The sequence below is a fragment of the Bos indicus x Bos taurus genome, chromosome 13, assembly GCF_003369695.1.
Source record: "Bos indicus x Bos taurus breed Angus x Brahman F1 hybrid chromosome 13, Bos_hybrid_MaternalHap_v2.0, whole genome shotgun sequence".
Lineage (NCBI taxonomy): Eukaryota > Metazoa > Chordata > Mammalia > Artiodactyla > Bovidae > Bos > Bos indicus x Bos taurus.
Window position 1 is genome coordinate 1342384 of NC_040088.1, and position 288358 is coordinate 1630741.

Below are 288358 nucleotides of genomic sequence, written 5' to 3' on the forward strand. Positions count from 1 at the left end.
GGCCAGATATGGCTAAAAGCACATCTTTATGAGAAGATGAAAGTACATCAGAACACGAATGTAGTGTCAGAAACATAAGAAAAACAAAAAAATGACCTTGGTTAATGCTAAAGGAAAACAAAATGTCAACTGAATTCCAGTCTTAAAAAGATTGAAAATTAAGTGCTAAGCAATAGGCATGGCTCTCTCTCTCTATGTATATGCTGTATACACACATATAAGCATGCATGGCACATCATAAATACTCGGACAATAATCAACAAATGAAAGTTGCTAAAATGCATGCATTGCTTCAGTTGTGTCCGATTCTGTGCAACCCCATAGACTGTAGCCCACCAGGCTCCTCTGTCCATGGGGATTCTCCAGGAGAGAATACTGGAGTGGGCTGCCATGCCCTCCTCCAGGGCATCTTCCCAACCCAGGGATCAAAGTTGTGGGTCTTATATCTCCTGCATTGGCAGGTGGGTTCCTTACCACTAGGACCACCTGAGAAGCCAATATATATAAACTGTATGACCTATTTCAAAATCTTCATAGGTCATAAAATTTTTATCAAAAATCTGAAGCAATGTCCCATGATTTTTCAGGTGAAAAGAGAACAGTCCAAATAGCCAGCTGCCACCTAGACACCTCATCAAGCAGTAAGTTGGTCCTTGGGTGTTCCCCAAGATATTTCACTGATTTCTTTTTTTGTTTGTTTGGTAAAAGGGTTCCAGCAAGAGAGCATAAATGTCTGCTGCTTACAGTCAAGACTCAATTATCCATATGCAAATAATTTTTGCTGTGTTTGTTATCCCAGTCTGCCATTATCCTTCTGCCAAGCAGAGTTTTCTAGGCCAATTTCCCCCACTGCTGATTGGGATATACTTAGGAAATTCACAGTTGTTTCAGCATGAGCCTCAACAAACCATAATTAGGTGAGTTTGCTGAAACAAAACACAGTCAAACTGAATAATGCATTCCAAGACCAAATATCAATTAGAGTAGATGACATAAGCCTCTGGGCTGCTGGCCATTGGCATGGGTAGATGAAAACCGCATTTTATCTTCATTTTATACTCAAGTCTGCATGAAAATAGATGACTAAAGCACTTGATTCTCACATCAACCCTTCCCACCCTAAGTACTCATGTAGAAAAGATAGTTAAGACAGCATTTGTACATCCAGAGGGAAGTGTCTCTGTCTGTGATGTTAATAAACCTGATTTGCCATTCTTATCTTTCCTTGTCATCTAATTAAGGAAATCATACCATTCTTGACTTCTGTTCTCCATCACCTCTTTCCCAGTGGAAATAAAAGCAAGAGAGGATGCCTCCTACTGTTGTAACAAGTTAATCAGTAATTGGCTTGTCCATCTCATGATTCTAATTGAAGACAAGTTGATGATACTCTTAATTAGAAGAGTGCATAGTACTTTAATTTCAGCTACTTTCCATTTGTTGATTATTGTCTGAATATGTACCATGTGCCAGTCACTTGCTAAGTATTGGTAAAATGAACTGTTACATAATACTTAAAACAACACGGTAGGGGAGGAACTGTAGATATTGTCACTTTACAAATGAGGAAACAGACTTGAAAATGTTGTCTTTTGCCCAGACATACTGCTAAGTGTCAGCAGCATGGCTTGATCTCTAGAATGCCTGATTCTAACATGCAGGTGATGTCTTAGTTACAAGTCAGAAGCATTCACTAAGCTCAGCAACAGTTAAACTGGAAGCTCTCATCCTCAAATGTGATCAAAGGCTTGGAGTCTTCACAAAGCGGAGGAACAGAAGCTGGAAATCATCCGCTGGCTGGAGGACAATGAGGTAAAGGCCAGGAGGCTAAAGGTCGCATACGCCTCCGTGCAGCTTTCTGTGGTCACTGTGTCAAGGATGCTGCTGAATTTTGTTGTCTTTTCTAATTTATTTAGTCCAAAAAGGTCATTTCAACCTCAATGTCTTCTTGACGGTGACAAACTGATTTTTATCAGAATTTCCAACTGGGTTGACTGACAGAAGCCTGAGAAGGTCAATGGCAATGAGTCAAAGGCTCTGACCAGACTGGAACTGAGATTGCATTCGGCTCACTGCTCTTTGCTCTTTCACTAATAACTGTGGTTTGTTTAATACTGCAGTTCATTAGACAAAATTCCTTAAGCTAGACTGAAAAATAAAACACTCCACAACACTCAACACCACCTCCCATCCACTGTCTGCTCTAATCAAGTTTCAATGAAATAAAATGCACTGGGAAAGCAGGAAAGTGTATTTATGTAAAAAAGAATCTCACGTGTTAAATTCCTTTTAAAAGGGTGCTAACATACGTGCCAGGTGCTGCATAACAATGAGCCAGAGAGAGTTTCTGCTCACATGACGATCACATTCCGAAGAGCGTCCCTTGCTGTGCGTGCTCAGTCTTCTTTGCTCCTTCTGGTTACTGAAGACTCACTACCCTTAGAGGAGACACTGCTCTGCCTCTCTGAGTCCTCGTGGTTTGGGTAGATCTCTTCCAACCAGAGCTGCCAAGGAGATAATGAAGGATAAAGAACATGACCCAGCCTGGCCAATCAGTATCGTCCATTCCGCCAGTCATACTAACGGGTTCTGAGACATTTGACTCAAGTGAGGCAAATGAAGGCCTGGTTTTTAGGACTGTTCATGGAATTAAAACTCAGCATTAAAAAAATTATGATCATGGCATCCGGTCCCATCACTTCATGGCAAATAAAATGGGAAAATAGTGGAAGCGGTGTCAGATTTTATTTTCTTGGGCTCCAAAATCACTGCAAACAATGACTGCAGCCATAAAATTTAAAGACCCTTGCTCTCTGAAAGGAAAGCTATGACAAACCTAAACAGCATATTGAAAAGCAGAGACATCACTTTGTCGACAAAGGTCTTTATAGTCAAAGATCTGGTTTTTCCAGTAGTCATATATGGATGTGAGAGCTGGACCACAAAGAAGGCTGAGCTCAAAGGAACTGACGCTTTTGAACTCTGGTGCTGCAGGAGACTCTTGAGAGTCTCTTGGATCACAAGGAGATCAAACCAGTAAATCCTAAAGGAAATCAACCCTGTATATTCATTGAAAGACCAATGCTGTGGTTGCAATACTTTGGCCACCTGACACGAAGAGCCGACTCATTGGAGTAGAGCCGACTCATTGGAGTAGACCCGACTCATTGGAGTAGACCCTGATGCTGGGAAAGACTGAGGGCAAAAGGAGAAGGGGGTGGCAGGGGATGAGATGCTTGGATGGCATCACCAACTCAGTGGACATGACTTTGATGAAACGCCAAGAAATAGCAAAAGACAGAAAAGCCTGGAGTGCTGCAGTCCCTGGGTCACAAAGAGTCAGACATGACTTAATTACTGAACAACCACAGCAATGGGATTTTGGAAGAGTAGCTGCTTGACAGGATGGTAGGAAGTATTTCTGGAGCAACTGGTAGCCATCTTGCCCCTGTGTGGAAAAAGACTCCCGGAAGAAGAAAGAAGAGGCCAACCCACACACACACACAGTAAAGCAGGAAGATTTCTGTGATGTTATTCGAGTCCACAGAGTCAGCTGAAGGTCTGTCTACCCCTAGGTCTTTTACATTATAAGAGATAATGAATTTTCCTTTTGTTTTTCTTTTCTTCTTCTTGGTCTGGGTTAAGGAAGGATCTGGTTCAGTTGCAAGCAGGAGTTCTGAATAATCCTTCCCCAAGAATAATTTTACCTCTTTCTCTTTAAAAAATATTTCTAAAATGAAGAGTTTTACTTTCCTGCCTTAATAAATACAGGCATCATAAGCTTTCCTTGCCATGTTGAAATCTTATGCAAATTATCAATTCTTAGTATTATAGATGGAGGAGGAGATTGACTAATTATTTTTGGCTCTGAAGCTATCCTGAAAGTAATGGATTTTGAACCAAATAGCTGGCATCCATTTATTTCTAGTCTAAAGAGTTGACTCATTAGAAAAGACCATGATGCTGGGAAAGATTGAAGGCAAGAGGAGAACGGGACGACAGAGCACAAGCCGGTTGGATGCCATCACCGACTCAATGAGCACAAGTTTGAGCAAGCCCCAGGAGACAGTGAAGGACAGGGAAGCCTGCATGCTTCGGTCCACGGGGCTGCAAAGAGCTGGACATGACTAAGCGACTGAAGAACAACCACAGATACTAGAAGGCAATTTTAGATGTTTCCATATTCTTGACCCATAGATTCCAATAACTCATTAGCATTAGTTTTTAATGGTAATGAGATATTGGTATATATGGATAAACCATGAATATTTATGTACACTGTAATTTCTTTTCAACTTTCTGCTAACTTGTTAATGTTCCATTGTAAGATAAGATATAACAGTACCATTTTGTGAAATAAAATGTAAGCAAAATATAAGTGAAGGTATCAGAATGCATCTGAAAGTATATCTGAAAGTATCAGAATGTACTCTATATAGTATGGTGAATGTTATTTCTTGTACTAGTGTTTTATATAAAGACATATACATACACACATGTATAAATATATATGCATGTGTATATAATCCCTCATTAGAAACTCATTAGTTTCTAATTCTGCATTACTAACTTCTTCCCTGCTGCTGCTGCTCCTTAATCACTTCAGTCATGTCTGACTCTTTGTGACCCAGTGGACTGTAGCCCACCAGGCTCCTCTTTCCATGGGATTCTCCAGGCAAGAGTACTGGAGTGGGTTGCCATGCCGTCCTCCAGGGTATTTTCCCAGCCCACGGATGAAACCCAGGTCTCCCGCACTGCAGGCAGATTCTTTACCACCGAGACACCAGGGAGGCCCACCAACTTCCCCCAGCTCACCGCAATACTTAAAAAAGCATTGTTGGTATTTTATTTTGTATTTTTTGTCCCTTGTTACCTAAATGGTAGAATGAATTTGGGATTCACAGCTCATCAAATTCCCTGAAGAAAACACACGGATCTTAACTGTCTGAAGGTACATTGCAATATCAAAGCAAGATCAATAATTCAAAGCCCACATTCCCAAATCCATCCCAAGGCATATGTACACACATATCTCCTATGCATCCATTCCCCAATCCACCACCAAATATATCTTTTCCCCCAAGCCCTCAGGGAAAGGCTGCCAATAGAGAAACTAGTTCATAGCTTAACCAAAACTCATGAACATGTAGGTCAGGAAACAAGTACTTCGTTAGTGAGGTTTGGGGAGACCAAAAAGGAATTATAAATGAAAGAAGAACAAAACCGTGTGCTTGAAAATCCACCTGAAATCCGGTTCCTGTCTCCAACTAGTCACGTTTCTGTGGTCTCCAAAAGCCAGATTCTCCTCTAGAATCTGTCAGATCTTAGTTAATAAATTTTAACTGGACTCTTGTTTGTTGTTAAATCATGTCTGACTCTTTGCGGCCTCATGGGCTGTAGCCCCACAGGCTCCTGTGTGCATGGGATTTCCCGGGCAAGAACACTGGAGTGAGTTGCCATTTCCTTCTTCAGGGGATCTCCCAACCCAGGGATCAAACACACATGTCCTGCATGGGCGAGCAGAGGCTTTAGGCCTGAGCCACCAGGGAAGCCCAACTGGGCCTTTAGTAGAGACCAATATATGATGGAAATAGAAAAAAAAAGTATAAGTAAAGAAGGCTTTTTCTAAGACCAAACTATCTGAATTTAAATTCTAATCTGACACTCACCCCAAGTGAGATCTTAGGCAAAGTACTTAAGCTCAGGCGGTCTCAGAGGTCTCTTCTGTAAAGGGGCACTAGCAGTGCCTTGTAATAAGGACAAAATGAGGGGCTCCAGATGAAGTGTGTAAGCTTAGCAGCTGCTATATAGAAAGAGTCAATGTGTACTTGCTACTGTTCTTTTTACCATAATATTTGCTATTATCATTATTAACCTTTTCCTTCAATTCTGACTAATGTGAAGTATTACATCATCAACTGAGTATCATCTAATGATATCACAAAATGTTAGCTTCATTAAAATAGCCAAAGGAAGAATGCCTGGTCAGATTTCTGGACCCTTTAAACGTGGCTAGCATCATTTCCACATGTGCAGAGCAGGATCATTCTCTCTTGGAAATCACACTTAGTGAAAACAGTAAGAAAGTGATCTAGGGGCTTCCCTGGTCCAGGGTAAAGACTCTGCCTGCCAGTGCACGAAACACGGGTTCAGTCCCGGGTCCAAGGAGACCCCAAGGAGCAACCAAGCGCGCGCGCCACACCGGCTGAGCCTGCGCTCCGGAGCCCGGGAGCTGAAACCGCCGGAGGCAGCGCCCTGGAGCCGGTGCTCCGCACCAGGGGGCGCCGCCGAAACGCGAAGCCTGCGCGCCGAGCTAGAGGACCCCAGCGCGCCCGGCTGCAGAAGAGCCCGCGCAGCGGCCAGGACCGAGCATGGCCAATAAATAGATAAACACAGTTATTTTTTAAAAAGGGTTCTAAACTCTTCATCAATAACCTGCAGAATAGGTCTCAAAATCTATAACGAAACATTTAGAATAGTACAGCCTTTCCCGATTAAAACATAGATCTCGTAATTTGTCATTGTAATTTGTCTTAAAATTTGAACGTCTAATGTTTCACTTTCAGAGGACTGGAAGATTTAAGCTCCAGTTCTGTTCAGTTCTACATCATACATATTTTGAGCATTTACTATGTGTGAGGCAATATGGTATTAGGGATACAAACCGGAGAAGGCAATGGCACCCACTCCAGTACTCTTGCCTGGAGAATCCCATGGACGGGGGAGCCTGGTGGGCTGCAGTCCACGGGGTCGCACAGAGTCAGACACGACTGAGCGACTTCACTTTCACTTTTCACTTTCCTGCATTGGAGAAGGAAATGGCACCCCACTCCAGTGTTCTTGCCTGGAGAATCCCAGGGATGGGGGAGCCTGGTGGGCTGCCGTCTCTGGGGTCGCACAGAGTCAGACACGACTGAAGCGACTTAGCAGCTGCAGCAGCAGCAGCAGGGATACAAACAGGAAGAAGACACAGTGCCTATTTTCTTAAAGATTATCCTTAATGCTGTATTCTCTGCTAACTTCTGATACGATGTCTGATGGCATAGGCTCTGTCTACAGTTTCCTGTCTTTCAGAAAGTGTGACTTTAAGTAAACAGTAAACTTTAAGTAAACAGTGTGACTTTGAGTAAAATTAAGTATAATTTCAGCCATATAATAACAGTATGATAACATTGATTAATTCAAAAAGTGAACAGTTGCTTAGCTATATTTTCAGCAAAGCTTTAACAAGCACAAAACTAAACATGTTCTGTTATCAAAGCTTATCTTCTCAAAATCACTAAACCCAGATGAACAAAAACATTTTTAAAGTGTTCATTTGTTCTTATTAGACTCAAAGAAAAATAAAATGACATTTGAATTAAATTCTACTAAAAAGGGGGACATCTGTAGGTAATTTTGCCCATTATTTGATTTCACAGAAATAATGCAAATAATACAAGTTTAAGTACTTATTTAAAAGCAAAACCTACATAATTATTTTTCAGTGAGTCATTTGAACTGACTGAGGGTTTCACTATCATGGGGCCAACCCACAATGTTATAGGAATAAAAATAACCGATGGCAAAATGCATATGATTAAATGCGTTACTTGATTCTAGCAAGGATCAGAAATCAGTTCTGCTTCAGTAATTCTCTTAGCAAATTGGAGAAGTTGAAATAGGGAGAAGTGTGGTACGGTCTGCTTAGATTCAGACCACAGATCCTCGTATTTCAGACACTTCACTTTGCTCCCAAGACTTTGCCCTGAACCCAGGCTGAGTGTCCCTGAGAGGAGGGATGTCTGTCCTGTGCAGATTCGACAGGGGTCATCTCCCCTTGTCAAGGACCCTGCTCGACAGATCAGAATGGTGGCCACCTCTTTAGATGTTAATATGCCCAACAAATTTAGCCTTCATTTTTATTTAAAACAATCCATTGTTTTTGCTGTTACTGTAGTTGGATCTTCTATACTCCTTAGCAAGGTTTGACCTTCCTTAGGTGCAGCCAGGAGCAATGAGGAGAATTAAGGTAGAAGTGGCCACGGTGCCAGGGACTCAAACCAGCTTAAAAAGCCACTGAGACACAGACAGGCACATGGCGCTCCAGGGTTTACCCAGCAGCTGCAACAGAGGAGGCGACACCTTCGGACAAGCCCTTGTATTTACAGTCTTCCCTTCTGAGCTCTCCACCCAAGCTCCGTTTGAACTTCTCCCAGCCCTCTTCCAAAGCAGAGTCAGCCAGAATATCCACTGCTCTGTCGCTGTTTAGCCGCTCAGTCGTGTCCGACTCTTTGTGACCCCGTGGACTGTACTCCGCTGGGCTCCTCTGTCCATGGAATTTCCCAGGCAATGCTGCAGTGGGTCGTCATTGCCTCCTCCAGGGGATCTTCCACACACAGCGACTGAACCCGCATCTCTTACACCTCCTGTATTGGCAGGCGGGTTCTTTACCACTGAGCCACCAGTCAAGCCACCATCGCTCCACCTAACCACAGTTCACTCAACTCGCACATGACTGTTCTCGCCAGGGGAAAGCAGAGACGAGCCTGTAACCGAGGCCAGTCTGGAACAAGCTGCACAGTCTGAGCTCGACTGGACCTTTTGTTCCACTTGCTTGAGCCTCTCTCCTGTCATCACAAGACTGCAGTTACCCTGCAGCCTCCTCTTCCTCATCTTTCTAGCTCCTCTCTTAGTGGTTCTCACACATCTTCTCCCCTAATGCCCTGACTTTTAATTCAATCAATTAATACACAAAAATCCCTTAAGTATATTTAATCTCATAATTACAAAAATCTCTTGGCAGATAACTCAGTTGAGAACCGCACAGGACGTGAACTGTCTTAAGAGCACTCTGTATTCCAACAATGACTTCTCGCAGAACCCCCACGGGCAGTTAGTAATATTGCTCTTGTTTCCGGAACAGGAAAGACAGGTCAAGGTCTCAGAGCTAGGAAGCTTTGGTGTTGAGATGTAAACACAAACCTTTTCATGCAAAATCCACACCTTTAATTATCGTACTTACATTCCATGTGTTAAATTCCCCAATTCTCATTCAAAGGAAAATTATAAACAGCATTATTCATCAAACAAGAGGGAGTCGTGCAAAGGTGAACTCTGGTAGTGTGTTACTGTTGTTCAGCTGCTCAGTCACATCTGACTCTTTGCAGCCCCATGGACTGCAGCACGCCAGGCTTCCCTGTCCATCACCAGCTCCTGGAGTTTGCTCAGATTCATGTCCATTGAGTTGGTGATGCCATCCAAGCATCTCATCGTCTGCTGTCCCCTTCCCCTTTTGCCTTCAATTTTTTTTTGTGAAAAAGTAAAAGCTACTCAGTCATGTCCAACTCTTTGTGACCGCATGGACTGTATTCCAGCAGTCTCCTCTGTCTATGGGATTCTCCAGGCAAGAATTCTGGAGTGGGTTGCCATTCCCTTCTCCAGGGATCTTCCCAACTCAGGGATCGAACCTGGGTCTCCTGCACTGCAGGCAGATTCTTTGCTGTCTGAGCCGGGATGCCCACAGGACTTCCCGGCTGGTCCCGGGGCTAAGACCCCATGCTCCCAATGCAGGAGGCACCGGTTCGATCCCTGATCAGGGAACTAGAGCCCCTGCTGCACTAAAGCTTCCACATCACGTGCCACAACAAAGACCAAGCATGACCAAATAAAAGCAGAAACTGAAAAATAAGTTCAGGCAAGACAATGCCTAGGCAGGTGGACTGGAGGCTGCCAGGGTCTCCTGCTCTGGCCACAGCCCCTGTTCCTGCTTCCTCTACGTGGAGGCTCTTTCCCACCTTCTCACAGGATCGTTTCCAACAGGACCCGCTGAGTGGGCAGAAGTCCATCTAGTCTCACTGCCCCGGGATCACCCAGGATCTCAGCCCATCAGAGCCCCTACCCTAGAGATTTTGCAGTTGGGTTTGAGACACCCCTGGGCTCTGAATTTGAAAAGGGATATACTGTTGCAGAAACCAGTACTCAAGAAACCCAGCAGCGCCCTTGGAGGGCTGGAGGACTCAGGGTTATTACGCCGGCGGGCCTGGAGGAGTTGGCACTCCAAGCTCTGAGCCCTGAAAAAAGGGATTACAGAGTTTTTATAGACAGACTATACTGGGCAACACTAGCTGTTAATCAGTTGGTTTAAACTAAGGGGTTTCATGCATGGGAACAGTGGTCAAGATGGGGCGGGGGATGTCTGACCTGGACAGGCATGATGAGGCAGGTTTGCAGGGGCTGCTGCTGCTGCTAAGTCGCTTCAGTTGTGTCCAACTCTGTGCGACCCCATAGACTGCAGCCCACCAGGCTCCCCCGTCCCTGGGATTCTCCAGGCAAGAACACTGGGGTGGGTTGCCATTTCCTTCTCCAATGCATGAAAGCGAAAAGGGAAAGTGAAGTTGCTCAGTCGTGTCCGACTCCCAGCGACCCCATGGACTGCAGCCTACCAGGCTCCTCCATCCATGGGATTTTCCAGGCAGGAGTACTGGAGTGGATTGCCATTGCCTTCTCCTGGGTGACTGCAAAGAGCAGGACAAGGATGAATGAGATAAACTCCAGTTCCTAGTGTCGTAAGGCCCCACTTTCTGGGACTACATGTCCTACATGATCCAGACTTTGCAAGGAGCAAGCTGAGTTACAGAGGCAGAAGGAGAAGAAGGTTAGGTAAAATGTTAACTTTTCCTGTTCAATACTGGTAGGGTGGGGGGCCTAGCTACAGAGACAGAAGAAAACAATTACATCTAAAGAGACTGGCAGAAATGAAATCCCACTTGACCCTTAAGAGAGAAGAAGAACTTCAGTTCTGTATACCTTCAGAGTTCCCAGCCCCTCAAACCTGCGTCTCCTCCCTGTCCCTGAGTTCTTAATGCACCCTGAGCTTCCCAGGACAGTTCCACACACTGTACTGAATTTAATCAAGTTGCACTAAGTTTCTGTCACTTAGAACCTAAAATTACTGAAAACAAGAATCAAAATTATTATTACAAATATATCAACAAAGCTAGGCTTCCCAGGTGGCTCTGTGGTAAAGAATCCACCTGCCAATGCAAGAGACACGGGTTTGATCCCTGGGTTGGGAAGATCCCCTGGACTAGACAGTGGCAACACACTCCAGTATTCTTGCCTAGAAAATCCCATGGACAGAGGAGCCTGTGGGCTGCAGTTCACGGGATCGCAAAGAGTCAGACACGACTGAGTACACACACATCAAAACAACTAGTACCTCAGTTGAGTCCACACATCACACATAAAATGCTAACATTCCCGTACTGCCAATTCAGTCAGAAATAACACATAAAAAACCAGATACCTTGTTATTTACTTTGGTACCTAAAGTGTCACACACTCTAGTGATTCCTCTTTTATAAAATAGACAAAAACATTATATGAGATTAAAAATGAGTGACGGAGCTCTAACAGTCTTTCTCTTCTTTCTTTATACACTTTTCAAATATAACCATGTGTTATCAAAATACAAATCTAATATAGACACACTTAAAGTAAAAAGGTTAAGTATTTTATGCACAATGCAATTTTTGAAAAGCACACCGTATTCACGCTGATGATTAGAAATGGCAGCTTAGTCTCCTGTGATCCTCGTCATTCCATTTATTTCTGCTTTTTCCTTTGTGTGCTATAGAGTATCAGGTAAATCCCTGGTGGTACACATAAGCAGATCCAAAGGCTAAGTGGTTTTCAGCTTTCCCTGCAAACACTAGTTCTTAGTCAGCTCGTTCAAAACGCTCCAATACGTTGGCCACCTAATGTGAAGAGCTGACTCACTAGAAAAGACCCTGAGGCTGGGAAAGATTGAAGCCAAGAGGAGAAGGGAGCGGCAGAGGATGAGAGGGTTACATACAACCACCAACCCAGTGGACACCAACGTGAGCAAACTCCGGGAGCGTGCTTTGAATGCTACAGTCCATGGGCCGCAGAGCTGGACACGACTTAGCGACTAACCAACAGCAACATCCAAAAAGTGAGAGGGAGGTAGTAGTTACAACCGACCTTTGGACAACAGGGTGTGAAGGGAGCTGACCTCCCCGCACAGCCAAAAGTCAGCACGTGACTCCAAAGCCAGCCCTCCTTCTCCGGGGTTCATGTCTGAGGATTCAGCTGGCCCCAGACCAGTGCGGCGCTGCTGTGGCGCTGCATGTAGCGCTGCATGAAGCACCGTTGCATGCACTTAATGGAAAAACCCGCCTCTAAATGCACTGGTGCACTTCCAACACTGCTGCTCAAAGGTCAATTGGATATTTGTTTCAAAGTTGAAAATTAAGATTATCTAAAGAATTCTTTATATTCTCACCCTGCTTATTTAACTTATATACAGAGTACATCATGCAAAATGCCAGCCTGGATGAAGCACAAGCTGAAATCAGGATTTCTGGGAGAAATACCAATAACCTCAGATATGCTGATGATACCACCCTTATGGCAGAAAGTTAAGAAGAACTAAAGAGCCTCTTGATGAAAGTGAAAGAGGAGAGTGAAAAAGTTGCCTTAAAACTCAACATTCAAAAAGCTAAGATCATGGAATCTAGTCCCATCACTTCATGGCAAATAGATGGGGAAACAATAGAAACAGTGACAGACTCTACTTTTTGGGCTCCAAAATCACCACAGATGATGACTGCAGCCATGAAATTAAAAGATGCTTGCTCCTTGGAGGAAAAAATATGATCAATTTAGACAGCATATTAAAAAGCAGAGACATTACTTTGTTGACAAAGGTCCATCTAGTCAAAGCTATGGTTTTTCCAGTAGTCATGTATGGATGTGAGAGTTGGGCCATAAAGAAAGCTGAGCACCAAAGAACTGATGCTTTCAAACAGTGGTGCTGGAGGAGACTCTTGAGAGTCCCTTGGACTCCAAGGAGATCAAACCAGTCAATCTTAAAGGAAATCAACCCTGAATATTCATTGGAAGGACTGAGGCTGAAGCTGAAGCTTCAGTACTTTAGCTACCTGATGCAAAGGGCTGATTCACTGGAAAAGACCCTGATGCTGGGAAAGAGTGAAGGCGGGAGGAGAAGGGGGTGACACAGGATGAGATGGTTGAATGGCATCACCAACTCACTGGGCGTGAGTCTGAGCAAACCCTGGGAGATGGTGAAGGACAGGGGAGCCTGCCATGCTGCGGCCCATGGGGTTGCAGAGTCAGACAAGACTAAGTGATTGAACAACTCTGGCTGCCAAGTCTGTGTTCTGAACTAAAATGTTAATTTGGCAGTAGAAGCTGCTCTCCGATGGGGACAATTTTGTCTAAAACACACTAGAGTATATGCTTGCTTTCATCGGTGTTTTCACACTATTATATCTTATATAAGTTTTAAAAATGAAATATAGCAAGTTTTCACAGTGCTCTTTAAGCAACTCCAAAGGACTCCAGGGGGCCCCAGAAAAATACCACCACTCACAGCAGGAATCCATGATATCTGGGAAGTGTAAATTCAGAGACCCTCATGAATTCCGTTTTCAAGAATAACAACATACAATAATCCCCCATGTGACTGAGCCCTTTAAGGGCTCTCAATAAACATTCAAGTTTCTTTTGGTGGGTGCGGAGAACGACTCTTCTTGCAGAGCCCAAGACAAGCGTCATAAGTCTGCCCCTTGCTTGTTAGAACTGCCCCCACACCGCCTGGGGTGACTGCCTCTTTCTCGGTCTCTCCTCGCCCTCCATGCAAAAAGCCCAGCTTCACATTTCACCCGGGATATTCCTGAGCTTGCACACCCGGAGGAGATGCGCTGGGGAGGGAAGGAAGGAGCCACTCTCTTGGCAGGGATGCAGAGTTCAGGAACTGGGCCTCCCAGGCGGCTCAGTGGTGAAGAACCCGCCTGCCAATGCAAGAGGCCCAGGCTCGATCCCCGGGTCGGCAAGATCCCCAGGAGGGGGAAATGGCACCCACTGCAGTATCCTCGCCTGGAGGATCCCATGGGCAGAGGAGCCTGGCGGGCTCCAGTCTGTGGGGTCGCAGAACTGGAGATGACTGAGCGCAGAGTTCGTGAGCACCAGGGTGGTTGTCCCACAGGGTCCCTAGATGCTCAGGCAGCCACAGAACTCTCTCTCGTCTTCCTCAGCCTCCCTGGGGAACCAGGTCATCTTCTGACACAATCAACTGCCCACATTCTCTACTCTCCTCCAAGCTCATTTCCTGTGCCTTCTTGCCACGGGCCACAACTTTTACTCTACTATAATTTATTCTATGTCCCTGCCATGCCAAACCTTTTGAGAGAAAGAATCTTGGTCATCAACTCCCTAACACACAGTGAGGAGCCTTGTCGTGCAGAGGTCTGGACCCAGGCCCTCCCTAAGGTGACTGGCCTCTCCCCAGACTTGACCATCTCCAGATTTATGTGAATTTAGGAAGTTAATTATCTTCTGAGTGCCCTGGTTTCCCGATATGCAAAAGAAGGGTAATGAGAGCAAGTTTTATTAATGGAATGATACGTGGGGAGGTGTTTAGAAGACTGACCACGTGGTGGACCTTGCTATTCTATGCCTGGGCCCACGATGCCCAAGCTCATCTCAGTTCATTCTGTTGCCCCAGCTGAGTATTCATACAGCCCTTTTGCTCTTTTACTGCCTGAGTTTTTAAAAAAATATTTAATTTATTTATTTTGCTGCACTGAGTCTTAGCTGTGGCATTCAGGATCAAACCTGGATCCCCTGCATTGGGGGCATGGAGTCTCAGCCACTAGACCACCAAGGAAGTCCCCTATGCTACCCGAGTTTTGACCATAAATTATTGGGCTGCCTACCTATGCCTACCTCATAGCTGTTCACTTCTGGATCAGGTAACAACCTCTAATCCCAATTGCGATGGCTCATGGCCCGGAGTCTGGCTGACTGTGACCAGGAACTTTGTCAGCTATTTGTAGATAAGGACCACAAGGGTGAGACCGACCCTTCACACATCACGGGCTCCTCTCTGAGACACCTGTGAGCAGTACAGACCGCTAATACCAATCCTTAAAGAGTGAGCATTTTCCAGAGAATGGAAACAAAACTGCGTTTATCCCATAGGACACACAATTTAGGACCTTAACTTTTATTTTTTAATATCTTAAATTCTTTTGTCAACACCACTGTTGGTTGCCTTGGTTTCTCTTGACCGAGCTGGGAAACTCTAAGTTCCAGCTGGATTCTCCTGTCTTCCTAGTAGATGGGCTCCGGCTCTTCCTGAGGCAGAGCTGATGCCCCGATGACCTTTCTCCCAGCCCTGGGCTTCCTTAGGCAGAGCGTAGAAACATTCAAAAGCAGAGGAGAAAATGTAATTCGACAGTTTCTCCATGCAGAATGCTAAGAGAGACTTCAAGATGCTTTTTAACTGTTAAGGGACCCAGGATTCCAAATGGCCAGATACGTGCAAGGCAGTCTCCATTGACACTTAGCTTGCCATGGACCTATGGGTCAAAGGAAGGTTCCAGAGAAAGATCACCAGAGTCAGCATCTTCATACCAAGATTCAAGACACCAGGGCAAAGCAAACCATCTGGACCTCTTATTGAACTGGGAAAGTGGCAGAAGGTGGAACCTGCGGCTACATCTGTTGTCTAAAATTTATTGAGCTAGTGTACACACATACAGAGCCTCGGAGTTGGGTTTTTTCTGATGACTGACACGTGCTGTAATGATATCCCACATTTAATAGAACACAATAGCAGTGTGAACATGGACCAGGAAAGAATTTCATGAACCAGACAAATTTCTGGGAGGAGGGAGAAGAGACAAGTTGGAGAAGCAAGCATTCAGCAGTTAGAAGAGCTGCTGAAATAACTGAAACAGGATGTTTTTATTTTTCTTGAAAGAAGGATTCAAATACTATGCATTATTTATTTTTTAATGGCATTTTTTTTATTGTGTCAGCTAAAAACATTTTCTTCATACTGCTGATAAAACAACAAGCACCCCAACTGAAGTGATCTTTCATTGAATCAAAGATCTCAGGCGCAGAGAATTTTTATTATACTGTCGAGCTTTTAAATTCTCTCCCAAAGATTACATTTTGTGCAATATTTGCATGATCTAAGTTCAAATGAACAAAAACCAAATAGAAAGTGGGAAAAACTGACTTTCAATCGTTTGCTTTCATGACTGTGAGATTCAGCTCTTTTCTGTATTAATTGTACAAGCTCTGAAGAATTCAAGCTGCTATTGTCTTTGAGGGGGGATTAAAAAGAATGACAAAAATCTTAATATAAAAGGCAAGATGCTTAGAAAGGAGATGATGTCTGCACTGTCTGGGATACTTATTTAAGTTCCTGGGAAATAGTAGTGTCTTAAATACTTGGCTATTTTTTTCTCTCTTTGTCTAAACTTCCTCTTCTTGTAAGGACACCAGGTACATTGGGTTAGGGTTTACTCTAATAACTTTATTTTAACTTAATCCCTATCTCAAATACAGTCCTATTTTGAGGCTACTGAGGGTAGGGTTTCAGCATATGAATTTTGGAATTCAGCCCATATCTGAGAGTTTCAATATGAGCACTACCGAGGTATTGCTGACCTTTTTGGTTCTTCAATAAAAGAACTGATTTTTGTTTGAAGCCACTTTCTCCCACTCTGGGTCTACCTGGATTGAGGAGAGCTCCAGTACTGGGTTCAGCAAGCCACATTCTCCAGGCCTGGTCGGGGGTTCAGAAACGAAGGCAATCAGAATGGGTCTCGGGAATTCTGCAGCAGCAGGGAGAATGGAGCTTCCCGTTTCTGAATGGACTTTAATCCAAGAGCTTGTGCTGCAGCCAGTGTACCGTCATGGGCAGAGACCTGGAGTGGAGCCGTGGGAGGCGCGGTACGCCACACGGGCCCTAACGTGGCATCAGTCCCACTGAAGGAAGCAACAGGAGTGGGACTGACATGGAAACCTCAAATCTAGCTGCAAGCCGGAAAGCAGCACCACACTCAGGCTCGTCAGCTATGATCTTCTGAAGTAAGTTTGGGTTGGTTTCTTTCTCTTGAAGTTGACAATGCCCTAATCAATCTAAGAGGTGCCCTACGTCATGGAGATGTTGAGACTTCCTCAGCTGTTGCTGGACATATACGGTCTTAGAAACGAGGCGGGGAAATGGATAATATGTCACAAAACAAGCTGAGGCATTAAAAGTGCCATTAAAAGCTCATTGTTAAAGTCCTCTTGACTTCTCTGAGGCCATGTGAAACTTAACAAGGAAAAACAATGAAAATTAACAAGGAAACACAAACTTCAAATGATACAATAGACCAGTTAGACCTAATTGATATCTATAGGACATTTCACCCTAAAGCAATGAATTTCACTTTTTTCTCAAGTGCTCAAGTGCACACAGAACCTTCTCCAGGATAGATCACATCCTGGGCCATAAATCTAGCCTTGGTAAATTCAAAAAAATTGAAATCATTCCACTCATCTTTTCTGACCACAATGCAGTAAGATTAGATCTCAATTACAGGAGAGAAACTATTAAAAATTCCAACATATGGAGGCTGAACAACACGCTGCTGAATAACCAACAAATCACAGAAGAAATCAAAAAAGAAATCAAAATAATCATAGAAATGAATGAAAATGAAAACACAACAACCCAAAACCTGTGGGACACTGTAAAAGCAGTGCTAAGGGGACGGTTCATAGCAATACAGGCATACCTCAAGAAACAATAAAAAAGTCAAATAAATAACCTAACTCTACACCTAAAGCAACTAGAAAAGGAAAAAATGAAGAACTCCAGGGTTAGCAGAAGGAAAGAAATCTTAAAAATTAGGGCAGAAATAAATGCAAAAGAAACAAAAGAGACCATAGCAAAAATCAACAAAGCCAAAAGCTGGTTCTTTGAAAGGATAAATAAAATTGATAAACCATTAGCCAGACTCATCAAGAAACAAAGGGAGAAAAATCAAATCAATAAAATTAGAAATGAAAATGGAGAGATCACAACAGACAACACAGAAATACAAAGGATCATAAGAGACTACTATCAACAATTATATGCCAATAAAATGGACAACTTGGAAGAAATGGACAAATTCTTAGAAAAGTACAACTTTACAAAACTGAACCAGGAAGAAATAGAAATCTTAACAGACCCATCCCAAGCAAGGAAATTGAAACAGTAATCAGAAATCTTCCAGCAAACAAAAGCCCAGGTCCAGACGGCTTCACAGCTGAATTCTACCAAAAATTTAGAGAAGAGCTAACACCTATCCTACTCAAACTCTTCAGAAAATTGCAGAGGGAGGTAAACTTCCAAACTCTTTCTATAAGGCCACCATCACCCTAATACCAAAACCTGACAAAGATGCCACAAAAAAAGAACACTACAGGCCAATATCACTGATGAACATAGATGCAAAAATCCTTAACAAAATTCTAGCAATCAGAATCCAACAACACATTAAAATGATCATACATCATGACCAAGTGGGCTTTATCCCAGGGATGCAAGGATTCTTCAATATCTGCAAATCAATCAATGTAATACACCACAGTAACAAATTGAAAAATAAAAGCTATATGATTATCTCAATAGATGCAGAGAAAGCCTTTGACAAAATTCAACATTCATTTATGATAAAAACTCTCCAGAAAGCAGGAATAGAAGGAAAATACCTCAACATAATAAAAGCTATATATGACAAACCCACAGCAAACATTATCCTCAATGCTGAAAAATTGAAAGCATTTCCCCTAAAGTCAGGAACAAGACAAGGGCGCCCACTTTCACCATTACTATTCAACATAGTTTTGGAAGTTTTGGCCACAGCAATCAAAGCAGAAAAAGAAATAAAAGGAATCCAAATTGGAAAATAAGAAGTAAAACTCTGTTTGCAGATGACATGATCCTCTACATAGAAAACCCTAAAGACTTCACCAGAAAATTACTAGAGCTAATCAATGAATATAGTAAAGTTGCAGGATATAAAATCAACACACAGAAATCCCTTGCATTCCTATACACTAATAATGAGAAAATAGAAAGAGAAATTAAGGAAACAATTCCATTCACCATTGCAACAAAAAGAATAAAATACTTAGGAATATATCTACCTAAAGAAACTAAAGACCTATATATAGAAAACTATAAAACACTGGTGAAAGAAATCAAAGAGGACACTAATAGATGGAGAAATATACCGTGTTCATGAATCAGAAGAATCAATATAGTGAAAATGAGTATGCTACCCAAAGCAATCTATAGATTCAATGCAATCCCTATCAAGCTACCAACGGTATTTTTCACAGAGCTAGAACAAATAATTTCACAATTTGTATGTAAATACAAAAAACCTCAAATAGCCAAAGCAATCTTGAGAAAGAAGAATGGAGCTGGAGGACTCAACATGCCTGACTTCAAGCTCTACTACAAAGCCACAGTCATCAAGACAATATGGTACTGGCACAAAGACAGAAATATAGATCAATGGAACAAAATAGAAAGCCCAGAGATAAATCCACGCACCTATGGACACCTTATCTTTGACAAAGGAGGCAAGAATATACAATGGAGAAAAGACAATCTCTTTAACAAGTGGTGCTGGGAAAACTGGTCAACCACTTGTAAAAGAATGAAACTAGAACACTTTCTAACACCATACACAAAAATAAACTCAAAATGGATTAAAGATCTAAACATAAGACCAGAAACTATAAAACTCCTAGAGGAGAACATAGGCAAAACACTCTCTGACATAAATCATAGCAGGATCCTCTATGACCCACCTCCCAGAATATTGGAAATAAAAGCAAAAATAAACAAATGGGACCTAATTAAACTTAAAAGCTTCTGCACAACAAAGGAAACTATAAGCAAGGTGAAAAGAGAGCCTTCAGAATGGGAGAAAATAATAACAAATTAAGCAACTGACAAAGAATTAATCTCAAAAATATACAAGCAACTCCTACAGCTCAATTCCAGAAAAATAAATGACCCAATCAAAAAATGGGCCAAAGAACTAAACAGACATTTCTCCAAAGACATACAGATGGCTAACAAACACATGAAAAGATGCTCAACATCACTCATTATCAGAGAAATGCAAATCAAAACCACAATGAGGTACCATTTCACACCAGTCAGAATGGCTGATATCCAAAAGTCTACAAGCAATAAATGCTGGAGAGGGTGTAGGAAAAAAGGAACCCTCTTACACTGTTGGTGGGAATGCAAACTAGTACAGCCACTATGGAGAACAGGGTGGAGATTCCTTTAAAAACTGGAAATAGAACTGCCATACGACCCAGCAATCCCACTGCTGGGCATACACACTGAGGAAACCAGAATTGAGACACGTGTACCCCAGTGTTCATCGCAGCACTCTTTATAATAGCCAGGACATGGAAGCAACCTAGATGTCTATCAGCAGACAAATGCATAAGAAAGCTGTGGTACATATACACAATGGAGTATTACTCAGCCATTGAAAAGAATACATTTGAATCAATTCTAATGAGGTGGATGAAACTGGAGCTTATTATACACAGTGAAGCCAGAAAGAAAAACACCAATACAGTATACTAATGCATATATATGGAATTTAGATATATGGTAACGACAACCCTATGTGCGAGACAGAAAAAGAGACACAGATGTATAGAACAGTCTTTTGGACTCTGGGAGAGGGCGAGGGTGGGATGATTTGGGAGAATGGCATTGAAACATGTATAATATCATATGTGAAACGAATCGCCAGTCCAGGTTCTATGCAGGATACAGGATGCTTGGGGCTGGTGCACTGGGACGACCCAGAGGGATGGTATGGGGAGGGAGGTGGGAGAGGGGTTCAGGATGGAGAGCACATGTACACCTGTGGCGGATACACGTTGATGTATGGCAAAACCAATACAATCTTGAAAAGTAATTAGCCTCCAATTAAAATAAATAAATTTATATTAAAAAAAAAAGTCCTCTTGACTTCTCTGAGGCCATGTGAGACCAAAACCCCCATCTTCCTAGTAGCAGCAAGCATCCCACTCACCCTATATTAAGAAAGCCATGCTTCATGATATTAAGACATGCTGAGAATCATCTTGATCCCCCAGCAAACGGTCAGTGTTTCTTCATTTTCCTTGAAGAGTTCTACAGCTTGTCATGTCATTCTCTCATCCAAGATAACATTCTGAGCAAGGGGCTTCAACTGATGCCACCATTCCAGAAACCTGAGAATCCCTTAAAAATGAATGAGCAGTGTTGTGCACACATTTCTATCCTGCTGCTTTGGAAAATCAGTGGAGATAAATGTCACTGGCTTCTCAGTGTTGCACTCATCCGGTGGAACAAGCCACTCCTGCACAAGCTAAGCCCTAAGTATCCATTATGAGATGATATTTATTTATGATGCACTTCAGTGCAGTCAGAAAGCTACCCTGGCAATGCTAGAGTCTGTAGGAGGAGACCCCCAGAGTAGTTGGCGTCTACAGACTTAAAAAATGAAATGAAAATGAAACCCTAGGGTCTCTGCATAATGTGTGTGTGGTAGAGAGAAAAACACGCTGGTTACACTGCAGACTTCCAGAGCATGATGTCATAAGTCAGATCCTATAACAGGAGGCAGAAGATGAACGTTTGCTCCCGACAGCTGGAAGGAATCAAAAAGGAAACACACTGTAAATCTTTCCACCACTCGCCTAAATTGTAAAGGATGACTTCTGGCATCAAGCAGACTTCTCCCAGCAAATAACTGCTTCCTAAGGAAGGAATCCTAAAGACTCAGTAAATATAATATATGGGAAGTCTGATTAGCAGAAGAAGCTTTGTGTGTGGTACAATTTATTCCCCCAAATTAAAACCTAACCAGGTTTTAGGGGAGTGTCCAGGGAGGTGTTGGGATCACCACCAGGCAAAGTGGATGGGTAGATAATTTAGCAAAACAACCTGCTTCCCTGGGCCTCCTAATTGAACACTCCCTCCCCTTAAGGTACGGGTATGCACCTCCTTGGACCTACAGCATTGGTCCCATTGTCTGTAAATGATATTAATGACATTTTATCTGGCAAAGCCTTAAACAGATCAGCATCACAAATGGGGAGAGGCCTGCCCTCCACCCTGTTTCACAGCACACGCCCTGCACCACAGCACTGCAAGGGGAGAGGAGGCTGGGGAGGAGAGGAGGGCCTCTCAGAGCCTGACACGTGGAAGGGGGTAGCCCTCTTTGAAACAAGGCCAAGAACTAAAAACCAACGCTACTACATGATTTCTAACTATTGCTAACTATCCCTTGTGTATTTTATGCAGAGATCTGCATACAGCTGGGCAGACAGGCACAGACGTGTCTGCTTCCGTGAGCACACCACAGCGATGCACACCTCACAGCAGCTTAGGTGGATGCAAGCAAATGGAAGCCCAAAGCCTGGGGGAGGGAGAAGGGAACATAAAGGAGCGAGGTGGAAAGGAAGCACATGGAGAGTGGAAGCTCGGGGGAGAGGACACGGATGGAAAACCGCAAGGCTCTCAGGAAGCTTATCAAGCCTTGTTCACGTCTCCAAATTAGAAACCCACATCTATGAGCTGAAATCAGAGTGGCCACCACAGTGAATTGCAGAGAGATCGACTACTGGACAGAGGGTAGCTTGAATTCAGAGTGGAAAATTAACGTTCCAATTTATCATCCTAAAATAAGAGAATTAGCCTCATCCCTTAGCTATATTGATTGACCTTCACGTCTTTTGGGAGGAGGAATTCTGCAATTCAGGTTTTCATAAAACATCGATTACAACTTTCTAGTTAATAGCCTTCAGATTTTAGAATGGCTGTTTCAAAAGGAGACTCAGACGGATGAATTTTTGCAAAAATCCCAAACTTTATCCTATCAATTTCAGAAGTATTTTTTAAAAATAATAATAATAAAATTCAAATATTGATATACCATAAGGATTTACAATATATTTGATTTTTTAAAGTGTGAAATGCGAGCAGATGTTGAAAAACAAAGAACCATGATAATATATTCAGAGCCCAAAATGTAGAGATCATTCACACACCCAGGTGGGGAGGAACTCTGAAAACTATCTTATCCGGGCATGACAAATGCTTTTCACATTCCATATCAGATCCGTGTGATTCCAGGTTGTTATCTGTGTTACAGAACTTCTGAGGCTAAAAGGAAATGTAGTTGTTTTCTATCCACATTGCTTCTGCTCTTCCCCACGTTGGCCAGTTCTTCAACACCAGCTGGGTATCCTACAGTTCAATTAAATTCTGACATTATCTACCTGGAGTTAGCCTCAGGCCTCACAATTTGAGGGTTAACCCCAAAATACTGCCCCCACTAAAGATGTTAACTGCATTCTATAGACTACCTGATGTGAAGAACTGACTCATTGGAAAAGACCCTGATGCTGGGAAAGATTGAAGCAGGAGGAGAAGGGGACGACAGAGGATGAGATGGCTGGATGGCATCACCGACTCGATGGACGTGAGTTTGAGCGAGCTCCGGGAGTGGTGATGGGCAGGGAGGCCTGGCGGGCTGCAGTCCACAGGGTCGCAAGAGTCAGACATGATTGAACTGCTGAACAGCAACAGACCAGCTGTCGGTGAGGAGTTCCCACAACCCCTCCTCTGGTTCCATGATCTGCTATAACAGCTTACAACACTTATGGAAACCCTTAGTTACGTTTACCAGTTTAGTATCAAAGAAGATTTATAAAGGATACAGAGGAATAGTCACAAGAGGAGGTATGAGGGGCCAGGCCCAGAGAGGTCCCGAGCATAGGGATTTCTCCCCTTGGGGAGCTGGCCTGAGCCACCCTCCTGGCGTGTAGGTGTGTTCACTGACCTGGAAGCCCTGTATATCCTGCATTTTAGGAATTTTTACGGGGGCTTCATCCCCCCACCCAGAGGATAGCAGTGGGGCTGAAAGTCCCAAACTTCTAATCATATTCTGTCTTTCTGTGAACAGCATCCTCCTAAGACTATCCAGGAGTCACCTCATTAATACAAAGGATGCTCCTGTCACCCAGAAAATTCCATGAGTTTTAGCTTTGCGTAAGACCCTCCTATCATCCCCCATCAATCAGGAAATTACAAGGAGGTTTAGGAGTCCAGTGCCAGGAGCTGGGGGCACAGAGGCTTAGGAGGAAAGAATATGGGGAAGGTGACACCTCCCTCTTATTTCTGATTAAACATGTGTTTCTGTTAAACAGAAGCCCTTATCTTCAGAGAGGTCAAATAAGTTGCATGATGCTACGAAATGAGTTACAGATTCTAAGTTTCTTGATATTCTTACAAGCATCTGCACATCATTTGTTGCCAAGTCATGTTGCCTCCTGCACTGATGGTCTGGTACATTTAATATACAGTTGGATTGAAAGTGAAATTAGCAAACACTTAAGAAAGCAGATGGCTGTTATGGGCAACCAGTAAGTTATAAAAGCCTGACCCAACCAAACTGTCAAAACTACCATCTCACTGGACAGAATAGTTCCCAAGAATGTTTCCAAGTTATCATCTTGGTGAGAAAAATTCCCAAACCACAGTAAACCCACTGCTGCTTCCATTTTGTGTTTTCCTAAGTTGCAGCCCAAGGCACTGGGAAGAAACAAGAGGCACACTACACACCTTCTGCAGAAATGGTGAACCGCTGGCTAACTGTGAGTTGTGATTAACCGAAGCCTCGTCTTTTTCTTTAATAAAGCACATGGGCACACATACACATTGCAAAAAGGGAACAAAAACAGTCACGCCGCGCACTCTGCCAGTGACACCTGTTCATGAGAGGTGTGTGTGTGTGTGTGTGTGTGACTAAGTTGTGTCTGATGCTTTGCGACTCCATGTACTGTAGCCCCCAGGCTCCTCTGTCCATGGGATTTCCCAGGTAAGAACACTGGAGGGGGTTGACATTCCCTTCTCCAGACAGTCTTCCAGGCCTAGGGATCGAACCCGCGTCTCCTGCGTTGGCAGGCAGACTGCTTGCCAGGGAAGCCCCGTAAGGGGTTTATTTCAGCCTAATTGACATTTTACTTTTATGCCTGTCCCATGCTGATGTTTCTTTGGCTTGAATCAGTCATTTCAGGAACTGAGGTCGTTTTCAGTGTGACCTCACTGGAAGATTTCGCTCACTTCGGGTCATTTGAAATCTGAGCAGCATGGCTTTAGTAATCAAATTGACACTCGGGCGAAAGGCAATCCGGAAGGCTGAGCTGGTGTTTAGCTGTTTAACCTTTAGGAGTAGAAGACCGTAGTGCCCATCTTACAGACCCAACTCTGTGAGGACTGCTCGACTGAAGCGCACGGACCCCGGGAGATAATCCCGCCCTTCTCGCTGTTCTGTCACTTCGCCCGTCTCCTCCTCCCCAGGCGTGCGTGTCAAGTGTTGGCAGATACTCCCCTGCACGCCAAATCCATTCTCTGTCCTGGCCATTCACCTATTTTAATAATTTGATCCGCCAATTTAAGCTTGGTATTTGTTTTGTTAGCTCACACTAGGGAGTAATCACCTCTCAGCCTGCTGCTTGTTTAATAACGTGTTCCAATAATGCCAGTGATTGAGGGCAAGCCTTCTGCTGTGTGCTTCCCAGAAGGGACAACTCACCACCTTCCAGAAAACTGGGACCTGTGCCTGCCTCCAAGTTTGATCTTTCCCTCAGCCAGTACCATCTGTGTGGATGGATAACTGGCTCCTCGTCACCTCTCCAAGTTGGTCAGGACGCTAGCGTTCTTTCTTCAATAGCAGAGAAACAGTTCACTTTTAAAGTGACTAAGGGAGCTTTCCAGGCCTCCCTGGTGGTCTGTGGTTAGGAATCCACCTTCCGGGGCAGGAAGGCAGGTTGGATCCCTGGTCGGAGAACTAAGATCCCATGTGCTGCGGGGCACTCGAGACCACCAGCCACAGCGAAAGATCCCACATGCTGCAACCAAGACCCTACGCAGCCAAAAATAAACAAATAAATATTTTCAAAAAAAATAAAGTGCCTGAGTTCTTATTTCAGGGTCACCAAATATGGCCCAGAGGCCAACTGTGGCTGGGGAAATATTTTCATAAGACTCAAAACCCAATCTTTAAAAAAATATTTATAAATGATTTTTAAAAACCAAAGGTAAAATAGTGTTACATGACAACGTGAGAATTACATGAAATTCAAATTTCCAGTGTCCGCAGATTAAGCTCTGCTGGAGCAGAGCTACGCGGGTGCGTCTGCATTTCCGCGCGGCGGCTTCGGGGCTGCAGCGGCAGTGCTGAGGAGGCCTGCCGCAGAGACGGAGGCTGCCAAGGCCAGGCGTCTGTTTATTTCTAGGCCGTTACAGCAAAGTCGGTAACACTAGACCTGTTTTAATATTGTAGTCTGTCTGTAATTCCTCCCTTAAGGATACTTGCTTGACACGTTTGGATTGAAGGTCAGATTTCTTGATCTGAAAATTGAGAGGAAATGGGGATTGAATGGCTGTGCCATCATTTAGCTGCTTACCATGCCCCAAGCAGAAGTGCAGTTCCTTTCCGGTTTATCTTCATATCTGACACATCACTATAAAGCAGTTTTCCCTTTAGCTAATGTTTCCCCAGGCTTTAACGCATCATGACCCTTGGCCTTCCTAAACATACGTCGACGGATCTGTAACAGTTTTTCCTTGTGTTTGGCCTGGTTCTCCTCTCCTACTTCCATTCCCCGCTCACATGCATGAACGTATCAGAAATCTACCTCCCCAGACACACTGGCTTCTGCAGATGTTTCCCCCACATGAGCAGATAATCATATATTATTATGCTTAAAGAAATGATCAGCTTCTTTTAGTGCCAAAATGTTTTAGAATCTCTCCAAGTGATTTTACTATTTGTACTCATTTTAAATCTGATTTTGTAAAGGCAGGTGTGGAAACTGAACTTAGATAACACCAGTCCTGCACTCTGTAATTTGTCACCTATCACAGACATTGCTAGAAGATGACTGTGCTATTCACCCCGCCCTCAGCCCCACGGTGATCTCAGATCGCTGAGGAATCGGAGACTGAGAGACCATCAGAGTCTGAAGCCACTCCTGGGTTGCAGCCGTAGTCTGCGAAGCAGAAATCCCTCATTCAAAACTGAAATCCAAAACTGGAACTAAATCCTTTCCTTCTATGATGGGACTGATATTATTTACTGAAAGTTGCAAAGTTTCTGAATCACACATCTGGTTCCCTAAAGTTCTATATCCTCAAGAGGTAAAAAGAGAAAATGCCTCCTCGGGATTTGCTGTGTCATCAGCGGAAACTTTAAAAACAAAAATGTAATTGGTTAGAATTTTAACCTTTATCTTTTAGTGTAAGAACAAGAGAAAATGCATTCTGATAAGAGACTTCTTCCAGATTGCATACATACTTTCTAGAGAAGAAGGAAGAAGACATTATGGGAGAAATTAATCCAGATTCTCAAGTCCTTCCTGAGAAAAGGAGCCATCTAGCTCCATCTAGCTCCAGGTGTGCAACACCTGGAAACATTGAATGATAAAGCTTCCTTTTTCAGTTCATAAAATGGATGGAATTCCAGTTGAGCTATTTCAAACCCTAAAAATGATGCTGTGAAAGTGCTTCACTCAATATGCCAGCAAATTTGGAAAACTCAGCACTGAAAGGTCTGGAACTGGAAAAGGTCAGTTTTCATTCCAGTCCCAAAGAAAGGCAATGCCAAAGAATGCTCAAACTACCGCACAATTGCACTCATCTCACATGTTAGCAAAGTGATGCTAAAAATTCTCCAAGCCAGGCTTCAACAGTACATGAACTGTGAACTTCCAGATGTTCAGTCTGGATTTAGGAAAGATAGAGGAACCAGAGATCAAATTGCCAACATCCGTTGGATCTTCAAAAAAGCAAGAGAGTTCCAGAAAAACATCTACTTCTGCTTTATTGACTATGCCTAAGCCTTTGACTGTGTGGATCACAATAAACTGTGGAAAATTCTGAAAGAGATGGGAATACCAGACCACCTGACCTGCCTCTTGAGAAACCTGTATGCAGGTCAGGAAGCAACAGTTAGAACTGGACATGGAACAACAGACTGGTTCCAAATAGGAAAAGGAGTACGTCAAGGCTGTATATTGTCACCCTGCTTATTTAACTTCTATGCAGAGTACATCATGAGAAACACTGGGCTGGAGGAAGCATAAGCTGGAATCAAGATTGCCGGGAGAAATATCAATAACCTCAGATATGCAGATGACACCACCCTTATGGCAGAAAGCAAAGAAGAGCTTAGAGCCTCTTGATGAAAGTGAAAGAGGAGAGTGAAAAGTTGGCTTAAAGCTCAACATTCAGAAAACTAAGATCATGGCATCCGGTCCCACCACTTCATGGCAAATAGATGGGGAAACAGTGGAAACAGTGGCTGACTTTATTTTGGGGAGCTCCAAAATCACTGCAGATGGTGATTGCACCCATGAAATTAAAAGACACTTGCTCCGTGGAAGAAAAATTATGACCCACCTAGACAGCATATTAAAAAGCAGAGACATTACTTTGCCAACAAAGGCTGTCTAGTCAAAGCTATGGTTTTTCCAGGAGTCATGTACAGATGTGAGAGTTGGACTATAAAGAAAGCTGAGCACCGAAGAATTGATGCTTTTGAACTGTGGTGTTGGAGAAGACTCTTGAGAGTCCCTTGGACTGCAAGGAGATCCAACCAGTCCATCCTAAAGGAAATCAGTCTTAAATATTCGTTGGAAGGACTGGTGTTGAAGCTGAAAAACTCCAATACTTCGACCACCTGATGTGAAGAGCCGACTCATTAGAAAAGACCCTGATGCTGGGAAAGATTGAGGGCAGGAGGATAAGGGGACAACAGAGATGAGATGGTTGGATGGCATCAGCAACTCAATGGACATGAGTCTGAGTAAACTCTGGGAGTTGGTGTGACAGGGAGGCCTGGCGTGCTGCAGTCAATGGGGTCACAAAGAGTCGGACACAAGTGAGCGACTGAACTGAACTGACTGAAATGTCTGTACAAGTGGAAACGTAACGCAGTCACTGAAATGTACATATAGCGAAACGTTCTCTGTTAGGTGAACGTACAAATCTGCCAACACTTGACAACCCGTGACGGCCACAAACTGTAACTTCATATGCTTAAGCCTAACATTTAGAGTGACTCAAGTTTAGAACAAAATCAAGCCCCAAATCTTATGAATGGAGCTCAGGTTGAGAAATACTTATGACAGCAATAATGAATAGATTTTTTAACCAAAGAATAATTTAGAAGCCCTGCTTGCTGCCAAGGTTTTTTCAACAATCTCATCTTCATTCATTAGTATTAAGCAGACCTCTTGACGGGCTTCTTGGGTGTCCCTAGTGGTAAAGAAACCTCCTGCCAATGCAGGAGACGCAGGAGATGCAGGTTTGATCCCTGAGTCAGAAAGATCCCCTGGAGGAGGAAATAGTGACCCACTCCAGTATTCTTGGCTGGGAAATACCCCGGACAGAGGAACCTGGTGAACTACAGCCCACAGGGTCACAGAGCGTCGGACACGACTAAGCAACTTAACACGCGTGCACAGACCTCTTGACTGCCATTTCAATGCCGTTTTTCTTTTATATTCATTTTTGCATGCGTTGGGTCTTAGCTGCGGCACATGTGCAGGGATCATTGCCGTGGCAGCAAGCTGCTCTCTGGTTGAGGCACCTGGGCTCAGTAGTCCTGGCATGTGGGCTTCATTGCCCCTCAGCAGGCAGGACCTTCGTTCTCAGCCCAAGGATTGAACCCCACAACCCTGGCACTGCAAGGCAGGTTCTTAACCACAGGACCACCAGGGAAGTCCTATAACAGTTTTTAAAATTGACAAAGACACAAATTTATCTGGGGGCCTGTTTGGATTCCTGGACACCCTGCATGCTGAACTTCTCAACTTAAATATATTTGCTGGATGGAAGATGGAGAGAAAGAGTGAGGTGTGTGCGGAGGAGGAAGGGTCTTGCCAGGTGATTCACTGGTGAAGAATCCACCTGTCAATGCAGGAAATGTGGGCTTGATCCCTGGGTCGGGAAATCCCCTGGAGAAGGGAATGGCTACCCACTGCAGTGTTCTTACCTGGGAAATCCCACTGACAGAGGAGGCTGGCGGGCTACAGTCCGTGGGGTTGCTAAAGTCGGACACGACCCAGTGACTGAGCATGCGTGCACACACACATGGGCAGAAAGAAAGAAAAGGAGAGAAGGGTTAAGTGAATCACGACATCAAAAGGAGTTGAAGTGAAAGAGGCGGGGTAACATAACGTAAGGCGTCTCCGTTAAAAGCTGCAGAAGATTTCTGAGAGAAATCAAAGACCTGAATGAGTAGATACACTACGACCAGGGGTTGAATAACGTAACATGTTCCAACATCAAAGTCCCATTAAGTGTGTGTGTGTGTGTGTGTGTGGAACTTGAGAAGCTGCTCCTACCACTTACGTGGAAATTCAAAAACCTTAGACTATCCAAAGAAATCTTGAAAAAATCTTAGACTGTCCAAAAAAATTAAAGGAACTTCGATTACCTGACTTCAAGGCTTACCATAGAGCTGGAGTATTCAAGACAGTGCCATCTCGGGAAAAGGACAGACAATGAATCAGTTGGTCAAAGTGTCAGCTACTGGTGCATCGGCTACCCGGCCATTTACCCGGCCATCTACCCATCCATCTATCTGTCCATCTACCCGTCCATCTATCCGTCCATCTATCCATCCATCTACCCGTCACAGGATTTATGCACTTAGTGGAGTATTGGACATACAAAGAGGAAACAGACGTGATCTAATTGTCAAAGAGTTCCGGTACCTTCAACATGAGCAGTATTAAACTATGTCTAAGAAACCAAACAGCTGTATAGGCCGGGAATGAGGAAGGTATGTCTGGAAGAGTTTGCACAGGCAAGGTGGCAGACCATTGAGATGGCCCGTGCTCGCGGAGCAGTGAGGAGTGTGAACGACCATAAAAGGAGACAAGGTTAGTAAGTCGGGTCCAGTTCAGACACAAAAGGTTGCACAGATTCTCAAAGAAGCTTTATGTGACAGAGAACCCGTGTTTTGTTTAGGTTTGCTTGTTTGGGGTTTGTAAGCCAGGTGATATAATAGTTATTTTCGTACAAAGATAACTTGGTTTGGAATGGGGATGTAAGTAAGTAAGTAAGTGTTAGTCGCCTAGTCGTGCCTGACTCTTTGCGACCCCATGGACTGCAGCCCACCAGGCTCCTCTGTCCATGAGATTCTCCAGGCAAGGATACTGGAGTGGGTTGCCATTTCCTTCTCCAGGGGATCTTCCCAACCCAGGGATCAAACCCAGGTCTCCTGCATTGGCAGGCGGATTCTTTACCAACTGAGCTACAAGGGAAGCCAGAATGGGGATGACACACCAGCTTTGGAATGGTTCCAAGCAAGAGACCAATTATTGTATTTAATGTGTAAAAGTATTCCCCAGATACCTGATAACCACTTAGAACTCGGGAAGAATTTTGATTTCCTTAAAATGTGTTAATGCACCTTGCCATAAGCAAATGGAGTATTGAATGCTTGGTTGTATTTTAAATTATTCTGCCATTGTGCAGCCATCAGAAGGCATTTCTTTTTTTTTTTTTTTTTAAACTTTACATAATTGTATTAGTTTTGCTAAATATCAAAATGAATCCGCCACAGGTATACATGTGTTCCCCATCCTGAACCCTCCTCCCACCTCCCTCCCCATACCATCCCTCTGGGTCATCCCAGTGCACTAGCCCCAAGCATCCAGTATTGTGCATCGAACCTGGACTGGCGTCTCGTTTCATACATGATATTTTACATGTTTCAATGCCATTCTCCCAAATCTTCCCACCCTCTCCCTCTCCCATAGAGTCCATAAGCCTGTTCTATATATCAGTGTCTCTTTTGCTGTCTCGTACACAGGGTTATTGTTACCATCTTTCTAAATTCCATATATATGCGTTATTATACTGTATTGGTGTTTTTCCTTCTGGCTTACTTCACTCTGTGTAATAGGCTCCAGTTTCATCCACCTCATTAGAACTGATTCAAATGTTTTCTTTTTAATGGCTGAGTAATACTCCATTGTGTATATGTACCACTGCTTTCTTATCCATTCATCTGAAGCCTATTCCCATTTGGGGGCTCATAACAAATCATTAATGTGTCAGCATGCAGTGGTAGCCACTCCTTCCCCAAGCTCCAGGAAAAGTCATGCGAACGTCATGTGCTTTCTCTACTTTTGATGGTTAGAGACCAACCCCAGGGGGCTGAGATACAACACGAAGGCCGTAGAAACTAAGCTCAAAGCAATGCCATTGACATTTCTGAGGACCTTCGGCACCCAGGTCACTTTGTTGGTACGGAAGCTCACCTGAGTAAGGAGTGGAAGTGTAAAACGTGGCTTGGCTCTGTGAGGCCTCATATAGACACCAGGACATGGAGTCATAACCCAAGGACCGCCCCAGTCCTGCTGGGCTCCACCATCCCGGGCTGCGATGCGGAAAACAGAACACGCGCTATCCAGCGCAGCCCTCTTCAATCCCCTCAGTTACCTGCGCTCGTGGAAAGGAGAGTCACCTTCCACATTATATTGCAATTTGTACCTATGTTCTATCCCAGCTAGACTGTGGGCAGCCCACAGTAAGAAGAGAAGATCCTCCTGATAAAAAGAGCGTGGATGTTGAGGACAGTTTAAGCCCGCCTTTACCCCTGTGCAGGGCATCTGACGTGTCGGCTAGTGCCGTCACCCTTCTGCCGGCTACATCATCCCAGTTTTCATGTTACCGACCTCCTCTTTACTACCTGCCCCTATGGAAGCGTCAGGTTCATTCTTCCCTGCAGTTTCCCAACTCCAGTCCCACGAATGGTCATGCAACTCAGATATGATCAATATTTCTGTTACTATGGTTTGGTTACACAACAAATTCCCCCAAAGTTTAGTGACTTAAGAAGACAGCAGCATTCCTGTTTGTCTACAAAGATGCAGTGTGGGGAGAGCTCAACACGGACAGGTCTTCTCTGACCCACTCAGTATCAGCGGAGGCAGCTTAGGAGGGGCCGGGATCATCGGAAGCCTTACTCATACGTCCGGGAGTTGATGCCTGCTGTCAGTTGAGATCTTAACTTTGTTGCCCACAATACCTACATGGGAGAGGCCCACGTAGCCTCCCCACGTGGCCTGGGCTTCCTAGCAGTACAGTGGGGGGTTTCAAAGGTGGGCACCCTCAGACAGAGACCCAGGCAAAAACACTCTCACTCTTTGTGACTTAGCCTCAGAAGTCCTGGAGCATCCCTTCCATGACATTTTCTTCATTAAGGCAGCCACCAAAACCCGCCTGATTTCTGGGAGAAGAGGAATAAACTCGACCTTTCAACTGAGAGTGGCAAGGTTTTCAAAGAACACAGTGAGTGAGTGAAGTTGCTCAGTCGTGTCTGACTCTTTGCAATCCCTTGGACTGTAGCCTATCAGGCTCTTCCGTCCATGGGATTTTCCAGGCAAGAGTGCTGGAGTGGATTGCCATTTCCTTCCCCAGGGGATCTTCCCAACCCAGGAATCGAACCCGGGTCTCCCGCATTGCAGGCAGACACTTTACCGTCTGAGCCACCAAAGAATGGAGCAGATGGTTATTCTTGGAAAATCCTGTCTTCCACATCAGCATATTGCATCTCTCTGAAGTTGGTTCAGGCACTGGAATTGCAGTCCAACTAGACAGAATCCTAAGACTTTTCACGGGACCATTGTAATAAAGTAGTGTTTATTCTAGACATGAAGAGAGATTGGAAAGATATTGGAACTTCTGGTAAAATATGTGTGCCGAATCAAGCTAATCCAGAAGACCTAGGAAATATAGATATACAGTATACATATATGGTCTCTGCATCTATTTCTGAGTTTTTCAGTTTCACAAACAAATTCCTTTTATTGTCTCAATACAGATTGAAGATATATCTCTCCCATTTGCTTCTAAAGCTTCTTGATTAATAAAACCGTTTACCAGGTGAGGGACTTCAAATGAGACATTTGCGTTTTTACTACTTTCCGGCAAATGGGGTGTGCAAGTCTATACCACACAGAGTTCTTTTGATGATATGAGGGGGAAACAAACATCACTTGTGTGAATTAGTCACAGACAACGACCCTCACTTGCAGATGCATCTACAAGAACCATTTTACTTCTGCTCAATTCAAGGAGCCTGGTCTGAAATATACATGAATCCTAAATACATTGTGTTTAAGATGGGAGCCCTTCCAGCCAACCATAAACCTCAATTAACCCAGGTATTACAAAAGGGAGCCTTGATGGAAGGTGCACTGTGTTTGGGAAACTCGGCATGTGTCCTCCACTGCTGGGCCATCAACTCCACGAGGACCTCACACCCGCCCTGTCCATCCCCACACCTGACGCGGTGGCTGCACTGCAGACTCTCCCACATCAGTAGAAAGGGCTAGTGATGGCTAAACTCCCAGTGAACTCCTCTCTAAAAAATTTATCTTGGGAATAAAATACTAACAAGAATCAAGTGGAGCTGGTTATGGACTGAGCAGTAAACTTCCAATGGCCTTGGAACTCTGCGTGTGTCCATCACTGTGCCAGCTGTCTTGTTTATCTATGGTCCTGTTAGAATTTCTATCGCTCACTAATTGAATACTTATTGAATATCTGTCGTGAGCCAGGCTCTGAAAAGGGCTCTGCCAGGGTAATCTCTTAAAATTAACCAGGTTTACTGAAGTTTCACAAACTCGTGTTCCTGCTGAGTGCACCAAACCCACTATCTGGGTGTGTTATGACCTCACCTGCAATCCAGGTCATCCACTGGAGCTTGGAGCAAGCACAAAAGTGTTCCAGAGGTCACAGTCACACCCTGGCCTCCTGGGGGCCGTTTCCATCTCAGAAGCATGTCTGTTTTCTCTGTCTATTTTTACAAGAATCTGAACAAACTTGATTATGGCTCCTATTTGGAAATAGTGTTTTTTTAAAAGTCCCCTTTAAAAGACAAAAAGAAAGAAAAAAAAAATGTGCGGCTCTGGTTAATCGAGACAGCTCCTGGCGCTGGCACTTCTACACCATGCTTCTTCGACACCTCTGGCTTCCTTAAAGAGGCAAGTGACCAAAAACTTGAGTGAAACATCCAACTGGAAAGACATAAATCAGAGGCTATTACAGCCACTCAGGAGCCCTGAGTGAAGTCTGGGGCCTCACCAGTGGTGTACCCGTGCTAATCCTCACTTTCTATGTCCACTCTCAGGAATCCCCTGCACCACTTCTGCATCACTGCTGTGACAGATGACCCCAGACTTAAAAACGCATGTCATCCCGCAGTTTTGTAGGTCAGAAGTCTCAGCAGCTTCATCTAGGCTCTCTGTTCAGGGTCTCGCCAGGTTGAAGAGAAGGTTCCATCATCTGGGATCCCATACGGAGGCTCTGGGGGAGAACCCACCTCCAGACTCATTCTGATTGCCAGCAAAACTTGGTTCCATGTGGCTGCATAACTGAGGTCCCCACTTCCTTGCTGGCATTTGAGCAGGACTCATTCTCAGCTTCTATAGGATTCCACATTCTTAGGCTCGCAGCTCCTCCGTCTCCAAGATCAGAAGGAGCACATCCAGTCTTTCTCTGACTTCAACCCCTCTGAATTCACCTTCTGCCCACAGGCAGGAGAAAACTGCTGTAGACTCGGGTGATTACATCAGGATAATCCAAGATGAGACGCCTACTTTAAGTTCACTTGATTAGCAACGTTAATTACATCCACGGAGTTCCTTTAATCATGTAACGAAACGCATTCACAGTGACACCAGGGGCTGGATCACAGGGACCAAAATTCTGCTCATCACGCACTTGAAACAGACATGAGTGCAGGTCTTCGTGAGTCCTGCTCGTTCCCAGCTCAGGAGTTGACAATAAACTTCGAAAGGTACATAAAACTGGAGGGAAATGTATCACTTCTGCTTCCCCTTTAGAATGATTATTTTCCACACATAAGGGATCTGATTCCTGGTAAGAAGGAAACACAGGAAGATTGATCTAGGGTGAGAAAGCCTAAAGGGACGTGTGAGCAGTAATCCTCACTCTATGAGCAAGGCAGGTGGGGCTGCAGAGACTGAAATCATGTACCTGAACCAAGGGAAAAGGTTACTGCTGCTGCTAAGTCGCTTCAGTTGTGTCCGACTCTGTGCGACCCCATAGACGGCAGCCCACCAGGCTACCTCGTCCCTGGGATTCTCCAGGCAAGAACACTGGAGTGGGCTGCCATTTCCCTCTCCAATGCATGAAAGTGAGAAGTGAAAGTGAAGTCGCTCAGTCGTGTCCGACTCGTAGTGACCCCATGGACTGCAGCCTACCAGGCTCCTCCGTCCATGGGATTTTCCAGGCAAGAGTACTGGAGTGGGGTGCCATTGCCTTTTCTGAAGGGAAAAGGTTAAGAGAACACAAATAATGAGGTAAAACGGATTTTATGTAAGCTAACGACCATAACAGGTCACTTTAAAGAAACGAGAAAAAGGATACAGATGTACAGACACATATAGACACGCATATATTAAACACTATATATTTTACATTTTTTTTAATTAATATTCTATTTTGGGTACCATGCAGCTTACAGGATCTTCGTTCCTCAACCAGGGATTGAACTCAGCCCTCGGTAGTTAAAAGTGCTAAGTCCTAACCACTGGACCACCGGGGAGCTTGCTACATCTTACATTAAACTGGATTTGAAAAGAAACGGAGAAAGAAGTGTTCACTGCGAACTGATTTCTGTCCCATGTGGAGTCTCTGCTAAAGGGGGCCTTGCTCTGTCAATGACGCTGGTAAGAGCCAACATTTTCCGAGAGTCCTGGGCACGGCAGAAGCGCCTCGTTCAGTCTGCCAACCTCACAGCATGAGCGCTGTGCGGTCGTCACGATCAGCGTTCTTCAAGGTAAGAAAATGAAGCGCAGGCGCAGTTAGGATATTTGCCCAGAGTCACACGGCCAATAAAGCGTGAAGCCGGGTGGAGGTCCCGGCGGCCTCCTCCAGGGCTCAGGCTCTCCGTGTCTCCAGGTTCAGCATCAGGCATCCGGAAGACGTAAACGCGGTAGTAACAACAGGCTGCAGAAATAATGAGGTCCGTCAGGGCCTCTTGAGCCTGAAACAGCAGAAAATGGGAGCAAAGATCTCACAAAAGGCCGTGGAGGCGCTTCTGCATTTTAAGACGTGCGAGAAGCGGGCCAGTGACAGCGCCTCAAGCAAAGTCTGCATCTGCCCAAACCGGAAGTTCCCATGATCCCAGGCAGCTGCAGCTAGTGTCCTCAGATACACGACTGATTTAAACCAACTCTTAAAAAGTAAGTTTAGGGGCTTCCCGGGCGGCTCACTGGTGAAGAATCTGCCTGCTGATGCAGGAGATGCAGGTCCAATCCCTGGTTAGGAAGATTCCCTGGAGGAGGAAATGGCAACCCACTCCAGTAATCTTGCTGGGAGAATCCCATGGACAGAGGGGCCTGGTGGGCTACAGCCCATGGGGTGCAAAACAGTTGGACACAGCTGAGCGGCTGGCATGCGCTGCCAGGCATCCCACTGCAGGGGCACAGGCTCTACCCCTGGTCTGGAAAATTTTGCATGCCACGAGGTGCGGCCAGAAAATAAATGAAGCTTTTTCTTTTTTTAAATAAAAAAGTAAGTTTAGTTGAAAAGTTTCGAAACTGGAAACCGAAATTTGCCAGATAGGCAATATGACTGAGACCGATTCATTTTGGAATCATCCTGCACAAGTCCTAGAAATTTTCACAAAATTTTGGACCACAGACTCTTATGTCCAGAGATTTCCAGAGATATGCACAGATAGGGTTGTTCCTTTCTCCTGATTCTAATTGCTGTAGCCCTGGTGTGACAGGCTGAATTATGACCCCTAAGTGTTCACACCCCAATTCCCAGAACCTACGAATCTGTTAACTTGTGTGGCAAAAGCAACTCCCAGTGGCTGAGAATCCTTCTGAGACGGAATGATCCTAAGACACTGGATCATCCAGGTAGGTCCAACAGAGACTCAGAGACAGATGTGCTGCAGAGCCCAGGTTAGAGATAGAAAGCTTTGAAGACCATGGCTGCTGGCCTTACTTCCTGACCTAGGGGGTAAACCCAGGTCTCCTGCATAGCAGCAGATTCTTTGCCATCGGAGCCCCAGAGACGCCCTTAAAGGTGGAAGAAGGGGATTCATATGAGGCAAGGAGGGCCAGTGGGCTCTGCACTCCAGAAAAGGCAACCACCAATTCTCCAGAGCCTCCAGAAAGCATGGTCCTGCTCATACATTGGTTTTAGGACATCTCATTTCCAAAACTGAAGGTGATAAATCTGCTGTGTTTTAAATCACTAAATTTGTGGGGGTCTGTTTTCACAGCTACAGGAAACGAATATATCTGGTCATACGGTTTAGCTGTGCTGAGCCTCTCCAATCCTCAATCTTTTTCTTCCCTCTGTTAACATGAGGGAGTCATTCTTCTCGCACAGGAAATCATGAAGATGAAATATTACAAGGTAGGCATGAGACAAAAGTTAACTCCCTTACCTGACTGGCATAGTCAGCACTCAGTTAGAAAAAAAAAGACTCCTACCTCTCTAGGCAACATTTCTTTCTTCTCTATAACTGGGTTTTCTAACGCAAGCCCAAGGGATGAGAGGGGAGAGAAGAGAGACTCCTGAATTTTGTCTTATGTACTGGAGTTTCTTTGATAAATTCCTTGCTGTTGCTCAGTCACTTCATGTCCCACTCTCTACAACTCCATGGACTGCAGCACCCCAGGCTTCCCTGTCCTTCACTGTCTCCTGGAGTTAGCTCGAATTCATGTCCACTGAGTCGGTGATGCCATCCAACCATCTCATCCTCTGCTGCCCTCTTCTCCTTTTGCCTTCAATCTTTCCCAGGGGTGTCACTGTGAATCAGTTGGAGACAGCTTGTTGCGAATGTTATTACACAGAAAGGCAACCTAGCTGCACGTGAAGACTGCCAACTGAGAATTAACTTTCTGGGCAAATCACACCACGTAACTTAGCAGATGGCTACCAGGGAAGCTTCCTTGGAAACACAACTGCCAAGTTCAGAAGCTGAAGCTGGAAAAAGAAACCACTTTGCCAGCAGTTCTCCCGTTGTAGCTGGCTGAAACATCTCCCCAGACCCTCTAGTCCAAAAAAGTCTGTCCTGAATCTTGAGGATTCGTTTAGATTTCATCGATTTTTGCCCCTGCCTTCAATAATGATCCCCTCATAGCTGAAGTTTAAGTGACAAGCTCAGCTTTAGTTCCTGCACTTTGCCATCAGGTGACAGCTGACAAACGCCAGCCAAAGCTTTCTTACCACAAATTGTATTCTCTCCTGATGGCTCAGTTGTGTCTTAATGCACACCAGGCTGAAATTACAAATAGAAATGTAGCCCAGGTTCTGCAAAATGACATTGTATTATTTGGCTCTTCTCTCTGATAACTGTTTTTGTTATCCTATTAGCCAGATGCAAACAGATTCTGAAGTCATCTACACAACACTTATAGTCTTGCCTCTTCTTTTATGAAAATAGTCTTTACTTTCTTTCTTTGTGTGAGGAAGAAGATACTTATGAATGATTTCAGACCCCTCAGCAACACAAATGCAGAAGAAGCCACATTTAAACTTTAATCAAGGATGGTTACCTGAAAGTTGTAAATAAAAGTGAACATATGACATCATAAATAAAGAACTGAGGTTGCAAATAATCTTCAGCAAGTTGCATTCTCTGTAACTTGGGCCAGACCAAAGTTACGGCTCGGTCCTCCTCCTCTGCTGGTATTTCTGAATTCCGCTTTGGTTTTGGCTGTCTGGTTCATAGTTGTAGTGATCACAAAAGCCTTGCAATTTAAAAGCAATGAAACTCTCAGTTGATAGGGCTTGGAAAGCTGTAACCGGCAAAGCTGATTGTGTTACAGAGAAGTTTGCTCTCAAAAAAAAGGCAGCAGGAAACCCAGATGCTGCAGCTGCCCACTGACCAACCGAATCCCCACCAAACACCACATCTGCAAAGATAATTAAAGTGTAATTAAATGCTCCGTCCCACTTCAAGCAATGGATCACACAGCTTAAGCACTTTTCCACTGGGATTGGACAGTCACGTGTCCTGGGGAGAAAACAACTTCAGATTGATTTTGCTTCACTGTGTAAACAAGTAAATGAAATAATCCATTTTCGAAGCAAATGGCAGGAGTTATAGGCTTGCTCCGCCCCGAACCTGGTCTAAATGAAATTTGCATTGCATATGGCTGTGCAAGAAGGCAATGGCACCCCACTCCAGTACTCTTGCCTGGAAAATCCCATGGATAGAGGAGCCTGGCAGGCTAGTCCATGCGGTCACTAAGAGTCGGACATGACTGAGCGACTGATTTGATCTGATCTGATCTGAAGAGTGCTGTAACAATACTCAGTGTTGTTATTGTTAAGACTATTATTTAATACTAATTTACATAACCACCACATGGGGTTAGTGTGACGATCAAACGGCTAATGTATGTAAAATTTATGTAAAAACATCTAGAAACCATTCAGTGCGTTTCTTGTATTGCAATGATCGCTAGGTTAAGTGGTTTTGCCAGAGGCACAGAGTAAGTTACGGACAGAGCTGAGCTGAGAATTTCCGCAACACGCCTAAGCCATTGTGCACACCCACCAGGCTGTAATAGAATTAGATGATTTCGTGTCTGTCTCCCCAGTTCAGCCTTGAACTGTCCATTCTTCTGACTCAGATCTTTCCTGCTGGGCCCCACGTGGGATCACTCATCAGAACCTCAGCATCATGAGGTTAGGCATTCCGTATCTGTAGGACCTTATATCATTATTCATTTATCCAACATCGGGTTCATCCAAAGAATATTTGGCCGGGCCCTCGCAGGCACATCCCCCCCGGAGGCCTCTCCCCAGAGCGCAGCCTGCAGCAGGCGTCCTGCACTAGAAACGTTTATGAACTGGACACAGATCAGGTTCCAGTCCCCCGTGAGACCAGATTCTGGCGGAGGGCAAGCTGCTAACACAGATCGCAATACAGAAGCGGCTCCAAAGCAGCCTGTCCGGCCAAGGACCAGGCGCAACTGCGCATGCGTGCTCCGTCGCTCAGCCGCGCCTGACTCTTGCCACCGCCAGGCTCCTCTGTCCATGGGATTTCCCAGGCAAGAATACTGCAATGGGTTGCCATTTCCTCTGCCAGGGGACCTTCCTGACGCGGGACTGAACCCACATCTCTGCACTCGAAGGTGGGTTTTCACACCAGCTCCCCTGAGAGGCCTGTTGCACGGTCCTGAACTGTACTGCATTGCACCTTATTGCTCAGCTCAGCTCAGCCGCTCAGTTGTGCCCACTCTTCGTGAGCCCCATGTCCCGCGACCCTGTGGACCTCAGTGCCTCATTGTGCTGGGCTGTAATATAATAGTCTCTGCTTAGTGCCCAGAGGCAGTGGCACCCCACTCCAGTACTCTTGCCTGGAAAATCCCATGGATGGAGGAGCCTGGTAGGCTGCAGTCCATGGGGTCGCTGGGAGTCGGACACGACTGAGCAACTTCACTTTCCCTTTTCACTTCCATGCATTGGAGAAGGAAATGGCAACCCACTCCAGTGTTCTTGCCTGGAGAATCCCAGGGACGGGGGAGCCTGGTGGGCTGCAGTCTATGGGGTCACACAGAGTCGGACACAACTGAAGCGACTTAGCAGCAGCAGCAGCAGTGACCAGAACGGGCAAATCCAGAGACAGAAACTGCATCAGCGGCTCCTTGGGGGTTTCTGGGCTTGGAGGGGGAAATGAATGAGGTTGAACTGAAAATGGCACAGGGGATTTTTGAGGGGATGAAAGAAATTTAGAGTGATAGCTGCACAATTCTAAAAATGTACTAAAATGAGTGGATTTATAATATGAAAACTGTACCTCCACAAAGCTATTCTAAAGCAAATATTCCAGCGCAGGCACAGACCTTCCACAGCTGATTCCTCGGTTAGTTATTTGGGTCTGGCTCTGATCAGTTCTAATGAGGGAAATGCAAGGTTCCTGATTCCCGACCCCACCTTGCAATCTGGGTGGTGGGGTCTCCCAGAGAGATCTTTGAGGAAAGGTCCCGATGGGGTGGGGTCTGGGGGCTATGCAACGTAGAATTCAGCCTGTGAGGGGCTCAGGGCTGAGCAAGATGGTAACCGTGTGGAGACTTGGAGGATGTGAGACAGGTGGCGTCTGTGTGGCTGGAACCCCGGCTCTGCAGAGCAGAGGAGCTCACGGGGAGGGCGAGCACACGGGGAGGGCGAGCACACGGGGCCTGTTCAGCTCTCAGTCCTGAGCACCAAGGACTGCATCGGGGGCAACGGCACTGGGGCCGCAGCGGGACGAGAGTCGCCTAAAACTAACAAAGGAGCTGTCCGAAAAGCCAGCCTCTAGATGGCCTTGAGCTCGTCCCCTAGTGAGCCACAGAGACGGCTTTATGTGCGGGGCCTCCACAGAGCCTTTACGCAACCCGTGTCCTGTACAGGCTTGGCTCAGATTGCACCAGGGAGAAACTGGACAGCAAACTGTCCCGTGGTGCAAGTCCGGTTTATAAAACACCTGAATTGAGGTGAGGGTGATCGGAGAACCCTTGGGTTCATCCCCTAAGAGATTTCAAAGAATGGTTCCTAAAAATCTTCCCACACACACACCTGAAAAAGCTCTCAGATGAATCCAGCTTCACCAGGAACACATGGTCCATTCTTAGTAAATGTCCATTAAGAGGCTAATGTTGGGCGCACAGCTAGGTTTGCAGCCAAGCCTTAGAACTTGAGCCAGAGAGGCCCAAGCAGACTCCTGGTTTAGACAAAACATGCGCCATGGACTCTCACCCAGAGCCAGAGCCAGATCACCTTAGTGTGGGGGAGAAGCTGAGCATCTGTTTTCAAGAAGAGCTATTTTTTAAGAAATCTCCATTTTAAAAACATTACATACCCACGAACACACACCTTCTATCTGAAACAGCCTGCGTTCTCATTGCAAATTGCTTCTTTTATTCCCCTGCATTCTTCTAAAAATGCACGCAGGACTTCACTATCAGCAGAGGGTCCTCTCGAGTCAGGCCGCGTCCGTGGGGAGCCGGTGCCCGTGCGACGATGACGCCCTGCTGTGTCAGCGCTTCTCTCCAGCCGAGCCGTGGATCAAGGGCGTCTCATGGGCCAGGCCCCTTGTGGCGCTCTCTGTTCGCCACCCTCTGCCCACCACCTCAGACACCCCGGCTTCTAGCTGCTGCTTGAGAAAGGGGAGGGCTCGGGTCTCCACGCATGGCTGAGACGTCCCAGCGGGCAGAGACTGTGTTGCAGCCCCAGAGGGGCTTCCGGCTCCCCTCCCACAGTGAGCGCCCTGCTCTTAGTGATAAAGTGAGTCGAGGAACAGGGACCTGTGTGCAGCAGAGGTTAGTGGAAAGGGGTTCACAGACACGGACTCTAACACTTTCAAACTGTATGCATAATGCACGCCTCTGACTTTGTGCATGCATAAGTGCATACACATGTGACCGCACTCAGCCACATATTTACACACACGCACATGCACACCAGGCTTCCCTTTAGAAAAATGAACCAGCCTTTTAAAACAGGGAAGCCACAATATTGGATTGGCCAAAAAGTCTGTTCGGTTTTAAGTAAAAATAAAAGACCTGTTTTTCATATTCAGCAAGAACTATGTTGAACAATGTAGTCACTAACCAAATGAACTTTTTGGCCAACCCAATAGATAATGCCTCTGCTCAAAACCCTCTGAAATCTCACATTTCACCCAAGATGAAGTTCAAAAGCTAGGACCTGCAAAGCTCCATATAATCTGTATGATTTCAGCCCCAGCCCCCAAATCTCACCAGCCTTCTTGTCTCTCATTTTCTTTTCACGTCATCAGAGCCACTCTGGATTCTGGATTCAACACCTCCCTCCCGCCCCCACCTCAGGGCCTTTGCATGGGCCGTTCCCTCTGCCTGGCGGCAGGTTCTTCCCCGATCACTCACTGCATGACTCAGTTCCTCAGCCCTCCGCCCACATCATCTCCAACACTGAGGTTTCCCCGACTACCTCCCCCACTCCTCTGGTTTCCCTTCCAGCGGCTTTGTCACCTAACACACCGTTTACATAGCACTTACTGACCAAACCCACCCCATCTCATGAATCCTCTGTGACCGGGGACCTCGCCGTATTCATCTCAGAGCCTCCGAGCCCAGAACAGCCCACCCCATCTCATGAATCCTCTGTGACCGGGGACCTCGCCGTATTCATCTCAGAGCCTCTGGGCCCAGAACAGCATCAGGAGGCTCTTGAGTGTTTGTTACCCGAAGGAGGTTGCTCTGATCCCACTGGACCCAACGGCTGGCAGTCACAGGCTCTGAGCTGGAAGAGACAGGTAGGTGGCAACTCACCCAGCTTCCCTGCACACACAACTCACCCAGCACACCGCATCCAGGCAAACTCCTGCCTGAGAAATGCCATGGTCGGGAGCGGGTGGCTCAGAAGAGAGCCAGCCACTGGCAGAGGCCCTCTCAGCCCACGGGGGAGGTTCTAGGTGCCAGGCCCTTGGCAGGCGGGGCCGGGCGGTCCTCAGAGCGACAGCGCAGGCATCAGGCCCGTGAGGAGAAGCACGGGGCCTGGGTGGCCGCACGCTCTTCGTCGTGGGGGACTCGCCCCTGGTTTTGCATCTGGGGTCTCTGTGGGCACACTGGCTGGAACTTCAGAAGCTAGTGGCGTGGTGGTAACTCCCCTCAGTCATGTCTGAATATTTGTGACCCCATGCACTGAAGCCTACCCGGCTCCTGTGTCCATGGGATTCTCCAGGAAGAACACTGGAGTGGGTTGCCAAGCCCTCCTCCAGGGGGTCTTCCTGACCCAGGGGCTGAACCCATGTCTCCTGCCTCTCCGGCACTGGCGGGCAGGTTCTTTACCACCAGTGCCACCGGGAAGCTAGATCCCCTGGTAAAAACCCGCCTGCAGACCAGATGAGGCCTTCCAGACCAAGTGCATTGCAAAGGGACACAGCCCAGTGGGCACAGCTGACGCTCCCGGGGCAGAACGTGGCCAAGAGGGGGACGTCTCGGCCCCTGGGGCCCCGACGGAACCGCCCCTCCCTCCCGCCCATCTCAGAAAGAGCAGCAGGCCACAGGGCTGCTTTAGCTGGGCCTGAGGCTAGGAGCAGGTCTCCTGGTCTGATCTCTTGCTCTTTGCCCACTTTTCTACCCTACCCCACCTGAGCCAGAGTCTAGTTCACCTCAAAGAGGTGATTTCATGCAGCAAAAGAGCGGGCTCTACCCCACTTTTCATGGGGGGAGATCCAGCAGTTTTGCGGACAACAGGTGCCCAGCATCACCTCTTCACAAACTTGAGAAGAGGAGACGGAGGCCAGGAGGGGCAAAGAGACCAGCAGTGCCAAGGAGGGTTAGTTCCCTCAGAGGAGCAGAGTGGTTTCTGAACACACCAGTTGGGGAGGAGGGTTGGGAAAGGAGGCGGAAAGGGAACTGGGGGAGGTGGAAATCTCAGGAACCCCAGGGCCTGGCACAGAAGAGGGACCACGTGAGCCCGAGGAGCATGAATAGACGGATCTTATTCACACGCCGCCTGACTGCCAGGGAAAAATGATGACACTTGCCCACCACCTCGGGGGTTCTGGCCCCGGACAAGCACTTCCAGGCACTTCCTGCTTCACCGGGTGGGAATGGGCTCCTGTGAGTCCAACTCCCCTCCTGCAGGGAAGGCGGGGCGTGCATTCCTCCCAGAGAGTTGTTCTGATTCAACACCATCATGGGAGGCGGGGAAGGGCAGAGGAAATCCACATGGGGCACCACCCACAGGTCAAAGAGAGACAGGAATAAACACCACCCGGCCAGGGTTCCCCTCCACTCCCAGCTCCTCCGTTCCGTCCTTCACAGCCCTGGCCCTCCACCCCTGGCTGACCAGAAGCGGCCCTTCACCTCGGCGGGTTGCTCTGGCCTGAGCTTCTCCAGAGAGACGGGCTGAAAAAAGACCATTAGGTGTTGCATATTCTGTTTCTTAAAACAAGCCTTTGAGCAGCAGATCTTCTGTCTAAACCTGCACCCTTGGAGAGCAGGGGTGGGAGACGCGCCTCACTGCTTTCTCACCTCGCCCTCCAGGAAGTCTCCGGGCCTCTACATGCAGGTTTCTGCTCTCTGCTCTCTCTCTTGTGGCTGCGCTTGCTGAGAAGATGCTGGGAATCAATCAGACATTTCCCCTGCATACAGTCTGCATAGCAATCGCTGCAGAAATAAATATGATGGGCTTGACGTGGTGGGATCTATGCAGAGTGCCATAAGATAAATAAAACAGGAAAACTGTGTGAGCTGTTTCTACTTGATTAGCTATAAACCCGGGCTCAGGCAGTGATCAGAGAACCCGGTGGACATCATTCAACAGAAAGTGGCTCCTTCCTTGGCTGGACTTTGCTTTTTTTTTTTCCAAATGAGAATGTCACCACCTGGTGGCAGATCTCCAAGTCACCACCGGCAATTTTCAACCCAACTCGGAGATACAATTAAACTCAAGCCAGAGCGCAGAGGTCAGCGGATGGCAGAGAGGAGGAGCTGTGGATAATAGAAGGAGCACAGATTTTAAATTACTTGCTGGCCTTGTAGAGTCCCGCGTATACAGTTTGTTCCCAGGAGATCAAATCTCTTACAAATTCTTCTCTGTTCTGCAGCTCTCATCTTCCCGGAATGTGGTTTTCCAGGTCTTCCGTCTCCTCTTGCTACTAGATACTCTGATCGTATCCTTTATTTAGTGCCTAATATGCTACTCCCTGGAGGAGGGCATGGCCACCCACTCCAGTACTGTTGCCTGGAGAATCTCCATGGACAGAGGAGCCTGGTGGGCTGCAGTCCATGGGGTCACAAAGAGCCAGAGATGACTGAGTGACCAACTGCCCAGCACAGAACGTTACCCATCTTCTCCAAGGGTCCACAGAGACTTCTCCAACCACCTTGAATTTCCCCCTCCTCCTCCAGCCTCCCGACGCATACATCTTTGTGCCACAAAATATGCAACCTGATACAAATAATATGCTCAGTGTTCCTAGGCTGTTAGAACCTTCTCTTCCTCTGAGGTCTGCACCTCTGAACCTCCTAAATATCTATGCCACGGTCTCCACCTGGAAGTCACAGGGACAACCCAGCCTGGAGATAGGCTGAGTTTTAACATTCACACAGTAAAAACAAAACAAAAGCCATTGTTTCAATATCGGGAGATTCCACATAAAAAATTGAATTTCTAGAATTTCTTTAAAAAAAAAAAAATATCTGCCAGGCACTATAAGCATGAAATAGGCATGTTTCTGTTTTTCCCTCAGTCCCCACCACACTTTGTCATACCATTAATATCAGGTCTGAATTTCAGTTGCCATTTATCTTTACGCTTGCTGTGAGCTTTTCTTATAGTTGAGAAATATTTTTATGTCCATGTCTCTATTAAAAGTAGCCCAATATACAAAACACAAAGGCAGAAAACATATTTCTCTGGGATCTTGTCCATGTAATGCACATACGATCCACTTTATTGCTGTTATTTGTCTGACCGTTTATGAGATTCAGATTTGTTAATCCTTGGTTTGCCATAAGAAGCCCTGGTCCTCACTCCAAAAGGTTCTCCCTGCCCAGCCCTGCCCACGCTCTCTCTCCCACTGCCTGTAGATCAGAGACGGGTAAATCCTTTTCTCTAAAGGGTGTGAAAACAAGATGCCGCTCTGTGAGCCATACGGTCTCTGTCACAACCGCTCAACTCTGCTGTTACAGCACAAGAGCATCCACAGATAATATGGAAACAAATATGCATAGTGGTGTGCCAATAAAACTTTATTTATGCAAGGAGACAGCAGGCTACCGATCCCCGCAATGGGACATCTGTCCATCGTTCCATCCTCCTCTCGACATCACTTCCTCCATCCTTGGTCAGGCTCACCTGTGATACATTCTCAGTGAAATAACTCTGTTTCGAATCTTTCCTTCCCCACTAGGCTGAAAGCTCCAAACTCAAAGAGCAGGGACTTGTGCAGCTACAAAGATGGAGCTAAAGGAGGGGCCATGAAGGACCTCAGGCGAGCGTCAGACGAAGAGCAGAGAGACGGAGCCTGACCGCTTCTCTCTGGGGACAGGTCTGCGTGGGAGCGCCTCACGGCTGACACAGGAACCCACTGAGGACCCAGGCGCCTTCTAGCTTATCCCCTCCCTTAAGAAGCTTGCAAGCCCAGGGTCCAGGTGGCACGCCAACCCCCACCACTGTGTGTGCACGAAGGAGCTTAAATTCTAGAGCATGTTTCTCAGTGTAGGTGAAGATCAATGAAAGTAACTAGAAGAAGTCATGGGAGACTCTGCTGCTTTTGTTTTATTCACTCATTTGTATATTAAGTAAATTGGTTCTCCATAAGGATTAGTAATTGTCAAAACTCCAAGCCCGCTGCTGCTCCAGGCTCCTGCCTGGAATATTCAAGATTCCGCACAACACACAAGCAAAACACCTCATATTTATTTATCTGCTGTCTTTCCAAATACTAGTGGAGTGTTGACTTAATTAAAATGAACAAAATCCCACAGTTAGAAATTAATTCCTTTAACTTGAACTATGCCCCTTATTTGACGAGTACCGCGTCCTCGTGATCTGTCTCACGCCGGGACTTCCAGCCAAACATTCACCTCCCCTCAGTGCCGCACGGAGTCAGTAGGGCTGCTGGACCTCAGAGGACAACGCTGGGTGAAACGGGGGTATTTCAGAGGTGACCAGCCAGCACTTCTTAGTACTTCAGCAGAAGAACCCAGGGACTTTGTACAGCCTAGGTGAAGAAGGAACCCAGAGAGTACAGATTTGCCAATCAGCCCACCAGGGCACGGGCCAAAGAGGAACTTAATTTAATTGAAAAGAAATTTAGAGATGTAACACGTAGCCTTCTCGACTTACGAACAGAGATTCATGTATGATAAATAGTCTGGCCAGGGAAGGAGGTACATGGAAATGCCCTGTGCACCAGACTCAGCACCAGACTCATCCTGAGTCATAGCCCAGACCAGGGACGCTCACCTGTCCCTTGGGGAAGCGCACCTTCCACCTGAGAGCAGCAGGGGTGATGACGCTGGCCTGATCGGAAGCCAAGCGCGTCCGAGCAGCCGTCACCTGGGAGACCAGAGTTCCCTCCTCAGACCCCACATAACTTTCCTTCTTCCTAAGAGCTCCTCGTCACCAAACAGGGACCCTTTGAAAACAGGGCCGTTTCACTCCCCTCCTTAAGCCCTCCGCTGGCTCCCATCAAACCTGAGGGAAAGTCACACTCTTACGGGGACCTTCAAGGCCTGTGGCCCTGACTCCCGGCCACCTCCCACCAACAGCCACCTGGTCCTCCTGTCTCAGAACTTTGCTCTTCCTTCTGCCTGGAAACCTTGTCCCCTCAAAACTGCTCATGGCTCCTTCCCTTTATTCGGGTCTCAGAAGGTCTTTCTTGCCCAGTCTGTTTAGAACAGCCTTTGCTCCCCGTCCCTGCCACCTTCTGTCCACCTGCTGTACCTCTTCATAGCAGTAATCACACCAGACTTGCTGATCGTTATTTGATCAACAAATAACGATCTTTCTCGGTTAGCCTTCTCGGTTAGAACTCAGCTTTAGAGAACAGGGGCTTGATTTTGTCTGCCCTTGTTTCCCAAGAAAATGGCCTGACACAGTGGCCCCAATAAAAGCTAATCAATGAAGGGACCTCCCTGGCGGTCCAAGGGTTAAGAATCTGCTTCCAAGGCAGGAGACGTGGGTTCAGTCCCCGGGCGGGGAACTAAGATCCCACAGGCCTCGGGACAACTAAGCCTGCACGCCGCAGCTACTGAGCCCGAGCGGCAAAGACACAGCGTAGCCAAGTGCAAAAGCAAAACACACACAACGAAACAAAAAGTATTCAGAGTGAAGTCGCCCCCGTCCAGCCGCCCTCCAGTGCTTTACGCTCCCTCAGTGAGACATTCGAGTAGGTCGTGAGTTTACCGTCAACAGAGACATCCGAGTGGTGCCTGAGCTGCCCTTGCAGAGCTGTGCTGGAGACCCCGTTACGAGGCATGAGAGCGCCGAGAGGAAGCTGACGTCCTGAGGTCCGCGCACACCTGCCTGAGCAACCTCGGGGGCCCGAGAGCGGCCGGTGACCTGAGACTTGGCGTGTGCACGGCGGGGTTGTTCCCAGGAGACGGTGCCAGCGGCGTTTGCCGACTGCTCCTCAGATGTTGCTGGAAACGCAAAGGACTCGAGTCCCTGCCCTTAGGAAGGTTCAATTCTAATACAAACAAGAGGTAGCAGAGAGTCCAAGAAGGTGACGGAGGCCCCTGAGGACCCTCACGGGGCCGGGCAAGGGTCCGGGACCGGTGGCCGAGGCCCCTAAGGACCCTCACGGGGCCCGGCAAGGGTCCGGGAATGGTGGGCGGGGTCAAGGACGTGACTGGTGCCTTGAATCAAGGAAGAAACAAAGAAGGATTTAGACTAGGTCTAGTGAAGTTGGATGTAAAGGGTTAAGGACCAGTGTTCTAGAAGATTCCTTCCAAGAAGGGAAGAAGAGCATGCTAGGCGTAGGGAATGCCCAGAACTGCCCAGTTCAGCAGCTGACACCCAAACTCTTCCGAGCAGCCTTTCCTCACTCTGAGAGTGAGCAATGATTCCCCAGGAAGCCAGAGCCTGACAAGGGTCATGACGCCAGATAGGGCTTCAAGGCGGCGGTGCCCGCAGAAACGCATCACTGGTGCTCGGCACACGGAAGATCAGTGTGTCCTGTGGAAGTTAACAAGGACACGAAAAAAATAAATAAATAAATAAACAAGGACACGGAATACCACAGGCAGACCTGAGCGCTGAGCGCCGGAGCAGTCGTGAAACTGCGCAGTATTCAGAGCCTCCCAGAAACAAAGCTGAGACCGTTCTTCGCTGGTCCATGGGCGTGCAGGGTGTATTCGTATGGTGTCTCCAGAGCCCCAGTCTTGGGGAGCTTATCATTTGCTTAGTGAACTCCCCCACCCACAGGAAAGGCTCTGCACAAGAGGATCCCCCCTTCCACCAGCTACAAGCGGAGAGGACCCTGTTGAGAAGAGCAGCTGCATGTGGACCCTCAAGAGCCCGGGACACTCATCGTCTTCTGTGGAGTGTCCTGTCTGCAGAGCCGGCTGAGATAGTGCCTGCAGCCTGGCGAGTGTGTGCTTAGTCGCTCAGTCGTGTCTGACGCTTTGTGACCGCATGGACTGTAGCCCACCAGGCTCCTCTGTCCATGGGATTCTCCAGGCAAGAAGACTGGAGTGGGTTGCCATGCCTCCTCCAGGGGATCTTCCCGACCCAGGGATCGAACTCAGGTCTCCCGAATTGCAGTGGATTCTTTACAACTGAGCCACCTGGGAAGCCCCATGTTTAACATTATCAGGCTCATCTTATCCTGTAATCAGAACCAACTACATAATTGGTGGTGTCGGTGAGAAGCCAAGTTGTGGGTCTCGTTCAAGAATTACTAAGAGCTTCATAGTGGCCACAGCAAGGCATTCAACAAAGCAGAGTCCTTCTGAGTGTGGCCCCGAGTGACTGCACGGGGCCCACGTCCACAGAGCCAGCCTTGACCGAAACAGTGGGTGAGTCGCATTAAAGTTCATTTTTATTAAATGACCACAGTTCCCACTACTACTGTTTATAAGCATCTCGACTTGGGGCCAGACTTGAGGGGATGTCTGCCTCCCTGTTTTACAAATAAGGAAACCAGGTTTCAAGGGATTAAGAGCAGCTGAGCGAGTTGATGGAGGGAACGTAGATGTGGGATCTGGGTCTTTATGACTCTGAGGCTGTAACTAGCAGGGGTCATCAGTCTTGAATTTTCAAACAGTTAGATGCGTAAGATTCCCACTGACCACACTGACAAAAGCCAGCAGAGAGGGCAAGCCAAGAGGGCAGCATTAGGCGTTCCTCTTCAGGTGGGGTAGAGGCTCTACGCCCGTGCCCGTGACAAGAGCCTTCCTCACTCACCGGGGAGCCCAAGGCACAGCTTCTCATCGTGCGCGTTCACCCGGGGCTTCTCCCAGGCCCAGCAGTATTCTGCTAGTGCTCACGTCTGCCCTGACCAGTGCGTCCGGCTAACATAGCTGGTGGGCCATGCTTATCCGCTTTCCAGGGGAACTGAGGGAGGTGTTAGCCCAAGGCTAAAAGTGTCCCTTTCAGAAGACGGAAGGGTTTGGGGGCCTCTTGCCCACAAATCCACAGAGGATGAGATGGTTGGATGGCATCACCGACTCGATGGATGTGAGTTTGAGTAAACTCCGGGAGTTGGTGATGGACAGGGAGGCCTGGCATGCTGCAGTCCATGGGGTCTCAAAGAGTCAGACACGACTGAGCGACTGAACTGAACTGCCCACAAATGCTCTATACCTGGACAGAGGAAGTCCTTCACAGACACAGGACTCTCCAGGTCAGCAGGAGAGCATGGCCTGTGAGAGACCTCGCAGGCGTCTTCAGCTCCACTCTAGCACCTCCAAGCCGGGGTGCCACGACCAATCTCTTTAGTCAAAAAGGATTGTCTTATTTTGCTTGATGGTAATATTTATTCTCAGCAAGGAGATGGTCAGATGGGCAAGAGCAATTAGTGTAGTGTGCTCAACCACTGAGTGGCGGACAGACACCCTTGACTCATGGGAGGTGTCCCACTTCCGGGACTCACGCCTGAAGGTGAATATTCATGAATGCTCATCACGACCTCATTAACAATAAGCTTTCTGAGAGAGTAGCATTGAAACATATACCCTCCCATGTGTAGAAGAGACAGCTAGTGGGAAGCTGCTGTCTGGCTCAGGGAGCTCGGCCCGGGGCTCTGTGACAGCCCGGGGGGAGGGGGGTGGGAGGCTCAGGCGGGGGTATATGTCTACTTAGAGCTGAGTCACACTGTTGTAACCATCACAACACCGCAAAGTAATTGTCCTCCAACTAAAAATAAAATAAAATTTAAAAAACTGTCTAGAAACAACTTAAATGCTCGAGTGAAGAGCAGGAATTGATTCATGGGAAATTAATATATCAGAATACAATGGAACCAGCAAAAACCATGTTTCAAGTTTCTGTCATGATCCAGAAATTCTTAGATTATCATTTTGAGTGAAAAAATTAACTGTTCAAGGTATAGCTGTGATTTTTGAAACAAACATCGATTCTACAGCTAGGCACGGAACACACCAAGTGTAAACTGGTCATCCGCGAGAGGCAAGACTGGAACACACCAAGTGTAAACTGGCCATCCGCGAGAGGCTAGACTGGAACACACCAGTGTAAACCGGTCATCCGCGAGAGGCAAGACTGGAACACACCAGTGTAAACTGGCCATCCGCGAGAGGCAGGACTGCCGCTGATTGTACCGACAGTTCCTGTTTCACTCTTATACAATTTCCATATTTTCAATAATGCACTCGTCTGGCTCGTTAGATCAGAAAACAAAGAAGAACAAAACAAAGCTAGAGTGTATAATTCCAGGAAGCTGAGCTGTGGGATCTTCAGCTGAAAGGGAGTTAAGAGCAAACTAATAATGATCTGGGCCGGTGTTCACAGGGGTGTTCATTTCGGAAGAGGCTGCTGAATTCAGTAATGTTGCTGCCTAAGTGAGCAGCTGCGTCCTCATGGGCTGGGAGTTCCCTGAACCCGGGGGTCTGCTTAGCCTGCAGACCCAGCCCATCAGACTCCGAGGTGGACGAATGAAGCCAAACTCAACTGCCTCACAGAAGCCGCCCGCACTGGAAGTTTCAAGCAGGCATCCTGCTTGGTAAAAATCAAAGTCAGAGGAAACACCCCAGAAAAAACAAAGAACCTGTGTTTTATCGACGTTATGGATTTTTTCCGGATTTTGAAAGTGTTTCTTTATTCACTGTATAAATCAGACGATATAAAATGACATTCACCAAAAATACATTTAAATTTACTCCACATCCCTCAACCCAGATGTTAATACTCAATATTTAGGCTGTCGATACACTTCCACTCTCTGTGGGTTGGGTGTGTGTCCATATATACTCATGCCACACACATGCATGCCTTCGCTGTTCACACATGTTTATCTATGTAAACATCCGCATGCACATAGATCACAGTTTCTCCTCCCCGTGTTGTCTGTGTGCATGGCTCTTTGTCTTTCCCACTCAGGGACGCATCCTTCATGTAACGCGTATTCGCTCAGCACCCTCCATGCATCAAATCTCTCCTGGGTATTTGATGGGTATGGGATAGAGCAGGGGCACAGTGAGCAAAGAGGAGGAAGGCAGTAAATGAAACTACGAGGAAGGAATTAATTTTTATGATGTTTTGTTTTTTTTTTAAAAAGCTAGGTACCATAGGGGGAACATCAGCATAGAGTGCTGGGGGTCAGAGGACTGACCAGGGAATGGGCGGTAGTCATTTTTAATTAGAGTGCTCAGGTTAAGACACTGAGAAGGATTCTTTTGAACAAAGACCTTGCCCAAAGTCAGGAAAATCAAGCATGGCAGCTGATTGTGGAAGAGCAGTGAATGGGGCCCCATGCAGAGGCCCTCCAGAGCGTGGGGAGGGGCTCAGGAGAGACAGACGCCCGAGAGCAAAGAGAGGGTGAGGAAGGGCAGCTGGGGGTCGGGGGTGCTGCCCTCCTCACCCAGTGGTTGAGAGTCTGTCGTCCAATGCAGGGCCGCTGGTTCCATCCCTGGTTGGGGGCTGAGAGCCCACTTGCTCAGGAGCATCTACGCCCACAACTAGGGCCACAGACAGAGATCTACATGACGCAGTGAGGACCCTGGTACCACAGCTAAGACCATGCAGCCAAGTGAGAAAATACAGATGCTTAAAACACTAAAAGTCAGCATAGGAAAAGCAGAGACATGAGTTTGCCAATAAAGGTCCATCTAGTCAAGGCTATGGTTTTTCCAGTGGTCATGTATGGATGTGAGAGTTGGACTATAAAGAAGGCTGAGCACCGAAGAATTGATGTTTTTAAACTGTGGTGTTGGAGAAGACTCTTTAGAGAGCCTTGGACTGCAAGGAGATCCAACCAGTCAATCCTAAAAGAGATCAGTCCTGAATATTCATCGGAAGAGCTGATGCAGAAGCTGAAGCTCTGATACTTTGGCCACTTGATGTAAAGAACTCACTCATTGGAAAAGACTGTAATGCTGAGAAATATTGGGGGCAAGAGGAGAAGGGGACGGCAGAGGATGAGACGGTTGGATGGCATCACCGGCTCAATGGACATGAGTTTGAGCAAACTCTGGGAGATGGTGAAGGACAGGGAGGCCTGCATGCTGCAGTCCATGAGATCTCAAAGAGTAGGACACGACTGAGCGACTGAACAACAATTAAAAAAAATAATTCAGGGCAGGGCATGTCAGTGTGGCAGACCATGCAGGACTCTTTGAAGGCATCCTGAGGACTTAGGCCTTTCCTCCAAGCTTGGCAGGAAAGACCACATGAGTGGTGGTCACAGGTGCCGTGGACAGAGACGTGAAGACAGCCTGTGCCCCGAGGCGACGCCTGTGCATCCTTGGGGGCAGCGTCAGACGGCCCCTGTCAGCCTGCCGGGTAACGGACGTGGGTGACCTCAAGCTGCCCGTTGGGTCTCAGGTCTGTGCTGGGAACAGCGGGTTTTCCCACACCCGATTCAAACAAAGCAGTAAAACTCGACTGAGCTGTTCACATGCCGTGACAGAAGAGGTGCACGCCTGCCCACCCGCCCGCCCGAGACGAGGGCCAGAAGGCTCCTCTGGCTCCAGGACAAGTGCTGGAGGTGAGCCGATTGGCACAAAGGTTTTTACTGTCCTCTCGCCTAGAAAATCCCAGGGACGGGGGAGCCTGGTGGGCTGCAGTCCATGGGGTCGCTACGAGTCGGACACGACTGAGTGACTTCACTTTCACTTTTCACTTTCATGCATTGGAGACGGAAATGGCAACCCACTCCAGTGTTCTTACCTGGAGAATCCCAGGGACGGGGGAGCCTGGTGGGCTGCTGTCTATGGGGTTGCACAGAGTCGGACACGACTGAAGCGACTTAGCAGCAGCAGCAGCAACACACCCTTCAGCTTTCAGAGGCTGGAAATAGACATCTTCCACCAAAAATTACCACCTGCTCTGCGATTCTGGACAAAAGAGACGCCGTCTGGACTGCCCCCCTAAGTCTTTTCCACGTTGTTCCTCATCCGGGTGGTCCTTGGCACCCTGACCCCCCGCCCCCTCCCCTGCCCAGCAAACTCTCCTGCCTCCAATGAGACGGCGCCCCCCACTTCCGGTCCTTGGACAGCCCTGCTCCAAAGCCTTCCCCCACTCCTGCGCTTCTTTGCATGCTCCCTGATGCTCCACAGCTGGCCCCTCAGTTCCGCTCAAAATCACCTCCTCTGTGACCTCCTTGACCGCTCTGCTTACAATCAAAACACCCACCCAGAGCCCCTCACTCCCCTCCCACTTCGATTTCTCAGCAGCAACCTCGAGCTGGCATGCACACAAACATCCCCTCCTCTCTACACCTCCCAGCTAGACTGTGAGCCCTGTGAGGGCAGGGAATCGTGTCTGTTTTATTCATCACCAGGTCCAGTTTCCCCAGCATGTATAACACTTGTCATTATTAACCCATGTTGACGGCTGAGTGAGCCCATGAGGGGCTGTGAGGAACCCTCATCAGAGCGTCCTCTCTGGCAGGAGTCAGAGGAGAGGCCTTTCCCCAGCTCCTTGCGATGAGGGCGGCAGGGCTTCTAGGCGAGGAGAGGAGACAGGCCAGCTCCCCGCGTGCCGCGCCCGGAGGGGACCGCCAGGAGCACTGACCGTGCCTCTCCATCCTCACGGGCCTCCCACACGGGCTTAAGCTGCTGAGGAAAATCACTTCCGTGCATTATTGGTTCAGCACAGTTCTTGGCATCTAATATAATGCTGGACATGCACTGAGGTTGTTAGTGGCAGTTGAGAAATGAATAAATACATGCATGAGTGTGCGTATGTGTGTTACTCTGGGCTTTTTTGACTCAGAGAATAGGATCACTAGAATTATCATTCCCTGCTCCCCTGGAGAAGTTCAGCTTTGAGCAAAAACACATTGAGAAGAGAGAAAGTGGAAGACCAACTGGGAGCCTATGTGGGGGATTCAGGCGTTCTTGGCATCCCTGGGTTATTTGTAAACATAGTTTAATAACGAGCTGGGTGTGTTTGAAGCTTCCACTACCATCTCTCTTAAAGCGAATGCCCTGTGCACTGCTGGACACATTTCAGGCCCAGGTCGTCTGATCACAGCCCAAATAAGAAAAGGAATGTGCCGTCGCCAGGACGGTCCCGTGAGGGTGCATCCCAGGCCGCCGCCCCTCCACACGGCAGGAGAGCGGAGACCTGGCCATGATGGAGTTAACCTGCTCCACACCAACAAGGCTTCAGCGCGGCTGTTCCTGCCCAGGGCGGGCACACTGGCATGTAGGGTCTCTCCGGTGGCTCTTTGGGATTCCTCAGCCAGGCAGGGAGCAAACAGTTGGAGCATGGGCACAAAAGGGAGTGCCATCTTGAGGCTCTGTCTCCGAGAGAAAAGGAGCTCTGCTGTTTCTTATTCGGAATCTGAATAAGTTCCTCCTCTTCTCTCTAGGCAGCTTTGCATTAAGATGTTTTCTTATCTCAGCAGGATCTAGCCTGTGTTTGTCAAAAATTCACTCGGTGTGTTTTCCTGCGTGCAATCAAAAAAAAAAAGTCCTCCTTTGCATCAGATATTTGCATACAAATTATATCTGGCACTTTTATAACAGACTATAGAGCCTTTAGTGTGTGGCACGGTATATTATAATGGGGAAATACACATTTTTCTAATAACACATTGCTTTTTTTCACAGATGGATCTGTAAGAGAGTTATAAGAAGGCAAAAAAAAAAAAAAAAAAAAAGATTTCTACAACAACAACAAAAACTAAGCCAGGTCTGAAATTCTGACAGCGTCTTCCAATGGAAGATGGCTCAGTGGGTCTTTGAATTATCCTACCCGGCAGCGTCTTCCAATGGAAGATGGCTCAGTGGGTCTTTGAATTATCCTACCCGGCAGCGTCTTCCAATGGAAGATGGCTCAGTGGGTCTTTGAATTATCCTACCCGGCAGCGTCTTCCAATGGAAGATGGCTCAGTGGGTCTTTGAATTATCCTACCCGGCAGCGTCTTCCAATGGAAGATGGCTCAGTGGGTCTTTGAATTATCCTACCCGGCAGCGTCTTCCAATGGAAGATGGCTCAGTGGGTCTTTGAATTATCCTACCCGGCAGCGTCTTCCAATGGAAGATGGCTCAGTGGGTCTTTGAATTATCCTACCCGGCAGCGTCTTCCAATGGAAGATGGCTCAGTGGGTCTTTGAATTATCCTACCCGGCAGCGTCTTCCAATGGAAGATGGCTCAGTGGGTCTTTGAATTATCCTACCCGGCAGCGTCTTCCAATGGAAGATGGCTCAGTGGGTCTTTGAATTATCCTACCCGGCAGCGTCTTCCAATGGAAGATGGCTCAGTGGGTCTTTGAATTATCCTACCCGGCAGCGTCTTCCAATGGAAGATGGCTCAGTGGGTCTTTGAATTATCCTACCCGGCAGCGTCTTCCAATGGAAGATGGCTCAGTGGGTCTTTGAATTATCCTACCCGGCAGCGTCTTCCAATGGAAGATGGCTCAGTGGGTCTTTGAATTATCCTACCCGGCAGCGTCTTCCAATGGAAGATGGCTCAGTGGGTCTTTGAATTATCCTACCCGGCACACTCGCTGATGGTTGTGCTTAGAGAATGTGTCGTAGAGATACTCACACGGAACAAAATCATTAGCAAAGAGACGCTGGGACATCGCAGTGATGGTTGTGGAAAGGAGCCCTGGGCCTTAATCAGATTCCAATAAAAGAACTGCTCTTTTGCAAAAGGTAGATGGGTCAGGCTTCCCTGGTAGTCCAGGGGTGAAGAGCTCGCCTGCCAATGCAGGAGACACAGATCCAAGCCCTGGTCCAGGAGGATCCCACATGCCACGGGGCAACGGAGCCCGTGGGGCACAGCTCCTGCAGCCCGCCCTCCCGAGAGCTGGCGCTGTAAGGAGAGAAGCTACCCCATGAGACGCCCGTGTACCCCAACCGGAGAGCAGCCTCCATCTGCCGCAACCAGAGAAAGCTGTGCCCAGCGGTGAAGACCCAGCACAGCCAAAAATAAATGAATTTATCTTAAAAAGGTAGGAGGACCCCACCTTGAGAAGAATCCCAAGTTTAACACAGCAAGAGAGACGGTAACAGTGGGCCGCGCCGAGGCTTGGAGCTCACGGCCAAGGGCGAGGAACTTAAAACCCAAACTGAGTGCCAGACACGGGGCTTCCTGTGCGTTAATGCCTCTAATTCCCAAAAGATAATTGCCATACAGACTGCCTGCTACACTGCGAGCCTTCAAATCACTGTTGAATAAATACATGGATCCGTCATTTTTATAAAATGGACGCCAGGAGAAATTTTAACATTTGCCTAAAGCGCTCACCCACTCGATGGACGTGAGTCTGAGTGAACTCCGGGAGTTGGTGTTGGACAGGGAGGCCTGGCGTGCTGCGATTCATGGGGTCACAAAGAGTCAGATACGACTGAGCGACTGAACTGAACTGAAAGCGCTCTAGGGGTCACACCCAGTTCTGCTGGACCCAGAAGCCATCCTTTGCTTTGTCTGTTGAATGGGGGCATGTTCCTGTGTCCACAGAGGGAAGATCTGGGAACAGAAAATGAGTGGGAAGCAATGAGACCATTCCTCCTCAAATTAAGGGGGTATTCCAGACAACACGATGACTTTCATGGGCCAATAAACACTTTTGCCTTCATGGACTTCTTCCTTCATAAAATGCTACTGAAAACTGTATTACATGACTGGGTTTGTATAAACCCATATAATCCAGGTTGGATTTTTCTCCTGGTTTTATAAGAAAGTAAAAGATTTTTATGGGCCTCTGAAAGAATCATGGAGCCCAGGCACCATACCTCCTGGGTCTAGTGGAGGCCACGGCCCTGACAGTCTCAGGTGAAAACTCCAGCAACTAGAAACATTGTGTCCACAGAAATTTCACAGTGACTCTACATCCCTGCAAGGTTCTGATGCTGATAGCATTTGCCAAACACCACTGAAATGAATGCCTAACAGCTCAGTTAGGATCCTCTTTGCCTGCACATGCTAGAGATCTGTCCACAGTGGCTTCCCTCCAGTAGGAAGTTTCATACGAAGTAAGACAAGGGCAGTCCTCATACAAGGGCTGGTCCAGCTACTCATGCAGGGTCCTTTATGACCCTGCTTCCTTCTGCGAAGGACCATGCTCCTTTGCAGCATGCCAGGTCTCTGACATTCTTATCTTTGTTCCTCATGGAAGCAATATGGCTTCTCCAGCTCCAGCCATCCCATCCACATTCCAGGCAGGATGGAGAGGCATGCGCCAAGGATGAGGGATAAAAGGCTTCACCTTAGAAACTTTGTTTTATGGGGAAAGAAAGCCCTCTTCAGACTGGAACTGGGTCTCGTGACATTCCAGAGAATCTAGAAAAGTGTTTTCAAGCAGAATCACTGCTTTCCCCAAAGAAAATCAGAGTTGTTAGTTAAGAAAAAAGGGTTAGTGGGGGGCGGGGAGGGGGGAAATGGAATTGAATAAGCAATCTGCAGCATCTGCTTCAACAGCCATAATTCCTTTAAAACTAAATGGCCAAACCTTTGAAAACAGTACCCAGTTCAGGAGAGTTTCGGCTCAACAGAAAACTGGGCGAGTTCTTTGGTTTTCACTAGAATATGATAATCCAGGCCGCTCTGCCCTGTTAGCAAAACAGACATAATATCACACTGCCAATTAGCTAACATGTCTGCAGTAACCACCTCCCCGCGCTGTATTTATTTTTTAAATCCCTTATTTCCTTGTACAAGACACTGGAGTCATCTTTCGAGGCCAAAAAAATAGGCGTGTCATTGGCATCTACTTCTACCTGGCCAAATATTATCTGCTTGAGTATTTTTAGCTCAAGGGCCATCCTCTCAGCAAAAAACACTGCTGTTTGCACCAGAGGAGGCTGAAAACGCCCTACGGTCGGTGCTCTCCCGGCCCAGGGAGCCAAGACACAGCTTACTGCTGCTTCTTGCACTGGGCAGTGAGGTGACTGGGACCTCTGCACTGAGCACAAACCTCGGTCATTAATGCATATGGTCAGCATCTGTCAGCACAGAGTCAGAACCAAGCTGTGAACGTGACCTAACAAAATACTCAGCTGTCCTCCTGGGGCAGGATCAGGGTGGCCAACTGCCCAGGTTGGCTGGACTCTGGGCTTCCCTGGACGCTGGGCCCCGTGGTCACACTAGGAGAGTCGGGCCAGCCGGGGGGAGCTGGCCGTGGTCAGTACAACGCCCATGCAGCCGTGGCTTAGAATCAATGGAAAGCGTATCATTAACAAAAACTAAGTTTTGAGTGACAATTCTGTCCCAGCCTCCTCTTAACAGTTTACACATAAGATTTTGTCTTCTCAAGAACTCTAAGAGGAAGGGACTATTGTTATTCCCATTTTACAGGGGGGAAAACAGAGGTGCAAACTTTTCAAATCACTAAGTGAAGCCAGTGGTAAAGAACCCGCCTGCCAATGCAGGAGACATAAGAGATGTGCGCCTCACAGAGGAATCATTTTTACAATTTTGAAAGTTTTCATAGCTATGACTTACACTCGGTCTTAACCAAATGGATAAGCCCTGGGTCGGGAAGGTCCCCTGGAGAAGGAAATGGCAACACACTCCAGTATTTTTGCCTGGAAAATCCCATGGACAGAGGAGCCTGGCGGGCTACAGTCTATAGCGTCACAAAGAGTCAGGACACGACTGTGCGTGCGCACACGAACACAGGCCAACAAATGCACCGTTGTATATTATATACGTATATTGTATATGTAAGATGTGCAGTAAGGAGCAGCAGAGCCGAGGACGTCCTTGGTGATCCAGTGGCGAAGACCCTGGGCTCCCAGTGCAGGGCGCTCCGGGTTGATCTCTGGTCAGGAAACCAGACCCACTGCTGCAACTGAACTGAGAGGCCTGCTTGCCGCAACAGAGACTGAAGATCCCACTGCTGCAACTGAGACCCGGTGCGGCCAAATAAACACATATTTTGAAAGAGAAGAAGCGGCGGAGGTGGGCTCAGACCCGGGCAGCCTGACTCTAAAACCCGAGCCCCCGCCTCACGTGAGCCCCTCAGGAGAGGCGGGCCCCGTGAGCGGAGGCCCGTCGCTCGCATCCCTGCTGGGCGCGAACACTTGCATCCTGCAGCTGCGGGAGAGGAGGTCGGCGGGCAGAGGCGTTTCACCCTGCTTTCCGCTGCTGGTTTCACCTGCAGGCACTTTTGCCCCCACGGGACACTTGGCAGTGACTCTGAAAGCGCCTCACAGATGAATCACGTTTACAGTTCTCAAAGTTTTCATAGCTGTGACTTACACTTGGTCTTAACCAAATGGAGAGAAGAGTTGTCGCTGCATTTTTGTAGAAGAGGATGTGGAGTCAACTCTGCCTTCCAGCTGTTTGGAAACTAGTCATGCGGAAACAGCAACAGGCAGCCAAGCTGGTTCAGACACGTTGCAGTAAAAACAAAAACGTGCGTCTCGTGTTAGGAAGATAAGCACACACACAGGAACGAAAACACCACCACCACAAAGGCCCTGCTCCTACCAGCCCAGCCGGCTGCTACGCATGCTGAATGGAGGGTCCACGATGTCCGCAGAGGAAAGAAACTGCTTCGATATCTGTTGCTGTTCGGTCACTAAGTCATGTCTGACTGCAGCCCCACGGACTACCGTGCACCAGCCTACTCTGAACTCCACTCTCTCCTGGAGTTTGCCCAAGTTCATGTCCATTGAGTTGGTGATGCCATCCAACCATCTCATCCTCTGTCATCCCCTTCTCCTCCTGCCTTCAGTCTTTCCCAGCATCAGAGTCTTTTCCAGTGAGTCAGCTCTTCACATCAGATGGCCAAAGTATTGCGATTTCAACATCAGTTCTTCCGGTGAATATTCAGGGTTGATTTCCCTTAGGATTGATGTAATATTTACCAGAGCTTCGCTTATGGATAAAACTTTCTTTCCACCCTCAAGAACTTGCCATCACAAAGACGGCGGCACTCAGGAGATCCTGGTCTGGTCCTGTCTGACCCCTTCCTGTTAACTGACATTTCTCCCAGGTGGCGAGAGGACCAGAATTGGACACTGGGCTTTTGTGCCTTCAGAGCCATCTTCCTGCCTCCAGAGTTCTTCCTAGTGTTCTCCGCTCTTTTCTTCCCCAAGTAAATTGCAGGATCATCAGAAACCCCATTGAAGCCTCTCTGGGACACCACTATGATCTTTATCTTCAAAGACAACCAGCCAGACCTCTGGCTTGAAATCTGCATGACAGCTGAAGGAGAGTAAATCTGGGGGCTGGCTTCCTTTGATTACCAAATGTTTCTCTTTGTTCTGAAGGTACAACCTTAAAAGAAATTCAGTGATGAGGAAAATAATTCTACAGCATCTAGCTGTGTGCAGCCACCGTGACTGGCTCGGGGCATTTGCTTAAAATAGGAGCTGCGGGGCTTGTCTGCAACGGAGGCCGATTGTTAAATGACTGGACTGGAAGGTTTAAGAGGCGAGCAGTGGTCCTGGGTGGAAGCCACAAGTGGAAGCAGGAAAGAGGCAGGAAGAGTCACCGGGAACCCCACGTGCCGTCCCGCTCAGCTTGCCTTCCCTTACGCGGCAACTCGGGCACAGGACCGGCGCAGACCCGGGAGACCCAGTGCGGTTAGAACGGGGCCTCGGCGCTCTGAGGAGGGGGTCTTCCTGCCGTAGCAGCAAAAGAGGCCACAGTCAGCAGCGCTGCCGTCACTGCGGCCGGTGACCGCTGAGCCCTGAGGGTGTGGACACCCAGGACTCCGGGCGCTGAGGTGCGCACTGATCGGCTGACTTCAGCGAGGCCAGGCTCTCGCATCTCCCGCACACTGCTGTTGTTTCTAGTTGCTAAGTTGTGAATGACTCTTTAGGGACCCCAAGGACTGTAGCCCGCCAGGCTCCTCTGTCCATGGGACTCCGTCAAGAACACTGGAGTGGGTGGCCATTTCCTTCTCCGGGAGCTTCATGACCCAGGGGTTGAATCTGTGTCTCCTGCGTTGGCAGGCAGATTCTTTACCACTGAGCCACCGGGGAAGCCCTTTCTGTACCTGGAAAAGCCCTAAATTCCTTGAAGTATTTGGTTTTCTGGAATTAACAACAATCTTTTGACATTTGGACAAGCTGCCCTTTGTTGCAAAACTTCCGTGTAACCCGGCTCCCGCCACGCCTCCTCGGAGCAGTGCTCTCAGGGTTACTTGAGATGTTGCCTACCCAGCTTCAGTTCAGTCCAGACGCTCAGTCATGTCCTCTCTGCGATCCCGTGGACTGCAGCACGCCAGGCCTCCCTGTCCATCACCAACTCCCGGAGCTTACTCAGATTCATGTCCATCGAGTTAGTGATGCCATCCAACCATCTCATTCTCTGTTGTCCCCTTCTCCTCCTGCCCTCAATCTTTCCCAGCATCAGGGTCTTTTCAAATGACTCAGCTCTTCGCATCAGGTGCCCAAAGTAGTGGAGTTTCAGCTTCAACATCAGTCCTTTCAATGAATATTCAGGAAGCCTACCCAGCTTAAAGTCCTAAAAATCCCTGTTATGTTTTAACATAACTCTCAAAGTTGACAGTTCAAAAAGCAAGAAAGAAGTGCCATTCAAGGAACTAAAATGTGCAGTGTTTCCTTTCTGCTTTATTCTCTCTCCTTTGTCACTGTGTCCCTTATCTGCTGTGATTGTCTTCAGAAAAATTAAGATTTTAAAATAGCACCAATTCAGGGGGTCATCTTCGGATGGTGCCGTGTCTGTCCTAAATGTTAATATCAGAACATTTAATTCCCGTGCTGAATCCCCAAAATTATACATCTTGTATTCTACACCTCACATGCACTTTTTGTTCTTGTCAGAACAGGAAAAGAGTTGCACGAAGCTAACACACTTGCTTTTCTTTCACCTCCTGACACACGGACATTCTGCAGCACAGTCCAGCTTGGCCTCCTGCTGAGTGAGGAGAGACTGAAAGAACCACGGGTTGCCCTCGTTTCCTTCCCTTCTCTGTCACACAGGAAGGACCGTGTGTGAGAAAGACCTGATGGGCCCCTCGGCTGGCCGTGTTTCCTGGACCTCCGCTGCCTGACTTCTGCAGGGGAAGCAAGTTCTGGGGCAGAGGGCAAGCCTCCCGGGCGGCCAAGGGCCCTGCTCACCCTGCGGTGGGTGTGCCACCCTTGTGCTTTACCTGCTTTAGGGATCCCAGAACCCCCATGCACCCTGGGGCCTCGGGAGCTGTGTTCACGGGGCACGACGGTTAATGCCAGTTCTGTGCCTGATGCACAGTGAGGCCAGACAAATGGAGTTTGGAGCAGAGAAAGGCCGAGTGCAGGGCAACGGGTGGCTTGTGCCCTGCTCGGGAGGGTGCGGGTCGGGGGGCACAGGACCTGTGATCAGCTTGTGTGCAGTTCTCTGACTGGCTGCTGGGAGGGAGCAGGCGCTGTCAAAGGCTCACATTCCATCCTTTGACTCCAGGAGGCCTGGGGCTGTGCACTCATGCTCATCAAGTAGTCAAGATCTTCCTTTTTGCAGTTTCTACATTTGCAAAACATCTCAGGAGACTTGCATCAAATACTGTTATCTAGATCACTCAGCATCACCTTTCAGGGTTTGAAATAGCTCAGCTGGAATTCCATCACCTCCACTGGCTTTGTTTGTAGTGATGCTTCCTAAGGCCCACTGGACTTCACATTCCAGGATGTCCGGCTCTGGTTGAGTGATCACACCATCGTGGTTATCGGGGTCGTGAAGATCTCTTTTGTGTAGTTTTCTGTGTATTCTTGCCACCTCTTCTTAATATCTTCTGCTTCTCTACAGTAAGATCATGGCATCTGGTCCTATCACTTCATAGCGAATAGATGGGGAAACAATGGAAACAGTGACAGACTTTATTTTCTTGGGCTCCAAAATCACTGCAGATGGTGACTGCAGCCATGAAATTAAAAGACGCTTGCTCCTTGGAAGAGAAGCTGACAAACCTAGAGAGCATATTAAAAAGCAGAGACATCACTTTTGCCAACAAAGGTCCATCTAGTCAAAGCCATGGTTTTTCCAGTGGTCATGTATGGATGTGAGAGTCCCTTGGACTGCAAGGAGATCAGTCAGTCCTAAAGGAAATCAACCCTGAATATTCACTGAAGGACTGATGCTGAAGCCGAAGCTCCAATACTTTGGCCACCTGATGTGAAGAGCTGACTCATTGGAAAAGACCCTGATGCTGGGCAAGATTGAGGGCAGGAGGAGAAGGGGACAACAGAGGATGAGATGGTTGAATGGCATCACCAACTCGATGGACATGAGTTTGAGCAAGTTCCAGGAGCTGGTGATGGACAGAGAAGCCTGGCGTGCTGCAGTCCATGGGGTCACAAAGAGCTGGACACGACTGAGTGACTGGACAACAGCAGCAAGAACAACAAGGTCCATCAGAGGAGCTGGAGCACAGGATACGGGGAAGGCCTGTTCCGGAAAGGCCCCCTCGGGTCCTGCTCGATTATGAATACCACATGCAAACCCCGACTGGAGGAACAGCCCGCGAACACACTGCAGGCGCCTCTTCCACTCACACGTGCTCCACTGTCCCACCGGACTTCACTTACAAGCACAAGTCCAAAGATAAACGTGTGAAGGATTTCACTGGACCAAACCAAGGCACCATCAAACCGTGCACCAGCAGAGCATTAAGCTAAACAGGTCCTCAAATCTGGGAATGTGACAGGACACCTAGTCACCCTCCTCTCCTGGTTCACACTCATTATTCACATAGTACATGCGTGCTAAGTCATATGGGTCGTGTCCAACTCTTTGCGACCCTGTGGACCACAGCCCACCAGGCTCCTCTGTCCAGGGATTCCCAGGCAAGAACACCAGTGTAGATTGCTGTGCCCCGTCTAGGGGAGCTTCCTGACCCAGGGATCAACCCATCTCTTACATCTCCCATTGGCAGGTGCGTTCTTCACCCCAGCTCCGCCCAGAAAGCCATTCACACAGTACTTAAAAAAAAAAAAATATCACATAGTAATTTTGCTTTTTATTGCCAAAAACCCAGTTTCACAATCATGACGTCACGGAAATGAACTTAATGTGATCGAATGTGGAAGCTGAACAGCTTCCGGCCAGTAGCTCTCAAGGGTCCGATAGACGGTCAGTGTCACTGCTTCCTGCAGAAACTGAACATGTTCCACAGCACTGCTGTGACTTCCCTGGGGCACCCAGGCACACAGTTTGGGAACCAGAAGTGTAGCGGTAAAGCATGTGACTCGAGTCATCACCCACACAGAGACGACGTAAGGGTTGCACTTGCCACACACGGGGGTCCCAGAAAGTCGGGGCTCCCTGGCGCTCTCTGTACTGCTCGTCCAAGGGAGAACCTGTGCTGCCCGATACTGCGATTTAATGATGTATTTGTTGCCATCTCACTTTCCATTTCTTTATGAACATTTATTGAGCACCCGCTAAGCTGGATATTTTATGTTGTGTTGGGGGGGGCAAAGCTTAGCCAATTAAATACAGTTCCTGCCCTCAGGGAGCTTGAGAAGCACAGAGAAGGCAGACAATCCAGTCAGCACACGATACTGCCATTATACACAGTAATTAGGGCTGTGCAGGGACCCTTCGGAGTACTTTAAAAGCTTATAACTGGCGGCTTCGTCTGGTCTGGGGGTCTCGGGAAGGAACTCAGAGCCTGGTGTTTTAATTAACGTCTGCAGGAAGCGTTGGTTTTTCAAGAGTGGAGGAAGATAAGATTTTCCGAGGCCAAAGGAATGACAGAAACAATGCCCCCTGCAGTGAGAGGGCGCAGGCCCGGCTCAGGGGCGGGCTCCGCGTTCCTTCCACAGAGAACGCTGGCTTCACAGGGGATGCCAGGGGCGAGAGAGGCCTGCAGGAGCAGGGGCAGCTGGTTCCTGAAGGCAGGGCTCGTATGGGGCAGGACTCTGCAAACCTTCCCTGGGGAGGGCTCAGGCCCCTCACACCACCCCTCAACTCCACGGGTGTTGCACTAAAGCAGCGACAGGTACCAAACGGGCACGGCGGTGTGCCAGGTAAACTTCACTGACGCTTTGGCCAGAGTTTAAGACCCTTGCTACACAAGCCTTCCATGTGGGCCTCATTCGGTGGGTCAAGGGAGGGTGGCTACCTACTGAAAAACAAGCTACTCCTTGGTCTCCTAGGGTTTTGAAAGGTTGTTGTTGAATCACACGAATACACCAGGATTCTTGGCCCCCGGAGGTGAAGAATTCAATCCGGGGCCAGAAACGAGGCTTGATCGCTCAGAGCTTTTGTATAATAACGTTTTATTAAAGTATAAAGGAGATAGAGAAAGCTTCTGACATAGGCATCAGAAGGGGGCAGAAAGAGTACCCCCCTGCTAGTCTTCAGCTGGATGTTATATAGTCACTAGCAGTCTGTTAATGAAAGAAAGGAATGTCTTAAAATTCAGAATGGCACCAGGCCCCTCACCCATAAGATGCATTTTGGGATAATCTTGGCACCAAATGGTTTATCCTGGGCCATAAAACGATTAACTTGAATCTTGAAGAAGGGCAGACCACCATACAAATAGTTTCATTTACATAGATTAGGGGAACAATATCCATACTGGTTTGTCAAGTAGGTTCAGGGCCAAGAGGCTAACCGACTTGGAGACAGAGTTTGGGGTAAAGGCGTAGTACATTAGCGTAGCTTAAGACAAACATTTCCATAAGAAAAAGGCATTGGTTATCTCTAGGCTCGAGAATAGCTAACTTCAGGTGAAACCAGGTGTCATTATGGCAACACAGTATTTTAAGAGAAACCTCCCTTTAAATTTGTATAGGGAAGGAAAAAAATATTGCTAGTTTGTTTCCTCCTGCAGCTTAAGAGAGATAAAAATGTCTGACACTTGCAGGCTATTTCCTCCCTTTGGAGAACCCTGGCCTTCCTGCCTGTTACCCTCTCAGTTTCCAATGTAAAGAAAGGAAATAAACACAGCTTGTCAACACAACAGAGACACCACGAAGGGGGCAGTCACTGTCCAGGTCAGAACTCAGAGCAAAAACAGCAATTCTTACCCACCTCTGACATCTTTAAACCCACCCCAGCAACCTCTGCTTCTCAGCAGAGGAGGGGAACTCATTACCAAAGGCCAAAGATAATAACATAGCACAACTACTATAATCAGAGGAAAGAACTCGGGGCAGGGAGTCGGCGGCGGCCCGCCCGGCGGCTCAGCGCTGGGTCCTTAACAACCTACAGGCTCGGCCTCCTCCTCCAGCCGCGCTTCGCAGCCTGTCTCTTTCCGGCAGCTCCCAGCTGGCTTTTTCCTATTAAACAACAGTGTGAGCAGTCCATGCCCTTCAGGCCTCTCCCAGAGACAAAGAAGGTCAAACTGAGGCGCCTCCCTAGTTGCTATGGCAACAAAGAAAGTATACCAGAAACCCTGGAAGTGCCACCCAGGACCGCCCCGCCCGAGCTTCAGTCTCGGCACAGCTCAGGCCTGCGCATAACCTGCACCGGGAATCGCCACGGTCCCTGCGGCCGGCCCCCAGCTCCTCCTGCCGACTCCCCTGCAGCCCCCAGCTCCCCCTGCCGACTCCCCTGCGGCCCCCAGCTCCCCCTGCCCACTCCCCTGCGGCCCCCAGCTCCCCCTGCCCACTCCCCTGCGGCCCCCAGCTCCCCCTGCCCACTCCCCTGCGGCCAGCCCCCAGCTCCTCCTACCGACTCCCAGTGGTATCTTGTGTAAGCACGCTTGCTGACAACTCCAGGTGCCAAGTCTCCCCTGATGGGAACTCTCCCCACGTCTGTCTCCTTAAGGTTTCTTAAAGTGGGATGTGTGTCTCCCGCACTGGAATTTCCCAGAGATTCCACTCCCAGAGATTCATCGGCTCCACTTCAGACCGACAAAACCAGCGTCTTTTGCCAACAGCTGGTAACTACAAGCTCAGAGAGTAGAACGTGGGTGGAGCCATCTTCAGCACAAGTGTAGGCAAATGACCATCACCTGGTCTTGCCTTAAGTAAGTGAAGTGAAGTGAAGTCGCTCAGTCGTGTCCGACTCTTTGCGACCCCATGGACTGTAGCCCACCAGGCTCCTCCATCCGTGGGATTCTCCAGGCAAGAGCACTGGAGTGGGTTGCCATTTCCTTCTCCAGGGGATCTTCCCGACCCAGGGATGGAACCCAGGTCTCCTGCATTCCAGGCAAACACTTTAACCTCTGAGACACCAGGGAAGCCTGGTCTTGCCTTGGCTGATTCAAATCCCCATGGTTGAGCCAAAACCTCGCTTTGAAGTCAGCCAGTATTGACTTTCATCAGAAGATGGGCAGCCTTGCCTCCAACATTTAACCAAAAGAACTTAAAATGTCAATAGGAATGAAAAGTACTGCGTTCGTGTGGAAATTGCAAAATGATTTCCTTTGTTCGGGACTAAAAGGAAAAGTTTGTGTTAAAAGTTGGCACGGTATCCTCCTCTGAAAGGGCAAGATTGTCCATCCTCTCCCCTAAAAACCATACAATGCCCCCTCATATGAACGGATGTTCTACTTAGTTTTTCTGTTTCCTGAGCAATTGGCTTAAATAATTTGGCTTCCGGGTCAGGCACTGTGAAGGCAGGTACACTGCTTGTTTTATTCACACCGTATTTTCAGCAACTCCCACTCAGCCTGGGATATCCAGAGATGAGACAGAATAAACACTTGGTAAATGAATAAATGAAGCACAGAAACCAAAGCTGTCTTGCTGGAAAGCATTTTAGTAACTACTGCCTTTTAATCATTCTGCCTTTTAAGTTAGGTAAAAGGTCTTTCTGTGCGTGCTGCGTGCTTAGTCCAACTCTTTGCGACCCCATGAACTGTAACCTATCAGGCTCCTCTGTCCATGGAATTCTTCAGGCAAGACTACTAGAGTGGGAAACCCTTTCCTCCTCCAGGGAATCTTTCTGACCCAAAGATAGAAGAATCTCCTGCATTGCAGGTAGATTCTTTACCATCGGAGCCACCAGGGAAGCCCCAAAGGTCTTTTTTTAGCCCTGGATAAAATAAGCATGCAAAAGGGAAGACAAAATTTACCTCCACCCCCATCATACGTCTGCCAAAAAAAAGAAAAGTCACTTTTTTCATCATACAATTAAAACAGAAACAACTCTAAGTAAAACTATGCAGTTTAATCTTTAGATTTCAGTTGATTTGCAACGTTGGTGGAAGCACTTAAGAATTCAGTTTGGATTACGTACAAATCCAGCACAGCTCTGAAATGTTACCCCTTCTCACACTCGGGTGTTCACCAAGCAGGTTAAGGATTAGAAAAAGAAATTTCAAAATAACTTCGAATCACTATTTCTCTTATTTAAGGTCAGAGATTAATGTGTTTAAATCTCTCATGTTGTCTACCAAAAACCCTGAAACTGATAAAAGACAGTACTGGGGGTTCTTACAGTGGGGTGACTCCAGCCAGTCACTTGTTTGTGTAAACAGTTTTATTGGCACATGGCCATGCCTCTCCATTGAGGATCACGGTCTGTGGCTTTTTCTGCAATACAGTAGGAACAGAGACACCATATGACCCAGAAAGCCTAGAATATCTATATTCCGGCCCTTTAAAGAAAATATTTGCTGCCCTCCAAAGCAGCATGGGTAAGGGATACACAATTTACAGTCTCGTGAATCAGACTGCCCGGGTTCAAATGTGTCTGTCATTTAGTAGCTGTTGACATAATCAAACAGGAAGGCCGTTAGACTGGGGTGGTCCCGGGTGGCCTACTGGAGCAAAGCAAAAACCTAAGCCAGAGTCAATGCGCTAGAATTCAAGAAAATGAAACTTAGGAACAAGCCATCACAAACAGCCAACTAGTCTTTCCCAGATAAGGCAACCGCTTCAGCCACAGGCAGTCAAGTGCTTCCTTGCTTTGCCTCCAAGTATTCTCTGTGAAAACTGCACCCCCACCCCACCCACCAGCTTGTCTGTGCAGCTCTTCTAACCATCTTTGGTTTGATGTTGCCCAATCCCAAGAGATGGATACTCAAATAAACTTTTTTTTTTTAAGCCATGCCATGGGCATGTGGATCTTAGTTCCCTGATGAGGGTTGGAACCTACACCCCATGCAGTGGGAGCCAGGAGTCTTAACTATTGGATCACCGGCTAAGTCCCTCAAATAAACTCTTTTAATCTGCCTCGGTTTATCTTTTAACAGAGCTAAGAGATCTTAGGCATATTTTTAGATTATTTAAACTCCTTAGGATCAGTTTCTCATCTGTTAAACAGGAACAATAATTATACTTACCTCATGGAGCTGTTGAGGATTGAATTAAGTAAGATAACACAAGTAAAGGTCTAAGAATAGCAGAGACAATAAGTAGAAGCTGTTAGGAGACTCTAATAGAACTCTAACTCCTTTTTGTCAATATGTTTCTTTTTTGAAAAGTCCTGAAAGAGTCTCTGGCTTATAGTTAACTACATTCAGCAACATTTCTTCACACACTCATTAGCTGTAGACTTGCTTCAGCAATCCTGACTTCATTAAAATTATAATTATTTCCTTAATTCCATTTCCTTTATCTACTTCTTTAACTTAATCCCCCATGCTGGCTGCCAAGGCCCTGGGAATCAGGGAGAACCTCTTATGAGATAGTTTTCAACAAGGAAAAAAAAAATACATAAGAGCCAGATAGAGTCAGGAAAAATGAACAGTGAGTGAACTATCAAACGTGTGTGGCAAACCAAATTTTTAAAAGATGAACAGAAATACGCCTGGGAGAACAGGATGAACCAGAAGGATGGGAAGAGGACACGAAACACAAGTGTGTCCCAGCAAAGCCATCAGCGCGAAATCACTTCTGTGTCCCTAAGCCACTAATTCATTCTCAGCTGAGCTTAACCCCCTCCTCCAGGTTTCTCCACCCCTGAGAAAAACACATCCCAACCAGCAGCATCCTTGGAAACCCCAACCACCTCAGATCAAGGCGGGATTTCAGCAAGACCTTTGGGGTTTCATTGGTCAATCTCCATTTTAGGAAATTATGCACTTTTTGGAAGGAGCATTCTTGGGACTTAGCAAAAACACTTTTTTTTCTCCTTAGTGAAAATAATCATTTTGGAAGGATCGAGCCCCGTGCCTGGCACTGAGAACATATGCAAATCAATGTTAATTTGCTTCCCGTTGCAGAAAGAATTCCATCCCAAGGATCAGGGTTTATTCCTCTATCCATAGGTTCAACGTATATTTCTCAAGCATGAGCTATGTTCTAGGGTCTGGGAAATAAGATTGCCAAATTTAGTAAGGAAAAATAGAGACCACCCAGTCAAGTTTTAATCTAAGACAGACAACGGGCATTTTTAAGTATAGTCACATCCCATGCAATACACGTATGCTAAAAAATTATTCACTGTGTATCTGAAATTCAAATTTAACTAGATCCCATATTTTACCTGGCAACGCTACTGAGAATCGAGTTGAGACCAAGACAGACCCCATCCCTTATACAGCTTTATAGCAATTGTAACCTCAGAAGCTCACAAGACTCAATTCCCATCTGGCATTTTCCCAGTGGGAAAGCCTAGGGAACAGACTGACCGTCTCTTTAGAGGCCATCACTTCTGAGGCCCATTTAGCAGATGCCACGCTGTATTAGAGTTATGCCCTTATTTCCTTGTCATGCCCCTCTGCATCACAAGGTCCTGGGAAGAGCAGATGCTCAGCACAGGCAGCTGAATGAAGGAGTGAAGAAACACACACATGGTTGGATACTATCAAATGCAATGCTCAGGGTTCACACTGAAGATATTCACACACCTTCAGAAACACTGGAGACACAGAGAAACCCATGTAGCCAGAAACCCAAGACCATATGGGTGAAGAATGATCTTTTATTTTAAAACGTTTTTGGAAGGTACATGGAAGAAAATAAAAGCTTTCTTAAAAGGGAGGGAGAGGGGAGATGGTGTAAGAAATTGTGACCCTGGTAAATAATATAAAGGGTGCTGGGAAAGGTGACTTCTTAATGTAACAGGTCACACTGAGTCCAAGCACTGATTTAACCAAGTGGGGATATAATAAAATACGATGGCCCATAGTTAAGCAGAACCATAATATTAATAACTGAGGAATATGGTATAAACAAATAACAAATAATTAAGAGCCGTTTTATTGTCAGTACTGTCAAACAATTGAAACACTCAGAAGGAAAATAAATCACAAGAATCCGCAAAAGGGTAAATTCAGGGAGGTGCAGGGCACACGGTATCTACAATAGAAAACCACAGCCATCAAAGGGGGAACACAAAGTCGATACCTATAGAGCAGGTTTCAAGTATGCTAATTTTTTTTTTTTAAAGAAAGAAAAGGGGAAAAAAGAAAAAGAGTATTGCAGAGTGTCCCAGGGACCACACAGGTAGGCAGGACGCGGAGCTGCTTGCCGGCACGGCTCCCCGGGCGCCCTCTGCCCGTCCGGGTGGGTCTGCGGCTGACACGGCTCACGCCAGGCCCGTCAGTGCTCAGATGGGTAGGTGGGAAAAGTCTCTGTTCGATGAAGCTTCAGAGGGCTGGTGACACCTTTTCCAAAAGAGATTTTAAAATCAGCAGTTGCAACCACAACCAGGTTAGCTCATCGCAAGTTTCTGTATAACAGACATAAATAACGTAGGATACAGAAGGCTTTTCCCCCAGAGGCTACTCCCAAGGATACGCAAAGGAGAGTGAAACCACACTGAAAGACGGGGTGCTTAACACATCACTTGCGTGTGGCCTTTGCACTGCTGCTGCCGCTGCTGAGTCACTTCAGTCGTGTCCGACTCTCTGCGACCCCAGAGACGGCAGCCCACCAGGCTCCCCCGTCCCTGGGATTCTCCAGGCGAGAACACTGGAGTGGGTTGCCATTTCCTTCTCCAATGCATGGAAGTGAAAAGGCAAAGTGAAGTCGCTTAGTCGTGTCCGACTCTTTACGTCCCCATGGACTGCAGCCTACCAGGCTCCTCCGTCCATGGGGTTTTCCAGGCGAGAGTACTGGAGTGGGCGCCATCGCCTTCTCCGGGCCTTTGCACTGGCTATGTGCGAACCAGGCTCCCCAGGTGGCTCGGTGGTAAAGAGCCCTCCTGCCAATGCCGGGGACACGGGTCCCACGCCTGGGTCGGGAAGATCCCCTGGAGAAGGAAATGGTAGCCCTGTCCAGGAATCTTGCCTGGGAAATCCCAGGGACAGAGGAGCCTGGCCAGTTACGTTCTAAGGGGTTGCAAAGAGGTGGTGACAACCTAGCGACCAAACAACAGCAATGGGATCAAACCAGGAGCAACGAGGGGCAACCGCCTCCTCGATATTTCATCAACCAACTCCTACACCCAACAGATTTAGGGAAAACGAGATACAATCAAAAGACTGGGGAATCTTTTGGTTGGCGAGAACACCGTTTGGAAACCAGGTCAGAAGTAAGACAATATTGTATTTATTCCTAGGCAATCCTGCGGTAAAGGAGGACCTCTTAAAAGCCACACAGCCTTTATTATTTCAGGTTTAAGTTCCAAACCAAGGACAATGAAGGTGTCAGGAAGGCCAGGTCAGGAAGAAGTCACACGAGGCCACTGCGAGTCTCCTTTGTGACACCGGATGGGGCTGGCGAACTTTATAAAAGGGCAGATGTGAAGTACTTTAGGTTCTGCAGAGTGTATGGTCTCGTAGCAACTACTTAACTCCACTGCCTGCAGCTCAATAGCAACCAGTTAATCTGTAAGGAATGGGCGTGAATGTTCCCATGAAAGCTTGTGAACAAAAACAGACAGCAGCTGGATTGCCCAGGAGGCCAGCTGGCCGTTTCCTGCGGCCGGAGCGCGTGGTTTGATAAACACAAGAGGTGCTCTACTGCCATCTGCTGGCTAAGGGCTGTTGCGGTCCAGTCGCTAAGGCTGACTCCAGGACTCCGTGAACTGTGCCTGCCAGGCTCCGCGGTCCTTCACTATCTTGCGGAATTCACTCACATTCAAGTCCATTGCATCAGTGATGCCATCCAACCACCTCATCCCCTGTCGCCCCTTCTCCTCCTGCCAGTCTTTCCCAGCATCAGGGTCTTTTCCGGTCAGTGGGCTCGTTGCATTAAGCGACTAAGGGTTACCACACGCAAAGGAATTTACAATGCAGATCAGGTGAAGAGCCCTCAGAAGTGAAAAAAGTAACATCTACAATACAGTTCAGACTTCCTGGAGCCAAACATGTAGATCAAGCCAGTCTAACCGGCTAAGCAGAGCATGCCCGCCCCACCAACTCGCACTCAGAACGCTGGACGGAGCAGGAAGGCTCATGGTGGCGCTGGCCCTACGCCCTAAGCGCATCTCCTTATCCCAACAGCCCTTGGCTCCATCACGGCCCAGTCTAGTCCCTTTCTGACATAAGAAATCGTGGATTCAGATATTTACAAGCCTCAAATCTGAACCATAAGAAAACTATATATGTATCATACAGTCACTGGTACATATAGCAGTGACTATTATTAGAGAAGTTAGAATAGTAAAATATCCCAATCACTAGAGATCATTCCTTCCAGCTTCCCAGTCATTTTACACATGAATTCAATTCTCCTTCCAACGCACACAAACGCGTGCAAAGGTCACACACAGAGGTCACAAGCTGGCGCTGGCCTGTGCCCTCTCTGTGCCCAGCCCTGTTCTCTGGCCTGCACGGGGCACAGAGCACGGGGCATTCCTTGTCGACATTGGGTAACTGCACACTGGGGAAGGCCGGGCCCGTGGCCTGCGCTCTCCCCGCCACGTTCACCAGGGAGCCCACCGCGCCACACTGGCTGGTCCTCGTGGCCCCTACAGACATGCGAGTGTGAGACCCGGGTTTATCTGTCATCATTCTATTCTAATTTGCTCAGACCTTAATCTACTTCTCTCTTACTAGATGCACACACAATGTACGTAGCTGTATTAGAATTAATACTGAAAAACCAACATTATAGAGAACAGATGGTGGTTGTCAAGGGGTAGGGGCTGGGGGACAGATGGATGGGAGTTCGGGACGAGCAGAGGCAACTGTTCTATCCAGGAGGGACAGACAAGGCCCTGCTTACAGCACAGGGGGCTACAGTCGATGCCCTGTGATAGATAATGGAAAAGAGTATAAAACGCAGGCACAGGCGCCAGGGGTAAAGGAACCTGCCTGCAAATGCAGGAGACAGAGACCTGGGCTCGATCCCTGGGTCGGGACGATCCCCTGGAGGAGGGCATGGCGACCCACTCCAGTACTCTTGCCTAGAGAATCCCACGGACAGAGGAGCCTGGTGAGCTGCAGTCCATGGGGCTGCAAAGAGTCGGAGACGACTGAAGTGACTTAGCACACACATATATGTGTGTGTGTGTGTGTGTGTGTGTGTATAACTGAATGTATACATATATGTGTATAACTGAATGTATACATATATATGCATAACTGGATCACTTTGCTGTACAGCAGAAATTAAAACAGCATTGTAAACCAACTATACTTCAATAAAAGATAAATATTTAAAAAGAAAGAAAACCCAAGGTTAAGCCCTCCAAAGTAACCACTTGCTCAAAAAATCTATCCTCCTTAGGATAAAAATGTAAATTGCACGACCTGGAACCAACCCTCTGGAGGAGTTATTTCCATCACATGGTATTCACTTTGGAAACACCCGCGGTGGCAGAATTTCCACCCAAAGGCAAGCATATACAATGAAAGAAAGACCCTAAACCAGGAGTCAGAACCCTGGAGTTCTAGTGTCAGTCCGTCCACCCGCTGTCCATGTGATCTCAGTGACTACTGACCTCCAAGGGTCTCAGTTCTGCCTTCATTGAAATGGAGTCTCTGGCCAACTCCACCTGCTGCCAGGTGAGCCAGGAAAGGCGAGAAGGGAGACGCCCGTAGAGTGGCACAGACATCTGATGCGGCTCCTTGATTTCCCACGAATATCCAAAATCACATCACGCTGGATCAATGATATAAGTGCCTATGTTTTTCTCATTTTTGCTTTGAAACAAGGGACGCTCTCTTCAGAGGCAATTTCTACAGAAGGGTTCTAAGCATATTGAGAAATGGAGCGCCTTAGGATTAAGGGCAAAATTCCTAACATGTTAACTTAAGGAGATGAGGGAGTTTAAGAAGAACATTGCCAAGAAGCTGGACACACCCGGCTCTCTCCTAAAAGCCTTTATGCACCAGTCACACCGCTTCCTTTCTGTTCTTTGAAAATCTGAGCTCCTTCTGCACCAGGGCCTTTGCATATGTTGATTTCTCTGTGGATAATGCTCAATAGGACTCCTCTTTTCAGATTCCAGGTCTTGGGGTAAATGGTGCAGCCCCTCTAAAGAAGTCTCTTTGTGACCCTCCTCCCCAAACTGGCTACAACTCTGCTTTACCATTCTCTACTACAAACATTTTCTTTTCAATATGACACGGACCAAATTTGAAATTAAATATGCATGTGTAATTGTTGGCTGTGGCTCTCCTTCCGACTATAACCTGTAGGAGGCAGAAACAAGCCTGTGTAGTAGCCCCACTGTGGCTCCATCACCTAGCATAATGCTCAGCATAAAACAGATGCTCAACTAACATTTATCAAACAATGAATGAATGGAGACGAAAGCCTCAGCTCCACGGCACAGGTGATCCTGGACACATTACTAACTTCAATTCTGTGTCTTAGCCGCTCAGGGGAATAAAATACTCCCAGGCGGCCGCTTTGCAGTCTATGAGATCACGTATATTACATTCTGGCTTTCCTAGTGGCTCAGTCGGTAACGAGTCTGCCTGCAATGCAGGAGACCCCCTGCAGTACAAACACTGCTGTCGCACAGGGGACCCAGGTTCAGTCCCTGGTCAGGAAGGTCCCCTGGAGAAGGGAACACAACCCACTCCAGTGTTCTTGCCTGGGAAACCCCAGGGACAGAGGAGCCTGGCGGACTATAGTTCCTGTGGTCGAAGAAGAATCAGACACGACTAAACCACCACCACGACGTTAGGTTCCTAGTGTAGACAGGAACACAGTGGGTCCTCAAGAAACAGTAGCTTTTATAAAGATATGCAGTGAGTATGTCCTATCTCCCTTTAAAGGAACAAATCTGGCACTTTACTAGTTGTATATTAATGTCAGTTTATATAAAAAAAAAAATGAGAGAGAAGACTGCATGTTCACCTTTACAGAGCCCTGGCTTAACCAAGATTAAACAGATTTATTTTTTACTGCAGGACATCTCAGAGTCTTGAAAATATTGATTTGCTCTCTGAATTTCCTAAAGAATTTAACATGTAGCACAAACCAGTCCATCCTAAAGGAAATCAATCCTGAGTATTCATTGGAAAGACTGATGCTGAAGCTGAAGCTCCAATACTTTGGCCACCTGATGGGAAGAACTGACTCACTGGAAAAGACCCTGATGCTGGGAAAGATGGATGATGGGAGGAGAAGGGGACGACAGAGGATGAGATGGTTGGATGGCATCACTGACTCAATAGACATGAGTTTGAGCAAACTCCGGGAGTTTGGTGATGGACAGAGAGGCCTGGCGTGCTGCAGTCCGTGGGGTCACAAAGAGCTGGACACGACTGAGCGACTAAAAGACTGATTTTGCCCCCAATTATTGGACTCTAGACTGAGTGACTTAACTTTCACTTTTCACTTTCATGCACTGGAGAAGGAAATGGCAACCCACTCCAGTGTTCTTGCCTAGAGAATCCACAGAGTCGGACACTGAAGTGACTTAGCAGCAGCAGCAGCAGTACTTTTTTGGAGGAGGGTGGCATCAACCAGGGTCAGGAAAATATAGAAGACAACTGGGAAATGGCAACTCATTTTATACAATGAATTCTTAGAAGAAGCCTGTGAACACGGGGCTCAACATATGGCTGAGTGCTTCTATTTCATGTATTTTTTCCCAATTCTCAAGATGAAGCTCACATGTTAATTCTGTAAATGCCTAAGCAGAGAAGAGAATTTAGTTTTGAAACTGTAAAATGGGGTGGAGGAAGCAGCGAAGATGGATGAACACATCTTAGGGTACGCGGGCGTGTCAGACCCCGCACGCTCCTCTCCTCACCGACAGAATAATAAAGCGGTAAATCCAAGCGTCAACCAGTAGGGGGCGATCTAGCACCAAATTTGGAGAGGAAACATTTCTCAAACCTCTTGGATAAATTCCCTCATAAAGTTCTGCATGATTTCCAAGGTTAGCCACTGGATCCGTCAGACAAAAATCAATCTGAAATACATTAGGGGAGGTGAGTTGGCCAGAGGAATTACAACTCACGGATACCAGCAAAACAAGATACGAGGCGCTGTGTAAGCTCATCGTGGGACACACACAGGGCCACGATGTTACTCATTTTCTCAATTTCCTTTTTTTCTGGGGGTGGGAAGAAGGGAGGAATAAAGGCAGGTGGGACAGGTGGAATGCGTGTGAGCCTGCTCAGCTGCTCAGTCCTGTCTGTCTCTTTAAAACCGCAAGGACTATAGCCCGCCAGGCTCCTCTGTCCACGGACTTCTCAACAAGAACGCTCGAGTGGGTCGCCATTTCCTCCTCCAGGGATCCTCCCAACCCGGGGTGGAACCCGTGTCTCCTGCGTTGCAGGCGGCCTCTACCGCTGAGCCACCGGAAGCCTCATAGGCGGGACAGATGAACATTTTCCATTTATTCGTCGTGTGAATGGCCACCCCTGAGACGTGAGATAATTTTATGTAGTCTGAACATTTTTTAAAAATCTATCAAATTTAGTGGTAAATTGAGTTTCCAAGCTATTCAATACATACACAGCACATATTAGCACTGTATCTCAATGAATACTGGTGACTAAGAAGCAATCCCAAGATAAGACAAATATAGACAAATCTACATAGAAGTTGCTGATGAGGTACTATCTCGGAAACATTGGTTACAAACTGAGTATCAAAATAAAACACATTTACATTAATTCCTACACAGGTAACAAAAGTATGTGAAAACAAACAATTTGATGAAATAATTGATACAAAACATAGAAAAAAAATCACTGAAGCAATTATAATGCCATTCTCGTGCACAGAAATATACTAAGATAATAGGATATTTCATTGAGTATTAGCATGCAGTCAAAACAGGAAAAATGTAAGAATTCTATTGGGAGCTTAGGTTCAATGAAGGTTATACTATGTAACAAACAATCATAGTTTTAATTATCATCTTCAATCCTAGAACACAATCACCTTCAAAACCCTATACAATTACCAGTCACAAAGCTTGATAACCCATCATCTCTGCAGGGATTCCATGGCTTTTTTTTTTTCTTATTATCACTGGAATTTATTTCATCAGAAACTAAGCAATCGCTATCTTTAAATTACTGTCCTGCAAGCACTACTACTGTGCTCATTTGTAAAATCTGTACCAATAAACTTGGACTTACTTCTACAGCGATGCACACAGACCTCATTTTCTGCTTCACTGCATTATGCTTACAGATTTGCACTTTTGTTAACTTTTTAAAATTTCTTTTTGATTGAGTATTTTAGGGCCTCATCATGCAGCATTCGGGATCCCAGTTCCCCAACCAGGGATCGAACCCACGCCCCCTACCGTGGAGGCAGTGCAGGTTCCTAACCACTGGATGGCCAGGGAAGTCCCTATGTATTTTTTAAACGGCAGATCTGCGGCGATCCTATGCTGAGTGAACCTGTTGGTACCGTTTCTCCAACAGCACCTGCTTACTTCGCATCTTTGTGTCACATTTGAGTAATTCTTGAAATATCTCCAGCTTGTTCATTATTATTATACTTGCTTTGATGACCTGTGATTGGTGATGTTTGATGTTACTACTACGACCCACCGAAGGCTTACATGATCATTAGCATTTTTTAGCAACAAAGTGTTTTTGAATTAAAGTATGTATATCTTTTTAGACATAAAACCTGTTGCACACTTAATAGACCATAGGCTAGTGTAAACATAACTTTAATATGCACTGGGAAGCCAAAAAAAATTGTGTGACTCGCTTTATCACAATATTCTCTTTATTGGGATGGTCTGGAACCAAAAGGGAAAGTGAAGTCGCTCAGTTTGCTACCCGTGGACTGTAGCCCACCAGGCTGCTCCATCCGTGGGATCCTCCAGGTAAGAAAACTGGAGGGGTTGCCATTTCCTTCTCCAGGGGATTTTCCTGACCCAGGGATCGAACCCGGGTCTCCTGCATTGCAGGCAGATGCTTTACCCTCTGAGCCACCAGGGAAGCTAATATATATCCAAAATCTGCCTGAATCTCATTACTGTTGAGTGTTGGGTTATAAAAATAATAAATAACAAACTTAAATATAAACTGAACTGAAATATAAAGGCTTATCAAATAACCCCAAGTCCGATTCTGATGAGCCGTTTGGTTTGTGGCTTGCTATATTTGATAAAAACAACGCAAACTTCTCTAAGGTGATTTTCCTCCTTCATGGTGATGTTTTGTGTTGTTCTGCTCCGTGTCTAGAGGTAACATTATCACCACTGTTTTTCTGGAATTAGTCGGTCAGTAGTCCTTGGTGATGTAGTCCCTAGAAATTGGTGTAGTCCCTAGAAATTTTATGGAATGGTGAACTTGAACTAAGCCATAAAGAATACTGAGAGAAATTCTCAGTGGGGGAAATAAGTCTGTACCAGTGGTGAGAACCATTTCTGTGACAGTAAGGGAACTGGGAGAAGGCCTTGTCAAAAGTGATGGGGATGTTTATTTAGGTCTGTAAGGCCTGATAGAGCACGGTGTAACTTGTGAATCTTATTTTCAGTAATTGGAGAAATGTGAAAAAGCAAAGAAGATAGTCTGAAAACATGGGCAAAAACAATTTGGGGAAGCAGAAGTCTGCTATAATTCAGATGCTGTCCAGGTCAGTGTAGCAGTTAGCTTCTAAGAGAGTTCTGCACCAGTGTGGCAACACATGGAGACCAGGAAATTGACTGATTTCTGTGCTTCCTAAGTCAACTAAGGCCTGTGTTGGCAGAGAATTGTTGGGTTCTAGGCCAGTTATATTCAATAAGGGCCTCTAGTAATTATAAGTTCCTATAGTTAATTCCTGGAGAAGGAAATGGCAACCCACTCCAGTGTTCTTGCCTGGAGAATCCCGGGGACGGAGGAGCCTGGTGGGCTGCCGTCTATGGGGTCGCACAGAGTCAGACACTGAAGCAACTTAGCAGCAGCAGCAGTCCTTGGTGATGATACCAGACTCTTTCAGCTATGTACTGTTTTTCAACCGTAATACGGGCTTTTTGCATGCAGGTAAATTTGCATTTTTTTGTTGTTATGGTTGAAGAAGTTGTGTATGTATGCTAGGAAACAGAGTTGTTTTCTTTGTTGTAAACAGATGCAGACATTGTCAGAGGTAGCTATATAACCCAAGGAGCACACAAACCATATGTCAACAGCATCTAACACATCTGCTCTAAACTTAAGATTTTAAAAAATATGACTACCCCGTCAGGGCCCTGGTAAGACCTTTAGTCTTCGGGCATTTCTGATGAGCGCCTACTTGTTTTGAAAGGGAGTTAGGTTAGTTAAAATAATTGTAAAATGAGGGTCTCCTTCATGTGACATTTCCTCTGTCCAGATTGCCCTGAGGATGTTTCGTTTTTGTCCTCCCCACAAGACAGGCGGGGTCTCAGGGCCCTGACTTGGAATGGAGCCCGAGGCCCCTGCCTCAGAAACACTGGGCTCTGGGGGAAAGGGGACTAACCTGCGGGGAAGGACGCAGCATCCGGGAGGACTCTGGCCTCCGTTGCGCCCCGCCCCGGAGCCCCCCGCCCCGGAGCCCCCCCGCCCCGGAGCCACGCCCCGGAGCCACGCCCCCCGCCCCTCCCCCGCTGCGCCCCGCCCCAGAGCCCCGCGGAGCCACGCCCTCCGCTCCAGCACCCTGCCCTCCGCCCCGCCCCGCTCACCTTGCAGGCGGTACAGCTGCCCCGTGCTGTGCTGCCGGGTAATGTGCTGCCAGTAGGCGCTGCGAGGCAGAGGCACCATGGTGCTCAGCGAGGCGGCCCGCTCGCTCATCTTCACCTGGAGCTGCGACAGAGGAACAGAGCACAAGTCAGCAACCCAGGGCTGCGAGGGCTGACCCGGGGAGCCCCCGCCGAGGAGATCCACCAGGGGAGATCCACCCGGGGGAGCCCCACCCGCGGAGCCCCACCCAGGGAGATGCACTCGGAGAGATCCACCTGGGAAGCCCCGCCCAGGGAGATCCGCCCGGGGAGATCCACCCAGGGAGATCCACTCAGGGAGATCCACCCGGGGGGACCCCACCTGGGAGATCCACCCAGGGAGATCCACCCGGGGAGATCGAGGGCCGCGGAGTCGGCCATCCAGAGCCAGTGGGCTGGCCCGTGGGGGAGCACGTCTGTCTTTGCTGACTTGGCAGCGCCCGTTCTTCACACGTTGGCAACAGGGTATCATTTTCCGGGCCGGAACTTCCAGCGACTCAGCTCAACCCACCTATCACGGTGGGTGGACCCCACTACGGATTCAGGGGTGGCCCAGGGACCTGAGTCAGGCCAGTAAGACACAATCCCTGGGGACATTCATTAGAACTTTTGTGGAAGAATCAGGAGAGGTAAGTTAAGGGTGTTTTGCCTGCTTCGGTCATTGCTGAACCCCAGGGTCCAGATCATGTCCTGAGGTGGTAAGTACGCAGGACGTACTTCTGGAGTTGAATGTGGGAGCTTTCTCATCAATGTAGGGAGCTGATGGGGGGACAGGAGATGGGCCTGGGGTCTATCCTGGCACAGTAAGAAAGAACAAGGCAGTCAGTGGACACTACTCTGAGGAAGAAAGCCAGGGAGAGTCCTGACAAGCTCCACTGAGGCCTTGGTTCCTACCTGAACCCAGAGGCTAGGCCGAGAGCTCTCACTTACACCAGCCCATTTCGTCTTAGTCTAAGCTGATATGAGCTGGGTTTTAGCACTAGCATGGGCCTTCCCAGGTGGCGCTAATGGTCAAGAATCCAGCCAATCCCGGAGATGCAGGAGACCCGGGTTCCATCTCTGGGTCAGGAAGACCCCTGGAGAAGGAAATGGCAACCTGTTCCAGCATCCTTGCCTGAAGAATCCCACTGACAGAGGAGCCCAGAGGGCCACAGTCCATGGGGCGGCAGAGTCGGACACAGCTGAGCACTCACACCATACCAGCAGAAGAAAACCTCTGTCTGCTCCCACAAGTGCCTGATCCCCTTCCAGATACTGAGGGGAAGAGGAAGCTGTGGCTTTTGGCTCCAAGTATCTAAGAGGACCCATCCTAAAAGATACAGTGTGAGGCTCCACGTCCTCGGGGAGGAGTAGGTCGTCTGTCCAACCACACTGGGGGACGATTCCGAGAGAAGACAGCTTAGCAGGACGAGCAGGAAGGGACTAGAGGCACACAGGGACGACGCAGGAGGAAGAGAGGGTGGGGTGTGATCTGAGGCAGCTGCCCAGTGCCCCCGGCCCGAGCCCTGATCTGGCACAAACATGACATGCTTTTACTGTGTCGTACCACAGAGGTGACTCTGATGTCCCAGAGCGGCTTGCATATCAAATGACCCACCCCAGTCTGATAAAAACGTGTCCAGAAATGGGTTTAGACAAGGATGGGCGTTAGGAGACAGTCTGCACTCAGGAAAACTAGGGGCAACGTAAGCCCCCAAGTCTCAGGGCCTGGCTAACTGCGGACACGCTGGAGTGCTTGGCAACCGCAAATCAGAGGACGGCAGATTTACGTCAACTGAGAAGGAAACACTGCCATACTGTGCCATTACGGAAGAGCGAATCGCAGACCATTCTGTCTAGTGGGATGCCACCTTAATTGCTCATCTGAGAAAAGCTGGTATTAAATTTATCCACTTGGATTCAGTGAGATGATGCCTGCTTAGCACTTGCCTAACAAACCAGGCACAGCGAAAAGGAAGGACGTTGTGATGATGAGTATAAACTGCAGTGCCCTCCAAAAGGTTCCTTTTAAACTCCCCACTCTATACATCTCATTAACATAGTAGTCTCAGGCATAATATCTGTACGTTCCCTCAATAAAGCCAAATAATACGAGACTTCACACCCTGGAATCCAAAACTCGTTGGAGTTGATATGGTGGTTTAGTCGCTAAGTCGTGTCCGGCTCTTGTGACCCCATGGACAGTAGCCTGCCAGGCTCTTCTGTCCATGGGATTCTCTAGGCAGGAATACTGGAGTGGGTTGCCATTTCCTTCTCCAGGGGGTCTTCCCAACCCAGGAATCAAACCCAGGTCTCCTGCATTGCAGGCAGATTCTTTACCAAAGGGAAGCCCAATGAGACTGACTCTAAAAGAAGATTATAACCATCTTTCCAAAGACTATTTTAATTTACATATCCTCTATTTTACACGTGATGGATTGAATTCTCTCTTTACCATAGTAGCACAATTACTTAAATGTGTCCAAGTAATTACACAGCACTAGATTTTGTGGGGAAATATTTTCCCTAAACATGTCCAATTAAATCAAAAGGGTTAAAAAGTTGAAAACAAAGGCTAGTAGAAAAGTTCTGGGGCTGTTTTCCTGCTTCTGCAGAAATGAAAGTCTCAAAGTTTAGCAGCAAAAACAAAAACCAACCAAAAAAAAAAAAACCTATTTAGCAGCGACATGCGGTGACGTTCAACCTCATGAACATGGAGTACAAGAAAATAAAGAGAGGAAAAGAACTGAATATTCAGGCACCGATTATTTGCTTTTCTTAATAGAAAGGGATTATAGTTAAGATAGTAATATTTTTAATACAAAGAAAATATTTGGGAAGCAGCCATCACTTCAAATTACTCGCTACTTCACTGTGAACATACTTCTGCAGCCCAGCATGGTCTGATTGTATTTTTAGAACGCTTACTTAGGAACAAAAATAAAATGGCACCAATGCCGTGTGTCAAGAGAATATCAACCAAGCCTGGTCTCTTCCTTCCTCAAACCTTTGAAAGAACATCTAATTTTATCAAAGGGGCATTTTAATTGTCTTTGGAGAAAAGTGCTAAGAAAAGCCTTCTTAGTTAACACTGCAAAAATGTCTGAATTCTCGAAGCGTGAGAAGACTTGGGAAGTCAGCGATGATGCCCCAGTCAGAAGGTGCCCCCTCACCCCGCCTCACTGCCACAGGGAGCCCCACCCTCTGACTTCAGCTCAGCACCCCTCCGTCACCCCTCTGCACAATGGCTGGGCCCAAGCCACTTGCTGAGTCCTGCCATTTCCACCCACCCAGGTGCCCACACCCCACTCCCCACTATAGCAAATGCTGACTCCTAGGCCTGAGGACACCCGACTCCTCACCTGGCTAACAGCTGTCTGCCCTTCAGAAGGCGGCCCAGGAACCACCGCCTGACCACTCTTCCTCCACAAATGACACCAGGCACTCTTACCAGACGGTGGCTCAACTGGTAAAGAATCTGCCTGCCAACTCAGGACACACACGAGACGCAAGAGTCGCAGGTTCGATCCCTGGGTGAGGAAGATCCCCTGGAGAAGAAAATGGCAGCCCCCTCCGTATTCTTGCCTGAGAAATCCCTGAACAGAGGAGGCTGGCGGGCTACAGTCCACAGAATCGCAGAGTCAGACCCACCTGAGCATGCACAGCCCTGCTCTCACCGTGGTCATCTCGCTCTTCTGTGATGGCAGCCCGCCTCCTCTTGCAGCCCATGCACTCCGAGAACACGAGATTGTATCTTTCATCTCTGTATCCCCAACACCTGACTGGGACCCCCAAAGACTGAACAAATACAGGATGGAGGAATCAATGAGCCAGAGAACCCAGCCCTGCCCAGGGAGCAGGGAATAAATCTTAAATCAACCCAGCAAAGCAGCCTGGAGCTGAATTCCTACTGAAGCTCTAGGTCCAGGTTATGTTACCGTGGTTCTCGGGGCTGTGGAGAGCGTGGTGACAAGACTGAGTCACTCTGTACTTTGCCGCTCATGTGACGAGCAGAAGCAGGGTGTCCAGCTCGTCATGTTTATCCGTCCTACTAGTGTCGGCTCACGATCCCGCCAGGGGAGAAGGACAAGGCTTCGTGAGTGACAGACACACACCTTCCTGGACTTCACCCCCCAGACTTGCCCCTAGACGGCAGGATACGTGGAGGCCTCTCCCCGCCCAGCCCGAGTGAGTTCTGATGCTGCTCGGTGGCCTGAGATAATCAATCAACGGATGGAGCTGGTGCGGTTTCAAGGACACACGTGGCTCTGTGCCGCTGGGGGTGGCCGGGGGGGATTATGGGGTAGGAGACCTGGGTTCCCATCCCAGCCGTGCTCCAGGTAAGACACGGGACACGTCCCCACTTGTGTCTAAACCTCCCAGTCTCCTTTCCCATGGAACATCCCTTCCTAAAGAGACAACAATAAATCTAAGCAAACAAAAGAGAAAGAGATGACTGCCATAAAAAGGAATGAAGTCAGGGACCACCCTGGTCCAGTGGCTAAGACTCCGAGCTCCCAGTGCATGGAGCCAGGTTAGATCCTTGGTCGGGCAACTAGATCCCACATGCCATAACTGAAGACCCTGCATGCTGCTATCATGACCTGCTAAATAAAGTGATGAAGTCCTGAAACATGCCACAACATGCACATATGCTCAGTCGCGTTCAGTCGTGTCCGACTCCTTTCGACCCCATGGACTGTAGCCTTCCAGGCTCCCCTGTCCACAGGATTCTCCAGGCAAGAACACTGGAGTGGGTTGCCATTTCCTCCTCCAGGGGATCTTCCCAACCCAGGGATCGAACCTGTGTTTCCCGCACTCCTGCATCAGAAGGTAGCTTCTTTACCACTGAGCCACCGGGGCCCCCTCCACAACGTGGAGAAGCTGAAAACATGATGCTCAGTGACAGAAGTCACTTGGGAAAGACCACATTGCACACGATCCTATTTATACGCAACATCCAGGGCAGGCGAATGCAGAGAAAGCGTGCCGGTGGCCGCCCGAGGCTGGGTGGGCGGGCTTCTCCCTGGGGTGAGGAAAGTGTTCAGGAGCTGACTGTTGATGGTTTCACAACCCCATGACTATGTTAGCGCCACTGGATTGCATGATTTAAATGGGTGTATCGTATGGTATGTGAACTATGCCTCAATATAGCTGTGCTCAAAAAAATAAAATCAGACTATTTCTTTTTTATAAAGCATGATGTAATGAGGTAGGTGGTGGCTACTTCTGGTCAAAGCCTTCCCAGGTGGTTCAGTGATAAAGAATCCACCTGCCAATACAGGAGTCGGGGGTTGGATCTCTGGGCCAGGAGAAGGAAATGGCAACTCACTCCAATATTCTTACATGGAAATGCCATAGACAGAGGAGTCTGGTGGGCTACAGTCCATGAGGTTACAAAGAGCCAGGTGTGATTTAGAGGCTAAACAACCACCACCAGCACCACCAGCCAAACAGTCGCGGCGGAAGTAACGTTTAAATTTGAGTAACAAGTGGCCAAACCACGGCCCCCACTGCTGTCACAGTCAGCAGCAGACAGACTCTAAAAAACCTCCCAAAACTCACTGAGGAAAGTGCTCATTGTCAAGGCCCCTTTTCTCCTGCTGCTGCTGCTGCTGAGTCGCTTGAGTTGTGTCCGACTCTGTGCAACCCCATAGACGGCAGCCCACCAGGCTTCCCCGTCCCTGGGATTCTCCAGGCAAGAACACTGGAGTGGGTTGCCATTTCCTTCTCCAATGCATCAAAGTGAAAAGTGAAAGTGAAGTCGCTTAGTCGTGTCCGGCTCTTAGTGACCCCATGGACTGCAGCCAACCAGGCTCCTCCATCCATGGGATTTTCCAGGCAAGAGTACTGGAGTGGGTGCCATTGCCTTCTCCCTTTTTCTCCTAATAATAGGCAAATCATAGCCACCCTCTTGGGAGAGAAAGCCCTCTAAGAACCACTGTGTGCCAGCCGCCCTTTGGTTCCCGCCCCATCCCTTGGCCTGGCTCACACTTCCCTGTTGCCCGAGGGCCCCTTTTATGAGTCTGAGACCAGGTGCACAGAGCCGTGGCTAAGACTTAGCAACAGCACGACACACATCAATCACCAGGTCGTCCTTCCCTGGACTCCATCTGTTTTTACAACAAAGCACTGGGTTCTGCAGAACTGAACAGTACGACAGGAGCTAACTGCTGCCATGAGCCATCACAAGGATGCTCATATGCTGCGTTTGTGGCATCGTCCTGGAGCCGTTCAGAAGCCAGCACAAGTCATCGCAGAACAGACAACGACTTCAAGACCCAACCCCCTCCTCATAAGCCTCTTAAAGTCCCGTCGGGCTGCGCCTTCCAGCTAACTCCCCTGGGGCCTCTGCCAGTGGCCACCCTTCGTACGCAAACCACCCGTGATTTCCACTCTCTCAACCGAGCCTTGAAGTCGCCGCCCAGGGACACGATGTTGATGACAAGGCTGTGCTGTGAGTCACAGCTACATCGACGCCGAGTGTCTGCTCGGCTTGAGAGGCTTCCAAAGCTCCCCTGATTCTGGTAGTAGCCTCAGTTTAGGGATGTATATATAAAGAACTTACTTTCTCCGGGTATTTTAAGCACAACATGTGGGCAAAGCCGAATCAGAAGGAACGACTCAGTTCAAGAGAGGACGAGTAAGATGAGGTTCTAAAGAAACCCGCATTTCGCTGTCTGTCTCTCATCCCCCCAAGCCCAGCGCACGAGTGGCACCGCCCCTCGGCTCACCGTCAGCCTCCACCGAGCCCCCTCAACGGTGCCTTCGCCTCCTGCCTACTTGCTCTCCTTCGGAATCACATTTGGGAATAGACTCTACCTACGCTTTCTGGTCCCTGGGTCAGCCAACCTCTGAGCTCTCCAACTTTAACAAGAATCAGCTGGAGGGATCATTAGAATGCACATTCCCGGCCCCCAACCTCACTGTGAATGGGGGATTTGCATTTTTCCCGTTTCCAGATAATTCCGTTCGTCCTGGTCCAGGGACCACACTTTGAGAACCAGTGTCCCATGCTAGGGCCTCCCTGGCCACTCGTGATAAAGCATCTGACTGCAACGCAGGAGATGCCGAAGATTCGGGCTGGATCCCTGGGTCAGGAAGATCCCCTGGAGGGGGAAATGACAACTGACTCCAGTATTCTTGCCAGGAAAACCCCAAGGACGGAAGAGCATGGTGGGCTTCAGTCCATGGGGTCTTATTAAGAGCTGGACAGGATTGAGTATGCATGCACGCAGGTCCTATGTTATTCATACACTTTGGATCAATCAAGCTGGGGGAAAAGTTCTCCACTGTGTCAAGAGCCCAACTCCAGACTCAGGAAACTGGGGTTGCAGTCTGGATCTGCCACTAATAAAGGTTCCAGGCTGGTTATTTAACCTCCTTTAGTCATTAATGGGGCTTCCCTGGTGGCTCATGCCTGCAATGCATGAAACCTGGATTTGATCTCTGGGGTCGGGAAGATCCCCTGGAGAAGGGAATGGCAACCCACTCCAGTGTTCCTGCCTGGGAAATCTCATGGACAGAGGACCCTGGCGGGCCACAGTCCGTGGGGTCGAAGAGTCGGACACGAATGAAAGACTGAGCATGAGATAGTGTATGCAGCACTACACTGTCCTCTTTTTTCTATTTCGTATCTTGTAAATGTATCCCAACGTTCCCCAACACTGCCGTCCCCTCTGCTGTCATTTTAACGTCCGCATCACAGCCCGTACTTTGGTTGCACTATACTTTACTTGTTCATTTTCCTAACCATTTTTAATTTACCAGGTAAGATGGAGGAACTAAATTGTGACCAAATCTCCTTTTATAACATTTTTCCCCTGCTAACTATAATTTTTATCTTAAGACACTTCACTACAATTATTCCAATGACCAGTATTTTTAATGTTTAAAAATTTTAATTTACATGTGAAATTGAATTTTAGACTGACTCAAAAATTACTTTAAAATGTGACTGTAGATGGGTTGGTAATTTTGCTTTTGTTTTTAAACAAAGCAGTCTTATCTTCATATACCGTATACCAATGCAATAGACTAACAGGTTAGCCATTAAAAAGCAAAAGGTAGATCTTTTCTGAAGTGATGTGAAACGATTCTAAACTCAAAGGGCTGCTATTACTTATGTATGCGTGTTCATGGAGAGAACTCATCACTGGGGCAGGTTTAAATTCCATGGATCCACTCTGATGATTCTCAAACGTGTGTCTGTAACTCCCATCTCTCCCTGAAACCTCAGAGTCCTGTATTTCACAGCCCGCTCCCCACCTCCACCAGATGTCCAGCAGGCTCTGACCCAGGGATGGAACCTAGGTCTCCTGCATGGCAGGTAGATGCTTTACCATCTGAGCCACCAGGGACCCAGGAGAGCTAGTCTCTCATTGAACACACACAAACCCAAAGCATCGTTTCCCAGGCTCCACTCTCTGCAGCTCTTCCCCTTCAGGGTAAATGCTTCTTCCACTTGCCCCACTGCTCTGTTTAAAGAAGAGAAACCCTTGGGAGTACCTTGTTCACGCCCTATCCTACTCAAGAGTCCAGCCATCAGCAAACCCTGTTCTTCATAATGTACCAGAGTCCACGTTCCACCTGCTCCCCACCCCGCCACCATCCGATCCACATCCTTAGAGCTCTCCTGGATGCCTCGATGATGGAAACAGTCCATAGCTTGGCTTCTTCCTTGTACTCTGGCCTTACTCATCCCCAGTCTTTCCCAAACAGCTGCCAGAGTGCCCCCTTTAATAGTAAAGACAGCTTGCTGCTGCTACTGCTGTTAAGTCGCTTCTGTCCGACTCTGTGCAACCCCATAGACTGCAGCCCACCAGGCTCCACCATCCCTGGGATTCTCCAGGCAAGAACACTGGAGTGGGTAAAGACAGCTTACTGGACCATTACTCAGAACCCTCCGGTGATTTCCCAACTGACCCCAAGCAAAATTCGAAGTCTGGGCCACGACTGCAAGGTCCTTTAGGACTTGGCACCTACTTATTTCTGGACAACACCTCGTAGCCCTCTTCCCATTCATGTTTCAAAGTCATGGCTTTGGACTTGACCAAGCAAAGAACAGAGCTGTCTCAGAGCCTCTGCAAGTATGGTCCCCTCTGCCTAGAACAACTGGCCCTTGGAAATTTCCACTTCTCTTTCCCTCCTCTCTCTGCTAGAGTCTTGTTTCATCAGAGCAACAAATCCCCCTTCTTCTCTCCCCCTTTACACTGTCTCTCCAGAGCATTCACCAACTCTTGATACAGTTTTGTTTATTATCTGTTGATGATCATCTCATCATCCCATGCTGCTGCTGCTGCTAAGTCACTTCAGTTGTGTCCGACTCTGTGTGACCCCATAGACGGCAGCCCACCAGGCTCCCCCGTCCCTGGGATTCTCCAGGCAAGAACACTGGAGTGGGTTGCCATTGCCTTCTCCAATACATGAAAGTGAAAAGTGAAAGCGAAGTGGCTCAGTCCTGTCCAACTCTTAGCGACCCCATGGAGTGCAGCCCACCAGGCTCCTCCGTCTATGGGATTTTCCAGGCAAGAGTACCAGAGTCGGGTGCCATTGTCTTCTCCACATCAGCCCATAACAAGGAGCAAACTCTTTGAAGACAAGGACTCTTTCCTGTTCTCTGCCGTACTCCTGCATCCTAGGAGGGTGTTCAGTTCAGTTCAGTTGCTCAGTCGTGTCAGACTCTTTGCGACCCCATGAATCGCAGCATGCCAGGCCTCCCTGTCCATCACCATCTCCCCAAGTTCACTCAAACTCATGTCCATCGAGTCGGTGATGCCATCCAGCCATCTCATCCTCTATCGTCCCCTTCTCCTCCTGCCCCCAATCCCTCCCAGCATCAGTCTTTTCCAATGAGTCAACTCTTCACATGAGGTGGCCAAAGTACTGGAGTTTCAGCTTTAGCATCATTCCTTCCAAAGAACACCCAGGGCTGATCTCCTTTAGAATGGACTGGTTGGATCTCCTTGCAGTCCAAGGGACTCTCAAGAGTCTTCTCCAACACCACAGTTCAAAAGCCATCTCCTTGCAGTCCAAGGGACTCTCAAGAGTCTTCTCCAACACCACAGTTCAAAAGCATCAATTCTTCGGCACTCAGCTTTCTTCATGATCCAACTCTCACATCCATACATGACCACTGGAAAAACCATAGCCTTGACTAGATGGACCTTTGTTGCAAAGTAATGTCTCTGCTTTTGAATATGCTATCTAAGTTGGTCATAACTTTCCTTCCAAGGAGTAAGTGTCTTTTAATTTCATGGCTGCAGTCACCATCTGCAGTGATTTTGGAGCCCCCCAAAATAAAGTCTGACACTGTTTCCACTGTTTCCCCATCTAATTCCGATGAAGTGATGGGACCAGATGCCGTGATCTTAGTTTTCTGAATGTTGAGCTTTAAGCCAACTTTTTCACTCTCCTCTTTCACTTTCATCAAGAGGCTTTTTATTTCCTCTTCACTTTCTGCCACACTCATAAAATGAGTGAACTTATTAATAAATAGACACATCTGTATCTATTAAGTGATACAATGTTCTGGAAGGATGCAAATGAAGCTGGTAAGTGTTCACTTCCAAGAAAGTAAATTGGGGACCTAAGAGGCATGAAGCGTGGGAAAGAGGTTGGCTGCACACGGTGCCTCCTTTTGTACCGTTTGCATTTTCTATCACGTAGGAATCAAATCTTTTAAGCCTGCTTTTGAAGTCTCAAGAGAAATCACAGCTCCCACCCTCCACTGCATACCATTCCACGTGTTAGTTTAAAGAATGTTGAAACTATGAATAAAGCACTGAGTGATGTTTAAGTGCCCCCACTCCTGTAAGAACAAGCTTATAGGGAAGAAATCTCTTCCCACTTCACACACTGTCATTTTATAGGTCCTTTCCTCCCCAACCCTAACCCCCTTGATCCTCTCCAGATGACACTAGAAATTGAAACCAAGGAGAAACTGAAAGGAGACTAGAAAAGAGCTCCCAACAAAGCTTAAACATAATTTAAAATCTCTAACCAGAGAGAAGTACTCCAAATACCTCATGAACAGTAAACATGTTTTGAACAAAATCTTTAAATTGTTGTTTATTCCTACAAAATCCAGATCAAATGTCCCTTTTACAAGAGAACAACAGTCTTAGACAATATTTTTAAGACATAAAAATCAAGCGTGTATTTGCGTAGCATGCGCTCTATTTACCCAGCTTGATACATCTATATTTCTCAGGTACATCAAACACCCTTATAAAGTGCTAGCAAATAACTCTTGTATGGCTCCTCCGTGCTGGGAGTAATTCATTGAGATAAATACATTTGTTGCATTCTTTGGGATTCTCTGTGCTTGATAAAGCACGTTCATTTAATCAATACAAGCTGCTTAAAATGCTAATTGCTATGCTAAGTGCTGGTAACCAAACCCTCTGGAACGGAGGTGCAGATGCTGCTGAACAAGTTTTGTACTCATTGTGGGGCAAGTCCTGTAATCACTGCAGGTTGATGAGAAGGGGTAAATCGTCCTCAAGGTGTACACAGGTCTGCAGAGAAGTTCTCACACCCATCTTTCCTCCACCTGTTGAACAGGTGCACTCCCCTGCTAGCAGAGGAATGAGGTCTTAAAAGGAGGCAGCTTTCTCCAGCAAGAGCGTAACCACATGTTCTTGCTTTCGGAAACAATGAAACCCCATGAACACATCCTGCTGAGATGCATGTGAAGACTGGTAGGCAATTATGCCTGTACTGACCCCTGTGTTCTCAGCCCCATGTTCACTGAATGATCACTGATGTAATCTGCCTGCGGGTTTTTGTGGGTATAAAGGATATCAAAGCTCGCGGTCACACACTGTGCACTCTCTAGCTCCCCTGTCATTTCTTCCAGGGACCAAGGAGCCAAATTCTCACTTTAGAGTCATTGTTCTCGAAGTGTGGTCCCTGGGCCAGCGTCAGCATCACTTGAGAACTTGTTAGACACTCAGATCCCAGCGCATCACCCAGACCTTCAGGAACCCGCAGGCGGAGCCCACCCTCCCGGGGCTTGGTGAGCCTTCTCAGTGACTCTGCTTCCCACAGAAGGTGGGAACCACTACCCCAGGGGCCCCCTCTCCTGCTCCCTCACCTCTCACCTCCACCCAGACCACAACCACACTCACACTTGGGCCTAGACACCCTCTCTCTCCTACGGGAGCCTCCAAACATCCTTCTGCCCTTCATTTCCGGTGACACACATCCTGGGCTTCCTGGTCCCGTCCTGGCTCCTCACGTGCTGACTGTGAGCCATGGAGCCTCTGTTTCCCTCTGTGAAATGGACCTGATCATATTGCCAATAAAATGCATTCCATTAAAAAGAATGAAAGAAACCAAAGCTGACCAACTTTTCTGTCAAAGCCAGATATTAACGGCCTCTGGCTCTGCAGGTTATCCAGTCTCTGTGGTGGCTAAGAAGCCCCTCCTTCGTTTCCATGCAAAAGCAGCCGTGACAATATAAAAATGGAGGGGGGTGGCCGTGTTCTAATAAAACCGTATTCATGAAAACAGGCACAGACCAGATTGTGCTCATCAGCCATGGTTTGCCAACCCAAGTCAGACCTATGCTACATGACTTTGAACTATTCCCATGAAGTATTTATTGCTGAGTAAGAAAACCAGCGTGCAGTTTTTTAAATGTGTAAAATGACTGTGATTCTATACAACCAACAAGGATCCCCAGAGACTCCCATCTTGGGTAGGTATCTAAGTGTGTATGTAATCTTCTGGGTGTCTGTACAGATTTCTACGTAGCATGACGTGAGTACAGCGGAAAGCAGGGAAAAGTTAGGACACGCCTTTACGGTCCAGGAGTTGCTGAAGAGGGGAGCGGGGCGTGCTAACCAATAATAAAAAGGAAAGTCCGAAACAGCACACAGCGTCTATGTGGTCATATTTTTGCAGTTACTTAAAGTTTCCATACATGTACTTATGTAAAGATAAATAGGATTCAAAAACCAACCCCCATCTCCAAGGACAGTTGTGAAAATTAGAACAAAATAAAGCAGCACCACAGATGGAGCTGCTCATTCCAACTTTAACTGTCCCTCCATGAGTTGAAACCTCCGAATGCGGTTTTCCACAAATGGGCCCCTGCCTGCACCCTGCCTCCCCTTACCGCTTTCAGCGAATTCTGCCCTCGGCGCTTTGATTCATGCACTCCCTCACGGCATGCATTTCTATACCCTGGGTATCATTTATAGCCATTCACTCTGCTGGGGGCTGGAAATTAAAAATACATAAGACACAGACCTTTTGTTCCCCAGGTGTGTGTGCACATGCTTACTCGCTGAGTCGTATCCGACTCTCTGAGCCCAGGGACTGCAAACTGCCAGGCTCCTCTGCCCATGGACCTTTCCAGGCAAGAATGCCGCAGTGGGCTGCCTTTTCTGCCTTGTATAGTAAATGGCCAGGGAGCTAGTTCAAAGCCCAGCTAGGATCCCATCACTGTCTGCTCACACAATGGCGCCGCTTTCTCAACAGAGGAGGGCAGCTGCTGCTGCTGCTAAGTCACTTCAGTCGTGTTCAACTCTGTGCGACCCCATAGATGGCAGCCCACCAGGCTCCACCGTCCCTGAGATTCTCCAGGCAAGAACACTGGAGTGGGTTGCCGTTTCCTTCTCCAATGCATGAAAGTGAAAAGTGAAAGTGAAGTCACTCAGTCGTGCCCGACTCTTAGCGACCCCATGGACTGCAGCCCACCAGGCTCCTCCATCCATGGGATTTTCCAGGCAGGAGTACTGGAGAGGGGTGCCATTGCCTTCTCCAAGAAGAAAGCAGGCCCACGTGCAATCAGAGCTCTCCTTCCCTGGAGGAGAAGCCTCCTCCTGGGCGCTCACACACAGTGCACAGGGCGTGATCTGTACGACAGCATGCAGCAGGCACTTGGTAAAAGCTGCTGAATGACTGGGTCGCCAATGGACACGCTGGCTGGCTTGGCTGAATGTGTGGCCCAGGCAGCAGATGAGGAACCGCTCCCGCCGCCCCTCAGTCACAGCCTCAGCCTCTCTGGCTCAGTCAGGGTCATGCTGTGTTTTGCTTTTCCACCTGTTGAACAGCGTTCGGTTCTCTGGCTCATGGTTCCCACGAAAACGATGTGTCCAGAGAGGACGGCTCTCCAGGAGGAGCCCAGCCCCACCTCCACCCCAGCAGGCTGCTAAGACGTTCTGCTTTATCCCAAGAGGCTCTTTTTAAAAAATTTTAGATGGGATGAAATGGGAGAGTAGAACCGACATATAAACACTCCCAGGTGTAAAACAGGCAGCTAGCGCGACACCGCTGCCCAGCACGCGGAGCTCAGCCTGGGCTCTGTGACGACCCGGGGGGTGGGGAGGACATGAGACCTGGCCTTCTCCTCCAGAGCCGAGGTCCACAGCGGAATCCTGTGCATTTCCTGAGAAAGCACTGAGGATGTCATGGAGACCTTAAGGGATGGGCTCATATCCCGTTCACTGAAGTTTGGAAACACATTTTACTATGGAAATGAAAGCTCCAGAGCTCAGAGAGATGACAGCTGTCCGGAGGAGGCGCAGGGCGCTGGGAAGGCCCCCGGGGGCTTGAGGGACAGAAGCTCGCAGGGGCTCTGCCGGCCCCTGGAGCCCCGCTCTCCCAGGGCGCTTCTCTCAGGTCCAAGTCGACTGTCTACACGACAGGTGGTCATCCCGGGCTTTCTGATGAAACCTGCTCCTCGGGACCGCCAAGCCCTGACCAGCTCTGCTGGGTGTTTGGCAGGAACCACTCAAAGAGCTGTCTTCACTTTCTCCAGCTCTTTCCCTTGTTCTAATTCTTGGAGCAAAATCGAGGATATTCCCACCATCGAAATGCTACTGAGACATCACAGAATATGACTAACTGTGAAGAAAAGAGCGTGGACAGAGGCTTACTCCTCGAACGTTAGAGAAGAGAGGGAGACAGAAGAAAAGTGAGCAAGAGAAGAACATTGAGGAGGGAAAATGCAGCCGTGACGCCACTTGGTGAGCAGAGCTCCAGCTGAGAACGCCCGCACAGTCGCCTGCGGCTTTGATAAAGAGACCATTAGTAGGATCCAGCGTTTGGGGCCAAGTTTCCAAATCCAGCATTTCGGTGAGCTCCAGATGCGCTCTAACGGTTATTTTCACGGAAAGAAAGTGATTTGCCTCCGTTTTCTCAGAGCCGTCTGAATTCTTGGCCGTGCGCATAAAATAGAGTAACGTTTTATGCCTCCTTGCTGAGGAAACTCTCTCCCCACCTGTGCAGGGAAACTGATAACCTCTGGGACTGTTTCCAGCAGCCTCTCAGAGCAGACTCACTTGGAGCCTGGCCATGTTTTGGCGTTGGAGGGGAGACGGGATTTGGGATTCTGGCTTCGATTTTTTTCTCTGTGCTCATAAAATCGTCTATTTGACACTCTTTTGTTCATTCAGCAAAACTTCAGTGAACCCTGTGCCAAGCCCCAGGATGATGGCGACACAGAGGGCCTTGTCCCCTCCCCTCCAGAGGCCCAGAGCCTGGTTATTGAGACCAGAAAAGACAGGACTACAAAAAACCAAAGTGTGAAGAATCTGCCTGCCAATCAAGGAGACACAGGTTCAATCCCTGGTCCAAGAAGATCCTGCGTGCTGTGACCACCAAGCCCGTGTGCCACAGGCTCTAGCCTGGGCTCTGGAGCTCACATGCCTTGACCACGGAGCCCGTGTGCCGCAATTACTGAAGCCCACACGCCTAGAGCCTGTGCTCTGCAGCAAGAGAAGCCAACACAGTGAGAAACCCAAGCATGCAAAGGACAGCCCCCACTTGCCACAGCAAGAGAAAAGCCCACGCAGCAATGAAGACCCAGCACAGCCAGAAATAAAATAAATTAATAAAATTTAAAAAAAAGAAAACGGAAGAGCAGTCAGCATCTGAAAATGAGAGCTGCTATGCAACTTTGACTCCGGCAGGCACAGCGATGCCAGACAGTCTCATTTTCTCGAAAGACAGACTGTGTGTTTTATGTGAAATCTTCCACTTTAAACACAGGGAACTAAGTCAGTCTTTTAAAAATGCCGTCTGTGCCGATACCTTACATACTGCTGTTGTCTAGTCACTAAACCGTGTCTGACTCTTTGTGACCCCATGGACTGCAGCCCACCAAGCTCCTCTGTCCACAGGATTTCCCAGACAAGAGCACTGGAGTGTGTGGCCATTTCCTTCTCCAGGGGCTCTTCCTGACCCAAGGATCGAACATGCATCTCCTACGTGGGCAGGCAGATCCTTTCCCACTCAGCCGCCAGTGCCTGGCACCTTACATACACTGCTGCTAAGTCACTTCAGTCGTGTCCGACTCTGTGCAACCCCATAGACGGCAGCCCACCAGGGCTCCCCCGTCCCTGGGATTCTCCAGGCAAGAACACTGGAGTGGGTTGCCATTGCCTTCTCCAATGTATGAAAGTGAAAAGTGAAAGTGAAGTCACTCAGTCATGTCCGACCCTCAGCGACCCCATGGACTGCAGCCCACCAGGCTCCCCCATCCCTGGGATTCTCCAGGCAGGAGCACTGGAGTGGGTGCCATCACCTTCTCTGTTACATACACTATACAGCTCAAAACACACTTCTGCATTTGCCACCATAGAGTTGAAATATTATCATCTTTCAACTTGAAAATCAAGAATATCACTCTTAACTTAGAAACTCTTAGTTACTTGTGCTATTAGTAACTTAATAAATCTTAAAAGCTACATTTGCTCCTTTGATATATTTATTAATATAAATGAAATATAACAATTCAATTCCAGAACTTTATTCTCGGTTGATACTGTGTTCCATGATTTCAAATAGCTGCATTCTATGGGGTCGCAAAGAGTCGGACACGACTGAGTGACTGATCTGATCTGATCTTTAAATAAATGAATTCAGAGGAAAAAAAAATTTAATTTTCGCTAAGAGCCCAGTAGCTAACCTGCAGATACTGGAGCTAGCAACTCCTGGGTTTAAATCTTGGCACCATCATTTCAATCTGCGTGTCCAGGCTTCAGACTCCTTACCTATAGAAATGGGATGACAGTACCCACCATCAGTGGAGCCAAGCTAAAGAGTCAAGATAAGATGTTAATACATGTCTAGTGCTCGGCAGAGTTCCTGGCACAAAGTAACTTCTCAGTGAATGTCGGAGTCACCACCACCAGCAGTGGTAGCTCATAGCTACCTCTGGTTCATCTGAAAACTCAGCTCAGGCACAAACTTCTCCACAAAGATCATCTTATCCCTTGATGGAGACCACATTTCTAGCACCTGAAAACGTCCCTGCCAAGCTTTCAAAACCCGTTCTTTCTTACCATGCTCTGCTACACATTTACGCGGGAAAGCTCTTTCTCTTTCTCACTGGTGTATCAGCTCAGTCTGCCCAGGCCAAAAGTTCAGCTACTGTTTCTATAAAATAATTGTGGGTGCTACCTTGGTGGCTCAGTGATAAAGCCCCCTCCTGCCAATGCAGGAGACATGGGTTCGATCCCTGATCCAGGAAGATCCCCCGAGCCGAGGAGCAACTAAGCCCGGCTGTCACAGCTGCTGAGCTTGTGCCTAGAACCTGGGAGTTGCAACTACTGGAGCCCACGTGTCCTAGAGACTGCGCTCTGCAAAGAAGCCCCCACACCACACGCAGAGCCGCCCCCATTCGCCGCAAGTAGAGACAAAGCCCGCGTGGCAACAGAGCCAGCAGAGCCGGAAGTGAATAAACTTCTAAAAATTATGTAGCTAGTTAAGAAAAATTAATGTCAGAGAAAAACATACAGTGAAATACTGATATTAAAGCCCCCTCCCAGACCCTCGAGTCACAGTCCCGCTCGCCAAAGGTAACCAACACAGCCCGGATGTTAGTCTCCCACCACAAGCTCACTCCCAGGGCTCACAAAGCACGTGTGAGGGTGAGGGTGAGAACGAGTGTGTCCACTCTGCCGCTGCCCTGCCTTGCTCATCCGTGTGCTTCACACGCACAGGGTCACCACCCGTGACTGCTCAGCGGCCTCACTGAGCTCCTGTTGACACCACGCCCCACAGCGTGCCCAGGCTCCCGCTGGGGTGACGCTTCTGTTACTCACACACCAGGTCCCAAGAGTGGGAGCCCCATCTTCTCTGATCACGTCCCCAGCACCTCGTGGACAGCAGGGCTCAGCGAACGTGGTCAACAGAGGGAAGTCAGGAAACAGGTGTGACTCCCTCCAGCTGTGCCACGTCATCTGTGCTTCTGCTGGTGCAGTTTCAGAGCAAAGTCCTGGAAGTACTGCTGCTGACTAAAGAGACAGGTACCTGAAGTTCTCATGGTCTTGGCTGCACCTCATGGCGTGTGGAATGTCCAGGACCGGTGACTGACCCTGTGACCCCTCCAGTGGACGCATGGAGTCTTAACCACTGGGCCACCGGGGAGTCCCTGAATCAAATTCTGGTCAGTTTAATCCTGATCAGAGGGACAAACTGCCCTCTGAAGGGACTAGAGCAAATTGAATCACAGGATTATACTGTTGCATGTTTTCAAGGGTTTAAATTCATAACTAATCTAAATCCAAGCTTCTTTAAAGATGCAAAAGATTTTTTCACTATTTATGTCCTCTATAAGATCTACTTTGCAAGCAGTAGATTGGTGTTTGATAAAATATTTTTGAGCTATAATTAATATTAACAGGATATAAAAAGGACTTATTTTAGGAATGGAAAAAATTGATAACCACTTTAAGTAGTATGCTAAAATAAATTAAAAAAAAAAAAAAGAATCTGTAAGTTAACCCAATTAACCAGAGTCTATAAACACAAAAAGAGGCAAAAACTAATTTTTTTTGTGGCTAGAAGGATGGGGACAAAGTTGTGAAAAGGGTGTTCATACACATAAAAATCCCAGCAGGTAAGGGTCTTTTAGTCTGAGAAGCAGTGAAGTTGATTCTATGCTTTCTTTGATGTCTTCTGTTATTTTTTTTTAAATGTGCGGACTATAATTTTTTAAATGAGGCTGAATATAAGTTACTTTGGTTTGCAGAACTGTAACACAGTTCCACTTGAATTCTACAAATTCATTATCAAATTTTATTTGCAAACCCAAAGGTGGAAATAAATCTATCAGTTAAACAAGCAAATGAAAAAAGAGGGAACACAGAAACAGCTGGGATTAAACTCGGAAGCCTGGGGGCACAGTCAGGGCTGCAGAGGAAGGGGGAGACGGGGCCTCAAAGTCACGCCCAGGGGAGGCCAAACCTACAGCTGCACAGGGAGCCGCCAGATCGCCACCGCACTCCACCCTGTCCCTCTTGCCTAGAAGGAAATTCTAAAGATGACAGGCCGGGTCGAGGAATGAGGGACCTCCCACACACTGCCACTCCTTGCTCCAAAATTAGACTCTCACAGCACTGATCTCCAAGGTGGCAAAAATAGCCGGCTGTTCAGGGAAGTCCCGAAGTGTCCCCACGGAGTCTTCCTGTCGCCGCTCCAGCGAGACAGCTGCCGGCTCTCGAGCAAACAGCTCCAGCCGCCCCATCTCATCACCGGTCAGTCCTCCCCGAACCACCCACCCTCCTCCGCGCCATCCTTAGAGTGAATCAGAGCACGCTGGATTCACAAGCAGAGCGGGGAGAGTCATGAGAAACACGATGGCTCTCTGGTGCTGGAAATAGCAAAAGAAACCGGGTTTGCTGTAACAGTGATTTTTTTAAGATGTACTCTAAGTTGATACGCATTTCTGAAAGGCACTCTGACATTCAGGGTAGTCTGAAAATGCTAAGACGGCGTGGATATAAGAGAAACAGAAGGGCTTTAAAACCCTCTGGAGAGTAAGGCATTGTGGCTGCAGGCAGAGGTTTAAGAACCACACAAACTCCCCTCTCACCTGGTCTGGGAGAATGGATGCGTGTGTGTGTGGCTGAGTCACTCTGCTGCCCACCTGAGAGTATCACGACATTGCTAATCAGCTAGACTCCAATATCAAACAAGAAATTTAAAAAGGAACCACATAGAAGATCCTGCATTCCTGGCTCCAGCAGCAGTGAGCTCCACAGCTGCAGGCAAGTGACCTCACCACTGCGAGCATCTGTTTTCTCATCTATGGCATCTGGACAGATTCCTTCCGGGTCAAGGGTCATGAATAATCCTCCCTTGAATAATAAGACCCGTGGGATCACGGGCTTTACCTGTCGATTACCACTATATCCTATCGCACATAACAGCAGACTGTTGTTGCTGTAGTTGCTAAGTCGTGTCTGGCTCTTTATCGATCCCAAGGACTGTGGACCACTAGGCTCCTCTGTCCATGGGATTTTCCAGGCAATAATACCAGACTGGGTGGCCATTTCCTTGTCCAGGGAACTTCCCGACCCAGGGATCAAACCTATGTCGCCTACATTGGCAGGCTGATTCTTTACCACAGAGCCACCGGGGAAGCCCCAAAGCAGATAACCCCCTCAGTAAACATCGTGAATGAACAAATGAATGAGAATGAATGACTGAATCTACCTCACCGAGACTCTATCCTGATTACAGAGAAAAGGTCAGTAAAGTGTCCAGCTTGACAAGTGGTACAGCTGCTGTTACTAAAGAGCCTGGCATTTAGCAGATGCTTCATAAATGGTGGTTCAGAGGTTAAAGCGTCTGCCTGCAATGTGGGAGACCTGGGTTCGATCCCTGGGTCCGGAAGATCCCCTGGAGAAGGAAATGGCAACCCACTCCAGTATTCTGGCCTGGAGAACCCCATGGACGGAGGAGTCTGGTAGACTGCAGTCCATGGGGTCACAAAAAGTCGGACTCGACTGAGCGACTTCACTTTCTTTCTTTCTTTCATAAATAAATAGTATTAGCAAAACACGATAAATCAGGGAACACTAAATAGATGTTATTCCAGAAGTCTGCATGCTGTGGACACAGACAGTAAATTCAGTTCAGTTCAGTCACTCAGTCGTGTCCAACTCTTTGCAACCCCATGAATTACAGCACGCCAGGCCTTCCTGTCCATCACCAACTCCCAGAGTCCACCCAAACCCAAGTCCATTGAATCGGTGATGGCATTCAACCATCTCATCCTCTGTCGTCCCCTTCTCCTCCTGCCCCCAATCCCTCCCAGCATCAGGGTCTTTTCCAATGAGTTAGCTCTTCTCATCAAGTGGCCAAAGTACTGGAGTTGCAGCTTCAACATCAGTCCTTCCAATGAACACCCAGGACTGATCTCCTTTAGGATGGACTGGTTGGATCTCCTTGCAGTCCAAGGGACTCTCAAGACTCCTCTCCAACATCACAGTTCAAAAGCATCAATTCTTCGGCACTCAGCTTTCTTCACAGTCCAACTCTCACATCCATACATGACCACAGGAAAAACCATAGCCTTGATTAGATGGACCTTTGTTGGCAAAGTAATGTCTCTGCTTTTTAATATGCTGTCTAGGTTGGTCATAACTTTCCTTCCAAGGAGTAAGCGCCTTTTAATTTCATGGCTGCAGTCACCATCTGCAGTGATTTTGGAGCCCAAAAAAATAAAGTCTGACACTGTTTCCACTGTTTCCCCATCTATTTCCCATGAAGTGATGGGACCAGATGCCATGATCTTCGTTTTCTGAATGTTGAGCTTTAAGCCAACTTTTTCACTCCCCTCTTTCACTTTCATCATCTTTAGTTCCTCTTCACTTTCTGCCATCAGGGTGGTGTCATCTCCATATCTGAGGTTACTGACATTTCTCCCAGCAATCTTGATTCTAACTTGTGCTTCATCCAGGCTGGCATTTCACATGATGTACTCTGCATTTAAGTTAAATAAGCAGGGTGACAATATACAGCCTTGACGTACTCCTTTTCCTATTTGGAACCAGTCTGTTGTTCCATGTCCAGTTCTAACTGTTGCTTCCTGACCTGCATACAGATTTCTCAAGAGGCAGGTCAGGTGGTCTGGTATTCCTATCTCTTTCAGAATTTTCCAGTTTATTGTGATCCACACAGTCAAAAGCTTTCGCATAGTCAATAAAGCAGAAGTAAATATTTTTCTGGAACTCTCTTGCTTTTTCAATGATACAGTGGATGTTCACGATTTGATCTCCGGTTCCTCTGCCTTTTCTAAAACCAGCTTGGACATCTGGAAGTCCATGGTTCACGTATTGCTGAAGCCTGGCTTGGAGAATTTTGAGCATTACTTTACTAGCGTGTAAGATGAGTACAATTATGTGGTAGTTTGAGCATTCTTTGGCATTGCCTTTCTTTGGGATTGGAATGAAAACTGATCTTTTCCAGTCTTGTGACCACTGCTGAGTTCTCCATATTTGCTGGCATGTTGAGTGCAGCACTTTCACAGCATCATCTTTTAGGATTTGAAATAGCTCAACTGGAATTCCATCACCTCCACTAGCTTTGTTCATAGTGATGCTTTCTAAGGCCCACTTGACTTCACATTCCAGGATGTCTGGCTCTAGGTGAGTGATCACACCATCATGATTATCTGGGTTGTGAAGATCGTTTTTGTACAGTTCTTCTGTGTATTCTTGCCACCTCTTCTTAATATTGTCTGCTTCTGTTAAGTCCCTACCATTTCTGTCCTTTATTGAGCTCATCTTTGCATGAAATGTTCCCTTGGTATCTCTAATTTTCTTGATGAGATCTCTAGTCTTTCCCATTCTATTGTTTTCCTCTATTTCTTTGCACTGATTGCTGAGGAAGGCTTTCTTATCTCTCCTTACTATTCTTTGGAACTCTTCATTCAAATGGGTATATCTTTCCTTTGCTCCTTTGCTTTTCGCTTCCCGTCTTTTCACAGCTACTTGTAAGGCCTCCTCAGACAGTCATTTCGCTTTCTTGCATTTCTTTTTCTTGGGGATGGTCTTAATCCCTGTCTCCTGTACAATGTCACAAACCTCCGTCCATAGTTCACCAGGCACTCTGTCTATCAGATCTAGTCCCTTAAATCTATTTCTCACTTCTACTGTATAATCATAAGGGATTTGATTTAGGTCATACTTGAATAGTCTAGTGGTTTTCCCTACTTTCTTCAATTTAAGTCTGAATTTGGCAATAAGGAGTTCATGATCTGAGCCGCAGTCAGCTCCCAGTCTTGTTTTTGCTGACTGTGTAGAGCTTCTCCATCTTTGGCTGCAAAGAACATCATTAGTCTGGTTTTGGTGTCGACCCTCTGGTGACGTCCGTGTGGAGTCAGTAAGGGGCCCCCAGTCTCCCCTCCACGTGTGCACACTCTTGTGGGGTCCCCTCCCTCGACCTTTGGAAGCTCTTGTGACTCACTTCCAACCAACAGCCTATGATGGGGTGATGGATGTCACGACCACGACAGGGACGCAGAGGATCGTGGCCCTCGTTGTGAAGGAAAGTCTTTTTTGCTGGCTTTGATGAAACAAGTGGGAAGATGGCAAGAAACAGAGGGCAGCCTTTGGGAGCTAGGGTGGCCATCATCCACCAGCTAGCAGGAAACCAGGGCTCTTAAATCCTCAGCCCCAAGGAATTAACTTGCACCAATAACCACCGTGAGCTTGTGAGTGGGTCCCGCCCCCATCTAAGCTTCTGTGGCCCCCACCTTGTGGCACCAGGCCGGGTTTCGTGGAGGACACTCTCTCCGTGGACGGGGAGCGTGATCGAGGTGCACCACATGTACTGCGCACGCTGTTGCTGTTATCATTGCATCCGTTCCACTGCAGACCAGCCGGCATGAGATCCCGCAGGCTGGGGACCCCTGGCCTGGTGCAGCACAGCCTTGTGAGAATCTGAAGCTGAGGCCCACCTGAGCCATGTCAACACGCCCGACTCACGGTGACCATGACGTCATAAATGTGTGCTGTTTTGGGGTGCAGAGTTCGTGGCTTTGTCACCCAGCAGCAGAAAGTGGACACATGTAGTGATTCAGGGAGGACTTCAACTGGTCACAGTGCTGGGAGCAAACGCACAGAGAGGGGCCGCCTGCCAGGGCACCAGGGGGAGGGCGGGGACCTCAGAGAACTGAAAACCCCCTGCCACCCAAAAGCTGCATGACCTGATGATACATACATCTGAGTTTTATGTGAAACATCTTAACTTTTAAGTGTCAGCCATTAATTTGGAATTTTTTGAATGGCTGTGAGCAGATCTCATGAAGGGCAAAGAAAACGTGCCTGATTTTGAGAAAAAGCGTGAAGCGGGGGTTGTCCCAGCACACCCGCTCCAAATCTGAGCCCTGCTACTTCCAAGCTGGGGCACTGGGCCTCCGATCCAAGGGTCATTGTGATGGTCAGAAAGTGCGCACAAAGCCCACACACTACTGTCTGTTACAGAGCAGAGACACAGCACGTTTTCATCATTATAACGTTATAATGGTAATTATTCCAATTGTAATTCTTGGGCTCCAAAACCACTGCAGACAGTGAACGCAGCCATGAAAGTAAAAGACACTTACTCTTGAAAGTAAAGCTATGACAAACCTAGACAGCGTATTAAAAAGCAGAGACATCATTTTGCCAACAAAGGTCCATATAGTCGAAACTATGGTTTTTCCAGTAGTCTTGTATGGGATGTGAGAGTTGGACTATAAAGAAAGCTGAGCACCAAAGACTTGATGCTTTTCAACTGTGGTTTTGGAGAAGACTCTTGAGAGTCCCTCGGACAGCAAGGAGAATCAACCAATCAATCCTAAAGGAAATCAACCCTGGATTGAATATTCATTGGAAGGACTAACGCTGAAGCTGAAGCTCCAACACATTGGCCACCTGATGTGGAGAACTGACTCTCTGGAAAAGACCCTGATGCTGGGAAAGATGGAGGGCAAGAGGAGAAAGGAGCAAAAGAGGATGAGATGGTTGGATGGCATCACTGACTCAATGGACATGAGTTTGAGCAAACTCCAGGAGATGGGGAAGGACAGGGAAGCCTGGCCTGCTGCAGTCATGGGCTGCAAAGAGCTGGACACACTAAACATCAGTGACTATAACTGTAACTAATAAAATTGTAATTGTATAAAATTGCATACATTATTATAATTTTAATAATTGCGTTACAATTGTAACTAATACAATTGTAATTGTATTGGCTACCTCTGGCTATTGTAACAACTTGGGATTAAAGTAACACAGACATATCCCTATATGGATCTAGAGGCTGGAAGTCCGAAACAAGACTCACTGGGGTAAACTCGCGGTGTCTGCTGTCCTGGTCACTTTGGAGGTTCCAGAGGAGTGTCCATTGCCTTCCTTATCTAATTTCTAGAGGTCACGACAACCTTTGGGTCCCAGCTCCTCTGTCTCCATAACCATCAGGGCAGACTCTTCAAACATCTCTCTGTGCCTCGGCTTTCACAGCCACGTCATTTTGGTCCGACTCCGACTCCTCTTGTTTCCTTCTTATGGGGACCTTGTGATGACACCAGGCCCACTGGAATAATCCTGCACAATCTCTCCATCTCAGGAGCTTTAACTGCATCACAACTGCAAAGTCCCTTTTGCCATAGAAGATAATGCTCAAAGGCTCTAGGAATTAAGATGTGGAAGATCCTCAGGGAGTCATCATTCAGACTATCACAGTAATAAGTAATGATAATAAAATAAAAATAATCATTATTATCTGACTTACATGTCTCTTCTTTATGACTTCTGGGATTTAGGGTCATAAGTCTGATTCAAACCATTCACACAAGGCTGCAATTTCAAACTGTCATGGGCAAAGCATTCTGTCTTGGGAGTTTTACCACAGCAGCAGCAAACTGTCGTTTAGATTTAGGGTTAGGGCCGCCTGATGAGATTAGCTTCGCCGTCTTTCTCCATTTGTGACCTTGACTATCTCAGAGATGCCAGCCAGTAGTGGCATAATGGCAATTCCTAGTCAAAATAAACCCAATCTGCGGCCCCTCTCCCAGTGACCAGAAAATGCAAGACTAACTGAAGTGTTACCGTATCATCTCGTTTCATTTTAGCATAGTATCTCTTTTCTCCCCTAATCAGAGATCGATTCAAGGATGTTGATTTTTAAGCATTCTGCAATCCCCAGTTTTAACTCCCTTGAGATTCAGATCCCATTTTGAAGTTTACTCACTTCCATTTAAAAACAGGATGTTTTTACTTTTAAAATCACATTCATTTCATAGAGCTTGTTAAGCATACAGCAAATTAAGAGCAAACAACATTATATTACAGTTAAATTTGCAAAGGGATGATCTGAACGAATTACTCATATTCCTGATTAATTTTTAGTGCAAGTAATGAGGCAGTTATAAATGGAAACACATGTGAGTGCAGAACTTCCCTTTCAAGTACAGACAGATTTATGCTAATTGATGGCTTTACAAAAAGGTAATCTTAAAAAAAAACCTTCTTCAGACATTTAAAGGCATCTCGAGTAGCTCACAGTTCTACTGCAGTGACACATTGCCCTGTAAGTTCAAAATGACTTGAATTCTTCCTTCTTTTCTTTCTTTTCTTCCTTCTTCCTTTTTCTTTCTATCCATCCACCCATCCATTTATCCACCTCTACTGCAATATCCAAAATTGGGAAGAATATGGAAAATGGATGCCAAGACTCTGTTAGTTCAGAAGGAACATTTCTACATAGTTGAGGGGGAAATCAGAAGAATATTTCATGATATGTGAAAATCAAGTGAAATTTGAATTTCATTGTCCGTTAATATAAGTTTCCCTCGGAACACAGCCATGTCCATTTGAATCCACATGACCTATGCTTGCAGTTGCTCTCCCATGGCAGAGCTAAAGAGCTGCAGCAGGGACCATCTTCATCCAGAAAGCCTGAAATATTACTGTCTCAGCCTGTATTAAAGATTTGCTGATCCTAGCTCTAAAATCCCACAACACGGCACGCATAAGTCATTTGGGAATAATCCCTGGCTGCTTTGGGACAGATCGTATTACTGGCATGCTTTTCCCCTCTTTAAATCCAACCACCCACACGGTTAAATCACAGACTTTTCAAATTGCCCTGACCTTCCTATGCCAACCTAGTTCCTTTTGGTTCTGCAGATTTCTTTCCCAGATGTGACTCTCTATTCTTGTGTTTGCAGTCACAATTCATGAGTTGCATTATTTAACTGCTGCACATTCATTTCAGATTTTGTAAATTTACTGTTCCTAAAGAAGAAACTCATGACTCACAATTCCCCATACGAGGCACAGTCCCTGCTGTCTCTGCACACTGATGACTATGAAGGTTTACCCCCTAGAGACAGCAAACACACACTGTGGGCAGAATGAAATCTTACAAATAGGTTTCCTTTGTCCTACAAAGTATTACTGATTTTTGTTGTTGGTTTTAGCTGAAATTAACTTCCAACACTTATAAACTGGAAGATACTATACAGACTCAAAGTCTTGATTTACCTGGAAAAAAAAAATCAAGAACTCTCCTACACAGAAACCATGATCTCACGTCAACAGCTGTCTGGTCGTGAGTTTTTGGTATTTGACCCGTTTCCTCTCAGCTCTCTTCTCTCACTTACATTTTTTCTCTGACCACTGCTGACCTTTGAAATGACAACTTCTGTTACACTTGTAAGTATATATGGGCTTCCCTGATAGCTCAGTTGGTAAAGAATCTACCTGCAACGCAGGAGACCTGGGTTTCATCCCTGGGTTGGGAAGATCCCCTGGAGAAGGGAACGGTTACCCACGCCAGTGTTCTGGCCTAGAGAATTCCACAGACTGTATAGACCATGGGGTCGCAAAGAGTCGGACACAACTGATCGACTTTCACTTTCAGAGGTAGATAACCCATGGAGTTGTGTCTATAGATGTCCATACATACGCGAAATGGATTTTTATAGAGAGAGAGAGACTGCAATGGACTGAATATTGTGTCCCCAACCCCAAACTGTTATGTTCAAACCTTAGCCCCCAAGTGATGTTATCAGACAGTCAGGCATATGGCAGGGGCCAGGTCATGAGGGCAGAGCCCCCATGAACGGTATTAGCGTTCTTACAAGAGAGAACCCAGAGATCCCTCACCCCTTCTGCCATTTGCGACACAGTAAAAAGACAGCCAGTTACAAACCAGGAAGTGTCCCCAGAGAATCCGCCAGCACCCTGATCTCAGACTTCTCAGTCTCCCAGTGAGAACAAAATATACTTGCTTTTTATAATTCCCTCAGTGGACAGCATTCTGCTGCAGGAAGGCACTGATTAAGCACGCATTACAAGGGAGGCAAGCAGTGTGCAGGCAGATGACAAGTGGGCTGATGCTTCTTCTGCTCCCAAGTGACTTTCTGGAGCTTTCCAAGGATGCGTGTCATCTGAGTAACACACTGCTGAGTATAGGAGGAAAGCATCTGCCCCCCAAAACACTGACCATATTTTCAGCACAGAGACTGCAAGAGCATTCTGCCACGGTGTGCACAGTGCTTGTAAGAAAGGGCCCCCAGACGTACCATGGAGCTCTTCACGCTCTGCAGCAGGCGCTCGTGCTGCTCCGCTATGGCCAGGGCAGCCGAGTGGACCTTCTGGTAGATGGCCTCCCCATCTCGCGTTTGAAAGACAAACAGCCCTTCACCAGTCTCACACATCCTGTGAAAACAAAGACAGAGGGCTTCTGAAAGCCAGCTTCTCCAAGCTCAATGCACCCAGAGCCCGGAACAACCCAAGATCAGCTTCATTTTTTTGTATGAGATCAGGATTCCTGTTCACATGTGTTGAACAGAGTTAACTGGAATCACAGTGTTTGACAAATTGTCATTAATACAGAAAAGCGGGCAGAGAACCAGTCACTTCGAGCCAACGGGGCGGTGCCCCGTGTTTTTTGTCCTGAAGGTTTTGTTGGAGGTTAATGAACAAATGGTTTCTGGGCTTTCAGTACAATTCCTCTACTTCCCAAAACTGTCAAAGAGGACACCAGGGCGAGGCCTTCCCAGCACAGCTCACAGCTCAGAGACTCACCAGAAACGGGGCCTTTCAGCTCAGAGGTGAGAACGGGTTCTATGGCTCTCAGACTCTGACCTGATCCTCCTTACAGACAATGGCTTGAAGAATGATTTTATTTCTGAAATCAGCTCTGCTTTCCAAAATCATCGATCCAATTTTACTCCAGATTTTCACTCCATGTGATAAATCAAACGTAGCCAAGAGTATTTTAAACAGACATAACTTGAACCAATGTGTGGAATGGAAGAGAAACAGGGAACTCAAGGAAAGACATGTGGGTTTCATCATTAATGTCAGGAATTAAGAGGGGAACCATCTCTACCTCAGGCTGTTAAAAAACAGAAATGAATTGCATTGGTAAGGGAGACTGGTACATACAATTAGACCAGAAACCAGTGTGTTTTAACCACTAATGCGTGTGTGTCTGTGTTTTCTAAGTATGCTTAGTGCTCAGTCGTGTCCGACTCTTTGCAACCCTGTGGACTATAGCCCGCCAGGCTCCTCTGTCCCTGGGATTTCCCAGGCAAGAACACTGGGATGGGCTGCCATCTTCCTTTGTCAGGGGATCTTCCCGACCCAGGGATGGAGCCCATGTCTCCTGTGTCTCCTGCATTGCAAGAGCACATATATACATATATATATATTTGTATACACACACACACAAAATACATATATATACAGTGATATGGGCATACATAATGAATGAATGTATTCAATTATTCTAAATATTTTTGAAGACTTGGATAATTTTCAAAAGAATTTTTTTTTACAGTACAGTTCTGATTTTAATTACATATATCAACAGTTAACCAAGAAGTTGTTTTTGTTTTAAAGAACACTATTCAATTATTACATTGTTTACAATTATTAATAATTTGTTATTCTAAGACACAATCCCTCTCCTTCCACCTCTGAAACTCTTACTGCAAACTGAATATTGGCCTGACTGCCTGAGTTTTGCTTACATCTAGAGATTCACATCAAAAGAACTTTTTAATACAGCATGGGAACCAAACCAATTTTCACCCCAAACTACTGTTAATGATTTTATCTAGTCCAGTCTATGCAATTAGTGCAGTAAAAAAGGAAGATTTATCCTTATCTAATTATCTAAGGTTGGCTCAATATCCCGGCCATATGGCAGTCTTCAGCACGTATAGCATAGAGTATGTTAATTGGCTTGAATTTCACTAGTATGGACCATGTAAGAAGAAAGAGAAAAATTAGAAGGCTCTTTCAACAAACTAACATAAAAACTAGCTTATGAGGTTGACTGTGTGATTTTAATTGTCATTTTAATTCAAAGAATTAAAATTCAAAGCATTTTTACTCAAGTCCTGTTTTGTTCCTGAAGACTTCTTAAAATACTCCCCTCCTCAGCTATCTACTCTCTACTTGCCCCACCACAGAAACGGGACTCTGTCACTTGGCACTCAGTTCTGCAAGGTTTTCACTTTTTTTCACACTTCTTTTTTTCCACCAAATACGGAAATATAACTTGTTAGGAGGAGGGTGACCTCAATCGATTATTTAAGAGAAACAAGTGGCCTTCTGTTTCTTTTAGAGCAGAGGTCATCATTTATTTACTTACTTAGATGTCAACCTTGATTTCAGAAAGTATGAAGGTTCCTGTTAACTGGGACATACTTACAGGATGACTGATCCATATAACAGCAAACCCGCAACTGTGTTTCTAAAGCTTGATGACCCAGGGACTGTAAGGCTTTTGTAACCGCAGCCCACAGTAACGGAGTTTAGAGTGTGACCAAATACTCCGCTGATCTATTTAGTCTATTATCTAGGTGCCATCTAGCTATCTGTTCATCTATCAACTTATAAAATGCTGATGTTTTCTCTTCTGCTTTTAATACTAGTGGTGAAGTGCTTAATTTATATAATGACTCACTAATTGGCGAGAACTCTGAAAAAAATCACTCTTTCACCCACTGTCTGCTTTTGGTTAACATCATGAATCCACCACAACCATCCTTTGGTGACATTTGATTCAGTGATTACTGTGATCAGAAATGAAGGAAATCCAGAGAGCATCAAGTATTCCTGAAAGTCACGGGCTTTCCCTGGCTTCACCTGAGGATCTGAAAGACACACACACTCACACACACAAAAACCCTTACACACACACACACACATATACACACTCACACACAAACCCTTACACACACACACACACATATGCATATATATACACACTTATACACACACACTGACCACTTACAGAAAGTAACAGGAGTTACAACCTCAAATTCCATCAGGGTTTAGACAAAGAACGTGAATGAATGGAGGCAGAGACCTCCCACAACATAGAGCTTCACAGACGATCAGGCATTTACACGCGGAAATGGTGAGCCCCAGTGCAGCCACACTTCTGATCATTTAAGAGAAACCAGAAATCTTGAATTTTTATAGGAAATAATCTGAATTTTTAATGTTGCTACTTTTTCCATTTTCTTTAAGCTGTGGAGGTCAAAATGCCATTTAAGGACCATATCTGGCTGGGAGGCCACCAGTTTGCATTAGGGGACAAAAATGCACTAAAGATCTCTAAATAGATCAGAAATTAGGCCTCTGGTTTGCATTGCATTCATCCGTACATTCAAAGGCATATGCCCTTCAGTGGGAAAGTGTGGCCCAGAAAGTGTGGATAATGAACAAAAATTGACCTCAGAGGCTCTTCCATAGGTCTCTGCGAACCTCCATCCACGAGCTCTTTTATTTCATTCACACACTGCCCCCAACCCAACAGATTTGTTTGGTGCTGTTTCATAAGCAGCTTTACGACGCATTAAAAATGTTGCTGGGGGCCTTCAGTAAAATAATGGGCCAACTCCCCAAGGCAAGTCAGAAGAAAAGGGGAGGGGGGGAGGAAAGGAAAGGAAGTCAAAAGAAAAGCACATGAAAGGAGTGATGGTCTTACATAACCTCGTACGGCAGCGTCTGCCTCACACAAGACGGGGCAAAGATGTTCTGGTTCACCGGCCGCAGACCTGCAAATGCCCACGTGTGAACCGACTCCTTTCTCTCTCTACCCTCTGACTGTGACCGCGGGCACTTTATCTAATGTCCCAGAGGCCCCAGCACTCTTTCCTGATAGACATACACTAACAGAAACCAGCTGACAGACACCCAGAGAAAGAAAAATAAGGAGTTTAAACCGGACCTCCTTCTGTCCTTCGAGAGGATAAGGATTTGGATACAAGAACGCCATGTCCACACAGATGCACTTAGAGCGCTGACGTCCTCAGTAACTGCTTTGCCTAAAAGCCACGCATGCCACTCCAAACCATGAACTATGCACCTGGCTAAGAACCCATCGAAAAACCAAGAGCTCGGAAAGCACTGGGAAATTCAGTCCTTCATACACACGATAAGTGCGTATCGAGGCTGTGGGAAGAAGAAGCGTAGCAGAGGTAATGACCTGGGCTCCAGACTACCCGGCTGGCTTGCCCCGTGCCTGCTTTGAGGCCCGGGACGTGTCCGTAAACCTCCCGAAGCCTGCACTGCCCATCTGAAAAGTGAATATAATGATGGCAACCGTCACCTAAATTGCATTACAAGTATTAGATGTGATACACAGAACGCACACAGCATGTCTTCAAATCACGTGGATGGGAGCCCCACGTGGGCAGACTGTTTTCTGACTTACTCACCGCTTTTCCAGGACCCAGCACGGGCCTCGGCCTTTATCTGGTGCCCAATAAATGACTGTAGGGGCCTCCCTGGCAGCTCAGCGGTAAAGGATCCGCCTGCCAAGCGGGAGACTCAGGTTCGATCCCTGGGTCGGGAAGATCTCCTGGAGAAGCGAATGGCAACCCACTCCAGTCTTCTTGCCTGGGAAATCCCGCAGACAGTGGAGCCTGGTGGGTACAGTCCATGGGGTCGCAAAATAATCAGACACGACTTAGCGACTGAGCACAAGAACAAAGTCACTGTAGAAGAGATGAGGAGACAGCAGGCGGGACTGGGAAAGGAGTTGCTGGGAACGTGACCCAGGCTTCCTCGCCACATGGAATCAACGTGCGAGACACTCAGGCTTCTGAGCAGGGACAGCTCTGTGAACGTCAATACACAACTTTCATTTGCTGGTCAGACCTCTGTATCTCCTACTGAATATTTTAAATCAACTCATTTTTTTTCTCTTAAACAAATATGTTGTAAATGGGATGATCAAATCCATATCATGAACCAGGAGGCTCTGCCATAAATTGGAAGTAGACATGAACAGAAATGCGACGAAACGCTCCGTTTCGGGCCTCTGTCCAAGATTCAAGCTGAGCGCTCGCTCACTTTTCAGTCACGGCCAGCCGCGTCTCAGTCTCTGCGAGCCCATGGGCTGCAGCACGCCAGGCCTCCCTGTCTGCCTCTATCTCCGGGAGTTTGCTCAAACCCACGTCCATCAAGTTGGAGACGCTCTCTAACGATCTCATCCTCTGCCACCCCGTTGTCCTTTTGCCTTCAGTCTTTCCCAGCGTCAGTGCCTTGTCCAATGAGTTGGCTTTTCCCATCAGGTGGCCAAAGTAGTGGAGCTTCAGCTTCAGCATCAGTCCTTCCAATGAATAGTCAGGGTTGATTTCCTTTAGGATGGACTGGTTCGTATTCCCTCTCAGTAACACACAGGTAAATTAGAAACTGTTAGAGGATGCACTGTTTTAAGACATGTGGCATGAACTGTGTTACTTCTCCCTTTACTAATAAAGGGAAGAGTTTAGGTGTTTGTTATTAAGGAAAAAAAAAAAAGACAGCAGGCAACCCACTGAAATGGTTCTCTATAATTTAGTCAAAAAGGTAACTGAAGAGAAAATGACTTCATCCCTGGAAGAGTCACATTCAGTTAACACGATGTCTCTACCACCTAAAGTCACCTCCCACTGCGGGGAGATACACATGCAGTTTGCAGAGCCCTGCTCTGGGGGCGCAGGAGACAGGACCTCCCCGTCCCAGCTCCCTCGCATGCTGTGACCTTGGGCAAGTCTCTGGCCTCTTGAAGCCAGCCTCATGTTTCTAATATGAGTAATAAACTCACCCAAACTTCAGAGGGCAGTGGGAAATCTTGTTTTATATTTAGCAAAGGACCTGACATCAAGTAAACATTTAATTAGGACTGGGTGTTGTTACTTGAGCTCTTTAAAACGTCAAAGCCAACGAGGACGATGTCCTCGGGGAAAACGTCACGAGACAGACACAACCACAGCCTAGAGGGAAACGTGGGTGACCGCAGCCCGGGACGCAGGTGCCCGTGGGTGACCGCAGCCCGGGACGCAGGTGCCCGTGGGTGACCGCAGCCCAGGACGCAGGTGCCCGTGGGTGACCACAGCCCGGGACGCAGGTGCCCAGGAAAGCAGGCGTGCAGCAGGGCAGGCACGCCCGGGGCCGCCTGACAGCACAGCAGTGGAAACCCCTTCTTTGGGAGCAGAGTCATGAACTCAGACAGATGAAGTTTCCCTTTAAGGAGAGAATCCGAGAGTCCACTGTTACTGAGTAAAAACTATTATGATGAGGGGTTTTCCCTGGTGGCTCAGTGGTAAATAATCTGCCTGCCAAGGCAAGACATGTGGGATCAAAAGTCTGATCCCTGATCCAACAAGATGCCACACCCCTCAGAGCAAACAGGCCCACGCGCCACAACCACGGAGCCTGTGCTCCAGAGCCCGGGAGTCACAGCCGCTAAACCCTCATGTTGCTGAAGCCCCTGTGCTCCAGGGCCCGTGCTCCACAGCAAGAGGAGCCACCACGAGGAGCAGCCTGGCCACCACAACTAGAGAGGAGCCCCTGCTCGCCCAGCTAGAGGAAGTCCGAGCAGCAGGGAAGACCCAGCACGGCCAAAAATAAATCAATTAATTAAAAAAAAAGATGATCCTTAAAAGAAACCCCAAAAACGATGACGGGAAATATCGTGTGTTTTGTTTCTCCAGCTCCAGGAAGCTCCAGGTGTCCGTCCTGAAGTGTCAGCCACACCTTAACAACGGAGCGATCAGGATGAAGACAAAGGCCCCGATCCCAGCGCGCGCTGCTATATGCTGTCCTCTCTCCCGGGGGTTTGTCTTCAGTGTCGCCAGGGCTCCTGTGACCAGACCCCTCACACACACACACAAACGTCAGGATCGCTTTTCAGATACACGTCCTAACCCTCCTGTGTGTGGGCTTGAAGGTTTGCGGGGGAGAAAATGAACTATCCGAAGCCATGCAACCGGCTAGAATAAGAGAGGGTGGCAGTTTATTACTCGCATCTGTTCCCAAAGATTTAACATGTAAACACAGTCAAAGAGGGATGATGACTTTTATCTTCCTTTTTTGCTTTTTTAAGCCAAGACCTCGATCTAAGTCTTTCTGTCAAGGATGCATTTTTCCTCATCCTTCCAAATATAGCAGTTTATAAGGAGCTGGTTGGAAATGAAATGCTAGTCTCAGTTTTTAAACTCAAAGATCATGTTCAGTTGCTCAGTCATGTTCGACTCTTTGTGACCCCATGGACTGCAGCACACGAGGCTTCCCCGTCCTTCAATATCTCCCAGAGGTTGCTCAAACTCATGTCCATTGAGTTGGTGATGCCATCCAGCCATCTCATCCTCTGTCATCCCCTTCTCCTCCTGCCTTCAATCTTTCCCAGCATCAGGGTCTTTTCCAATGAGCCGGCTCTTCGAATCAGGTGACCAAAGTATTGGAGCCTCAGCCTCAGCATCAGTCCTTCTGATGAATATTCAGCATTGATTTCTTTAGGATGGACTGGTCTGATCTTGCAGTCCAAGGGACTCTCAAGCACTCTCAAGAGTCTTCTCCAGCACCACTAATTAGCTTCACCTGATGAGATGAAAAGTGTGTACAGGGAAACTGCTGAACACGGCTTGATGATAACGTGTCCAAAACGGATGCGTTGTCAGCCTACCCCACAGACCCCCACTTTGGCAAGCTCTGCAGTTTTAGCTGCTTCTGGGGAGTCATGAACTCCTCTATTTTTCTCCTAACCCACATCCAACCAGTGAGTAAGTTTCTTGGGCTTTAGCTTCAAAACGCTTAAGCCCACTTTCACTCACTGCTACCAGAGTCGTCACAGCCACACTGCCCCTTCCCCTGAGCATCGCCGTGACGCTCCTCTAACTGGTTTTAGTCAGACAGAGTCTAATTTAAAAAAAACGAAACCAGACCATGTCACCTCGTTGCTTAACACTCCCTGTGTAGCCGAGAACTTATCATTGCTTAGTCACTAAGTCAGGTCTGACTCCTTGGGACCCCATGGGCGGCAGCATGCCAGTCCTCCCTGTCCTTCACTATCTCCTGGAGTTTGCTCAAACTCATGTCCATTGGTCCATTGAGTTGGTGATGCCATCCATCCGTCTCATCCTCTGTCGCCCCCTTCTCCTCCTGCCCTGCTTTCCCAAGTCAAGAATTTCACCTTGTCCAACAAGGGTTCTGATCTTTCCCATGGGCTCCTGGGAGGTCAGGGGTTTTGCTTGCCTGGGGTTCCTGACCAGGCAAAGAGTAACAATACGGTTCAGGATGAGCTTTGGGTCACGTGGCATCTGTGCGCCTGGAGCTGGAGATCTTCACCTGTGCAGTTGATGACTAACCCACCGTGCGGGCGATGCAGGCTCAACACTCGGACGCTGCAGGTCAGGGAGTGCCCCGGATGGCAGCGCTCCGTGTGAACGGCACACACCGAGACCAGGAAACATCACCCGCTTGCTCTGCTCCCCATCGCCTGCCCGTCCTCTCCTGGCTGACGTTAGTCTGTGTCGTCTCTGTAATGAGCTATGAGTTTCACAGCTTTCAGTGAATTCTGAGTCATCCCAGCAAATGATTCCACCTTTGTGGTATGGGAACCCCTGAACTTGAAATCGGTGTCGGAAGAGAGACAGGTCTTGGGGACCATTTCTTCAGACTGTGCAGCTCCCAGTGGCTCCCACGTGATTAGGACCAAAGGCCAGACTCTTGTCCGTGGCCCCCGAGCCCCACACGGCCTGGGCCTGCCACGCCTCCGCCTCCGTCACGCGGCGCTTCCCTTCCACCTGTTCCGCTCCAGCCCTGCCGGCCGCCTGGCTCTGCTCTACACACTCCCCCTCCGCACCCCTCCTTGTGCCGGAATCCTCTCCCGTAAGATCCCACGTGGCTCGCTCCCTCACCCCTTTCAGGCCTCCAACTCATACGTCACTGACCGAGCAAAACCAGTCCTCTATCCCTTTTTAAACCTGGGCCCCCCTCTGGCACTTTCCATCACCTTATTTTCCATATGGGACTCACATGTCCCAACATCTATTTTACTTTTTCTTAATGTTTGCTATTGCCTGCATCTCCTCTCCTCTGGAGAGTACATTTCAAAACTGAACATCAGTTTTATTTATTGCTACATCCACGCTGTTTGGAACCACACTAGCTCTTAGGGTGCACTCAGGGAATGTGTGATGAAAGACGGTTCATTTTCACTAGCCCTTAACTAGAATTCTGAGGCCGTGTCACACATAGAGTGCTCACATCCACTAGAGGGCATCACCTACGAGAAAATGGTCTCACCACACCAATGGCCAACGGGTGAAAAATGCCTGTAAAAAGTGCCCAGCATCACTAACCACCAGGGAAATGAAGCCCACAATGAAGTACAATCTCATACCTGTGAGAATGGCTACTGTGAAAAGGGCAAGAGATGACAAGTGGTGATAAGGACGCAGAGAAAAGGAAATCCGTGTGCCCTGCCGGTGGGGATTTAAATTGGGGCAGCCACTGTGAAACACGGTATGGTGCTTCTTCAAAAGAACAGAGTTGCCAAAAGATCCAGCAATTCCACTTCTGGCATATTTCCAGAGGACATGAAGTCATCATCTCAAAGAAATGTCAGCACACCTGTGTTCACTGCAGCATTGTTTACCACGGCTGAGACGCGGGAACCACCAGAGAGTCCACTGACGCGTGAGTGGATAAGAAGCAACACACGGGAATATCACTGAGTTGCAGAAAAGAGAAGAAACTCCTGCCAGTCTTGACAATGCAGATGGACCCTGGGGGCATTATGCTAGGTGAAGCAGGTCAGAGCAAGAGAGACAAATACTGTGTGATCTCACTGACTTGTGGAATCTTAAAAAAAGCCAAACTCACAGACACCACGAATAGAAAGGTGGTTACCAGGGGTTGGGGCGGAGGAAAACAGGAGATGTTGGTCTAAGGGTATAGACTTCCAGCTGGAAGGTAAATTCTGGAGATCTAATGTACAGCGTGGGGCCCATCATTGGAAATACTGTATTGTATACCTGGAAGACAGCAGATCTTAAGTGTTCTCACCACAAAAAGGGGTAATTATGTGAGGCTGAAATGGAGCAGGACCGCATGGTCCCTGCCCCCCAACCTCCAGCCATGCCCTCTGCCTGCCTTCTGTCTGTGGGAAACCTTAGTCAAAGAATACCTTTAATCAGAAAAGTGAGAAATGCTGAAACAAAGGAAAACAGTCAAAGGAGACTAACCGGTAATAATGCAGTCATTAAGCATCGTCAAGGACCTTTAGTTCTTCCTCGAGGGCTGTAGATGACATTCTGTGCCACGTCCTGTGAGCTGTCTTACAGATTCCAAAACCCGAGGTGGAGGAGTTAACTATGTGATGACCAGACTGTTCCCAGGACATGAGGGACCACAGCAGAGAACTGGCCACAAATAAACGGGGACAAACAGACCCTGGGACTGAAGACAAGCTGTGAAACAGTCAAGATGCTGCGGTCAGACCACCGATGACCGACGAGAAGGTGACCATGCTGCTCGGCATGCCCCGCCCCCCAGCTGTGTCTGTCAAAGCTCTCACCCCTGCTTGTCAGCAGGGGCTGGACAGACATCCACCACCCTCACCGGCCCCCACAGCTGCCGGCATCTGAAATGCAGCAGACTTTCCTTTCCAGCAGCCTGGCCTGTTTGTTGACAGCCGGACCCCGAGTGCATACTCTTTCAGTAGGTAGGTGACGACGGTGTTAACGAACCTTATCACGGTGATCCTTCCGCAATACATACATGTATCAAATCATCACCTTGTACATCTTAGACTTAAATGATGTTCTATGTCATTGGTGCCTGAATAAAGCTAGACAAATAAATAAATTAAATACAAATACACCTTACATTTTTTTAAAGATGGCCACAAGACAGGAGGCATTGATGAGTGTCTAATTTCTTTTTCCAAAGATCATAAGAAAGTCATCCTTTCCTTTAGGGATTTCATATGCTAAGACCATAGACGTTCAGAGGCAAAGGGGACTTGGTTAAGCGTCTTACGATGGCCCTGACTGTGTTCACACCTGAACACCTAGCACAGCGCCTGGCAGAGAACAGACGTGCAATCGTGAACGATCTACTAAAGATGAGGATTGAAGAGGTCACTTCCTGGAGTACAAAGGGGACTCTCCCTTCTGGTTTCACACATGCCTCCACGCAAGGAATGCTTATAATGCTTGTCACTTTTATAATTACAGTTACTTTTTAGATCAATGCTAATGAAGAATGAACAGCCATATAAGTACAACTGTAGCTTCTGTTTGCTTTCAAAAGAAGAATTTCGCTTCTTCTGAGCAAGACCGTGTGGGATCAAGCATATTTATATACTTTGCAATGGCCTATGTGGCTCCCCGATGGCTCAGTGGTGAAGAATCCACCTGCCAATGCACGAGAGGCGGGTCTGATCCCTGGATCAGGAAGATCCCCTGGGGAAGAAAAGGGCAACACTCCAGTATTCTTGCCCGGGAAATCCCACTCCAGTACTCTCGCCTGGGAAATCCCACTCCAGTACTCTCACCTGGGAAATCCCACTCCAGTATTCTTGCCTGGGAAATCCCACTCCAGTATTCTTGCCTGGGAAATCCCACTCCAGTACTCTTGCCTGGGAAATCCCACTCCAGTACTCTTGCCCGGGAAATCCCACTCCAGTATTCTTGCCTGGGAAATCCCACTCCAGTATTCTTGCCCGGGAAATCCCATGGACAGAGGATCCTGGAGGGCTACAGTCCACGAGGTCACGAAGAGCTGGACATGACTTAGCAACTAAACAACAACCATGACCTATGTGGGAAAAGAATAAACAGGTGGATATATGCGGATATATGCGGATATATAAAGGTTCCCTTTGTGTAACCTGAAACTAACATAACATTGTAAATCAACCATACTCCAAAAAAAAAAAAAAATTAAGTTCTCTAATCAACATAGTAGGAAACACGGAATACATTTGCTCATTTGCTTTCAATCCTTTAGTAAGAATGAATATACGCTCTATAAAATACTTAGAAGTAAGAGATTACTAAGTAGCTTGTAATCAAGAAGACAAATAGAGAATACCCAAAGATTTATATTAGAATAATGGTCCTTTTTTACCTTAAACTCATCAATTAGAGGAAGATAAAATTTTCTTCTTCAATGAAATGTTAAACAGTCTCTTAAAACAGACTGTTTTACCAATTAGTATTGTTTGTAAAGTGATATACAGAAGACACAGATGACTTCTTTTCCAAGACTGTTCAGATGCCTTTACATCCAAAAAAGTCTTTTTCACCAATTTCTGCACTCCATTTAAGAAAAAGGATGGGTCTATGCAATGTCAGTTTTAACATGTTCTTGGCATACTTCAAAGTTTCTCTTAAAACGATGTCAAAAGCACAAGAGAGACATTCCTCGGCTGGTAGAGAGAGGCGCCCAGGGGTGGTACTCATCCCCGGTGTCCCGCCACACGTCACCTGATCCCCTCCCATCCTTGCAGGCGCTGAACCCAGGGCGTCCATTTAAATCAGTCAGGAGGTGGGGCGGGGCCTGGCGCTGACGGTGGGACCTGGGCAGCCAGCTGTGAAATTCACAGGGCAACTGACTGGGTACCTGGCACCATGCTTCAGAAAGTAACGTTTACAGAACAGTTCTGCGGGGACGCTGCAGTTACAACTCCATGTCAACTGGATCTTCCCGTAAAAAATCAGAGACCCTGCCAGTCTGATCTGCTTCACTGTTTCAGGGCTTCCAAGTGGAAAGAAACAAATAGAAGACTAGAAAATACTCAAAAATAAAATAAGCAACGTGTCCCTTCCCCTGCCTCCCACCCTCCCCATAAGCTAACTGTTCTTTATCTCTGGGGGTAATGAGTAGCAATTAATTGTGCAATTGCACTTTATTATAGACTACAGATTATTTATCAACTCCGGATTTCTTAAAAAAAAACAGAAACCCACAGAGGAATGGTTAGATTTGCCTACACTGGGAAAGAGAGGGATAAACACAATCTAGAAGACTCTTAACAACCTTTGGTCATGATACTGCAGCACAGGAGAGATGAATGATCCTGACTGTAAGTGCTGTACTCAGAACCAAAAGGACAAACAGGAGGTTTCGGAGTTAAACTAAGATAATTATGCACGAGTGCTGGTTGTGTAGTATGCCTTCTCTTCCTTCGCTCTGTAGAGGTCATTAAGAACTAGGCTGTGAAAGTGTTAGTCACTCAGTCACGTCTGATTCTTCGCAACCCCATAGACTGCAGCCCGCCAGGCTCCCCGTCCATGGGATTTTCCAGGCAAGAACACTGTCGTACCCATTCCCTTCTCCAGGAGATCTTCCCAACCCACAGATTGAACCCAGGCCTTCTGCACTGCAGGCAGATTCTCTGCTGTCTGAGCCACGGGGGAAGTCCAAGAACCAGGCTAGAGGGCACATACGTAACTCATGACTGATTCATGTTGTTATAGCAGAAACCAACTCAACATCGTAAAGCGATTATCCTCTGATTACAAATGAATTTTACATAATTATTTAAGAGAAAGAACTAGGCTAACCTAGTAGAGCTGTCACACTTAGCCTTCTTAGGAATCTTAGGGCTGGGGAGTAAGAAGACCTGCGTGTATTTCTGAATCCACCTTTCACTCACTGCTCTGGTGTGCCTTTGGATCAGTTGCACCGATGCCCAAGCTTCCTCTTAGGATGCGAATAATAATATCCCCTGGTTTATATGACCAGCAAATGACTTAAATGAGATAGTGCGTATAAAATGTTTCATATAACAACTTTCTTACAGCAGTTAAGTGAAAGTGTTGGTGGCTCAGTTGTGTCCGACTCTGTGACCCCATGGACTGTAGCCTGCCAGGCTCCTCTGTCTATGGAAATCTCCAGGCAATACTGGAGTGGGTTGCCATGCCCTTCTCCAGGGGATCTTCCCAAGCCAGGGACAGAACCCAGGTATCCTGCACTGCAGGCAGACTGTTTACCATCTGAGCCACAGGGAAGCCCCTTCCTTACAGTACGGGCTCAGTAAATATCACTAGTCGTTCAATGGCTGACATGCCTGCTACAGTATGGACCTGACAATTCTTTGTTGCTGGGGTTGTTCTCTACAGGTTACGCTGTGACAACTAAAAATGCCTCCAGACACCGCCAAGTGTCCTTTGGGGGCAAAATCACCCCCTGGTTGAGAACCACTGTTCTGTATCTCAGCACCGTGATGAGTGATATTGCTAATTATAGTCAAATAGCTGCCTTTCGTTAATTGCTTTGAGCAGTAATTAAATACTCTGTTGGACACACTTTGTTAAGATTTTTTTTTAAACTTCACAGGTCTTCCGAAAGCGTCAGTACCTCCTTCCGGCTTTGCGAGAACCGCACCATTCCACAAAGTCCTCAAAGCAGCTCCTGACACGGAGTCAACACCTGTAAGAATCTACTTCGCTTCTTTTCAGTGACGGTGTGAGATCTCAAGGCTCCTGGAGGACCCACGTGGAGTCAGGGTGACGCCATCTAGAAGGAGCAGGACTGTGAGATACAACCCAGGATCCTCATCTGGCCTCTGAGTCAGCCCAAGCCTGAAGCCAGCCGTGCCACCTGCACTGGCTCTGAGGGTCCGTGGATCTCTCTGCTCTTTGCATCCCTTTGGGTTGACACAATTGCCTAGTACCTGCCAGGTGTTAACGTGGGTGTTTGTCTATGCACCTTTGTTAATCTGCACAGCCATCTTGTGGGAGACAGAATATTACACTCATTTCACAGGTGGCTGATGGAAGCGCAGAGAGTTAACTCATTCACTCAAGGTCCCACAACCAGTATGAGACTAACTCTAATTTCATTTCCTCCGACTCCCAGCCTAGCTTATTACACACACCCCATTGTCAATCTTGGTGCCTCAAAATGGGCCATTCAACAGGAATAACACTTAGTTTCAGCTCAAACACAGGTTCTGTCCAGACGGAGCAGAATTCTCCCTGAGGTCTTTGGGAAGACTGCCTGTGTCCTAGAGGGGAATGCTGTGATGCCTTTGCAGACGCATGCTGGATATGTGAAAACCACCTGCCCGGAGAGACTTAACTCCTGTTCACCTATCAATGTAAGACAAGGAGGAAATTATCTTGTTTTGAACACATCCAAAAATAGCCAAGGGAAAAAATTATCTTCACTAATAAAGCAAGGCAGATATGAAATCTTCACACTTGGGGGAACATGAACGATCTTATTATCCTGAGCATCTTGATGGTAACTATAAAAATCCATCTAATTTGAGGTTCAGGCAAAATATAAAATGGTAATATCACCTTGCATTTAATACTGTCTGGATCCTGCAAACCCAGTCCTGCTCCAAAAGTTCCTATAACAAAATCTCAAAGACACTATGTAATAGAAGCCCAGCACCTTCTGGGTCATCTATATCCATCACTGCTTTTACCTACAACCACCCCAAAAGGAAGTTAATTACTTAGATAAACATAAAAGGGAAGTTAAACACTTCATCCACAGTCAACAGCTAATAAAAAACAGAGATCAGACTCCACTGCTGGCTTTCAAGACAGAGGAAGGGGACTATGTACCAAAGAGTGTGGGTAGCCTCTAGAAGGTGCAGACGGCTGGCAAGAAAACAGGAAACTCAGTCCTACAACATGGAGCTGAACTCAGCCCACAGCCCAAATGAGGCTCAAAGCAGGTTTATCCCCAGAACCTTGAGAAAAATCTTGCTTTTGTGAATCGTAGAGCAAAGAGCCAGCTGAGCCAGGCTGTGTCTCGACTTCTGACCTGATAAACGGCTGTGACTTTTAAGTAAAAAAATACATATAAATAAATCAATTGCTCCCACTCAGTGTTTAAAGAAAAAGAATAGAGATCAGACCTTAGGGTTTCTCTGACTCCCAAACCAGGGCCCCTTATGCACACAGCACGCTGTCTGAGAAAGGAGTCAGGTCCTGAGAGCACAGCCCAGCACTTGGCCTTCTGACCGTTCATTCGGTCTCCAGTTTGCACAGCCCCACAAAGCACGACCACTGAACAAGGATGCTGTTCAAAATCCACACATATCCCAGGTCCCTACAACATCTGAGGCACAACGCTGTGGGGATGAGCTGTAGGTGTTAACAGTATCTAACCACTGGAGTGCTTGCACGAAATACCCCAAAGGACAGAACACAGAGCGGAAAGTCATGAACTAAAAAGCGCTTTCATTTTCCAAGTCAATGTTCATGCTGTGGTCAAAGACAATCGGAATAGTTTGGAAACTCACGTCTTCAGCGTACCTTCTTTTCCTCCACCACTTCTTGCACTCGAGCTCCGTATACTCTTCCCACATCCACATCGGCCACCTCTGTCCTCTTACTTACAAAATGTGAACACACTTACACAACAACACACACACAATCACACACAATAACACAATAACATGAACAATAACTAACACAAAATAACATATATACACAATAACAACACATGCACAATAACACGCACAATAACACACACACACAATAACACAATAACACAGATTAACACAATAACATACACAATAACTAACATACACAATAACATGCAAGAAAAATGGAAAAATATGAATTTTGGAATAAATGTTGCCCAACTGGAGAAGGGAATGGCAAACCACTTCAGTATTCTTGCCTTGAGAACCCCATGAACAGTATGAAAAGGCAAAATGATAGGACACTGAAAGACGAACTCCCTGGGTCAGTAGGTGCCCAATATGCTCTGAAGCTGAAACTCCAGTACTTTGGCCACCTCATGCAAAGAGTTGACACATTGGAAAAGACTCTGATGCTGGGAGGGATTGGGGGCAGGAGGAGAAAGAGGATGAGATGGCTGGATGGCGTCACTGACTCGATGGACGTGAGTTTGAGTGAACTCTGGGAGTTGGTGATGGACAGGGAGGCCTGGCGTGCTGCGATTCATGGGGTCCCAAAGAGTCGGACACGACTGAGAAACTGAACTGAGGACTGAAAATGGGCCCTTAACATGTTGATCAATGCAGAACTCTCCTGCAAGTCAACATGAAATATGCGTGGGGAATGATGTGAGGTGTACAGCCAACAGATAAGTCTACTTTCAATGACAAAACACCTTTCATACCCATCGTCACTGGTTACAGTTTATACATGAATGATTTTGGAGGGAATCCTGATGGTCCAGCAGTTAGATCCTTCACTTCAACTGCAGGGGGCAGGGTTCAATCCCTGGTTGGGGAACTAAGATCCCATAAGTCACGAGGCATGGCCAGAAATATTAAAAATGATAATAAATGATTTCTGACACCGAAACAGGGAGAAATACCCACCTTCCCAAACAAATTCTTAATTTCTATCAAGATTTCCCCATAAGGGTAATAAACAAGTATTTCTGACTTAAGGACACTGCTCTAAAGATTAAAGTTTTACTTGCTAATGCAAGAAACTTTGTGTCTCTGAAAGACTCACTAATGTGTTTATACCATTTCCATTTCCAGGTTCTTAAAATGTAAACAGACCAGAGAAGAGCTGCATGGGTGAGAAGGCTTTAAACACTTTCTAGAATAATTGTAAGAGCACTGACTCGATCATCTATCTGAAAAGGGAATTTTAAATAATTGGGCAATGCTTATACTGAGGTGAGCAGATTAGTGTGAGTGGAGCATTACTATGGCATATTCACATGGAGCAGAGTTTTAGGTGTTTAGAAGTCATGTCATTATTCTTATTATGTCAAGTACCCTACTCCTGTGAGGGGAGAACTGTCTACTTTATAAACCAAAAACAAAAACCTTTTAAAGTCACAAGTTGATTTTTTTCAACTTTAAAATCAGGCCATATACAGAAGAACTTGGATTTCTTAAAATTTAGAAAGAAAGATTGAGAGCAGGAGGAGAAGGGGACGACAGAGGATGAGATGGTTGGATGGCATCATCAACTCAATGGACATGGGTTTGGGTGGACTCCAGGAGTTGGTGATGGACAGGGAGACCTGGCGTGCTGCGGTTCATGGGGTCGCAAAGAGTCAGACACGACTGAGCGACTGAGATGAACTGAGTCATTTGAAATTCTAAAATATAAAATTGGATCTGCAGTGTTTCCGAAAAAAGAGCATACATTCTGAGGAAAGAGGGTGACAATAAGATGCTGATTAGACTAATATTTTGTAGCTAATGATCAACCCCATATTACTGCACCCCCTTCTCTCTCCAAAATTAACTTTGAAAAGGAAACAGGAAAAGCCTCGAAAGTGCTTATTAGGTATTGCAGTAACCAAGTTATGAAATCAATCTCTTCTTAATATTAGTGTCATTCATTACTGTGTGAGAAAAATAGATTAAACTTAATAAACTGTAACTTGAAAAATATCAACAGCCCCTGATGTTGATAATCTACCACAGTTAGTTCAGTGAGGAAACATAGATATCAAAATAGGAGTTTTCCAAAAACGAGGAAGTTGGCCTCTGTTCAGCATGACCTGGCAAGAGTACAATCTTAGCACTGGTACCTACTTCAACGTCAGGTTGTGGTATGGGCTCAAACCGTGTAATGAAAATTTCACATCACATTCATGAAACATCAGCCCCATCCCTGGAAAACAAAGCCATGCTGAATATGCGAACAGTGGTTTAGTTGGTAAAGAATCTGCCTGCAATGCAGAAGACACGAGTTCAATCCCTGGGTCCAGAAGATCCCCTGGAGGAGGAAAAGGCAACCCACTCCAGTGTTCTTGCCTGGAGAGTCCCACGGACAGAGGAGCCTGGTGGGCTACAGTCCTTGGGGTCACAGAGTCAGACACGACTGAGCGACTAACCCACCACACCATTCACAGCATCACAGTCACAGGTCCAGGCGTCTTCCCAGTGTGCTTCACGCTGGATCTCACAGGAAAACCCAGGCCTCACATGACGTGAACTTCGGGAAAAAGTGCAGACAGACAGTCATGGAACTCACCTCCCTGCCTCAAAAGTGAACCAGGCAGCATCTCGCCCATACCGCCGCAGCGCGCTTAGCGGCCAAGAGATGAGTTTGACTCTGGGATTCTGGACGTCCCAAAGACAGATGTGCTCACATGTGATCTGCAAGGCACATTCGCCATGTACATCTAAGTTAGGAGATGGCAGCAAATACACATTGAATCTCTCTGGGAGAAAAACAAAAGGTTAGTCTAAAATCCCCAGGAATAAAACATCACAGACACAGCAGGAACAAAGAGGCATTTCAAACAATTCAAGCTCGTATTCTAGGTTTTGGTTGAATGTTCAGGAAGACAAACCTTTCTCACAAATCAACACTTCCAGAAAATGCTTTTTTAAATGAAGACTACATTAAATAACACAGGAAAGGTACAGTCTGGTGGTCAATGTACATGCCAAAGTATTTACAGGAGCAAAGATCATTTTTACAATATTTTAGCTTGCATAATAAAAATTGTGCATGCCAGGAAGAGACTCTAACAATGAAACCATTAAAAACAACTTTTTTTCCTGCCAAGTACTTGTTAATTACACCCACACTTTTGTGTTCACAAAAAATGCAGGTGCAAAATCATTGTTGCATGGTTTATTGATATTAAAGTTATATTAATCAATTTATAATTTTCATAACACTATTCTACCTCAAATTATTTAAATAAAACTAATAGTATGCACTTAACTGACCAACAGTTTGGAAAAATTCCAATGAATTTGGACTCATTTTAACAAAGAGCTCTCGTTAGCCAAATACTGGAAAGAAATATTCATTTGCTTATTTGTGTGACTTAAAATTTCACCACGATTACTCTGAATAAACTACTTGGCTTTTTACTGCAACTGAATTTTCATCCCCACAGATACAGTCATGGTATTTCTGTTACATTTCTACAAAATTCATTAATTCAGGAAGTTACAGAGTCTAAATTTTGAATGAAATATGAATAAAAATATTATTACTATAGCAAACGCTTTTTTATCTATTTGTCATTACAGCAGACTGCATCCGAGAAGATAGTAGACACTAACAATATCACTGGGATTCTAAATTAATACAAAGTCAACAGAATTTTCATAAACTTTAGTTAAGTTTAAGAAACAGGAGTGCCAAGATTATGTTTACAAATGTATTCAAGCATCTATTCTGCAAATTTTCTAAGTGATTTCAAACTCCCAATAAGCAAGCGTTTGCTGCTTTCTAGTAACTATTATTTTAAAAGTAAACTCTGATGGAGTAAATTTCTACCTGGAGAGTTCTGAAATAAGAAAGACTGCCATCAATAAGCAAAAAATAAGAGAGTCCATGGGATCGCAGAGTCGGACACGACTTAGCAACTGAACAACAACGATAACAGAGATCCTTCCCAAGTCACTGGCTTGGAAGTTCTGTAATCACCTTGTCCAGGAATAACAGTAACATTGGTAAGAGTGACCACTTTAATTACCGTAACTTTAAGTCATAGTTAATCTTGCAAAGTACCTCAGAAGACAGAGCTGAGTTTTGTTATAAACCCCCGTAGTTACATACCAGAGGTATTCTTATTCCTCTTTGACAGAACAGGAAACTGAGGCTCAGAAAATTGGTACCAAAGGGCAATTCCTGACATGCTTAGTCGCTCAGACATGTCTGACTCTGTGACCCCATGGACTGTGGCCCGCCAGGCTCCCCTGTCCTTGGGATTTTCCAGGCAAGAACACTGGAGGGGGTTTCCATTCCCTTCTCCAGAGGATCTTCCTGATCCAGGGATCAAACACAGGTCTCCTGAACTGCAGATGGATTCTCTACCATCTGAGTCACCAGGGAAGCCCGACCCCTAGGAACAGGCAATTTGTGAATTCAGTTTGGGGCACTCTCTGAATATAGCTTTGCAAATATAAAACGTGCAAGGCAAGTGCTGATCTGGGCTCTCCAAAAAAATAATCAGCGCCTGCCACGTTTTCTCTGTATGTCGGTTACAAGAGCATTCAGAGTTAGTGGACTTCGGAGGGAGAAGCCTGGGGCGTGTCTGTGTGACCTTGGTTAATGACTTCACCTCTTTGCAGCTCAATTTCCCAGTCTGCAAAGAGGCTCCTCTGAATCAGCCAGCACGTCTCAGACTTTATCAATAACACTTCCCTGGAGATGGATTATGGCGGACACGGAGCATCTAAAGGAGCCGCCGACTGTAAATGTGTCATGAAGACACAGTTCCGGCTGCGACGGAGGGCATTTTTCTCACTAACAATTGACTGTGGATCCATAGAAGGGGTCAGCACAATCCCACCTCTTCGGTGTTCATAATCAGGCCAGGTGACCCCCAGCCTCTTTGGCTGTGATATATCCTCACAGATCAAGTCAACAGGCTGGTGCGGAACTCTAGGAGTCAATCTATCCTGTTACAAGGCATTTGGGAACAAAGAAATGATTCCTCGCCTCCAAACTCATACTGCAAATCAATAGTGAGTTTCGTTGAAGTGTTTGTGAACATTTTGGTCATTATTATTTATCATGATATATTCCCAGGTTGAGTGTTGAGCTCAAAGAGTTGGCTCAAGTGTTTTAGTTAAAAAAAAAAAAAAATTACAAATTTTAGGTAGGTTTACTCTTGATGAAAAATTCAGGAAGTCTGGATTCTATTAAAAACACTGGAAAGCATTCAATAAAAATTTAAAGTGGAAGAAAAGGAAGACAAAAACCCACTGCACGCGTACACCATAAATACAAGCCCAGGAGTACGCGTCTAGAATCAAGCCCTAGCTATTGGACGTGACGCCAGATCTTTAGCTCTTTTAAGCTTCATTTTCCCATCTGCAAATGGGAGGTGATAGTACTTATATCACAGTGTGCTGGGAAAATTAAATGATCTGACGCATCGTCCAGAGAAAAGTAACACAGAAACACAGCGGGTTTCTCAGAGCTTCCAGCTGATATGATTCATGTCGATCCAGTCCTGTTAGTCACCGAAACATCTTGAGAAACACACAGAAATGCTAACCGAGGTTTAGGTGAAATAAAAGGTTATTTTTACTTCTTCCTTTATACACTTTTCTAACTTCAAAAGTTTTACATCAAGATGTCTTATGTTTCATTATATGGGGGAAAAAAACAGTTTAAGAAAAGAGAGGAGAGGACTTTCTTTACATACCACTCTGCTCTCTCTCAACTCCGGTGGCCAGTAAGTCAGGCTCTCCGAGGCTGATGTCATTGACCCGCGTCCCCACACACTCCATCTGGAGGACTTTGCACCACTCGTCAGCCTCAAGATCTGCGGAGACGCCAGAGATGAGCGTGGCTGCCCGGCGCCTGCCGGGGAGCACAGAGCCGCGGCCCCCGCCCCGCCAACACACCTGACTCGCAAGCGAAGGTCTTGGAGGTGTCATCACGGAAGTAAATCCCGATGGCGTGCTTCTTGGTGCTTTTTGGCAGCCGAGCTACGCTCTTCACGTTGTTGAGTTCTGTAACCTGAAAAATGAACCACAGTGAGCTAGAGCACAGAAAGAAAGCTCCCACTGACACCGAGCAGAAGGGAGCAGGCCCATCCCAGGGGAACACAAAGCGGGCCTGCCAGAAGAAGAGCGTGTCCGGCGATTATTTCAGTGTTGCCCTCAGAGCCCTAGCAAGGAGGTTAACACATTGCCTCCCCTTGTCAGATTTCTCTGAAGCTAACAGGCGCCACAGCCTCAGAGCTTCACAGACGTAGCGCTTGCTTCATACATATACCTTTTTGATAGGAGTGTGACTGTTTCACAGAGTGAATAAATTGTGTGTATACATTTAACCCCTCCCTCAGGAGTCTCCCCCCACCCCTGACTGCACCTCCCAGGCCACCCAGGGCGCCCACCTGGGCTCCCGGTGCTACCCAGCAGGTGCCCACTAGCGCGCTGGATGAAGCACAAGCTGGAATCAAGATTGCCGGGAGAAATATCAATAACCTCAGATATGCAGATGACACCACTCTTAGGCAGAAAGTGAAGAACTAAAGAGCCTCTTAATGAAAGTGAAAAGAGGAGAGGGAAAAAGTTGGCTTAAAACTCAACATTCAAACAACTAAGATCATGGCATCTGGTCCCATCATTTCATGGCAAATAGGTGGGGAAACAGTGGAAACAGTGAGAGACTTTATTTTGGGGGGCTCCAAAATCACTACAGATTGTGACTGCAGCCATGAAATTAAAAGACACTTGCTCCTTAGGAGAAAAGTTACGACCAACCTAGAAAGCATATTAAAAAGCAGAGATATTCCTTTGCCAACAAAGGTCCATCTAGTCAAAGCTATGGTTTATCCAGCAGTCATGTATGGATGTGAGAATTGAACCATAAATAAGGCTGAGTGCCGAAGAATTGATGCTTCTGAACTGTGGTGTTGGAGAAGACTCTTGAGAGTCCCTTGGACTGAAAGGAGATCCAACCAGTCCATCCTAAAGGAAATCAGTCCTGAATATTCACTGGAAGGACTAAAGCTGAAGCTGAAGCTCTAATACTTTGGCCACCTGATGCAAAGAACTGACTCATTTGAAAAGACCCTGATGCTGGGAAAGATCCTCCTGAAGGCAGGAGAAGGGGACGACAGAGGATGAGATGGTTGGGTGGCAACACCGACTTGATGGACATGAGTTTGAGCAAGCTCCGGGAGTTGGAGGTGGACAGGGAGGCCTGGCGTGCTGCAGTCCATGGGGTTGCAAAGAGTCGGACACGACTGAGCGACTGAACTGAACTGAAACTTCACAATGCTGTCTTTGTGTAGAGATTCACAAATAAAATGTAAAAAGTTCTTCAAAGTGTAACAACATCGAGAAGTGTATGCTCAGTCATGTCTGACTCTTTGCAATCCCATAGACTGTAGCCCACCAGGCTCCTCTGTCCATGGGATTCTTCTGGCACGAATACTGGAGTGCGTTGCAATTTTCTCCTCCAGGAGGTCTTCCTAATCCAGGTATCAAACCAGCATCTCCTGCATTGGTGGGCAGATTCTTTACCACTGAACCACCTGAGAAGACCTAACACCAAGGAGAACCACTTACACACAATTGCAGGAGAATCACATTCCTTCTCAAGAATCTTCCTTGCATCCCTTCATCCACCAAAATATGTCTGTTTACTCTTCACTTACTCATTCATTCATTCATTCATTTATTTTTAAAATTTACTTGGTATCAAGTACTGTTCTATTAACTAGGGATAAGATATGGAAACTCTGTGCATTGTTAGTGAGAATGAAAAATGATGCAGCTGCTATAAAAATAAATATGAAGGTTCTTCAAAAAATTAAAACAGAAGTACCATGTGGTCCAACAGTCCCACCTTGGGGACGTACATTCAAGGAGATGAAAACAGTGCCCTGAGGTGGGCATTTACACTCCTGTTTTTACTGCAGTTTTATTTACAACAGTTGAGATACAGAAACAACCTGTCCACTGGTGGACGAATAAAGAAACCGCGGTACACGCCTACAGTGGGGTATTATTCAGCCTTAAAAATATTACTTTCTTCCCCTTGTACTTCTTCTTAAATGCTATCTGCTGTTCATGGCAAGCAATACTAGTTTCTATTGATGGTAGTAAGAAAACGTTCTGTTACAGTGAATTTATTTAAACAAAGAAGTGATCTGATTTCAAGCAAAATATTAAGTAAAAGGGAGTAAAGCTGATACTATTACCAAGTTCAAGCTCGCGCTTCTAGTCTCGTGACAGGCCAGCGACTTGGAGACAGGTGTTGAGGCAAGGAGAGAGCTGGCTGACCGAGAAGCTGGCAGACTAACGTCTCAAGACAGCCATCTTATCGGGGTCTGGATGCCAGGCTCTTTTGTAGCTCTGAGGTGGGAGAGGTAGGGAGCAGAGTTAAAAGGCCATTCATCTTGCAAACACCTCCTAGAACGGCAAGCCTCAGGCAGAGGATGTGCTAATTTCTTTCTTCCTGCCATCCACAAGTGGACAGCGTTCTGAACAAAGGCATTTGAGTTTGATGGTCAGACAGAGGCGCAGAATTCTGTGAGACAGGCCATTATGTACGATTTTAATAACAAAAGCAACGAAAAGCAAGTCAAAGTCCAACATGGACTCAGAAGCGGCTTGTCCCTGCAACAATACTACGACAGTTCAGTCGCTCAGTCGAATCCGACTCTTTTCGACCCTACAGACTGCAGCACACCAGGCCTCCCTGTCCATCACCAGCTCCTGGAGTTTACTCAAACTCATGTCCATTGAGTCGGTGCTGCCATCCAACATCACAACAAACAGTTATGAATAAATGAAAAAGGACTAAAAATTAGGAAAAACACCATTAATCTATGACTCCTAACCTAACACCACTGTTATGAACTGACTTGCATTTAATTTTTCACGAATTTGAGAGTCCAGGTGATAACCAAGCGTCCTAAAGGTCGACAGTCAGCCGGAAGAACTCTCGTTTGCTTGGCAGGAGCATGACAATGGATGTCAACAGAACCTTGGCAAAGATCTGGTGCCCGCTTCCCATCCCAAAGGTCATGCACCTGAGCAGGACCATTTGTTTCCTTTTCTCCTGTTTTGTCCATTTCACAACCGCACATCCTAAGTGAAGAAGACAACAAAACATTTCAAACGCCATGACCAGATCTGAAATACAAGTGAGAATTATGACTTAAAAGGCAAAAGAACAGTTTCCAAGAGACAGTCAATATGAGACCCAGTTACAAATGTCCATTACTAACAGAGGGTCTTGGTACTGAGCAGGACAGTAACAGAAGTCACATTTTGTGACTAAAACGGCACATAGAGTCTAAATCTTTTACCTACCCTGTAACAGAATCTTCATGCTAAGGCAACAGTGACCAAGGTAGACAATGGAATTACTTCTGTTTATTTCTGGACTGCCACCTGTCTGATGACTCTTTCCAGTTAATCTGTGACCTCTCAATCTCTAAACTTCCTTTTCCTTTTCTGGGTGTATTTACGCTTTCTGACTCCAGAGATTTCTCTCTCGAAATGGAGCTAAAATCTAATCCATTTTGGCCAAAATGGAGCCAAAGAAGACCAGAAACATGTGTACAGCTTACTGAAAATGTCAATATGAAGACCTTTTAAATGCTTGATTTTCTTTAGAAATTGGCTGTTTACTTTCAAAGCTCAGGTTAGCTTCAGGCTTAATTTGATAGTCAATCCTTGGACTCATTCAGAACTCATGGAAGATCATGGTTCCTTGAAAATTCCTCTGGTAAGAGAAATGAACCCTGAATCGGAGCTTTCCTGACACATAAAGTACGTTCACGAACACAGAGGATGGGAAGGTTGAGTGCGGGTAAGACTTGGCAAAAATGATTCTCTTTAGAATCTGGAGGGATTTAAAATCAGACCAAAGGCAAACGCTGTACCTCACGGCAACTTTCATTTTCTTCTTTTATTTATCTTTATTTCCGGCTGCTCTAGGTCCCTGCTGCTGCTCGAGGGCGCTCAGTTGCAGAGCGCTGGCATCTCGTTGCCGGGCACGGTCTCGAGGGCTCGTGGGCTCAGGAGTTGAGGTGCAGGGGCTTAGCTGCCCTGCAGCAGGTGTCATCTTCCCGGACCAGGGATGGAACCCGTGTCCCCTGCATTGGCAGGTGGACTCCTTACCACTGGACCACCTGGGGAATTCCTAACCTTCATACAGATTGACTTACTTGCTCAAAATTCATCCACCCACTCTTTGCCCCCACGACTTCTTCCTGAATGGTTTGGATTTGGTCATGCAACTTGCTTTAGCTCATAGAATGTGAGCTGATATGTGCAAGTAAACACTTTAAAAGTATGCGTAAGTCATTTCTTCTCTCCTTGAGTTCATTTCCCTCCTTACTCCTGGATGTACAGACAGATGGACTGCAACTGAATCAAATTAATCCAGCTATGCTCAACACACCCACAGACCCACCACACAACCCAGACCCCTCAAACAATAAGGGCAGAAGACAAGGATGAATTGCTATAAGCTGCTAAGATTTTGGAATTGTTGCCAAAGCAAAAGTTGGCTAATATGCTCTCTGTTTGATTTCCTTCTGGCCAAGAATTCTCATAGAGTTTTTCTCTCAAACCCCACTGTATTCCTATATTACTTCTAGCACAAAAGGGACGAGATTTCCTAGTCAAATACATACTAAGCCACTAGAACACTGGTTAGCAATTTTAATTTAGTGGTTGAATCACTTGGTTTTTAAAATTTTTTTTCAAAGGAAATCTTACAGTGTCACCATCATATAAAAGTAGAACTAGTCTAATTAAATGAGGAAATGAATCTCACCCTACTCACCAGTTATAAATCCACTTCTCAAGGAGGTCCGCTTACTTCAATCAACTGCAGAACGCTGAATGGCTACAGCGTAATACTGAATTCTCACAATGGTATAACACCCTTGGTATTGTCATTAAACTCATTATATGAGGATGAGTAGTGAGAGAGAGAGAGCGGTAACTTAATGATGATTTCTCAGGCAGATGGAAGGATAGAGCAACATTCAAATCTAGACCTTCTGGCTTCTACAAATGTATGCTTTTTTCTAGCAGTACACTCCACCATGTGTGTTCCTTAAAACACATTAAAAGTAAATGAATAAATAAGTTACTGGCTGGATAAATGAGCAAATGAGTAAAACTATAGATGCAAACAGTTCTGGAAACATTTAAAGATATTTCTGCAAGTTATAAACCATATCTTGAAAGAAAGAAAAAAAAAGAAATGTAAATCTTAATTCCTATGTAAAAATAAAGTACTTGTCAACTCAAAAGAAGACAGTCTGAGCTAAACTCATCTTTCGTATTCAGACTTTAAAATGCTGAAGAAAACTCGGCTTTTCAAAAACCACTGGCTTTTACGTGTGTACATGTGGCACCACGGTCTGTATTCCAAACTACAGCTCTAGTGAAAGCCGGCTTGGAACAAGCACAGGAACCTAAATATGAGGCCCCACGGATCCAGCACAAACAGTAAAAGACAGAAATCTCGAGACCACAGTCCAGTGAACCTCGACACGTGTACACAGCTGGGGGACGCCACTCAGACTGACACACACAGCTCTCAGTTAACACCGTCGCTTCCCGGATCAGTGCCGACCCCGGATAAAACCACCACTCTCACCTCCATCACCACTGGGTGGTTCTTCCTTCTAGAAAACTTATTAACATGTAAACCGAACTACATCACACGTGTTTTTCTATGTTTGGATTCTTACATCTGGTGTCACGTCTACGAGATGCATCCACGCTGGGCAATACTTTGGCATTATGTGAACACCTGTTTCCCAATTACCTTTGAGAGACTTGTCTTAGCACCCACTGAAGACTCTCATCTGCATCAAAATGCTGTTCTTTTTAGGCCAACTGGTTTGTCAACCTAAACCCATATATTTGTGATTGTCAGAGTCAAGATAAATATTGACACAGGATGCCTGAACTGTTCCCACAAGGAAAGCCAGGTCAACAGTATTACTAGAAGCACTGATTATTTTTTTATTTTAAAAACGTGGACTATGGCATTTAATAAGGGGAGCGTGTTCAACTCTCGAGAACTTGCTGCATGTGTAGTTGACAGAAGCACCCACCATACACCCTTTGAACATCTGGACATCCTCCTCCTCCATCTCTGGCTTCCCAAGTGGCGCGGGTGGTGAAGAGCCCGCTTGCCAATGCAGGAGATGCAAGAGACTTGGGTTCGATCCCGGGGTTGGGAAGATTCCCTGGAGGAGGACATGGCAACATGCTCCGGTATTCTTGCCTGAGAAACCCCACAGACAGCGGAGCCTGGTGGGCTACAGTCCTGGGCCACACAGAGCAGGACATGACTGACAGGTACACGTCCTTGGTGTTTGGTTTGGATCCGTCAGCACGTGAGCTGGTGTGCACGCCTGGGGCGCTTACTCAAGAAGGGAACCAAGCCATTTGGGCTTGAAGCCACCCTCCGTCTCTTTGCAGGCATTGCCGCACGACAGTCAGCTGGCTGTTATCACAGAAGCAGGTTCTACCTGTAGTCGCTGAGGATCTGAAGAAAACCACTCGCAGGTGAATACGGTGGCCTGTTTAGGTGACACTTCCAGAGCCTGTTGAGAAGGGATCCTTTGAGTCTTAGCCTTTCGGGGGCACATGCAGACCATCTGAGGAGGGTCCTTCAATCCCCCATGCCCCGCAGTGAAGCGTCCTTCCTTCAGCAGACTCCAGGCAGATGCTGAAGGCAGCCCAGCCTGCCTTTCCTGCACCAACGCAGAAAATGACAGAAGGCTACCTTGGTGGTGTGCTTTCTGGCTCTAGCGTGTGATTCCTTTGGACGGCGCTACCTGAAAATCAGTCTGAACCAACTTTGATTCCCTTTCCTCAAGATACAGTCCAACCACGTGTACTCCTCCCACATACTCTGTGCTGCTCTAAGAGAAATGGATTTCTTCCCAGTAGCTGGAAGAAATGAAAAGCTGCACACTGAAGTCTCCACCCAGCTTCTGCTTATCTGGTGGACAGTTCTTTGGAACATTCAGAATATTCCTCCAAATATTGCCCTGAAGACACCGCCTGCTGTGATGCTTGCTGCGTGCGTGCATGCTAAGTCACTTGAGTCGTCTCCAACTCTTTGTGACCCCACAGACCCACCAGGCTCCTCTGTCCATGGGATTCTCCAGGCAAGAATACTGGAGTGAATTGCCATGCCTTCCTTCAGGGGATCTTCCCGACCCAGGGATCGAACCCGCGTCTTTCACGTTTCCTGCACCAGCAGGCGGGTCTTCACCACTAGCACCTGGGAAGCCCAGTGTGGTGCTGGAGGGCCTTATGTGAAGAGACGCCACTCTGCTGAAACACAGGCAGTCACACTTTACTCTCCCTTTTCCGGGAAGTCCAACTGAACTCCCTCTCGCTTCTGTGGTCTTTTCAGCCCCACCAAACAAGAGCACCTGGGTTTATTCTTCCTTTGCTTGGAAACACTCTTCCTCTGAAGGAGGAAGTCTCAATCTGCCCCATCATCAGTGACTCAAACATCGTCTCATCCAGGCGACGCTGTTTAGAACTGCAACAGGGGGACTTCCTGGCGGTCCGGTGGTGAAGACTGCGTGCCTCCAATGCAGGGGGCGCAGCCTGGATCTCCGGTCAGGAAACTAAGATCCCACACACTGACAGGCCAGTAAAATAGAGTAAAATAAAAACAAAACTGCGACACCCTCAGTCCACATGCCTATCTCTTTGCCTGGCGTGCATTCTTGCTTAGCGCTGATCAGTCACGCCAACACCCTACATACCTTACTTACACATTTTCTTTATGTTACGTAGAAGCAGAAGCAGGGTGTCGCCTGCTCTGTTCTCTGCTCTCTCCAGCACCAAGCTCAGTGCCTCACACGTGTAAGCCCTCAACAAGAGCATGGTAAATGAAAGCCCCCTCCCCACCCATCTTCATCATAAAGGAAAGGAGACTGTGAATTTGAGCAAACTCCAGGAGACAGCGGAGGACAGAGGAGCCTGGCGTCCATGGGGTGGCAAACAGTCACACACAACTTAGTGGCTGAACAAGAACAAAATTCACTTACTCGGCTGCACCAGGTCTTTAGCTGGGGCATGTGGGACCTCGTCCCCCGACCGGGGACCAAAGCCGGACGCCCTGCGTTGGGAGCGCAGTCTCAGCCGCTGGGCCACCGGGGAAGGGAAGGGAAGGCCCCCACGCAGGCAGACCTTTAATTATATGCCAGATTTGGGGTTCTAAGCACTTCATATCGATTATGTTATTTACTTTTTCACATTTCTGACTGTGAAATTCCTGTTTACACAGAACAGGACTATCAGAGGTGAATTTGTTCACTCAGCTTGCAAACAGCAGAGCTGGGATTCAACCATGGATAATCTGGCATGACACTTCAGTAAACCACCAAATGCCACCAAATGACTCTCCAGAAAGGAATCAGCGAGGCCATCGTTCCTGAGGGAGGCACTGTCATCCTAAAGTGGGTTGACAAGGGTGAGCGAGGGTTTATGAGGCAAAGAAAGGAGAGAGGGATTTCCAGACCAAAGCTTCCCCACACAATCTCAAAACTGCAGTTTGGCAGGATAGGAGTACGGGGAAAAGTGGTGGTGAGGAGTGAGGCAGTGACAGGAAGACAAAGCGCGAAGCGAGAGCAGCTGGGCTGGGGCTAAAAGGCTAGAAGTGAGCAGCTGGCAGGAGTCACTGGGCCTCGTGAAGTCGCAGAGTGCAGACGAGGAGGTTTTACGCAGGTAACTGGGGGGTCGCATCTGCAGGCTGCAGGCAGTGGTTCTCCGTCCAGGGGAGAGCTGAAGATCTTGCACTCGCCTCATCCTTCCCAGGGAAAAGATTTCACAAAGTCCGGGGCTATTTTTGGTTGCCAAAACTGGGGGGTGCTCCTGGCATCTAGGGGGTAGAAGTCAGGAGACGCTGCTAAACATCATGCCAAGAACAGGCCGGCTCCACACCAAAAATGTTAACAGCGCAGAGGGTGGAAAAACCGCGTTAGAGGAAAAGTGGAGAATGGACACGGCTGATGCATCACGCAGCCTGAGTGTGCTGTTCACACAGGACTAATGAGGATGGCGTCTTCTGGGGCTGAGCATTGCGCCGCTGGCTGGGCCACACGTGGCCTCAACCGTGGGGAACGGTGGGAACACGACCGGGGGTGGAAACAAGGCCCAGAGAGGTCAGCAGACAGCCAGGCAGTGAGCAGATAGGACTTAGCTCAGCTTAGGGTGGGGCGGGGGATGGAAAATAGGGGGCGCTGAAGAGCTGCTTAATTCCTCCGAAGTTCTCCTTTGCTAACTCTCTGAGCATCAAAACCCAGCACTGTGACTCCCTCAAAGCAAAGAGCGATATTCAGCACACTCCTAAATCTCTGATAAATCTTTAAGTATGCCATCCAGTTAGGAAAGAACTGGCAAATTAATTTGGCTGTTTAAAGCCATATTCCAGATGTCTTATTCGTCATAAATGATAGTATTCATTGAAATAAATGTTTAACAGCCAGCAATTAACAAAGTGGCCATACTTTAAAAGTTTAACTTGCTGCTGATATAGGTTTGCATTAACAACTTGGAAAACAATTACAAATTACACAATTCAATTTTCCAAATGGGTTATTTTGTAACTAGACAGAGAAACTGCTGAAATTTCTTCTGGTGCTTCAAGGGAAGATTAATACAATCGGATTTTTTAAAAGTACACTCCCTTGAGGAGCTGGTATATTCCTGTCAGAATTATGCAATTAGTCAACGTTGTGTGGGAATATTAAATACGTTGCTGGTATGCTGCAAAGTCAAGAGCCATTTAGGAAAACAAGGATTTGATTTCCAATTTTTCCCCTTCTTTTGCTGATGGTAATTTACAGATGATGATTTATTTATGTTTACAGAGTGAAATGGAGACCGCTACCTAAAAGGCAATTTTTCTGCCTTGCTTTTGTAAGCTGTATCCTAATTATTTTTCCCCTTGTGGCACTGAATGAATTCAGTGAGCAATTCACTTTGTATATGCAAATTGCAAAGCTCTGCAGAAGCTTCAAATTATTTCACTCTAAAAAAATAAATAAAGCCATTATCCTACGGAAAATGAACAGGCATAAATCCCTTTAACTTCTGTAGGTTGCCTTTGAAATTAAGTCATGTAAAAGCAATACATTTCTGGATCTATAATGTCTTCTCAAGTACAGGATTAATAAAACAATCCATTACATGATTATTATTGTTATTACATTATTATCAGTTGAACTTTTCAGAGCACTCTAAAAAGCTCTAATAAATATTCCCATTAAAATTTTCCTAAGGACTTCTTATAATGTGTTTCAAACATTTTAAGTGTTTCGTATTCTTTCCTAAAAAAAAAAAAAAAGTACCAATGGTTTTAAAGCAGTGCCAGTATGCAAGGACAGATAAAGAAGGAGACACATTCCCAGTTCTAATCAAAAGTTGTCAGCATAAAACATTTCTATCCACTAATCTCCCCTCAGGACCTGGAACACAGCAGTTTAAGCAAACATTTTACAAAAGATTCCTTAAGAAAGAACCATCCTAGACAGTTAAATCCCAGCCCCAAGAGATGGTTTTATTCTTTCCAAATATATACACATGCCCTTGGTCACTTAAAATAAATTGGACTAGAGCCTGTCTGAGGTATAAATTTGGACTGTCTGCCCTGAAGAGTGGAGCTTTATTTGTACATGTGAAATAACTGAAATAATCTGTCCACATCATCTTTCTTAAAAATAAAAAGCCACACACACACCAAAGAGTACTTACACTGAAAAGTCTGCATCTGAAATTTACAGACAGAATGGAGTCTGGGGTGAAGGACACTTTCCTAAACTGGTCGTGGGTGTGGGATTTTGGATAATCTATCTGGAGGCAATTTGGCAGTAGTTACAAAAATGTTAACAGCACAGGATATCTATCAGCTGACCATCCCGCGTCTAAGAGATTTCCTCTCAAGAAGATTTGCATGAGCATACAAAGATACATGCACAAGTTTTTCACCATAGTAGAATTTAAATTTATAAAATATTAGAAATTTTTTTGCCCATCAATTTGGGTATTTTTCAACAGGTTGTGGTGTATCAATATTAAAGAGTACTCTGGTTCTGTTAAATTAATGAGGTGTAGCCACTAATTATGGACTTGGAGTGGTAGTCAAAGCATGAGAGAAAGGGCATAACTAACGTGGCCATGTGTAGTGTCTCATAAATACAAATACTCTGAATGTGAAACAAGTCACTACTAAAAGTTATGTAAGGACTGACTACAGGCTCATCAAAATGTCCTGGAGAAATCTGTAACTATGGTCTCCTTAAACACAATATGCATAATATGCAATGAATTACTGAATTTTTGCGTTAAAAATGTGATCTATATATGTGTGAGAATTTGTTTCTATTTGTATACAGAGAAAAAAAGAGTCTGAAAAGTACACATGAATCCATTAGTATTTTTTCCGAAGAAGAAGGCAATGGCGCCCCACTCCAGTGTTCTTGCCTGGAGAATCCCAGGGACGGGGGAGCCTGGTGGGCTGCCGCCTCTGGGGTCCCACAGAGTCGGACACGACTGAAGCGACTTAGCAGCAGCAGCAGCAGCATTTTTTCTGAAGGACAGGGACTAGGGTCCACAATAGTATTTTTTTGTTTTTCATTTTACTCCATGCATTTCAGAACTGTTTACATTTGGTGCAACAAACATGTACGATATTTACAATTTTAAAAAATAATGTGATAAGAAAAAGAAAAAAGAAATCTGAAAAAAGTTGTAAAATGAGGTAGATGGAGCATCACCCCTTTGGTCAACAATATCCTGTACTTTCTCCCACACCCAAAAACCATTTGACTCATTTTTTACCGAGTAAACAAAATCCATCATTCTCTGACATCACCGACAGAGAGCTTCTGTGTGTACCTGGATTATAGTCAAGCGTTTCCACATAAACACAAATGCAAAATCATATAGACAAGTCCTCAGAATTCAAGTTTTTAAGAAATTCAAGTAAGAAATACATATGAATGGGGGGAGCAAAGGCATTTACATTCAGTGGACTTTGTCCCTGCTTGTTTCTGTCTTGTTCCTTTTCCTTGTGTGCATATGCACATTTCTTAAGGACAAGACTAAGTCAAGCAAACTAACGGATCAGTGCCAGACTACACAGATGACACTCTGATAAGCCCTCAAAACTTGAGGCTTTTTCCCAAAATGCAAGGACCACTAATCAATTCAAATGATTACTCAAATAATTGTGGGACAGGAAAAAAAAAATTAAACCAGATGACCGTTTTACTGATTACAGGCCAGAGAGGGCAAGTCTACACAGGATTTAATGCAGAAGGGCTTGAATTTAATCCAGATTAAGTGGAATAATCACATATGAACCTAAGTAGACACGTACAGGACACAGAGGCTGAATACTACCAAATGACGATGAAAGAAGGTTTTAAAATTCAAATAAATGGAATGACCATGTTCATGAATGCAAAGATCTGATACAGAAAAGATGTCAAGTTCTCCCACAATTTGATTTATAGGCTTAATGTAATTATTCAGAATTCTAACATGGGTTTTCCATAAGCACAAATTTAAAATTTTATGGAGAAGCACTAACATGAGTAAAACGACCTTTAAAAACAGAGTAACTGCAAGCATTCATTTCTACCCAATATTATTGGTATATATTTACAGTAATCAAAGAACGTGATACCGAGCTCAATGAAAAAGAACAGAAAACCCAGAAATAGACCTGTGCTAATACTCAAAACGGTTCTTGGTTAAATGTGCAAAAGCAGTTCGGTGGGAAAAGAACAGGTTGTTGTTTTTTTTTTTTACAACAAAGGGTATTGGAATAATTGGACAACCATAGGTAAAAAGGAAAGAAACTCAAGCTACGTCTCACATCTCATACAAAAATTAAACTCAAGATGAACCATGAACTTAAATTTATAACTTAAATTATATACTATAAATTATAAATAATTTATACTATATTATATAGTATAATTATATAGTATAATATACTATATTATATATTCCAAATAATATATACTATTATAAGTAATTTATACTATAAATTATATTTTAGTATATAAATTATACTAAATATATACTAATTATAACTTAAAATTATAAAATTTTAGAAAAAGAAAATGTTCAGGATCCAAGGCTGGGCAAACAATTCTTAGACTTGACACAAAAAGCATAATTCATATAAGTAAAAATTCAAACAGTGGACCACATGAGATTTAAAACCTTTGGTCTGCAAAAGATCCTGTTAAGAGGATGAAAAGATAAGCTATGGAAAGGGAGAAAATATTTGCAACCACATATCTGACAAAGGACTGCAATCTATACTATATTAAAAAATACTCAAAACTCACTCGTAAAAAAGGTTACTAAAAATTGGTAAAAATACATAAAGAGATATTCATAGAAAAAGATACACAGCAATTAAAGTGCAGGAAAATACATTCGATATCATTAGACATGAGGGAATGCAAATTAAAACTGCATGAGATGTGACTATCGAATGACTAAATTCAGTGACACCACCAAAGGCTGATGAAGATGCAGGAACACGGGGCCGGCCGCTCTCTGCTGGTGGGAATGTGAAATCCACAGCTGCTCTGTAAGGAGGTGCGCAATGTCTTGTAGAAGTAAACGCACAGCCACCATATCCATAATAATAACAAACTAGAAACAACCAAGATGCTGTTCAGTGGGGAAAGTAATCACCTGTAGTAATGCATACTGTGGAACACTGGTTAGGGACAGACAGGAGGGGACTATTAGGACACATACCACGGCAACCTGGAGAATCTCACGGGGATTACACTGTTCCCAGGAGCACTATTTACAACGGCCGAGACATGGAGCCACCCAAGCACCCTTCTTAACTGGATGAGAGGATGTGGTTTACACACAGTGGAGTGTTACTCAGCCATGAGAAAGAGTGAAAGATTGTCATTTGCAGCAATGTGGATGAACCCCTGAGAGCTCAGCTGGTAAAGAATCCACCTGCAAGGTGGGAGACCTAGGTTTGATCCCTGGGATGGGAAGATTCCCTGGAGAAGAGAAAGGCTACCCACTCCAGTATTCTGGCCTAGAGAATTTCATGGACTGTATAGTCCATGGGGTTGCAAAGAGTCGGACACGACCGAGTGACTTTCACTCACTAGAGAATATCACGCTTAATGAATTGTCAGAGAAAGACAAATACTGTATGATATCACTTATATGTGGAATCTAAGAAATAATACAAATGAATGTTTATGCAAAATAGGAACAGACTCACAGATATAGAAAACAAATTTGTGGTTACCGAAGGGGAGAAGCCAGCAGGGAGGGGCAGGTCAGGGGTCTTCGATTAACAGGTACAAACTATCGACACCACATATGAAATAGATGAGCAAGAAGAGCACAGCAGTGACCTATGATAGAGGAGAACCTGCAAAAACGCTGAATCGCTTTTTGGATTCCACCTATAGGTAATATCATCTGGTATCTGTCTGCCTCTGTCTGTCTGACTTCACGCAGTAGGACAATCTCTAGGTCCATCCAGGTCACTGCAAGAGCGTCATTTCGTTCTCTTTTACGGCTGAGTGATATTTCATTGAGTATCTACACCGCATCTTCATTATCCATGCACCTGTCAGTGGACATCTGGGTTGCCTCCATGTCCTGGCTCTTGCATTAATGAACAGTGCTGCCATGAGCACTGGGGTGCATGTGTCCTTTCAAAGTACAGTTTTCTCTGCATATAAGCCCAGGAGGGAGACTGCTGGACCAAATGGGCCCTCTCCTTTTAGTTTTTAACAAGCAGCCATACGGTTCCCCACAGTGGCTGTGCCAGTTTACATTCCCACCAACCATGCAAGAAGGTTCCCTCCTCTCCATACCCCTCCAGCATCTACTGTTTCTAGATCTTTTGATGATGGCCATTCTAGACTTGTGTGAGGTGCTAACTCATTGTTGATTTTTGATGATGGCCACTCTGACTTGTGTGAGGTGCTAACTCATTGCTGATTTTATTTGCATTTCTCTGATAATTAGCGACGTTGATCATCTTTTCATACACTTATCGGCCCTCTGTATGTCTTCTTTGGAGAAATGTCTATCTAGATCTTCTGCCCATTTTTTGATGGGGTTGTCTATATTTTTTGATAGTGAGCTGCATGAGCTGCTTGTGTATTTAAAAATTGGAGCTTAATCTCCCGTCGAGCACTTTGTTTACAAATATTTTTTCCCATTCTGTGGGCTGTCTTTTCATTTTGTTTATGGTTGTCTTTGCTGTGCAAAAGCTTTTATGTTTAATTAGGTCCCATTTGTTGACTTTTCTTTTTATTTTCATTATTCTAGGAGGTGGATCAAAAAAGATCTTGCTGGGATTTATGTCAGAGAGTGTTCTGCCTTTGTTTTCCTCTAAGAGTTTTATTAAAAACAGAAGCAGAGTGACAGATGTAGAAATAGATATAGTTACCAAGGGGGAGAAGAGGGTATAAGCTGAGAGACCAGAACTGACATACATGCCACTACATTTACATATAAGCAGATGACCAGCGAGAACCTGCTGCACAGCACGCGGAGCTCCACTCAATACTCTGTAATGGTCTATATGGGAACACAATCTGAAAAAGAGTGGATGTATGCACACGCATAAGTGATCCACTTTGCTGGTAGACAGAGAGCCTGGCAGGCTATAGAGTCCATGGGGTCACAAGAGCTGGACATGACTTAGTGACTAACCATGACCATCACATCTGAAACCAGCACAACACTCTAAATTGATACACTCCAATAACAACTGCTGCTGTTCACTCGCTAGGGGGTGTCCCACTCTCTGTGACCCCCATGCTGCAGCTGTCTGGGGAGGCCTTACAAATAGCTGTGAAAAGAAGAGAAGCGAAAAGCAAAGGAGAAAAGGAAAGATACAAGCATCTGAATGCAGAGTTCCAAAGAATAGCAAGGAGAGGTAAGAAAGTCTTCTTCAGCGATCAATGCAAAGAAATAGAGGAAAACAACAGAATGGGAAAGACAAGGCACCTCTTCAAGAAAATTAGAGATACCAAAGGAACATTTCATGCAAAGATGGGCTGGATAAAGGACAGAAATGGTATGGACCTAACAGAAGCAGAAGATATTAAGAAGAGATGGCAAGAATACACAGAAGAACTGAACAAAAAAGATCTTCATGACCCAGATAATCACAGTGGTGTGATCACTCACCTAGAGCCAGACATCCTGGAATGTGAAGTCAAGTGGGCCTTAGAAAGCATCACTACGAACAAAGCTAGTGGGGGTGATGGAATTTCAGTTGAGCTATTTCTAATCCTGAAAGATGATGCCATGAAAGTGCTGCACTCAATATGCCCACAAATTTGGAAAACTCAGCAGTGGCCACAGGACTGGAAAAGGTCAGTTTTCATTCCAATCCCAAAGAAAGGCAACACCAAAGAATGCTCAAACTACTGCACAATTGCACTCATCTCACATGCTAGTAAAGTAATGCTCAAAATTCTCCAAGCCAGGCTTCAGCAATACATGAACCGTGAACTTCCAGATGTTCAAGCTCGTTTTAGAAAAGGCAGAGGAACCAGAGATCAAATTGCCAAAATCTGCTGGATCATCGAAAAAGCAAGAGAGTTCCAGAAAAATATCTATTTCTGCTTTCTTAACTATGCCAAAGCCTTTGACTGTGTGGATCACAATAAACTGTGGAAAATTCTGAAAGAGATGGGAATACCAGAGCACCTGACCTGCCTCTTGAGAAACCTATATGCAGGTCAAGAAGCAACAGTTAGAACTGGACATGGAACAACAGACTGGTTCCAAATAGGAAAAGGAGTACATCAAGGCTGTATATTGTCACCCTGCTTATTTAACTTATATACAGAGTACATCATGAGAAATGCTGGGCTGGAAGAAGCACAAGCTGGAATCAAGATTGCTGGGAGAAATATCAATAACCTCAGATATGCAGATGACACCACCCTTATGGCAGAAAGTGAAGAGGAACTAAAAAGCCTCTTGATGAAAGTGAAAGTGGAGAGTGAAAAAGTTGGCTTACAGCTCAACATTCAGAAAACGAAGATCATGGCATCTGGTCCCATCACTTCATGGGAAATAGATGGGGAAACAGTGGAAACAGTGTCAGACTTTATTTTGGGGGGCTCCAAAATCACTGCAGATGGTGACTGCAGCCATGAAATTAAAAGATGCTTACTCCTTGGAAGGAAAGTTATGACCAACCTAGATGGCATATTCAAAAGCAGAGACATTACTTTGCCAACTAAGGTCCGTCTAGTCAAGGCTCTGGTTTTTCCAGTGGTCATGTATGGATGTGAGAGTTGGACTGTGAAGACAGCTGAGGGCCGAAGAATTGATGCTTTCGAACTGTGGTGTTGGAGAAGACTCTTGAGAGTCCCTTGGCTGTAAGGAGATCCAACCAGTCCATTCTGAAGGAGATCAGCCCTGGGATTTCTTTGGAAGGAATGATGCTAAAGCTGAAACTCCAGTACTTTGGCCACCTCATGTGAAGAGTTGAATCACTGGAAAAGACTCTGATGCTGGGAGGGATTGGGGGCAGGAGGAGAAGGGGACGACAGAGTATGAGATGGCTGGATGGCATCACTGACTCGATGGATGTGAGTCTGAGTGAACCCCGGGAGTTGGTGATGGACAGGGAGGCCTGGCGTGCTGCGATTCATGGGGTTGCAAAGAGCTGGACACGACTGAGTGACTGAATGAACTGAACTGAGCCTGTAATTAATTAATAAAAATAATTGAAAAAATACTGAATCAATATGCAATAAGTATTGCATATTCCCTACACTTCAATAAATAAATAAAGTGAGGTTAATTAACAAAAGAGAAAAGAGAAAGCAAGCTTCCCAAACCCAGGGCCAGCATACTTCCCACCATGCGATTTGCCTTGGTCTCGAAAATAACAGTTGACCATCATTCTACTTAGATTTCCTCCCAATTGTTATGCACACCAAACAAGTAAAAGTATGCACAGAAACTCTCACCCCTTCTGCTCCGTGTGGGCTGTTTGCATTTGCTGAGTGAGAACAATAAACCAGTATTTAACGGGAAGGTCAGGAACTAAATGTAAAGTCACTGGAGCCCCACATTTAAACTTATTGATGCATGTCAATTATTTCTCATTAAAACTGGAAAGAAAGAAAAAATAAAGTCACTGGAGTCTTAATATTGCTACAATTACAGTTAATCAAGTTCACAGCCATTTCTGACAGCTCTGGGCTTGAGGGGCACTTCACGAAAGAGGTAAAGACATGAACAGAACGCCTCTGTCTGGGCATCAGTCACGTATTTATTTCCCAGTTTTTGTATGAGAGCACCTGTAGTCACCTTGCCAGTGAGCAAAGCGCCAAATTTTAAAATTGTACGGTCAATTTCCTTTTTAAAAACTGTAAAGAATCACATGTGTAAAACTGGTGTGGTCTTCTGCCCCCGTAATACTGTCTTTAAACGTGAAAGTAAAGCGGCACTTCGCTCCACACATGCCCAGGTCTCCTGCAGGAGAGAGGGGTGTCTGCGCCGCGCCGTCCCTGCGCCGAGCACACAGCCTCATGTACAGTGCTTCATGTCTTGTGGAAGCTGCTTTTTATTTGTATTCAAACAAACTCTGAAATCCGGTCATGGTGAGCTACTTATCGCCCTAGTACTTTTATTATCAAGATTCATAAATTACACAGCATTTAGATAAAAAATGCACATCTCAGAGTTACTCCAGCTTTTTATATGCCCCAGAGAGATTAATATTAAATGTATCAGATCTGAAAGAGTGAGGAGGGTGAATCGGCTACAGGAACTCATCAAGGGCTTGGAGGCTTAATGGAGATAATTCTTCCGTTTCAATGCTTTGAACTTTGGTTAATGATTATTATAGATGAAAGGGACTGGCTTACCACGTTCCCCAAAGATACACACATTAAATTCCACAGCCAGCAGGTAGGGGTCTGGGAGACAGGGCGAGCTTGTCCTCAAACGCCCCTGGCTTGTTCCGCACGCAAGGGGAATGTTCCCAGGGCACTCTGGTTCTGCAGGTGGGTCTGCTCTCAAAAGCCTTCCCAGTCCTGGCTTCCTCTGCCCCAGCACCACGCACTGCATTTCCTCCAATCAGAACTCTTCCTCCCAGTTCAGACGCCTCAAGCCTCCCTGATGAGCTAAATGAAAGTGATGCCTGGACATCCACATCTATTCCCCGTCCTCTGTCGGTAACACCCGAATCTCTTCAATCAAGAGTTTCAAGAGCAGCTTCCCCGGTGGCCAGGTGGCTAAGACTCTGCACTCCCAATGCAGGGGCCGGATTCACCCCCTGCTCAGGACTAGAGCCCACACACCACACCTAAAGACCCCGCGTGCTACAACCAAGGCATGACAAAACAGAAACAAAACAAATAAAGATCTTTGATATTTTTTTTAAAAAAAGTTTAAGAAGTGTCTGCTACGTTAGGCCCTGGTAAGGAGTAGAAGCAGATGTACCCCTGACTCCAAAATCTCTGCCCTTGGGAACCTTGTTTTTTGGTGGTATTGTAGTGAAGACAATAAGAAATAACTGAGCAATATGTATGCAGTATGATAAGAGCTAAAAACAAAGGGAGAGGGAGCGGGAGGGTGTCCAAGGACTTCATTTTAAATAACGAGGGCAGGTAAGGGGCTCGCTTAGCGGAGGAACTTGAAGGGTGACATGAACAAAGGAAGGATATGATTATGTGGATATTTGCAAGGAGAGCCTTCCAAGCAGAGGGAAGGGGAATTCAAAACAGGCGATGTGCTTGGCTGTCTTACGGAGAGTTCAGAGCCCAGGGTATCTGTCGCAGGGCCAAGCGGGGCTGGGGAAACTGCACACGTGAAGTTAAACAGGCGGCAGGAAGTCACACGTGTGACGGGTGGACCGTTATACCAACCTGACTGAGGGTTCTGCACCAGAGAATCATGATGCAATATGAGCATCTCAAATAGACTCCAGAGGGCTGGGAGTTAGGTAGCGTGGACCTAGGTAGAGTTAGTTAGGCCTGGACCACAGGGGTCTGTTGTTTATCACTCAGTCCTGTCTGACTCCTCGTGACCCCATGGACTGTAGCCCGCCAGGCTCCTCTGTCCATGCAGATTTCCAGGCAAGAGCACTGGAACCACTTGCCATTTCCTCCTCCAGGGGATCTTCTCAACCCAGGGATTGAACCGGGGTCTCCCGCATTGTAAGCAGAAGCTTTACCCTCTGAGCCACCAGGGAAGATTCGATACTCCAAGAAAAATTTTTAAAAAACTGGAGTCATAATAGGTGAAAACTGGAAAAAACCTAAGTATCTATCAACAATAAAATGGGCGGCCTCCCTGGTGGTCCAGTGGTTAAGAATCCACCTTGCAACGCAAGGGACACTGGTTTGATCCCTGGTGGCTCCCACGTGGACGGAGCAACTAAGCCGGTAGCCCACAACGGCCTGAGACACCGCTCCTGAGCCTGCAAGCCGCAACTCCCGAGCCCAAGGGCCGCAACTCCTGAAACCCAGAGCCCACGCTCCACAAGAAGAGGAGCCACAGCAACGACAAGCTCACGCACGGCAACAAGAGGAGCCCCGCCCAGGACCAGAGACAGCCTGCGTGCAGCAGCAGAGACGCAACGAGAGGAGCCCCGCTCAGGACCAGAGACAGCCTGCATGCAGCAGCAGAGACCCACCGCAGCCAAAACACATCATAAATAAACAAATTAAAAAAACAAAACAATAAAATGAATAAGCTACAAAAGAAACAAATAACAACAACCAAAAAAGAAAACAATGAGCAAGCAGTTACCACTTTAGAGATGTTACATTCTTGGGAAAAGTAACTTTTGTAACGTGGTTAAAAAAGCAAGACAAGTTTTCAGACTCAAAGAACATGAGTTCCCTAGTTACGAACAGACTCCTGGAAAGCTACAATAATCGAGTCTTACCTTATGATAACACCTAAAATAGGCGGCACGTTCATCAGAAAATTTCTCCAGTCTCTTTGGACCTTTGCTGGACGCTTTCTTGAATACTAACCAACATCGTTGATAAATCTGGAAGTGAATACAAAGACAGCACTCAGCATCACAGCCGACTCAGATATTACTGGCATTTGCATTTAAATGTTTTCTTTTTGATGTTTTCGCCTGTAAAATATTCATAAACCGTAAATGTGATGTTGCTTTGGGAAAACAAAATTTTAAAACCCCAAACTGTTTCCACAATGGGTGTATTATGCTGTTCAGAAAAATCACTGGAATCAAAAGAAAATAAGTATTTAGAGGCACATATCTTCATTCTTTGACAACATTTCAGAAGAAGTCCCAGAGATAAAAACCCCAAATCAGCACAAACAAGACAAGCTTTCACGGCACGTGCCCTAATTCCAAACGCCATTACTTATGGAGATCACAGCCTGAGACACGCCAAAGGCGAGAAGACCTAGGAAGGGACAGCCCCTGCGTGTCATGGGACGTTCCTCATACCCGATGGTCAGGAGCTGGGCCAGACAGCAGACTAGCTAATAAATGCAGATGAACACCAACCACATTCTCCTTCAGAAAATTCAACCCAGAGACTGAAAGATTATTGCCAGGCTGGGGTGCAATCCGAGTTAATACTGCAACATATTAAGGGTCATAAAAACATGGAGACAAAAGTGGAAAAGTAATTCAGTGGACAGAGGGTGGCCTTTTAAACAAATGGTGCTCAAAACACTGAATGCCTGTGCTTAGTCACTCAGTCGTGTCCGACTCTTTGCAAACCCAAGAACTGCAGTCAGCCAGGCTCCTCTATCCACCGAATTTTCCAGGCAAGAATACTGGAGTGGGTTGCCATGCCCTCCTCCAGGGGATCTTCCCAACCCAGGGATTGAACCTAGGTCTCCTGCATTGCAGGCGGATTCTTCACCATCTGAGCCACCAGGGAAGCCCAAAAAACTGAATATCCATAGGGAATTAAAAAAAAAAACCTTGACCCAAAAGACTCATACAAAATTAACTCAAAATGGACTCAAATATTTAAAAAAGTATGTACATATATATATATATCACATATATATATATATGCTTAGGGAGGAAAAAGGAAATGTTTGGGAACACGGTCTGAGTGAAGAGTTCTTAGACCTCAGGTTGCTATTGTTTACTCCCTAAGTTGCATCTGACTCTCTGTGACCCCATGGAGCCCGCCAGGCTCCTCTATCCATGGGATTTTCCAGGCAAGAATACTGGAGTGGATTGCCACTTCCTCCTCTAAAGAATCTTCCTGACCCAGGAATGGAACCCAGGTCTCCTGCATTGCAAGTGGGTTCTTTACCACTGAGCCACCAGGGAAGCCCTAGCTCAGTTCAGTTCAGTTCAGTCGCTCAGTCGTGTCCGACTCTTTGCGACCCCATGAATCGCAGCACGCCAGGCCTCCCTGTCCATCACCAACTCCCGGAGTTCACTCAGACTCATGGCCATCGAGTCGGTGATGCCATCCAGCCATCTCATACTCTGTCATCCCCTTCTCCTCCTGCCCCCAATCCCTCTCAGCATCAGAGTCTTTTCCAAGGAGTCAACTCTTCGCATGAGGTGGCCAAAGTACTGGAGTTTCAGCTTTAGCATCATTCCTTCCAAAGAACACCCAGGACTGACCTCATGTCAAAATCTTAATCCATAAGAAAATGTTGCCACATGTAACTCACCAAAATTTAAAACTTTGGCTAGGTGAAAAATTCTGCTGATAGAATGAAAAGACAAGCTGGGGGGAAAAAATGTGCAAACCATATATCTGACATAGGCTCAGTATCTGGAATACACAGAGTCCTCCGATTTCAACATTAAAAAAGCACACCATCCATTTATAAAGTGGACCACAGACATTTCACCAAAGACAGCACACAGGTGATCGAGAGGCACATGAGGAAGAGCTCGCCGTCATTAAGCCTTCAGGGAAATGCAAATTAAAACCACAGCGAAACACTGCGAACCAATGAAATGTGTGAATCACGACCACAAACATTAAGACCACGATGAAGCACATGCCTACCAGGCTGGCTCAAATAACAGTAATACCACCAAACGCTGGCAAGGATGCCAATCAACTGGATCGCTTTCGCACTGCTGCCGGGAATATAAAATGTCCAACTCTGAAACACAGGTTGGCAATTCCTTAAAGAACTAAGCAAGCAGCACAGGACTTAGAACTGTAGTCTTAGGAATCCAGGCCGGAGAAACGCAAACTCCCCGCACACAAAACACATGAACATGAATGCTCACAGCAGCTGCATTTGTGCCAGGGCCAACTGCACACAACCCATCTATTCTCCACCGGGGAAACAGCTAGACGACTCGGGGAACAGTCCCATCATGGAACACCACTCAGCTACAAAACAACTTGAACGCGTCTTCAGAGAATAATGCTGCCTGAGGCGGGGCGGGGGGGGGGGCACGGAGCCAGACCCAAAGGCCACGTACTGTATGGCCGCATTAAGGGCAAGTATAGCAATGGAAATCAGATGAGTGGTTATCAGGGGTGAGGGCTGTGTGAAGAGGGAGCAGAAGGGAGGAGGGGTGCCTATAGGTGACAGGTGGGTCCCGGCAGCGATGAAACTGCCCTGTATCCTGACTACGAATACTATCGTCTTGAGTACAGTGCATTGCTGGGGACCTCCCTGAGGGTCCAGTGGTTAAGAATCCGCCTTGAAATGCAGGGGACGCGGACTCGATCCGTGGTCGGGGAGCTAAGATCACACAGGTCTAGGGTCGAGTACACGCCCATGCACCGCATCTACTGAGCCCAAGCACCAAACCAGAGAGTCCATTTACCTGCTGCAACTAAGACTCGGCCAAATAAAAATTAAGTACATGAATCTAAAAAATACTGTGTTGTTTCAAAGATATTACCACCAGGGAAACTGGTTAAAGAACACAGGATCTTTGTGTAATATTTCTTACAACCAAAAGTGAATCTACAATTATCTTAAAACAAAACACTTATAAATTTTTAACAGAAAAGTGCAGAGATATGTAACCAAGATCTCAAAAATTACAGCCTAATCTAAAAACAGTTACCTGCTTCTTTTGCTATCAAACTGAAGTCTAATTAACCACTAGACTAAGTAACTTTAGAAAACTAAATGGCAAGAGTCATCGGTAAGAGTTCAAACACCAAATCCTTTTCAGGATGGAGAATCAGCCATGGAGATTAACACGTGGAGGGCTGTGGCTGGCAAATAGAAAACTTACCAATATCTCATTGGTGTCTGAATAACAGATGAGATCACTGGCTTCCTTAAAACCTAACCACCAGAAAGAGGACGATAATTACAGCGGCAATGACTGTCACTATGATTGTTCAAATAACAGACGTGGAAAACAGGTTTCTCGACGTCATTCTATCACTGGCAGCTCCTTTTTTCTGGACACAGCCATGAAAATGTGTTAGAGACAGCATGCTAAGGTATGCAAGAAACATGCATACTATGGGAAAAAATATTTTCATCAAAGAGGACATTTTATATTTCCAAATTATGCAGTAACTTTTAGGCCCAGTCTTGAATGACAGCATTTCTACTTTAAAACAAAGTTATTCATTTTCTTCAGGATCAAACCACATTTGTCTGGCTTCTGTCTGAAGTCTGTCACACGCAAGCTAAAGATTCCTCAATTTAAGCAGGCCTGATGACTTCCATCTTCGATTCATCCACATTACTCTTGGAGGATTTTTGTTTTTCTTTTGTTTTATTAAGTAGTAAGAGCAACAGTGAAGGGTTATAATCAAATAACCGCCAAAGCACTATTGTATAGATTCACATTTACACAACATAAATAAACTTGTAAAATGGATACACATTCTGTATTGTTCGCTGCTGCTGCTGTGCTGGGCTCAGTCTCGTCCGACTCTCTGTGACCCCGTGGACCGTAGCCCACCAGGCTCCTCTGTCCATGGGGTTCTCCAGGCAAGAATACTGGAGTGGGTTGCCATGCCCTCCTCCAGGGATCTTCCTGACCCAGGCATGGAACCCAAGTTTCCTGCATTGCAGGCAGATTCTTTACCACTAAGTCACCTGGGTATCCAGGCTATATTGTATAAATATTGTTTATAACGACTGGCTGGAAAGTCACCCTGGAACAGATTAAAACATGCTGGCTCATCAGGAGATAAGGAAAATTCCAACACTAGGTTTATGAAAAGAGGGACTTGAGTGATTCTCAAGCAGTGGTCCAGCCTCACTCAAGATAATTGTTAATTATGCAGATTCCTAGAGATTAGCCAAGGTCAACTGCATCAGAATGGGGCCAGACAAATTGGCTGTTTACCACATTCCCCAGGAATTTTGCTTGCTAATTTGCAAACCAATGCATGAATATTCATAAAGACTTGCAGACAACCCAGTGCTCCCCGGAGGGATGGCCAACAAAGACTCCTCCGGCAACTGCTCCGCCCACAGTGAGGGCCTCTGAGGGTGTGATGTCCGGTGAGGACCGTGACCTGGGGCATGGAGGGGCGGGAGATGCTGTCCTGAGACTCAGTGCCGGTGACAGTGAAGTCGGCTGAACCACAGCAAACCCGTTTCACCTGCCCTACACTCTTAGTCTCAAGAACAGAACAGCCACCAAGTACCAGAGAATTACAGACTTTTGCTCCATGTCTCAGAATCGGTGTGAGGGGACAAGGCAGGAGGACTCACTGAGGACGGGGATGCGTGGGGACGAGCTGGGGTGACTGGCGCGCGTCAAAGGGCGACAGCTTGAGAATCATCTCACTTGCTTACTGGCAGAGGGCAGCGTTTCCTTCGTCGATTAATTCTTCCAATGATCTCCTTCATAGCACATCTATGGCCCATCTATAGTCGTTTTTAGTTAACATTTTTCTTTCAACTGATTTTTTTAACTGAAGCTTTTTTATCCCAACTGTGACAGCAAAGTGTAGTTTCATGGGACAAGAAGCGTAGGTAATCCTAATGATTAGCCTGCATGCTAAGTCACATCCACTGGGTCCCTATGGACCCCGTGGACTGTGGCCCAACAGGCTCCCTTGTCCGCAGATTCTCCAGGCAAGAACACTGGGCGGGTTGCCACGCCCTCCTCCAGGGATCTTCCCAACCAGGGGATCAAACCCGAGTCTCTCACGTCTCCTACGCTGGCAAGCGGGTTCTTTACCGCTAGCACCACTCTTAAGATAATTTGACGACAGAATAACTTTATGTTAAATATCTCACCTGCTATACATTAGGGTTCTGCGTTCTCAGCACAGCTGGCATTTAAGACAGTTATGTTTTTAGTCAGGGCAGGGGCGCTGTGCATCGTGGGATGTTTCAGAGCCTCTTTGGGCTTCATCAACTGAATGCAGGAAGCACGCTTCTCCTACTCCGTTGACCCTGCTGAGTGTCCCCTGGTTGGGGGGAGGGGTGTAAAGTCAGAAGCACTATTCTAGATGAATTCACACTGATCTGAGATTGCAGAGTTGAAGAATATCCTCCAAGTCCTGGACTCGGACAAGCCGATCCACACAAGCCACTGTCGAAGCGACAACAGACACTGCGTCACAGGTTCTGACCACCCACCGAGGGATGGCCACCCACCCCAGCATTCTTGCCGGGGAAAAGTTCCCGTGGACAGAGGAGCCTGGCGGTCCATGTGGGCGCACAGAGTCGGACACGACTTAGTGACTCAACAACAACAATTCTACAGCAGGAAGGTGTGTTTGGGGGGTGGGGCGGGGGAGTGAAGGTAAGTTAGGACTGTTTTCTGTTCTGCCAGAATCTAATTTCTATAATCGCATCAATTTTCCCTCTTCTCCAGGCAACTCCAGAAGTTGGTGATGGACAGGGAGGCCTGGTGTGCTGTAGTCCATGGGGTCGCAAACTGAACTGAGCGACTGAACTGAACTGAACTGAACCAGGCATCTCTCCACCCCAGCCATATCATGTATCCTCATCATATATAAGCCTCATTTCTCACATTCTAGTCCTATTTTTATTTATTCTCTAAAACAAGTCAAATATTCTCTTTGTCTGGGGAGTTAATATCAATACCAAGCATTAGCCGAAAACTTTCTGCATGCAGAATGCTAATTCCTTTTTGTGCATTATCTCAACTAACCTACCCACAGCCCCATAAAACAGAGGCTATCATTCTTCCCATTTCACAACGAGGAAATAGACCTTAGTGAGGTTCCTCACTGGGTGTTAGTTACTCAAGAGCATGAAACTAGAGAGACAAGCCAGTATTCCAACCTTGGTTTGCCTGATTCTGGAGAAAAAGCTCTTAACCATTCCTCCAGGATTTTCCCAGAAAAGCTGGTCTCCTAGAGACATTCAAACTTCTGCTGAGGGTCGAGCCGTCTGTTAGAAGTTGATTTTCATGCTTATCATAATCTATAAAGAGACATTTAGTTGTAACCATATGCTCTTTCATCTGGACAACGACTTTACCGTCTAGCTATTTCAGTGTGACATTTGCATTTGTGATTTTAAGTTCCCTGGCACCAAGCATTGGCCAAGAGTGAAAATTTTAATGGAGTATCTCTGCAATTGGGGTCTGAAGACCCTATTCCGGGACTGCAAGCCCAGCAGTTTGTAAGATGTGTTTTCTTTTAAAAGAACTCCACCCTCTCCTTAAGTGACAAAGTATTCAGGATCCCTGACCGCAGCTCAGAAACTCAACTGTGCCAAATATTTCTGATTATATGGTAAGTGTCTCACGCAAGCTCTGGGTTTTCCATAGCCTTCCTTCCCTGTCTAACCTGTGGTTGCTCGCTCTAACCGAGCAACTGTAACCGGTTACAGCTGCAGAAAACCAGCGTCCTGGCTCCCGGCTGCCTGGATTCGAGCAGTCAGCACCCAGCCCCCCACTGTGGCCCTGGTGCCCGGCCACAGTGACCCACGGCCCACCCAGTCCTGAGCCTGCGATGGACGAGCACCAGTCCAAGGGCAAGCTGATAGCCACAGGCACAGCACTGGGTGATGCAGCCTGTCTGTCTGCCACGGTCTCCAAATAATCCTTCCATAAAATGAGAATTCTGACCGAGAAGACGTCTGAGACCGAGGCAGTTATAACATTCTGGCCTAACGAAGGACTCTGTCGTTATGGGATTTCAGAAGGTGATAGAAAGTGAAAGTGAAAAGTGTCAGCCATTCAGTTGTGTCCTGCTCTTCGCGACCCCATAGGCTGCAGCCCGCTAGGCTTCTCTGCCCATGGAATGCTCCAGGGCATCTTCCCAACCCAGGGACTGAGCCCAGGTCTCCTGCATTGCAGGCGGATTCCTACCGTCTGAGCCACAAGGCGACGGAAGAAGAATAGGATTCTGTGATTTCACTGAATTGTAACCGGTAGGTGCTACCAACTCCACTCACCAAAATAATGAGCTGGTTCAGAATTACATATTTTATGAGGAGAAAAAGTCACTTTAATGAGTAAACAGCATGACTCTGTGCCTGTCATTTATATGCACTTTCCATTTGTCAGGAAAGAATGTTAATTTGGAGAAGCTGCACAGTGGGTACTGAGGTACATATTAAAATTCACTACAAAGAAAAATCCCAGCAAAAATGAGATAATTAATCATAAAATAAAATTTGTATAAAGAGGATTAAAAGTATTTCAAAAGCATCCACAGGCAATAAATTAGCTGTGCAAACCCTCTGTTGATGTCAAAGTAAATTAACACAACCTTTCCAGGGGAGAAATTATGCCTACCCTTTGACCTGAAAATACTATTTCTAGGAACTTTCCCCCTAAGGAAATAATTAAGGAAATATGCAAGCATATGGGAATAGGGCTCTTTGGCACAAAACTGAGAGTGCTCTAAATGTTCCAGGGACTGGCTTCATTAATTATGGCATATCTGTAAACTGGAAATTGCCATCATTAAAAACGATGCTGTAAGATAATAGTCATACCACAGGATGTGCTACTAAGTAAGTTATTAAGTAAGAAAAGTAGGTTGTCCCTGCTTTTTAATCTGTTTCTACTGTAATGTATACATTCAGTACCCCCCCCACCACACACACACCAGGGGGGAATGTATCCGTTTCCATGGAAAACTATGCATTCTCTAGGACACACACATCCAGTATCACCTGCTTCTGATTCTGAGGGAAACAGTCTACAACTCTAGACTGTAGATCACTGATAAAAATGTAAAATAACCATAAAGATGCAAATTCTATCCCCTTCAGTAGAGGCCTCACTGATTTCCCCGCCCCCATCTTGGAGCCCGCTCAGCCTCCTCTGGGCACACATTTCACTATGTTGCTTATATAAATGTGTGAGCTCGCTGGCTTCCCCTTAGAACTAGCTACAATATCCTGTGCTGCTCTCTCACTTAATGAGCTAATTAGAATCTTCAGCACGTGCTCTTTCTACATCTGTACGAAAGTCATGGTATGAACAGTTAACTGTTTTGAAAACTAGTTTTAACACAATCCATCAGTCGATGAGTCCCGTGTATTTCACCTTCTGGCTGAACCTGGCGTGTCTTCCCCCGCCTCCCCCCGCAGGGACCACCACCCTAATCTGAGCACCACCTCCTGAGCTCCAGAGTTCCCTGCTTTCACTCTTGCCGCGTTTCAGTTCATTTCCCGCAGTACCTCTGGAGTGATCCTTAAAACCCTGATGTGACCACATCAACCCACTGCTGAACACATTTCTGAGGCTGCCTGTTGCCTTTGGGGTACAAACCCAAGTCTTAACGAGAGATTGTAGAACCTGCAAAAGCTGGCCCCACCCTACCTGTTTTGCCTTATTTTGTTGATTTCTTCATTTATATAGTCTGTACTTAGAACCATACACATACATTTTTAGTGGCGATCAAATAAGCAATACGAGGTTACTTGGAAAAATTCTCACGGAATCAGTATTCTGGTCATACATGAGGACCCTTCCCTTGTCAGACAAAACTGACCAATGCAGAGTGGACGGCCAAAGGGAAAAGTGGTGGCTCCTCCTCTCCCCAGTGCTTTCTGTCCCCGGGCAGATCCACAAAGCAGGAGGAAGAGAAGTGAGAACAGGAGCCTGAAGAAGCCACACGCAGCTGCATGTCCTCATTCAACTTCTATTTTTAAGCAGCCTTGAAGAAAAAAGCCAAACAACGCTAAAGAAATGCTAGAGGATCTTGACTACTGGGTGGACATTCTATTCAAACAAAAAATTGGGGAGCTGATGTCACTCATGAATTCAGCAGCCCCCAACCTTTTTTGGCACCAGGAACCCATTTCGTGGAAAAGAATTTTTCCGCGGGCCACGGTGGAGGGGGGTGGTTTGGGATGATTCAAGAACACTACGTTTATTGGGCACTTTATTTCTAATCTAATGCTACGACTGATCTGAAGATACTGGTCCGCAGCGGGGAGGTTGGGGAACTCCTGCATGAATTCATCAACAAACACTTACTGAGTGCCTACCATGTGCCAGACACTGTTCAGGTACTAAGGACGGGGCTGCAAACAGAGTGGAGGAACCTGCTGCCTTCACTGGGCTTCCGGACGCGATATGATGACAAGAGACGTACGGGTACATCTGTGAGCGTATGTCTGGTAGTACACAGGCAATAACGGGTTATGTGGGCTTCCCTGGTGGCTCAGTGGGAAAGGATCTGCTTGCCAATGCAGGAGACGCACGTTCAGACAGAAACATGCCCTGGCATGAGGAGCCATCGGAATTCCAGAGAAGCCAGAGCTGGTGGAGGCGGGGAGGCTGTATGGGTCTAACTGCAAAGACTCTGACTTGTTCTCTGCATGCAATGGGAAGTGAGATGAAGGCTTCTGAATGAAAGTCGTATAATCCAATTTATGTTTAGTACGCGGCAGGGACTTGAAGGCAGAATTGAGGAATGTAGCTAGGAGGTTGCTGCTGCAATAAATCTCATGGTGCCCTGAGCCGGGATGGACGTGAGGAAGCAGAGGAGAAGGGGTCCAAGTCAGGATACATTCCGAGAGCAGAACCAACGAGACTCACTGATGAGGCTGGAGGTAAGGATGCAAGTAAGGACAGCCAGGGATGATTTCAAGATTTTTAGCTCAAGCAAGTAGAAGAATGGAGTTTATGTTAGTGAAGCAAGCAAGCCTGGGAGGGAACCAGAATCTGCAGCGAGAATGCAGAATCTGATGGTGGATATAAGGAGTCTGTTATGCCTGTTAAACACCTAAGTTTTATATATAAACATTCTATTATTAAACATGAGGACTAGTCAGCTATGTATATATTATACACATAAGCCTAAGATACAAGATTTTATTGTACTTTTTAAATAAACTGACAGCACCATCTTCCCTACAGGCTTATTGGCAGAATGGAATGAGTTAGTGCATTTAAAGGGCTTCTCCTGCCTGGGGGACCCTTTATAGAGGTCAGCAGCTCACACCATCCAGCCAGGAGGTGATCTGCCTGCAAACAAGGACAACACACACTCTAGCTCCTTCATTTACTCACTGTGAAGCCTGTGAAAGTCACTCAATCGTGTCCGACTGTTTGCAACCCCACGGACTCTAGCCCACCAGGCTCCTCCGTCCATGGGATTCTCCAGGCAAGAACACTGGAGTGGGTAGCCACTCCTTTCTCCGGGGGATCTTCCAAAACCAGGGACGGAACCTGGGTCTCCTGCACTACAGGCAGATTCTTTACTGTCTGAGCCGCCAGGGAAGACCATTTATTCATTAACTTCACAAATATTTCCTGAGCATCTACTATGCTCCAGGCCCTGTTCCAAGGACTGAAGAAATGACAGTCACTTTCTCTTGCGTGGAGTGAGGATAAATAGCAATAATAATACCAAGCACATATAATTAACATGAGGATTGAACCGGTTGACATTTATACACATCTCTGTGAACATCATGCAAGTTCTGGTTTTCGCTTCCTCATGTGTAGAGACAGACAACTCGGTCTCCCCGCCCCGAGCACGAGGCCCAGCACGTGGTCATTACAACCACGGACTGCATCTGTGGGACACCGTGGTTTGGTAGGATGTTCCCAACAAGTATTTGTTGAAGTTAAAAAAAGAAATGATGTCGTCGTGGCTTCCAAAAGTCTGTGAGTGGGCACCACACCAAAATCCCCGACACTGAGTTCCCATTTCTCAGCTTGGCTCTCCGCAGGCTGCCCGCTGCCCGCTGGCCAGACCTCCCCACCCACCACTGGAGCCCCAGCCTCCAAGTTCCGAGCTTCTCTAATGAGGGAGGAGAGAACATGCTGGAAGGCTCTTCCCCTTGCTGCTCAGGGGCTGCCTCCCCTCGTCCTCCAGGTCGCACGTGAAATTCCTCTGTCACTTCGCGACTGTTGTATAACCAGTCACCCTGGAGCTGAGAAGCTCAAGACAACAAGCCCGTTTCACCCCTGGTGAGCCTGACGGTGGATGGGGCTGCTCTGCTGGTCTCCCCTGGCTCCTTTAAGCAGGGCTCCTGCACAGGTGAGCGGTCAAGGCAGGGCGGTCTGGAGCTCGCCTGGGGTGACTGAGCTCTGCAACTGCGTGGCCTCAGATTCCCCGGGTTAGCTGGGGCGTGTTTCCACGGAGCGAGCAGGAGAATGGCTGGCACCGAGGGGCCTTCATGACCGAGGGACGGGGCGGGGAGCTCTGTCCCCAGTGATCCCGAGGGTGCAGCAGTGGGGTGGTCTCACTGCCACTGACCATCGGTGAAGATCCTGACCCCTGACACCACCCCCGTGGGGAAAGGGGTGAAGACCTCGTGACTGCGGGGCAGGGTGTAGGGACGCGGCCTCAGTCTCCATGACACCGCAGTGGGCGTGGCTAAGGACTGGCTGAGGGGAGAGGCTGGGCTCCCTGCCTGGCCTTCCAGGACACCCACCTGGGGACAGAGGACCCTGTTACAGTAAACATTCTTCTCTGACGGGATCATGTTGAGCCAAAGGTAACCGAGAAACGGCAGACACAGGACGAATCTCTCTGCCTTCCTCCTTTCTGCCTAAAAGTAAGGAATACATTTCTTTTTAACTGACATGCATTTACACGTGTATGGAGAAGGCAATGGCACCCCACTCCAGTCCTCTTGCCTGGAAAATCCCATGGATGGAGGAGCCTGGAAGGCTGCAGTCCTTGGGGTCTCGGAGAGTCGGACATGACTGAGCGACTTCACTTTCACTTTTCACTTTGATGCATTGGAGAAGGCAATGGCACCCCACTCCAGTACTCTTGCCTGGAAAATCCCATGGATGGAGGAGCCTGGAAGGCTGCAGTCCATGGGGTCACGGAGAGTCGGACACGACTGAGCGACTTCACTTTCACTTTTCACTTTGATGCACTGGAGAAGGAAATGGCAACCCACTCCAGTGTTCTTGCCTGGAGAATCCCAGGGATGGGGGAGCCTGTTGGGCTGCCATCTATGGGGTCACACAGAGTCAGACATGACTGAAGTGACTTCACTTATTTACACGTGTAAAGGGGCTTCACTCTCTTAAACCAGGAAGACAAGAGATGGCACCAAGATGAATCTATTTAACCAACCATACTGAACACCCTCTTCTACAGTAAAAATGTTGTAGTCATCTTCACGCAATTTACCACCCCGAGCTGCTCAAATTCCCTTTCCTTGTCTCGTCACTTCTCCATAACTCATAGCTCGCTGGTAAAACGGTGTATAAGATTCCAAACCTAAACTCAATATAGAGGGAATGCTCTAAACAGCTTTGCTCAAAGGTGAGACCACACAGGTATTATCAAGAGTCAAGGCGACGTAAGAAGTGGCCAGGAGCTTTCCTGGGGTTCAGTGGTTGAGAATCCTCCTTGCAAGGCGGGGAACACGGGTTCAATCTCTGGTCAGGGAACTAAGATCCCACCTGCCGCAGAGCAACTAAGCCAGTGCACAGCAGCTACGGAGCCTTCCTGCTGCAGCTAGAGGGTCCGAGTGCCTCAGGAAGGATCCTGCAGGACGCCATGAAGATCCAGCGCACCACAACTCAGACCCAGTGCAGTCAAATAGCAAAAAAATAAGTATTTTTTTAAAAGAAATGGCCAAAGTCTTTTGTAACAGAGTATTTGGGTTTCTTTCTAGCGTCTTTCTTTCTTTCTTTGATACTTTGAGAGAGGGAGACATGAAAAATAAAAAGGACAGAAAGGAGAGAAAGAAGTTATGAATCTGGGCACTGCCTGGAAAATAACAGGCAGAACACAAATCTGAGTTGGGACAAATAAAGGACTTTTAGGAAGTGAAGTAACTAAAATAAAATCCCAAGCCTGCTTCTTTGGATTTTCACTTCTTTCTCTGTTTAGTCCCCAGAGATAAGAAGATATAAATAAAACTTGTACGCTTTGCGTCAGTTTAATTCACCATGCCCAGGTGCTTCACCTAAGAAGGTAGAGGGAAATGTTTTACTCACAGAAGCTCATAAGGATGGAAGTCTAGACTCCTTACTCAGCCTTTGCTGGCATGGAGGTGTGTGTGTGGCGGGGGGGGGGCCCGGTCTATTCTGTGATTCTTGGCTGATATCAGAAGAGGTATTTTCTAAAAGTTTTCTGTGTTGCTCAGCCGAGCCTTTTCCAGGTCATCCTTGGATCAGAAAATTGGCGGGGGTGTGCGGGAAGAGGAGGTTCTCCCTGTGCCCACTGGCATTTCTCCCTGTGCCCACTGGCATTTCTCCCTGTACCCACTGGCATTTCTCCCTGTGCCCACTGGCATTTCTGATGTGCTGGCTTCTCCAGCATCACCTTTCAAATACATGAGACAAAACAAAAACCTACGGAGATGACCACTAAGTCGGTCCTCGAAAGCCAAGACCCGTGGGGATTTCCCTGCTGGTCCAGTGGTTAAGATTCTGTGCTTCCACTGCTGGGGGCGTGGGTCAGTCCCTGGCTGGGCTACTAAGATCCCACATGCCCTGGACACAGCCAAAAGGTTTTTAAAAAGCTGAGGTCTCTGGCCAGTCTGCCCTCTCTTCACCTTTCAGAGTCTTGTTAGTTTGATTTATATATAAAGTCCAGAGTTTATAGTTGTACTTAGCAAAGGAAATAGGGGAAAGTGTGTCTATTCACTTATCCCAGAAGGAGCAAGTAAATATTTGTATAGCCTCCACGTAAAACGCTTTTACAAGCCTCTGCTTGTGGCAAGTTTGCTGATAGTTCATCTCACAAGCTCAGAGTCAGGGCAGATGGAGACAGTCAGATTTCAAGGTAAAGGTCCTGGAAGTAACAGAGGCCGAGCATATACTCACGATCCATCATGATGTCACCTCCTCAGAAACACGTCCCGCCTACGAAATCTAACGCACTCTCCTCCCCCTCCTTGCAACTTCAGCGTCTGAAATCATCTTGCTCACTGATTTGTCTGCATATTTATGTTTTACCTTCCTCCCTAAAAAGCAAAAAAACCCATATTTTGTCTTACTTTGAATTCTCAGGACCTAAGAGAGTATAGGCTCTCATTCTTTTTAAATAATTGAGTGCATAAATGAATGAGCAAATTAAAAACATAGGAAAATCCATACTCAGCACTCATGAGCCTTCCACAATTTCATAAATGATGCCCTTAGACATCAAAGTACCTCAGAATGGACCTGACATTTCCAAAAAGCCTTAACATCTTTATACAAGACAGTATTAAAAAAAAATAAAACCTCAAAATATGTAGAGCACACATTCAAATTATACTGACAGACATGCTTTGAAAAGAAACAATTATAAAACCACATTTGTCCTTAAAAAGTGCATCCTGCAAAATGCCATTATCTATACCATGCAGAAAGGTTCTGGGGACCATTCGGCACATCTTTGTTTTTAAACATCAATGGGTTTTTGTTCTAAAACCACAGACCCTCAAGATGACTAAAATTCCCTAGAGACTAAAGCAAATATTTTCCTATTTTTAGAAACAGGCTCTAACCAAGCTGGAGAGACATTTGCCATGACAAAAAAAAAAATTTTTTTTAATTCCCAATTAGAGAGTTTTCATTAGAAATGCTACTTCTGAAGCTGAGCTACTGTCATGATTTCAGAAGGAAACATTTCAGCATGGCTGGCTCTCCAAACTTCCCCAAGACGGGGACACAGCACTGAGGAAAAGCCATTCCAGGAGAGGGCTCAGTACAGCACGTTAGAATGTCACTCTCTAAGAAAGGAAGAGAAACGAATCCCATGGTTGAGAAAGCACTCTTGAAACCCACACACCTGGAACAGATGTTGCCAGAAAGGGGCAGAAGGATGAAGAATAAGGGTCACGTAAAAACGTCTCAGCCAGGAATCCAAGGGGGGGAAACCGGGGTGGCCACAGAGGAAACCGTTTCAGCTCATCAGGGCTAATTTACAGCAAAGAGGCAAATTTTCAGAAATGATTCTTGTTGTGAAGAGACGTGATATTGACCGCACCAGAAAGATGGGTTGTTTGGTTGTTTGCTTTGAGAGTTTTTTTTTTTTAATTAGTTAATTGATTTACTTCTGGCTGTGCTGGGTCTTCAGCACTGCTTGGGTTTCTCTCCAGCTGCGTGAGCGAGGGCTGCTCTCTAGGACGTGCAGGCTTCTCTAGCTGTGGCTCCCGGGCTCCAGAGCACAGGCTCAGTAGTTGTGGCGCAAGAGCTTACTTGCTTCAAGGCATGAAGCAGATCCGGGTCTGAACCCAGGTCTCCTACACTGGCAGGCGGATTCTTTACCACTGAGCCATCAAGGGAGCCCTGTTTGTATTGATTTAATTACAGACTGTTAGGGAAAAGTGTCTAAATATCATTATTAAAATGTCATGAAATGGCCTTTTGCTCTGTGCCATCCAGGTTAAAAAGCCAACCTACGTCTGAACGACAGAGGCCTGTAGGTGACGATTAGATCGGTGTGATTAGATCAGTGGTGCTCAACTCCAGCAAGTGCATCCCCAGGGGACATGTGACGGCATCTGGAAGCAAATCTACTTGGCACAGCTGGGAAGATGCTGAGCAGTGCCTGGGGGTGGAGGCCAGAGATGTTGAATCTTACAGTGCCAGGGCCAGCCCCCACTGAAAGGAGCTGCTGCTAAGTCACTTCAGTCGTGTCCGACTCTGTGCGACCCCATAGACGGCAGCCCACCAGGCTCCCTCGTTCCTGGGATTCTCCAGGCAAGAACACTGGAGTGGGTTGCCATTTCCTTCTCCAATGCATGAAAGTGAAAAGTAAAAATGAAGTTGCTCAGTCATGTCCGACCCTCAGCGACCCCATGGACTGCAGCCTTCCAGGCTCCTCCGTCCATGGGATTTTCCAGGCAAGAGTACTGGAGTGGGGTGCCATTGCCTTCTCCGCTGAAAGGAGTTATCTGGCCCTAAAATGTCTATAGTGTTGAAGGTGAGAAAAAGAAGACATCAGGTAAACAGCCTTCTCAAAATTAAAGCCTTTATCCCAGATCTAGAAGGACTCATTGACCAAAGTTAAGTCTGCCTGATGAATTATAAAGTGCTCTGAAAGCAAGTGTTGTCACGTTGAAAACCAAACGTCAAGATGCCCAAACATTTCTGTTAAAGTGATAGGATGTGTTAGGGTCAGGTAGACACAGATCCTGACAAGCTGAGACATGCCCGCAGTCCCAGGACGACGTGTTTCAGACTTCAAAGGATTTCTGAAGTCAGGTGGCAGTAATTAGTGCTGGGCCAGGAGGGCTGGATAGAGGCAGAGGAGCTGCCACTCAGACTGCAGGGCTCCGAGCCTCCTGGCACCCTGCTCAGACGTGAGCCCTGCTAGAAAAGTCACTGCCGACCAAGGTAGAGAAAACATGCGAAAAAGTGGCACGGTGAAGATCAATCAGGAGGAAAAGAAACACGCAAAGGCTGTGAACAGTGGCAGTCCCTGAACGTGAAGCCTCAAGTCAACTCGTAAGTTGGCACCCAGGCTGGACACGTACCCTACAGGCCTCTGCACTACTGGGCTCCTTCCTTTGCCAGGACCATCCCCACCTTCTTTCCGGCACCTCAGGGGAGCGCCTCTGTGTGTGTCAACCCTCCCATTTCACGCCCTCCAACATCCGTCCTTAGCTTCCACGTGTCACGTTAATTCCTCCAGAAAATCGTCACTTCCCGTCATCCCCAGCATCAAACCAATATACATACAGACCATGCAAAGAAGCCGCAGAAGTCGGGAGCACAGCCTCAAGAGGCCTCCCTGGCGGTACAGTGGTTACAAATCTGCCTTGCAATGCCAGGGACGTGGGTTCGATTCCTGGTCTGGGAACTAGGATCCTACATGCTGTGGGGCGACTAAGCCTGCGCACTGCGGCCACTGAGCCCACGCTCCCGAGCCCACGCACCACGGGGAAGACAGACGACCCATGAGCACCCCCGCACCCCACCTGAGACGATGCAGCCAAGTCACAGCAAAGCACAAGAAGATGAAAGCCAGCCTACCTAGGCTCAAGGGTGATCGCAAAATGCACATGTTGTGTGACTTTGGGCAAGCTGTTAAACCCTCTGTGTCTTCATGGGACAACTAATTGTCACAGGACTCATCCCAGAGGATCCTGAGTTCCTGCATTGAAAGCACCTTGGAACAATGGCTGGCACATAATAAACCTTTAATCAACGACAGACACTCTGAGTAGAGACTTTGTCTATATTCTTCCTTGCTTTATTTTCAGCTCTAGCACAGTGCTGGCCGTATTGTAGGAACTCAGTAAACAATTGCCAGATAAATGAATTGCCAGAGGACCTTCCACCATTATAAACAAACTATACTTCATGGTAATTATTTAACTGCCTCTTTTTTTCTAGACTGTAAGTCCTGAGAGGGGCAGTGCTTGCTTTATGCACTGCTCTAGTTATTGGATCGTGGTGAACACACATCAAAATAGTTCCTAAATGAAACAAAGAAATGAATCTATGTCTAACTTCAAGAATAAATACAATCCAATTATCCCCATTATCTTATAATAACCTATAATGGAATATAGGCCTTCCCAAACCCGCCTGCCAATGCAGGAGACTTAAGAGATGCGGGTTCGACTCCTGGGTGGGGAAGATCCCCTGGAGGAGGGCACGGTAACCCACTCCAGTATTGCCCAGAGAATCCCATGGACACAGGAGCCTGGGGACTATGGTCCATAGGGTCAGAAAGAGTCCCACAGGACTGAAGTCGGACACGACTCAGCAGCAGCATAATGGAATATAATCTGTCAAAAACTCAAACTGCTAAACTGAACATCTGAAACTAGCACAATATTATAAATCGATTATACTTCAATAAAGTAAAATAAAGAATAAGTAAGACAGTAGAGTCAACAGCATTCATATTTTCCTTTCCTATAAACTTGTCTCTTCTAAGTCTTACTGGAAATGCTTTTGCTTTTACAAAGGATATGAAGAAAGGGGAGCTTTTCCACTAGAAATTAACTGGAAACCAGCTCCCCCAAGACTTCATCTCCAATAGTAACATGTAGCAGCAAGAGGTTCAGCTTTCATCCCACTTGTACCCGAGGCCAACAGAAAGCTGCATAGAAAGCTGCTGAACATTACAAGAGCCTGGAACAGCATTCTCACTCCAATTAGTTACGAAATGAGGCAAAGCTGGTGACGTCTCTACAATATCAACTACAATAATATCAACTTTTCCTTAGGTGTCCTAACTATAATAGATTCCACTCAGACTCATCCAAAATCTAACAGCTTCCCTGCCTTATAAGCCAGGTTCTATTACAGTTTCAGTCTTCTGGAGCTCTGAGATCCTACAATTAGAATCAACACTGGTTCAAGACTCATCCGAATAAGAATTTTAAGATTCAGTGTAATGCTTTTCCAATCCTACAAGATGAGCAAAAATAAAGACACTAACATAAAAACCCATAATACAATTTCACAGACTGATAATGCTGGACCACAAAGTTGGCTCTAAACAAGTAATAAATTAGACACCTGATGAATTATGAGTCACGTTCTCTGTAAGACGAAAACAAAACAACTGCTGAGTAAAGTCAGAACAATTCTTTACACTCGGTCCAGAGATAAATGTTTCCCCAGGGTCTTTATAACAGATGGAGTACAATTTGGACACTCTCCACGGAGGGCAATTTCACAAGATCTTTCCCCAAACTGGACACATCCTTTGACTCAGCAATTCCACTTGCAAAGATTTGCTTTACCCTCATACACTTGCACGTGTGAAATAACGGCTGTGTAAGAGTACTCACTGTGGCACTATTTGTAAAAGCAAGCCAAAGATTTGAAACACCAGAACACCATGAGGGAGCTGGTAGAGTAAAGGAGAATCCCAGGGACGGGGGAGCCTGGTGGCTGCCGTCTATGGGGTCGCACAGAGTTGGACACGACTGAGCGACTTCACTTTCCCTTTTCACTTTCATGCATTGGAGAAGGAAATGGCAACCCACTCCAGTGTTCTTGCCTGGAGAATCCCAGGGACGGCGGAGCCTGGTGGGCTGCCGTCTGTGGGGTCACACAGAGTCCGACACAACTGAAGCAACTTCACTTTCCCTTTTCACTTTCATGCACTGGAGAAGGAAATGGCAACCCACTCCAGTGTTCTTGCCTGGAGAATCCCAGGGACGGGGGAGCCTGGTGGCTGCCGTCTATGGGGTCGCACAGAGTTGGACACGACTGAAGAGACTTCACTTTCACTTTTCACTTTCATGCATTGGAGAAGCAAATGGCAGCCCACTCCAGTGTTCTTGCCTGGAGAATCCCAGGGACGGCGGAGCCTGGTGGCTGCCGTCTACGGGTCACACAGAGTCGGACACGACTGAAGCGACTTAGCAGCAGCAGCAGGGTAAAAACAAATGCCAGCTGTTAATAAGACGGAGACAACCGGACGCCCGCTGAAATGACTGTCTGCTCCAAAAGTGACTGCTGAGCGAAAAAGCCGAGTGCGTACCTAGAAGAAATGAACACGTGTCCACACAGACACTTGCACGTGAATGTTCCCAGCAACATTATTCACAACAGTCACAAGGCAGAAACCATCAAATGCCCATCAACTGAAGAGAAAAAAATGTGGTGTATCTATACAGCAGAATATTATTCAACCGAGAAAGAAGTTCTGATATCTGTCACAACATGGATGAAGCTTGAAAACATTTTACTAAGTGAAAGAAGCCAGACACAGAAGATCACATATTGCATTAATTTCGTTTGCATGAAATGTCCAAGAGGCAAACCCATAGAAACAGAAAGTAGATTACTGGTTTCCAGGGACTGAGTGGAAGGGCCACCTGGGAGTGACTGCCAATGGACAGGAGATTTATTTATGGAGTGATGAAAATGTTCTAAACTTGGACTGTGGTGATGATCATACAGCCGTGTGCATGTGCCAAAAGTCACAGAACTGGACACTTTCACAAGCTTGAATTTTATGGTAGGTGAACTCTATCTCCATAAAGTTGTTATTTTAAAAACTAAGTACACCTTTATAGACTTGTGGGACTTGGGGGTAAAATTCAAAATAACTATAGTCCGCCTGACACAGTGGGCCAGCCACAAAAATGTCATCACTTTGACCTTGAGCATTTACTAATGGCCAGTCACCTGATCGGGCTTGTCTTCTTCAATTCTTATGACTGTCCCATGATATAAAGAGAAACTCTTATGATTACCAGTTTAGAGGTGGGAAATAGAGGTTTAAGATATTTGAAGGAGAAGTAAAGAGCAATTCTGATTCAAGAACCCACACTCTTGTCCATTAGACGATCTTCCCTCTCTGAAGCATTTAATCTCTGTTAGTGTTTTTATTACAGTTGAACCTTGAACAACTCTGGGGTTAGAGGCATCAACCCTCCTGCCAGTCAAAAACCTGAGTGTAATTCCACAACCAGCCCTACACACCTGGGTTCTGCATCCATGGATCCAAGCAGCTGTGGCTCGTGTGGTACGACAGTGTGTATTTACTGCAAAAAGCGTCTGCATGTAAGTGGACCTGCACGGTTCAAACCTGCGTTGTCCAAAGGTCAACTGTGTCACTATGGTTCCAGCCTTGAACATCCAAATGCTGGAGTAGTTTTTAGGAAGCTGAGTGGCAGCTATGAATCAGTACTTTTCATTAGAATTTTACCTTTGCAAATGGCTTGGTACAGATAAAAAAAAATGACGGGATCTAAACTGAGTTGAAATCTAAACATGTTTTCATCTGACACTGTTCGGAGTCCAGCACTGGGTCATGATGAGACGATCTGTTCAACATGCCAAGATGCTCTGACGCTGAAAGACGGGTCCCACAGGCCAGAGAACTGTCGTTTCTCTCACGCTGCTGACCGTGGACTCCCGGGTCACCATGCGTTTCCTTACATTTTTATCGCCCTCTGTTTACAATATTTGTTGTTGCTGTTTACTTGCTAAGTCAGGTCTAACTCTTTGCAACCTCGTGGACTGTAGCCTTCCAGGCTCTTCTGTCCACGGGATTTCCCAGGCAAGAATACTAGAGTGGGTTGCCGTTTCCTTCTCCAGGGGATCTTCCCGATCCAGGGATTTAACCGGCATCTCTTGCATTGCAGGCAGAATCTTTACACTGAGCCACTGGGAGAGCCCACTTAAAAATATGCATTCCTTCATTTTTTTTACTGTTTAAATTAAAATGTGCATTTAAGGCAATCGATGATGGAAGCGCAGGAGGCTGCCATTTGGCCATTCCAGCAAGTGACCACCCAACTACCACTCTCTTCTTATTAAACAGCAACAAAATCCCAGGCAATGTTCCACCTGAGGGACTATATTTTTAGGCTTGTAAGTAAAGCCAGGCGGCTAAATACTGACCAAGGATGTAGAAGAAGTTGTGTGTTCTGTCAGAATTCTTTTGCATTTCTGGCCTTTCCTACTTCTGTGTACGAGGTATGATGCATGGAGCTCCAGCAGCCAGTTTGGGCCATGAGGTAACCTTCTGGTTGGAAGCCCCCAGTAGGATGGCAGAGCAGACACAGATGAAACCTGCTTTCCTGATGACCTTGGAACTGTGATACGAACTTTGAATTATTTTCTATGGAAGAAAACTAAATTTCTACTTAGTAAGTTACTATGAGTTTTCAGGTACAGGCAGACAAACCTAATTCAAAAAGTAGCATCAGCCTACCCTCCTATTTATATATGTATATGTTTTAATAAGGGGCTTCCCCAACAGCTCAGTGGTAAAGAATCCGCCTGCAAGGCAGAAGACACAGGAGACGTGGGTTCGATCCCTGGATCAGGAAGATCCCCTGGAGGAGGGCATGGCAACCCACTCAGTATTCTTGCCTGGAGAATCCCATGGATGGAGGAGCCTGGCGGGCTACAGTCCATGGCTGCAAAGAGCTGGACATGACTGAAGCTACTGAGCATGCACACTTTAACAAAGAGGATCGTACCAAGTATTATACTCCAGAACTTACTCCTTTAGTTTCCACTCCAAAACAAATCAAAGGATCCTTCCACTTCAATATGCACAACCCTAACTTTCTTTTGAATGAATGTGTAGCTTTCCATTGTTAAGGTTTCAAGTTGTTCCTCTACATCCGTTAACCACTTTGTTAAATTCTTTTTTTCAAATGCTGTTTCTGAAAAGAAAAAAATCTATTTCTACTCAGCGCTGCCTTCCCAAGGCATTCAGTTTTATTTTGCTCTTAGACAAGCAACTCTGCTTCCCAGCTTAGATTCTGGGAAACTAACAAAAGGCCTTTGGGGGTTAGCATCCCTCACAGCGAGCACTGGAGCGCATACCACCTAATAACAGCAACGTGAGAGGCCTGCCCTCAGATCTGACATCTGACCGTCGATGTCATGACAACACACAGCCCTATAAGTGGACGGGGGCTCAGGGTGTTCTTCTCGGGAGCAACCAGGGGACTGCAAGTTTAAAAAAGCTTCATAAAATCCTGAGCATAGGAATACACAATTACAATGGATCTTCATTACTCAGACCCCAAAATAGCCATTAATTGTCGGAAAATGTGTTAGTCATAAGTCATATCTGATTCTTTGTGACCCCATGGACTGTAGCCTGCCTGTCTCCTCTGTCCATCAGATTTCCCAGGCAAGAATACTGGAGTGGGTTGCCATTTCCATCTGCAGGGGGGATCGTCCCAACCCAAGGATCGAATTCACGTCTCCTATATTACTGGTAGATCAACAAAATAAAATAAAACACTTTTAAAGCCGGTTCTCAAAGAGAAGGCAGATTCTGAACCACAGAGCCCAAATTCTCCCATTGGACTTAGAGTTGCAATTGTTTAGGTAAAACACATCTCAGGTATCATTCAGAGACCAAATCCATGTTCAGGCAAGTTTCTCAAGCTTTCCATTTTTGAGAGAGAAATTAACCAGGAAAATTTTCAAGATTGCTCTTTCTGCTGAAAGTGCAATTATTTCAGCGTCCTTATCAGAAGTACACAGAGACCACAACCATGCTGAACCACTTCTCCGCAAGAGACAAGACCAGGCGAAATGCACCTTAATAGCCACTGTCTCTGATGAACAAAATCTCATCATTTCAGAGACAGTACCTGTTTGCGGTTAAGTAACTGATTTTTAAAACATTTCCACCTCTGAGTAAGAAATTGCACTCACCTTTCACACTGGTGTTCTGAAAGCAAGAGGGGAAAAAGGCTGCTTTCTGATAACAGGCAGCCCCACAGTTTTCTCTGGGCGTGCAGACACAGCCGTGTGCTGGAAAAGATTCTATTGTTGGAAGATGGACTTGCTCCAGGTATTTCTGAAAAGCACGGTTGTGATTTAATTGCGTGGCTCGGGAAGCATCCAGCAACTGGACATCTTTTTTTTGTGCTTCCAGTTGTGAGTGTGTGTGTTTAACCAAGTGTGCTTGGTGCCAGATTCTCACTTGATTTATAATCAGACCACAAGTTCGCAGCAAGAAAGTTCCAATCGTCAAGAGAAAACCATTATTTCTAACATTCCTAATACCCGAGTAGTCGGTCTCTGCGTTTTCTTTCCCTTTCCAGCCTTCCCCCCCTGGCAACCAGCTCTGGATCAAAGGGAACAAATTCATCTCTTTCCTGAATATTCACCACTCAGAACTCCAGGAACCCTGGCGCCAGACAGCCGGTGTCCCAGCTTCGAGCCTCACCCTTCACAGGGCACAGAAAGGACACCGCTCAGACAAGAAGTGTTCTTTACACAGTCTGTCTTTATCCGAATGAATCAATGGGAGAAGGAGAAAGCTGTCAGGTTAGCGATTCTGAAATCTGACCTCATCAAAGCTAAAAAGAGAGGAATGTGGGAAACGGTTAAAAAAAAAGAATCTGGGGTTTGTTTTGACACCGGCTCCTCAGCCAGAGATCAGAGAAGTGCGAGCCTGGACTGGGAGAAGCAGCCAAATTTAAAAAGCAGAACTTAGGGAGGGAGAGTGGTCACAGCCGAAAGGACACCATGCTGCCGGTCGCTGGCAGGGAGAAAAGTCGCACACTTAAGTGCGCGCACTGAAAACTAAGAAGCTGTTTGGTTCTTAGTATTTGGCCAGTATCTGCAGCCAAATCTTCAAAAACAGATCGAATCACCAAACGGGAAGCGTCAGAAGACTGGAGTACAACTCCTACCACACCCCTCTATAATTCCAGTAAAGACGAAAGGCCTGCCTAAATTATCATCTCTCTGAGTCGTGTCTGACTCTCTGTGACCTTATGGACTGTAGCCCACCCGGCTCCTCTGTCCATGGAATTTTCCAGGCAGGAACATCGGAGTGGGCTGCCATGTCCTTCTCCAGGGGATCTTCCTGACCCGGGGGTGGAAACCACGTCTCTTGAGTCTCCTGCACTGGCAGGCAGATCCTTTACCACCATGCCCCCTGAGAAGCCCCCAGTCCCACTGGTCCCTGTACCACAGTGAACAGAATGACTAACAGAAAGGCTTCTGGCCAACCAGGAGAGCAGGAGTCCACCTTCTGCTGAGCCCAGGCGACGTTAGCCAGCCTCCCACCCTCGGGGAAATGCTTCCTTTCAGGGCAGGGACAGTCACCATCGGACCGGCTGTGAATAACCTGGGTGTTCAGACCAACGCCAACTGCAGTACTGAACACGCGAGCTGAGCAAGAACTTTGCTCTTCCCCCAGACAGGGGCCATCGCCCACCAAGGACCACCCTCCATTCACGTTCTTCTCCAGAGGGCTGTCCTCTGGCAAAGGAAGCAGTCACACCCAGCCCTCACCTCTGGGGAGGGGCACAGGGCTGGAGACAGAAACACCCATGGCCAATGAATTGGTCCATCACGCCTACATAATGAATCCTCCATAGAAGCTCCCAAAGGGCAGGGTTCAAGGACTGAAGGACCGAGAGATCATCAAGGTGCTGGCAGGGTGGCAGGTCTAGAGAGGGGACAGAAGTCCCACACAGTCCCCTCCCATACCCTGCCCCAGGCATCTCTTCCATCGGGCTGTTCTGGAGCTGAATCCTTTATAGTCATCAGGGAAACGCAAGTGAAGTGTTTTCCTGAGTTCTGTGAGTTGTTCAGGCAAATTTCTGAACCTGAAAAGAAAGCTGGGAGAACAGCACAGTTATGGTCGGCCCGCAGAAGGGTGGGAAGCCTGGGCACCCCTGCTGTGGTTGGCAGCTCCAGCAGGGACGTCTCCTGGGAGCAAGGTTTTTACCTCTGGAGTCTGTGCTAACTCCAGGAGGCAGTGGCAGAACTGACCCGAGTTTCTGGACACACTTGGTGTCAGAGGCTGCATCATAAAAATGAGCACCACCACCGCTCACAAGCGACGTGAGGCCAGAAAGTGAAGAACTGGGTCAACGGGAGAAGACATGGGGTCCGTCAGAGGCTGCTCATAGAAGGTCCAACCAAAGGAAGGGCCAGGAGATGCGAGGGGGCACGGTGGCATCCCAAGGAAACACCCCACGTAGATGGTGAGCGCAAACGCCCTACGCCAGTGTTCTCGTCCCGTCACTCAGTCATGTTTGACTCTTTGCAACTGACCCCATGGACTGCAGCACACCAGGCTTCCGTGTCCTTCACCATCTCCCAGAGTTTGCTCAAGCTCAGGTTCATTGGGTCAGTGATGTCATCCATCTCATCCTCTATCACCCCCTTCTCCTCCTGACCTCAGGGTCTTTTCCAATGAGTCAGTTCTTCACATCAGGTGGCCAAAGTACTGGAGCTTCAGCTTCAGCATTAGTACTTCCAATGAATATTCAGGATTGATTTCCTTTAGGATTGAAGGGACTCTAAGAGTCTTCTCTAGCACCACAGCTCGAAAGCATCAATTCTTCAGCTCTCAGGCTTCTCTATGTTCCAACTCTCCCATCTGTACATGACTACTGGAAAAACCAAAGCTTTAACTCTATGAACCTTTGTCAGCAAAGTAATGTCTCTGCTTTTGAATATGCTGTCTAGGGTGGTCACAGCTTTCCTTCCAAGGAGCAAGTGTCTGTTAATTTCATGGCTGCAGTCACCATCCACAGTGATTCCAGAGCCCAAGAATATAAAATCTGTCACTGTTTCCACTTTTTCCCCATCTATTTTCCCCTAAGCGATGCGACAGGATGCCACAATTGAAGTTTTCTGAACATTGAGTTTTACTAAGAACGAAATCCTAGATGTATTTTGAACCTAGAGGCAACAGAATTTGCTAAGGGACTGCCAAACAAAATGGGAGAGGAAGAGAAGAGTCAAGGACAACCAAAGGGTGATCCATCGCATAAGCAACTGGGAGGATGGGGTTGAACTAGGAGCTCCACTGAGATGCCTTTGGTCCCATCAACTGGAGGAGGAGGACCCCAAAACACGAGCAACAGGAGTCTGAGAGCTGACGAGGCTGCAGGTCAAAGAGCTTCCATAGGCACTTACCTGCTCTACAGAATGGAGAACACACTTGATTTTCAAAAACCAAAATGCTAAGATGACAGGATTCTCTTCTGAGAGTTTGAAACAGAGTGTTACTAAAAGCCTACAAGGAAGATGTGCCACAGAAAATCTTCAGTGTCTAATGCACCACATTTCCTTGAAGCCAAAACAACTATTAATTCAAAGATAAAAGTCAGACAAATTGGTTATCTCACAGTATAGAGACAGATTCACAAATACCGTTCCTGGTGCATCATTCACTTTGAAATGAAGGAGCAAAGCATCATGTTTAAGCAACCCATTTCTCCTTACTAAATCACAAGAGGATGGTGTTACAGATCTCATGGTATTTGCTTAAAACATAAGCTAGTTATTTGAAAAAATGAGTACATCATATTCAAACTTGAAACTCTGACCTAAATCAAGACTTTCTGACTTTCTGTGGACACTACAGAGGTCTTGTCATTCTCTCATCTTCAATTATATAGGCACTCATAACTTCTGTATCTCTATAGAGATAGAGAATAAATAATTTAATCATTTCAGGATGGTATGAAATGTTAAAGGCAATAATAGAAATGGAAGGAATAAAGATTATATTAAATAGTTTATAAGTAAAAGAAATAGATCTAATATTATAAAATGCCTAATATTTATGTAGCATTTTATATGGGATGGATGCCAAACATTAAACATATATTATGTCTCTTTTAATCTTCATAACACTGACCTCCTGATACAAAAAAAAAAAGAAAATGCAGTTCAATCCAACCACTACAGCACAGTGAAAACATTAAATGAGACGCAGCACACGTTGAAAGTCAGGGACAGCTACACTGGAGCCCTAGATGAGCCAATTTCTTCCTAGACGTCCCTGGACACGTTCATTAACTCCATTAAACTTTAACCTTCTCACTTCTCTGGTGGTCCAGTGGCTAAGACTCCTGCTCTAAATGCAGGGAGCCCAGGTTCGATCCCTGGTCAGGGAACGAGATCCCACGTGCTGCCACCAAAGGTCCGGCACACCACAAGTAAGACCTGGCACCGCCAAGGAAATAAACAGACGCCAACGTAAAATGGAAGAGCGGAGCCACAGGAGCACCTGCCACAGAGGGCCGGTAAGAGCACTACCAGCTGATGTGTGTGCAAATGTAAAATGGAAAGGCGGAGCCACAGGAGCACCTGCCACAGAGGGCCGGTAAGAGCACTACCAGCTGATGTGTGTGCAAATGTAAAATGAAAAGGCGGAGCCACAGGAGCACCTGCCACAGAGGGCCGGTAAGAGCACTACCAGCTGATGTGTGTGCAAATGTAAAATGAAAAGGCGGAGCCACAGGAGCACCTGCCACAGAGGGCCGGTAAGAGCACTACCAGCTGATGTGTGTGCAGTATTCATCATGGCACTGGGCAAAAAGTAAGGGCTTACTAACTGTGAGGCATTTTCATCAATATCACCAACATCATCACCATCAGCACATAAAGTAAGAGAGGCAGGTTCGATCCCTGGGTCTGCATAAATCCCTGGAGGAGGGCAGGCAACCCACTCCAGTATTCTTGCCTGGAGAATCCCATGGACAGAGGAGCCTGGCAGGCTACAGTCCATGGGGTCACAAAGAGTCGGACACAACTGAGCAACTCAGCACTCACACAAAGTGTCAGAATTAAACTGAATCATACAACACTGAGCTGGTGTCCACAGAGCTGGAAATTGGTTGATGTTGGAAAGCCTCATGAATATTTGGTGTCAGTAGGGTTCTATCTGTAGAAAATGATCAGAGTTAATAGTACCTGAAGCTCCAATACTTTGGCCACTTGACGCGAAGAGCTGACTCATTGGAAAGATTCTGATGATGGGAAAGACTGAGGGCAGGAGGAGAAGGGGACAACAGAGGACGAGATGGCTAGATGGCATCACTGACTCGATGGACATGGGCTTGAGCAAGCTCTGGGAGTTGGGACAACAGAGGATGAGATGGCTAGATGGCATCACCGACTCGATGGACATGGGCTTGAGCAAGCTCTGGGAGTTGGGACAACAGAGGACGAGATGGCTGGATGGCATCACCAACTCGATGGACATGGGCTTGAGCAAGCTCTGGGAGTAGGTGAAGGATAGGGAAGCCTGGTGTGCTACAGTCCATGGGGTCAGTTGCAAAGAGTCAGACACGACTGAGCGACTGAACAACAGCAACGACCTAATTAGGAACTGAATGAATGAATGAATATCTGTGTTAATTTTTTCATTGTTTATTGCGAACCTAGACCCTGGGTGAGTATAGAACACACATGTGGAGCCAAACCATCTGAGCTGGAGGCCCTTCTCTGTCACTGGGAGGGATCTGAGCCTTTGCAACAGTAAAGCTTTTAGCCCAGGATGTTAGAAGGGGGAGACACAGCTCAGACAAAAGCATACTCTACCACACCCAAAGAAAACAATAGAAGGTTCCCAAGCTAGAGTATTTCCAAAGGGTGAAATTTAAATGATTTTCTCTTCTCATTTGTCTTTCCATCTACTGCAAAAAGGCCTCTTTATTTAAACAAAGCAGGGCTATAGATGCATATACACATTCTGTCTCCTAAGAGACAACCATTTAAACAACACTGCTCAGTTCTCTTTAGGCTGAATTATTTGAATAAAATCAACCCCCACATCATATTTGAATTTCTGGGTTTTTTCTCCCTTACAGTAATTAAATATGTATCTGTAGCTGACAATGGATTCTCCACACACATATTTAAATATACCTTCTCTTCCCACTATAACAGGGTTATATAATGAGACACACTTCTGCCCACTTAAGGAATCACAGAGGGGAAATGAGAATATGGGAGCTGGACTCTGAGATGCTATTTTTAGCCTAAGGGTGCAGGACACACTGCAAGTGAACATTTTACTATTATTCACACCTTTCCTTTTGGCTTCCACTGTCTACTTTAAGAGTCAGAAATAACTCGAGCTAGAAAGAGGTGGATTGTGTCAGGGATCATCCTCTGTCAGCTAACACATTACCCGATCACCGCAACACCACAGAGTGCACAGAAGCATGCTCTGCATTACCCAATTACACACCACCATGGATTGCACTGGAGAAACAAATGGCAACCCACCCCAGTATTCTTGCCTGGAGAATCCCATGGACAGAGGAGCCTGGCGGGCCACAGTCCACGGGATCGCAGGAGTCGGACACGACTTAGCGACTAAACCACCACCACCACCTTGGACTGCACAGAAGCGTACTCTGCATTACCTGATCACCGCAACACCACAGAGCGCATAGACGCATGCCCTGCATTACCCGATCACCGCAACACCACAGGGCTGCATAGACGCGCTTCAGACACTTGCGCCGTCGCCCGACAAAGCTGGCTGACTGCCAGCGCTCTGCCGTCCTGGATGAGCAGCACACGTTTCTGGGACCAGCGTCTCCACAGGAGGGACTGAGTCCATCTTGGCATGCTTTCCTTGGTTGAGCCATGCCGCTTTTTATGGGCAACATGAAGAAATGATTTGTCTTCTTGGGAAACGAATTTGCTTTCTGAAATGGAACAAGCAAAAGAGAACACAAGCTCAAAACTCCCTAAATCTGCATTTGAAGTGACAGTCAGTGGTAGGATGCCTGCCATTACAAAATCTCAAAACGAGAACAGTCAATAGCAACAGGATATACTACGAAAGACCAAAAAAATGGCCCCCTAAAGATGTGCACTGCGTAATGCCCAGGACCTGCGCAGATACTATCTTAACACTTTCCAGAATTGATTACGCTAAGAATTTTGATATCTGAAAATCACCCTGGAGTATCCAGGTGGGCACAGTGTAATCAAGTGCATCCTTATAAGAGAAAAGCAAGAGACGAAGTTAGAAAAAGCAGATGTGACAACAGAAACAGGCTGGACTGAAGGGCTTTGAGGATGAAGGAAGGAGCCATGAGTTAAGAAGTATGAGCGAAGCTAGAAAAGGCAAGGAGACCATTTTCCTAAGGCCTCCAGAGGAGACTCGGCTGACACCTTGATTTTGGACCCTTAAGGCTCAATTTAGACTTCTGACCTCCAGAATTGTAAGAAAATAAATTTCCGTTCTTTTAAACCACTAAGTTGTGATCATTTGTTACAATAGGAATAGGAAAGTAATGTTATATATCATTAAAGCATTTTAAATGTACGATTTTCGACAAATGTTTTTCGAATTAATTTCTGCTTCTGAACGTTGACTCTATATATAACTCACTATATATAAGAGTTGCAGTAGAGCATAGGAACCTGGAATGTCAGGTCCATGAATCAAGGCAAATTGGAAGTGGTCAAACAAGAGATGGCAAGAGTCAACATTCTAGGAATCAGCGAACTGAAATGGACTGGAATGGGTGAATTTAACTCAGATGACCATTATATCTACTACTGTGGGCAAAAATCCCTCAGAAGAAATGGGAGTAGCCATCATGGTCAACAAAAGAGTCCAAAATGCAGTACTTAGATGCAATCTCAAAAACGACAGAATGTTCTCTGTTCGTTTCCAAGGCAAACCATTCAATATCACAGTAATCCAAGTCTATGCCCCAACCAGTAGCGCTGAAGAAGTTGAAGTTGAACGGTTCTATGAAGACCTACAAGACCTTTTAGAACTAACACCCAAAAAAGATGTCCTTTTCATTACAGGGGACTGGAATGCAAAAATAGGAAGTCAAGAAACACCTGGAGTAACAGGCAAATTTGGCCTTAGAATACGGAATGAAGCAGGGCAAAGTTTTGCCAAAAAAATGCACTGGTCATGACAAACACCCCCTTTCAACAACACAAGAGAAGACTCTATACATGGACATCATCAGATGTTCAACACCGAAATCAGATTGATTATATTCTGTGCAGCCAAAGATGGAGAAGCTCTATATAGTCAGCAAAAACAAGACCAGGAGCTGACTGTGGCTCAGATCATGAACTCCTTATTGCCAAATTCAGACTTAAATTGAAGAAAGGAGGGAAAACCACTAGACCATTCAGGTATGACCTAAATCAAATCCCTTATGATTATACAGTGGAAGTGAGAAATAGATTTAAGGGCCTAGATCTGATAGACAGAGTGTCTGATGAACTATGGAATGACATTCATGACATTGTACAGGAGACAGGGATCAAGACCATCCCCATGGAAAAGAAATGCAAAAAAGCAAAATGGCTGTCTGGGGAGGCCTTACAAATAGCTATGAAAAGAAGAGAAGCGAAAAGCAAAGGAGAAAAGGAAAGATATAAACACCTGAATGCAGAGTTCCAAAGAATAGCAAGAAGGGATAAGAAAGCCTTCTTCAGCGATCAATGCAAAGAAATAGAGGAAAACAACAGAATGGGAAAGACTAGAGATCTCTTCAAGAAAATTAGAGATACCAAAGGAACATTTCATGCAAAGATGGGCTTGATAAAGGACAGAAATGGTATGGACCTAACAGAAGGAGATATTAAGAAGAGATGGCAAGAATACACAGAAGAACTGTACAAAAAAGATCTTCACGACCCAGATTATCACGATGGTGTGATCATTGACCTAGAGCCAGACATCCTGGAATGTGAAGTCAAGTGGGCCTTAGAAAGCATCACTACGAACAAAGCTAGTGGAGGTGATGGAATTTCAGTTGAGTTCTTTCAAATCCTGAAAGATGATGCTGTGAAAGTGCTGCACTCAATATGCCAACAAATTTGGAAAACTCAGCAGTGGCCACAGGACTGGAAAAGGTCAGTTTTCATTCCAATCCCAAAGAAAGGCAACACCAAAGAATGCTCAAACTACCACACAATTGCACTCATCTCACACGCTAGTAAAGTAATGCTCAAAATTCTCCAAGCCAGGCTTCAGCAATACGTGAACCGTGAACTTCCAGATGTGCAGCTGGTTTTAGAAAAGGCAGAGGAACCAGATATCAAATTGCCAACATCTGCTGGATCATCGAGAAAGCAAGAGAGTTCCAGAAAAACATGCATTTCCGCTTTATTGACTATGCCAAAGCCTTTGACTGTGTGGATCACAACAAACTGTGGAGAATTCTGAAAGAGATGGGAATACCAGACCACCTTATGTGCCTCTTGAGAAATTTGTATGCAGGTCAGGAAGCAACAGTTAGAACTGGACATGGAACAACAGACTGGTTCCAAATAGGAAAAGGAGTACGTCAAGGCTGTATATTGTCACCCTCTGTATTTAACTTCTATGCAGAGTACATCATGAGAAATGCTGGACTAGAAGAAGCACAAGATGGAATCAAGATTGCCGGGAGAAATATCAATAACCTCAGATTATGCAGATGACACCACCCTTATGGCAGAAAGTGAAGAGGAACTAAAAAGCCTCTTGGTGAAAGTGAAAGTGGAGAGTGAAAAAGTCGGCTTAAAGCTCAACATTCAGAAAACGAAGATCATGGCATCTGGTCCCATCACTTCATGGGAAATAGATGGGGAAACAATGGAAACAGTGTCAGACTTTATTTTTCTGGGCTCCAAAATCACTGCAGATGGTGACTGCAGCCATGAAATTAAAAGACGCTTACTCCTTGGAAGGAGAGTTATGACCAACCTAGATAGCATATTGAAAAGCAGAGACATTACTTTGCCAACAATGGTTCATCTCGTCAAGGCTATGGTTTTTCCTGTGGTCATGTATGGATGTGAGAGTTGGACTGTGAAGAAAGCTGAGGGCTGAAGAATTGAAGCTTTTGAACTGTGGTGTTGGAGAAGACTCTTGCGAGTCCCTTGGACTGCAAGGAGATCCAACCTGTGCATTCTAAAGGAGATCAGCCCTGGGATCTCTTTGGAAGGAATGATGCTAAAGCTGAAACTCCAGTACTTTGGCCACCTCATGCGAAGAGTTGACTCATTGGATAAGACTCATGCTGGGAGGCATTGGGGGCAGGAGGAGAAGGGGACGACAGAGGACAAGATGGCTGGATGGCATCACTGACTCGATGGACTTGAGTCTGGGTGAACTCCGGGAGTTGGTGATGGACAGGGAGGCCTGGCGTGCTGGGACTCATGCGGTCGCAAAGAGTGGGACATGACTGAGCGACTGAACGGAACTGAACTGAATTCTTTTCATATCTTCAAAACGTATTTATGCATTAGTTCCTTTTATTTGTTCAGAATCACACATTTCACTCAGTCATTCATTTACTATCTTTTTCACTTGTTCAAAACCCTTTATTGAAAGCCCACTCGGAGCCAAGGTAGCTTCAGTCGCTCAGTCATGTCCGACTCTTTGCAGCCCCATGAATCGCAGCACGCCAGGCCTCCCTGTCCATCACCAACTCCCAGAGTTCACTCAGACTCACGTCCACTGAGTCGGTGATGCCATCCAGCCATCTCATCCTCCGTCGTCCCCTTTTCCTCTTGCCCCCAATCCCTCGCAGCATCAGAGTCTTTTCCAATGAGTCAATTCTTCGCATGAGGTGGCCAAAGTATTGGAGTTTCAGCTTTAGCATCATTCCTTCCGAAGAAATCCCAGGGCTGATCTCCTTTAGAATGGACTGGTTGGGTCTCCTTGCAGTCCAAGGGACTCGCAAGAGTCTTCTCCAACACCACAGTTCAAAAGCATCAATTCTTTGGCCCTCAGCTTTCTTCACAGTCCAACTCTCACATCCATACATGACCACAGGAAAAACCATAGCCTTCACTAGACAGACCTTTGTTGGCAAAGTAATGTCTCTGCTTTTCAATATGCTATCTAGGTTGGTCATAAGTTTCCTTCCAAGGAGTAAGCGTCTTTTAATTTCATGGCTGCAGTCATCATCTGCAGTGATTTTGGAGCCCCCAAATATAAAGTCTGACACTGTTTCCACTGTTTCCCCATCTATTTCCCATGAAGTGATGGGACCAGATGCCATGATCTTCGTTTTCTGAATGTTGAGCTTTAAGCCAACGTTTTTACTCTCCTTTTTCACTTTCATCAATAGGCTTTTTAGTTCCTCTTCACTTTCTGCCAAAAGGGTGGTGTCATCTGCAAGGTAGCTTAGGAAGACAAAAATGAACATTTCAAGTCCTATCCTCCAGATGTTCCCAGTCTAAGACAGGAGGGACTCAACAATCTTAGTCAGTTCCATTCAGTGGCTCAGTCATGTCAACTCTTTGCAACCCTATAAACCGCAGCACACTGAGCTTCTGGATCCAAGACCAGCTCCCGAAGTTTACTCAAACTCATGTCCACTGAGGCAGTGATGCCATCCAACAATCTCATCCTCCATCGTCCCCTTCTTCTCCCACCTTAAATCTTTCTCAGCATCAGGGTCTTTTCAAATGAGTCAGTTCTTCACAACAGATGGCCAAAGTACTGGAGTTTCAGCTTCAACATCAGTCCTTCCAATGAACACCCAGGACTGACCTCCTTTAGGATGGACTGGTTGGATCTCCTTGCAGTCAAAGGGACCCTCAAGAGTCTTCTCCAACACCACAGTTCAAAACCATCAAATCTTCAGTGCTGAGCCTTCTTTATAGTCCAACTCTCACTCCCATACATGACCACAGGAAAAACCATAGCCTTGACTAGATGGACCTTTGTTGGCAAAGTAATGTCTCTGCTTTTTAATATGCTGTCTAGGTTGGTCATAGCTTTTCTTCCAAGGGGTAAGCATCTTTCAATTTCATGGCTGCAATCACCAGCTGAAGTGATTTTGGAGCCCACAAAAATAAAGTCAGCCACTGTTTCCACTGTTTCTCTGTCTACTTTCCACGAAGTGATGGGACCAGATGCCATGATCTTGGTTTTCTGAATGTTGAGCTTTAAGCCAAATTTTTCATTCTCTTCTTTCACTTTCATCAAGAGGCTTTTTAGTTCCTCTTCACTTGCTGCCATAAGGATGGTGTCATCTGCATAATCTGAGGTTATTGGTATTTGTGCTGGTAATCTTGATTCCAGCTTGTGCTTCATCCAGTCCAGCATTTCTCATGATGTACGCTGCATAGAAGTTAAATACAGAGGGTGACAATATACAGCCTTGACATACTCCTTTTCCAGTTTGGAGCCAGTCTGTTGTTCCATGTCCAGTTCTAACTGTTGCGTCCTGACCTGCATATAGGTTTCTCAAGAGGCAGGTCAGGTGGTCTGGTATTCCCATCTCTTTCAGAATTTTCCAGAGTTTCTTGTGATCCACACAGTCAAAGGCTTTGGCATAGTCAAGAAAGCACAAATAGATGTTTTTCTGGAACTCTCTTGCTTTCTCGATGATCCAGCAGATGTTGGCAATTTGATCTCTGGCTCCTCTGCCTTTACTAAAACCAGCTTGAACATCTGGAAGTTCACGGTTCACGTATTGCTGAAGCCTGGCTTGGAGAATTTTGAGCATTACTTTACTAGCATGTGAGATGAGTGCAATTGTGCATTAGTTTGACCATTTTTTGGCATTGCCTTTCTTTGGGACTGGAATGAAAACTGACCCTTTCCAGTCCTGTGGCCACTGCTGAGTTTTCCAAATTTGCTGACATACTGAGTGCAGCACGTTCACAGCATCATCTTTCAGGATTTGAAATAGCTCAACTGGAATTCCATCAACTCCACCAGCTTTGTTCACAGCGATGCTTCCTAAGACCCACCTGACTTCACATTCCAGGATGTCTGGTTCCAGGTGAGTGATCACACCATCATGATTATCTGGGTCGTGAAGATCTTTTTTGTACAGTTCCTCTGTATATTCTTGCCACCTCTTCTTAATATCATCTGCTTCTATTAGGTCCATACCATTTCTGTCCTTTATTGAGCCCATCTTTGCATGAAATGTTCCCTTGGTATCTCTAATTTTCTTTAAGAGATCTCTAGTCTTTCCCATTCTATTGTTTTCCTCTATTTCTTTGCACTGACCACTGAAGAAGGCTTTCTTATCTCTCCTGACTATTCTTTGGAACTCTGCATTCAGATGCTTATGTCTTTCCTTTTCTCCTTTGCCTTTTTGCTTCTCTTCTTTTCTCAGTTATTTGTCAGGCCTCCTCAGACAACCAATTTTCCTTTTTGCATTTCTTTTTCTTGGGGATGGTCTTATCCCTGCCTCTGTACAATGTCACAAACCGCTGTCCACAGTTCTTCAGCCACTCTATCAGATCTAGTCCCTTAAGTCTCTTGTCACTTTCACTGTATAATCGTAAGGGATTTGATTTAGGTCATACCTGAATGGTCTAGTGGTTTTCCCCACTTTCTTCAATTTAAGTTTGAATTTGGCAATAAGGAGTCCATGATCTGAGCCACAGTCAGCTCCCAGTCTTGTGTCCTAAACAGATGGAAATGTGGACATGAGGCAGAGAGTGCGAGAAGCCCTTCCCAGGTCAGTGTGTGTGTGTTTCATGCCGCGTGTCCTCCACTCCTTCAGCAGCTGCACAGAATCCCACAGTGAGCATAATTCATAGCTCTTTGGCCTCTATTAATGGGCTTCTCCGCTATTTCTTGTTTAAATCTTCTGGCCGCACTGCACAGCTTGCAGGATCTTAATTCCCCAAGCAGGGATCGAACCTACATCCCCTATATCAGCTTCTCGAAGTCTCAACCACAGGACCACGAGGAAAGTCCCAACTTACATGCTGCTTTTAATTTACACCAATATAAGCTGTAATGCAATGATCGTCGCTCTACACCTCTGCTTATGCACATGTGTTTCTATGGGTACGTAAGTAAAATATCTTGCAGTGCAGTCCATCAGTTCAGTTCAGTTCAGCCGCTCAGTCGTGTCCGACTCTCTGTGACCCCATGAATTGCAGCACGCCAGGCCTCCCTGTCCATCACCAACTCCCGGAGTTCACTCAAACTCACGCCCACTGAGTTGGTGATGCCATCCAGCCATCTCATCCTCTGTCATCCCCTTCTCCTCCTGCCCCCAATCCCTCCCAGCATCAGAGTCTTTTCCAATGAGTCAACTCTTCGCATGAGGTGGCCAAAGTACTGGAGTTTCAGCTTTAGCATCATTCCTTCCAAAGAACACCCAGGGCTGATCTCCTTTAGAATGGACTGGTTGGATCTCCTTGCAGTCCAAGGGACTCTCAAGAGTCTTCTCCACCACCACAGTTCAAAAGCTTCAATTCTTCGGCCCTCAGCTTTCTTCACAGTCCAACTCTCACATCCATACATGATCACTGGAAAAACCATAGCCTTCACTAGACAGATCTTTGTTGGCAAAGTAATGTCTCTGCTTTTCAATATGCTATCTTGGTTGGTCATAACTTTTCTTCCAAGGAGTAAGCGTCTTAATTTCATGGCTGCAATCACCATCTGTAGTGATTTTGGAGCCCAAAAGAATAAAGTCTGACACTGTTTCCCCATCTATTTCCCATGAAGTGATGGGACCAGATGCCATGATCCAGGTTTTCTGAATGTTGAGCTTTAAGCCAACTTTTTTACTCTCCACTTTCACTTTCATCAAGAGGCTTTTGAGTTCCTCTTCACTTTCTGCCATAAGGGTGGTGTCATCTGCATATCTGAGGTTAGTGATATTTCTCCCAGCAATCTTGATTCCAGCTTGTGCTTCTTCCAGCCCAGTGCTTCTCATGATATAGTCTGCATATAAGTTAAATAAGCAGAGTGACAATATACAGCCTTGATGTACTTCTTTTCCAGTTTGGAATCAGTCTGTTGTTCCATGTCCAGTTCTAACTGTTGCGTCCTGACCTGCATATAGGTTTCTCAAGAGGCAGGTCAGGTGGTCTGGTATTCCCATCTCTTTCAGAATTTTCCACAGTTTGTTGTGATCCACACAGTCAAAGGCTTTGGCATAGTCAATAAAGCACAAATAGATGTTTTTCTGGAACTCTCTTGCTTTCTCGATGATCCAGTGGATGTTGGCAATTTGATCTCTGGTTCCTCTGGCTTTTCTAAAACCAGCTTGAACATCTCAAAGTTGACGGTTGACATACTGCTGAAGCCTGGCTTGGAGAATTTTGAGCATTACTTTACTAGCATGTGAGATGAGTGCAGTTGTGCGGTAGTTTGAGCATTCTTTGGCACTGCCTTTCTTTGGGACTGGTGCAGTCCATACAGGATATCATTTAAATAAAAGAACTCACATGCCAAAGAACTAATATTTCTATGGATGTACATATTTATGCAAATGCCTAGAAACCATATGTGGTAATTGATAACAACAGTTGCCCATGCTAAAGAGTTAAAGGCAGGATGACATTGCCAAGGGACACTTGTTTATAACACTTTCACTTCCTACAATGAGAATGTCCTACGTGTTATTCACATAATTAAAGTTAATAATAAAACAGGACAGTAGTGTATGTCCCCAAATCAGAATGAGGAGCCAACAGGTGGACAGAAAACGAGGAACTGAGTCAGACACAGAAACGAGAAGGAAGGGTGATCCCAGGACAGGGCTTCAAAGGAACACAGAAAACCTGCGCATCCCTTCCAAGGCTGGGTTCCTAGTAAGAACGCAGAAGAATGTTTAACAGAAAGGAACAGAAAGAAGGTCATCATGGTCCCTCTGCAAGGTTAGACGGCAACTGGCTGTCCCTAACCCATCCTGCACCTACCGCATACCTAAAACCATCGTGAACCAGACTGGCCCTCTGTTAAACTATGAACGCATTTTACCTTCCCTGAAAAACATTTGTTTCAAAGTCTAACACCCTTATGCTTTTAGAAGACTGAAGCTTAATACACTGCGGAGGAACGTTCTCCGGGCAGGGACCTTGCTGTCTCGTTCATCCTAACATACTGAGCACACGTGCCTTGCTCTGAGGTGGTAACTAATAAATCCTTGTTAAATGAATTGACTCTAGGTTTCATGTATCACAGTACTAATCTATTTCCCGTATCGTCGTACTAATCCAAGCAGCACTTACGGTTCTATTAACTTAAACTGCATTTTCCCTCCGTTTTCTTCTTTCCTTGTCAAACAGCTGTTAAAAAAAAAAAGAAGAAGAAGAAGAAGGAAAGAAAGAAAAAGACAAACAATCTTTGGGTCTCAAACTATGCACCAAGTACTACTGTAAGTTCACAGAGTTCCCAGTACCCCCACAGAACTCTGCGAAGTCCAACACTGAGCTCTTCAGTAAGTCAGTTCCAAGCCTGGACTGACTCAGCAAAAACAGCTTGATCATCTTGATTGGCGGTTGTTTCCCACTAGGCTAAAAGAAGCAAAATTCAAACGAGAAATAAAGTCAGTTATGAAGTCAATTGAAACCTGGTGGCTCAGATGCTAAAGAATCTGCCTGCAATTCAGGAGAGCTGGGTTCGATCCCTGGGTTGGGAAGATCCCCTAGAGAAGGGAATGGCAACCCACTCCAGTATTCTTGTCTGGAGAATTGCATGGACAGAGGAGCCTGGTGGGCTACAGTCCATGGGGTCATAAAGAGTCAGACATGACTGAGCAACTTTTACTTCACTTCAGGTGGTCAATTATAATTAACTCTTCCTATCTCAAAGCCTAAAGTTGAGTCCACAGAACACTAAGATTACCCACACTACTTTCTATGGACTGAACTGTGTCTTCCCCAAACTCCTATGTTTAAGACCCAACCCTCAATGTGACTGTATTTGTAGACTGAGTCTTTAAGGAGGCGATTACAGTTAAATGGGTGGGGCCCTGATCCAACTGGATTGGTGTCTTTATAAGAGGAAGAAACATCAAAGATCCCTCTCTCCCTACCAACACAGAAGAAAGGCCATGTCAGGACACAGCAGGAGGCAACCATCTACCAGCAAGAAGGAAAGTCCTCGATGCCAGACAGGGACCTTGCTGGCACCTTGAACTGAGCCTCCAAAACCATGAGAAAACTAATTTCCATGGTTTAAGCAGCCCAGTCTGCAGCACTCTTCACGGCAGCCTAAGCAGACTAATTCATTTAAGAGGAGAAGGAGAAGGAGAGAGAAGAGACGGGAGAGACAGAGAGAAAGGTGAAATACAGTATTTTCATAATTCAACTATAACACACATTACTGAAATTATTCAGCATATGCAAAGATAAATGAGATGATTTTCTTGAACTTATTTATTGCCTCAAACACAAACTTAATTTTCATGTTCCTGCTAATGTCAGTTTTATGTGAGCCCAAACTCCCAAAAGATGTCTTATTTTTCATTCATTTCTCGATGAACCTCATTTTCCAAGACTCTTCCCTGACAGCTCTTCTGTAGCAAAAAGAGAGAGAGAGAAAGAGAGGAAAAAAAAACCTCTCTTTCACAGCTAGTGAAGCTATAGTTACTAGGCAACCTTCCATATATTTTAAAATAACTTGCAGCTTTCCAGCAAAAGGAAAGAGAATATTTAAGACTGTTAAGCTTCGAATTTTTAAAGCACACCTGAAGCAAAGTTAGTTAGAGCAGAGATTTATTGCCATTTCTGGGACCCTTGGAATTCCTCTTCTACCTGAAAACTGAAGTATGACCGCGGACTCCGAGAAACTCTTGACATCTTCTGACAAGTGGAAAAGGCAAATTCTCATGCCCAGTGCAGTACTGAAATGAGGAGGGCTTTGCAGAATTATTCAGAATAATGAAAGAGGAGGAAGGTGTCAACTTGGCATCCATCAAGCTGGAAGATATGACTTCCCCAGGGGAGACTTCGTGTCTGTATCTCTGAAAGGAGCCCTCTATTCAATGCACGTGTCCAGTAACAAGAGCAGTTACAGCACAGGAGAGGCAGAAGACTCTCAAGTAATCAGAATCCAAAATCCTTAGGGATTTGTCTTGAATTGTACCTTGCAGTGAACTGAGTGCCAAAGGTTGGGTGTCGGTAATTAAATCCCTTTAGAATAAGTAACTGCGGTCTCAGCATTCCAGATGTTGGGGTCATTCCAACATCATTCAAATTATACACATATATCCCCCCAATAACATTTCCTATTTTTTTAAGTCTTCACAAAATAAGGGTCCACAGCCTGTTCCCCTGTTCTGTTGAAAACTTAATCAGTCCCAGTAGCTGAATTTTTTCATATTTATTTCATCATAGTAATTCTCCTTAAAATGAATCACTGTCTTTTTGTTCTACTCTCTGCAAGACAGAGGATAATTAGCCAACATCGACTGCTTAAAATCCTTCATGTATTTGAAAACTATTAATTAGTCAACCCACAGCCCACTTTTCTCCAACATTAATAATCTCAGTGTCTTTTATCTTCTTTGAAAGTCTTATTCTGCAGTCATTTTTGTGACTCACTTCTGAATTAAGTTAACCTCTCCAAAGCTTGTTGAATGAACCAGTGAAATGAATGAATGATCCGTGATGGCAGGATGGCAGCCTGCAAGGGAATATGGAGATTTTTATTTTTTTGCTCACAGAGCATTTAAAAATATATAAATGAACTAATATTTGAAAATCAAGTTTCACATAGACTTGGACTTCTGATTTTGCTTTAAAAGTTGCAATAATTGAGAGAGTAAGATTGATGCATATACACTGCGTGTGTGCCAAGTCTCTTCAGTTCAGTTCAGTTCAGTCACTCAGTCGTGTCTGACTCTTTGCGACCCCATGGACCACAGCATGCCAGGACTCCCTGTCCATCACCAACTCCTGGAGCTTGCTCCAACTCATGTCCATCATGTCCAACTCTTTACAACCCCCTGGGCTGTAGCCCACCAGGCTCCTCTGTCCATGGGATCTCCAGGCAAGAATACTGGAATGGGTTGCCATTTCCTCTTCCAGGGGACCTTCCTGACCCAGGGACTGAACTCTCATCTCTTAAGTCTCCTGCACTGCCAGGCTGGTACTTTACCACTAGCACCGCCTGGGAAGCCTATATATACGTTATCATGTGTAAAATAGACAGCTAGTGGAGAGACGCTATCTAACAAAGAGAGCTTAACCTGGTGCTCCATGACAACCTAGAGCGGTGAGAAAGGGGAGAAGGTGGGAAGGAGCGGACTTATGTATACTTACAGTTGATCACACTGTTGTCGAGCAGAAATCAACACAACATTGTAAAGCAATTATCCTCCAATTAAAAGTACACTTAAAAAAAGAAAAGAAAAATTGCAAGAATTGACAAAGTTGGATCCCTGGGCTGGATGTGAGAAGTGACTGCTTCCTTGAAGCAGGGCAGGTGTTATTTTCCCAGAATCCCTACCCAGCCCTCTTTACTTATTCATGGTACAAGCTGCTTCAAGGGCTTCTGAGTTTTTGACTTTTTGAAACAATATCTTCAACAATCTCCAAAAGAACTGCTCACTTTTGAGTAGTTACTAGGTGTCAGTAATCTAGAATTAATATTCACTGATCATCTACTATCTGACAATTACTCATTAATTCTCATAATTCTCACAACAGCTCTGTTGCCTAGGTCTCATGATTATTTTCGCTTTATAGAACTGAGGTTCAGACGTTGGGTAACTCAATAACAAACTGAAATGGCAGACGTGGAATTTCAACATAGCTTTCTGAAACCAAAGCCTGTATTTCCTCTACGCTGAGCCATCGCTCTCACCAGGAAAAAGTCCTTGTTGCTGATACAGAGGCAAAATGGATAGACAAGGTCATCAGTGGTAGAAAGTCATGAAGAACAACGCAGAGGAGCAGTTAATTCCACTGCTAGTGTATCAGCCGACAACTGGTTAAGTAGTAGTAAGAACTGGGATTAGATTTCCCAAGTGTAGAGGCCTTTCTTGACTTCAGGCAGATTCTGACCAGTGTTAAGATTTGGAACAGACCAGTGTTCACACGTAACCACTCAAGGACAAGTTACCTGTAATCTCTAGGCTTCGATTTCCTCACTCGTAAAACAGGGAGATCACTGTAACCATCATTAACTCCATGGTTGCAGTAAGGATCAGAAGGCAAGGTAAATGAAATCATAAAGAGAAACCATTTGGCACTCTGCCTGACAGACCATATACACTCAGCTAAAGCTCAATAAACTCCTATTACTATTATTCTTGGGCTTCCTAGGTGGCTCAGTGGTAAAGGATCCACCTGTCAATGCAGGAGACACAAGAGACATGAGTTTGTTCCCTGGGTCATGAAGATCCCCTGGAGAAGGAAATGGCAACCCACCCCAATATTCTTGCCTGGGAAATCCCATGGAGTTCCCAGGGCTACAGTCCATGGGGTCACAAAGAGTCAGACATGACTGAGCATGAACGCACTATTATCTACTTATTGGGAATTGTATTCCAGCTGAATATAACAGGAAACCAAATTCTGTGGCTTGTCCACTTACAGTCCTGAAGTGGCTGCTCAACCTCCTGTTACAACCCCATGTTACACTCTGAGAAAAGGGTAAGAGACAAGTTACCAGTTGATTTTGCCCCCTTTTAAAGGGCTTTACCATTAACTCCATCTGGCTCCGAAGCCCCAGCCAAGAAGCTGAGAAACGTGGTTAGTTTAGCTGGGTATATCATGACCCCAAACAACCTGGGATCTGCTGGTGAGTAAGAGGGAGGAGACAGTGTCAATCTGGTGTCCTGTAGAGTCCAGGAAGCAAACCTGTGTCACAGGCTGGTTAAGAGGAACAAAAAATTGATGCAAAATTTCTGAAACGTGGTCAGCACCACACAGAAGCTCACTTTCGTTCCTCTCTCCTTCCTTAACTACTTTACATCCTGTTCTTCCACTTCCAGCTGCAGAACCTCTTATGATCGCCTTCCCCAGAACCATGGTACAATAATTGCACAAAGACTAGGGCCAAAATCAAGTCAGTATCACTGAAACTGAGTCTACCCTTCATAGCATATTTCTTTTTTTTAAAGTGTGCATTTTTTGAAATAGTAAATCAAAGTGCAGATTTCAATATGAAAGAATGCTATTCACGGGGAAAGGAAGGGGGGAGGAATAAATTAGGATTATGGGTCTAACAAATATAAACTACTATACATAAAACAGATCAGCAGTAAAGATCTACTGTATAGCACAGGGAACTATATTCAATATCTGGTAATGACTTATCATGGAAAAGAATCTGAAAATATATATGTATATACCTGAATCACTTTCCCATATACCCAAAACTAATACTGTAAATCAACGATACTTCAATTTTAAAGGAAAGAAAATGCCCACCAAATGGGAGCGGTTGCTGCTGCTGTGGCTTCTGCAGTCGCGGCTCTGACCATCCTCGGACGCGAACGCCGTTACTCTGCGCTGTTGCGTGAACACCACGGTCAGACAGTGTCTCTAGCTGGTCGTGCTGAGCCCTCTGACGTACGCCCATTGCCAAGGCTGCGCTTTCAACTCCAAAAGCACAGAGGTGAAATCAAGTGGATGCATCTGCTGACAGGGCTGTGCTCCCAATGGCCGAGCAGGAAGAGTAATTCTGGTCCAGGGGCTGCACAAGCCAGGCAACCTTTCAATCCAGCAAAGCCAGGGTGACGTAAGGGAACTAAAGTAAAGCAAAGCGGGATTCCTGCAAACCAGGAAGGAGAAGTGTCCTCTCTTATATCTTATACCAGGCCGTGGGATCCTATACAGAATCCACTTTGAAAGCCCAAATGCTATTTCTCTCCATGTTCTAATAGTATTGTCTGTTTTTCCAAATAGCCATTAATATAAAGTGATTTTCTGAGTATATATCTCTGGTTGTGGTTTAAAGAGATGAGCATTAAAACACGTTTCTTCACCATGGCCAGAAAATTTATCATGAAAGGGCTTTATTCTCTTTAATTCTAATCAGAAGGTAAAAAAATTGTACAAGTATGAAGTTTAAAATAGGCTTTTAAAAAATGCTATTTCACTTACGCATATTTTAGGATTAGGCATAAAGTGTGACTGTTAATTACTGAGCATTTACAGACTGAGAAACAGCCCTTGCACACCAGCCTCATCAAGGAAGTCAGAAAAGAGAATCTTCCAGTAAAGAAAAAGGAATAATTCTGCTTCTTGGAGTAAAAGCACTTCCAGGAAATTCTGTGTGAGCAAAGAAAGTAAATAAAAGAAATGTAAATCAGTACTAAAAAAAGAAACAAAAACTGTCCATACTCCTGTCTGAAAGCCTCTGGTGGACATTTTTACATCTTGGTGTAACTGGGCAGTTTTCACTGGCTTGGACCCCAGGCAGTGTTGGGTGCTTCTTCTGGAGCCGTGGCGGTAGGGATCCAGTACCGTCTGTCCTGGAATGAAATTCCTCTCTGTGATCAAAGCTCTGGTCTTCACCAGCATGAGTTCAACTTACAGAATTTAATTAGAGAAAGTGGACAGGAGAGAAAGGAGACTATTCCAATCAATAATCAATGTCCTCGTCACCACCTCGCACTGCACAGTAAAGACGAATGAATGTAAAGTGCTTACCAAGATGCTGGACGCCGCTCTCTGGAGCCTAAAACCCACAACCAACCTCCCATCGTACAAAATGCTGGACGCCCACCCCCTCGAGCCTGAAACCCACAACCAACCTCCCATCGTACAAAATGCTGGACGCCCACCCCCTCGAGCCTGAAACCCACAACCAACCTCCCATCGTACGGGTGTTTAGGCATCTAACAAAAGCGTCCCCACAGCCTGTCCCTCTCCCTGAGCACCTTGCGCAGCTCTCCAGAAACGATCCTGCCTGCTTCCTCACCATCATCGCCCCCAGCTCCCCACCCACAGGCTTCCCTCCAGGTACGGTGAGCTGCTGCTGTTCTCCACGTGGGTCATGCTTTATTCTACCTTCAGGCCTCTGCCTGTGCAATTCCCTTTGCCTGGAAGAGTCAGTAGGGCTCAGTGAAGTGAAGGAAAACATTCTAAAACTTGTGTTTACTTGTGTGTATCTTGAATAAATAAGAAACATTTTCTAAAATATAATACTGCTGTATATGAACTGATACTAGAGCGTGTATATAAAGAATAAGCATTAAATACTGAGTCACTTTTTATCTGGCCACACCACGCAGCATGTGGGATCTGAGTTCCCCGACCAGGGACTGAACGCACATCCCCTGCAGTGGAAGCTCAGAGTCACAACCACTGGACCGACAAGGAAATCCCAGGAGTGGCTCTTTTAATTGAATGAATTATGTAATCAAAAAAATTTGAAGACTATGGGTCTAAAACACCCTGTGTCTCACAATCCCATTTCAACCCAACTCCACCTGAAGCAGGAAGTAACAGATTATTGTAAATCAACCATATTCTAACGCAATTTTTTAAAAAAAGAGCTAGCGATAAAAGCAGCAAACCTATGAATTAGATCCTCCCAATGAACAAACTGCATGACCGCGTGTACTTTGTGACATTTTCACTCGCTGGCACCAGCATCCTAAAAAGAAAGCCGTTCGTATGCGTAGGTTGAAAGCGGAAGTGTAACAGAGAACGACGCTCCGTTTTTTAACTTTACAGTTAAAATTGAAATTCTATGATTTTTAAAAGCGATATGTTCATATGGTTCAAATTTCCCAATGATTTCAATAGTATTTATTGATGTATTTACTATGGATTTATTCAGTTGTATTTTACTGGTTGATTGACTGTATTTATTGATTAGCTCCTTCCTCTGAGTTTTATATCTCCAAAACTAGTCACCTATTTGCAAGGACAGTCAGCTTCTTACGCAAATGCTAGGATGTGCATACAAAGGCAAATACACAGCCTCATTCCCCTCCCTTCCTACACAAATACAGCATTCTACACACTGGGGATCAGTACAGGCTATGATTTGAAAAATATTTTTCAATAGCCAGAAAAAAAATCACCTGGCATTAAAGGCACAGTTTCACTTACTACGGAAAAACACCTAGGGCCTCCTTGGTGGCCAGTGGCTAAGGCTCTGTGCTTCCAGCGCAGTGGGTGTCAGTTCAACCCCTGGTCCAGAAGCGAAAATCCCATATGCTGCCTGACATGGCCAGAAAGAAAAAAGACCTCCAGGAATAAAACCTATGTACAAAGATGCTCTTTGCAAACTATTTATAATAATCGTAATAAAGGAGATAATAAATTTAAGAATTCCAAATTAACAAAATATTTAACACAGTGGGAAACCATGAAGCCAGAAAAAGAAAGAAATGAAATTGATCTTTAAGTAATGATGAGGAGAGATTTCCAAATTTATTAAGTAATACAAGGTAAGTGCAGAATAAAGTATATAGTAGATACACCAAATACATGGGGGAAAGGAGTGCAAAAAATAACATATATATATGTTTATCTATATATGTATATGTTGATATATGCCTGACATACAGCTGAAAAAAAAAAAGCCATAAGAAGCTATACCACTGATGGCCTATTTGGATAATACTGGGGAACAGGATGAAAGAATTTTTGCTGTGTACTATTTTTTAATTTTTAATGCTGGAATTTTATGCCATGTGAATACCTATAAAAATTTTCATTTAAATAGCATGAAATCATTATAATAATATTAAAACCACAGGTTAAATGAGCACATTTATCGTTAATACATTTTCTTTCGACTCACCGTTTATCTGTTAGTACCCAGAACTAACCCTTGCGCATAGTAGGCACTCAGTAAAAAGGTATTAAATAAATGAATGAATGGACCTCCAAATGAATGTACAGTCATTAAATATTTTAAACTAGAGGAATAATTAGGTCACTGGTGCGTGTGTGTGTTCATCACTCAGTCGTGTCCGACTCTTTGCGACCTCATGGACCTTAGACCTCCAGGCTCCCGCTGTCCATGGAATTTTACAGGCAAGAATACTGGCGTGGGTAGCCATTCCCTTCTCCAGGGCATCTTCTCGATCCAGGAATCCAACCCAGGTGCCCTGCATTGCAGGCAGATTCTTTACCGTCTGAGCCACTAGGAAGGCCCGGGTCACTGGTGTAACAGGCCTCAGTCACTGATGTGGTTTCTGAAAGAGCCACACACACACTACAAATAGCCACGCACGAGGACAGAACTCACCAGAAAGAACACACTCTTCCTTGATTAGCTTCTCCAGCTTCACAGATGTAAACTGCTTTATCGATGGAATATAATTAATAAACAGCATAAGCCACAAAAACAAATCCAATGCTCTCTGCTGTCAGCAAGTATAACAAGCAAATCACATTTCAGAGTATTAGCTGAGGAACTAAAATTTGCTCAAAATTCAGAAACAGATCCTCTTTCCAGTTTTGGAACAAATGAAATCAACATGGTCATTGAGCTCATTTGGCAGTAGTTCTCTATCGGCTGGAGACAGCATGGCTCACCACCGCAAGTCCAGTCGCTCAGTCGCGTCCGACTCTGTGCGACCCCATGGACTGCAGACGCCAGGCCTCCCTGTCCATCACCAACTCCTGGCGCTTACTCAAACTCATGTGCATCGCAAAGAGCATATCTAATTTTTCTCTAATTATAATGAAATTCCTAACTGAGCTAAAGAATCTTCAGAGTGTCTGAACGAAGGAAATCAAAAAGCACTACATATATCTTCATGCTAAGGGCAGAAATTTACATGGAGGACTGTGGTTATGACTTTATTACTGAGTTCAGGATTCAGAGCCACGTTCTATAATCAGTGAGTGGAAGACATTGAAACAAATAGAATGTCAGCTTCATCTATGGCAGGCTGCTAGATTTCCCGTCTTAAAAATTGGCCTTTATCACTTCACACATTGCTGATAGCAGGATAAACTGCTAAGGATCTTAGGCAAGTTAATTCATAATGTATATCAATGGTCATAAAAACATTTAAATGCTGTAGCCTCATAATCACATTGATTATTAAGGTATAATCTAAAACATGGTCAAAAATGTAAGCCTGAGCATTATTTGAATTAGAAACAGTTTAACTGTTTTTAACTATCAAGTAGATTATGTACTTACTCAACAGAGTACTATAGATGTTAAAATTATAGTTTGAAAGATTATGTAACCATTTGAGAAAATGTATATAACATATTTTAAAACGTACATAGGATATGACACAATAAATGTATAATAGCTATAACCATGAAAAATTTTAGAAGCATGGGGGAAATGGAAAGAGATATACTAAAATAGCACCCTTGTTTTGGGGTACTGCTGCTGCTGCTGCTAAGTCGCTCAGTCGTGTCCGACTCTGTGCGACCCCACAGACGGCAGCCCACCAGGCTCCCCCGTCCCTGGGATTCTCCAGGCAAGAACACTGGAGTGGGTTGCCATTTCCTTCTCCAGTGCATGAAAGTGAAAAGTGAAAGTGAAGTCGCTCAGTCGTGTCCGACTCCTAGCGACCCCGTGGACTGCAGCCCACCAGGCTCCCCCGTCCCTGGGACTCTCCAGGCAAGAGCGCTGGAGCGGGCGCCACTGGGGTACTAGGTTTTTGTAATTTCATTACAGGGAAAACTAAGGGAAAACCCAGCAAAACTGTAACAGTACAAAGAGAAAAGATTTACTGCCGTCAATGTGCTCTCTCCTGTCCCTTTTGTGTCCCGTGTTCAAATTTATATTGACTGAGACGATCTTGGTTATTAACATTCTTCTGAAGAGCCTGTATATGGAGCCCAGCTTTAGACTATTAGTCTATTTTTCTATTTTCTATTTTTTAAAGGCAGTCACAAAGACCACCCAGACACCCAGCTGCCCTCTCCTGTCACTGGTTTTCAAGTCAATTAAGTGTATGACATTCACTTTGATTTCATTGAATTCCGTTTCTTACTCTTTTCCTCATTAGCAACTTCAACATTTCTTACTTTCAGAGCATCAGGTAAAAAGTAGTGCAAGAAAAGTATCCAAAAGAGGCAGTTTTACAGGAGTAACTCAAAATGTTTAGTTAGTCCTGTTACTAATATAAAAATGTTAAAGACTGGGTGGACCTGCGTTGCAAAGGTTAAGCAGAGAAAGGCATGGTCTGAACTTCCTGCATCTCCTGTTACTAGCAGGGCAGTCTTGACTGGATTATGTACTCTCTATAAGCCTAAATCACCTGTAAAAGGAGGACAAAGATAGTATATCAAAAAGGTTTGAGAATGAATTCCAACCCAGATTTAACCATGTGCTGCACACTCAGTCAAACAGTGTGACGAGCCATGGATAGGAACGGAGGTGGGGTCTTGTCTGTGTGGCCCTGGTGAATTACTTCAGCTCTCCGTGCCTTGATCTCAGCAACAATAACGGCCCTTTTAAGTTGGCCAGATACGATGGAAGTGGTGACTCTTCCCACTTAGCATTCATTCCACTAAAACCGGCTCAACAGCAGTAAAGTAGCTGCAGCATAAGCAGAACACCCTTCTGGGTCTCCGGGAGTGATGTGCGATTCAACACTTCCTGATGCGTACACCACGCGGATGAAACTTCTGGGTGCACCTGCCTCCGTGTTGGTGTAAATAACAGAACTAGATGGACGGTGGGACCCCAGACAGAGAAGCTCGAAACTGCTCAGTCGTGGGCCATTCCTGTCGTTCTCGACAACGTCTAGCTTTTTTGACCCTGACTTCCCTGAAACTTTAAACGAAGCTAATAGAATGTGACTTACAGTGTTAGATTCAAAAAGATGATGAACACAGAAAATCCAACATGGCATTGAGGAATCTTCACTCCCCTTCCAAAGGGAGTAACTCCAACATGTTCAGCTGCTCAGTCATGTAAATGCTGTTCCAAGAGGCCATGAAATGTGCCCAAGCTCAATCCCAAGTTCATCCTGCTTTCTCACTTGGCCACGTGACTTAGAACGTGCTATGTCACTGCTCTGACCTTTACTTTGTTCATTTATAAAATGTGGTCATGAGTCGCAACTTACTCCCCTGTACGTGCACACAAAGCCTTGCCTAATGCCCCCAACTATTATTAAGTGCCCTACGAGAGGAGCTACCCTGCGTCTGAGGCCAGGGGCGGTGGCCGGGAGGAGCAAGCCCATGCCCGAGGCCAGGAGCGGCGGCCGGGAGGTCCAACTCCATGTCCGAGGAGCTGTGGCTGCGCGGGCGAAGGAGGGCCTAGAGGAGCTATCCCACGTTGAAGGTCAGGAAGGGCGGCAGTGAGGAGATACACCCATCCAAGGTAAGGAGCAGTGGCTGCGCTTTGCTGGAGCAGCCGTGAAGAGATACCCCACGCCCAAGGTAAGAGAAACCCAAGTAAGAGGGTAGGTGTTGCAAGAGGGCATCAGAGGGCAGACACACTGAAACCATACTCACAGAAAACTAGTCAATCTAATCACACTAGGACCACAGCCTTGTCTAACTCAAAGAAACTAAGCCAGGCCCATGGGGCAACCCAAGACAGACGGGTCATGGTGGAGAGATCTGACAGAATGTGGTCCACTGGAGAAGGGAATGGCAAACCACTTCAGTATTCTTGCCTTGAGAGCCCCATGAACAGTATGAAAAGGCAAAATGATAGGATACTGAAAGAGGAACTCCCAACTCTGGGAGTTGGTGATGGACAGGGAGGCCTGGCGTGCTGCAATTCACGGGGTCGCAAAGAGTCGGACACGACTGAGTGACTGAACTGAACTAAACTGAACTGTTATCAAATCATACTGGAACCACCAGCTATCATTGTTAGGTCAAAATTCACTATATATTGATTCATAGAGTTCCTAGTCATTTCTATCAATATTTCTACATTTCTACAAATTATAACCAACCACACTGACATGGCAATTGGCTGGCTTTATTCTTCCACAGAAAAATCTTTATTTGGCTGGAGGGTCAATACCTACAAAAATACTATTCAATAGCTTTTGGAAACAAATCTTTACAAAACTAGCTTGAAGGGACATGATTTTTCCTTGTGTTCTATTATTATCCTAAACAAAGGATTTGGGCTCCACAATTTATACCGTTCACCAAGAACAGGGCTCTGAAATACTGGATGTAATTTTGCTACCTAAGAGCAAACATCAACACTTGCAAAATGATACAGAACATCGGAAGTGAACATATTATCGAAATACACTGAAATTCCAAATCAGCTTGATTTGTTCTGAAAATCTGGCCCAACTTCCTTCTCACCTTTCTCCAAAGGGACCACAGTCTCTCACTGCTGAAGCTGCCTGCCAAGCTTAAATATTTGAATATAGAATTCAAATCCCATCTTTCTCTCTTGACAAACTAGAGTTGCTGCTCTTCCCTTGATAAACTTAATAAGATATGTAAAAAGACCATGTAATCTGCCAATTTCTGATCGTGAGATGTTGCTGAAACCCTGAGCTCTCAACAGTCTTAATTAAAACATGAATAGTGATCGCTAAAGGAAAATACATTTCATTCAAACTGTGAGGATGTCTTACAATGTTTTTGGCAAAGCCATAATGATTATGCTAGGGTGCAGAAAGTCACATGGCCGAGCTTCCTCTCCTGCAAAAGAAAATACTCAGTGGAGGTCCCATGTGATGACTTCACGCAGGAATGAACAGGATCTGTGATTCTCCCGTGTTCCAAAGAGATGCATGAGAGGAAAAGTCAGTGATGTTACTGGATGTTGCCTTTCAGGATAAGACAATAGATGAGGATATGCCCTTGCCACGTAGAGAATGAATTCTTAATTTAGAAGTAAAATATGTTCACTAAAAATAAAAGTCATCTTCCAACCACTGTCCTCCACGTCTGGCCACTTAGGGTCATGATACTGTCCTTTTACTGTATTACAGGAGGTACAAATGTGCATCACTAAAAATAAACAAATGGATAAATAAACTTAAAAGCATAAAATTTAAAAAGCAAATGACCACCCATCCTACTTTACCCGCAGCGCCCTACTTCTTAGCGGAAAGCACAGCTGTTATACAAGACGTGTGACCAGGAGCCATCCCCTCTGGTTTCGAAGCCTGAACTGATATGTTCCTTAAATTTAACATAATCTTCCCTCGCCTGCTTCTCGTTCAGAGAATAGTAAGATGCATTCTTCTAATGACACTGACAGTCTTATTAGTCATCTCCTCAACTAATACGCCAGTGACTTTCTCCATTTGAACCTTTACAAGACAAAATGAAAATCTGCTAATTTCTAACTCCATATGCCCAGTGCCCAACTAAAGTCATGATTACAAATTCTCCAGAATGCATGACCTTAACCGGCAGAGAGTTGACCCATTCTTTGAGTTAATATTAGAGAAATTAGTCTAATAAAAGGATCTTTTTCATCTTTGAAAGACCCAGCTTCATCTATCTCTGAAAAAGAAACTTCAAAGTTAAACGCCAGTAAAATGTCGAAACTGCTTCACACACTTTATCTTGTATCCATCTCTCTCAAATGGATTTCACTTCAGAAATTTATTTCTGTGTGATAAAGAAGTTTCTCCGTCCCATGTGTAAAACTGTCAATCTCATTAAAAGGTAGTCCAGTAGCCTGGGGAAACGTACTTCTTTCTAAATCTTTAATCGATCTCGAAACATCTGCCAGTCAGCATATCTCCCGGAACTCCATTTATGCTATAAATGTTCTCCGGAAATTCACAGTTGCCCAGGGAAGGTGACAGTTTTGAAGAAAAATCACATTTTCTTCTCTCCTTGCGTGGGCTACCTGATGGCCAGGTGCCCCGTCCAGGATTAAAATGGAATCAAATCCACAGACAAAAGCATCTTCCTTCCCTCTGGCTACAAGTTACAATCAGAATTCTCCTCTTATAATGGTGTAAACAGGTGGAAATGGCAACCCGCCCCATTATTCTTGCCTAGAAAATCCTATGGACAGAGGAGCCTGGCAGGCTACAGTCCATGGGGTCGCAAGAGTCCAACATGACTTAGCGACTAAACCACCACCAAACAGGTACTCAGGAAAAAGAACTGTAATCAGGCCTTTCCGGCAGTAAAAGATAAAGCAATATGCATACAATTCTTGCCTACTGTTTATTTGGAGCTTCTTCCTTTCTGAGAAAACCATGGTTGGTATCAACAGTGCACAGAGTCCAAATGCAGGGTGACAAGCCAGTGGCAGCATCCTCCTAATTCATTCATTAGATGAGTCTGCTGAAGAGACTGGCATTTTAACAACATAAGAAATGAAACAAGCCACCAAACTTCCACTTTATGAAAAGTGAACTGAAGAACCGTTTTGGTGTTGAGAACACTCGGTGAGACACAGGCAGAAACGATGGGCCAGCAAGTCAAGCCACACACACCCTTGCCAAGGTCTCGGCTCCCTCTTTGGAAGACGGGGCTGCAGGTTTGCGATTGCAAATCGAGTTTCCTAGCAGGAAGCAGGCTCTAAGGAGACGTGCATCCAGAAATCTCCCGGGAGGGCTCTGGAAGCCACATCAGGTGTGGGCCAGCTGTGACGTTCTGTGCACTGTGCCCCATGGAGACCCCACCCCGGGAGCTGGCTGCCTGCACAGCTGTCCCAAGCGGGGGCACCCACTGGGGCCAGGACACGCCCGGGAAAGGGGCCTGGCGTCGGGCATGCAGCTTTTCGGCATCAGGACAGGGCTGGGCCGAGAGCTGTCGACAGCACTCTCAGCACTTCCAGAGGGCTCGAGAGGCTCCATCCTGAAGAGACGGTGGAGATCGGGAAGGCGCAATGCAGTGCCAACACGATGGTCCACCCAACCCAAGGCAGCCTTCCCACGGTTGGCCACTGGATGCTGAAATGTCAAGCCCAGTGAGGAAAAATAACCCCAGACAATGGTGGAGAAAGAATTAGGGCCCTGCGCAGGTATCTCACTGGAATGTTGAAGGAGACGTGGATAAGATCATGAAGTGTCTGGCCCCTTCCCAGAAAGACTCTCACCAATATGGCAGAATGATACAGTTAAGAGCTTGGAGCAATTCTTCAATTCACTCAGTCATTCATTCGACAAATACTTAGTGAACTCTAAGAAAAAAAGCAGGAAGCAAGACAAGAATAAGCTGTACGCATGTGTGGCTCACAGACTAATGAGGGGAAAAGCCACCACAACAACACATTCAATCACATTTTTTTTTTAAGGTAACACATTCTTAACATTAATGTTTTTCAGTTTTTAAAAGTTGTGTGTTTACTCATTCATCTTTGGGTGCACGGGATCTTGGGTGTGACACACAGGCCTTCCCCGGTTGCGGTGAGCGGGGCCCCTCCCCAGCTGTGGTGCTCAGGCCTCTCTCTGCGGGGGCCCCTGCTGTTGCGGGCGCGGGCTTGGAGCTCAGGTTCCGTATTGTGGCGCACGGGCTCAGCTGCCCACAGCACGGGGGGTCTCAGTTCCTGAAAGGAGGACGGAACCTGTGTCCCCTGCACGGGCATGTGGATTCTTAATCACTGGACTACCAGGGAAGTTCTCAATCACGGATTTTAAAGCAGCCACGAGCGCCATGAAGAAACTGGCACAGCGCTAACCCACGGAATTCTCAAAAATGGTGGAACTGTTCTATTCTCAGGGTAGGAACCAACAAAACCGTCACCACTGAGCATTTGAAAGTGGCTAGCATCATTAAGGAACTGAATACTTTGAATTTTATTTGATTTTAATTAATTTAAATGTCTACTTCTGCTTTATTGACTATGCCAAAGCCTTTGACTGTGAGGATCACTACAAACTGTGGGAAATTCTTCAAGAGACGGAAATACCAGATCACCTGACCTGCCTCCTAAGAAACGTGTATGCAGGTCAAGAAGCAACAGTGAGAACTGGACATGGAATAACAGACTGGTTCCAAATCAGGAAAGGAGTACATCAAGGCTGTATATTGTCACCCTGCTTATTTAGCTTACATGTAGAGTACATCGTGCAAAATGCCATGATGGATGAAGCACAAGCTGGGGTCAAGATTGCCAGGAGAAATATCAATAACCTCAGATATGCAGATGACACCACCCTTATGGCACCGCCCTTAAAGGGAAGAAGAACTAAAGAGCCTCTTGATGAAAGTGAAAGAGGAGAGTGAAAAAGTTGGTTTAAAACTCAACATTCAGAAAACTAAGATCTGGTCCCATCACTCATGGCAAATAGATGGGGAAACAATGGAAACAATAAGAGACTTTATTTTGGGGGCTCCCAAATCACTGCAGATGGTGACTGCAGCCATGAAATTAAAAGACGCCTATGGCTGATTCATGTTGAGGTTTGACAGAAGACATACAAAATTCTGTAGCGCAATTATTCTGCAATAAAAAATAAATTAATTAAACACACACAAATAAATGCGCTTGCTCCTTGGAAGAAAAGCTATGACCAACCTAGATAGCATATTAAAAAGCAGAGACATTACTTTGTCAACAAAGGTACCTACGGTCAAAACTATGGTTTTTCCAGTAGTCATGTATGGATGTGAGAGCTGGACCATAAAGAAGGCTGAGCACCAAAGAATTGATGCTTTTGAACTGTGGTGTTGGAGAAGACTCTTGAGAGACCCTTGGATTGCAAGGAGGTCAAACCAGTCAATCCCAAAGGAAATCAACCCTGACTATTCATTGGAAGGACTGATGCTGAAGCTGAAACTCCAATACTCTGGCCACCTGATATGAAGAGCTGATTCATTGGAAAAGACTATGATGCTGGGAAAGATTGAAGGCAGGAGGAGAAGGGGATGACAGAGGATGAGATGGTTGGATGGCATCGCTGACTCGATGGACATGAGTTTGAGCAAGCTCTGGGAGTTGGAGATGGACAAGGAAGCCTGGCGTGCTGCAGTCCATGGGGTCGCAAAGAGTTAGACACGACTGAGTGACTGAACTGAACTAAAAAATACATGTGCCAACTGGCTTTTTCCACCATTTAGATGTGGGATGGTGTTTGGAAAAGCATCTCCAGATTAGCAATATCCCAGCTGAGAGTTTCAGGATGAGAAAGAAGTACAGAAGATAAAAGCAAGTGGAAGAATTTTCTAATCAATGAAAAAGCATGCATAAAGGCAATAACAGAGGATGGAGAGCTTGGCCAGTGGAGAAACTCGAGTGGGCAGGTTTCGTTGAGCACCAAGGGGGACGTGAACTTATTTGAGCACGGGTTTGGGTGGGATGAGTTATGGCCGGGTACAGATTACAGAGTGTCTTGAGGACACTGCAGAATATTTGTGCGTAAGGAGAAGGCATTAGAGAGTTTTAAAGTACAGATAGGATAGGATTGGATTGGATTACGAGGTAATGTTTGCTGCAAGCAGAATAAATTTGGAGAGTTGGGGACCAAACGAAGGAACATCCTTGCAGGAGAACATCCTTTCGAAGCTGAACAAACACAGAGTTAAACACACCTCAAGGGAGGACTGGCAAAAACAAATGATTCTGAGCACTCTCAGGGGAAGTACACCTGCTACACCCTCTTTGAAGGAAAATTAGATGAATTTACCAAAATTCTAAATGAACATAATTTTGTAAGAACAGCTTCCGTTCTAGAATTTATCTTAGAAACAGAGCATCGTATACGCCCATAAGTGTATGCACAGGATGTTTACTGCTTCACTGTTTAATTAGCAACAATTAGAAATTACATTAAGATGTCCACTATTAGTGCGAGCTAATTAAAGAAATGGAGCCACATAAGTAAATATTGATAAAGTGAAAGTAAATATTGATAAAGTGAAAGTGCAAGTCGCTCAGTCGCGTCCGACCTTTGCCACCCCATGGACTATACAGTCCACGAATTCTCTAGGCCAGAATACTGGAGTGGGCAGCCTTCCCCTTTTCCAGGGGGTCTTCCTAAGCCAGGAGTCGAACTGGGGTCTCCTGCACTGCAGGTGGATTCTTTACCAGCTGAGCTACCATGGAAGCCCAAGTGAATATTGGAAATCCATAAAAATTTCAGAAAAGTGCTCCAACATAAGTTAAAAGAACAAAGATAGAATAACAGTACTAAATAACATGAACCCAAGCATGCAAAGCAAATTACACACACACAAAAACACAGGCATTTTTATATATGCCTATATAAATAAATATCTCCATACAGATACACAAGAATCCGCACAGAATTGCCTGGAAATGGAGACAAGTCTGGAGTAGGAGAGAACTTTCCTCTTCATTTGATCGTTTTTTGCTTTTTTAATTTTTTAACCATGTAAATATAGTGTAAAATACTAGTAAATTAAAAGTAGTTGATACAGGCAAAAGTCATTTTTTGTTGTAGGTAAAGAGGATCTATTTCTTTCTTTCTTTTTCTTTTTTTTTTTGGTCAGAAATTCAACATTGTGACTCCAAAGTAAATCATAAATCTAGAAAGTTTTCCAGTCATCTGTTCTGGTTCTGGGGTCTGACACAGCTCAGAGCAGCACAGGGCCATCCCAAGTTTTCTCTGCTCTTTTCCACTCAGGAGGCCGACAGCAGGGCACTTGTGGAGACCAAGCTGGGACTAGGCGGGATGTGGAGTGTGCTCGGGCAGGCTCTCCGCATCCACGGCCACACCTCTGGCTCCGAGGCGGCCGGGGGAGGCAGGCAGGTCAGACCTTGGCACCTCCATCTTTGCTGCAGCGGAAGCCGGCGTGAGAGAAGTTCAGCGACACGCGCTGGTCACAGCAGATCGCCAGCAGCAGGACGGGGGAACCAGGCCGCTCTCGTTCCAGCCGGCTTGCCCGTCTCCACGCTTGTCCTGCGCTGAGGACTGCAGCGTGGATGCTGCAGCAGGGCTGCCTACAAACACCACTCAAAGAATGTTACGGAACTCCTGGGATTTCCTGGGATTCCTGAGTATGCATCCTCATGCGAGGCTAGGCTTCCTGTCCGTTTCATAACTGAATATGCAAAATGTTATTTCAGGGTTTTACTCATTGAATTTAATGCTCATTGAGCACCGACTGTGGGCCAAGACATTATTCTATTATCCCTCCTCCCACCCGGACCCACTTAGAGACTGAGCGAGTTGATAAAACTATTGATTGGGAATATTAGTTACTATATCCGTTTGATTCAATAAACATAACTTTTTCCCACTATATGTTGATCAAATTTTCAGCTTTATCATTTCAACTTTAGAATAAAAACAATTTCAAAAAAGAAAAATTAAGTGGGAAGAACCAGTCTACCCCACTTCAAGACATAGCATAGCTACACATGTAGACACATGTTGACACGTCAAGGCACAGCAGAGACACGCAGAGCAGTGGAATAAAACAGAGGACTAGGGACAGATGACGTGAATAAGCTCCGTGGAGAACAGACAGCGTTTCAGCAAATGGTCCTGGAGCAACTGGACATCCATAGGCAGAAAACGAACCTTCACATAAAATGCACACCGTATATAAAATTTGACTCGAAATGGACCACAGTCTTAAATGTAAAAGGTAAAACTGTAAAATATTTAGGGGGAAAAAGTAGGAAAAAATAGTTGGGATCTTGGGCTGGGCAACGGATTAGTATGAAAAGGAAAAAAAAATGATAAATTGGAATTCATCAACTTAAAAACATCTGCCCTGTGCTAGACCTTGTTAAAAGGATAAGAATGATAAGCTACATAGTAAGAGAAAATATTTGCAAACCACATGTCTGAAAAGGATTAATATCAAGAATATACAAAGAACTCTCAAACCTCAACAGTTAAAAAACAATCCAAATAGAAAATGGGCAAAAGACATGAATAGGCATTTTCCCAAAATGTACGTATAGCTGACAAGCTGGAACATGAAAAGTGCTCAGCGTCACAAGGAGGGCCAGCATCACACGTACAACGTCTACGCCGAGACTCACACCAAAAGCTGGGCAACCCCAAATGCTGCAGGGATGCAGACTGGTCACTCCTGTGATGCTGCTGTGAATGTAAAATGTGAAAAACAGCTCGGTGGTTTCCTATAAAAATAGACATGCAACTACAAATACACACAGCAATTGTACTCCTAGGGCGTTTTCCTAGAGGTATGAAAATTTACATTCTCACAAAACCCTAGCCCTGATATTTACATCAACCTATTCATAAGAGCCTAAAATGGCAAACACCCCCCAGATATCCCTCACTATTTGAACAGCTAAACAAACTGTGGCACATCCATACCCCGGACTACAGCTTAGCAGTAAAAAGGGAAAAGGAATAGCTTCCAATCTCATCACTTCAGGGCAAATAGATGGGGAAACAATGGAACCAGTGACAGACTTTATTTTCTTGGGTTCCAAAATCACTGCAGGTGGTGACTGCAGCCATGAAATTAAAAGATGCTTACTCCTTGGAAGAAAAACTATGACAAATCTAGACAATGTACTAAAAAGCAGAGCCATTACTTTGTCGACAAAGGTCCCTGTAGTGAAAGCTATGGTTTTCCAGTCACCCATGTATGGATGTGAGAGCTGGACCATAAAGAAGGCGAACCACCAAAGAATTGATGCTTTTAAACTGTGGTGTTAAAGAAGACTCTTGAGAGTCCCTTGGGCAGCAAGGAGATCAAACCAGTCAATCCTAAAGGAAATCAACCCTGAATATTCATTGGAAGGACTGATGTTGAAACGGAAGCTCCAATACGTTGGCCACTTGATGCAAAGAGCCACTCAGAAAAAGCCCTAATGCTGGGAAAGATTGAAGGCGGGAGGAGAAGGGGATGACAGAGGATGAGACGGTTGTATGGACTCATGTAAGTGGACATGAGTCTGGGTAAGCTCCAGGAGACGGTGAAGGACAGGCAAGCCTGGCGTGCTGCAGTCCATGGGTTCGAAGAGAGCCGAACACGACTGAGCGATTGAACAACAACAACCATCCATACCCACAGAACCCATGACAACCACCACAATTCTAGAGAATTATACTGAGTCAAACAAAAAATCCAAAACATCCCATACTGCATGGTTCCATTTCTATAATATTTTTGAAATGATGAATGATAAAAGAAATGGAAAACAGATTCACGTTGTCAGGGCTTCAGGGCTGTGGGGCGGGGGTGGGGGAGATGCAGGGGCAGCCACAAAAGACAATGGGGAGGACCGTGCTGTGGACGGACGGGCTGTCCCTTGATGGTATACCAGCATCCTGCCTGTGATACTGGGGACTCGAAAAGCATCACCACTGGGAGAGCCTGGGGAGGGGCATGGCTGTCTCTCTGTGTCATTTCTTACGCCTCTTGTGAACCTACGATTATATAAAAGCTAAAATTTTAACTCTTTTAAGCTGCACCTTGACTAAGTGCGGCACACAGGATCTCGGTCTTCACGGCAGCACGCGGGATCTCTAGCTGCGGCCTGGGAACACGTCTCTGGGGCGCGTGGGGTTCCCTGACCAGGGGTGGAACCTGGGCCCTGCCGTGGGAGCGTGGAGTCTGAGCCACTGGACCACCAATAAAGTCCCTAAAATTCTAATTTTAAAAAATGAGACGGTGGTTCCTCACTGTTTTGGAAATCTGCAGGTGGGAGGTGAGCGAGACAGTGGTTCCTCACTGTTTTGGAAATCTGCAGGTGGGAGGTGAGCGGTTTGGGGACACACAAGTCTAGATTTCTCTAAGAATCCCACAAAAGCTATGAAGCATCACCTGAGGAAATCATTTGCACCCTACCCATAACACAGCACACACAGCTAACACTTATATTCTCTGAGACCCAGGGCACCAACAGAGACTTAGAATACTCATAAAATAAACACAGCCTGCCGACTGCTCGGAAAAACCTCATCCAAAATGCAGGCATCTGCATTCTAGAAAGAAGCTATTTTAACTTCCACATTCACATATGTCTGCGGCATTTCTAAACTATTAGCTTCATTTTGAACTTCACAGAAACAGGGTGTTTGCAGAATGGAGGCAGACTAATCTCTTCCTGGCTTAGAATCCCTGAAGATTTGATTTCCACCCGATCAGAATCAAATTCCTACAGTAACAGGAAAATCAAATTTCCCCTCCCTCGTTTCATAAAAATGAAACAAGGAAAGACCTGAAGATGCCTTTTCACTTCAATATTTGACCTGTTGCTCAAATGAATTCTTCCTAAACTAGAGTGAATATATTAATCTCATGTTAATAACACCAGCCCCAGAATAGAGTGTCAATTCCCCACGGATGTTGACCACATCTGTCTTATTTAGAGTAGTGTTCCCTGAGCTTCTTAACACGAGTATTCACTCCATAAACATCTGATGCGTGTTAAAATAAATGAAAGCAAATACCCCGAATGAAAACAGAATTCTTAAAATACCAAAGATAATGATCCACAAAATTGCTTAAAAAATAAATCTTTCTAGTCATCTCGTGAATATTATTAAAAAATACATTGGCAGATGTGGGGGAAATGATCACGTCCATAATTTGGTTTATGTCTACACACAAAAGCACTAAATTGGCCATTCTTTGCTTAAATCAGTTTTGGGGCTGATGATTAAAGGCTGTGACTTTATGCATAATTAATCACACCATCCACAAGGACGATCAAATAAAGATGGCTAAAATACCAGCTGGAAAGAACTTCTGACATGACACCAGTGAAGCAGATTCCGATGGGGCTAAAATACCAAGTATTCTTGTGTTTGTGCACGCGTGCACGCTCAGTTGTGTCTGACTCTTTGCAACCCCCTGGACTGTAGCCCACCAGGCTCCTCTGTCCATGGGATTTCCCAGCAAGAACACTGGAGTGGGTCACCATTTCCTTCTCCAGGGGATCTTTCCGACCCAGGGATGGAACCTGGGTCTCCTGCACTGCAGGCAGGTTCCTTACCACTAGAGCCACCTGAGAAGCCCAACAGTCTTAGGTGAGTGTCTGACCGTAAATTTCACTCCAGGAAGTCAGCCGCCAAGTCTCTTTTCCTTGAGGAAGGAAAAGGGTGCTTCATGCATCTTACTGAAAGATTACATGTGCTTGTGTGCACACGTGTGTACACACACTCATGTACTGATGGCAGGACTTCCCTGGTGGCTCAGTGGTAAAGACTTTGCCCACCAGAGCAGGAGACACGGGTCTTATTTCTCGGTCAGGAAGACCCCCTGGAGGAGGACATGGCAACCCACTCCAGCATTCCTGCCTGGAGAATCCCATGGACAGAGGAGCCTAGGGGGCTAGGAGTCTAGGGGGTCGCAAAAGAGTCGGACACGACTGAGCGACCGTACTGATGGCATGTGGTTAATTTATTCCATTCCTACGATTTCAGTGTTAGTAAGGAATATAACTTAACACGCAGATTCCTGATCATCTCTGCAACCTAAAACCCTAAATGAAAAATGAAACGTCTCTGGCAGGCTGGGTCAAGCGAAACTGAGAAACGAAAGGGGTGAGAAAATATTTCCACCTGAAATTTGGCCATTAATTAACCAACTTTTCAAATCTACTCTGCCAGCCCCTCTTCTCCCAAAAAAAAGATCCTCAAATTAACAGAGTGTTGCTCTTGTCTGATGAGTTTGCTCAAACCAAACTTGCACACGGATGAGTTTCTCTGTCCTGACACTTCTGCCATGTACCTAACGATCAGGAAAAATTCTACGGTGGCCAATACCTCTGGCCATGACCTAGCATCAGTGGTTGTTCAGTGACTACTTCACAGATGCTACATCTGTTTTCCTAACTAAAGAGCGAGTTCTCTGAGGAGGACAGCTATCGCAGTAGAAGAGGTATAACACCACCACGTAAGCACCATTATCCTCTAACAGCGCCGGTGGTAAGAGGGAGAGTGGTAAAAACACTGGTAGGGTTTCCGCTGTGTCAAGCGTTGTGTTAAGCCTTTCATGAGGATCTTCTATTAGGCGGATATTATGAGCCTCCCTATTTTTACAGGAGACTGAGGCTTCTTAACATTAAATATCTCACCAAAACTCACATAACCAGCCGCTGAATTGGGATTTTAACAGTCTCATGTCAGAGCCCATGCTCTTAAACCAGGAGGCAGTGATGGATTCATTCATTCATTCAATACATCTTCATCAAGTGCTTCCCCATGCTGGAAACTGCTCCAGGCACTGGGGGGTCGGCTATAATTGATGGATTCATTCATTCATTCAATAAATTTTCATCAAGTGCTCTCCATGCTGGAAATTGTTCCAGACACTGGGGTTCAGCTATAATTGATGGATTCATTCATTCATTCAATACATTTTCATCAAGTGTTCCTCCATTATGGAAACTGTTCCAGGCACTGGGGTTCAGCTATAACTGATGGTTTCATTCATTCATCCAATACATTTTTAAGTATTTCTTCATGCTAGCACTGCAGTCCAGCTATCATGATGCATTCATTCATCCATTCATTCACACAATAAACCTTCATCAAGTGCGTCTCCGTGCTGGAAACTGTTCCAGGCACTGGGGTTCAGCTATAATGAAAAGACAGAAAAGTCCCAGCCCTCATGGAGCTCCACACGCTATTTGGGAGATACAGGCAATCAACAGGTAAAACCTACAGACAGATCAGCAGGTAAGTGGATGCTAAGTCTAGAGAGAGAAAATGGAAGGGATACAGGGCGAGAAGGAGGGCAGCGATAAAACAGGAGGGCTGGAAGTTTCGATGACAAGGCGGCACTTGCAGAAAGGCTGAAGGAGGTGAGGAGACGGCCAGGAGGAGAGAACCTGGTGGAACCGTATTCCAGGCGGAGGGAGGGGCAAGAGGAAACATTCTGCGTCAGCACAGGACCTGGGAGCTGGTGGTAAGGCCGTCACTCTGGATCGCAGGGAAAGGCTTTGGTGGTCTGAGCAGTGAGGGAGATAAATCAGGGGGCCTGGGCCAGGGCAGTAGTGGCAGATGGTATGAGAGGTCATTGGACTCTAGCTTTACTTCTAAAACAAAGCTTACAGCATCTTGTGATGGACTGGCCGTGGTGGTAAGAGATACGGGAAGGAGAGAGAATGGAGACCAAGCTTTGATCCTTTGCTGCTTGCTTGTTTGATTGCTTGACTGATTTTTACAGGGCAACTGAAATACCGGGACCTATAGTGGCTGAGATACAGGCTCCAGGAGAAGCCGGCTAGGATGAAAAAGTGGGTGGTTGGATATACTAAGCCTGAGCCTAGGAGCCAATAAGATGAAGATGTGGGCTTGATGGGAGAAGAGGTCCTTCCTTGGTAGGTGAGCACAGAGATGCTGTTTAGAGGCAAGTGGGGTCTTCCCTGACGCAGCAGCTAACCCACCCACCCACCCAGGGACTTCCCTGGTGGTTAGGTGAGTAAGACTCCACACGCCCGATGCAGGGCACCCGATTCCTGATCAGGGAACTAGATCCCAAGGCTGCAACCAAGACTCAGCACAGCCAAATAGATACATAAATGCTAAAAAGTAAATAAAATCAAGTAATCAAGGGGAACTGCATGCAGATAAAGTAAACAGGTCTGAGACTCACCAGTGGACACGTCCTGACAATTACTGCCCGGGAATCCTCTCCATTGCGAGGGAAGAAACGGTTGTTGCAGTTCAGTTGCTCAGTCGCGCCCGACTCTTTGCGACCCCATGGCCTGTAGCACACCAGCCTCCCCGTCTTTCGTTATCTCCCAGAGTTTGCTCAAACTCAGGGCCACTGCTAATGATGTGCAAATCACCTGATTCACCACTCCTCTAAAAACACAGGTTTAATGCCTTTAGTGGATTTGCCGGAAAACTGTGGACAGACCCCTCCCCACCCCGCAAAGCAGTGCCATCGACACTCCTGAACAAATGCAGCCCCAGGGCCCAACCGGACAGCTCCATGAACCAACGGAGTGAGGCTGGAGAATAAAGACGTGAAGATACGGAGGCTTCTTCTGAGTTAAAGGAGGTGAATTTCTAAGCTTTTGGATTGTTTATAGAAAAAAGCAACACTACAAATATTTGACTGCTTAATCGCTTAAACTGCTTAGTATCTCAACTAAAGGTGACCACTTACTGAGGTCCATCTGAACAGGGATGGTCTTAGAATGACTCACGCCTTGTTGAAATGTATTATATTTGTGTGTGTGTGTGTGTGACTTGCATACTGTGTTTTTGTGCGGATAACTACAAGTGTGTGTGAGGGCAGGGCTTCCCAGGTGGCGCTAGGGCTAAAGAACCTGCCTCCCAATGCAGGAGACATAAGAGACGCAGGTTCAATCCCTGAGTTGGGAAGATCCCCTGGAGGCAACCCGCTCCAGTATTCTTGCCTGGAGAATCCCATGGACAAAGGAGCCTGACAGGATACGGTCCACAGCGTTGCAGAGTTGGACACAACTCAAGAGACTCGGCACACACGCAAGTGAGGACAAGGAACTCACTAATACTCAAACCTGTGAACGTGACATAAGCCCCTGGAGACGGCACCAATGTTTGCAGAGCATATTTTCTTGGTCCCTCGTGAGAAATAAATCAGTATTAAATAACAACAACAACAAAATCACAGATCACTTAATGGATTTGTGAAAACCGCATCCAATGAAAACTGCGTAAATATATATGCCTTTGGACGCTTCTAGATCGAAAGATAAGGAAATCACTAATTCCTACATCCTTCCACCAACCCCAACTCATCTCTAATTATACCAAAGAAATGATGCAATCAGAACCAAGGCTGTATGCTTTCAGTGCATTTTCATAGACATCATCTTATCCAAAGTTCGCAGCATCGTTAAACACTGTTCAATGTACAGATAAGAAAACTGAGGCCAAGAGAAGTCAAGGGTCACAGAGCTAACGAGTAACAGAAGGAGAATTTGTCTCTTTTCTTCTTTTTCCAAATCTGCAGGGGCATTCCTAGGTACGACAGCTGCTCACCATTAAGTGCTGTTTTCTTGTTTAATTATAAACTCTCCTAAACATGGTTCTAACCCTCAGACACTTGTCTGGATTCCATTAATAAAGCCACCGTGTCATACTGGTTCTTCAAGAGGCTTATGATTCGCAAAGTCAGGCGTTTACTTTCAGTTCAATCCATGTTCAACTTGCACGACCTGAGCACCTGCAGTGCACTAACGTGAAGTCCTACCACTCTCTGAGACTTGCACACGCTGCCTGCTGTTCCAAGCCAGCTTCTGCCTCGATCAGCTCCACTAACATTTCTTTCTTTAGACTGAAGGTCCCTATGCCATTTTCCCAATGTATTCTTCTTGATGCCTCCATTAAAGCTTTAGCTTGCAGTGGTTCCGACAGCCTCCTCAGCTTCTAATGATAAATTATACTATTTAGAACACTTTTTAAAATTAACTGCTGATAAAACCAAACTGAACAAATAAAACTAAATTTTGATTATTTTTGACCTTTTCTCTCCATGAACAATAACTGTCATTCAATAAATATTCCAAAATCTATTTGAGTATTAACACAGACACAATGAATAAATCCTAAGAAAGTACACTTCTGTTGGCATCCAAAATACTATAAAATATAAAGTAAATGCAAAGTAAACTACTTTTCCTTTCCTGACACACACGTGGGACTACGCTGTGTCAGTAGTAATATTACAGAAAAAGTCTCAATTACTATAAACTAGGAAGTTACAGTAACTAGTTTTTCAAATAAATCACCATGTGTCAAAATTTGGTATAAACTGATCCTTATGAATAATTCCCATTTTGTACATTAGTAATTCACGTCCTCTTTCTATTGGAATGCTCTCTAGCACAGAATGGATGTCTCATCAATTTCCTCAACTGACATGATGGAGTAAATCTAAAATTAGAATGGTGTTTTCAAATGCTCCTTTTAACACTGTAACACTTGGCTGGCCCACAAGGTTATGAAAAATAAAAAGTTCCTATTATTTCTGACTCTTTGCATGAGAGTCATTAGGTTAAATACCCTAACAAAAGCTGTTCCTGTTGATCAGAATGTCTGCATAGCAGGGAAGAAAACCAAGGAAACTTACGGTTGATAGGGACTGGTTAGTTCTCTTACACTGCTCCCTAATTATATATTTGTATATTCACAATTACACGACATAGTTGCTAAAAAATGGTAACCAGCAGGGAAAGAAAGGAAGAAAATAAAGGAAAGAAAGAGAGGGAGAAAAGGGAGGAGGAAGGAAGAAAGAAAGCAAAGGACCAAAACACATCAGGTAAGAGCTGTTGATAGTTATGGATATTTGCCACCAGCAGGTCTTCCTGTCTAGCTGTTTAACACGGTGAAAATTTCAATTTCCAGTAAGATTATCTAGTGCATTAACAAGTCCAAAGATCCAATCAGAGAACAGTGCCAATGACATATATTTGTGGAGAAAGATGTTTAAGTTATCCCTGTGGCCATTACTGATATTACCATTATTCAGACATTAGCAAAGTAAACTTTTCTCCCCCCAACCCTCTCGCCCCAAAGTACACAATGAAAAAAGAAAAAAAAAAGGCAGCAACAGTACCCGACACAAAGCAAAGAGAAATGAGGCAGTCTGAAATTTAAAAAAAAAATCATTCCAGTATCCTCTTCCTCCCTCAAGAATTCCTTAGCCATCACCACTCAAGCCCAAAGAGAAGCAGAGTAAGTTCTCTTTGAAGTTCGTCAATGAAGAGCAAAGGGGAGAAGGGCCACAGAGAGGGAGTTTTAAAGGAGGACCCATCCCTGTGCCAACACCTGTCCACACCAGTGCCCTCCGGCTCAGCCATCCTTCCTTTCAGCACATATTTAAAGAGAGAGCGCCAGCTCTGCGCCAGGTGTTCCGTTGCGCCCTAACAGACAGCCTTCCAGGGGCATCCGGTGTGTACTCCAGCAACACATCCCCTGCCCAGGCTCAGGACGAGGACATCTACCCACGGCGCCTTCGCCAGCTCCTGGGCCGGGGCTGGGTCACCGTCCACGGCCCGGAGTTCCGAAAAAAGCCTTTCTCTTGGCAGAAGTGTCTCTCCGGGGTCGGGGGTCACTGACCCGGCTCGCACCCGGAGCGGCCGCCGTTCCTCGCCCGGCCGGTCCGTCCCCCACCCCCGCTGGAGTGAAGTTGGCGGCGGGTGGGGGCACCGGGGCACCCGGCAGGCTCGGCGCCCCCGCCCGGGTTCCTCGGCGCCGACTCCCATGGCTACCGAGAAATATTTATCTCCATTCGCTGGGCTCCAGGCTACCGAGGCGGACACGCGGCCACCGACGGAAAGCCAAGTCAGCCGGGAGACAAAGACAGACCCGCGACACACCGAGAGCGGCTCCAGCGGCTGCCCGGGTGCGCTCCAGCCGGGAAGGCGCGGCGCGGCGCGCCCGAGACCCCGGGGACGCCGGCCGGGGGCCGGGACCCTGAACCCGCGCCGGGAGGCGGGAGGACGGGTCCACACTCACCCCCAGGCGGCGGCTCCGGATCCTCACGTAGCCTTGCTTCACGATGTCATTGAAACTGGAGGCCATCCCGGGCGGCCGGCGAGCTCCCCGCGCCCCGCGCGCGCCCTAAGTGGCCTCGGGTCAAGACGGGGCTCTGGGCTGGGCCAGGGGAGAAAGCGCAGACCGGGCGGCGGCGGCTCCGAGCGGCGTCAGGAGGCGCGCATCACTTTCCCGTCCCCGAGCCTGGAAGTGGGCGGCCGGCTCGCAGCCACTTCGGGGAGCGCGGGGAGCCGGCGCGGCTCGGGCGCCCGCGTCAGCTGACTCATCAGCCGGCCTGCTCGGAGGAGGGGCGGCGCTCAGGGATCCAGCCCAGCCTCTGCAAGGCGGGGGGAGAATGGAGGGGGAGGGGGGACGGGGGAGGAGGGGGGAGGGGGAGGGGAGGAGGAGGAGGCGCAGGGGGAGGGAGGGGCGGCGCTCAGGGATCCAGCCCGTGCCTCTGGGGTGAGGGGGAGGGCGAGGAAGGGGGAGGAGGGGGAGGAGGGGGAGGAGGGGGAGGAGGGGGAGGAGGGGGAGGAGGGGGAGGAGGAGGGGGAGGGCGAGGAGGGGCAGCGCTCAGGGATCCAGCCCTGCCTCTCGGGGTGGGTAGGGGGAGGAGAGGGAGAAGGGGGAGGGGGACGGGGAAGAGGGAGCCGGAGGAGCCGCCGGTCACCCGCAGGCAGACAGCCTTGACGGCGCACTCTCCCCTCCACCCCTCTGGCGCCCCCCTGGCCCGATCCGGTCCTCCGACCCCTCCCCTCCCCGGGACCCCGAGTTGCCCTGCGCGCCCCTGCGCCTCGCCCACGCCCGCGGAGATCCCCAGCTCCTTTCAGATGGAGAGGGAATTTCACTTTTCTCAGCCGCGTCTCTCCCTCCTCTCCCTGCACCCCCAGCTCTTTCCGGAGGACGACTGGCTTTTGCCTCTGCTGTGCGTGTGCCTGGGGGCTGTTGTTGCCCTGGTTAGCCTTGACCTTGGCATAGGAGGGGAGGAATAGTGTCCTGGCTTAAGCTGCCTGCTTCCTCGGATTTCCCTGGCATCCTGGACCTAGCCTGCGGTGATATCATTTTCCACATTTTGCTTGTTTGAGCCTGTCTTTCCAGGCCGGTTGTGAGTTTCCCAGAGGTTGACCCTTGGCCTCATTAATACCTGTACCCGCCTAAGCCTGACCCAGAGCAGATGCTGAATAAATCCTTAGTGCCAGGTATCCTCTGAGCCCTTAGCCAGACTCATGCAGACTCTCATATACCCCACAGGTACCCTCCCTTATAAGGTTCGTGTTCATAGCCATTGCAGGATGCCACCTACAGAACAGGGCAAAAGGGGGACCCATTGCACATCCACCTGGCCCTGGCTGCACTGCCTTCCCGAAACCTGTTTGAGTGATCACGCCAATCATTGCTTGGAACAAGGCATTAGGCAATATGCTAATCCTGCTAAAGGAATAATGAACTACTATGGGCTACATTTTATAGAAACTGAAGCTCAGAGGAATTAAAGAGATTTGAATCAGATTCCACCAGAAGGGAGATGGATGTGCCACCAGTTCTGATGGTAAACACTGCCCTACATCCCTTCTCCTTGGAAGGAAAGTTATGACCAACCTAGGCAGCATATTAAAAAGCAGAGACATCACTTTGCCAACAAAGGTCCCTATAGTCAAAGCTATGATCTTTCCAGTAGTCATGATGGATGTGAGAGTTGGGCCATAAAGAAGACTGAGCACCAAAGAACTGAAGCTTTTGAACTGTGGTGCTGGAGAAGACTCTTGAGAGTGCCTTTGGACTGAAAGGAGAGCAAACCAGTCAATCCTAAAGGAAATCAACCCTGAATATTGGAAGGACTGGTGCTGAAGCTCCAGTACTTTGGCCACCTGACGTGAAGACCTGACTCATTGGAAAAGCCCCTGATGCTGGCAAAGATTAAAAGCAAAAGGAGAAGTAGGCAGCAGAGGATGAGATGGTTGGATAGCATCACTGACTCAATAGCAAACTCCAGGAGGCTGTAGAGGACAGAGGAGCCTGGCATGCTGCAGTCCATGGGGTTATTAAGAGTCGGATATGACTTAGTGACTGAACAACAACATACCCCTTCTGAAGAGCAGATGTCAGGGGGAGGGAGGTTACTAGTTGATTTCCAAAAAATCTTTACAATCACTTGTACTGTCCACAGAGGCAAAGATGGAGTCAGAAATCTGACAGTGCTTGTGCCCTGGAGGTGACCGAGTGAAGGCTGGGTGATCTTTGCTCAGAGCTATTGAGGAAAAGATTCATCTATTTATTTAGTGGGTTCTCTGACCTGATGACATTCAAAGGTTTTCAACTCTAAGATTATAGGAATCTTTCTCCCTGGGAACACTGGCTTTGAGCCATCTTGGTTTGATGGGTGTCAATTAAAGAAGAGAATCACCCTAGAATGTGTCACAGAGGAACTGAGACTAAATTGGGACCATCAAAAATCAAATCTTCTGACAAGGAGAACTCTCTTTGTTATACAGTAAACCATCAGCTCTGTCATCATGTTGTCATTCAATGAAAATGATGTTTTAAGTTTAAATCTCTCACCAAAAGAGGATGAAATAATTTAAAAAATCATTTGGAAACCTACTGCTGAAGAGAAAGTAGTAATTCGCAGAGAGGCACAATGTAAATAGTGCCTGTAGAGTTGCACGGTGCACAACTTGTGTAAGTCAGACACACAGCCACACACAATGCGGTTTCACTAGAGATAAGTCTGATACAGAAAAATCGTTATTTCAATCCCTGCTTTTAACTCAATTTGAACACTTGGAACTTCATATGTACCCATTTTTGCTTGCTTCCAGAGCATGTAAATAAGCCTCTTCCGCTAGGGTCACTGCTGTTACCTGAGGTGCAACCACCAGCACAGGTGTGCAGCCTTGTACACTGCCTTCTTTCAAACACACTGATGGCTTTAGACCTGGACACGTGACCTAAGTTGGTGCACTAAGACACATGTTACTTTTGATGACTACTGGGCCAAAGGTTTGGCTGAAATAGAGTCTAGATGGACAGAGCCCAGAAGCATTGGGAGTGGAGGCCACACAGAAGAAGCAGATCAAGAGGTTCAGAGAAGCAAACCAAATCCTGACAGTACCATTTGGAACCCCCCAATCTAGCACCCCAGGTTCAGTTCAATCGCTCATTGTGTCCGACTCTTTGTGACCCACGGACTGCAGCATGCCAGGCTTCCCGTCCTTCACTAATCTCCCAGACTTAGTGCCAATTCATGTCCATTATGTCCATTGAGTTGGTGATGCCATCCAACCATCTCATTCTCTCCCCGCCCCTTCTCCTCCTGCCTTAAATCCTCCCCAGCATCAGAGTCTGTTCCAGTGTGTCAACTCTTCACATCACATGGCCAAAGTATAGGAGCTTCAGCTTCAGCATCAGGATCGTCCTTCCCACGAATATTCAGGGTTGATTTCCTTTAGGATGGACTGGTTTGATCTCCTTGCGGTCCAGGTAACCCACCCCACCCACCAGGAGCCTGCTGCTGCTGCTGCTGCTAAGTCGCTTCAATCGTATCTGACTCTGTGTGACCCCATAGATGGCAGCCCACCAGGCTCCCCCGTCCCTGGGATTCTCCAGGCAAGAACACTGAGTGGGTTGCCATTTCCTTCTCCAATGTATGAAAGTGAAAAGTGAAAGTGAAGTCGCTTAGTCATGTCCGACTCTTCGTGACCCCATGAACTGCAGCCTACCGGGCTCCTCCGCCTATGGGATTTTCCAGGCAAGAGTACTGGAGTGGGGTGCCATTGCCTTCTTTGACCCAGGAGCTTACTATGTTATAAATACTTGTGAAGCTGTTGTTACAATTAGAGCCCAAAATGCAATGACTTAGATTGGGTAAAAGTTTGACTTATCTCTCATGGAACAAAACAGGTGGGCAGATAGGTAGCTCAATCCCAGAAGGTCACCCAGGGACTCAGGCAGGTGGGTCAGCTGTGGACATGGTTCCCATCCTTGAGTCTAGTTAACTGCCACTTCCCAGGAAGAGAGACGAGAGCATGGACGGAAAACATCCTCAAATAAAAATTTCATCCAGATATTTCAAACCTCTTTCTCTTACGTTCCACTGAGGATCCATTGTCATATGACCACATCTGTCTCCAAGGAGAATGGGGAATATAGTCTCTGTTCCGACATGGCTTTAATTCTGAAAGAACAAAATTGAATTGGTGTTGCCTGCGTCAGTTGGCATTTTCTACCTCACCAGAGCCACTCTTGGGCTGTTTAATTGCACAAAGTAAAAAAATCGCCTTTTTGCTCAAACCAGTCAGACTGAGGTATTCTGTCATTTGCAATCAAAGGAGTCCTGCTTATGGCCCCACAGTACAATTTGAAGCCTCAAGAATCTCAACTTAATTGTATACAGACACACCTAGAAGGCATAGATTACTTGAGAAAATTCCCAACATTTTTGTGGCATTTTCTAGAAAGCTGTCGACAAAGGGGAAGGTGACCTCAGGTCCAAACTGGTCTAATCGCTGTCCCTTGGGAATCACTTCTGTCTGGAGAAGGAAATGGCAACCCACTCCAGTACTCGTGCCTAGAAAATCCCATGGATGGAGGAGCCTGGTAGGCTACACTCCATGGGGTCGAGAAAGAGTCGGACATGACTGAGCGACTTCACTTCACTTTTCTGTCTCAACATGAGTGATTCTGCAGGAGCCAGTCTCACCCATCCTGGGCTGGACACCTGATCGAGTCTGGCCAATCAGCACACACCACCCATGACACGGGGATTGGCACAGAGATGGGCACGTGACCCAGAAGAGCCAATCAAAACCTTCACTGAGATGCACAGCTACGTGGCCATATTGTTTCCAAAATGGAAGCCCAGTCAAGAATAAAGTTAAGAAAGGAGAAAGCAGGAAGAGACAGAGCTAGAGATGGAATCATTCCTCATGCCAGAACGATACCTCTTCTGCGTCTTGCTGACAAGATCTACTTTTCTTTGTTCTGTTTTGTTTATTTGAGCCCATTGGGTTTGGGATATAAACAGTATGCTTCCGAGGGCCTGGACTAGGGTGAAGTGAATGGGACACTGTGCAAAATTTAAGGAAGCACTTGCTCTCTGGGGTACCAAGTGCTGAATCTCCATTTCCAAGACCCTGAGGGTGAATGCTTCCTTAAACCACCCCTTCTAGGAGCTTCTTGCCTCCTCAGTCCCAACCCTGATACTACCACCTTTCTAAGCTCACTTCAGTTCAATTGCTCAGTCGTGTCCGACTCTTTGCCACCACATGAATCACAGCACACCAGGCCACGCTGTCCATCATCAACTCCCGGAGTTTACCCAAACTCATGTCCATCGAGTCGGTGATGCCATCCAGCCATCTCATCCTCTGTCGTCCCCTTCTCCTCCTGCCCTCAATCCCTCCCAGCATCAGTCTTTTCCAATGAGTCAACTCTTCCAATGAAGTGGCCAAAGTACTGGAGTTTCAGCTTCAGCATCATTCCTTCCAATGAACACCCAGGACTGATCTGCTTTAGGATGGACTGGTTGGATCTTCTTGCAGTCCAAGGGACTCTCAAGAGTCTTCTCCAACACCATAGTTCAAAAGCATCAATTCTTTGGCGCTCAGCTTTCTTCACAGTCCAACTCTCACATCCATACATGACCACTGGAAAAACCATAGCCTTGACTAGACGGACCTTTATTGGCAAAGTAATGTCTCTGGTTTTGAATATGCTATCTAGGTTGCTCATAACTTTCCTTCCAAGGAGTAAGCGTCTTTTAATTTCTCGGCTGCAGTCATCATCTGCAGTGATTTTGGAGCCCAAGAAAATTAAGTCTGACACTGTTTCCACTGTTTCCCCATCTATTTCCCATGAAGTGATGGGACCAGATGCCATGATCTTTGTTTTCTAAATGTTGAGCTTTAAGCCAACTTTTTCACTCTCCTCTTTCACTTTCATCAAGAGGCTTTTTAGTTCTTCTTCACTTTCTGCCATAAGGGTGGTGTCATCTGCATATCTGAGATTATTGATATTTCTCCCAGTAATCTTGATTCCAGCTTGTGCTTCTTCCAGCCCAGCATTTCTCATGATGTACTCTGCATATAAGTTAAATAAGCAGGGTGACAATATACAGCCTTGACATACTCCTTTTCCAGTTTGGAAACCAGTCTGTTGTTCCATGTCCAGTTCTAACTGTTGCTTCCTGACCTGCATACAAATTTCTCAAGAGGCAGATCAGGTGGTCTGGTATTCCCATCTCTTTCAGAATTTTCCAGTTTCTTGTGATCCACACAGTCAAAGGCTTTGGCATAGTCAATAAAGCAGAAATAGATGTTTTCTGGAACTCTCTTGCTTTTTCCACGATCCAGTGGATGTTGGCAATTTGATCTCTGGTTCCTCTGGCTTTTCTAAAACCAGCTTGAACATCTGGAAGTTCACGGTTGACGTACTGCTGAAGCCTGGCTTGGAGAATTTTGAGCATTACTTTACTAGCGTGTGAGATGAATGTAATTGTGCGGTAGTTTGAGCATTCTTTGGCATTGCCTTTCTTTGGGATTGGAATGAAAACTGACCTTTTCCAGTCCTGTGACCACTGCTGAGTTTTCCAAATTTGCTGGTATATTGAGTGCAGCACTTTCACAGCATCATCTTTCAGAATTTGAAATAGCTCCACTGGAATTCCATCACCTCCACTAGCTTTGTTGATAGTGTACTTTCTAAGGCCCACTTGACTTCACATTCCAGGATGTCTGGCTCTAGGTCAGTGATCACACCACTGTGATTATCTGGGTCATGAAGATCTTTTTTGTACAGTTCTTCTGTGTATTCTTGCCATCTCTTCTTAACATCTTCTGCTTCTGTTGGGTCCATACCATTTCTGTCCTTTATTGAGCCCATCTTTGCATGAATGTTCCCTTGGCATCTCTAATTTTCTTTAAGAGATCTCTAGTCTTTCCCATTCTATTGTTTTCCTCTATTTCTTTGCATTGATCGCTGAGGAAGGCTTTCTTATCTCTTCTTGCTATTCTTTGGAACTCTGCATTCAAATGCTTATATCTTTCCTTTTCTCCTTTGCTTTTCACTTCTCTTCTTTTCATAGCTATTTGTAAGGCCTCCCCAGACAGCCATTTTGCTTTGTTGCATTTTTCTTGGGGATGGTCTTGATCCCTGTCTCCTGTACAGTGTCACGAACTTCAGTCCATAGTTCATCAGGTACTCTATCTATCAGATCTAGGCCCTTAAATCTATTTCTCATTTCCACTGTATAATCATAAGGGGTTTGATTTAGGTCATACCTGAATGGTCTAGTGGTTTTCCCTCCTTTCTTCAATTTAAGTCTGAATTTGGCAATAAGGAGTTTATGATCTGAGCCACAGTAAGCTCCTGGTCTTGTTTTTGCTGACTGTATAGAGCTTCTCCATCTTTGGCTGCAAAGAATATAATCAATCTGATTTCGGTGTTGACCATCTTTTGATGTCCATGTGTAGAGTCTTCTCTTGTGTTCTCTAAGCTCAGGCTGCTATAACAAAATATGTGGACCAGGTAGCTTCCACAGCAGAGTTTTCTCTCTCACATTTTTAGAGGCTGGGAAGTCCAGGATGAAGTGCCTGCAGACCCCTCTTCCTGGCTTGCAGACAGCAGCCTTCTTGCTAGGTGCTCACATGCCAGAGAGGGAGACAGGGCTCTGGTCTCTCTTTCTCTTCTCCTAAAAGCACTAATCTTATTCACAAGGGGTCCATGGTCATAATCTCATCTAAGTCTAATCATCTCCCAAAGGTCCAAAGATCACCACACTGGGGAGAGGAGAGGAACTTAGCTTGTGAATTTTGAAGGGACACATTCAGTCCACAACACTGTCCTTATTAAAAGCGTAATAATTAAAATGAAAGGAGTGTCCGTTTGAAATGGAACACATGTAACAGTACTCTTCTACTTGGACATCTGGCTATAAAACAAAATCCTGTCACACACTGAAATAGAACGTTATAGCCACAGCTGCACAAAGGCAGGAATTAACCCAAAGGCCTTTGTGACTCCATGGACATAGCCCACCAGGCTCTTCTGTCCATGCGATTCTCCAGACAAGAGTACTGGAGTGGGTAGCCAGTCCATTCTCCAGGGGATCTTCCCCATGCAGGGATTGAACCCAGGTCTCCTGCATTGTAGGCAGATTCTTTACCATCTGAGCCACCAGGAAAGCCCAAAAGCTGCCCACTTCAATACATTCAGAGCAGAGATCCACTCTCACTCAAACACGAACACCTCATGCCTTGCTCTCTGCATCCCGTTCAACCAATTATTGTTGTTATTTCTATGATTATTAAGTTCTTCTGAACAGAAAGTCCAGAGGTTTCTGCAGTCTGCCAGAGCAGGTGCCCAAGTTCATCAAAGGTCGTTCTCTCACTGGGTGCCACCAAGCACCAGGGCAGAGGCTGAAATGGCACGTGTCCAAAATCTTTACCAAAAATAACTTGAGCTTTGGCCCCGTGGGCTGCTGCTCTCAGTGGGACTGTCACAGAAACACGTGCAGCCTTGGCCCCGCGAGGCGAGGCCGCGCCAACGAGGAGGATAGGGCTGCAGATTGGCCACCTGGGAAGCTCAGTCAGTCCTCATTACCCTTTGCTTATTGAGAAGTGCTTCCTCCAAGGCTGAATGAAATTTCCAGGAGGCCCTTGGCCCCTTTGACTACTAATGTGTCATGAAGAGTTCAGCTGAGCCTAGCAACCACAGAACACCAACACCTCTCAGCGCAGGGTGTATCCGCCAGTCCGGTCAGGCCTGAGAGCGCGCTGGGGTTGGGAGCGGGATCTTCACTGACTTTCTGAGCTGCCTCCTCCTCCAGGTAATAACTGCAGGCGTCAGAGACCTCCAGGGTTGGAGAGGCTGCAACACAGAGAAGCTCTGCCTGCCCCAAGGTTTGCCTGGGGCCAGATGCCTTCAGGGCTCCAGGCATTTAAGGCTGCTGGTTCTGTCTCTGAGTGTTTGCAAGTTCACTAGAGATGCACGTGCCGAGAGCTCAGGGTCGATCCCTTTCTTAGTCGGGCTACTCTTTCCCCCCCACACCCCCAGGCCCCAGGCCCCAGGGCTCCAGGCTTCGGCGGATACCCTGTGTCCTCCTGATGGCTCTGTGCCCCACGTGTGCACGGCGGCCTGAGGGAAAGCTCACGCACTACTGAGTGCTCTGCTCACCCCAGGGCAACCTCGGCGCTCATCACGGTCCCGCGCTCAAGGCCATGGGTCAGCCACAGACCTCCGCCTTCAGACTCGGGCTGCCCGCGTGTCCGCCACACTCACAGGGACCCGCATCTCAGCCCGCTGAGCGAATCTCTTGAAAACAGCTCCCTTGCTATGACGTAAGGACAAGCCTCCCCGCCTGCCCTGTGGGGAGAGGACAGCTGTCTGCAGGGCTGCTGCCTCCTTGAATTTCTTTATCCACAAAGTCCTCTTTAGGCTGGAGGAGCGTTATCGACTAGTGCAAGCAAAGTGTTCCGGACTACTTCTCCCAGCTCAGCTGCCTGATTTTCCCATCTTCCACGGCGGTCGGGGTCTCACGCCTGGTCCTAGCATCATGAAATTGTCGCGTAATCGTACACCTATGGGTGTGTTTTGTTACCGTCTTGTGCTCTCACTGGATCATCATTTTTTGGTCACTCTTGTTTGTCACTTCTGCGCAGACAGCCTCGCACCTTGGCTTCGGAATGTTTTCTAAACAGGCCCCCCACCCCAGCCTTCCCCTGCACTTTACAGGCTTCCTCCAAAACTGAGTCAACAGGAAAGGTGCCGTTTTATCATTCTGTTACAAATCCATATCAAGCATTCGAACGGATGTAGACGGGACCCTTTCTGATTTGTTCATTCGACACGTATCATATGAGCCAGGCTTCCTCGGCTCTGGGGTGTTGGTGGAGCAGACATGAAGAGACCAGACTCTGCCCTCACGGACGTGACGGTCCAGTGGGAGCGCAAGCGTTACTAAAATCCCCCACGAGCCGACGGAAAAGTCCCTGGTGCTGGGGAAGATTGAAGGCCAAAGTGGAAGCGGGCGGCAGAGGGTGAGATGGTTGGAGGGCATCACCGACTTCATGGACACGAGTTTGAGCAAACTCTGGGAGATAGTGATGGACAGGGAGGCCTGGCGTGCTGCAGTCCATGGGGTCGCAAAGAGTCAGACATGACTTAGAGACTGAACGACAAAGGCAAAGAGACAGGACCTGATCCCTTTGGAAGGTGAGGAATGGAGAGACTGGAGGGCTGAAATGGGAAGAAGACAATATTACTCAGGTGGGAGGAGAGGACGGGGGAAGAAGGCCGGGTGCCAGTGCCCCAGACAAGGGAGCGGTGGCCCATTCAGAGCAGAGAGGTCATGGAGACGATGCGGGAGAGGAGAGGGCGGCGGGCGCCAGGCAGAGAGGAGAGGGCTGCTCACGCGCTGGTGCGGTCCTGTGTTCTGTTTTAAAGGTATATACACACACACATACGTATATACACACACTCACACACCACACGCGTGCTAGAATATATCTATACTAAAATATAAGCAGGGCTTATCTGTGGCCAAAGTGAAGTACTGAGGCTGTGAACTCTCTCCTGTGCGTGTTTTTTAAAATAAATTCCAGATACAATTAGGATAAAGAGTGACCCTCTCTCTGCAGGGGAGGACCTCACATGTTAAGTTTTTAACCAAGGACACCAAAGCTAACATAAACCTCCAGTCAACTTATCTGTGATGCACATTTTGGAGTCTGGTGATCCTTAAGCTTCTCCAAGATACTCGCGTTTCTTTTCTAATGAGAAGAGGCCTCCTCTTTGTAGGTCAGCACAAAGTCAACTCAGGAAAATCTAGGCCAGCACGTGAGAAAGAGACCCATGAGAAGGAACCAGGTGACAAAGGCATTTGGCATTTATAGAGCCCTCTTTCCAAAATAAAGTGTGTTTCAGTGGTTGTTGCAAGATTAGAAGCCAATATTCCAGAGGTCTCCTCTAGGCCCCCACCCCCCTGTTCACTGAGTGACTTTGGGCAAGGTTTTAATGTCTCCTGCCTTATAACCTGATCTGGAAAACAGAGATAAATGGGACCAGCCTTACTGGTACAGTTTGTCGAAGTCCCTGGATAAAACATGCAGAGAGGACAAGCTCCTGTTCAAAGCGCTCTGCCAGCGTTAATTAATCCTCACAGCACTCCCAAGGCCTACAGTATTAGCCACGTTTCACAGCTGAAGGATCTGAAGCAGAAAGAATAAATGGCTTGTCCAGGGACACTGATGGAGCCTGCTTGAGAACCGGGATGAGCCATTGAACAGCGCTGACATCCAGAGAAGCCACGTTTTAAGACATCACTCATAAGATGTAGCTAAATTGAGTCTGGTATGTTTTTCTTTTGAAAACAGGGTTTCCGTGTTGATGAATTATAAGGCAGCAAAAACCAGATGCATTTACAATAAGATATGATAGACAGATCCATTTGCAGTCCTAGGAACTCCTTTCTTAGACAGATGACTAGAATTAGCTGCACGCATCAATTCCACTTTTATCTCATTGGCCAGAGTTTAGCCATGTGACCCTCGACTTCACAAAAAGAAGGGACCGTAGGGAAAGGCATGTTTTATCCAAGGCAGGCAGGAGCCAGGCTAAGGCGGCAGTCTATGGCAAAGGCAGAAAGACTGCCTGGGTGGGGCCTGGACCAGAGAAGCCCTAGAGGACGGAGCGACCAGTTAGAAACTTACTGGGACAACCAGTCTTCCTGTCATCCCAATCTTGGTGTGCTTTTTTTTATGAGAACTTTTTAAAACTTGTTTTTATTTATTTGGCTGCACCAGGCCTTGGTTGCAGCTCGCGGGCTCTTCAGTCTTTATTCCCGTGTGGTTCAAACGCAGTTGCAGCATGTGGGATCCAGTTCCCCAGCCAAGGACAGAACCCGGGTCCCCTGCTTTGGGAGCTTGGAGTCTTCCCCACTGGACTACCAGGGAAGCTCCTGCCGCCTCAGTCTTCACATGGCTGAAACCAAATTCACCGTCTTTCAACCTCGTTCCCCTCCAGTATTTCCAAAGCATGTCACTCAGCATGTTTTTAGCTGAAAATAGCATAAAGCTCAGCCACCAGAATCTCAGATCAAAGGCATTACTGCTGCAGTTGATGAAATTGAAGATGCCATTAATTTTAAGGGATACTACCACTTTATGCCCTAGTAAGGGAGGGAAATTTCTCTCAACTTAACTTTCCATGCCAATGGCCAAGCATAAGAAATTTTCATAGTTTCACTGAGGTATAGTTGACATTCAGCTATAAAGCACATATATAATAAAGCATAAAATTTCTTAAGTTCTGACAAATGTGTACACCCTGTGAAATTATCACAACCCTGAATAGTCATTGAAAGGACTGATGCTGAAGCTGAAGCTCCAATACTTTGGTCACCTGATATGAAGAGCTGACTCACTGGAAAAGACCCTGATGCTGGGAAAGACTGAAAGTGGGAGGAGAAGGGGACAACAGAGGATGAGATGGTTGGATGGCATCATTGACTCAGTGGACATAAGTTTGAGCAAGCTCCGGGAGATAGCAAAGGACAGGGAAGCCTGGTGTGCTGCGATCCATGGGGTCACAAAGAGTCGGACATGACCTAGCAACTGAACAGCAACAGTGAACAATCAGGATAATGGACATGCCTGCCATCCCTCAAAGCTTCTCACGCTGTCTCAGGCCCCCAGGCCGCAGCGACTCATGCTGTCCCAGGCCCCCATGCCGCAGTGGTCATCACTTTGCAACACATAAATATACCAAATTAGCATCTGTGTATCTTAAGCTTACACTATGTTAGGTGTCAATTATATCTCAATAAATCTGGGGGGAAATGTATTTTTATATACCTGTTTGACTACAGCCTACTTTTTCCTTCTCCTTCTGTGGAGACTTGTACAGTTTGATACACTTAGATCTAATCATTAAACTACTGAATCGTATTCCATCATATAATAATAATACATTTTATTTCTCTTTTTCCACTGCTGGGCACTTAAATTATTTCTATTTTATCCCTTCACAAGCAACAGACGTTAAATTGTTATCCCTGAAATATGAAATAAGATCATCACAGTAATATCTTTCTAAAAAAAAAAAATCTAAAAATCACTGACAGCCATTGACGCTCAACATCAGAATTCCTAAAGAATATAGATGCTTGTGGGCTCTTTTTAATGAAATCAAATGCTCAGTAGACTTTCTAAGGAGCCAGAGCAAAAAAAAAAAAGTTGGTTTTGCAGAAGTTCTGCAGTGAGAATAAAAGCTAAACTAATATATTTTAAATATTTCTTTGATTTCCCTTGGCTTCAAAAAAGTAAAGTCTCACATCAGTCCATTTAAATAATTGCAAACAAGTAACTATGAATGATGGGAGCAAGAAGACGTAGGACCCTGCACTGGTATTTCAGCTTGGAGAAAGATAACAGTTGGTCTTCCTTTTGAAGTGGCTTCCACAAAGCCATGTTCCATTTGCATATAGAATAAAATCCGCTCGCTTACAAGGTCAGGCATGGCCCCAGGCCCTCACGTCCTTCTTGCCTTGGCTCAACCCCCACCGTCCACCAAGACCTTCTTCCGGTTCCCAAAATACGCCAGACTCGCTGCCTGCATCTTAGCGCCTGCTTGCTGCTCGCTGCCGCACTCTTCCTTCAGATTTTCACACGGCTGACTCTTTCTAATCACCGATTTCTCAGCTTGTGTCACCTCCTCTGGGAAGCCTTCCTTGATATCTGAGTCCAAATTAGCTCCCTTCTTCCAACCAAGACACTTTCCCTTGGGAACTCCACCCCCCCTCCAAAACTCATGGCACAAATCGAAGTTATCTTGTTTCACGATGTACTAACATGTCCCTGTCTGTCCTCCATCCCCCATTAGACTGAGCCCAAGTCAGGATCTTTCTGACTTGTCCACTGCTGGCCTCGGTGCCTCAGGCAACACCCAGCGTTGAATGAATGAATGAAATGCAGGCTGTTATTTGATATTACGTGTGTCTTGAGATGTTCAACAAACAATGGAAAATCAAAATAACATCTGCATTGTGGTGTCCTGTGTACCTTCCTCCAGGGCAAACCATTTGTAGTAGCTGCGTTGCTTTACATGAATGTTAAACATGAATGGACAGTGAGACCCATTCGGAAAGGCACTGTTCACTACTGTAAGAACTCTGCAAAAAACAGTCAACAAATGTCGCCTTTGGCGTTGACAGATTTGGTCTGAATTTCCACCCTCACCCTTACTCTGCTTCTAGGCCAGTGGTTCTCCATGAGGTTGATTTTGTCACCCAGGAGATATTTTCTAGAGACATCGTGGTTCTCACAACTGTTGGGGGTAGGGAGCCACTTGCCTTTAGTACGTAGAGACCAAGGATGCTACAGAACAGCCTGCGATGCACAGGACAGCCTCACAACAAACAATTATCCAGCCCCAAAGGCCAAGAGCATGGAACACGGGAAACTCTAAACAAATTATTTAATCTCTCCTGTAGCTGTTTTCTCAGATGTAAATTGGCAACAAACAGCATCAACCATCCAGCCAGGCAGGATCCTGCCTCGGGGCCTTTGCACGTCCTCTGGCTCCTGTGCCCCTCTTTTCCTGGATATCCGCATGAGATCTCAGCGCCCATTTTCCGATTAGGAGGGCTGAGTGCTGTCCTCACGTGCTCACTTTCTATCCATGTTTTATATTCTCTGCAGTGTTTGTTCCTGTCTTTTGCCCAAATTCTCACTGTAGGAATTTTTTTGTTAATGTATTTCAGACAACAGATTTTTGTCAGTGTGTTATAAAAGGGGTCTGGGGTTGTCTTTTCTTTTTCTTTATGGGGTTTTTTTAATAAACAAGTTTAAATTTTCATTGGAGTCAGATTATGGGTCATTTTTTTCGTTTTTGTGTCTTAAGAAATCCTTCAGGATCCTAACGTCAAACACAGTCGCTATTTTCTTCCACAAGTGTTAAAGTTTTGCTTTTCACAGTTAAGTCTTGAATTCATCACGAATGATCATTTTATTGGGAGAGAGGGGTGCCGTGGAAGATCGAAATCCAGTTCACTCTCTTCTGCGTGGAAACCGCTGTAGTAGCCCCGTTCTCCATCAGCATCATCTCGTCTGTCGGAGGTCTAACTTCCCCACCTGGGTCAGAGGCTGGGTACTGGACAGCACCCCCTGCACCCTCGGCTCACGGCCTCAAGAACTAGCATCTCTTCGAGCCCTAAACCCAGACCCATACACTCATTCATCCTGAATTCTTCTTCCTCCTACATTCTCTTGCCTCAAGAGTTTTTGATTTATGTTCTTAGATGCTCTTTGATTTTATGCATAAAGATACATGACCATATGGAGAAGAAAATGGCAACCCACTCCAGTGTTCTTGCCTGGAGAATCCCATGGACAGAGGAACCTGGCAGGTTCCAGTCCATGGGGTCATGAGACTCGGACACGACCGAGCGCAGCACAAGGCTTCGGTTAGTGCACAGCTAAACGTGTCTTTGCCTCAGATAGCTTAATCCACTTTCATTTTCAACATTTATTGTTGTGTTTGATCTTCTTAATTTCTGTTGTCTGATTTTATGCTCATTTTATTATTCATCTTTCCTCCTCCTGTCTATACAAGCTATAGACAAAGCTTTGTAATTTTTAATAAGGCTGATGTTTACAAAAATATTGTTGATACCTGATACCATCTACATCAACACAACTTACTGTCTGCTTTAACATGACTCTATTAAGCCAGAAGGAAATGGCAACCCACTCCATTGTTCTTGCCTGGAGAATCCCAGGGACCGGAGAGCCTGGTGGGCTGCCGTCTATGGGGTCGCACAGAGTCGGACACGACTGAAGCGACTTAGCAGCATTAAGCCAGAAAATTCTTGCCCGGAAAAATGAAGTTGCAAACCTTTATTGTTTCTTTCAGGAGCTTGCTGAAAATCCATGTATCTGAACACTAGACTATTCACCTTGTTCTCTTCAGTACAAGGAACAGAAGTCGTTTCTTCCTATTAAACAACCCAAGTGGATTCGCCAAATTATTGTGTATTTATTAGAGCTTCGCTTCAAAATCTTCACTTCTCTGCATCCATCAATCTTCAACTATTATACCGCACGCTTTGCAAAATCCTATTCAGGTCCCTGCACTGAAAGATATACCTTAAATCAGATCAAAAAACCCTCAAGGTCTCTCCCACGTTGGCCCTTTCCTTCTAGAAATGCTACCGAGACTCTCCCTCTGTTCAGCACTGCAGTGAACCATGAGTTCGCCTTTGTCTGATCTGTAGGTGATTTTGATGGTCTCTTTGGGGAGTCAGCTGTCAACACTATCTTATTTTTATTCCCTCAGCAGTTAGTTTTATAATTTTATGCATGTATTTTTCATTTCTGTGTCAAAAAATTTTTGAAGTCTAACTTCCTCTAGAAGACAAAGATGCCAGCAATTTTTATTTTCCTGAGACCTGACCCCCTTTCCTGTTTTTTTTTTCAATAATAAGATATGATATGGAAATATAATGACAAATGTGATGATTTTACATTATATTGCTCTCTCAATAATTATTTTTGACATTTGTATTAGATTGTATAAATACATAAACACCCATGATGGAAATTTGAGTACATTTTGTTTTATATCAGCTCCATTCTACCCATTCTATTACAGAGCATCTACATAATGTGAGATTTTCAATCCATAGATCTATTATTCATTTTTGGCACCTTTTAAAAATTATTTTTGAAATTTAATGTTACTATCACATTTAAACTCTATTATTAAATTGCATCTCTCTTGATCACTGACAGTTTAAAAAAACTGTCATTTTCCTTCTCTGAAATTCTGTGATTCATTATTTTGGGCAGCGGGAGGGTGTCTTTGATTTTATTTTCAGCAAGAGGACCTACATTTTCCTGCCATCAGAATAACCTCATGAGTTTAAATACAAATCAGACAAAGGCCATGTGAGGAATACAGAATTCTACTGGATATCATTCTTAACACCTCCTCAATTATATGAATTTGAGAATATTTATTTTAAATAAAACAAATAAATAAAATATTTATTTTAAAAATGAGCTAATTGAACGGGCAAGTCTTTATGCTGGGTTGGTGGTTGTTGTTAAGTATCTCTATCGTATCTGACTCTTTGCGACTCCATGGACTGCAGCACTTCCCTGTCCATCACTATCTCCTAAAGCTTGCTCAGATTCATGTCCATTGAGTTGGTGATGCCATCCAACCATCTGTCATCCACTTCTCCTGCCTTCAATCTTTCCTAGCATCAGGGCCTTTCCCAAAGAGTGAGCTCTTTGCAAAGAGGCCAAAGTATTGGAGCTTCAGCTTCAGCGTCACTCCTTCCAATGAATATTCAGGACTGATTTCCTTTAGGACTGACTGGTTGGATCTCCTTTCAGTCCAAGGGACTCTCAAGAGTCTTCTCCAGCACCACAGTTTAAAAGCATCAGCTCTTCAGTACTCAGCCTTCTTTTATGGTCCAACTCTCACAACTATACATAACTACTGAAAAATCATAGCTTTGACCATACAGACCTTTATTGGCAAAGTGATATCTCTGCTTTTTAATATGCTGTCTAGGCTTGTCATAGCTTTCCTTTTTGCAGCCCCATGGACTTTAGCCTGTCAGTCTCCTCTGCCCATGAAATTTTCCAGGCAAAAATACTGGAGTGGGTTGCCATGGCCTTCTGCAGGGCATCTTCCGGGCCCAGGAACAAGCTCACATCTCTTGTGTCTCCTACATTGGCAGGTGGGTTCTTACCACTGGCACCGCCTGGGAAGCCCAGGAAACAGACACCTGCTGTTCAGTCGCTCATTAGTGTCAGACTCTATGACCCCATGGACTGCAACACACGAGGCTTCCCTGTATGAATTAGCAAATATGTATAACCTGAACTTGAGAAATCAGGCAATCACATCCCGGAATTATGGAGACACGACAAGTAGACTATAAAATAGATCTCAATGGGTTCCAGCAGAACAGTCACTAAAAACCCAGGTAGCTTTTTGAATGTAACCTCTGTTCATGAATTCTACTGCTAAGTCACTTCAGTCGTGTCTGACTGTGCGACCCCATAGACGGCAGCCCACCAGGCTCCCCTGTCCCTGGGATTCTCCAGGCAAGAGTACTGGAGTGGGGTGCCATTGCCTTCTCCAATGCATGAAAGTGAAAAGGAAAAGTGAAGTTGCTCAGTCGTGTCCGACTCTAGCGACCCCATGGACTGCAGCCCTCCAGGCTCCTCCGTCCATGGGATTTTCCAGGCAAGAGTACTGGAGTGGGGTGCCATTGCCTTCTCTGCTATTCATGAATAAAGCCAGTTAATTGAAAGTTTAATTATATTACTTAAATATGAACATAATAAACTTTAAAATTAAGTATAAGAATTTTGAGAGTAACAAACTCATAGCATTAACATTCTTTTCTGTAAATACTGAATCTGTACACACTTTCAGTTCAGTTCGGTTCAGTTCAGTCGTTCAGTCGTGTCCGACTCTTTGCGACCCCATGAATTGCAGCACGCAAGGCCTCCCTGTCCATCACCAACTCCCAGAGTCCACCCAGACTCACGTCCATCGAGTCAGTGATGCCATCCAGCCATCTCATCCTCTGTCGTCCCCTTCTCCTCTTGCCCCCAATCCCTCCCAGCATCAGAGTCTTTTCCAATGAGTCAATTCTTCCCATGAGGTGGCCAAAGTACTGGAGTTTCAGCTTTGGCATCATTCCTTCCAAAGAAATCCCAGGGCTGATCTCCTTCAGAATGGACTGGTTGGATCTCCTTGCAGTCCAAGGGACTCTCAAGAGTCTTCTCCAACACCACAGTTCAAAAGCATCAATTCTTCGGCGCTCAGCTTTCTTCACAGTCCAATTCTCACATCCATACATGACCACAGGAAAAACCATAGCCTTGACTAGATGGACCCACACTTTATAAATATGCATTTGAAACAATTCAAGAAAAAAAAACTTCAAATTTTTGTAAGTGTAAACATTAGTAAATGAAAAAGGCTTGATAATTATTCTAGAGGGTTGTTTTCATTAATTCAGTCTCTTCGGGGTACTTAGAGAGAGCAAATAGATTAATTTTCTAAAAGCTGTTTAAAATATTTGAGATGTTCAAGCTTGGGAAGGCCCAATATTTGTCAAAGATCCATTAGAAGTAGTTGCTAATAATATCTGCAGGATTTAAAATTAAAATAATAGATTATAGTGTGATATGCTTCAAGACTAAGCTAGAGTTAGTTTTCCTTTCACAACTTTAATAAGTCGAATACTTATTTTTTAAAAATAAAATACTTCTGGACTTCCCTGGTGGTCCAGTGGTTAAGAATCCACCTGTCAATGAGGGGACATGGGTTCTATCCCTGGTCTGGGAAGACCCCACGTGCTGCAGGGCAGTTAAGCCTGTGCACCATAACTAAAGCCCACCCTAGAGCCATGCTCCGCAGCCAGACGCGTCACTGCGACAAGAAGCCCAAGCAGCCAAAAACAAATAAATCAATACAGGTTTCTACAAGAAATGAACCATTTTAAATAAATAAATAAAACTACTTCTGGGTAGTTTTTTCTATATGTACATACATCCCTTGAGGGCACCAAAGAATCCTTGGATAAATATATCCTTCCTTTCACGTTGCTCATCAAGCATTTAATCATTAAACATAGATTTATTAAATGCTTCTTATTGTCTGTGTAATGGGCAAAACACTGGGGATACAGTGAGAAATGAGGAAGGCTTACTAGCAATACGTTCAAACGGACACACATAATTTTGGGTTCTTGTCATTTTTTAAGAGCAAAATGTCTACCCAGGGTTCCATTAGACGGCTGCTTCCTTTGGGCTTCCTGTAGGTGGCGCAGTGGCACAGAATCCGCCTGCCAATAGAAGAGACGCGGATTCGATCCCTGGGTGGGGAAGAAACCCTGAAAAGAGAAATGGCAACCACCACAGTACTCTTGCCTGGGAAATCTCATGGACAGAGGAGTCTGGCGGGCTACAGTCCATGGGGTCTCAAGTGTTGGACAAAACTTAGCGACTAAAACCAACTAGCCCAACAGTAAATACACCATGCATTCTCATTTCTCTTTTGATGCGAATTGGGCTTCCCTGGTGACTCAGCTGGTGAAGAATCCGCCTGCAATGCAGGAGACCTGGGTTGGGAAGATCAGCTGGAGAAGGGCACTGGCTACCCACTCCGGTATTCTGGCCTGGACAATTTCATGGACAGAGGAGTCTGGTGGGCTACAGTCCATGGGGTTGCAAAGAGTCAGACACGACTGAGCGCCTTTCACTCACTCATGAGAACTTCAGAATTCTTAAATTCACAATGGACAAGCTGAGTGGCAGCGTATTAGATCACATCTCAGCTCCTTCGACGCATCTTGTCCTGATGGCGTCTTGTGAATCCAGACGGAAGAGCACACGACACTGCTCACAAAAGAGAAGCAGCCACAACAGCAGAAGAAAACCGGAACTTCTTCCAGCTCTCTCGATGGAAAATAATATTGCAAAATCCTTGTCACAGGAACAAAAGAATGATGTCAGTGATATCAAAAGATACGCCCACACACACACACACAAAAGTAGGGAAAAGAGTACTACAGAGGGTTGAATCCGTTCATCTTTTTTTTAACAGTATTATTTTTCTGGACTTTGTGACATGTGTGGGTTTTTTAAAATCAGCTTTAAAATCAATTGTGACTCATCATTTTTATTGGTTTATTAATTATTTCATGATTTCTTTGCTCATTCTAAGTATTTGCCCTATATCTAATGCTTTTCTCATAATTTTATATACATCTTTTTAAGAGGGCTAAAATCATTGTAAAAGCTTCAGACCTCAAAAACCAGGATCTGGGAAACGTCCCTCGTGGCCAGTGGCAGACTCCACCCTCCCAGTGCTGGGGGCCCAGGTTTGATCCCTGGCCGGGGAACTAGATCCCACAGGCTGCAACAGAAGATCCTGCTAGCCACAGCTGAGACCTGGCACAGCCAAATAAATAAACAAATATCTTTTAAAAACCACCAGGATGTATCACTACTAGTGAACCAAAGAGCTGAAGTTCCTGGGTTCATGGGACTCAGACTGCAGTGGGAGTGCATTTGTCCATTGCCCTCTAACAGTGGTAGTGATTGGCCTAGATTTCTGCTTTTTTAAATCTTTTTTTTTTTAACTCCTAAATCTGTAGGGAAAAAAATCATTTCATTTAATTCTGGGTTTATATTGTAGATGACTGGCATAATGGGAAACAGAAGATCACTCAGCAAAGAGAGGTAGATTACCACGATGACACTGCACCACAGAGAGTGTTTCCGTGGAACCCAGCTCAGGCCCTACAGCACACCCTCTGTTATCAGAACCTAACTCCGCTCCTTGACTCTGAGCTGTTACGAGCTGTAGTTGTGATGACGGAGAGACAGGCAGAGTATGTCTTATTGGGAAGAGGTTCAAACTGCCTTCACTCCTCCGCCCACTCCGCCCCCCGGTTTTGTCTCTGCTTGCAATTCATCTGAGCCTTCCTTTACTCGGTGCTATTCTGATTTTCTCTTTGAACCAGTTATAAAAGCAGCCTGGGCCCCTCCTACGAGTACAATAAAGCCTGTAATGTGCATATTCATTTTGATATCTGTATATAAGTCATGATTTTACCTCTTCCTGAAAATTATCTTTCAATAATGGTCAGGGCTGTCAAATTCCCTCTCTCCCAGAAGAGAAAGTTGCAGCCAGCCTGATTTTTGTCTCTTTATAGATTATATGGTTTTTCCCTCTAGATGCTTAAGTTATTCTCCTTTATCCTTGAAAATACGTGTCATCATAGATGAATGGTCTTAGTTTGTTTTGACATGGTGAATTAAAAAACCGAGTTGACAGCCTCCAAGTTACGCCAAAAAATTTAAAAAATCATTCTGATTATCTTAACTATTTGTGAATTCGCTGGTTCAGTGGAATTTGTGGATGTTATTGAATATCATTGAAATGCAACAGACTTCTGATTTTTCACATTAAAAGCATTAAGCTATTTTAGAGTTAGACAAGACCCAGGGGACACTGTACAAGCCCACATTCCTGTGCAGTTATTTTATTTCATGCCCATTCAGACTATTTTGATCCCTTCTAATGGTATTATTGTCTTAAATTTCAAGGATAAATTTAAAAAATCACGTGTACTATGATGTTATTTTGATCCAAGAGTTGTCCTCCAGACAGATTATTTGAGATTGTTGTAATGCTGTCAATACGCTTATGTGTCTTATAGTGATGCAATTTATGGAAGTCTTAGGCTTGAAGTACCACATAGTTAGCATACTCAGACTATATGTTTAAATAAACAGGAATGTTTATTTCCAGAAAATAAATGCACTGCTTCAAACCTGCTATTTTTCTACACTCATATTTTCTTTTTCAAGATTGTGTTTCATGTATCACTTCCCCTTTATAATTTTTTATAAATGTATACAATTCCATAAAAGATGAACCATTGACTTTATTTCTGTGAATCACATGACAAGTTGAAATACATCAAGACTGAATCACTATTCCTAGCTGAATTCTGCAGCTAGGAATAGTGGGAGTTCAAGTTTTTGACTGATATCACCTTAATGTTATACTCAAGTGTAGAAATCTCTGCTTGCTACAACAGTTAAACTTTGTAAAATGTAGATATATCATAAGACTATCTAGAAAAATTTTTTCAGGACAAAGTCCACAATATAAAGTTAAGTGACAAGAGAAAATGAGAGAGACAAAAATCCTATCTACCTTCACATTATAATAAACTAAAATTAAAATAAATACATTATGTTGATTTACATATTTTTAAAATATTTATTTTTATTTATTTGTTTGGCTGGACACGGTCTGAGTTGCAGTAAACAGGATTTTTGTTGCAGCGTGTGGGTTCCCTGGCCAGGGATGGAAACTGGGCACCCGGCATTGGAAGCACAGCGTCCTGGCCGCTGGACTGCCAGGGGAGTCCCTACTTGATTATTTTTAAAATACAAAGTGAAAGTGAAAAGTGAAAGCCGCTCAGTCGTGTCCGACTCTTTGCAACCCCGTGGACTATATGGTCCTAGAATTCTCTAGGCCAAGAGATACACATAAAACACAAAAAGCTTTACTCTGAATGTCGAGATTAGAAGTGCTTTGATTTTCATATTTATACTATCTTATACTTAAAGTTTGATATAACAGGCTGAGATTAATTTCAGAAAAACAGTATTGAGGAAAGGAAAGAAGCCAGTCCTCTCTTGGTAGAGTTCAAATTCTTTGGGTCAACACGTAAGAGAGTATTTGCAGCATGGCCCAGCCTACCCCTCGGACCTCACCTCCCATTGTCTCGCCATCCACGCACCTCACACTCTACACTCCGGCCACACATTCAAAATAGCATGGCATCTACATCCTCAGCCTTCACCCAATCCCATTCCCTGCTGTTGCTGTTTCTGCCTCAAGAAAGCTTTCCCTGGCTCCTTTCAGTGGTATCAGCTGTATCCACAGCATTTTGGAAATACGTCTTCAACAGAGCTTACCAGACTTTGGCTATTTCTTTACATTTTTCTGCACTCACCCGTGGGTTCTCTGAGGGGAAGGACCACATCTTTTGCATCTTTGCGCCCCTGTTGTCTTTGCCTTAATCAAGTGGGCTCTCTATTTGTCAAATAAACGAGTGAGCAACGCACCCCAGAGAAGATTATGGAAGCTTTTGTTTTCCCATTTCATGTGAACTTCACTTCTTGAGAAGCCCAAGAGGACTTCCTGCATCCTCTACGAAATTCGTGTCTGAATTGACATTCTTTTCTACATGTTCAGTGAAAAAGCCAAATACGGAAGGTCTGTGTTCATGAAAACTGCCTTTTCTTCCAGAACAAATGAAACACTTCTTTGTATGTCTGGGGAGAAACTGGTTTTCTCTTAATAAATATCCAGTTTATAAATAAAGAACACAATTTCTAAAGCTTGCTGCAGAATCACATCCAGGTCAGGAATTGTCATCCTTTTGTGTCTATCTCACTTACTTTGAAGTTATTTATTATTCTGGTTAAAAATACACTGTGGGGAGCCCAGCTCCTGTAAAAAGAGAACTTGGTTGGGTATGTAAAACAATTCCAGATTTCATAAAGACTGTCCCATGAATATGTCCTCATCTCTTGGATAAGTCTCACAGTGATCTGTTTAATAATTATGGAGTATTGTTTCCTCAAAGGACTTGGATTTCATTAGCCTCCCTTTAGCATTCCTATAGAGAAGATAATTTTAACATCCAAAAACAAATGAGAACATGGAAACCTGGTGTTACGGGTTGAATTTTGTTTTCCCCCAAAAGATATGCTGAAGTCCTAGCACCTCATACCTTAGAACGTGATCTTATTTAGAAATCAGTCACTGCAGATGTAATTAGTGAAAATGAGTCCAAATAAAGTAGGGTGGGCTCATTATCCGACAGGACCGGTGGTTTTGTAAGAAAAGGAGAAGAGGCTCAGAGACAGAGACACACAGGGTACAGCTAAGGGCAACAGAGGCAGAGAAGCTGCATGACCACGGCCTGAGTGTGGCCTGCCCACCAGAGCAAGACCCAGCTTTCCCCACAGCCAGTCCCTCCCATCGGAAACGTGCACAAGCCTCTTATCCTCATCCTCAGAGGACAGACAGAAGAAGCAAGAACTGCGATCCCACAGCCTCCAAAAGGAAAACCACAATCACAGGAAACTAATCAGAACAACCACGTGGATCACAGCCCTGCGTGACTCAGTGAAGCTATGAGCCAGGCCGTGTGGGGCCACCCAAGACGGACGGGTCATGGTGGAGCGTTCTGACCAAACGTGGTCCACTGGAGAAGGGAATGGCAAACCACCGCAGTATTCTTGCCTCGAGAACCCGATGCTGCCCCTCCTGCTGCTAGGTCGCTTCAGTCGTGTCCAACTCTGTACGGCCCCATAGACGGCAGCCCACCAGGCCCCCCCCGTCCCTGGGATTCTCCAGGCAAGAACCCTGGAGTGGGCTGCCATTTCCTTCTCCAATGCATGAAAGTGAAAAGTGAGAGTGAAGTCGCTCAGTCGTGTCCAACTCTTCGCGACCCCATGGACTGCAGCCCACCAGGCTCCTCCGTCCATGGGATTTTCCAGGCAAGAGTACTCTATGAGCAGTATGAAAACGCAGAAAGATAGGACACTGAAAGATGAGCCCCTGAAGGTCCAAAATTGGCGTCCAAAATGCTACTGGGGAAGAAGGGAGAAATACAGGACGACAGAGGCAGAGGCACAGCGACGCATCTACAAGCCAAACAACAGTGAAGGGAGAGATACAGGACGACAGAGGCAGAGGCACAGCCACGCATCTACAAGCCAAACAACAGTGAAGATCGCAGGCAAACGCCAGGAGCTAAGAGAGACAAGGAGAGGTTCACTCTGACTCTTACGTAACTTGATTTCAGACATCTGGTCTCCAAAACTATCTCAGTACATTTCTGTTACTTTCAGTCACCCAATTTGTGGTACTTTGTCACAGTAGCCCCCAAAAAACAAATACACACGAAGAGACTCAACCCTTCCCCGGATTTTACAAAACAAATACACACGAATAGACTCAACCCTTCCCCCGGATTTTACAAAACAAATACACACGAATAGACTCAACCCTTCCCCGGATTTTACATCGAATTCATTGAATAAAATAGGACCCAGTCCCTGTCTTTTACCCCTGAATCAGCCTAGAGTCAAACAGTAAAACTACAACTCTCCAGTGATAATTCCAGTTCTGCTGCAAATGCTGGCCACGACTATCGAGTCCTGCAGGCTGTACAAGGTGAAACATGAATTTGCCAAGAGATAAACATGCAGAGCACATCATGAGAAACGCTGGACTGGAAGAAACACAAGCTGGAATCAAGATTGCTGGGAGAAATATCAATAACCTCAGATATGCTGATGACACCACCCTTATGGCAGAAAGTGAAGAGGAACTAAAGAGCCTCTTGAGGAAAGTGAAAGTGGAGAGTGAAAAAGTTGGCTTAAAGCTCAACATTCAGAAAACCAAGATCATGGCATCCGGTCCCATCACTTCATGGGAAATAGATGGAAAAACAGTGGAAACAGTGTCAGACTTTATTTTTGGGGGCTCCAAAATCACTACAGATGGTGATTGCAGCCATGAAATTAAAAGATACTTACTCCTTGGAAGGAAAGTTATGACCAACCTAGATAGCATATTGAAAAGCAGAGACATTACTTTGCCAACAAAGGTCCATCTAGTCAAGGCTATGGTTTTTCCTGTGGTCATGTATGGATGTGAGAATTGGACTGTGAAGAAGGCTGAGCACCGAAGAATTGATGCTTTTGAACTGTGGTGTTGGAGAAGACTCTTGAGAGTCCCTTGGACTGCAAGGAGATCCCACCAGTCCATTCTGAAGGAGATCAGCCCTGGGATTTCTTTGGAAGGACTGATGCTGAAGCTGAAACTCCAGTACTTTGGCCACCTCATGGGAAGAGTTGACTCATTGGAAAAGACTCTGATGCTGGGAGGGATTGGGGTCAGGAGGAGAAGGGGATGACAGAGGATGAGATGGCTGGATGGCATCACCGACTCGATGCACATGAGTTTGGGTGAACTCTGGGAGTTGGTGATGGACAGGGAGGCCTGACGTGCTGCGATTCATGGGGTCGCAAAGAGTCGGACACGACTGAGCGACTGAACTGAACTGAACTGAAACTTGTCTTTTCCTTAATTTTCCATTTAACCTTTGGCAAGGTTGGTCTAAGAATCAAGAACAAACCCAGTGGGCTTAAACTAGGCTATAATTTTGCATTACCGTTTGTGTCGTCATTTATCTGCCCTGATGTACTGTGCAGTTGAGATTCCTGGTTATTAACCTTTCATTTAAAGCAACCTGACTTTTGGGTTAGAAGCTAAAATATTAGGAACAATTACCTTAAATGGCACAGCATTTCACATCAAGGAAATTGGCCTTATGAATGCTCTTTTTTAAGTAGCCTTTTTGTTACCTACAAAGAAGTAACACAGGCGAGAATAAAGGATGAACTAAAATGGATAAAAGGACATAGATTCAAACGAGGAATTAATCCACATGACTGTAAGTGATCAGCTTGTTAGAGGAATTAATCTAGATGACTGTAAGTGATCAGCTTGTTAGTCTCACCAAAAGCAAATATATAACACGAGCAGCAGAAGAAAGTCTTTGTTAAAAGCACAGAGCAGGATCCAAACTTTCAGTTTTAAAATCTTGGCTCTACCATTTATTTACCAGCATTAAGATCCTGGGCTTCCCTGGTGGCTCAGTCAATAAAGAATCTTCCTGCAATGCAAGAGAACTGGGTTCAATCCCTGGGTCAGAAAGATCCCCTGAAGAGGAAAATGGCAACCCACTCCAGTATTTTTACCTGGAGAATCCCATGGACAGAGGAGCCTGGCAGGTTACAGTCCAGGGGTCACAAAGAATCAGACATAATTTAGCAACTAAGCCACCCCCACCTCCAAGATCCTGGAAGAGGCATAGAATCTGCCTCCATTTCCACAAACATCACACTGGGAGAAATAAAAGTATCTCTTTATAGCATTGTTGTAAGTGCAAAAAGTTCTTAGCCTGAAAAATCAAGGGAGAAAAATGCTGCTGGTACTTTGACCCTAAGAGAAATCAACCCTGAATATTCACTAGAAGGATTGATGCTGAAGCTGAAGCTCCAATACTTTGGCCACCTGATGCAAAGAGCCGACTTCCTGGAAAAGACCCTGACTCTGGGAAAGATTGAAGGCGGGAGGAGAAGGGGACGACGGAGGATGAGATGTTTAGATAGCATCACCAACTCAATGGACATGAGTTTGAGCAAACTCCTGTCTGCTGGGAGATAGTGGAGGACAGAGGAGCCTGGCGTGCTGCAGTCCACAGAGTCTCAAAGATTTGAACCCAACTGAGTGACTAACACTTTCTTACATCAACACCATAAGAATTAAATCATTGAATACGCACACAGACCCTTAGGCAGTGCCTGGTAAGTAAGTCAATAAACATGCGTTCTAGTTACTAAAAGCTGTGGTGGCCCTGACCTATTGGATAGACCAGTAGGAAGCACAGGCAGTAACCCAGCATCTGAACACCAAGACAAGTGGGGTGGAAACCTAGCTGCCATTTAGTTCTGTAAATACCAGCAAATTACCTACCCTCTGGAAGAGAGGCTGGCAAACCAGGGACAGCTAGGTCCAGCCCGCTGCGTCTATAAAGCACGTTGGGTTGGAAGGGCGCCACACGCGTGCGTTGATACAGTGGCTGTGGCTGCTTGTGAGCTGAGTAGCTGCAGCAGAGACCGTGTAGATCCCTGAGCCTAAAATATTTACTATCAAGCCTTTTACAGAAAAAGTCTGCCCTGCTCTATAAACTTCAAGTATCGAATTTCCAGAAGTCCATCGGTGACTTCAGGGGATTGGTTCCAGACCCGGTGGACCCCAAACTCCAGGAATGTTCAAGTCCCGTTTATATAATGGTGCATATAAGCTACATGTATCTTCCGGTGTACTTTATTATTTCATTTTGCTTTCTTATGCTTCACAAATAACTTTTATTTTATATGGATAATCTTTTGCTTTTTAAGAATTAAGCATTATTTTTTTTTCAAAGGGACCTGCTGGTAATACATGAAAAAATTTGCAAAGCATTCTGTGCCAGCATCTTTTCAGTTGTCTGTCCAAAAATTTAGCACTGTCTCAGATTATGGACAACCTTTAAATGATATTTTAGTCTATTTGTCCAGCATTAGTATTTTAATAATATTCCACTCTAAAATTTGTACTTTCCTGATATAAGATACATAGGGATAAAATAAATAAAATACTCCAGTACACTTTAAATCATCTCTAGATTCCCAATAATACCTAATATAATGTAAATATTATGCAAATGATTTGGGGGTTTGGCAAATTCAACCTTTGCTTTTGGAGTTTTCTGGATTTTTTTTCTTCCTCTGAATATTTTCACTCCAGTTGGTTGAATCTGCAGATGAAGAACCCGCAGACACGGAAGGCTGACTGCATAAAGGATGTCAATCATAGCTCCTCCTTTACAGGGTAGAGTGATGGTAAATGAAAGAACACACTCAGAGTGGGAAGGAAGGCACTTCTCAGAGTCGGCAGCACGTCAAATGTTAGACGCCAGCCAGCGGAACCCACGGCTAAGGCTACAGTTCTTATTTGTCTTAACTTCTTAAACTGAATTGAATTATCTGAGGTCAGGCATAACACTCAAGCCACACCTCTCACCCTTTCTTTTTCCTTTAATATTAGGTTGACTTCACACTGCTTACCTACCCGGCTCCTGGACCTATTTAAACTGGAACACACCATTCTAAAGGTTAGCCATTCTATTACTCTGCCTTCCAAGAGATCACCTAAAATCTCATGAGTCCTCCTTGAGTTTAATTATACACCTAAATATTTTCTTTAAAAGAAAGCAATTTGCACATTATAGAAGCATCCTTCATGTCATTTAAGTTAATTAAGGTACTAGCATCTATTATGTGTTTGGCCCTGTTCCAGGCACTGGAGAAGGGAATTACTTTAAGTCGAGTTGATATGAAAAGCCTCAGTGTGATGGAAATATGTAAATTGAACCAGTCACAGAAAAGGCTTCTCTGGTGGCGCAGAGGTAAAGAATCCACCTGTCAATGCAGGAGACATGGGTTCAATCCCTGGACTGGGAAGGTCCTCTGGAGAAGGAAATGGCAACCCACTCCAGTATTCTTCCCTGGAGAATCCCACGGACAGTGGAGCCTGGTGGGCTACAGTCCACGGGGTCACAGAGAGTCAGACACAACTTAGCAACTAAACAACAGCAAGCCAGGCAAAGGCAGAGAAGAGCACGCAGGCAGAGTGAAGGCCTTGCAGCTGCCTCAGTCTGGCTCCTTCGATGAAAGGCAATAAGACGGGAGGACTGAAGCAGAGAGGCAGGGACGGTGATGCAAAGTGAGACAGAGCCAGGCAAGTCGGGACCAGACTGGGTCTCGTGAGATAAGGTGAGAGGAGGAGCTTTTTTATCAGACCCACAAGGAAACGCTGAAGCTTTTAGACATCTCAGAATGTGTGTGATCTGAATGACTCTCTGAGAGATATCCCCGGGTGCTCCCCAGAGGACTGCTTAAATGAATGAATGAAAGGGGGTAGCCAGGTTTCTGCGTCTATTATTAAAAAGTCGACAGGGGAGGGCTCAGAAACTCTGCTGGAAGCAGGCGCCTCAGAAAGCTAGTCGGAGCCTTCCCTGCCGGGCATGCTGGGTATCCCTGAATGTTGCTCAGCACTGCTGTGCGCCAGACCCGGAAAAGGAAAACACCAGCTGAGGAGGAGCCGATCTGGGGCGGCAGTAGCAGGGCGTGTGACGGTCCTCCCCAGCGTTCTTGAAAGTCTGTTGGGCAAATATTTAAACCTCTGCGGTTACAGCCAGAAAGACAAGGTTGTTGTTAATCACTAAGGTGTCCGACTTTTTGCAACCCCATGGGTTGTAGCCCGCCAGGCTCCTCTGTCCATGGGATTTTCTAGGCAAGAATGCTGGAGTGGGTTGCCATTTCCTTCTCCAGGGGATCTTCTGACGCAGGGATCGGGCCTACACCTCCCACGTCTCCCACTGCAGGCGTATTCTTCATCACTGGGCCACCAGGGGAAATATGCAAACATGTGGAACTCTTTCAGGCTCTAGTTCAGAAGAATCCAGGCCAGAGGTCCCATGCTCCGAGGTGCTGATTGTGCATTCTGGCAGGGCAGGATGTACTTTGAAAATCGTTTGTCCAGGACACCTTGCGCTGCCTTTAAAATTAACGAGCCCGCGTGGCCTGGGCTCTTTGTCTGGGTCTGGATGCCTAGCTGGTCTGTGTATGTTTTAAAATATTTACAGCGTATGAAGTAGTGTGTTAGACACATAGCATCTTATCCTCACAAGCCTCTATACTTATTAATATTAATAATTAATTAATTAACGATTGAATAAACAACCCACTCCAGTATTCCTGCCTGGACAATCCCATGGACAGGGGACGTGGCAAGCTATAGGCCATGGGGTTGCAGAAGAGTTGGACATGACTTAGCAACCAAACAGCAACAATACTTGAGAGGCACTTAGAACAGTGCCTCTCACCCAATAACTCTTAGCTAGATTCAGCGCCATCATTTTCACCATTACTATTATTGCTATTAATATTACTATTTGCTATTATTAACTCAACCAACAGATGAAGGAACTGAGGCTCAGAGAATCGAAGTAACTTTCCCAAGGTCAGATGACAGGGTGGGAATTGAAACCCCAAAGTCTGACTTCAAAACTACCAGGCTCCCCAAATCTACAGTGATAATTATCTGGTTGGAACTATATTATTATTTGGGCCAATATTTGAACCAGTTGTCTACAGTATTCCTCCTTGATGTCATTTGGAGATTTCCTATACACACACACACACACACACACACACAGAGCTGTCCATATAAAAATATGGTCACAGTTCCAGTACACTTAAGACCCCTAATAAATTACAATAATAAGCTCTTTGAATGATAAATAAATGTGCTACTTTTCTAGGGGAAAAAACCCAAAAAGTTATTTTTTAAACTTCAAAAAATATATCAGAGACCTAATCAGTTCAGTTCAGTTCAGTTCAGTTGCTCAGTCGTGTCCGACTCTTTGCGACCCCATGAATCGCAGCACACCAGGCCACCCTGTCCATCACCAACTCCCAGAGTTCACTGAGACTCACATCCATCGAGTCAGTGATGCCATCCAGCCATCTCATCCTCTGTCGTCCCCTTCTCCTCCTGCCCCCAATCCCTCCCAGCATCAGTCTTTTCCAATGAGTCAACTCTTCCCATGAGGTGGCCAAAGTACTGGAGTTTCAGCTTTAGCATCATTCCTTCCAAAGAACACCCAGGGCTGATCTCCTTTAGGATGGACTGGTTGGATCTCCTTGCAGTCCAAGGGACTCTCAACACCACAGTTCAAAAGCATCAATTCTTTGGTACTCAGCTTTCTTCACAGTCCAACTCTCACATCCATACATGACTACTGGAAAAACCATAGCCTCGACTAGACAGACCTTTGTTGGCAAAGTAATGTCTCTGCTTTTCAATATGCTATCTAGGTTGGTCATAACTTTTCTTTCAAGGAGTAAGTGTCTTTTAATTTCATGGCTGCAGTCACCATCTGCAGTGATTTTGGAGCCCAGAAAAATAAAGTCTGCCACTGTTTCCACTGTTTCCCCATCTATTTCCCATGAAGTGATGGGACCAGATGCCATGATCTTCTTTTTCTGAATGTTGAGTTTTAAGCCAACTTTTTCACTCTCCTCTTTCACCTTCATCAAGGGGCTTTTTAGTTCCTCTTCACTTTCTGCCATAAGGGTGGTGTCATCAGCATATCTGAGGTTATTGATATTTCTCCCAGCAATCTCGATTCCAGCTTGTGTTTCTTCCAGCCCAGCATTTCTCATGATGTACTCTGCATATAACTTAAATAAGCAGGGTGACAATATACAGCCTTGACGTACTCCTCTTCCTATTTGGAACCAGTCTGTTGTTCCATGTCCAGTTCTAACTGTTGCTTCCTGACCTGCATATAGGTTTCTCAAGAGGCAGGTCAGGTGGTCTGGTATTCCCATCTCTTTCAGAATTTTCCAGAGTTTATTGTGATCCACACAGTCAAAGGCTTGGGCATAGTCAATAAAGCAGAAATAGATGTTTTTCTGGAACTCTCTTGCTTTTTCCATGATCCAGCGGATGTTGGGGCAATTTGATCTCTGCTTCCTCTGCCTTTTCTAAAACCAGTTTGAACATCTGGAAGTTCATGGTTCACGTATTGCTGAAGCCTGGCTTGGAGAATTTTGAGCATTGCTTTACTAGCGTGTGAGATGAGTGCAATTGTGCGGTAGTTTGAGCATTCTTTGGCATTGCCTTTCTTTGGGATTGGAATGAAAACTGATCTTTTCCAGTCCTGTGGCCACTGCTGAGTTTTCCAAATTTGCTGGCATATTGAGTGCAGCATTTTCACAGCATCATCTTTCAGGATTTGGAATTGCTCAACTGGAATTCCATCACCTCCACTAGCTTTGTTCGTAGTGATGCTTTCTAAGGCCCACTTGACTTCAGCTTCCAGGATGTCTGGCTCTAGGTCAGTGATCACACCATCGTGATTATCTGGGTCGTGAAGATTTTTTGGTACAGTTCTTCTGTGTATTCTTGCCACCTCTTCTTAATATCTTCTGCGTCTGTTAGGTCCATACCATTTCTGTCCTTTATCGAGCCCATCTTTGCATGAAATATTCCCTTGGTATCTCTAATTTTCTTGAAGAGATCTCTAGTCTTTCCCATTCTGTTGTTTTCCTCTATTTCTTTGCATTGATTGCTGAGGAAGGCTTTCTTATCTCTTCTTGCTATTCTTTGGAATTCTGCATTCAGATACTTATATCTTTCCTTTTCTCCTTTGCTTTTCGCTTCTCTTCTTTTCACAGCTATTTGTAAGGCCTCCTCAGACAGGCATTTTGCGTTTTTGCATTTCTTTTCCATGGGGATGGTCTTGATCCCTATCTCCTGTACAATGTCACAAACCTCAGTCCATAGTTCATCAGACACTCTATCTATCAGATCTAGGCCCTTAAATCTATTTCTCACTTCCACTGTATAATCATAAGGGATTTGATTTAGGTCATACCTGAATGGTCTAGTGGTTTTCCCTACTTTCTGCAATTTAAGTCTGAATTTGGCAATAAGGAGTTCATGATCTGATAGTGTAAAATAATTCTCAGTGAAAAACATCCCATGATTATGATTCCAATTCATAGCAATAAATCTCCTGATGTTGCAACTGCCATTTCAGTGGGGGAAGTACTTGATATGTAAAAGCCTGGAGAAATTTCCAAAGACATTTTCTGATTCATGCACAACTTTAACATTTTTATTTATTATTTTTGCTTCCTCAGGTGTTTCCTGAACAAGGTCTCAGGGAAGCAAAAAAGGAGGCTTATTTCTGTGGGAACATATGCAGAATTAAAAACCTGCAAATTACTGTCAATATGGTGAATACTATTAAACACAGAGGAAAGTAACGCTGACTAAAGCTGCAAGCAAACAGACCGTGCGGAACCTCGGGCCGCGGTGCCCACTGAGAATCGCAGCGTTCATTCTGCTTGTTTGGGATTTTTGTGACAGGTTCCAGGCGCACAAACAGCTTTCTCTCTGCTCCCTCCTGCTTCCGGCCGGCCGACAGCATATGCTGAAGAGACCTTGTCCTCGCTCTATTCAGTGACTCAGGAACCTGCAAGGTTTGAGTCAGATTGTAAAATAATTCCCATTTGTCCCCTTTTGTGCTCTTTATTTAAAGTTCACTGAAGGGGAGAGTCTTTGCCAAATTAACTGGCAGGCTCTGCAGCTATCGCCACACCAGGCTGGTGTGAAAGGCAGAAGGCTTCCTTACTGCTGCCCCTGCGGAGCCACCCACAGAGCCACGACCTGCTTCAGGGATGGTGGATTTCCAGTCCATGCTTCTTGCCCAGAGCCCTTGTCTAAATGCCAGAAACGCACTGGGGTACACGTGTGACCATCAAACACGAAAATCTCCTTTTCTCCTCAGTCACAGAACCTCAGTTTTATTCACATGTCTGGCAGGGGTCCCTCAGGAAGAGAAGGGTGGTCATGTGACCAATGTGTGACCAATGAGAGCTAAGCAGCAATCTCCTGGGGATTCCTGAAGCAGTGAATTCTCACCCCTGACAAGGGGATGGTGTTGGAAAAGAAGTACCCTGCCTGCCTCCTCCTTGCTTTGGAAGTGATTGAGGAAGAACATCATGCTCAGATGAGTCAGGTCTGTCTGACACCAAGCGGAAAGTTTAGAGAACCGCAGGGATGTGGACCCGGGGCCCAGTATCACCTTTTACCAGAGCTTCATTTTCGATGAGGAAACGAAACCCTCCTACAAGATCCTAAAAGGTGAATTTCCCTTGTGTGCACGTGTATGCTCAGTCGCTCAGTTGTGTCTGACTCTTTTTGACCCATGAACTGTAGCCCACCAGGCTCCTCTGTCTATTCTTGCCCAGGCAAGAGTACTAGAGTGGGTTGCATTTCCTTTCCCAGGGCATGTTATTGACCCAGGGATCAAACCCACAGTCTCTTGTGCTGGCAGGCAGGTTCTTTACCACTGTGCCAACATTCCCTTTCTTGCAGCCAAAAGCATTCAAATTCTTACCCAAGACTCTGGTTTCTGATGCATCTCCCAGATCTTTCTAAAACAGTGTGAGGGTTGAATTTGGGACAAATTCCTGCATCAGTCCTGAGGAAGTGGCTCTGTTCCCACTGAGGTGAGCTGTAGACCCCGCGGGGAGGAGGGGTAGGGAGGATGGGCAGCCGCCGTGGGCCCTGAAGCACTCCTCCATATTCTTGTGGCTGTGCCACGAATGCAAGGCCCCGACTTCTCTTCACCCAGGTCACGGTTCAGGGTTCTGTTCATAGCAAGCAACTTTAAAGGATGAGGTAACTCCCCTCCAGACAGCAAGCAGGCTGGCTCACAGCTCGCTGTAACAGCGGGGAACTCCCCAGGTTCAGGGCTCCTTGGCTGTAATGCGAACCCACCTGAGCCCCTCAGACCTGGGAACGCCTCCTTTCCTCACCCACTGGGGGACCTGGAGGGCAGCGGGAGCCAAAGCAAACAAGAAGCTCAGGCCACTTGCTGTCCAAACTAAATCCTTTGTCTCTGTCCCGAGAACCTCATGTGTCCTCCCAGCAAACATGAAACGGTTCACTTGCAAGCAGGATAAACTCTCAGGCCCTTCACAGCGGTTGGCAGACCTGTGGAGCAAGATATTCCCCTCAGAGGGAGGCAGGCCTGCCACGTCCGCAGACTGTGGTTGTACTCCCATCATGCCTTGCATGAAAATCTACCTTAACCGATTCCTTGCAGTCCTGGTGTCTCAGCACTCAGGATCATAGTCTTTGGGACTTCCCTGGTGGTGTGTGGATAAGAGTCTGCCAATGCAGGGGATACAGGTTGGATCCCTCGTCCAGGAGGATCCCACACGCTGCAAGGCAACTGAGGCTGTGAGCTGCAACTGCTGAGCCTGTGAACCACAGCTGCAGAGCCTGTGAACCGCATCTACTGAGCCTGTGAACCGCATCTGCTGAGCCTGTGAACCGCATCTACTGAGCCTGTGAACCGCATCTACTGAGCCTGTGAACCGCATCTGCTGAGCCTGTGAACCGCATCTGCTGAGCCTGTGAACCGCATCTGCTGAGCCTGTGAACCGCATCTGCTGAGCCTGTGAACCGCATCTGCCGAGCTTGTGAACCGCATCTGCTGAGCCTGTGAACCGCATCTGCTGAGCCTGTGAACCGCATCTGCTGAGCCTGTGTACTGCATCTGCTGAGCCTGTGTACTGCATCTACTGAGCCTGTGTACCACATCTACCAAGCCTGTGTACCGCATCTACTGAGCCTGTGAACCGCATCTGCTGAGCCTGTGAACCACATCTAAGAGCCTGTGTACTGTATCTACTGAGCCTGTGAACCACATCTGCTGAGCCTGTGTACTGCATCTACTGAGCCTGTGAACCGCATCTACCGAGCCTGTGTACCGCATCTGCTGAGCCTGTGTACCGCATCTACTGAGCCTGTGAACCGCATCTGCTGAGCCTGTGTACTGCATCTACCAAGCCTGTGTACCCCATCTGCTGAGCTTGTGAACCACAGCTGCAGAGCCGTGAACTGCATCTAAGAGCCTGTGTACCGCATCTGCTGAGCCTGTGAACTGCATCTACTAAGCTTGTGAACCACGTCTACTGAGCCTGTGAACCGCATCTAAGAGCCTGTATACTGTATCTACTGAGCCTGTGAACCACATCTGCTGAGCCTGTATACTGCATCTACTGAGCCTGTGAACCACATCTAAGAGCCTGTGTACTGTATCTACTGAGCCTGTGAACCACATCTGCTGAGCCTGTGTACTGCATCTACTGAGCCTGTGAACCGCATCTACTGAGCCTGTGAACTGCATCTACTGAGCCTGTGAACCGCATCTACTGAGCCTGTGAACCGCATCTAAGAGCCTGTATACTGTATCTACTGAGCCTGTGAACCACATCTGCTGAGCCTGTATACTGCATCTACTGAGCCTGTGAACCACATCTAAGAGCCTGTGTACTGTATCTACTGAGCCTGTGAACCACATCTGCTGAGCCTGTGTACTGCATCTACTGAGCCTGTGAACCGCATCTACTGAGCCTGTGAACCGCATCTACTGAGCCTGTGAACTGCATCTACTGAGCCTGTGAACCGCATCTACTGAGCCTGTGAACCGCATCTACTGAGCCTGTGAACCGCATCTACTGAGCCTGTGAACTGCATCTACTAAGCTTGTGAACCACATCTACTGAGCCTGTGAACCGCATCTAAGAGCCTGTGTACTGTATCTACTGAGCCTGTGAACCACATCTGCTGAGCCTGTGTACTGCATCTACTGAGCCTGTGAACCGCATCTGCTGAGCCTGTGAACTGCATCCACTAAGCTTGTGAACCACGTCTACTGAGCCTGTGAACCGCATCTACCGAGCCTGTGTACTGCATCTACTGAGCCTGTGAACCGCATCTGCTGAGCCTGTGAACCACATCTGCTGAGCCTGTGTACTGCATCTACTGAGCCTGTGAACCGCATCTGCTGAGCCTGTGAACCGCATCTAAGAGCCTGTGTACTGTATCTACTGAGCCTGTGAACCACATCTGCTGAGCCTGTATACTGCATCTACTGAGCCTGTGAACCACATCTAAGAGCCTGTGTACTGTATCTACTGAGCCTGTGAACCACATCTGCTGAGCCTGTGTACCACATCTACCAAGCCTGTGTACCCCATCTGCTGAGCTTGTGAACCACAGCTGCAGAGCCGTGAACTGCATCTAAGAGCCTGTGTACCGCACCTACAGAGCCTGTGAACCGCATCTGCTGAGCCTGTGAACCGCATCTGCTGAGCCTGTGAACTGCATCTACTAAGCTTGTGAACCACGTCTACTGAGCCTGTGAACCGCATCTAAGAGCCTGTGTACTGTATCTACTGAGCCTGTGAACCACATCTGCTGAGCCTGTGTACTGCATCTACTGAGCCTGTGAACCACATCTAGGAGCCTGTGTACCCCATCTGCTGAGCTTGTGAACCACATCTACTGAGCCTGTGAACCGCATCTACTGAGCCTGTGAACTGCATCTACTAAGCTTGTGAACCACATCTACTGAGCCTGTGAACCACATCTAAGAGCCTGTGTACTGTATCTACTGAGCCTGTGAACCACATCTGCTGAGCCTGTGTACTGCATCTACTGAGCCTGTGAACCGCATCTGCTGAGCCTGTGAACCGCATCTAAGAGCCTGTGTACTGTATCTACTGAGCCTGTGAACCACATCTGCTGAGCCTGTATACTGCATCTACTGAGCCTGTGAACCACATCTAAGAGCCTGTGTACTGTATCTACTGAGCCTGTGAACCACATCTGCTGAGCCTGTGTACCACATCTACCAAGCCTGTGTACCCCATCTGCTGAGCTTGTGAACCACAGCTGCAGAGCCGTGAACTGCATCTAAGAGCCTGTGTACCGCACCTACAGAGCCTGTGAACCGCATCTGCTGAGCCTGTGAACCGCATCTGCTGAGCCTGTGAACTGCATCTACTAAGCTTGTGAACCACGTCTACTGAGCCTGTGAACCGCATCTAAGAGCCTGTGTACTGTATCTACTGAGCCTGTGAACCACATCTGCTGAGCCTGTGTACTGCATCTACTGAGCCTGTGAACCACATCTAGGAGCCTGTGTACCCCATCTGCTGAGCTTGTGAACCGCATCTACTGAGCCTGTGAACCGCATCTACTGAGCCTGTGAACTGCATCTACTAAGCTTGTGAACCACATCTACTGAGCCTGTGAACCACATCTAAGAGCCTGTGTACTGTATCTACTGAGCCTGTGAACCACATCTGCTGAGCCTGTGTACTGCATCTACTGAGCCTGTGAACCGCATCTACCAAGCCTGTGTACCGCATCTGCTGAGCCTGTGAACCGAACCTAAGAGCCTGTGTACTGTATCTACTGAGCCTGTGAACCACATCTGCTGAGCCTGTGTACTGCATCTACTGAGCCTGTGAACCGCATCTGCTGAGCCTGTGAACTGCATCCACTAAGCTTGTGAACCACGTCTACTGAGCCTGTGAACCGCATCTACCGAGCCTGTGTACTGCATCTACTGAGCCTGTGAACCGCATCTGCTGAGCCTGTGAACCGCATCTAAGAGCCTGTGTACTGTATCTACTGAGCCTGTGAACCACATCTGCTGAGCCTGTGTACTGCATCTACTGAGCCTGTGAACCGCATCTGCTGAGCCTGTGAACCGCATCTAAGAGCCTGTGTACTGTATCTACTGAGCCTGTGAACCACATCTACCAAGCCTGTGTACCGCATCTGCTGAGCCTGTGAACCGAATCTAAGAGCCTGTGTACTGTATCTACTGAGCCTGTGAACCACATCTGCTGAGCCTGTGTACTGCATCTACTGAGCCTGTGAACCGCATCTGCTGAGCCTGTGAACTGCATCCACTAAGCTTGTGAACCACGTCTACTGAGCCTGTGAACCGCATCTACCGAGCCTGTGTACTGCATCTACTGAGCCTGTGAACCGCATCTGCTGAGCCTGTGAACTGCATCTAAGAGCCTGTGTACTGTATCTACTGAGCCTGTGAACCACATCTGCTGAGCCTGTGTACTGCATCTACTGAGCCTGTGAACCGCATCTGCTGAGCCTGTGAACCGCATCTAAGAGCCTGTGTACTGTATCTACTGAGCCTGTGAACCACATCTGCTGAGCCTGTATACTGCATCTACTGAGCCTGTGAACCACATCTAAGAGCCTGTGTACTGTATCTACTGAGCCTGTGAACCACATCTGCTGAGCCTGTGTACTGCATCTACTGAGCCTGTGAACCGCATCTACCAAGCCTGTGAACCGCATCTGCTGAGCCTGTGAACCGAATCTAAGAGCCTGTGTACTGCATCTACTGAGCCTGTGAACCGCATCTGCTGAGCCTGTGAACTGCATCCACTAAGCTTGTGAACCACGTCTACTGAGCCTGTGAACCGCATCTACCGAGCCTGTGTACTGCATCTACTGAGCCTGTGAACCGCATCTGCTGAGCCTGTGAACCGCATCTAAGAGCCTGTGTACTGTATCTACTGAGCCTGTGAACCACATCTGCTGAGCCTGTGTACTACATCTACTGAGCCTGTGAACCGCATCTGCTGAGCCTGTGAACCGCATCTAAGAGCCTGTGTACTGTATCTACTGAGCCTGTGAACCACATCTGCTGAGCCTGTATACTGCATCTACTGAGCCTGTGAACCACATCTAAGAGCCTGTGTACTGTATCTACTGAGCCTGTGAACCACATCTGCTGAGCCTGTATACTGCATCTACTGAGCCTGTGAACCACATCTAAGAGCCTGTGTACTGCATCTACTGAGCCTGTAAACCACATCTACCGAGCCTGTGTACCGCATCTGCTGAGCCTGTGTACCGAATCTGCTCAGCCTGTGTACCGCATCTGCTGAGCCTGTGTACCGCATCTGCTCAGCCTGTGAACCGCATCTGCTGAGCCTGTGTACCGAATCTGCTCAGCCTGTGAACCGCATCTGCTGAGCCTGTGTACCGCATCTGCTCAGCCTGTGAACCGCATCTGCTGAGCCTGTGTGCCGCGTCTACTGCAGCCCATGCTCCTAGAGCCCACGCTCCACAGCAGGAGAAGCCACTGCAGTGAGAAGCGCATGCCCTGCAGCTACAGTAGCCCCCACCCTCTGCAACTAGAGAAAGACTGTGAACAGCAGCAAAGACCCAGCGCAGCCAAAAATAAATAAATAAAATTATTATTTAGAAAAGAGCATGTCTTTGAAATTTGACCAACTCAGTGTCGTCTGCTGTCTACCAACTCTGTGACTATGTGCCACGTTTTACCCTCTCTAAGCTCCAGTCTTCTCACCTGAAAAATGTAAAGTGATTACCTTTTCAGAATGCTGCTGGTTTTAATATTCTCAAAGCATGAACACAATGTCTAACACACCGTAAGCAGACAGGCTTCATGGCTTCCCCCCACACCAAACCATCACTCTCTCTCTCCGATGTGACAGCAACAGCCCCTGAACCAGTTTCCCGTTGTACTCTTCTGTTTCAATTCATGTTTTACACAGGAGCCAGATATGCATCTTTGAAATCAGAAACCATTTTAGAAATTTCTGCCCCTACTCTCTCCATCACCTTTTTAGCCCAATTCATCAAACTCTCCCATTTTTACTGTGCTCCTTGAGTAATTCAAGTTCACTCCATTGTTACCTGTTATTAATGCTACAAGCAATGCTTTCTCTATGGATCTTCACATGGCTCACTAGTTCTCATCATTCAGATCCTAAAATGCACTCCTTTGGAGAGACTCTGTCTTATCACTCTATCAAGATCTATCTCTACCAATTACTCTATTCCCTTATTTTTTGTTTTCATACAGCTTCGTGCAATCATCAGTTTTTTGTTTTCTTAAGAATTTAACGGAACTTCCCTGGTGGCCCAGTGGTTAAGAATCCGCCTGCCGAGGAGGCAGACATGGATTCGATCTCTGGCCTGGGGAGATCCCACATGTCGCAGAGCAACTAATCCAGCTCGCCAGGACTACCGAGCGTGCGTGCTGCGGCTGCTGAAGCCCGCGCACCAGCCGCTCAACGGGAAGCAGGCGCAAGGCAAGGGAGGGTATCCCCCGGCCCCGGTACCAGAGAACGCCGCGCGCAGCCACGCAGATCCAGCGCCCCATCGATAAATACGTAACTCTTTAAAACACAGCGCCCCATCGATAAATAAGTAACTCTTTAAAACAGAATTGAATGCTTTTTCCCTTCCTTCATTAGGATGTGAGTTCTATCTTGTTAATTGCTGAAAGTTTTGCAACAAGAGTGCCTGAATCTAGCCTTTTGTTGAATGAATGAATGAATATTATACTTTACCCTCAGGATATTAAAGAAGCAAAACACTGTAGTCATTTACTATCTCAAGGCAGGACTGTGCAACAAAAAGTAAGCCTAAACCCTTTCGCAAACCCATACTCATTTATGGAAATTCAGCGGTCTGTAAACAATATTATATCTTAACTATTTTTGCTAATACTGTATGGTGGGCATTCTTTTTTTTTAATTTAAATTTATTTATTTTAATTGGAGGCTAATTACTTTACAATATTGTATTGGTTTTGCCATACATCAACATGAATCCACCATGGGTGTACACGTGTTCCCCATCCTGAACCCCCCTCCCACCTCCCTCCCTGTAGCTTTAAAGGTAACCCGTGTGAATTTTGCAGAGAATTTCCAGGAAATGGGTTGTTTTTAATCTCAAACATGCCCTTGACAACTATACCTACCAGAACTCAGGGTCCTTGTGGAAGATAACCCATCACAGGGATTGAAGGACATCTTGGTAGGCTGAGAAAAGCCCACAAAACATGGAGAAAAATAGATTTACATGGTTGATATTTGGAAAAATGTCTTGTTTGAGATTACAAGTTTTGTTAGACATTTATGGTTCAAAATCAATATTTGGTTAATGAATTAATGAAGAAATGATTATCAATTTATCTTTTGGTCTTTCATCCATGTTTATTTTGACACTTTCTCCCTCTCTATATTGTAACATAATTATCTCTATAGGCCTGTCATCCAGAACAAACTGCAAAGTCCCTAAAGGCAGGCTTTCACCTTATTCTTCGGTCTCACGTACACTTAGGAAGGACCTTACCTATGATAAAGACTGAGGAAAGTGTTTGTTGAATCGTACCCTCGTCTCTTTAAGACACCTTTCTCTCTCTCTCTGTTTTTAATCTGCACCATTTTCTAAATCTTTATTGAATTTGTTACAGTATTGCTTCTGTTTTGTTTTGGATTTCGGTCGAGAGGCACGTGAGATCTTAACTCCTCAACCAGAGACAAAACCCCCACCCGGTGCTCAGCGGGTCTTTGTGAGGACAAAGTCTTAACCACTGGACAGCCAGGGAAGCCCCAACACACCTTTCCTCCCTGCCTGGTGATTCCCATTTTTCAGAGAAGAACAGGAAGGTCAGGGAAATTCAGAGACCTCCCCAAGTAAGTACACGGTTGATCCATGTGACTGTAACCAGCATATTTTCCCCCAAGGCTAACACTTTTTTTTTTTTTCTTTTAATCTTGCTTTTCCTGCTAATGGCCTATCCTCATCTTGAATTGGTACATACAGAAGCTTCCAGCATTATGCATAAGATGTGAAAAATTATGCCTGAGACCTTGGGATCCTTAATTTGACAAATGTTTGGAAGAAAAATATACTGCTCTAATTATAGAATGCAGATGGCACTTTGAAAACTTACAAACTATGTCATTTAACAAAGTAGAACAAAAGAGAATTGTGCTTTATAACGTGACCTTACTTTCTTAAAGAAAACGATTTGGGGGAATCTTTGAAAGGCATAAACAGGCAGCCTACACATTCCTTACGATAAGAATACCTAAAGGAAGCCCATTAAGCACCAGTAACAGTCGTTTTAACCATCAATTATAAAAGTGGGCCTTTCTAATTATAGGCAACATTTAGCATTTGGGGACTGAGTTATTGCTGGTTATATAAGTTGCAGATCAAACGAAAGCCAAATATACCCTAGCTGTATTTTGCCCCACACTTCTATATTTCTAATTATATTGGGGTAGCATCCGCATTACCCACTGCAAACATTTAAAACTTCATGATTCAAAAATAATCTATAGGGAAACTTCCAGAAGTGAGGGGGAAATGTGAATGAAACACAGCTAGCTGCGGGAAAAAAAATCCAATTATTTTTTCATGAGTCTTCTAGAATAGACCCAAAATTCCCAATTCTTCCATTTTTTTCAACTGAATGAACACTAATTTAAACCACTGCAGTTAAAACACACTGTGAGCCCATTCAGCCCCAGAGCAGGACTTGGAGAAAAAGACAGAAGAGCTGAATGAATGAAAGAATTCCAAAACATGTATGGATCAGTGAATCAGACCAAAGATCCCACTTTTAAAAATTTACATTCCAGCTATAATTAAGAGTGATTATAAAACCTACTCAAGAAGTCATTAAAAATAAGCTTGTCCGCTACCTGGGATGCTGAAAAGGGGGTTCTTGTCTAAAGCAGAAACTCGTTAATGTTTTCCACAATGTGGGATATGAAATGCATTCAGGTGTTAAGGTTTAAAAAAAAACAATATCTTTATTTTAATATATGTAACACAGAGAGATATATAAAGACACACTAAAAATAGAATCTGCATTTATTTATATGTATATCTTTACATATACATTTAAAAGAAAAAAGAGAAACTTTTTCATTTAAAGAAAAATACTAAAGAAAACTAGAAGTGGCAGGATACACAGAGGATGGAGAAATAATGAAGGTGACACGTGATCAAAGTTTGCAAACACTGATCTCTTCAGACAGTGACTGTGGCTTTCATAATTCCAAATTGCAGATGTGCAAATGCATGCTATTGGAAAGAATTGCTTAACTCTGAAATATTTCACTGAACACACACACACACACACACACACATATATATATATATATTTGTTGTTGCTCAGTCACTAAGTTATATCCAACTCTGCAACCCCATGAACTGCAGCACACCAGGCTTCCCTGTCTTTCACTATCTCCCTGAGTTTTCTCAAACTCATGTCCATTTAGTCAGTGATGCTATCCAACCATATGCAAGTGTCTGACTCTTTGCAACACCATGGACTGAGCCTGCTATGCTCCTCTGTCCATGGGTTTCTTCAGGCAAAAAATACTGGAGTGGGTTGCCATTCCCTTCCCCAGGGGATCTTCCCAGGGATCTTTCCCGACCCAGGGATTTAACCCAGTCTCCTGCATTGCAGGCAGATTCTTTACCATCTGAGTCAGCACGCAAGCCCAAGAATACTGGAGTGGGTAGCCTATCCCTTCTCCAGGGGATCTTCCTGACCCAAGAATCAAACAGGGATCTCTTGCATTTCAGGTGGGATTTTTACCATCTCATCCACCAGAGAAGACCCATATATATATATGTATATACACACACACAGCTATAATTAAATAAGTAATTGTGCAATTTAAATTTCAGACACTGCTCTAATCATTTTACATATTTAATATCATTTAATATGTACAACAGAGATCAGATGAGATCAGATCTGTCGCTCAGTCGTGTCCGACTCTTTGCGACCCCATGAATCGCAGCACGCCAGGCCTCCTTGTCCATCACCAAATCCCGGAGTTCACTGAGACTCACAGCCATCTAGTCAGTGATGCCATCCACCCATCTCATCCTCTGTCGTCCCCTTCTCCTCCTGCCCCCAATCCCTCCCAGCATCAGAGTCTTTTCCAATGAGTCAACTCTTCCCATGAGGTGGCCAAAGTACTGGAGTTTCAGCTTTAGCATCATTCCTTCCAAAGAAATCCCAGGGCTGATCTCCTTCAGAATGAACTGGTTGGATCTCCTTGCAGTCCAAGGGACTCTCAAGAGTCTTCTCCAACACCACAGTTCAAAAGCATCAATTCTTCGGCGCTCAGCCTTCTTCACAGTCCAACTCTCACATCCATACATGACCACGGGAAAAACCATAGCCTTGACTAGACGGACCTTTGTTGGCAAAGTAATGTCTCTGCTTTTCAATATGCTATCTAGGTTGGTCATAACTTTGCTTCCAAGGAGTAAGCGTCTTTTAATTTCATGGCTGCAGTCACCATCTACAGTGATTTTGGAGCCCAGAAAAATAAAGTCTGACACTGTTTCCACTGTTTCCCCATCTATTTGCCATGAAGTGATGGGACCGGATGCCATGATCTTGGTTTTCTGAATGTTGAGCTTTAAGCCAACTTTTTCACTCTCCACTTTCACTTTTATCAAGAGGCTTTTTAGTTCCTCTTCACTTTCTGCCATAAGGGTGGTGTCATCCACATATCTGAGGTTATTGATATTTCTCCCAGCAATCTTGATTCCAGCTTGTGTTTCTTCCAGTCCAGCATTTCTCATGATGTACCCTGCATATAAGTTAAATAAACAGGGTGACAATATACAGCCTTGATGTACTCCTTTTCCTATTTGGAACCAGTTTGTTGTTCCATGTCCAGTTCTAACTGTTGCTTCCTGACCCGCATATAGGTTTCTCAAGAGGCAGATCAGGTGGTCTGGTATTCCCATCTCTTTCAGAATTTTCCAGTTTATTGTGATCCACACAGTCAAAGGCTTTGGCATAGTCTATAAAGCAGAAATAGACGTTTTTCTGGAACTCTCTTGCTTTTTCCACGATCCAGTGGATGTTGGCAATTTGATCTCTGGTTCCTCTGCCTTTTCTAAAACCAGTTTGAACATCAGGAAGTTCATGGTTCACATATTGCTGAAGCCTGGCTTGGAGAATTTTGAGCATTACTTTACTAGTGTGTGAGATGAGTGCAATTGTGCGGTAGTTTGAGCATTCTTTGGCATTGCCTTTCTTTGGGATTGGAATGAAAACTGACCTTTTCCAGTCCTGTAGCCACTGCTGAGTTTTCCAAATTTGCCGAGTGCAGCATTTTCACAGCATCATCTTCCAGGATTTGAAATAGCTCAACTGGAATTCCATCACCTCCACTAGCTTTGTTCGTAGTGATGCTTTCTAAGGCCCACTTGACTTCACATTCCAGGATGTCTGGCTCTAGGTCAGTGATCACACCACCGTGATTATCTGGGTCATGAGATAAATATAATTTCTGTTTCATCTTTTAACTTAAGGAACCATGATACAACCAATGAAAGTAATTAGAGGTACAAAAATTAGGGGAGAAATATCAGTAACCTGATATTCAGATGAGATATCAGTAAACTGATATTCAATATCAGTAACCTCAGATATTCAGATGACACCAGTCTAATGACAGAAGGTTAAGAGGAACTAAAGATCCTCTTGATGAACATGAAAGAGGAGAGTGAAAAGTTGGCTTAAAACAAAACATTCAGAAAACGAAGATCATGGCATCCGGTTCCATCACTTCATGGCAAATAGATGGGGAAACAATGGAAACAGTGACAGACTTTATTTTCTTGGGCTCCAAAATCACTGCAGATGGTGACTGCAGCCGTGAAATTAAAAGATACTTGCTCCTTGGAAGAAAAGCTATGACCAACCTAGACAGCATATTAAAAAGCAGAGACATTACTTTGCCAACAAAGGTCTATCTAGTCAAAGCTATGATTTTTCTAATAGTCATGTATGGATGTGAGAGTTGGACCATAAAGAAAGCTGAGTGCAGAACTGATACTTTTGAACTGTGGTGTTGGAGAAGACTCTTGAAAGTCTCTTGGACTGCAAGGAGATCCAACCAGTCCATCCTAAAGGAAATCAGTTCTGAATATGCATTGGAAGGACTGATGCTGAAGCTGAAGCTTCAGTATTTTGACCACTTGATGCGAAGAGCTGACTCATTGGAAAAGACTCTGATGCTGGGAAAGATTGAAGGCAGGAGGAGAAGGGGAAGACAGAGGATGAAAAGGTTGGATGGCATCTCCAAGTCGATGAATATGAGTGTGAGCAAGCTCCAGGAGTAGGTGATGGACAGGGAAGCCTGGAGTGCTACAGTTCATGGGTTCCCAAAGAATCAGACACGACTGAGTGACTGAACTGAACTGAGGCTATTAGAGAGCTTCCCTGGTGGCTCAGTTGCTAAAGAATCTTCCTGCAATGCAGAAGACATGGGTTCAATCCCTGGGTCAGGAAGATCCCCTAGAGAAGGAAATGGCAACCCACCCTAGTATTCTTGCCTGGAAAAGTCCATGGACAAAGGAGCCTGGCAGGCTACAGTCCATGGGGTCAGAGGAGACAGAGACAACTTAGGGACTAAGCCAGCAGCCACCATGAGGCTATTAGAAGAAGAAGCAATGAATAGGAACAGATGGTTCACAGGAGAAAATACAAACAGACGATAAACTGAAGATAAGGTGCTTAACCTCGACTCAGGATAAAATAGCCAAGATAAGGCAACTGGAAGTAAAACAGCAAACCTGCAAGTCACCCGAACCCTTCCTGGGTTTACCTCAAACAGACTTCTTTTTAAACATCCTAACACCTTTACCAGGATATAGCTGATCTATCAAGATTGCTTGTCATAAATAAACCACTGGAATGTATTAATGTAAGGAGCAAGGAAGTCCGGAAAGTGGAAGCTGAGTTCACAGCCTCTCTCTCTGCATAACTAATAAAGTCTAAAAACCAAGAAGCCCTAACCCTGAGACGAGCTCCTCTGGGCTGACCTCAGTCACACACGTGGTCGCTATCATCTTACTCTGACACTGACACCAGTTCCACTGGAGCCAAGAGGAACACTTTCCAGAAGCTGCATCTGATCGTTCGAGGTCCCCGCAGAGAAGAATGCCATCTCCTTGCTTATACTCACTTTGTTTTATTGTGAATTATTAGTGGAGTCCGGTGTTAGGGAAGATCTGTGGTTCGCTGAGTCGGCTCTCGCAACGTGACATTTTGCCGTGATGCCATCACTTTCACTTCCCTATCAGGGTGACAAAAAATAATCTGTTGGTGCAGCTGTGGGGAAAGAAGAATGTTTATACACTGCTGGTAGGAAAGGAAAGTAACGTGGAATTTATCATGCAGAGCACAATGCGTATGCTTCTACCCTTCGATCTTCCAGTTCCTCTTCTAGAGATGGATCCTAAAGACACAGCAGCAAAAATAGAAACCAAATAAAACCAAAAAAGCAGCAACAGATGAGACCTCCATACGGACAAGGCTGTTACTTGCAGCCCTATTTGAAACAGTGGGAGACTGGAAACAACACAAATGGCTATCTGCAGAGAAGGGATTTAATAAGCAACAGAATGTCCACATACTAGAGCTCAAAGAGATGGCTAAAAACATGGGGAATACCTTATTAACGTGATGCTATGCAGTGGCTTCCAGAATGTATTTTGTTTCTTTTTTAATTGGAGGAAAATTGTTTTAGAATTTTGTGTTGTTTTTTGCCATACAATGATGGGAAACAGCCATAATTATATATATATATATATATATATATATATATATATCCCTTCCCTCTGGAGCCTCCCTCCCACCCACCCCCACCCCTCTCCGTCATCCCAGAGCACCGGGCTGGGCCCCTGTGCTACAGACCCTTCTCGGCTGCTGGCCGTCTCACACCTGGCAGTGTGTGTGCTGATGCTCCTCTCTCCATTCATCCCTCCTCCCTGCCCTCCCTGTGTCCACAAGTCCGACCTGTACACCTGCATCTCCACTCCTTCCCTGTAATGGGCTCATCAGGACCATTTCTCTAGATTCCATATACACATGCATTAATACATAATACGGTATTTGTTTCTCTCTTTCTGACTTATTCCACTCTGTAGAACAGGCTCTATATCTTTAAGTGGGGGAAAAAAAAACAAGATATAGAATAGTACGTAGAGGACCTACATTTTATCTAAGAAATGAGCATTACACTAATGTAAACATACACATATACACACTTGCTTATAGTATAAATATATAATGAAAGGATAAACCAGAAACGTTAAAAATAAAAGGTCATCCATAAAGCAAAGGAAAAAATAGGTCAACGGGCAGGGATGAAAGCTAAAATTCTCTGGCTATTTCTTGATTTATCAATTTAACTTTACACAGTTATAAAACAAAGTCTTTTAAAAAACCTAAAATGAAAGCAAAATAAAACAAAGCAACCTAATGAGTATTGATGTGTGGCTTAACCAAACATCCAGAAATTATTCTAAGTGATTTTAAAACCCAGTAATTTGACAGTATATCCTTAGTGGGATACACTATAAGGGCAAAGCTGTTTTAATAATAGTGGTATTATTTTTCTCACAGACAGGCACACAAATGTGTGATTAATCATATATATGCAAATAGCTATATTATTATTCTGATACACATTTATAAACATGATGAAAATTAAAGAAAAGAAGTAATTAGTACTCAGGATTTTTCAGCATAAAAGTAAAGAAATTCAAGTATAAAATCAAAGAAGTTAAGTAAAAATCTTGTAACCACAAGTTTAAATGGGTAATAGCAGTATAAACTCATGGTTTACTTTTCTCTGAAGAATTACGTGTATACCCTATTTCTGTCCACTAAAAGGCCAAGACACAAAAGCCAGCCTGGTATGAGTAAGTGGCCTCAGCCCCTAGACTGTGCTCCGTGGACGCCGAGAACCAGGGCTCGTTGGGGAAGCAGCACGTTCCAGGTCTGGGGCAGATGAAGCACATGCAGAGTTAGGAGCACCTCATGCCAGAAACCAAGAAAGCTGCAAAAGGCTCTCGAAATTATGTCTAAAGGACTCGGGAGCGATTTGAACAAGCTCCCCTTGGCCAAAGATAGAAAGAATTAAGCCTCAAAAAAGGAAGAAAAAGGAAAAAAAAAGACAAGGGGTGGAAAAACAACTGTGTTAAAATACTCAAACTGGGGCCCTCTGATAAGTTAGAGGGATTGGGCGAGATGGGAGATGGGAGGGAGGTTCAAGAGGGAGGGGACCTATAATACCTATGGCTGATTCATGATGCTTGGCAGAAACCAAGACAGTATTGAAAGCAATTACCCTTCAATTAAAAATATAAAAAAAAATTTTAAGTACATTCATGATAATACTGAAAAATAATGCTAAAAACATTTAAATAGATAAAGAAACCTTAGTTCATCATCTTTGTGAAATTGCAGTAAACTAAGGGAAAGTAATGCTCAAAATTCTCCAAGCCAGGCTTCAGCAGTATGTAAACCGTGAACCTCCAGATGTTCAAGCTGGATTTAGAAAAGGCAGAGGAGCCAGAGATCAAATTGCCAACATTCGTTGGATCATTGAAAAGTGAAAGTTCTAGAAAAACATCTACTTCTGCTTTGTAGACTTTGCCAAAGCCTTTGACTGCATGGATCACAACAAAACTGTGGAAAATTCTTCAAGAGATGGGAACACCAGACCACCCGACCTGCTTCCTGAGAAATCTGTATTCAGGTCAAGAAGCAACAGTTAGAACTGGACATGGAACAACAAACTGGTTCCAAATAGGAAAAGGAGTACGTCAAGGCTGTATATTGTCACCCTGCTTATTTAACTTAAATGCAGAGTACATCATGTGAAATGCCAGGCTGGACGAAGCACAAGCTGGAATCAAGATTGCTGGGAGAAATATCAATAACCTCAGATATGCAGATGACACCACCCTTATGGCAGAAAATGAAGAGAAACTAAAGAGCATTTTGATGAAAGTGAAAGAGGAGAGGCTGTGACTCCACGGACTATCGCCCACCAGGCTCCTCTGTCCAGGCAACAATACTGGAGTGAGTTGCCGTTTCCTACTCCAGGGGATCTTCCTGACCCAAGGGTCGAACCCACAGCTCATGTGTCTCCCACATTGGCAGGCAGATTCTTTACCACTGAGCCACTTTCAAAGCCTACTGAAATAATGAATACCTTAAGGTGAAAAGCCAGTAAGGAACTCCATAATGAACGGGCCAATCATAACACCACACAAACAACACCAGACATCCTATTCTTCCTGCTGGGATGCTGAAGGCAGCACCACCTCCTACCTGTATTCTTCAGGGATGGGAAAGAGGGAACTTGACTCCACTTACAAAAATATCAGATGACAGTGTGACGTCTTAAATGCTGCCACGGGAAGCAACTGACAAAATCCACGATGGCAACGATACAGAACAATTTCGTTTCTCCAACCAGATGGGAGGGAAGAGAGAAGAGGGAGTGGGAAGTGAATTTGCGCACGTGTGGACTTTGAAGTCGATTTGAAAAAAAAAAAAACAAAAACATTTAAAAAGAAAATGTGTGGATTTCCCTGGTGGTCCAGTGGTTAGAATCTCCTGCCAGTGCAGGAAGCATAGGTTCGATCCCTGGTCTGGGAAGATCCCACATGACACAGGGCAGCAAAGCCCGTGAGCCACACTGCTGAAGCCCACGGGCCCTGGAGTCTGTGCTCTGCAGCAAGAGAAGCCATCACAATGAGAAGCCCGCGCACGGCAGCTAGAGAGGAGCCCCTGCTCGCCGCACTAGAGAAAGCCCGCAAGCAGCAGTGAAGACTCGGCTCAGCCAAAATTAAATAAGTAAAAAATAAATAAAATTTAAAAAAAGAAATGTGATATATGCTGAAACATTTTAAGATTGATTAGATACTTCATAAAATCAAGGCATTATTGTTATTTTTTGCATTTAATGATGGTGTTATGGTTATGTTAATATTTAGAAGTACCTAAGGGAATGTTGATTCAGGACAAGAAGCAACAGTTAGAAGTGGACATGGAACAACAGACTGGTTCAAAAATGGGAAAGAAGTAGTCAGGCTGCATATTGTCACCCTGCTTATTCAACTTATACGCAGAGTACATCATGAGAAATGTTGGGCTCAATGAAGCAAAATCTGGAATCAAGATTGCTGGGAGAAATATCAATAACCTCAGCTATGCAGATGATGTCACTTCAATGGCAGAAAGTGAACAGGAACTAAAGAGCCTCTTGATGAAAGTAAAAGAGGAAAATGAAAAAGCTGGCTTAAAGTTCAAATTAAAAAAACTAAGATCATGGCATCCATCACTTCATAGCAAATAGATGGGGAAACAATAGAAACAGTGTCAGACTTTATTTTTGGGGGCTCCAAAATCACTGCAGATGGTGACTGCAGCCATGAAACTAAAAGACACTTGCTCCTTGGAAGAAAAGCTATGACCAACCTAAACAGCATATTAAAAAGCAGAGACATTACTTTGTCAACAAAGGTCCATCTAGTCAAGGCTATGATTTTTCCAGTGGTCGTGGATGGATGTGAGAGTTGGACTATAAAGAAAGCTGAGCACCGAAGAATTGATGCTTTTGAACTGTGGTGTTGGAGAAGACTCTTGAGAGTCCCTTGGACTGCAAGGAGATCCAACCAGTCCATCCTAAAGGAAATCAGTCCTGGGTGTTCATTGGAAGGACTGATGCTGACGCTGAAGCTCTGATACTTTGGCCACCTGATGCGAAGAGCTGACTCATTTGAAAAGACCCAGATGCTGGGAGGGATTGGGAACAGGAGGAGAAGGGGACGACAGAGGATGAGATGGTCGGATGGTATCACCGACTCAATGGACATGAGTTTGAGCAAACTCCAGGAGATGGTGATGGACAGGGAGGCCTGGCGTGCTGCAGGCTGTGGGGTCACAGAATCGATCATGCCTTGGTGACTGAACAGCAATAAGGAAGTGCTGATAGATGAAAATAATATGATGTCTAGGATGGGCTTCAAAATAATCCAATTGTTAAGGGGTAAGGGGCAAAGAGAGGACATTAAAAAAAATACACTTGGCTGAAAATGACTGAATGTGATTGGTAGATGCATGGGGTTTATTACACAATTCTCCCTACTTTGCTGTATGTTTGAAATTTTCCATAGTACACTAATACACACACACACACACACACAGGCACAAAGATGTTAACTAACTTGCCCAAGATAGATAAGCTAGTCGTGAGCTATTAACCATGAGATAAATTAAAATTGTGTACAAAGTATTGAAACTTTGAGGAGAGGGATTATGCCTTATCTTTTTTTTTTAATCTTTTATTTTTAACAGAGTATTTGGCACATAAACGCCTAATAAAATTTTATTGCATGGATATTTGTAATTACTTACATGCTATTTTGGATAAAAAATGATTTAGAAGCTAATTAATGAATAAAGTCAATATGCAAAGTTTTTATGCAATCAGGACTTTTATTTAGATGTGATGACCATCCTTTTTTTTGGTATTCATGTAGTCCATCTTGAAAATGCAAACTTCATTATTCAATGTTTTTCTAACATTGGCATTCAATCATATACTACTGCTTCTACTGTTTATTCAGCTTTTGAATATACTTGGATTTAAACATTTATTTAGGAAAGTGTTTTGCTGAGTAAAGTACAGAGCTCTGATGAAAACAAGCCATAGTGGCCCAAGGATTGAATTTATAAATCAATGTGGAGAGGACCACCTTCTTAACAAGATTCTGTCTTCCAATCCATAAGCAAGAGCTGCCTTTCCATTTATTTAAGTCTCCGTTAGCTACTTTCAACAATGCATTACAGTTTTTAGAGTGTGAGTTTTACACTTACTTTGTTAAATTAAAGTCTAAGAACTTTATTCTTCTGATGTTATCACAAATGAAATTCTTAATTTCCTCCTTGGATCGTTTACTTACTATATTTTGTAAGTGCTTTTATTGCTATTGGATTTTTTACTGCTAAATATAGTTATTCTTTGTGTATTGATTCTGTCCCCTGCAACCTTGTTTAACTTAACCTTGGTTAACTTATTTTCTAGTTCTAATAGCTTTTTAAAAAAACTGGATTCCTTATGATGGATGCTATCTGAGATTAAGTCATCATGTCTTTGAACACACTGTCCTCTTTGTCAGAAATACTTTCCTGCTCTTAATGTGGCCAACTTGTTCTCTTCCTTCAGGTCTCACATTAGAAGTCACCTTTTCATCATGTCTTTCCTGACCACTCAGACTCGAGACAACCAACACATCCCTTTATCTCAGCCCTCTGATTCTGTCTGACGTGGTATAATAAGCAGAAGTTGTGTGTCTATTACAGAAATGTCCGAGCACACAGAAAAGTAGTGAGACAATCATAATGGAGTCTCGTATACCCATCAACAAGATTTAATCTTGTGCCACTTTTAAGTTTACCTTTTATTGTTGAATACTCTTAAGCAAGGGCTTCCCCTGAGGCTCAGTGGTAAAGAATCCACCTGCAGTGCAGGAGCTGCAGCTTCAGTCCCTGGGTGGGGAAAATCCCCTGGAGGAGGGCACGGCAACCCAGCATTCTTGAGAATGTGGGAGAAGCCCATGGACAGAGGAGCCTGGCAGGCTATAGCCCATAGGGTTGCAAAGAGTCGGACATGACTGAAGCAACTTAACACACATGCACTTTTAAGCAAAGTTGCAACTATCTTGACATTTTATCCTATGTGTGTGTGTGTGTGTGCGCGCGCGCACTAAGTCTGGCTCTTTGCGACCCCATGGACTGTAACCTGCCAGGCTCCTCTGTCCCTAGGGTTCTGCAGGCGAGAACACTGGAGTGGGTTGCCATGCCCGCCTCCAGGGGATCTTCCCCACCCAGGGATCGAACCTGTGCCTCATGTCTCCTGCACTGGCAGACAGGTTCTTTACCACTAGCGCCACCTGGGAAGCCCTACTCTGTGCCTGCTGCTGCTGCTGCTGCTAAGTCGCCTCAGTCGTGTCCGACTCTGTGCGACCCCATAGACGGCAGCCCACCAGGCTCCCCGTCCCTGGGATTCTCCAGGCAAGAACACTGGAGTGGGTTGCCATTTCCTTCTCCAATGCATGAAAGTGAAAAGTGAAAGTGAAGTCGCTCAGTTGTGCCCGACTCTTAGCGACCCCATGGACTACAGCCTACCAGGCTCCTCCATCCATGGGATTTTCCAGGCAAGAGTACTGGAGTGGGGTGCCATTGCCTTCTCCGTACTCTGTGTATACTTTAGTATAAATCTCAAAAAACTAAAGACATTTTGCTTCATTGTTGCACTACATGTACAGAAAACACACACACAAGCGTTCCCTGAGTGAGTGAATCAAAGTTTCTCAGTCGTGTCTGACCCTGCCACCCCATGGACTGTAGCCCGCCAGGCTCCTCTGTCCATGGGATTCTCCAGGCCAGAACACTGGAGTGGGTAGCCTATCCCTTCTCCAGTGGATCTTCCCAACCCAAGAATCGAACCCGGGTCTCCTGCATTGCAGGTGGATTCTTGACCAACTGAGCCCCCAGGGAAGCCCAGCATTCCCTTAACATCATTAATATCCAGGGCACATTCAAATTTCTCCAATTGTTTCCAGTCATCTTTTTCAATCGATATGTTAAACCTCGAATCGAATCAAGGCCCACAATTTGCATCTGATTATGTTATTTTAAATCTGGAATAGAACTCCCCTCTCCTTTCTTAAAGTAACAGTATAGAAATTGGATTAGTTGTTTCATAATTATTTTGTATATCTGCTTTGTTTACTTGCTTCTTTTTAAAAAAATATGTATTTATTTTGCTGCATCTCTTGTCGTAGAGCAGAGTCTCTAGCTGTGGCACTCAGGCTCAGTTATTCTGTGGCATGTGGGATCTTTGTTCCCCTGCCAGGGACTGAACCCATGACCCCTGCATTGCAAGGCAGATTCTTAACCAGTGGACCACCAGGGAAGCCCTTGTGCACTTGTTTTTATTTAAGCCTCAACTGTCAGTTCTAGAGAGCACTAGCTTTGTCTGTCTTGTTCCTTGATGAGTCCACATTACCTGGACTATAGCTGATACTCAATAAATATTTCTTAAACAAGTGCATGAGTGAGTGAGTGAGTGAATTTCTATAACAGGCATATGATCAAAGTGCTATGAGAACACTGAGGGGGTCATTTTTATATAGGTCCCCTTTAACGACCACTAAAGGAATTGCAGAAAAGAAAGAATAGGGGCTAGGTGTATTCCCCCCTTTTCAAGGAGAAGCATCTCTCTTTGAAATGTCCTCATTGATAGTAAGTGTATATCTGAATCCTTATTTAATTAAAAGATGAGCCACAGTATTAAACTTTAGGGTCACCTTCTTCTTTGAAACTCAATTTGCCTTTTCATCTTTCCCAAACCTCTCCTTCTTTCGTATTCATCTTCCAAGAGAGAGAATTAAAATCCCAGCTTTGTGACATGGGCACACATCTTTGAGCTTTGGAATAAACCCTTTGGCTTCTGAGTTTCACGAGTATAGTGCAGAATCTGTATGGGGGCAGGGAGGCATGCATACCTTCTAAGCTACGGGTTTCCTCCTGGAAAATGCACTATCTCCTTCTTTACTTTCTACGTGACTGAGGTAAAACGGCTCCTGTGGCATTTAGGGGAATTTAAAGTCTGAATGTGCTCACATTCCTCCGCAGGCTGTGCAGCCTCAGACCTCCTGACAGAGCCCATTTCCCTAACATTAAAATTTAAAACCAGCATTTCTCCTCTTTTCAGTTTGGTGCTTAAAAATGTAAGCACTCTTAAATTCAAGCTCTCTTTGAACAGTTTCAAAATGCCTTACATGAACCCTGGAACTTCTTTCTTCATTTAGGACATGTTGGGGTCGCTGGTAGCATTCAGTGTCATCATCAAGAGTCAAACGCAAGGACCTCGCAGTAATTTCAACGCAGGGTCCATGCTGAGCTGAGTTGTCTGCGCCTCTTTTGAAGGAAGGCACTGCTAGGAGGTTGTAAGGAAGTGGCTTTAGGAGGTCTTCTTCCAAGGGCGGATACAGTGGCCATAGTTTGATTGTTCCCCTGGAGAGCTGGAGAGAGAAAATGTCGGGGATGCGATGGTTTTGATATTAGTGGGCTTCCCATCTCCATTCTCAACAGGTGGACACTTCCGTTGGCTGGTTGGTTGACTTTTCCAGCGCGTCCCCTGTCCTCTGCTCTTTGCTGTGTGTGTGCCCAGTCCTGCCCAACTCTCTGGGACCCCGCTGACTGCAGCCCGCCAGGCTCCTCTGTCCATGGGATTTCCTAGGCAAGAATGCTGGAGTGGGGTGCCATTTCCTCCTCCAGCGGATCTTCCCGACCCAGGGATTGAACCCGCATCTCTTGTGACTCACACATCGGCAGGTGGATTCTTTACCACTGCACCACCCGGGAAACCCAAAAGGCTGAGCTGCCTCCCCAGCAGGGAATCGAACCCTGGTCTCCATGTGAGGACGGAACCCTGGTACCCAAAAGGCTGTGCTGCCTCCCCAGCAGGGAATCGGACCCTGGGCTCCGTGTGAGGGCGGAACCCTGGTATCCAAAAGGCTGAGCTGCCTTCCCAGGCTCCGTGTGAGGACGGAACCCTGGTATCCAAAAGGCTGTGCTGCTTCCCCAGCAGGGAATCGAACCCTGGGCTCCGTGTGAGGGCGGAACCCTGGTATCCATACGAACGGGGATGGCTCTAGTAATAGCCCATCTTCGTCCTTTGGAAGGAAATCTTCCTTAATTTAGTCCATATCGTCTATGTGAGATTGAATCTGCTTTCTTTGCTTCAGCATATGATGAAGGCAAGTCCAATAAGAGCATTCTTAAAATTAATATCCAGATACCACATTTGGTTCAGGAATGTACACAGGCCAAACCAGCAAGATACAACTTTAAGACTTTGATGAAATCATTATAAAAGGGAAATTCTTTTAATGGTGGGATTGCTATTCTAACAGGATGTACATCTAGAACTGCTGGAGGTCCTTCTGCTGTGATGACTCAAGAGCCTGACTAAAGCCCAAACAGAATAAAGCAGAGAGAAGAGATCCAGATAAATAACCCTGAGCACCCGAATTCAGCCTTGCCTAAAGATGACTCTGAACTTTTCTATTACATCAGCCAATAAATTATTACCGAAAAAGCATGAGTCATATTTTTGTCTTTTGGAACTGCCAGCATACTGGCAAATATAAAAGACGGTTCTCTGATCTTCACTGGCCCAACTTTCGGAAACCAGGAATAGAACGGGCAACCCTCACTTTAAGTGCTGTGAGCAAGGATTTCCATGGTTGTTCATCCAGCGCCAAGGGATCTTTCAGGAAGATCTATTAAGAAATCAGTCTTTTAAGAGAGATCTAGTTTCACAAGGGAGCACTGACCGGACACTGTCTATTTTTCTCCTGGTTGTGGTCTTGGTGGACACGCCAAAGAAAAATGTAAGTTTAAAAGTGGTAGTTTCCCAGCCCACATTTAATTCTATTTTTTTTTTCTGCTGAATTTCTGCTGTAGGTTGAAGTCAATGTTGTCAGGAGGCCAGATTGGGATACAGATTTAGCACACGGATAACATTTTGTCAGCAAGGTCAAAGCACTGTCTGTGGAAAATGAAATCTGATTGCTTTACACAGTCTTCTGAATCCCGGTTATGGGCAAGGTACAGAGTCTGTGAGTGGAAGTGAATCCTGAAACTTTGCTGTTGTTTAATCACTCAGTCGTGTCTGACTCTCTGCAACCCCATGGACTGCAGCACGCCAGGCCTCCCTGTCCGTCACTTTCTCCGGAGCCTGCTCAAACTCGTGTCCATTCGGTCGGTGATGCCATCCAACCATCTCATGCTCTGCCGTCCCCTTCTCCTCCTGCCTTCAATCTTTCCCAGCAGCAGGGTCTTTCCCAATGAGTCGGCTCTTCACATCAGGTGACCAAAGTATTGGAGCTTCAGCATCAGTCCTTCTAATCACTCCTGAAACTCGTCTCTCCTTAAATCACCACGTTCTTTGGACAATGAGGGAAAAGGAAGAAAAAGTTCACCCACAAGTGACAAATGATCGACACCGCTTGCTTGCTGAGGGAAGCTGACTAATCTGTCACCTCTGAAATGATTTCTAGGTGTTACAAAATGAGCTCGCCCATATTTCACGCTTGCAAGGACAGGAGGCAGTAAATTCTGAGCAAGCTTCGTTGCCCTGTAATAAGTTGCTCACATCGTCTTCACTCTGGGTGATTACTGACCAAATCACCAGGTGACCATGACTGAGGCTGCAAGCACGCTTTGCTGAAGCAGACGTGCTGCAAAATGTTTTCATAGTGGGAAGGGGCAAGGAAACGTGTATTCAGAAGTTCAGAAATGCGTATTCAACTCTGACGTCAGTTGGATAAAACACCTGATTTATTCAGTCGTAGCATGTTATTTGCAACCTGTGTAATTTGTACATATTTCCGAGGAATCCAAGAATATTCACATTGCAACTTCATTTATCTGTATAATTTTCCTACCGGGAAAAGGATGGGACTGGTTGGCAAACGTGACTCGAATCACCATGTTTTCCAAATGAAGACTTCCCACCACAGCAAGCTGGATTTGTTTGCTCTAAGGCACTTACACACAAAATCTAAATTATCAACAGAGGAACAGATACAGAAGACTCGCTACTTATACACAATGGAATATTACTCGGCCATAAAAAGGAACAGAACGGGGTCATTGGTAGAGACCTGGATGGACCTAGAGACTGTCATACATACTGAAGTAAGTCAGAAGGAGAAAACCAAATGTCCTATATTGACGAAAATACGTGGAATCTGAAAAAACTGGTATAGATGATCTTATTCACGAAACAGAAATGGAGACACAGAGATAGAGAAAAATGTGTGGATACCGAGGGGGAAAGCGGGCGGATGAACCGAGAGATGGGAATCGACATATGTACACTATTGATACTGTGAATAAAACAGATAATTAAGAAGAGCCTGCCACACGGCACGGGGAACTGTGGTGGCCTGAATGGGAAGGCGGCCCCAAGGAGAGGGGATGTGTGTACACACGGCTGATTCACTTTGCTAGAGTAGGAACTAACCAATGTTGCAGAGCATCTGTACTCCAAAAAAGTGTAAAATAAAATAAAATTTGACAATTTGCTAATTCTTTGAGGTGAAAAATAAATAATCAAGACTATGTTGATTTTTCTCTCTCCTCACTGGGTCTTAAACACCCGAGAGTAGAAAATGCAACTGAATCCACTGCTCAAGGGCATCCCTGGTGGCTCAGACGTAAAGAACTGCCTGCAATTCAGGAGACCTGGGTTCGAATTCTGGGCCGGGAAAACCCCCTGGAGAAGGGAATGGCTACCCACTCTTGTACTCTTGCCTGGAGAATTCCACGGACAGAGGCGCCTGGCGGGCTACAGTCCATGGGGCCGGGGAAAGTGGGGCACACTGTGGGATGAACAGAAGGGCGGATTGGTGGCAGGAAACCTGGCTGGGCCACCGGCCTGCCGCCACCTTGCAGCGAGCAGACCAGGGCCTGGGAACTAGAAGGTAGGCGGCTTCGCGCAACTATTGACTCTGCACTTACAGTGTCGTCACTGGATAAACTACGTATGGTTTCTGAATCTCAGTTTTCTCATCTTTAAAATGGGTCTTATATCAACGGCGTGGAAGGAGTGTCATGAGATCTGAATGAAGTGATGAGATCCTGAGTCTAGCACACAGTTCAGGAAGTTCTGGCTGCTCTTTCCCCGGTTTTCCCTTTCTCTCCCTTCATTATTTCCTTTTATTCTTTCTTTGTATTTTAACCCCTTGGTCATTGTCTGCCACGTAACATTCAAAACGCTTGCTGTTTTCCCTCCTCTTCCCCTTGCCCGCATCTGCTCTACCTACTGCTCTGCCATCTGTGCGCTGTGCTCAGTCGCCCAGTCAAGTCCAACCCTTGGCAGCCCCATGGACTGTAGCCTGCCAGGCTCCTCTGTACATAAGACTCTCCAGGCAAAAATATTAGAGCGTGTTGCCATTTCCTACTCCAAGGGATCTTCCCAACACAGTGATTGAACCCACATCTCTTGTGTCTCCTGCGTTGGCAGGCAGATTCTTACCACTGTGCCACCTGGGAAGTCCCTTGTCACTTATTAGGAGATAGTCAATAATTGAAGGTTGAAGTTGGCAAACTTCAATCTAGTATTTAAATCACTTGGACATTTTTAAAATATGTATTCTTGTGTATACATATAGAGAGAAGCACAGGCCCTAGCCGTGAAAGTTGATTGAGTCTGAGCATCGAGGAATTTTAAAACTCCCCCAGCTGATTCTAACCTGCAGCCAGAACTGAGACCCACTGATCTAATTGGAAAGCCTGAACTCTTAGCAGTTTTGATCTATTGACATGACTCTTGAACTTGACAAGCATCAACATTACTCACCTGGAGAGCTCATTAGAACTACGATTGCTGGGGCTGAACTCCAAAGTTTCTGATTCAGGAGGTCTGGAGGAGCACCCAGACTCTGCCTTCATAAAAGTTCCCAGGTGAGGCTTAGGCTGCTGGTCAGTGGATCATATTTTGAAAACACTTGTGCTATATTTTTGCCTTCTAGGATCTCGGTGGGAATCCCACACTGGGCTAGGATCCTATTCTATGAGTTTATAGCACCTAATATATACCCAGCTTGTGCTTCCATCACTACACTTGGCATATCTGTTTCCCTAATTAGACTCTTCTCCAGTGTTGAAACCATGATTTTTTTTGTTTGTTTGTTCCTGTAACACCCTAGGGTTAGCCTAGTCCATGACATGCAGTAGTCACTCATTAAATGTTGAATTAATAGAAGACTTCTACCTTGAAGTAGACGCAGGAAAGGAAGTTCTTGATTAATCATCAAATACTACCTCACTTGCATGGCATTACACTTATTGAACATTAGTGAGGCAAATGCTGTGGGTAGAATAAAAATCCTTAATTCTACATCACATTCATCCAATGGCCAGCTGTCCTGGAATAGAGGCAGGTAGACACCCTTGTCTGGGGTCTCCACGTAATGAAAATCAATTCTACATTCCTGCAACAGCAACATTCCACAACTCCAGGCTGTTTCTGCCACCATCTCATTTTAATGTAGCAGGTGTTTAACAGTCATAATTGTGTCTCACTGCTGTTTGGGATAGAGAAATCAGAAATCCAATTTGTATGCTAGGAATAATTTGGAAACAAGCTTTTTCGGAAAAGTTCATTATCTAAAGCCAGATTTGCCCAAATAGAATACACTGGTTCTCATTTAGTATTTATCTGAATAAATCCAAGAATCAGGCATGAACTTATTTAGAAATTGATGGCTTAAAAGCAATATTCTTAGAGCCACTTCATTCTTTGCCAGACCATTCTACTTCATTTTTTGAGGGGAGATTCCTCTCCCCAGTGTATGTAGTCTTGATAGTACGCTAATCCTAAACGTTGCCTCCCCCTAGGGAATCTAGTGTGGGAAAAATATTTTGTCTTGAGAAAAGGACTTGCTTGTGAATAAGCCTGCACCATAGGGTGCATCCTCCCAGGATTTTAATTTTCAGTTCAGTCACTCAGTCGTGTCCGACTCTTTGCAACCCCATGAACCACAGCATGCCAGGCTTCCCTGTCCATCACCAACTCCCGGAGTCCACCCAAACCCATGTCCATCGAGTTGATGATGCCATCCAACCATCTCATCCTCTGTCATCCTCTTCTCCTCCTGCCCTCAATCTTTCCCAGCATCAGGGTCTTTTCCAATGAGTCAGCTCTTCACATCAGGTGGCCAAAGTATTGGAGTTTCAGCTTCAACATCAGTCCTTCCAATGAACACCCAGGACTGACCTCCTTTAGGATGGGCTGGTTGGATCTCCTTGCAGTCCAAGGGACTCTCAAGAGTCTTCTCCAACATCACAATTCAAAAGCATCAATTCTTTGGCACTCAGCTTTCTTTATAGTCCAACTCTCACATCCATACATGACCACTGGGAAAACCATAGCCTTGACTAGACTGATCTTTTTTGGTAAAGTAATGTCTCTGCTTTTTAATATGCTGCCTATGATCCAGCAGATGTTGGTCATAACTTTCCTTCCAAGGAGTAAGTGTCTTTTAATTTCATGGCTGCAGTCACTATCTGCAGTGATTTTGGAACCCAGAAAAATAAAATCAGCCACTGTTTTCAGTTTCCCCATCTATTTGCCATGAAGTGATGGGACCAGATGCCATGATCTTAGTTTTCTGAATGTTGAGCTTTAAGCCAACTTTTTCACTCTCCTCTTTCATTTTCATCAAGAGGCTCTTTAGTTCTTCACTTTCTGCCATAAGGGTGGTGTCATCTGCATATCTGAGGTTATTGATATTTCTCCCAGCAATCTTGATTCCAGCTTGTGCTTC

At 45.8% G+C, this 288358-nt stretch overlaps 1 protein-coding gene and 1 non-coding gene across 3 annotated transcripts; one reads left to right on the top strand and one right to left on the bottom strand.

The window, feature by feature from the left end:
• Positions 1 to 74053: 74053 nt before the first annotated feature.
• DOK5 (docking protein 5) lies at positions 74054 to 224958 on the bottom strand. 2 transcript variants are annotated; one of them, XM_027558217.1, is made up of 8 exons: positions 224618 to 224956; positions 155211 to 155318; positions 134159 to 134273; positions 133957 to 134076; positions 130812 to 131001; positions 112155 to 112290; positions 83822 to 83942; positions 74054 to 74483 (listed from the first exon to the last, which is right to left on the bottom strand). In XM_027558217.1, the coding sequence occupies exons 1-8, from the start codon at positions 224681 to 224683 to the stop codon at positions 74419 to 74421; spliced, it is 921 nt and encodes a 306-aa protein (XP_027414018.1). In that variant the 5' UTR covers positions 224684 to 224956; the 3' UTR covers positions 74054 to 74418. The 2 variants fall into 2 exon arrangements, with proteins under 2 accessions (XP_027414018.1, XP_027414019.1); XM_027558218.1 differs by lacking the exon at positions 155211 to 155318 and having other exon boundaries at positions 224618 to 224958.
• Positions 182825 to 182896, top strand: TRNAL-UAA. Its single transcript has one exon. It is a non-coding gene; the product is annotated as a tRNA-Leu (tRNA).
• Positions 224959 to 288358: the final 63400 nt, after the last annotated feature.

Bases quoted from the DNA above. Each gene is read 5' to 3' on its own strand.
- DOK5 (XM_027558217.1), bottom strand. From the start codon at position 224,683: ATGGCCTCCAGTTTCAATGACATCGTGAAGCAAGGCTACGTGAGGATC. The intron at 155,319-224,617 runs GTGAGTGTGGAC...ATTCACTTCCAG, and splicing joins TCCGGAGCCGCCGCCTGGGG to ATTTATCAACGATGTTGGTT. The intron at 83,943-112,154 runs GTACGTCTGGGG...CCTCTGTCGCAG, and splicing joins AGAGCGTGAAGAGCTCCATG to CTCCAGGTGAAGATGAGCGA.